At 38.2% G+C, this 288,358-nt stretch overlaps 7 protein-coding genes and 1 long non-coding RNA gene across 10 annotated transcripts; 3 read left to right on the forward strand and 5 right to left on the reverse strand.

Annotated features, from left to right (window-relative positions):
* Positions 1-8,320: 8,320 nt before the first annotated feature.
* Positions 8,321-10,656, reverse strand: LOC102808517 (uncharacterized). The gene is made up of 5 exons (XM_085491431.1): positions 10,494-10,656; positions 10,117-10,242; positions 9,873-9,989; positions 9,231-9,384; positions 8,321-9,026 (listed from the first exon to the last, which is right to left on the reverse strand). Exons 1-5 carry the CDS (start codon positions 10,566-10,568, stop codon positions 8,926-8,928), a joined length of 573 nt encoding a protein of 190 aa, XP_085347557.1. The 5' UTR covers positions 10,569-10,656; the 3' UTR covers positions 8,321-8,925.
* Positions 10,657-21,078: 10,422 nt separating this feature from the next.
* On the reverse strand, positions 21,079-23,379 carry LOC144345069 (uncharacterized). Its single transcript, XM_085491694.1, has 5 exons — positions 23,240-23,379; positions 22,873-22,998; positions 22,629-22,745; positions 21,995-22,133; positions 21,079-21,784 (listed from the first exon to the last, which is right to left on the reverse strand). The coding sequence occupies exons 1-5, from the start codon at positions 23,312-23,314 to the stop codon at positions 21,684-21,686; spliced, it is 558 nt and encodes a 185-aa protein (XP_085347820.1). The 5' UTR covers positions 23,315-23,379; the 3' UTR covers positions 21,079-21,683.
* A 13,266-nt stretch (positions 23,380-36,645) lies between these two features.
* On the forward strand, positions 36,646-39,016 carry LOC146733851 (uncharacterized). Its single transcript, XR_014926663.1, has 2 exons — positions 36,646-36,687; positions 38,901-39,016. It is a non-coding gene; the product is annotated as an uncharacterized LOC146733851 (long non-coding RNA).
* Positions 39,017-39,740: 724 nt separating this feature from the next.
* Positions 39,741-42,021, reverse strand: LOC144364073 (uncharacterized). Its single transcript, XM_085491697.1, has 5 exons — positions 41,888-42,021; positions 41,527-41,652; positions 41,283-41,399; positions 40,648-40,801; positions 39,741-40,446 (listed from the first exon to the last, which is right to left on the reverse strand). Exons 1-5 carry the CDS (start codon positions 41,960-41,962, stop codon positions 40,346-40,348), a joined length of 573 nt encoding a protein of 190 aa, XP_085347823.1. The 5' UTR covers positions 41,963-42,021; the 3' UTR covers positions 39,741-40,345.
* Positions 42,022-56,164: 14,143 nt separating this feature from the next.
* Positions 56,165-57,220, reverse strand: LOC102800496 (putative bifunctional dTTP/UTP pyrophosphatase/methyltransferase protein). The gene has a single exon (XM_006824005.1). The coding sequence runs from the start codon at positions 57,218-57,220 to the stop codon at positions 56,165-56,167; it is 1,056 nt and encodes a 351-aa protein (XP_006824068.1).
* A 16,831-nt stretch (positions 57,221-74,051) lies between these two features.
* LOC102810368 (uncharacterized) lies at positions 74,052-79,261 on the forward strand. The gene is made up of 3 exons (XM_006824004.3): positions 74,052-74,231; positions 76,575-76,688; positions 78,217-79,261. Exons 1-3 carry the CDS (start codon positions 74,119-74,121, stop codon positions 78,455-78,457), a joined length of 468 nt encoding a protein of 155 aa, XP_006824067.2. The 5' UTR covers positions 74,052-74,118; the 3' UTR covers positions 78,458-79,261.
* Positions 79,262-90,999: 11,738 nt separating this feature from the next.
* Positions 91,000-116,924, reverse strand: LOC102810257 (zinc finger HIT domain-containing protein 3-like). Of its 2 annotated transcripts, none has more exons than XM_085491698.1 (5): positions 116,803-116,924; positions 112,150-112,181; positions 101,790-101,888; positions 97,259-97,351; positions 91,000-91,324 (listed from the first exon to the last, which is right to left on the reverse strand). In XM_085491698.1, the coding sequence occupies exons 1-5, from the start codon at positions 116,904-116,906 to the stop codon at positions 91,140-91,142; spliced, it is 513 nt and encodes a 170-aa protein (XP_085347824.1). In that variant the 5' UTR covers positions 116,907-116,924; the 3' UTR covers positions 91,000-91,139. The 2 variants fall into 2 exon arrangements, with proteins under 2 accessions (XP_085347824.1, XP_085347825.1); XM_085491699.1 differs by lacking the exon at positions 91,000-91,324 and adding an exon at positions 96,340-96,821.
* A 192-nt stretch (positions 116,925-117,116) lies between these two features.
* On the forward strand, positions 117,117-214,188 carry LOC102807058 (uncharacterized). Of its 2 annotated transcripts, XM_085491432.1 has the most exons (17): positions 117,117-117,326; positions 133,569-133,830; positions 134,988-135,110; positions 145,370-145,496; positions 154,114-154,287; positions 159,113-159,196; positions 159,648-159,773; positions 162,611-162,744; positions 162,924-163,049; positions 163,611-163,714; positions 169,679-169,892; positions 175,925-176,055; positions 191,793-191,899; positions 192,343-192,445; positions 199,211-199,353; positions 205,167-205,344; positions 205,588-214,188. In XM_085491432.1, exons 1-17 carry the CDS (start codon positions 117,135-117,137, stop codon positions 205,711-205,713), a joined length of 2,454 nt encoding a protein of 817 aa, XP_085347558.1. In that variant the 5' UTR covers positions 117,117-117,134; the 3' UTR covers positions 205,714-214,188. The 2 variants fall into 2 exon arrangements, with proteins under 2 accessions (XP_085347558.1, XP_085347559.1); XM_085491433.1 differs by lacking the exons at positions 169,679-169,892; positions 175,925-176,055.
* The last annotated feature ends 74,170 nt before the right edge of the window (positions 214,189-288,358 follow it).

Below are 288,358 nucleotides of genomic sequence, written 5' to 3' on the forward strand. Positions count from 1 at the left end.
GGCACAGGTCACAAACTTTTCATTAAAAATGAGACGAATCTATACAAGGTGTGAATGCATATGCGGTGAGCGTATTGGTTCTAATTACATTTAAACAAAGTAAACATATGTTAGTCTTGCCTGTAATCAAACCAATGATAATGTATTAAGATTAACTTGTCTGTCAAGCATCGTCCGACTTTGTTGTCTTTCACAATTTGTCAAATAATTGTACCTCTTTGAGGAAGAGCTCGCTAGGGCGCCCTCTAAGGGGATAATTAGTTAAAAACGGTTCATTCCAATTCATTTGAGCGGATAGTACTCTGAGTTATCAATTAGTTATCAATTAGTCTCAATATTATCAGAATTAATGAACTCAGATGTCTTTTTTTTATTCTTGTCAAACAGGGCCGTATTCATCTTATTGAGTACATCTAAAGCATATTTGCACCAGATACTGTTCTTAGTGTTTTGGTCATATTGATCAAACATCTTACACAGTTTGATAAGGCCAAATTAGATCCTGAATACTTACCGAAATTACATATTGACAAAACACAATACTACTGAACACGCTGTTTTGTACATTTTTTTGGCAAACGAGGCCTCCATATTATAAAGGGATATATAGGAGAAATCCCCACCAGAGGTCACAAACCTTTTATTAAAATGAAACGGATCTATACAAGGTGTGAATGCATATGTGGTGAGCGCACAGACACGTTCTAATTACTTTCTTCTAACATTTAAACAAAGTTAACATTTGTTTGTCTTGCCTGTAATCAAACGAATGATAATGTATTAAGATTAACTTGTCTGTCAAGCGTCGTCCACGTTGTTGTCTTCCACAGTCGTTCACAATTTGTCAAGTAATTGTACCTCTTCGAGAAAGAACTCGCTAGGGCGCCCTCTAAGGGAATAATTAGTTAAAAACGGTTCATTCCAATTCATTCGAACGGATAGTACGCTGGGTTGAAGGTTCTGCCTCTGTTCAATCAGCTGAAAGACCGGAGAATGATGAGATACATACATCTAGCCTTTTAGAGTTGATAATTACGAAGAAATAATTAGAAGGAAATGCAAAGGTTTTCACATGTTCTAATGGAACTTAAACTAGCATATGGCCAAATCCCTATGATCCCCTATGATTATAACTTACTTGGAACTTGGAACATTGCTGTGGGGATTGAATAATTCACGCAAAATATATCCTGATTTTATTTGTGTTAAACATGTTACAATAAGATTTGGGTTAATTCGGATAATTTATGATGATTAACTTTTTAAAAAATCTTAAAACACCACATGCAGAAACGAATACATTAATTTTCTAGAATGCATATATTCTTTCCAGTGTGACGGTACCAACACGAAAAATATAATGAAGTATGTTTTACGACCCTGGTTCTGACGCATTCAGTTGGATTATCCATTTTAGTGTCATCGATCTACTCATTTGATATGTTCAATTTCAACCGGGCTATATCTTACATCGTCAATAAGTTATATGTACAATGATCTCTGCTTTACAGACTCTTTCTTTAGTTTAGAAATTGTTATCGCAGTGACATCACGTACGAACTTTTGGTCCACACGACGTTGCAGTATTATCTAGGACCAATAACGTGCATGTTTGAGGTAGACATTATAAACATATATTACAGGAAGTACATGGTTTACTCATTGTGCTCAGTAGTAAAATTTCTTTTATGTTATAACCTTTGGAACACTTACTGGTAATCAGGCGATCATGCCAAATGCTACAGCCATTACTTTGCCACGCCTTAAAGTTTGATGGGAGAGTATGTAAGATTTAGTACGAGACAGCAAAAAGTTACCTAAGCTTACAGATTGGATGACTAAAGAACTAATGTGTATTCCATGGCTTCGAACCTAGTATCTCTACAGTGCAAGTGTTATCGGCCAAGCGAGTTAAAGTCCCCTACACACTACGTTCAGTTCCATTATACCTTGGCAGAATTCCCACTATCAACATGAACTAGCTGTAAACGAAATCAAACATAGTGACGCCTGTTCTTGTGAATTTCCATTGCAAACAGAACACGAGGCCAAGTGTTGTGACGCGTTTTCATGAGAAATCGAACGATCACGTGATTATATAGAACGGCACAATCTATTGGTTAAATTTGAAATTGTTTCAGGAAAGTTGATAGATAGATTTTGCTTTTTGGTGTGCCCAATCAGATCACACAATTTAATTGCGGCCAAATACAGCTTTTCCTAACGCGATCACGCTCGGGTTCGTCCAATCTGATTAAAATCTGATGTAGTGTATGGGCTTCAATTATTTTGGCTATAAACTTATTTTAATTTTATTTTTTATTATATTTGTTATTAATGCCCTTTTATTTTATTATTTTACTTTGATTTTGATTTTGTGATTTTTTTTAATTCCGCCCTACTTACATCTGACCAGATTTCAACGAGACCCACTATTGACGATTTTAGTCAACGAATCACAGACCCTTAAGTAAGGGTCTGAGCCAGCTAGTCGTGCTTTTCACATGGTGTTCTTTGCTGTCTTCACTGCGTTCTCAACTTTACCATTGCTCTGGGGGTATCGTGGAGAAGAAGTAATATGTTCAAATCCCCAATCTTTGCTGGATTTCTTAAATGCATCTGACGCTTCCTGTGGACTGTTATCTGAGATACATGTGTCTGGTATCCCATGTCAAGCAAATTGGGCTTTGAGTTTACCTATAACTGTTTTCGCTGTTGTATCTGGTAAGTAGTCAATAGTTGGAATAGTAGTCTACAATGACTAAGTAATCTCTTCCATTCAATACGAACTGGTCGGTTCCAACTTTTGCCCACAGCCTATCTGGAACTTCATGCAGAATCAGAGTTTCTTTCTGTTGTCACGTTCCTACAGTCTGGCACACATCACATTTTGCAATGTCATCTTTGATCTCTGCACTCATGTTTGGTCAGTACAATGATTTTTTGGCTCTGCATAGACATCCCTCAATACCAATATGTGATGAATGAATACGCTTTAACATATCATCTCTTAGTGAACGTGGTACTACTGCTCGTTCACCTTTGAATATCACACCACTCTGAGAGCTTAGTTCATCACGGATATGGAAGTAAGGAGTTATTTGTGCAGGCCTTATTTTCTGGAAATCCAGTTTGTATCACTTTAGACAACACCTGAAGGCGTTCATCGCTTTCTATGTGTTGTCTGATATCCTCTATTCTCGGTTCTGCAATTGGTAGATAATCTATCATGTTCACTGTTTCAATATCTGTCTGCAAACCTTCTAGGGGTTCATCCAGCAAGTATGCACGGCTTAGTGTATCTGCTAAGTACATTTGCTTTCCCGGGTGATATACCAGGTTTACCCCATACTTTTGTAATCTTAACAGCATTCTCTGCAGTCCCTTTGGAGTACTATGAAGAGGCTTCTGCAGGATCATCTCCAACGGTTTATGATCTGACTGTACCTTTCTGCCATAGGTATACTGGTGAAATCTTTCTAACCCAAAAATAACTGATAACAATTTGAGCATATCTTGTCTCAGCATTCGTTAATGCTCTGCTTGCGAAAGCTATTGGCTGACCATTCTGGGTTAGGGCTGCACCTAAACCGGTTTGTGACGCATCTGTCTGCAAGGTTAGTTCTTTATCCATGTCATAGTATTGAAGTACTGGATAAGAAGTGACTAACCGTTTCACTTCATCTATTGTATCATCATGGACTTTCAACCAACACCACTCACTATCTTTGTGTGTTAGCTTCCTGAGCGGCTCACAAATAGCACTAAGTTTTGGTAGAAACTTACTCAGGTAGTTGACAAATCCTATGAATCTCTGAATTCCAGCCACATCTTTTGGCTTCGGCATCTCAGTCACAGCTCTCACTTTTGCTGAATCTGGCTTTAGACCTTCATCAGTTATGAATGGAAGTTGACTCAACCTCAATTTGATTTTGTCTTTGTTCAGTTTCAGATTGTGCTCTCTGCATAGATTCATCAGTGCACGCATCTTTATGTCGTGGTCTATCGTAGCTTCACTCACTGATTCTCCTTCACCAAATATCAGTGTGTCATCGACTATGGACCTCACACCTGGCAATCCTTCAATAGCTTGGTCATGTCTACGCTGGTACTCCTCGGACACTGTGGATATAACAAAGGGCATTCATATCCAACGAAACCTACCAAATAGTGTATTGAATGTAGTTAGATAAGAGCTCTCCTTATCCAACTCAATGTGCCAGAAACTATTCTTGGCATCATAACACTAAACACCTTAGCTTTGCTCAGCTCTGGTAATATGTCTTCTATAGTCTGTGAAGGGTAATGACTTCTACGTAGTGCTGTATTCAAGTTACACGGATCAATGCAAATTCTCATTTTGCCTGGCTTGATTACTGTTACTAGACTAGACACCCAGGGTGTCGGCTCTGTAATTGGTGCTATTATTTTCTCTTCTATCAGTCTATCTAGTTCATCCTTTAGCTGACCTTTGACTGCTATAGGTACTTTACTTGGAGGATGAATGACTGATTGCACATTTGGGTCTAACTCAAGGTGGTACTTTCCTGCTAATTTACCTGTACCTTCAAAGACGTCTGGAAACTCTTTGACTATTTGACTATTTGCTCTGCTGACACTGGCTTTGTATCAGTTTTCTTGTCAGTTCGGTGTACTGGTAGTCTCATCTTGGCTGTTGGTTTGTCATTAACAACCATGATTTGTTCATGTTGTACCTTAACTAGTCCCATTTGTTGAATAGCTCTACTTCCTAGTAACGGTATGCTTGTCTCATCGTCAACTACTACAAACTCTGCTCTGTATTTTTTTCAATTTTTTAGGTTGACCATTTTGACTTTGGTCTGTCCCTTGGACTTCATCGTTGCCTTGTTGTACATCACTAGTACTCTATCTGTCTTCATGAATTCGTAATCATTCACATTGCCTAGTTCCATTAATGAAATGATGCTGCATGATGCTCCCAAATCAAGCTGAAACTTGACTGGTCTCTTTAATTAATGTTCATTGTAGCATGTATCTGCTTGGGAAAACTGCTCTCAGTCACTCTATTGATATATTCGTTTTCTGGTGATAAAGTGACTAACTGTATCTCCTCAAACTCATTGTCACTGTATTCTGCTATATTATACACTGCTTTCTGTTTGCGCTTACTCTACATGCACTGTGAGGCAAAGTGATTCATCCTTTTGCAGTTATAGCATTGCTTTCTATAGACAGGACACTTGTTTTTATCCTGATCATGTTCATTGCCACAGTATTTGTAACTCTGTAGCAACACACTAGATGTCTACTTGCATGACTTCTGTGCTTTATCATGTGACTGTCTCACTGCATGGACAACTACAGGGGCTTCTCTAGTTCGGATTCTCCCTTTAGACAGTTCAGAAGCTCTGCAGATCTGGAGACACTTGTCTAAATCTAAATCCGTTTCATTCAACAGTCTTTCTCTGGGTCTGGTGTCACCAATACCACAAACTAGTCTGTCTCTGATGAGAGAGTCATGTGATGTACTGAAATTACATGAAACTTTAAATCTGTTATGTACTTGTCAAGTCCTTCATGAGGTTCTTGATTTCTAGTGAAGAATTTGTATCTCTCTACTGTTTCATTGTTCTTCGGGTTGCAGTGATCATCAAAAGCTTTAATTAAGTCTTCCAACTTGAGATCTTTCTCTTCTTTCTCAAATTTCATTGTTTCATATATCTCTTTTCCTTCTTTTCCGATGAGATATAGAAATAATTTGCATTTCTTGTTTCCCTGTGTTTCTGTTAACACTAGCTCTGTATAATGTGTCAACTCTTTTTTCCACCTCTTCCACACCAATGCTAAATTGTTGGCGTTCACATCAACTTTATCTGGTTCCTTGATGTTCTCCATGTTGTGTATCATAACAACAATGTAGTGGGAATTTGCAAAATTCGAATCTGTACTTTTTGAAACACGATCGTTTTCAAAGACGTTGCTATGCTTCAAAAGATGTACACAGTAATAAATCATCAGCGATTCATCAACACGTATTTAATTACGACTCTCGGTGCTTGTAAAAGTCAGTTTACTCACAGATTTTTTGTGAAATCTGATGCGTTTCTGTCAAACTTGACGTCGCTGAACTGCCGTCGTGCGTTCACTGTCGATCTCCGATCGCCGATAAGATCAGTCTTGCTTCTGTTTACGTGGATCAAATTTCTTTAGTTATGGCAAATAACAATCACTTCTGACACCATGTTTCATATGCTGCTTGCCTGAATTAATAACTGAAGACCTTACGTGTAACTCACTGGACGCAATGATCCCGGGACCCGCCGTAGGCGGCAGTATTTTCATGCGAGGTCAATTTTGGATCACCAGGGCATTCATAAACGCGTAATTAGGACTGAGACGAGAATCAATTTTGGGTGCCAGAAATCAACCAAAGACGCTTATTTGGGTATAATTTGCGCTGTCAATACAAAGTTCAGGTTAATAAAATAAGATTGACGACGTTTTCCCAGGAGAAAAAAGTGAATTATTTGTTGAAAATAACGGAGAAAACTTGATACGCACAAATCGTGACGTCGACTCTACGCATCTAATGCAGCGTCATGGAAATTGTTTACAGTACACGTACACGCATCTTTTGATGACATAGGTTATTTTTCTAGCCAGCCCAGGACGCCGTACAAACATTGTACTAATAGAAGGTAAGAGCTTTTGCCCTTTTCCACAAATTTTAATATATTCTTAACATTTTGCTTTACATATAAAACTCTGCACACCATGCTATGATCATTTCCGACCAGAATAAAAATTGCCGACCGGCGCTATGCTATTTGTTTGCAATACACCATGGAGCTAAAAATAGCTCCATGTTTAATGTGACTATGAAATATATGCGCATTAAGAAACTACGGTCATCACGCATGCGCATTGGGTTTGTTTAGGTGCAAAGGTCAAAATACGTATTTCACAACCGGAAATTCAACAGATGAACGTTTGACTTCACAAATTTCCCATCTTTTAAATATTAGCAACTGTAACTAGAACAAGATGTCGAGTGCATACAACAACAATTCCTAAGGACTCCTAAGAAATATTATCACAGAGAAAGTGTCGAGGCATGCTCTTCTTTCGATACTATCTTTTCTGTTGGTGTTCGCCGATGTCCGGTGGTAAAACATTTCGACAGTTTCGGGCGCCAAACCCACGCACTGACAATGGTACCATTGAATAATGCAATCGTCACAAGCAATCATTGATTAAGTCTCGTTACCATTACAAATACAAAATTCACGATATTTCATCAGTTCTTTTTCAATCAATGTTATATCTGACAATTTTCCATTAAAGTTCGCCATTTTCAATATTGTGCATGCGAGGTACGACTATCGCTTCCGAACATGCTCTGAATATTACCGAATGCTCGAGATTAGCATAACCCATTGTACGAAGGTGTTAAAAGCTAACAAGAACAATGTTTGTGAACAAACATTGACAAACGATCATGGGGTAAAGCTAAAACAATAGCGTCGTGGCTCCTTCCGTTAGTACCTTCCATGTTTAGACCTGGCCACCAAAGCAGGTTTATATGAAAAGTGAATGATTTCTACCATGTCAAGCCAGTAGTGCAGCAGTTCAAGCTGCGTGATTTCCGCTTAATAAGTTGAACGTAAAACAACGACAAACTCAGAGTTGCCCGTCAATTTACGTTGAAAATATACAACGGGCAACGTAGTATATCAGTTCTTTAAGTTCAGCGTAAAACGACAGCAAATTTGGGAATTTCCGCTGTTTACATTGGGCGTATCAAACGCGCAATTTCTAAATTTAAGTCGTTTCAGTTACGACGGTTACGCGAGGGAAATTCGAGCGTTTACGCACCCAAATATAAACAACGGATTTACTGCAAAACACGTTGCTAATCCGGCAAGCGGCTACGACGGAAATTCAAATTTTCATGCAGTGCAAATCATTTGCCCATATTAACTATAGCCTCTTTTGTAAGCCATCTAATACTTGTGGCTTGTGTTTCAATTACATAACGTTAGTCCAAAAATGTCAGCTTCTATTATTTGAACACTCAGGAAAAACAGAACCCCATTATCAAGGTCACGTTTATATTGCGCTGGTCCCGCTAACTCTGGGTTTATTCTGTATAGTAGGTAAACAAATACAGACCATGCTGCATCCATCACTGACTCAACACCGAAAACATGCGCAGTAGTCTAGCTACTTAATATTCATGAGGGCGGGTCATAGTTCAACATAACATCTTGTTACAGTCACCTCATAGGCCTGGTAATCACTATTTTTCACTCATATTTTAATGAACACACAATACAAATACGCATATTAAGTTTATTGATGAATCCGTTTACAGTAAAAAGCACAACGCTAATAAACATAAACATAATTTTGTAAAAAGCGGTCCCCAGTTTCATTTAAATTCAAATATTCAATTGACTAAATATTGTCTACGAACATGTACAAAATAAGAAGGAACGTTGATGTCACAATACCATTGCCAGATTGACTAATTTGAATTCTAACATCAATTTAGCTTTGTAAAGATTTATATTTCACAGTACGTGAATGAATGTAGCATTCTAAATTATTTAACAAAATAATTTCTGTTAACTAATAAAAGTAATAAGAATTAATTATAAACATCAAATTTCATAGAAGCATGTCGAATTTTCAAAATTATTGTATACGAATTTTGTCCGAGCCGTGCTCAGCGGCGTTCTTTGCCAGTGACTTAATCATTCTCTACAGTAAATCAACCTACCCATTGCTATGCATATACAAACTCGTACATACACGTGAATCTTCTCGACTAACATGGAAACAGCATTGAGAATACTATCAAAGCAGAAAACATTGTATATATAGATATGAATATGAGCAAGCTTCAAATTCGACAATCACGGTGAATGTCAGTAGACCAATCTAACACAACAAGATATACCAACACTCTTTCCACCACCATCCACCACCTAGGTAGGTATATTCACAATAAAGCCACCAGGAACACGAACGCTTCATAGTTTCTAATATATGGAAAGTGAAAAAACACAATCGTAAGTACATGCCTTAAAAAGACAATATATCACTTACTTGGTGTGAAATAGTAGATTCGTGCACGAAATTTTACTCACATCAAAATTGTTGTGAGTTGAACATTTTAAATATATAGTGAATTCGCGTCTCATTCTTCCTCATAATAAATACGTTATGTTATGAATGAGCCTTACCAGCGTCTCCATGTTGAATAGGCTCCATCCAATACATCTCTCTACCATCACATTCTACATTGATCGTTTCACCAAAACAAGAAGTGTCTTTTATTGGTACATTGTCTAGTAAGAGATGTTCCTCACTCTCCTGTTCCACCTGTTGATCAACTCCCTGTAACATTGCATAATTTTATAGCCAATAAGTCATCGTATGTCAAATCTATAGAGACGTGTTACTGTTAAACGAAGAACATACTCATCACAAAGCAAAGCACGTAAAAAAACATATTTCAATACCCAATGAGATCTGACATTGTTAACGTGGCAATATATTGAAAGGAATTTGCGTTGTTGGAATAAAATTAAATCTGAAAAAGCTGTCAGTCAAGAGACAACATGTTGAATTTAATTTTAAAATCAAACACGCTGTCATGAAAGCATGTGATTCTTTCATTTTTTTAAATAGTTTAGCAATGTTGGTAATAATTCTCTTCTGAATAAATTCAAGAGGATGGACTACACGAATTTATGAAACACACTCAATTAGTTTAGTGTGTGGAAATATAGAAATAAAACTAGTAGATCCAATACATACATTTATTTGTTTATTTAATTTATTTATTAAGGGATGTGTAAGAACATGTGATAAATTTCACATACCTGTTCAGTGTCATTTTCCAAATTTCTTTTTAATTTGGATGGTTCCACATTCTTACTTGCACGCAATGGTCTCACGAAACATTTTTCACCACCTTTAGGCGCGATTACCTCTAATCTCTGAAAGTAAAAAAACACGCTATTTCACAACTGTGAATTTGAAGCATATAAAATGACATTATAACAGACGAATAGGCAAAACAATACTTGTTAAAGAAATCGTCATAGTAATCAGTGATTATCTTACTCTGTTGAAATCTTTGATAATAATTGCATCATCGGAATGTGAAGTGCGGTAGATTTCGATATTTTCTTCTTCATTAACGGTGATAGTCTGCTCTTCATCTCCAAGGATCACATTGAAAATCGCTGACTGTGATAACGGAGAAACAAATTAATTACAACAATTCGTTTTTGTGTTAATTTTTAGGCTTCATGCAATAAATGTATTCAAACACCATATGATCAGCTGCATATACTAAAATTCAAACTATAAATATATATATATATATATATAGTTTGAATTTGAATGATCATGTATTATTGGGAATCAAGAATACACAATGTATCAAATATGTTTATAAATACAGTTATTGATCAACTGACTGATTTGTTCATACTTACACTACTAGTACTATCAGTAGGAGCTGCAGCCACATATGCGACAACGAAACACAACACTGCTACAATGAATTTCATCTTATGACAGGGATTGACGGTTTTCTGTTAACACTGTTGACTGCTGACAAAATGTTGAGCAATGTACCGAGATGATTGTTTCTGCTCATTTATATACACTATAACCCATAACCACGTGATGTTTGTCTCAACCTGTCAATCCCAGCCGTGTCCTGGTTGGGTGAACTTTCTCAAGTACGTTTTCTCCGAAATGGCGCGTTCGTCGTACCCATTAATCAAATTGAATAGCTATTACAGAGCTAACAAAGCAGTTAGGCCATGTTTGGGTAACCACATGAACCAGGAAGAAGGACAGGAATATACCTTTTTCGATTTTGATAATAATTAATAAACATAGAAGTATATGGTTTCTCATTGTTTTACATAAATCAAGTTAGATGAAAAATACGTTATATCGAATACATTTAATGATGTGTTGTTATATTGAATTATGATTGTTACATGTAAAATACAACATTTTTGAATTGAGTCAGGTGACGTACAACTGATTTGAAACTAAACCCTATGAATGCATGATCCATTAATAAAACGAACCCATACTGGGTTGTCAATTAGTCTCAATATTATCAGAATTAACTCAGATGTCGTTGTTTTGCATACTCCAGTGAAACAGGGCCGTATTCATCTGTTTGAGTACATCTAAATCAAATTTTGTACATTTTTTTGGCAAATGAGGCCTCCATATTATGAAGGAATAGATAGGGGAAATCCCCGCCACAGGTCTCAAACCTTTCATTAAAAATGAAACGGATCTATACAATTAGAAGGAAATGCACAGGTTGTCACATGTTCTAATGGAACTTAAACTAGCATATCGCCAAATCTCGGTGAACCCATATGATTATAACTTAAAATATTCAAGCTGCGGTATTTTTTCTTTGACTCTAAAAAGTCAGTCGTCTTGCATACGACTGCAGGTCAGTGAACGACAAACATGGTTACGTATACATTCTCTCAAGTGGGGTGGGGGTGAATTGACTTAACGACTTTGGCAGTGTTGATGATAAGTAAACTGCTACTGAGTCATTTCATAAATTGAGAACATTTTTAAATGACGTACCGAGATGATTGTTTTTGCTCATTTATATACACTATAACCCATAACCACGTGACATTTGTCTCAAACTGTCAATCCTCACAGTGTCCTGGTTAAACTTGAGTGAGATTTCCCAGGTGTACATTTTTTTGGCAAATGGCACAGGTCACAAACTTTTCATTAAAAATGAGACGAATCTATACAAGGTGTGAATGCATATGCCGTGAGCGTATTGGTTCTAATTACATTTAAACAAAGTAAACATATGTTAGTCTTGCCTGTAATCAAACCAATGATAATGTATTAAGATTAACTTGTCTGTCAAGCATCGTCCGACTTTGTTGTCTTTCACAATTTGTCAAATAATTGTACCTCTTTGAGGAAGAGCTCGCTAGGGCGCCCTCTAAGGGGATAATTAGTTAAAAACGGTTCATTCCAATTCATTTGAGCGGATAGTACTCTGAGTTATCAATTAGTTATCAATTAGTCTCAATATTATCAGAATTAATGAACTCAGATGTCTTTTTTTTATTCTTGTCAAACAGGGCCGTATTCATCTTATTGAGTACATCTAAAGCATATTTGCACCAGATACTATTCTTAGTGTTTTGGTCATATTGATCAAACATCTTACACAGTTTGATAAGGCCAAATTAGATCCTGAATACTTACCGAAATTACATATTGACAAAACACAATACTACTGAACACGCTGTTTTGTACATTTTTTTGGCAAACGAGGCCTCCATATTATAAAGGGATATATAGGGGAAATCCCCACCAGAGGTCACAAACCTTTTATTAAAATGAAACGGATCTATACAAGGTGTGAATGCATATGTGGTGAGCGCACAGACACGTTCTAATTACTATCTTCTAACATTTAAACAAAGTTAACATTTGTTTGTCTTGCCTGTAATCAAACGAATGATAATGTATTAAGATTAACTTGTCTGTCAAGCGTCGTCCGACGTTGTTGTCTTCCACAGTCGTTCACAATTTGTCAAGTAATTGTACCTCTTCGAGAAAGAACTCGCTAGGGCGCCCTCTAAGGGAATAATTAGTTAAAAACGGTTCATTCCAATTCATTCGAACGGATAGTACGCTGGGTTGAAGGTTCTGCCTCTGTTCAATCAGCTGAAAGACCGGAGAATGATGAGATACATACATCTAGCCTTTTAGAGTTGATAATTACGAAGAAATAATTAGAAGGAAATGCAAAGGTTTTCACATGTTCTAATGGAACTTAAACTAGCATATGGCCAAATCCCTATGATCCCCTATGATTATAACTTACTTGGAACTTGGAACATTGCTCTGGGGATTGAATAATTCACGCAAAATATATCCTGATTTTATTTGTGTTAAACATGTTACAATAAGATTTGGGTTAATTCGGATAATTTATGATGGTTAACTTTTTAAAAAATCTTAAAACACCACATGCAGAAACGAATACATTAATTTTCTAGAATGCATATATTCTTTCCAGTGTGACGGTACCAACACGAAAAATATAATGAAGTATGTTTTACGACCCTGGTTCTGACGCATTCAGTTGGATTATCTATTTTAGTGTCATCGATCTACTCATTTGATATGTTCAATTTCAACCGGGCTATATCTTACATCGTCAATAAGTTATATGTACAATGATCTCTGCTTTACAGACTCTTTCTTTAGTTTAGAAATTGTTATCGCAGTGACATCACGTACGAACGTTTGGTCCACACGACGTTGCAGTATTATCTAGGACCAATAACGTGCATGTTTGAGGTAGACATTATAAACATATATTACAGGAAGTACATTGTTTACTCATTGTGCTCAGTAGTAAAATTTCTTTTATGTTATAACCTTTGGAACACTTACTGGTAATCAGGCGATCATGCCAAATGCTACAGCCATTACTTTGCCACGCCTTAAAGTTTGATGGGAGAGTATGTAAGATTTAGTACGAGACAGCAAAAAGTTACCTAAGCTTACAGATTGGATGACTAAAGAACTAATGTGTATTCCATGGCTTCGAACCTAGTATCTCTACAGTGCAAGTGTTATTGGCCAAGCGAGTTAAAGTCCCCTACACACTACGTTCAGTTCCATTATACCTTGGCAGAATTCACACTATAAACATGAACTAGCTGTTAACGAAATCAAACATAGTGACGCCTGTTCTTGTGAATATCCATTGCAAACAGAACACGAGGCCAAGTGTTGTGACGCGTTTTCATGAGAAATCGAACGATCACGTGATTATATAGAACGGGACAATCTATTGGTTAAATTTGAAATTGTTACAGGAAGGTTGATAGATAGATTTTGCTTTTTGGTGTGCCCAATCAGATCACACAATTTAATTGCGGCCAAATACAGCTTTTCCTAACGCGATCACGCTCGGGTTCGTCCAATCTGATTAAAATCTGATGTAGTGTATGGGCTTCAATTATTTTGGCTATAAACTTATTTTAATTTTATTTTTTATTATATTTGTTATTAATGCCCTTTTATTTTATTATTTTACTTTGATTTTGATTTTGTGATTTTTTTTAATTCCGCCCTACCTACATCTGACCAGATTTCAACGAGACCCACTATTGACGATTTTAGTCAACGAATCACAGACCCTTAAGTAAGGGTCTGAGCCAGCTAGTCGTGCTTTTCACATGGTGTTCTTTGCTGTCTTCACTGCGTTCTCAACTTTACCATTGCTCTGGGGGTATCGTGGAGAAGAAGTAATATGTTCAAATCCCCAATCTTTGCTGGATTTCTTAAATGCATCTGACGCTTCCTGTGGACCGTTATCTGAGATACATGTGTCTGGTATCCCATGTCAAGCAAATTGGGCTTTGAGTTTACCTATAACTGTTTTCGCTGTTGTATCTGGTAAGTAGTCAATAGTTGGAATAGTAGTCTACAATGACTAAGTAATCTCTTCCATTCAATACGAACTGGTCGGTTCCAACTTTTGCCCACAGTCTATCTGGAACTTCATGCAGAATCAGAGTTTCTTTCTGTTGTCACGTTCCTACAGTCTGGCACACATCACATTTTGCAATGTCATCTTTGATCTCTGCACTCATGTTTGGTCAATACAATGATTTTTTGGCTCTGCATAGACATCCCTCAATACCAATATGTGATGAATGAATACGCTTTAACATATCATCTCTTAGTGAACGTGGTACTACTGCTCGTTCACCTTTGAATATCACACCATTCTGAGAGCTTAGTTCATCACGGATATGGAAGTAAGGAGTTATTTGTGCAGGCCTTATTTTCTGGAAATCCAGTTTGTATCACTTTAGATAACATCTGAAGGCGTTCATCGCTTTCTATGTGTTGTCTGATATCCTCTATTCTCGGTTCTGCAATTGGTAGATAATCTAACATGTTCACTGTCTCAATATCTGTCTGCAAACCTTCTAGGGGTGCATCCAGCAAGTATGCACGGCTTAGTGTATCTGCTAAGTACATTTGCTTTCCCGGGTGATATACCAGGTTTACCTCATACTTTTGTAATCTTAACAGCATTCTCTGCAGTCCCTTTGGAGTACTATGAAGACGCTTCTTCAGGATCATCTCCAACGGTTTATGATCTGACTGTACCTTTCTGCCATAGGTATACTGGTGAAATCTTTCTAACCCAAAAATAACTGATAACAATTTGAGCATATCTTGTCTCAGCATTCGTTAATGCTCTGCTTGCGAAAGCTATTGACTGACCATTCTGGGTTAGGGCTGCACCTAAACCGGTTTGTGACGCATCTGTCTGCAAGGTTAGTTCTTTATCCATGTCATAGTATTGCAGTACTGGATAAGAAGTGACTAACCGTTTCACTTCATCTATTGTATCATCATGGACTTTCAACCAACACCACTCACTATCTTTGTTTGTTAGCTTTCTGAGCTGCTTACAAATAGCACTAAGTTTTGGTAGAAACTTACTCAGGTAGTTGACAAATCCTATGAATCTCTGAATTCCAGCCACATCTTTTGGCTTCTCAGTCACAGCTCTCACTTTTGCTGAATCTGGCTTTAGACCTTCATCAGTTATGAATGGAAGTTGACTCAACCTCAATTTGATTTTGTCTTTGTTCAGTTTCAGATTGTGCTCTCTGCATAGATTCATCAGTGCACGCATCTTTATGTCGTGGTCTATCGTGGCTTCACTCACTGATTCTCCTTCACCAAATATCAGTGTGTCATCGACTATGGACCTCACACCTGGCAATCATTCAATAGCTTGGTCATGTCTACGCTGGTACTCCTCGGGCACTGTGGATATAACAAAGGGCATTCATATCCAACGAAACCTACCAAATAGTGTATTGAATGTAGTTAGATAAGAGCTCTCCTTATCCAACTCAATGTGCCAGAAACTATTCTTGGCATCATAACACTAAACACCTTAGCTTTGCTCAGCTCTGGTAATATGTCTTCTATAGTCTGTGAAGGGTAATGACTTCTACGTAGTGCTGTATTCAAGTTACACGGATCAATGCAAATTCTCATTTTGCCTGGCTTGATTACTGTTACTAGACTAGACACCCAGGGTGTCGGCTCTGTAATTGGTGCTATTAATTTCTCTTCTATCAGTCTATCTAGTTCATCCTTTAGCTGACCTTTGACTGCTATAGGTACTTTCCTTGGAGGATGAATGACTGGTTGCACATTTGGGTCTAACTCAAGGTGGTACTTTCCTGCTAATTTACCTGTACCTTCAAAGACGTCTGGAAACTCTTTGACTATTTGACTATTTGCTCTGCTGACACTGGCTTTGTATCAGTTTTCTTGTCAGTTCGGTGTACTGGTAGTCTCATCTTGGCTGTTGGTTTGTCATTAACAACCATGATTTGTTCATGTTGTACCTTAACTAGTCCCATTTGTTGAATAGCTCTACTTCCTAGTAACGGTATGCTTGTCTCATCGTCAACTACTACAAACTCTGCTCTGTATTTTTTTCCATTTTTTGGGTTGACCATTTTGACTTTGGTCTGTACCTTGGGCTTCATCATTGCCTTGTTGTACATCACTAGTACTCTATCTGTCTTCATGAATTCGTAATCATTCACATTGCCTAGTTCCATTAATGAATTGATGATGCATGATGCTCCCAAATCAAGCTGAAACTTGACTGGTCTCTTATTAATGTTCATTGTAGCATGTATCTGCTTGGGAAAACTGCTCTCAGTCACTCTATTGATATATTCGTTTTCTGGTGGTAAAGTGACTAACTGTATCTCCTCAAACTCATTGTCACTGTATTCTGCTATATTATACACTGCTTTCTGTTTGCGCTTGTCTAAATCTAAATCCGTTTCACTCAACAGTCTTTCTCTGGGTCTGGTGTCACCAATACCACAAACTAGTCTGTCTCTGATGAGAGAGTCATGTGATGTACTGAAATTACATGAACCTTTAAATCTGTTATGTACTTGTCAAGTCCTTCATGAGGTTCTTGATTTCTAGTGAAGAATTTGTATCTCTCTACTGTTTCATTGTTCTTCGGGTTGCAGTGATCATCAAAAGCTTTAATTAAGTCTTCCAACTTGAGATCTTTCTCTTCTTTCTCAAATTTCATTGTTTCATATATCTCTTTTCCTTCTTTTCCGATGAGATATAGAAATAATTTGCATTTCTTGTTTCCCTGTGTTTCTGTTAACACTAGCTCTGTATAATGTGTCAACTCTTTTTTCCACCTCTTCCACACCAATGCTAAATTGTTGGCGTTCACATCAACTTTATCTGGTTCCTTGATGTTCTCCATGTTTTGTATTATAACAACAATGTAGTGGGAATTTGCAAAATTCGAATCTGTACTTTTTGAAACACGATCGTTTTCAAAGACGTTGCTATGCTTCAAAAGATGTACACAGTAATAAATCATCAGCGATTCATCAACACGTATTTAATTACGACTCTCGGTGCTTGTAAAAGTCAGGTTACTCACAGATTTTTTGTGAAATCTGATGCGTTTCTGTCAAACTTGACGTCGCTGATTTGCCGTCGTGCGTTCACTGTCGATCTCCGATCGCCGATAAGATCAGTCTTGCTTCTGTTTACGTGGATCAAATTTCTTTAGTTATGGCAAATAACAATCACTTCTGACACCATGTTTCATATGCTGCTTGCCTGAATTAATAACTGAAGACCTTACGTGTAACTCACTGGACGCAATGATCCCGGGACCCGCCGTAGGCGGCAGTATTTTCATGCGAGGTCAATTTTGGATCACCAGGGCATTCATAAACGCGTAATTAGGACTGAGACGAGAATCAATTTTGGGTGCCAGAAATCAACCAAAGACGCTTATTTGGGTATAATTTGCGCTGTCAATACAAAGTTCAGGTTAATAAAATAAGATTGACGACGTTTTCCCAGGAGAAAAAAGTGAATTATTTGTTGAAAATAACGGAGAAAACTTGATACGCACAAATCGTGACGTCGACTCTACGCATGTAATGCAGCGTCATGGAAATTGTTTACAGTACACGTACACGCATCTTTTGATGACATAGGTTATTTTTCTAGCCAGGCCAGGACGCCGTACAAACATTGTACTAATAGAAGGTAAGAGCTTTTGCCCTTTTCCACAAATTTTAATATATTCTTAACAATTGCTTTACCTATAAAACTCTGCACACCATGCTATGATCATTCAGTGTTTTGAACTAAACTACTCATCGCTTAGCAAAACCGATTTATTGGCACATAATGTCATGAATCGGGGAATCTAATGGACAAAAATAAATCGCCAAGTATTGCATCGTACATAAATGATGACAGCGATTTACTAGGCCTATGGCCCGTGAACTCGTATGATTTGTGCAATGTGCACATGCACGGTGCGACTAGTAACAATTACCTAACCTAGAGGTCCTTCACGCCACAGTTGTCACGATGCATCTCAATAAAATAGCATCTAAAACCAAAATAAGGCCGATATGTGTAAATACTTGTACATTAGTCTGGTTATGCAGCCAGCAATAATGAAATTGCAAGAATGGCATTGGCAAAATGATGACCTCGAATGTAGCCATGTCTAGTGCATGGATAAGATTTATAGTCGTAACCCGCTAATGTAATGTTATAGTGTCTATGAAGTATGTGATCATGATTAATCATTTGTGACCACGCCATTGATTATATAGGCTACCACACACTGTATAATATTGAGCAGAAAGCCATGCAAAAAGCAGCATTTCATTCACCACATTGGCATGGCTGGCTGTACTCATTCTTACTTTTTCATGACCATTGTTACATTTTGTCACATGCAAGAAACAGCAAGAGCTGCAATCTGTACATCGAAAATGCTCTTATCATGCTTGTGATGATGCTATTGTAGATAAATGGCCACAGCAGGAATGTACATAACTGTCATTTATTAGGCAGTAACTGATAGGGGCCAATTCCTTGTGCTGATGTCTACATACACATGTACATCAGTGAAAGTTTTGCTGTCACCAGCTAGCTGCCATTCTTGAAATGGTGCCATCGATCAACAGTTCATGCCACTCATCTCAACCTTAAACAATGACATGTGTTGTCATTTGTTAATAAGGCCTAATTTTATTTTATGGAAATGAATTAACTTTTCCTAAAATGAACAAAAGTTGATATTAATATCATCATGTAAAAAAACAATTGTTTAAAGTGATTGTATTTGATGTAGACTGAACATGTTGGGGAAAAAATAAATCTACAATAATAAAATCCCTGCCTAACTACCCAATATTTTTTACCCTAATACTGGAAACACCAAATTTGTTTTTCATTGGCCTTATAATGGTTTGAGATCTTTTCAACATAGTCCACATAAATAATGAGGGATAAACTGGTATTCTGTACAAACAGGTCCATGCATTTACATTCTATGATTCTAGTTTGATGTTGACTCATTTACAGCCTTGGTAATACCAGGATTTTACTCCTTATAGCATGTGTATGGGCTGTCTTATGCAAACCAACAATGCTGTCTTTGCAGATGGTCAATTCACTTGGCACATTGCCATTGCCATGCGTTAAATTCATTACGAGTTATATCAGTCTGATGGGATTCGTAAGATCAATGATATTCCTATGAAGTACAATTACATTTGATATAGTCTCTTTGCACTTAATTTATTTTCGATTCATTCTGAATGGACAGTTGCATGAACATACTATACCCTAAAAATAAGGGGGTATATTTGTACGACACCCTGTAATTTTGCATGATATGGGTCTATAATACTGTCTTGTACAATGTTGTAAACAGTTAACTACTGGTTTTGTACAGTTTATTGTTGCTGCATATATACAGACAACAAGATATAATATTTTCGGCAATATGACTACTACCAAATTGGTTGTTGGTAGTGATACCAGATTTAATCATGACACTCTGTTGACAACACTAATTTACCTCATTATAATGTTAATGTTCATAACCTGTGTTTATTTTCAATGAGGGGATGTTTGAATGCACGGCAGTGCTTTCAGCATGCTCTCGCCAGTTATTTACAATGTGCCTCAAGATTTAATTATGGAAGTCTAATCATTTCCAAAGCATTATCTATTTCCTCTACTCAACACCTTACTCAAATCATTCATTACCTTTATATAATCTTACCACTTACTTGTTTTTTATTTCTTCCAGGCGAGATAATTCAACCAGCACATGTACCTTCTACTGGTTAAACTTTACTTTATTTTTACTCGAATGTTTTTTTAAAACTTGTTTATTGTTGGTTTAAATAAAAATACAAACTTTATTATTTCCTTGTTCATTACAGACGATTATTTTATTCACACTATTTTTACATGGTTGTCTTCCAACTAGTCATGCTAGTGATGTCTGATAGCAACTGGCCAAATTACAATCGAGTGGTGGGTGAGTCACAGTCAAGTACAAATAAGCCATTCACTGCCAAATAACAAATATAATCATTCTTTCCGATCAAGTACTTTAACCTCCCCCTCTTGATTCAAATGACATAACCAAAAGACTTAAGACATCAGCTACTTCCTATAACACACAACACCATATTCACATAATTGTTCATACATGTATACATTGTCACAGCAAAATCAATTCCATAAATTTACCAATGGCTCAAGCAAATCATTTGCCCATATTAACTATAGCCTCTTTTGTAAGCCATCTAATACTTGTGGCTTGTGTTTCAATTACATAACGTTAGTCCAAAAATGTCAGCTTCTATTATTTGAACACTCAGGAAAAACAGAATCCCATTATCAAGGTCACGTTTATATTGCGCTGGTCCCGCTAACTCTGGGTTTATAGTAGGTAAACAAATACAGACCATGCTGCATCCATTACTGACTCAACACCGAAAACATGCGCAGTAGTCTAGCTACTTAATATTCATGAGGGTGGGTCATAGTTCAACATAACATCTTGTTACAGTCACCTCATAGACCTGGTAATCACTATTTTTCACTCATATTTTAATGAACACACAATACAAATACGCATATCAAGTTTATTGATGAATCCGTTTACAGTAAAAAGCACAACGCTAATAAACATAAACACAATTTTGTAAAAAGCGGTCCCCAGTTTCATTTAAATTCAAATATTCAATTGACTAAATATTGTCTACGAACATGTACAAAATAAGAAGGAACGTTGATGTCACAATACCATTGCCAGATTGACTAATTTGAATTCTAACATCAATTTTGCTTTGTAAAGATTTATATTTCACAGTATGTGAATGAATGTAGCATTCTAAATTATTTAACAAAATAATTTCTGTTAACTAATAAAAGTAATAAGAATTAATTATAAACATCAAATTTCATAGAAGCATATCGAATTTTCAAAATTATTGTATACGAATTTTGTCCGAGCCGTGCTCAGCGGCGTTCTTTGCCAGTGACTTAATCATTCTTTACAGTAAATCAACCTACCCATTGCTATGCATATACAAACTCGTACTAACACGTGAATCTTCTCGACTAACATGGAAACAGCATTGAGAATACTATGGAAGCAGAAAACATTGTATATATAGATATGAATATGAGCAAGCTTCAAATTCGACAATCACGGTGAATGTCAGTAGACCAATCTAACACAACAAGATATACCAACACTCTTTCCACCACCATCCACCACCTAGGTAGGTATATTCACAATAAAGCCACCAGGAACACGAACGCTTCATAGTTTCTAATATATGGAAAGTGAAAAAAACACAATCGTAAGTACATGCCTTAAAAAGACAATATATCACTTACTTGGTGTGAAATAGTAGATTCGTGCACGAAATTTTACTCACATCAAAATTTTTGTGAGTGGAACATCTTAAATATATAGTGAATTCGCGCCTCATTCTTCCTCATAATAAATATGTTATGTTATGTTATGAATGAGCCTTACCAGCGTCTCCATGTTGAATAGGCTCCATCCAATACATCTCTCTACCATCACATTCTACATTGATCGTTTCACCAAAACAAGAAGTGTCTTTTATTGGTACATTATCTAGTAAGAGATGTTTCTCACTCTCCTGTTCCACCTGTTGATCAACTCCCAGTAACATTACATAATTTTACAGCCAATAAGTCATCGTATGTCAAATCTATAGAGACGTGTTACTGTTAAACGAAGAACATACTCATCACAAAGCAAAGCACGTAAAAAAACATATTTCCATACCCAATGAGATCTGACATTGTTAACGTGGCAATATATTGAAAGGAATTTGCGTTGTTGGAAGAAAATTAAATCTGAAAAAGCTGTCAGTCAAGAGACAACATGTTGAATTTATTTTTAAATCAAACACGCTGTCATGAAAGCATGTGATTCTTTCATTTTTTTAAATAGTTTAGCAATGTTGGTAATAATTCTCTTCTGAATAAATTCAAGAGGATGGACTACACGTATTTTTGAAACACACTCAATTAGTTTAGTGTGTGGAAATATAGAAATAAATCTAGTAGATCAAATACATCCATTTATTAAGGGATACACCAGTACACAAATGTAAGAATATGTGATAAATTTCACATACCTGTTCAGTGTCATTTTCCAAATTTCTTTTTAATTTGGATGGTTCCACATTCTTACTTGCACGCAATGGTCTCACGAAACATTTGTCTCCACCTTTAGGCGCGATTACCTCTAATCTCTGAAAGTAAACAAACACACTATTTCACAACTGTGAATTTGAAGCATATAAAATGACAATATAACAGACGAATAGGTAAAACAATCCTTGTTAAAGAAATCGTTATAGTAATCAGTGATTATCTTACTCTGTTGAAATCTTTGATAATAATGGCATCATCGGAATGTGAAGTGCGGTATATTTCGATATTTTCTTCTTCATTAACGGTGATAGTCTGCTCTTCATCTCCAAGGATCACATTGAAAATCGCTGGCTGTGATAACGGAGAAACAAATTAATTACAACAATTCGTTTTTGTGTTAATTTTTAGGCTTCATGCAATAAATGTATTCAAACACCATATGATCAGCTGCATATACTAAAATTATATATATATATATATTTTGAGTTTGAATCTGAATGATCATGTATTATAGGGAATCAAGAATACACAATGTATCAAATATTTTTATAAATACAGTTATTGATCAACTGACTGATTTGTTCATACTTACACTACTAGTACTATTAGTATGACCTGCAGCCACATATGCGACAACGAAACACAACACTGCTACAATAATTTTCATCTTATGACAGGGATTGACGGTTTTCTGTTAACACTGCTGACAAAATGTTGAGCAATGTACCGAGATGATTGTCTTTGCTCATTTATATACACTATAACCCATAACCATGTGATGTTTGTCTCAACCTGTCAATCCCAGCCGTGTCCTGGTTTGGTGAACTTTCTCAAGTACGTTTTAACTAGTTTTCTCCGAAATGGCGCGTTCGTCGTACCCATTGACACAAATTGAATAGCTATTACAGAGCTAACAAAGCAGTTTGGTCATGTTTGGGTAACCAAATGAACCAGGAAGAGGGACAGGAATATACCTATTTCGATTTTGATAATAATTAATAAACATAGAAGAACATGGTTTCTCATTGTTTTACATAAATCAAGTTAGATGAAAAATACGGTATATCGAATACATTTAATGATGTGTTGTTATATTGAATTATGATTGTTAAATGTAAAATACAACATTTTTGAATTGAGTCAGGTGACGTACAACTGATTTGAAACTAAACCCTATGAATGCATGATCCATTAATAAAACGAACCCATACTAGGTTATCAATTAGTCTCAATATTATCAGAATTAATGAACTCAGATGTCGTTTTTTTGCATACTCCAGTGAAACAGGGCCGTATTCATCTGTTTGAGTACATCTAAAGCAAATTTTCACCAGATACAATTCTTAGTGTTTTGGTCATATTGATCAAACATCTCACACAGTTTGACAAGGCCAAATTAGATCCTGAATACTTGCCGAAATTACATATTGAAAAAACACAATACTACTGAACGCGCCGTTTTGTACATTTTTTGGCAAATGAGGCCTCCATATTATGAAGGGATAGATCGGGGAAATCCCCGCCACAGGTCACAAACCTTTCATTAAAAATGAAACGGATCTATTCAAGGTGAGCGCACAGACACGTTCTAATTACTTTCTTCTAACATTTAAACAAAGTTAACATTTGTTAGTCTTGCCTGTAATCAAACAAATGATAATGTATTAAGATTAACTTGTCTGTCAAGCGTCGTCCGACGTTGTTGTCTTCCACCGTCGTTCACAATTTGTCAAGTAATTGTATCTATTTGAGAGAGAAATCTCTAGGGCGCCCTCTAAGGGGATAATTAGTTAAAAACGGTTCATTCCAATTCATTTGAGCGGATAGTACTCTGAGTTGAAGGTTCTGCCTCTGTTCAATCAGCTGATAGACCGGAGAATGATGAGATACATACATATAGCTTTGTATTAGAGTTGATAATTGCGAAGAAATAATTAGAAGGAAATGCACAGGTTGTCACATGTTCTAATGGAACTTAAACTAGCATATCGCCAAATCTCGGCGAACCCCTATGATTATAACTTACTTGGAACATTGTTCTGGGGATTGAATAATTCACGCCTACTTTTCTCTAGGATATCCTGATTTTAATTGTGTTAAACATGTTACAATAAAATTTGGGCTAATTCGGATAATTTATGATGATCAACTTTTTAAAAATTTCTTAAAACACCACATGCATTAATGAATACATTAATTTTCTAGAATGCATATATTCTTTCCAATGTGACTATACCAACACGAGAAATATAATATTAATAATAATTTATTTACCTAGAAAATATTTCATACAATACTCAAAATTGTACATGCAGTCTAGGTAAAATGGAATCTGAAATAGCTTAAAAGCTAGTCGAGTCAGATCCCTGACATGACTTGAATTTAATGACTTAAGTTAAGACTGACAGTAGGTTACACCTCAGTATATTTCAAATAAACAAATATGATAATATGATAATATATATATATAAACATAGAAGAACATGGTTTCTCATTGTTTTACATAAATCAAGTTAGATGAAAAATACGGTATATCGAATACATTTAATGATGTGTTGTTATATTGAATTATGATTGTTAAATGTAAAATACAACATATATATATATATTTATAATAAATATTAGTTCTATTCTAAATACTCTGACATTAAATTTTCCCGTATAGTATTTTGGAATGTAAGTTTTTGTTTAGGCCTTAAAGAAATTGATATGCTGTTCCAAAGTTTGGCTCCTAAATAAGATATTGCGAATGTCCCCGCCACTGTGTTCATTCTAGGTACAAGTAAATCATTTCGACATCTTTGTCGTGTTATATCATACATAAAACTTAAAAGTAATGACTTATGAAGTTTAAAAATATCAATAATTTGGAGAGTATTAAAAATTGGTGGAGCATGCGCAGTAAAGTCGGAAAACGTTATAATTCTGGCTATCATTTTTTGTGCAGTATGTATAACTTTAAGATTTGACTGGTATGTACTACCCCAAACTTCTAAACCATAGGTGATATGAGGCTGAATCAACGTTTTGTATAACAAAAGGAGAATATGCCGTGGGACATAATGTCTTAATTTCAAAAGAATACCCGTCTTTTTCCTAATAGTTTTATTGATCTTTGAAATGTGATTATCCCAGGTCAGATATTTATCAATTTCCACCCCTACGAAAGTTGCTGATTCAGTCTCATATACTTCGTTGTTTTTTATGGACAGGGCACCTCTTACTGTCACACACATACGCCTACCACTGATGATCATATATTTTGTTTTTGAACAATTGATTGTCAACTTATTTGCATCACACCAGTATACAACACTGTTTAAATGTTTGTTAATAATACGCAAATCAATATCTGTCCCTGGTAAAAAAGAATGAAACAAATTGGAGTCATCAGCAAAGAGTCTAAAGTTAAAAAAATGTAGAGTTTGGGAAATCATTAATGTATAAAAGAAATAAGGTAGGGCCAAGTACTGAACCTTGTGGTACACCACATGATATAGGAAGTTGCAAAGATGAAATACCATTTGAAAAAATTAATTGTGATCTATCTTCTAGATAACTTTTAAACCACTTATTTGGAAGCCCGCGTATACCATAATGACTCATTTTTTCCGGCAAAATTGTATGATTAATAGTATCAAAAGCTTTTGTAAAATAGATAAATATTCCAATAGTTGGCTTACCCTTGTCAATTTGAAGGAGTAGTGTGTTTGATTAGAGAAAGCTTAGTGCTGAATTTATTACGAAACCCGTATTGATGCTTGTAAAGAATTTTCTCTTTCTCCAAATAATGCAGTAGTTGTTTGTTAACTATTTTTTCTAGAACCTTGCTAATAAGGGGTAACACTGAGATTGGCCTATAGTTTCCGGGGATATTGTTTGGGCCTTTTTTGTAGATGGGCGTTACCTTTGCCATTTTTAATGCATTTGGAAAATGTCCATGTAAAAATGATAAATTAAAAATAAAACAAAGTGATTTACAAATGATATTAGCTCCATCTACAAGAAGTCGTGCCGGTAAACAGTCATAGCCTGACGATTTGTTCTGATCAAGATGGCTTAATGACAAAGCTACCTCCTGTTCTGTGGTTGGTGCAAGGAAGAATGAATTCACATTGGGGTAATTAAGATAGTGATCGAAATTGTTTGGGGGATTGGTAATATTTGAGGCAAGGTTGGGTCCAATATTAACAAAGTAGTTATTGAAGGCTTCTGCAATGTCAGTGGGATTGGATAGTATTTTATCGGTGTTATGAACATTAATTTTTAGTTCTTTTGGTAAAGTTTGTTTTATGTTTTCAGTGGAACCAAGTAAGTCATTGATAATTTCCCAAGTTTTACCAGAATTATTATGATACTTAGTAAATAGATCCGAATAATAATTTTTCTCTGCTTTTCTTAATACACTGGTAAGCATGTTACCATATATTTTATAGGTGGCAAATTCATGAGAGGCGTGATTACTATTTAAAACTTTGATGTACAGTTTATGTTTTTTCTTAATTGACTTTTTAATTGCTGATGTAATCCAAGATTTTTCATTCTTCAAATTGTTACACTTTACATTTTTACTCACAATGGGTGCATGTTTATTACATATCTCATTAAAACTGGTGTAGAATGTGTTGTATGCCAGGTTAACACCCTGTTGTCTGTAGACCCTGTCCCAAGATTGAATAGACAAATCGTTTTTAAAGTTGTTTGACTTATAGTTTTTAAATTATCTGTAATATTTTTTTGTACTGTGTGACTTATTAACAGAAAGTACATTTTCAAAAATAGCATAAATTGGGAAGTGGTCAGTTACATCAGTTGTAATGGTACCAACATGTGTGCAACATGTATTAATATTGGAATATATGTGGTCAATAATAGTACTGCTGGTACTAGTAACACGAGTTGGAACACTAATAAGTTGGTATAAATTAAAACTTTCGAGGGTTGCTAAGACATTATCAGAATGGATGTTATGTTTTGAGACATCAATGTTGAGATCACCTGTCAATACACAGAAATATTTATCAATTTTAATTTTACACATTACGCTAACTAAACTGTTCTCAAACTCTGTAATATCTGTACCCGGCTTTCTGTATATAACACCAACAACTATTTTCTTTTTACCAGACTTAATTTCTATCCACAAACTCTCTGCGTGGTTTACATTATAGTTTAGAAGTCGATAGTTAATAGAATTGTGTATATATGCACCCACACCCCCTTCCATTATTTCTAATGTTATTTTCAAATGTATATGATGGGATATGAAACAGTTGGGGATTATTAAACTGCCAAATTTCTGATATTCCAATTATTTTAAATTGTAGATTAAGGCAAGTTCCGTAAAGCAGTTTGAAATTGTCAATATTTTTGTTAAGTGAACGGATGTTTATGTGAGAAACACTGAACAAACTATTGGAATCTGAATTAAATTTTTCATTAAATTCAGAGGAGGAAAACGAGTCGTTTACAACATTGTGTGAGACGTGAAAATCGTCATCTAAGAATGTGTGATCCATCAATCATTTTACGTGTTTGACTATTAGATAATGCATATAAGAAATTATCGTATTTTTGAGAGGTCAGCCTCATTGATGATAATTATAGGTCTCAAACCACTGTCCTTTCTTACAAATATACTGCAGTCGTTTGTCCACAAATACTTATATTTAGCTCTCTTTCTGGCTTCATTCGCTTTCCCGAGTAGTTGCCGTGTGCTATGGTGCAGGTTTTCGTTTACGAATATTGGGTTGTTAACATCAAATCCGATATTTCTCGTGGTAATATTTTTCAGTTTACATCTTCCGTCATAGATTACATTTCTTTTCATTCTGGTGGTGAACCGTACGATGATACGTCTTGGTCGATCGTTCCGCTGTGAATCTTCACGTTTACCAGTACGATGTGTAACATCGATATCGTGCTCAGTAGTTTCGGGATCGATTTTCTTTAGAACATTGAGTACTATGTTTTCTGTGTTTTCATCGTCACGTGTCTCTGGGATGCCAGTAATCTCCAAATTAATCCTGCGATGGTACTGATTTAGTTCATTGAGGTCCTTTTCTATAGTATTAACTTGACTCCGTAGTCGGTGATTCTCTTGGTTTAGCTCACCGTTCGCCTTCTTGAGTAGCGCAATTTCTCTCGCCATTTCTTCAAATTTGTCACTCATGAAAGTTACAGATTTAACTACGCCCTCTTGTCCTGATTTTAATTCAGCAATAACCTTGCTAATACAAGACAATTCCTTCATAATTTTACCTAAGGAGGGTTGTTTGTCTCCATGAACTGTCTCCAGACTCTCCAGTCGGATACTTTCACATTTTTTACACAATGGTATATCATCATCCGTGAGTGTGACATTCTTTATTTTACCACAGTCAACACATTTAGGCATGATCCGATAATAGTTGATTACGCAATCAAGGTGTTAATCTAGTGAATTATTAATGAAGTAACCAAGCTAGCTTAGCCATGCTAAGCTGTACGGCGAGTTAGTTTTCTCCTAAAAAACAGTTAAAAAAAGGCGTATCTCTCACAGGTATAATGCAGAGACTTACTATATACCTTCACACGGTAGGAGAAGTAGGATTTCCGGCAGTACGCTGTAGAATCGAGTGGAAAATCCCATAGTACGTAGAGGTGATGCAACCTGCTATCGCCTGGCAAGATGGAGTATGTTAACGACCCTGGTTCTGACGCATTTAGTTGGATTATCCATTTAAGTGTCATCGATCTACTCATTTGATATGTTCAATTTCAACCGGGCTATATCTTATATCGTCAATAAGTTACATGTGCAATGATCTCTGCTTTACAGACTCTTTCTTTAGTTTAGAAATTTTTATCGCAGTGACATCACGTACGCCCTTTTTGGTTTGGTCCACACGACGTTGCAGTATTATCTAGGACCAATAACGTGCATGTTTGAGGTAGACATTATAAACATATATTACAGGAAGTACATTGTTTACTTATTGTGCTCAGTAGTAACATTTCTTTCATGTTATAACCTTTGGGACACTTACTGGTAATCAGGCGATCATGCCAAATGCTACAGCCATTACTTTGCCACGCCTTAAAGTTTGATGGGAGAGTATGTAAGATTTAGTACGAGACAGGACAGCAAAAATTTACCTAAGCTTACAGATTGGATGAATAAAGAACTAATGTGTATTCCATGGATTCGAACTTAGTATCTCTACAGTGCAAGTGTTATCGGCCAAGCTAAAGTTAAAGTCCCCTACACACTACGTTCAGTTCCATTATACCTTGGCAGAATTCCCACTAAAACATGAACTAGCTGTTAACGAAATCAAACATAGTGACGCCTGTTCCTGTGCATTTCCATTGCAAACAGAACACGAAGTCAAGTGTTATGACGCGTTTCCATGGGAAATCGAACGATCACGTGATTATATAGGACGGCACAATCTATTGGTTAAAATTTGAAATTCTTACAGGAAGGTTGATAGATAGATCTTGGTTTTTTGCGTGCCCAATCAGATCGCACAATTTAATTGAGGCCATATACAGCTTTTTCTAACACGATCACGCTCGGGTTCGTCGAGATGATCATGGATAGGAGGCTTCAGCAAAACCGTGCGAATTGGAGATTGACATGATTTTTCCCTATGCAACGTCTGCTTAATCTTTGGATTGGTTTATTGTTTAACTGTAATTTACAATAAGATACAATAATTCATCTCTGGTGATGCATTTACTATGACATTAGCTAGCATACGTATATTCTGCCCCTACAAAAGCCGTTACCAATACTACCATGACTGCTACGAGAGATATAATGTACTTTGCTGCTCTGGCTTCTATGACTGGAGTTTGGAGCGTGTATTTTACGATTGTAGCTTCGGAACATATGAATTTGCTTTCAGGTGAAACCATGTAATATATGGCTCTTACTGTTGGTTCCCCTGAGTTCTCGGGAGACATACATAGTCACTGTTTCATATGCTGCTTACCTTACGTGTAACTCACTGGGTTTATTCTGTATAGTAGGTAAACAAATACAGACCATGCTGCGTCCATCACTAACTCAACACCGAAAACATGTGCATGGTGGGTCATAGTTCAACACAACATCTTGTTACATCTTTTCTCCTTTAAAACAAGAATGAAATTTAAATCAACGATTCTATGGCGTGAAACATATTTCAACAGTTCTCGGTTAATGAACTATTGTTCTCTCATGAAAGCATTCTAATTGTTCACCATATAAAAGTCTATAACTAACAGATTTCTAACTAATAGTTCTAAACTAACAGTTATCTACATAGTCTGTTAAATATTGCGGCTTCCTGATTACTCTTCCTGATCTAGTCATTCTATCTGAATTTTCTACTATGTTTTGTGTACTATTGTATACTTTGTCATCTTGTTCTGCTATGGAGACATCTGGAGATATGATCTTGTGTTCCTGCTTCTTGGTTTCTGTTCTTGCTGCTAGGTTTGCAGGAGTTACGACAATATCAGCGGTTTCATTTGGAGTGTATTTCTCACAGGTTTTCCTCAGGTGTTTGCGGTTTCTACGTAGAGTTCATCCATTCTCTGTTGTAAATTCATATGACCTAATGTTCACTTGTTTGTTGACTTCAGTCTTTTCCACTCTTTGTCTGATATTTCAGTAAGCATAATTATTACTGTGTCTTCTTGCTGAAGTGTTTGTAGATCTTTGGCTCCTTTGTTATAGTAGTCTGCTTGCTTAGCTTTGTTCTTCGTTATCTGCTTTCCTACATTTCTCACTACTGACGGTTTGAGAAGTTTTGCATGTTGTAGGTAGTGTAGGCTTTTTTCTCCTATTCATGAGTCTCTGCACTGGGCTGCTGTTCATTCCTTGAGTGGGAGTGTTTCTGAAATCTAGAATAGCTAAGTAATGGTCTGAGCCAGCTAGTCATGCTTTTCATATGGTGTTATTTGCTGTCTTCACTGCGTTCTCAACTTTACCATTGCTCTGGGGGTATCGTGGAGAAGAAGTAATATGTTCAAATCCCCAATCTTTGCTGGATTTCTTAAATGCATCTGACGCTTCCTATGGACCGTTATCTGAGATACATGTGTCTGGTATCCCATGTCTAGCAAATTGGGCTTTGAGTTTACCTATAACTGTTTTCGCTGTTGTATCTGGTAAGTAGTCAATAATTAGTCTACAATGACTTAGTAATCATATTCATTCAATACGAACTGGTCGGTTCCAACTTTTGCCCACAGCCTATCTGGAACTTCATGCAGAATCAGAGTTTCTTTCTGTTGTCGCGTTACTACAGTCTGGCACACATCACATTTTGCAATGTCATCTTTGATCTCTGCACTCATGTTTGGTCAGTACAATGATTTTTTGGCTCTGCATAGACATCCCTCAATACCAATATGTGATGAATGAATACGCTTTAACATATCATCTCTTAGTGAACGTGGTACTACTGCTCGTTCACCTTTGAATATCACACCATTCTGAGAGCTTAGTTCATCACGAATATGGAAGTAAGGAGTTATTTGTGCAGGTAACTGGGCCATATTTTCTGGAAATCCAGTTTGTATCACTTTAGACAATATCTGAAGGCGTTCATCGCTTTCTGTGTGTTGTCTGATATCCTCTATTCTCGGTTCTGCAATTGGTAGATAATCTAACATGTTCACTGTCTCAATATCTGTCTGCAAACCTTCTAGGGGTTCATTCAGCAAGTATGCACGGCTTAGTGTATCTGCTAAGTACATTTGCTTTCCCGGATGATATAACTTTTGTAATCTTAACAGCATTCTCTGCAGTCTCTTTGGAGTACTATGAAGAGGCTTCTTCAGGATCATCTCCAACGGTTTATGATCTGACTGTACCTTTCTGCCATAGGTATACTGGTGAAATCTTTCTAACCCAAAAATAACTGATAACAATTTGAGCATATCTTGTCTCAGCATTCGTTAATGCTCTGCTTGCGAAAGCTATTGGCTGACCATTCTGGGTTAGGGCTGCACCTAAACCGGTTTGTGACGCATCTGTCTGCAAGGTTAGTTCTTTATCCATGTCATAGTATTGCAGTACTGGATAAGAAGTGACTAACCGTTTCACTTCATCTATTGTATCATCATGGACTTTCAACCAACACCACTCACTATCTTTGTGTGTTAGCTTTCTGAGCGGCTCACAAATAGCACTAAGTTTTGATAGAAACTTACTCAGATAGTTGACAAATCCTATGAATCTCTGAATTCCAGCCACATCTTTTGGCTTCGGCATCTCAGTCACAGCTCTCACTTTTGCTGGATCTGGCTTTAGACCTTCATCAGTTATGAATGGAAGTTGACTCAACCTCAATTTGATTTTGTCTTTGTTCAGTTTCAGATTGTGCTCTCTGCATCGATTCATCAGTGCACGCATCTTTATGTCGTGGTCTATCGTGGCTTCACTCACTGATTCTCCTTCACCAAATATCAGTGTGTAATCGACTATGGACCTCACACCTGGCAATCCTTCAATAGCTTGGTTTTGTCTATGCTGGTACTCCTCAGGCGCTGTAGATATACCAAAGGGCATTCGTAACCAACGAAGCCTACCAAATAGTGTATTGAATGTAGTTAGATAAGAGCTCTCCTTATCCAACTCAATGTGCCAGAAACCATTCTTGGCATCCATAACACTAAACACCTTAGCTTTGCTCAGCTCTGGTAATATGTCTTCTATAGTCTGTGAAGGGTAATGACTTCTACGTAGTGCTGTATTCAAGTTACAAGGATCAATGCAAATTCTCATTTTGCCTGGCTTGATTACTGTTACTAGACTAGACACCCAGGGTGTCGGCTCTGTAATTGGTGCTATTATTTTCTCTTCTATCAGTCTATCTAGTTCATCCTTTATCTGACCTTTGACTGCTATAGGTACTTTCCTTGGAGGATGAATGACTGGTTGCACATTTGGGTCTAACTCAAGGTGGTACTTTCCTGCTAATTTACCTGTACCTTCAAAGACGTCTGGAAACTCTTTGACTATTTGCTCTGCTGACACTGGCTTTGTATCAGTTTTCTTGTCAGTTCGGTGTAGTGGTAGTCTCATCTTGGCTGTTGGTTTGTCATTAACAACCATGATTTGTTCATGTTGTACCTTAACTAGTCCCATTTGTTGAATAGCTCTACTTCCTAGTAACGGTATGCTTGTCTCATCGTCAACTACTACAAACTCTGCTCTGTATTTTTTTCCATTTTTTGGGTTGACCATTTTGACTTTGGACTGTCCCTTGGGCTTCATCGTTGCCTTGTTGTACATCACTAGTACTCTTCTGTCTTCATGAATTCGTAATCATTCACATTGCCTAGTTCCTTTAATGGAATGATGCTGCATGATGCTCCCAAATAAAGCTGAAACTTGACTGGTCTCTTATTAATGTTCATTGTAGCATGTATCTGCTTGGGAAAACTGCTCTCAGTCACTCTATTGATATATCTGCTTGGGAAAACTGCTCTCAGTCACTCTATTGATATATTCGTTTTCTGGTGATAAAGTGTATCTCCTCACACTCATTGTCACTGTATTCTGCTATATTATACACTGCTTTCTGTTTGCGCTTACTCTACATGCACTGTGAGGCAAAGTGATTCATCCTTTTGCAGTCATGGCATTGCTTTCTACAGACAGGACACTTGTTTTTATCCTGATCATGTTTATTGCTACAGTATTTGCAACTCTGTAGCGACACACTAGATGTCTACTTGTATGACTTCTGTGCTTTATCATGTGACTGTCTCACTGCATGGACAACTACAGGGGCTTCTATAGTTCGCATTCCCCCTTCAGACAGTTCAGAAGCTCTGCAGATCTGGAGACACTTGGGTAAATCTAAATCCGTTTCGCTCAACAGTCTTTCTCTGAGTCTGGTGTCACCAATACCACAAACTAGTCTGTCTCTGATGAGAGAGTCATGTGATGTACTGAAATTACATGAACCTTTAAATCTTAAAATGTACTTGTCAAGTTCTTCATGAGGTTCTTGATTTCTAGTGAAGAATTTGTATCTCTCTACTGTTTCATTGTTCTTCGGGTTGCAGTGATCATCAACAGCTTTAATTAAGTCTTCCAACTTGAGATCTTTCTCTTCTTTCTCAAATTTCATTGTTTCATATATCTCTCTTCCTTCTTTTCCGATGAGATATAGAAATAATTTGCATTTCTTGTTGCCCAGTGTTTCTGTTAACACTAGTTCTGTATAAAGTGTCAACTCTTTTTTCCACCTTTTCCACACCAATGCTAAATTGTTGGCGTTCACATCAAGCTCATCTGGTTCCTTGATGTTCTCCATGTTGTGTATCATAACAACAATGTAGTGGGAATTTGCAAAATTCGAATCTGTATCTTGTTCTTTTTGGGCCATCATACTTCTATTTCGGTCGACTCAAGTTTTGCACTTCTGGGCCACCGTACTTTTTGAAACACGATCGTTTTCAAAGACGTTGCTATGCTTCAAAAGATGTACACAGTAATAAATCATCAGCGATTCATCAACACGTATTTGATTACGACTCTCGGTGCTCGTAAAAGTCAGTTTACTCACAGATTTTTTGTGAAATCTGATGCGTTTCTGTCAAACTTGATGTCGCTGAACTGCCGTCGTGCTAACTGTGGAATCATAGCCCTATGTTGCCAACCGCATTTTTTACGTGACTGACTCTGAATACTGGTTAAAATCCACATGCCAAATTTGGTCGTCGCGAAAATCACATTTTAAGACCTTCGAAAGTACTCACTATGTTTATTTACTTCCAAACAATGACCAGAACCTATTTGCGCTGTGAAATGATGACGGTGGTCATAAAAAATTGACTTTATTTACCGTACACCGAGTCGCAGAAAAATAACAAGACGAAAGACGCCATTTTGGACTACAGAGTTACGCGAGACCTATAGCAAATTACGCGAGACCTATAATTTTGTACCACGTGACCGAAATCAGTAGATAAATTGCGTTTATGCAACTAGTTTCTATTATTAAACAAAAATCATACAATTATAAATACTGTATGTGATTGCTTTGTTGGAACAATTAGAATAACGGGAAGAGTGAGTTTTATTCTTCCACCACTGTATCACATGACCGCCAAACGAGATTACATTTATTCTGCGCTAGGGAGTATGGGATGTCAATGGCTGTCGTTTTCTCGTAATTTGCTTGGTTTCTGCGGTAATTGTAAAATATCACAAATTATTGCTTATTTATAAACACAAATTGCAAACAAAAGTTTGTATGTTATTCATCCAGCTATCAATTCACAATAAAGGTATGTCACACCATCGTAATCGAAAGCAAAAGCGATTTAATTTACGTATGCCAGATTTCTGTTTTTAAACGGTGATAGATCCCGTAGCTCTATGTTCGACGTACAACAACAAAATTAAAAAAAAGACGTCCAAATGAAATTGTTAGGGCGAAATTCGATTGTAGGTCGCACCAAAGAGCTACGGAACCGCAGCTACTGTCGTGCGTTCACTGTCGATCTTCGATCGCCGACAAGATCAGTCTTGCTTCTGTTTACGTGGATCAAATTTCTTTAGTTATGGCAAATAACAATCACTTCTGACATCATGTTTCATATGCTGCTTGCATGAATTAATAACTGAAGACCTTACGTATAACTCACTGGACGCAATGATCCCGGGACCCGCCGTAGGCGGCAGTATTTTCATGCGAGGTCAATTTTGAATCACCAGGTCATTCCTAAACGCGTAATTAGGACTGAGACGAGAATCAATTTTGGGTGCCAGAAATCAACCAAAGACGCTTATTTGGGTATAATTTGCGCTGTCAATACAAAGTTCAGGTTAATAAAATAAGATTGACGACGTTTTCCCAGGAGAAAAAAGTGAATTATTTGTTGAAAATAACGGAGAAAACTTGATACGCACAAATCGTGACGTCGACTCTACGCATGTAATGCAGCGTCATGGAAATTGTCTACAGTACACGTACACGCATCTTTTGATGACATAGGCTATTTTTCTAGCCAGCCCAGGACGCCGTACAAACATTGTACTAATAGAAGGTAAGAGCTCTTGCCCTTTTCCACAAATTTTAATATATTCTTAACAATTGCTTTACCTATAAAACTCTGCACACCATGCTATGATCATTCAGTGTTTTGAACTAAACTACTCATCGCTTAGCAAAGCCGATTTTCAGGATTTATTGGCACATAATGTCATGAATCGGGGAATCTAATGGGCAAAAATAAATCGCCAAGTATTGCATCGTACATAAATGATGACAACGATTTACTCGGCCTATGGCCCGTGAACTCGTATGATTTGTGCAATGTGCACATGCACTGTGCGACTAGTAACAATTACCTAACCTAGCGGTCCTTCACGCCACAGTTGTCACGATGCATCTCAATAAAATAGCATCTAAAACCAAAATAAGGCCGATATGTGTAAATACTTGTACATTAGTCTGGTCTATGCAGCCAGCAATAATGAAATTGCAAGAATGGCATTGGCAAAATGATGACCTCGAATGTAGCCATGTCTAGTGCATGGATATGATTTATAGTCGTCACCCACTAATGTAATGTTATAGTGTCTATGAAGTATGTGATCATGATTAATCATTTGTGACCACGCCATTGATTATATAGGCTACCACACACTGTATAATATTGAGCAGAAAGCCATGCAAAAAACTGCATTTCATTAACCACATTGGCATGGCTGGCTGTACTCATTCTTACTTTTTCATGACCATTGTTTGGCCCACTACAATTTTCTTGTTATTTATGCGGATTGTTGTCACCTGCAAGAAACAGCAAGAGGTGCAATGTGTACATCAAAAATGCTCTTATCATGCTTGTGATGTTGCTATTGTAGATAAATGGCCACAGCAGGAATGTACATAACTGTCATTTATTAGGCAGTAACTGATAGGGGCCAATTCCTTGTGCTGATGTCTGCATACACATGTACATCAGTGAAAGTTTTGCTGTCACCAGCTAGCTGCCATTCTTGAAATGGTGCCATCGATCAACAGTTCATGCCATTCATCTCAACCTTAAACAATGACATGTGTTGTCATTTGTTAATAAGGCCTAATTTTATTTTTATGGAAATGAGTTAACTTTTTCTAAAATGAACAAAAGTTGATATTAATATCATCATGTAAAAAAACAATTGTTTAAAGTGATTGTATTTGATGTAGACTGAACATGTTGGGGAAAAAATAAATCTACAATAATAAAATCCCTGCCTAACTACCCAATATTTTTTACCCTAATACTGGAAACACCAAATTTAGTTTTCATTGACCTTATAATGGTTTGAGATCTTTTCAACATGGTCCACATAAATAATGAGGGATAAACTGATATTCTGTACAAACAGGTCCATGCATTTACATTCTATGTTTCTAGTTTGATGTTGACTCATTTACAGCCTTGGTAATACCAGGATTTTACTCCTTATAGCATGTGTGTGGGCTGTCTTATGCAAACCAACAATGCTGTCTTTGCAGATGGTCAATTCACTTGGCACATTGCCATTGCCATGCGTTAAATTCATTGCGAGTTCTATCAGTCTGATGGGATTCGTAAGATCAATGATATTCCTATGAAGTACAATTACATTTGATATAGTCTCTTTGCACCTACTTTATTTTCGATTCATTTTGAATAGACAGTTGCATGAACATACTATACCCTAAAAGTAAGGGGGTATATTTGTACGACACCCTGTCATTTTGCATGATATGGGTCCATAGTACTGTCTTGTACAATGTTGTAAACAGTTAACTACTGGTTTTGTACAGTTTATTGTTGCTGCATATATACAGACAACAAGATATAATATTTTCGGCAATATGACTACTACCAAATTGGTTGTTGGTGGTGATGCCTATCATTTTGGTCTTCCGTCAACACTTGTGTGCTTTTGCACCACGAGTCAGTCGTTTCATGCACATCATACCAGATTTAATCATGGCACTCTGTTGACAACACTAATTTACCTCATTATAATGTTAATGTGCATAACCTGTATTTATTTTCAATGAGGGGATGTTTGAATGCACGACAGTGCTTTCAGCATCCTCTCGCCAGTTATATACAATGTGCCTCAAGATTTAATTATGGAAGTCTAATCATTTCCAAAGCATTATATATTTCAACAATGTTCTTTCTATTGAATATTCCTCTACTCAACACCTTACTCAAATCATTCATTACCTTTATATAATCTTACCACTTATTTGTTTTTTATTTTCTTCCAGGCGAGATAATTCAACCAGCACCTGTACCTCCTACTGGTTAAACTTTACTTTATTTTTACTCGAATGTTTTTTTTAAACTTGTTTATTGTTGGTTTAAATAAAAAATACAAACTTTATTATTTCCTTGTTCATTACAGATGATTATTTTATTCACACTATTTTTACATGGTTGTCTTCCAACTAGTCATGCTAGTGATGTCTGATAGCAACTGGCCAAATTACAATCGAGTGGTGGGTGGGTCACAGTCAAGTACAAATAAACCATTCACTGCCAAAGAACAAATATAATCATTCTTTCCGATCAAGTACTTTAACCTCCCCCTCTTGATTCAAATGACATAACCAAAAGACTTAAGACATCACCTACTTCCTATAACACACAACACCATATTCACATAATTGTTCATACATGTATACATTGTCACAGCAAAATCATTTCCATAAATTTACCAATGGCTCAAGCAAATCATTTGCCCATATTAACTATAGCCTCTTTTGTAAGCCATCTAATACTTGTGGCTTGTGTTTCAATTACATAACGTTAGTCCAAAAATGTCAGCTTCTATTATTTGAACACTCAGGAAAAACAGAATCCCATTATCAAGGTCACGTTTATATTGCGCTGGTCCCGCTAACTCTGGGTTTATTCTGTATAGTAGGTAAACAAATACAGACCATGCTGCATCTATTACTGACTCAACACCGAAAACATGCGCAGTAGTCTAACTACTTAATATTCATGAGGGCGGGTCATAGTTCAACATAACATCTTGTCACAGTCACCTCATAGGCCTGGTAATCACTATTTTTCACTCATATTTAATGAACACGCAATACAAATACGCATATCAAGTTTATTGATGAATCCGTTTACAGTAAAAAGCACAACGCTAATAAACATAAACATAATTTTGTAAAAAGCGGTCCCCAGTTTCATTTAAATTCAAATATTCAATTGACTAAATATTGTCTACGAGCATGTACAAAATAAGAAGGAACGTTGATGTCACAATACCATTGCCAAATTGACTAATTTGAATTCTAACATCAATTTAGCTTTGTAAAGATTTATATTTCACTGTATGTAAATTAATGTAGCATTCTAAATTATTTAACAAAATAATTTCTGTTAAGTAATAAAAGTAATAAGAATTAATTATAAACATCAAATTTCATAGAAGCATGGCGAATTTTCAAAATTATTGTATACGAATTTTGTCCGAGCCGTGCTCAGCGGCGTTCTTTGCCAGTGACTTAATCATTCTCTACAGTAAATCAACCTACCCATTGCTATGTATATACAAACTCGTACATACACGTGAATCTTCTCGACTAACATAGAAACAGCATTGAGAATACTATGAAAGCAGAAAACATTGTATATATAGATATGAATATGAGCAAGCTTCAAATTCGACAATCACGGTGAATGTCAGTAGACCAATCTAACACAACAAGATATACCAACACTCTTTCCACCACCATCCACCACCTAGGTAGGTATATTCACAATAAAGCCACCAGGAACACGAACGCTTCATAGTTTCTAATATATGGAAAGTGAAAAAACACAATCGTAAGTACATGCCTTAAAAAGACAATATATCACTTACTTGTGAAATAGTAGATTCGTGCACGAAATTTTACTCACTTCGAAATTTTTGGGAGTGGAACATCTTAAATATATAGTGAATTCGCGCCTCATTCTTCCTCATAATAAATACGTTATGTTATGAATGAGCCTTACCAGCGTCTCCATGTTGAATAGGCTCCATCCAATACATCTCTCTACCATCACATTCTACATTGATCGTTTCACCAAAACAAGAAGTGTCTTTTATTGGTACATTGTCTAGTAAGAGATGTTCCTCACTCTCCTGTTCCACCTGTTGATCAACTCCCTGTAACATTACATATTTGTATAGCCAATAAGTCATCGTATGTCAAATCTATAGAGACGTGTTACTGTTAAACGAAGAACATACTCATCACAAAGCAAAGCACGTAAAAAACATATTTCCATACCCAATGAGATCTGACATTGTTAACGTGGCAATATATTGAAAGGAATTTGCGTTGTTGGAAGAAAATTAAATCTGAAAAAGCTGCCAGTCAAGAGACAACATGTTGAATTTAATTTTTAAATCAAACACGTTGTCATGAAAGCATGTGATTCTTTCATTTTTTTAAAATAGTTTAGCAATGTTGGTAATAATTCTCTTCTGAATAAATTCAAGAGGATGAACTACACGTATTTAGGAAACACACTCAATTAGTTTAGTGTGTGGAAATATAGAAATAAAACTAGTAGATCCAATACATACATTTATTAAGGGATACACCAGTACACAAATGTAAGAATATGTGATAAATGTCACATACCTGTTCAGTGTCATTTTCCAAATTTCTTTTTAATTTGGATGGTTCCACATTCTTACTTGCACGCAATGGTCTCACGAAACATTTGTCACCACCTTTAGGCGCGATTACCTCTAATCTCTGAAAGTAAACAAACACACTATTTCACAACTGTGAATTTGAAGCATATAAAATGACAATATAACAGACGAATATGTAAAACAATACTTGTTAAAGAAATCGTTATAGTAATCAGTGATTATCTTACTCTGTTGAAATCTTTGATAATAGTGGCATCATCGGAATGTGAAGTGCGGTAGATTTCGATATTTTCTTCTTCATTAACGGTAATAGTCTGCTCTTCATCTCCAAGGATCACATTGAAAATCGCTGGCTGTGATAACGGAGAAATAAATTAATTACAAAAATTCGTTTTTGTGTTAATTTTTAGGCTTCATGCAATAAATGTATTCAAACACCTTATGATCAGCTGCATATACTAAAATTATATATATATATAGAGTTTGAATTTGAATGATCATGTATTATAGGGAATAAAGAATACACAATGTATCAAATATGTTTATAAATACAGTTATTGATCAACTGACTGATTTGTTCATACTTACACTACTAGTACTATCAGTAGGAGCTGCAGCCACATATACGACAACGAAACACAACACTGCTACAATGATTTTCATCTTATGACAGGAATTGACAGTTTTCTGTTAACACTGTTAACTGCTGACAAAATGTTGAGCAATGTACCGAGATGATTGTCTTTGCTCATTTATATACACTATAACCCATAACCACGTGATGTTTGTCTCAACCTGTCAATCCCAGCCATGTCCTGGTTGGGTGAACGTTTTTAAGTACGTTTTAATTAGTTTTCTCCGAAATGGCGCGTTCGTCGTACCCATTGACACAAATTGAATAGCTATTACAGAGCTATCAAAGCATTTTGGTCATGTTTGTAACCACATGAACCAGGAAGAGGGACAGGAATATACCTATTTCGACTTTGATAATAATTAATAAACATAGAAGTACATGGTTACTCATTGTTTCACATAAACAAGTTAGATGAGAAATACGTTATATCGAATACATTTAATGATGTGTTGTTATATTGAATTATGATTGTTAAATGTAAAATACAACATTTTTGAATTGAGTCAGGTGACGTGCAACTGATTTGAAACTAAACCTTATGAATGCATGATCCATTAATAAAACGAACCCATACTGGGTTGTCAATTAGTCTCAATATTATCAGAATTAATGAACTCCGACGTCTTTTTTCTGCATACTCCAGTGAAACAGGGCCGTATTCATCTGTTTGAGTACATCTAAAGCAAATTTTCACCAGATACAATTCTTAGTGTTTTGGTCATATTGATCAAACATCTTACACAGTTTGACAAGGCCAAATTAGATCCTGATTACTTGCAGAAATTACATATTGACAAAACACAATACTACTGAACGCGCCGTTTTGTACATTTTTTGGCAAATGAGGTCTCCATATTATGAAGGGATAGATAGGGGAAATCCGCGCCACAGGTCACAAACCTTTCATTAAAAATAAAACGGATCTATACAAGGTGTGAATGCATAAGTGATGAACGTACAGACACGTTCTAATTACTATCCTCTAACATTTAAACAAAGTTAACAATTGTTAGTCTTGCCTGTAATCAAACCAATGATAATGTATTAAGATTAACTTGTCTGTCAAGCGTCGTGCGACGTTGTTGTCTTCCACCGTCGTTCACAATTTGTCAAGTAATTGTACCTATTTGAGAGAGAAATCTCTAGGGCGCCCTCTAAGGGGATAATTAGTTAAAAACGGTTCATTCCAATTCATTTGAGCGGATAGTACGCTGGGTTGAAGTGTCTGCCTCTGTCCAATCAGCTGAAAGTCCGGAGAATGATGAGATACATACATAGAGCTTTTTTAGAGTTGATAATTGCGAAGAAATAATTAGAAAGAAATGCAAAGGTTGTCACATGTTCTAATGGAACTTAAACTAGCATATCGCCAAATCTTGGTGAACCCCTATGATTATAACTTATAATATTCAAGCTGCAGTATTTTTTCTTTGACTCTAAAATGTCAGTCGTCTTGCACACGACTGTATGTCAGTGAACGACAAACACGGTGACGTATTTCTTCAACTGAGTCTACCACAGGAAGTAAAATGGATGTCAATTCACATAACAGTGATCAAGAAACGGAACTCTGTAACTGTAATGACAAAGAAAGTTTTGAAGTTAAGCTGATCAATAAAATTCAATCAACACCAGCAAGTCCACCATTAAGTATAACTAAAGTTTTTCAGGGTCACTACAGATCTCTGGATAAGAGACATAATCAACTAGAAGGTGAGCTAAACAATGTCAGTTTAGCAGTTGATATGACAGTATTGACAGTATAAATGATGAAAGAATCAAAGTGAATAATTCTATGACTGAAGAGAGGAAGGAGGATTTAGCTACCATTGAGGGAAAACTTAAATATGTTAATATTAGTATGAACATAGAAGAAAAAAAGTTGCAGAATTAACAAGCTCATTAAATAAACTTGCCACAAAATATGATGAAATAGAATCAAGATTGAAAGATCATGTACAGCATAGCGAACACAAGCATGTTAAAGAGATGCACAAAATAAAAGAATACATGATGGAGTACATTAAGGAAGAATGTAGTAAAAAGATGAAGAAAATGAATGGATATTGGATGGCAAACAGTGAGAAGGAACAAGCTAATGAAATTAAGGAAATGAAAGAATACATGGAATATAACGAAATTAACCATACTAAACAGTTTAAAGAAATGATAGATGCTAACTCTCTACTAATGAAGGAAAACATTGACTTGACAGCAAACAATAAAATGCTGGCTAGTCAAGTTAAGAAATTAGAAGAGAAGTATGATAACTTGGAAACAATAGTACAAGGAATGGATACTGGCTTTCAACCTGTTAAGAAGACTTCTACATCAAGTCAATGTGATCCACATAAGCCAAGTTTAAAGAATCAAGTTGGTGAAAAACACATACTACACATACTACAGAATCAGCTACCAGATATTTGGACACCAAAGGAAGAAGGAATGTTAAAAATGACAAAAAATAAAGCCAAGTAACAGTGGTAAAAAAGATGAATCTGCTAAACAGTCCAATAAAATAGTACTGATTGGCGACTCATTATTAAAACATATTAATGAAGAACAATTATCTAGAAACCGAGTAGAGAAAGTACGCTCATCAACCTTAGCTGATGCAACTAATCACGTCAATGCAATGTCATTAAAAGATGTTGATAAAATAATACTTCATGTTAGCAGCAATGACATTGCTAACAATAGAAAAAGTGAGGATGTTGCTGAAGATATTATGAACTTGGCTCAACAAGCTAAGTCTAACATGAAACCAGCCAATAGCGTCATCATATCAGGTATACTACCTAGAGGTAATACTGACATGAATAAGAAGATAAAAGTTAAGTCATATGTAGACAACCAAGATGGTATAGTATTTGTTGTCCACAAGAAACGATATGGTGCTAAGAAATAATACCATGTGAACAATGTACACCTCAATGATATTGGCACTAAAATACTTGCATCTAATATAATAAATGCTATGAGAAATAAACCAAGAGCAGGAAACAGACTCTCAAATGTTAGACAACAAAGATATAATACAAAGAGACAAATAACTCAAAACTATAGTACCGGTAGTACTAGCCACCATAACAACAACAAAAGACAAACAACCAGAAATACACGTGACAACAGCAATAAGGACAATAAAGAAATTACCAGTCATAATACAAACAGCAACATAGCTGAAAACCATGGGTACTCTCCAATGTACCACATGCTTACACCTGACTGGTATCAACATGGGATTCACTTGTCATCACAACAACCACCACTACCTATGCCTATGATACCAAAGTATTTTCCTTCTGCACCTTACTCGTATCCTCCTTGGGGATATAGTGGATAAGTAATGAACAGATTCAAGCAACAACTGAAAGTTACTTCTTGGAATGTACACGGTTTGAAATCTTGCATTAATGATAATCTTTTTATTGATTTTGTTAGAAACCATGATGTTATATGTTTATTAGAAACATGGTTAGACAGTAGTGTTAAGATTAGACAGGCAGAAAAATAAAAATGCTAGGAAATCCTCTGGAGGTTTAGTAATTCTATTTAAATCTACACTTAAGAAAGGTTTAAGTAAAATTACCAGAAAATGTAAGGAGTCCCTTTGGATTAAAATGCATAAAGAATTCTCTGGTTTAGATAAAGATTTATACTTATGTAGTGTATATATCCCACCATTGAGATCATCATATTATCTCAACAGTAATATTTCTGGTGAAGATATATTTGATATCATCACGGATGAAACTCTGCAGTTTTCAAATTATGGAAATGTGTGCATTCTGGGTGACTTGAATTCCAGCAGGACAAAAGGATGCAAGAAGAAAAAGATGCAGCTATACCATACACATATACTTTCTTATGTTACTAACAAGGACATTGACATCTCATTGTTTCCTTCCAAAAATATATCTGGGACAATTCTACAAAATCAAGCTTCATTTTGCAACTAAATTCCCAAGAAACTACTAGTAAAATTAAAAATTTTCTGGAAACTAACTTTGAACACAAAGACAGTGATAGCTTGGTATTAGAGTTCAATGACATAATTCATTCTGCTGCAGACAAATCTATGAAATTTGTCAAAATTACGAATTCTAATAAAAATAGAAAAAGAAATACTAAACATAAATGGTTTGACAGTGACTTGGAAACTATCCAAAAGAACTTGAAAAACATTTCAAAGAAAGTTGGCAAATTTCTATTTGATGTAACACTGAGAATTATAGTTATAGAAAGCAAATCAAATTCAAAACATGTAAATTCAAACAAAAACTGTTAATTTTTTTTTAATACTTAAAAGTATGGAGAAATATAATCCGGCACATTTTTGGCAAACCATTGAACAAATTAAAGAATTTAACAACTGTGATGGTAAACAAAGTTCAACTACAGTTCCTGCAGCAGAATGGATTAATCATTTCCCTGGAACTTCTGACAAAGCTACTGAGTTAGAAGTACAGACAGCACTAGAGGAGAGCATAACTAAACTAAGTGGTAACCCTGACTTTGATAAAAAGATTACCATTAAAGAAATTAATGATGCTATCACAAACTAAAAACTGTAAAATCATCTGGTCCTGATGCTATAACCAACGAGATGTTCAAATACTCCACACCATCACTTATACTTTGTATTAACAAACGTTTCAATCAAATCTTATCAAGTGGAAGATTTCCAACTGAGTGGAACACTAGTTATCTAGTACCACTGCATAAAGCTGGGGATATTACAGATGTTAACAACTATAGAGGAATTGCCTTATCAAATTCCATTTCAAAACTTTTTAATATTATTCTTAACAATAGGCTACAATTATATTTGTACAACCAAAATTATCTTCCAAATGATCAATTCAGTTTTCGAAAGAACCACCGTACAACTGATAGTATTTTCATATTAAAATCACTCATTAATAAATAAACAATAAGGGGAATAAAGCATATCTATATGCTTGTTTTGTCGACTTGCGAAAGGCTTTTGACAGTGTTTGGCGGGAAGGCATGTTGTTTAAATTACTGAAAGCAGAAACAGAATTTTTCCACTTGATAAGATCAATGTACTCTACCACAAAATATGCAATCAAAACAACACATGGTTGCACTGATAGATTTCTGTCATTAACTGGTGTAAAACAGGGGTGCAATCTAAGCCCACTCCTGTTTAACATTTTTATTAATGATCTTTCTAAAAATATTTATTTAAATCTTGTGAATCTGGAAGGTGTATCAATCAATTCATTACTCTTTGCTGATGATGTTGTGATACTCTCAGATTCAAGCACAAGAATGCAAAATAGTCTTGATAAATTTGAACAGTACTGCAAAAAGTGGAAACTTCAAGTCAATATCAATAAGACAAAAATTATTATATTTAATAGATTAGGTAGGCTAATTGAAATGGATTTCTACCTAAATTTTAACAAAATCCAAGTAGTTACATCATATAACTATCTTGTTATCATTTTTCAAAGTAATGGTAGTTTTAAACTTGCCATTGACAATCTGGTAATGAAAGCACAACGTGCATTAGGTATTCTCAGACAAACCATCACTTTACATAACCAAACTTTTTCTATTATTAATGCTTTACAGCTTTTTAAAAGTACAGTCTTACAGATCTTAATGTATGGCTCAGAAATTTGGGGGCTTTTACCTTCAAGATTTACAAATCTAAACAAGATGATCAAATTGATACAAAAAGATTTGTTAATAATCTCTTTAATGACAGATCACAATTTGAGCAACTTCACATTAAGGTCTGTAAGAGTGTATTAGAAATGCACAGGCGTTCAAGTAATAGTGCTTCTAGAGCTGAACTTGGACGCTATCCTGTCATTACTGAAATATGTGCACAATTATCTAAATACAAGAAAAGAATTGAAAACAACACCAGCAATTGCAGTCACTTAGTACATTGTGCTTATATCTCAGAAACCAAAATCAAAAGTAATACATGGGCAACATTTGTAAATAAATTACATGAGATAACTAAAACTGGTGATGCTGATGACAATACTCTGCTTAAGGTGGAGATGCAGTTTACCTGACCGGTATTTTAATTAGTTAATTAGAAAACCAAGATGACCTCCCTTGTCCACAAAATTATATATTTTTGGAAAGCTTATTGTATGAATTTTAAAATTTTGTTAGTAGAAAGTGCCGTCTTGAAAACTGTCTACCAGTTGTCAATTTTGCACGGCAGCAGCCCAAATTTCGCTACTTCAAGTTTATGCTTAAATTAACACCCAGGCTAGTTGTCTGTACGATTGTTGTAACACTGTTCAACCACAAACAATGCCCCGACGGCGTTTTGAAGATAAACACATTGTCAATCATTTGTGAAGATTTCAAAACAAAAGGTCAAAGCGTCTAGGAGCTATATTTTTTAAAGTTCTGGGATGTGCACTAAAAAGAAGCTGAGATATTTGCTAATTTGCGTAACGACTCACTCAGTAAGAAGTTTGCTAATGCTCATAATTGAAATGGCTGTAACAGTTCCAAATTTAAATGTATTATTGTTTTGTTAAAAGTTAAATATAGTGCATAATATGGAGATCCCGTCATTTCTTTTTTCACCATGTTTCTTTTTTATTATTTATGTACAGCCTTGCTAAATCTTGCTTAGCATTCAAAAGAGAGAATATTTGCACCTGTTATCTATATTTTAAAATCGTTTTTTTTCAGCATGTTCCACTATTCACAATTCTACAAAATGTTAACAGTCTATAGCCAAGACTGTTTGGATAATAAAAAACAAACAAAAAAATCACTCCCAAGTGCATCTCTACCTTGAGTCAAAATTCAAAGAAATCTATGTTGAAAAAGTTTGGCTACCAACAGTCCAAACAACCCAAAACAATAAATTACGTACATACACTCAGTTCAAACCCACAACCTCAAGTAAATAATGCACAACATAGAACCAGCTTCACCAAATTTAGGATATCTGCAACTACCCTACCAATTGAAAAACTTAGATATCAAGGGATACCTCCAGAGGAAAGAAAGTGCCAACTTTGTAACAATGGGGTTATTGGCAATGAAATCCATGCACTTTTAGACTGTAACCATACTGGAATAACAAATGCTCGTACTGAATTTCTGAATGTAGTTAGCATTTATAATGAAAGTATCCTTAAATTATCAAAACAACAAATGTTTACAGAAATTTTAAGTTCGAGAGATGGGTTCATTGGCAATAGTGCTAGCAAATTTATTGACAGCATATTATTTTACTATAAGTAATTTTACTTAGACTTTAGTTATTTATGTCTCGTGTGTGTACTTGTGTTTTATTATATTTAATGTCTTTTGACATTTAGTGTCAAATAAAATATACTATACTATACTATGGTCGGAGCAGGACGTGTTTTTGAACGCTCCTGATCTCGGCCAACTGGCTCGTCTTTTGCTGCCTTTGTGAGTACAGTGCTTGTTTTTCAACGCTTCCACGTTTCGTATATAGTATCACTGGTTATGTGTGAGTATTTCTTATTCATTTTTGTTGGTTATTTTCTCGTTTTTAGGAGACGTTTCCCTTGTTTGATTGTGGGTCGAAGTAAACAGCAACCAAGATGGCGGCCGTTCAAACAAAAGCTTCGTCCACACCTGCTGTTAATCTTAAAAGAAGACATGCAGTTCGTTGTGAAAGTGTGGATGGTATTCCAGTTCAAACGTACGTGGAAACAGCGGCCGATTTAATCGGTGGTAACAACATAATTGCTGCTTCAAGAATGAACAAATCTGTTGTGATTTTTATGTCATCAGTTTCCTGTGTTGACATGGTTTGTGCCAATGGAATGGACATTGGCGATTTGTCTATTTCGGTAGAGCCACTTGTCCGTCCATCCACCAAAGTGGTTTTATCAAATGTGCCACCTTTTCTACCAAATGAATGCATTACTCGTGCTCTAACAACATATGGACGGGTAATGAGTGGTGTTCGTATTATCTCACTTGGTAGCAAAAAACCAACGTTAAAGCATGTTCAATTTTTTCGAAGGCAGGTTTATGTGCATCTCAAAAACACAAATATTAATGGTGTTTATTGCTAATTGTGAATGACAACCAAACTTTCAATATATATGTTTCAACCGATGATTTTGCATGTTTTTTATGTCATCAAAAAGGTCACACACGTAATAACTGCCCAAACAAACACTCTATTGTTATGCAAAATAAAAACCCAGAAAACAATGGCGATGCAATTCACACTTTGACAGACGGACCAGAACAGAATTCCACAGAAAGTGCCAATAACAAAAATGACACACTGAACAATGGTAACTCTCAATTTTCTTCTATGGATGAGGGGTCGGACAGTCAACAATTGTGTCAGGGTAAAAATAATACTGAAAATTGCATTGTCTACAGGCCTTTAGCACATCTTGGACTGCTTTGTCATGCTGTGTGCTAGTTTCAGCTGCAATCAGTATGTCAACTTTAAGACTGTGTACATTATCTATTTGTCTAAAGATTCTACCAAGGTCGACTTGAAACACATCTTGTGCGGATATCAGACCGACAGGCAATCTTGTGAAACAGTATCTTCCAAAGATTGTACTAAACGTTGTTAGCAGTTGTGACTCTGTGTCAAGTGCTATATTCCAATATCCACTGCGTAGATCCAATGTTGTGTGTTCTTTTGGTCTGGCAGGATATCATCAAGTGTTTTGGCGTAATAGTGTGATCTTTTGATGAACTTATTTAGCTCACGGGGATCCAAGCAGATGCGTAGTGATCCGTTAGGCTTGGTGACCAACACAATGCTGTTCACCCAGTCAGTGGGTTCTTGCACTTATAAGGCGATCCAGTTCCTGTTTTAAGGGTATTTTCAATGCATCTGGTGTTCTTCTTGCTGGAATTATCACAGGTGTTGCATCATCAGACAGCTCAATTTTGTAGTCTGTGTTTATCTTGCCAACACCCTCAAATACATCTGGATTGTCCTTTACTAACTGCTCTTTAGTGCTGTAGGCTATAGTTTCCTCCACGTCATATTCTGTACAGCATTTGTGTCCCTCACAAGGGAATTTGACAAGTTCTAGGCATGTGCATAATCTTGAACCAAATTGTTGTTTCCATGCTCTGATATAAAACATTCTACATCTCTTTCCTGTTTGCCTTTGTGTTCAACAACAGTGCCCAGTGGTTTCGCTTTCCACATTTCTTATTTGTTTCTCCACTTTTGTCTGAAGATTGACACCTTCTTGCCCAGTGGTTTCGCTTTCCACATTTCTTATTTGTTTCTCCACTTTTGGCTGAAGATTGACACCTTCTTGCCCAGTGGTTTCGCTTTCCACATTTCTTGCATATTTGGCCAAAAGCTGGACACGTTCTTGGCTGGTGAGTTAAACCACAATTTCTGCATTCCTTGTGTGGTTTTGACTTGTCGTCATTTGACAGGTCCCAACTATTGAATTTACGCAATCTTTCTTCCCCTGTTGCCAGCAAGATATTAGCAGCCTTTTCTTCGTCTTTCACATTTTTCACGGCGAAATAAAGCTCTATACGATGTTTGAATAAACTGAATGACTCTGTTAGCTTATCAGATTCCCAGGTCATGGTAGGGAGATTATCAGCCATGTTTGTTTTGTCTGGATCAGAACTTGCAAATGTTTGTGAGTCAGAAGTCAACTTACGCCAGTTTTCAGCTACTTGGGTATCACTTTTTTCTAACTTGAACGTCTTGGGTCACCATGTTATGTTATTTATGCAGCATGAAGGTTTGAACTCATTTAATTCAAGTAAAACCACTCTGGTTTACAACGAGTGAAACTGACAGTAATGGCTGCCACCAACCTGGGTCATAGGTCATAACAGATGTAGTACTCTCTGTCAAGAGAGGGCGCACTACAGTTACTATTCATATGTGATATCATAACAGCAACCATCCCAAAATACCGTTTTATGAGAATTTATTGGCCTTTGTTTTCACCATGACGGTTGCCCGAACCAAGAATAAATGTCGCTGCGCACAGTGGAATCTGTGTTTGCTTGGATGTCCAGGCAATACAGCGACGATATCCATACATCATGTAACTCACAGATATTCAAGCTATACTTAGTGCCGAGTCTGATGTGTTCGTTTTTAGTAGCACTAGAAATAGTAAATCATTGTGTTATTATGCTTTATCGAGCGTGGTAATAGTGTTGACACCACTGTTGAGCATTATAGAAGAGTTGGTGTTATACCTCAAAGCTCATGTCACTGCAACATAAATTAGACATAAGACATCAGAAATTCAAAGCTCCAAGCGCTTTCTGACAATCATTGTAACAAAGCTTTTTATTGGTCGATAAATTCTCTATCGCGCAACCACATGACATACACGGTTATGAATAAAATTACCGCACGGTTTTGTAGAGGGGGGAATCATGTCCTAACGGAACAACACCGTACAGGCGGACGATTGTTCTATGTTACTCGGTTTTTAATCATTTTTTTTTTGTATTTACTCAAAAAAAGAAATATTTAACTACGCTAGAAATGTATATTCTATGTAACTGATTTCACCAATTTTACTTCTTTTATGTGATAAACTTAGTTAGTATGCAAAAACACCGTGTATTTATTAACTTAAGCAGTGTGAATGTATGTGCGTGTGTGAGAGCGCCCTTTATCGTTCAATAATACAATTCATGCCGGGTGTGACGTCATTGCCCGGTCGATTGGGGAAATAATATGATAGTTTATGCTAATTTAACCTAATTTACTCACAACGTCTTGCTTCAATTTTAAAATTTTAATTTATGCAAATTTATTCACGCAATCCTATTGTGACGTCATAATTATTTAAATTCCAGTTCATGGTAATTTATGTGAATTTATGCACATACCCCATTGTGATGTCATAATTTAAGCTAATTTATGCATATTATATTGTGCCGTCATGATTTATGCGTACTCTATTACGGCGTCATAATCTATGCTAATTTATGTATTTTTTGTGACACCAAATGACGTCATAATTGGTGTTAATGTATGCACGGATTCTATTGTGACGTCTTAATTATTCAAGTCTACCTATAGTGTGCCCTTAACTAAGACCTGTCATCGATGACACGTGCGGTATTAACATTTTGTCTGACCATGAAAAGCTTTGAAAACCCAGTCTTGCCGTACATTGCACCCTTTGTAATTTAGAAATTTGCTTATTTGTGATCAAATACAATAACCCAATCTAGATTCCACGCGAGTATATACAATAATCTCAGTACCTTTGATGGACAGGCATTTTTTTTAATCTAGAAACTTCCACTCTATTGATAAAATGGTGATTTGCAAATGGAACTAACATAACATGACTCGCGTCGACTTCATTACTGACAAGAATAATGGTATCATATACATCAATAAAACTAACCCTTAGCCTGTTTAGTTGAGGGTTGCGCCATTGTCACTTTGTTGTCGTACATCCAATCGTTCAATTCACGTAGTAGAATTGTATGTAATCTGAACCCGAATGAAACGAAACATATTCCAGGGTATCATTCATGTGTATATACGTAATATGATGCTTGATTGATTAGTAAGTGTTGGTAGGAGGCTGCCATCCAAACAATGTTTTAGATTTTCCTGTCGTTCACACAATAATTTTATTTTATGCTGTCGTTTACAAAATCCATATATATTGTCACCAAGTAAACAAATCTTTGTCAAAATCAAATACTATTTGAAACAAGAAATCGTGATAAATAATTATTAAGTAGTCAAATAAACACTTATTGATCATCTATAACCATCTAACTACCACTTTGCACTTGTTGTAAAACAGATTCCGTGCTACAATATATATTGTATGCGGACTGAAACATTCCCCCGTTGAATGCACCGTAATATTGTTGAAATCAGATTAAAATCAGGTTTCTCCAACAATAGCAAAACAATTGACTATTTGCACACAGTTGGGAACGCGCCATTGAACAATGATGAATTACATTTTGTGATTATAAATAATGCATGTCAACGATAATAATCAGTCACTTTGATCACACATAGTGTGTTGACATTCTGGTTGGGAAGGGGTCAAAAACACGTGATTAAATGAGTGTGGTCCCGATAAGATTAATGACACCATTATTTGGTAATAGATAAAATCAGTATGACCATTTTGTAACTGACACTGAAATTTGACATAAGATTTAGTCGCTTGGATACTTCATTCCTGAATAACCCACTTCGCTTTTATTAAGTATTTTATTTCATTTTAACTTAATACCGTCTAGTGGTGAGGAAGAACGTCAATATTGATTTTATATAATATTTATTACTAATGAACTTGGAAATTTGTAATGAACAGCAAATTAATAATAAAATAATAATAACAACAAAATTAACTGTATATGCGGCCTTTGGTGATTTGTTTATGGGTGTAGTAAAGATTGAATAGAAGAACCAATATATGTCTTGAGAAATATAATATCATAATAAATATTATACATTATGCATGACCCTTAAAGTTCAAAAACAGCTTACTATGACAGCAATTGATATGACAGTGGCGGCGGCACGGAGGGGGGGGGGCAGAGGGGCGGTCGCCCCCTCGAAAACAATGTTGCAGGGGCGTCGCCTCCTCAAATATCAAGCAGGAAACTGAATAGTGATTTCAGAGGGTCTAGATTTCAAATGTTTTAAGGGGGAATATGTCCCTTGATCCCTCTGTAAGCTCGCGATGGGTGATGAGCATATCTCGACCTTCTATGCAACGTTTCGTGCCGCCGCCTCTGTATAATGATATTGGAAATTAAACTGATGATATGGAACTACAATAACCCAAGAAAGTATCATGAACTTAAGGTGTTATGCTAGACTGTCGTCAGTCGGTCGTACCTAATATTAATCTGTTATTATTAATAAATATTGTGTATAAACGTAATAGGCGTGAATAAATTGCGAACGCCGGGACAGGAAGTATGGAGTGCCGTTAGGCACGACCGACTGTCCGGTGCTGCAATTCACTGGTAAGATTTCTTACCAGATCCGGGTACCTTCATATGCAAATGAATAGTCGCGAAGATGTCTATCGCGAACTTGTGGCCAATCGTGAAAAGTGTCAGGGGTCGCTGGCTACACTGATCACCCACGAAGTTACGCGAAGTTTGTTTTGACTGTACTATACGCGATCGCGACACTTTCTACAACAGTTGTTGAAATCACAAACAAATCTTGAAGAATGCATTACAAAAGTGCTCGAACGTTTAGACTACCATGATATGTCTTACAAAGAATACCAGCGAGACACTATCGTCTGCGTGTCGTGTTGACATTAGTCTTGTCAAACAGAAATTGTTTCGAAAGTTTCAGTTCTCATTCTCTTAGACGAAAATGCCTACGACCTTTCCAATAACTTTCGCTTAGTTTGTTGAAATTTCTTCAAGAACTCATCCATTGATCCATGTTTATATGCAGAGTTGACGCTCTCAGTCCACATTTTCGGCACGCATACGAACTGGCAAGATGTAGATCGATCGTCTCTGCCACAACAAATTTGCATTTCGTAGTTCAGTCAATCCCGTGAAACAGTCTCTTCCGGTTTTCTATATTTTCTATTTGACAGCCACAGACAATGCACAAACAATGGTTCTAGGCGATTTAATAGTTTTCTTTGCTATTTTGGTAGGAGCATGGTTAGTACCTTCCATGGTAGGAGTGACTGTATTCATCGTGTTCATAACGTGAACAACCAACGCATTCGGGGGGGGGGGTCATTTAGAATAAATTTGCATACATTATGTTAACATAATTTATTTCGTGACGTCAGCATCAACTATGAATTATTCATATCAACTAGAAACCTGCAGACGGGGAAGTCTCTGGGGACTAAAGTCCCTCGCGTGAAATGGTTCGCATTTACCATCGATCGCCTTCGGCGTTCAAATGTCTAGGGAACATTACACTAAGCCAGAGTACTGTGGACGGTCTAGTGTCATGCATAAAGAATGTTAATAATGAGTCGTCGTAGCGCATGTAAATCTACACGCGTTGTATACGTCGCTATGAGTCTCACATCAAACATGACGCGGCGCGACGATAACCGTCTTTTAACCTACTCGGAATTTTAACATACACCCAGCAAAAATAACTGTACTTGAAGAAAATCGCCCAGCGTCAAACTTAGGGAGGCAAACCCTGTTTAATTGTCACGAGTGTCTTTCCAACGAAACGAAACCTTCGAAGACGATATTAAGCTTGAAAATACTCCCATGGGCGTTCATTATGTGTTTGTGATGGGTTTAGTAGCCATAATTGCGTCGCAAAGAGATGCCGATCTCTTCAGCATGATGTTCACAAAACCATGTTTATCAAGTAGCTCGCGATATTCTTCAAACGATCGGCATTTGCTTCCAACGGATATCAGTGAAACTAAAGAGAACATCAACGAATGTATTTGTGTGGGCTTCTCATCGCCTGGAACCGGTTCCAATATCAGAACAGCGCCACCAGGTTGGAGGGCTTCAAAAATTCTATTAAGGACATTTGCAAATAAATCTCCAGGCCAAATATTTACTGTGTTGGACAGGATAAATAAATCCACTCTTGGAAGAGGGTCGCGTAGTGGATCGCCCCCTTGGAAACAGACGGACGATTTAGTCCTCATAGACCCCTGGTTACGGAACTTTTCAACGACTTCGACAACAGCTGGTAGATCATACACTACGAACTGCATGCTCGGGTAGGTATCTGCTAGTGAGTATGCTATCACCCCAGTACCCCCACCGAAATCACAAGCTAAACGATGTGAATTCAGTTCGAACAACTGTTGAGCCGGATCGCAGACGAACACTTTTCTGAATGAATGCATGGCCATTATGAAACCCTCGCATTTTTCACGGTCGATGACGAGCATTTCGGAAAGAAATACTGATTCTCCGAACGTCCGTTCAACCTGAGATTTTCCTTCGCGAATGGCGGACGTTAGGTATCGGGCTAACTGGAATATCATCTGATCTGTAAGCTCCACTACAGGGATGAGCGAATAAGGACTTGACGATGTCAGGTATTTGCAAGACAACTCACTGTTTGTGTAACCATCGTTGGGAGAAGCAGAGTCTTCTTGTACTCCTTTCTGTACATAGCCCATCAGTACAAGCATATTCAGTAGGTCCTGGGTGGCCGAGAAGTCGGTTTCCATAACTTGACTAATCTCCTCAGCTGTCTGCTTTCCGAATGCTAAAATATCGAACACTTTCATATTACAAGCTGAGATCAAAGCTCGTGTGTAAACATATCCATGTATATGCTGAAAAATACCCACTGCCTGGTGCGTCATGGTGCTCGTCGATAAGTGGCCTTACTCAACACGTTTCGTTTACTCGATGTCTTGTTCGAATGTACGTTCTTGGAGTTCGCATTCCTCCCTAAAATGCTCGTATAACTGGTTCACAGTACAAATAATACTCCCCAAGTTAGCTGTAATTTCAACGCAATCATAAATCAGACCATCACCTAGTTGGCAAAAGACTCGTATTTGCAAATCCATTTTAGTACTAAATCACCTTCTCGCCAAATAATAGTGTGGTCGCAACATGACTAATTCCCAAATTGCTGGTGAAATGATGCCTCTATTCAAAATATTATGTCGTTGTATCGAGGTTCTATCGATGAAAACGAATTAAATGACAATCAATAAGCTTGACCTGTTTGCAGTTTCTTTTAAATAAATTGTTGGTTGATCGAGTCTCATAGTGTAATTACTGTCGCTTCTACTACTCATTTGTCATTTATCATCCCGGGGATATATCCGAATAAACTATAGTTTCATTAAATTAGTTCTCGTTTCTGTCTTCTTCCTGTGAAATATATTACTAGAGTCGTGTTCTGGGTTGATCACATATTTGCGGAGGTTGGTCTCGTCATTTCAGTCATGGGTTAGGGTTAACTCCCACTGGCATTATGTATGATATGCGATATCAAAGGTACGTTTCTATGATAATAAATTTGTAACGCCATTTGTATCTTTCAATCTAAGCTCTACCCTGTTTGACAAACCCGATTTAATTCAAACTGTGTATGCAGACAGAATACACATCTCGACAACGTAATAGTTTGTGTTAGATATAACTAGCGGCAACTTCACGTTGTATTTATACTCACGAGATCCGTTATTTAGCATATCATGTACAAGTATCAACCGAGGCTCGGAAACCGTAACAATCGAATATTGTGTTAGAAAACTGGGATCGGAAAGCGCATAGGTTATTATATAGCAAACTACGTCTATATTATTATTATTATTTAATTTACCGACAAACTCCACCGATTTTGTTGTCTTTAGTAGCTCCAAGGTAATAAAATTCTATGATGTAATGCCAATTCAATGGGCACGGTGACTATGGCAACGTTAACCGTAGATATACCGGAAGCGGTGCAATCATCAAATGACCACGCCCTCCCATGATTTATAGGTACATAAAACACCTACGTTTAAATGTACATGTCTCCATTACGTGCAAAACGACACGCATTTATCTCGCATTACTTTCCTTTAAGCATATTTCCTGTTCTACCTAATGAGTTATGTCTTTTATTATTATAACATTTCACGGCAATGAAACACACTTCATAAAAACACGACTAGCCTCGTAATCAGTATCGGAATTCTGGTGGATTTTCAACAAATATGTGAGTTATTGGGTTACATGTCATACATGATCACACAATACACGAGTGCAATGTAATATGCTAAGATCCAGGTCATTCTGAGAGTTGAATCACGTGATTAATCCAACATCCCAGTTGTTATTGATTGATAGTCTGCGCGGCAGCCGGCACCCAATGCATTTTTCAATTAGTGGCTGAATATGCCATTGATAGCGTTCGTGCGGAGCGTTCAAACCGGAAATCAGCTTCCCACATATTTTTCGCCCATTTTTTTTCAAATACAGTATATTCATTTTGTTTGAGAATTTTAGTAGCACATAGACGATTTCATATATATATAGATATATATATATTATATACCTGCCTCTGGTTTCCTGATAAGTTCACATACAAGTTAGTAAGACATTCATTTTTTATTAAGTTCGTTTTTCACTGCAGTGATTACATACGTAAACAATGTCGTAGTACATAGGTATACACATATATAACAGTATAAACTCATGTAGGGGGTTCTCTCATTTAAAAGCTGGTGGCATATATTGAAAAACCAATGACGGTTGTATGTTATGAGGTTATTACGAGGATACCAGGTATTCTAGGTATCCTCGTAATAACCTTATTATTAAACAAAATTTTTTTCCAAGGATACATCATGGGAATGCCTTACGGCGTTACGATGACAGATGTATAATAATATAATATACTCAGGGATGACCAAAACATCCCTCTGTTTTCGAATGGGAAATCTCTAAGTAAGGCAAGTACATGGACGATGTACATCAGCGCTTCTAGTCAATCTTTTTCCAAATTTTTTCACTAAGAAGTCCGTGTCATGTTGATTTGATCATACAGTTCAGGTCACCTCGGGCTGTCCTTCACCTAACACATGACACGTATAACTCTGCTTACAATATGGATTTATTCCCACATTACCCATATGCACCTGCTGGAGAGTAGGTTTCACATTGTTTCAGCTCAAGTCAAAATGCATCGATTGTGAGATCGCATTACAGTAAGAGCTTTGAGAAAATTGATAAAAAATGCATATTGCGCGCTGTTTTTCACGGGCACGTAATTATGGTCCTAAAGTACTAGTACTTATATTCCTTTAATTCCCAGCAGCTGTTTCTAGATATCTGTATTCCACGGTAATTATCTCTCCAGTGAATATTAGTATAATCCCAGCAACTACGTTCTCCACCATCAATATTCCTTCACCTGTTTTCAGTTACCTATATTCCCTGGTGTCTATGTTCCCTAGTACTTATATTGGCCAACACCTGTTTCCAGTTACCTATATTCCCTGGTGTCTATATTCCCTAGTACTTATATTGGCCAACACCTGTTTCCAGTCACCTATATTCCCTGGTGTCTATGTTCCCTAGTACTTATATTGGCCAACACCTGTTTCCAGTTACCTATATTCCCTGGTGTCTATATTCCCTAGTACTTATATTGGCCAACACCTGTTTCCAGTTACCTATATTCCCTGGTGTCTATGTTCCCTAGTACTTATATTGGCCAACACCTGTTTCCAGTTAACTATATTCCCTGGTATCTATGTTCCCTAGTACTTATATTGGCCAACACCTGTTTTCAGTTACCTATATTCCCTGGTGTCTATATTCCCTAGTACTTATATTGGCCAACACCTGTTTCCAGTTACCTATATTCCCTGGTGTCTATATTCCCTAGTACTTATATTGGCCAACACCTGTTTCCAGTTACCTATATTCCCTGGTGTCTATGTTCCCTAGTACTTATATTGGCCAACACCTGTTTCCAGTTACCTATATTCCCTGGTGTCTATATTCCCTAGTACTTATATTGGCCAACACCTGTTTCCAGTTACCTATATTCCCTGGTGTCTATATTCCCTAGTACTTATATTGGCCAACACCTGTTTCCAGTTACCTATATTCCCTGGTGTCTATGTTCCCTAGTACTTATATTGGCCAACACCTGTTTTCAGTTACCTATATTCCCTGGTGTCTATATTCCCTAGTACTTATATTGGCCAACACCTGTTTCCAGTTACCTATATTCCCTGGTGTCTATGTTCCCTAGTATTTATATTGGCCAACACCTGTTTCCAGTTACCTATATTCCCTGGTGTCTATATTCCCTAGTACTTATATTGGCCAACACCTGTTTCCAGTTACCTATATTCCCTGGTGTCTATGTTCCCTAGTACTTATATTGGCCAACACCTGTTTCCAGTTACCTATATTCCCTGGTGTCTATATTCCCTAGTACTTATATTGGCCAACACCTGTTTTCAGTTACCTATATTCCATGGTGTCTATATTCCCTAGTACTTATATTGGCCAACACCTGTTTCCAGTTACCTATATTCCCTGGTGTCTATATTCCCTAGTACTTATATTGGCCAACACCTGTTTTCAGTTACCTATATTCCCTGGTGTCTATGTTCCCTAGTACTTATATTGGCCAACACCTGTTTCCAGTTACCTATATTCCCTGGTGTCTATGTTCCCTAGTACTTATATTGGCCAACACCTGTTTCCAGTTACCTATATTCCCTGGTGTCTATATTCCCTAGTACTTATATTGGCCAACACCTGTTTCCAGTTACCTATATTCCCTGGTGTCTATATTCCCTAGTACTTATATTGGCCAACACCTGTTTTCAGTTACCTATATTCCCTGGTGTCTATGTTCCCTAGTACTTATATTGGCCAACACCTGTTTCCAGTTACCTATATTCCCTGGTGTCTATATTCCCTAGTACTTATATTGGCCAACACCTGTTTCCAGTTACCTATATTCCCTGGTGTCTATGTTCCCTAGTACTTATATTGGCCAACACCTGTTTTCAGTTACCTATATTCCCTGGTGTCTATGTTCCCTAGTACTTATATTGGCCAACACCTGTTTCCAGTTACCTATATTCCCTGGTGTCTATATTCCCTAGTACTTATATTGGCCAACACCTGTTTCCAGTTACCTATATTCCCTGGTGTCTATGTTCCCTAGTACTTATATTGGCCAACACCTGTTTCCAGTTACCTATATTCCCTGGTGTCTATATTCCCTAGTACTTATATTGGCCAACACCTGTTTCCAGTCACCTATATTCCCTGGTGTCTATATACCCTAGTACTTATATTGGCCAACACCTGTTTTCAGTTACCTATATTCCCTGGTGTCTATATTCCCTAGTACTTATATTGGCCAACACCTGTTTCCAGTTACCTATATTCCCTGGTGTCTATATTCCCTAGTACTTATATTGGCCAACACCTGTTTTCAGTTACCTATATTCCCTGGTGTCTATGTTCCCTAGTACTTATATTGGCCAACACCTGTTTCCAGTTACCTATATTCCCTGGTGTCTATGTTCCCTAGTACTTATATTGGCCAACACCTGTTTCCAGTTACCTATATTCCCTGGTGTCTATATTCCCTAGTACTTATATTGGCCAACACCTGTTTCCAGTTACCTATATTCCCTGGTGTCTATGTTCCCTAGTACTTATATTGGCCAACACCTGTTTTCAGTTACCTATATTCCCTGGTGTCTATATTCCCTAGTACTTATATTGGCCAACACCTGTTTCCAGTTACCTATATTCCCTGGTGTCTATATTCCCTAGTACTTATATTGGCCAACACCTGTTTCCAGTTACCTATATTCCCTGGTGTCTATGTTCCCTAGTACTTATATTGGCCAACAGCTGTTTCCAGTTACCTATATTCCCTGGTGTCTATATTCCCTAGTACTTATATTGGCCAACACCTGTTTCCAGTCACCTATATTCCCTGGTGTCTATGTTCCCTAGTACTTATATTGGCCAACAGCTGTTTCCAGTTACCTATATTCCCTGGTGTCTATATTCCCTAGTACTTATATTGGCCAACACCTGTTTCCAGTCACCTATATTCCCTGGTGTCTATATTCCCTAGTACTTATATTGGCCAACACCTGTTTCCAGTTACCTATATTCCCTGGTGTCTATGTTCCCTAGTACTTATATTGGCCAACACCTGTTTCCAGTCGCCTATATTCCCTGGTGTCTATATACCCTAGTACTTATATTGGCCAACACCTGTTTTCAGTTACCTATATTCCCTGGTGTCTATATACCCTAGTACTTATATTGGCCAACACCTGTTTTCAGTTACCTATATTCCCTGGTGTCTATATTCCCTAGTACTTATATTGGCCAACACCTGTTTCCAGTTACCTATATTCCCTGGTGTCTATGTTCCCTAGTACTTATATTGGCCAACACCTGTTTCCAGTTACCTATATTCCCTGGTGTCTATATTCCCTAGTACTTATATTGGCCAACACCTGTTTCCAGTTACCTATATTCCCTGGTGTCTATGTTCCCTAGTACTTATATTGGCCAACACCTGTTTCCAGTCACCTATATTCCCTGGTGTCTATATACCCTAGTACTTATATTGGCCAACACCTGTTTTCAGTTACCTATATTCCCTGGTGTCTATATTCCCTAGTACTTATATTGGCCAACACCTGTTTCCAGTTACCTATATTCCCTGGTGTCTATATTCCCTAGTACTTATATTGGCCAACACCTGTTTTCAGTTACCTATATTCCCTGGTGTCTATGTTCCCTAGTACTTATATTGGCCAACACCTGTTTCCAGTTACCTATATTCCCTGGTGTCTATATACCCTAGTACTTATATTGGCCAACACCTGTTTTCAGTTACCTATATTCCCTGGTGTCTATATTCCCTAGTAATTATATTGGCCAACACCTGTTTCCAGTTACCTATATTCCCTGGTGTCTATATTCCCTAGTACTTATATTGGCCAACACCTGTTTCCAGTCACCTATATTCCCTGGTGTCTAGATACCCTAGTACTTATATTGGCCAACACCTGTTTCCAGTTACCTATATTCCCTGGTGTCTATGTTCCCTAGTACTTATATTGGCCAACACCTGTTTCCAGTTACCTATATTCCCTGGTGTCTATGTTCCCTAGTACTTATATTGGCCAACACCTGTTTCCAGTCACCTATATTCCCTGGTGTCTATGTTCCCTAGTACTTATATTGGCCAACACCTGTTTCCAGTTACCTATATTCCCTGGTATCTATGTTCCCTAGTACTTATATTGGCCAACACCTGTTTTCAGTCACCTATATTCCCTGGTGTCTATATACCCTAGTACTTATATTGGCCAACACCTGTTTCCAGTTACCTATATTCCCTGGTGTCTATGTTCCCTAGTACTTATATTGGCCAACACCTGTTTCCAGTTACCTATATTCCCTGGTGTCTATGTTCCCTAGTACTTATATTGGCCAACACCTGTTTCCAGTCACCTATATTCCCTGGTGTCTATGTTCCCTAGTACTTATATTGGCCAACACCTGTTTCCAGTTACCTATATTCCCTGGTGTCTATGTTCCCTAGTACTTATATTGGCCAACACCTGTTTCCAGTCACCTATATTCCCTGGTGTCTATATACCCTAGTACTTATATTGGACAACACCTGTTTTCAGTCACCTATATTCCCTGGTGTCTATATTCCCTAGTACTTATATTGGCCAACACCTGTTTCCAGTTACCTATATTCCCTGGTGTCTATGTTCCCTAGTACTTATATTGGCCAACACCTGTTTTCAGTTACCTATATTCCCTGGTGTCTATATTCCCTAGTACTTATATTGGCCAACACCTGTTTCCAGTTACCTATATTCCCTGGTGTCTATATTCCCTAGTACTTATATTGGCCAACACCTGTTTCCAGTCACCTATATTCCCTGGTGTCTATGTTCCCTAGTACTTATATTGGCCAACACCTGTTTCCAGTTACCTATATTCCCTGGTGTCTATATTCCCTAGTACTTATATTGGCCAACACCTGTTTCCAGTTACCTATATTCCCTGGTGTCTATGTTCCCTAGTACTTATATTGGCCAACACCTGTTTCCAGTTAACTATATTCCCTGGTATCTATGTTCCCTAGTACTTATATTGGCCAACACCTGTTTTCAGTTACCTATATTCCCTGGTGTCTATATTCCCTAGTACTTATATTGGCCAACACCTGTTTCCAGTTACCTATATTCCCTGGTGTCTATATTCCCTAGTACTTATATTGGCCAACACCTGTTTCCAGTTACCTATATTCCCTGGTGTCTATGTTCCCTAGTACTTATATTGGCCAACACCTGTTTCCAGTTACCTATATTCCCTGGTATCTATGTTCCCTAGTACTTATATTGGCCAACACCTGTTTTCAGTTCCCCATATTCCCTGGTGTCTATATTCCCTAGTACTTATATTGGCCAACACCTGTTTTCAGTTACCTATATTCCCTGGTGTCTATGTTCCCTAGTACTTATATTGGCCAACACCTGTTTCCAGTTACCTATATTCCCTGGTGTCTATATTCCCTAGTACTTATATTGGCCAACACCTGTTTCCAGTTACCTATATTCCCTGGTGTCTATGTTCCCTAGTACTTATATTGGCCAACACCTGTTTCCAGTTACCTATATTCCCTGGTGTCTATGTTCCCTAGTACTTATATTGGCCAACACCTGTTTCCAGTTACCTATATTCCCTGGTGTCTATATACCCTAGTACTTATATTGGCCAACACCTGTTTCCAGTTACCTATATTCCCTGATGTCTATGTTCCCAAGTACTTATATTGGCCAACACCTGTTTCCAGTTACCTATATTCCCTGGTGTCTATGTTCCCTAGTACTTATATTGGCCAACACCTGTTTCCAGTTACCTATATTCCCTGGTGTCTATATTCCCTAGTACTTATATTGGCCAACACCTGTTTCCAGTTACCTATATTCCCTGGTGTCTATATTCCCGAGTACTTATATTGGCCAACACCTGTTTCCAGTTACCTATATTCCCTGGTGTCTATATACCCTAGTACTTATATTGGCCAACACCTGTTTCCAGTTACCTATATTCCCTGATGTCTATGTTCCCTAGTACTTATATTGGCCAACACCTGTTTCCAGTTACCTATATTCCCTGGTGTCTATATTCCCTAGTACTTATATTGGCCAACACCTGTTTCCAGTTACCTATATTCCCTGGTGTCTATATACCCTAGTACTTATATTGCCAACACCTGTTTCCAGTTACCTATATTCCCTGGTGTCTATATTCCCTAGTACTTATATTGGCCAACACCTGTTTTCAGTTACCTATATTCCCTGGTGTCTATATTCCCTAGTACTTATATTGGCCAACAGCTGTTTCCAGTTACCTATATTCCCTGGTGTCTATATTCCCTAGTACTTATATTGGCCAACACCTGTTTCCAGTTACCTATATTCCCTGGTGTCTATATTCCCTAGTACTTATATTGGCCAACACCTGTTTCCAGTTACCTATATTCCCTGGTGTCTATATTCCCTAGTACTTATATTGGCCAACACCTGTTTCCAGTTACCTATATTCCCTGGTGTCTATGTTCCCTAGTACTTATATTGGCCAACACCTGTTTTCAGTTACCTATATTCCCTGGTGTCTATATTCCCTAGTACTTATATTGGCCAACACCTGTTTCCAGTCACCAATATTCCCTGGTGTCTATGTTCCCTAGTACTTATATTGGCCAACACCTGTTTCCAGTTACCTATATTCCCTGGTGTCTATGTTCCCTAGTACTTATATTGGCCAACACCTGTTTCCAGTCACCTATATTCCCTGGTGTCTATATACCCTAGTACTTATATTGGCCAACACCTGTTTTCAGTTACCTATATTCCCTGGTGTCTATATTCCCTAGTACTTATATTGGCCAACACCTGTTTCCAGTTACCTATATTCCCTGGTGTCTATATACCCTAGTACTTATATTGGCCAACACCTGTTTCCAGTTACCTATATTCACTGATGTCTATGTTCCCAAGTACTTATATTGGCCAACACCTGTTTCCAGTTACCTATATTCCCTGGTGTCTATGTTCCCTAGTACTTATATTGGCCAACACCTGTTTCCAGTTACCTATATTCCCTGGTGTCTATATTCCCTAGTACTTATATTGGCCAACACCTGTTTCCAGTTACCTATATTCCCTGGTGTCTATATTCCCGAGTACTTATATTGGCCAACACCTGTTTCCAGTTACCTATATTCCCTGGTGTCTATATACCCTAGTACTTATATTGGCCAACACCTGTTTCCAGTTACCTATATTCCCTGATGTCTATGTTCCCTAGTACTTATATTGGCCAACACCTGTTTCCAGTTACCTATATTCCCTGGTGTCTATATTCCCTAGTACTTATATTGGCCAACACCTGTTTCCAGTTACCTATATTCCCTGGTGTCTATATTCCCTAGTACTTATATTGCCAACACCTGTTTCCAGTTACCTATATTCCCTGGTGTCTATATTCCCTAGTACTTATATTGGCCAACACCTGTTTTCAGTTACCTATATTCCCTGGTGTCTATATTCCCTAGTACTTATATTGGCCAACAGCTGTTTCCAGTTACCTATATTCCCTGGTGTCTATATTCCCTAGTACTTATATTGGCCAACACCTGTTTCCAGTTACCTATATTCCCTGGTGTCTATATTCCCTAGTACTTATATTGGCCAACACCTGTTTCCAGTTACCTATATTCCCTGGTGTCTATATTCCCTAGTACTTATATTGGCCAACACCTGTTTCCAGTTACCTATATTCCCTGGTGTCTATGTTCCCTAGTACTTATATTGGCCAACACCTGTTTTCAGTTACCTATATTCCCTGGTGTCTATATTCCCTAGTACTTATATTGGCCAACACCTGTTTCCAGTCACCAATATTCCCTGGTGTCTATGTTCCCTAGTACTTATATTGGCCAACACCTGTTTCCAGTTACCTATATTCCCTGGTGTCTATGTTCCCTAGTACTTATATTGGCCAACACCTGTTTCCAGTCACCTATATTCCCTGGTGTCTATATACCCTAGTACTTATATTGGCCAACACCTGTTTCCAGTCACCTATATTCCCTGGTGTCTATGTTCCCTAGTACTTATATTGGCCAACACCTGTTTCCAGTTACCTATATTCCCTGGTGTCTATGTTCCCTAGTACTTATATTGGCCAACACCTGTTTCCAGTCACCTATATTCCCTGGTGTCTATGTTCCCTAGTACTTATATTGGCCAACACCTGTTTCCAGTCACCTATATTCCCTGGTGTCTATATACCCTAGTACTTATATTGGCCAACACCTGTTTCCAGTCACCTATATTCCCTGGTGTCTATGTTCCCTAGTACTTATATTGGCCAACACCTGTTTCCAGTTACCTATATTCCCTGGTGTCTATGTTCCCTAGTACTTATATTGGCCAACACCTGTTTCCAGTTACCTATATTCCCTGGTGTCTATGTTCCCTAGTACTTATATTGGCCAACACCTGTTTTCAGTTACCTATATTCCCTGGTGTCTATATTCCCTAGTACTTATATTGGCCAACACCTGTTTCCAGTTACCTATATTCCCTGGTGTCTATGTTCCCTAGTACTTATATTGGCCAACACCTGTTTTCAGTTACCTATATTCCCTGGTGTCTATATTCCCTAGTACTTATATTGGCCAACACCTGTTTCCAGTCACCTATATTCCCTGGTGTCTATGTTCCCTAGTACTTATATTGGCCAACACCTGTTTCCAGTTACCTATATTCCCTGGTGTCTATGTTCCCTAGTACTTATATTGGCCAACACCTGTTTTCAGTTACCTATATTCCCTGGTGTCTATATTCCCTAGTACTTATATTGGCCAACACCTGTTTCCAGTCACCAATATTCCCTGGTGTCTATGTTCCCTAGTACTTATATTGGCCAACACCTGTTTCCAGTTACCTATATTCCCTGGTGTCTATGTTCCCTAGTACTTATATTGGCCAACACCTGTTTCCAGTCACCTATATTCCCTGGTGTCTATATACCCTAGTACTTATATTGGCCAACACCTGTTTTCAGTTACCTATATTCCCTGGTGTCTATATTCCCTAGTACTTATATTGGCCAACACCTGTTTCCAGTTACCTATATTCCCTGGTGTCTATGTTCCCTAGTACTTATATTGGCCAACACCTGTTTTCAGTTACCTATATTCCCTGGTGTCTATATTCCCTAGTACTTATATTGGCCAACACCTGTTTCCAGTCACCTATATTCCCTGGTGTCTATGTTCCCTAGTACTTATATTGGCCAACACCTGTTTCCAGTTACCTATATTCCCTGGTGTCTATGTTCCCTAGTACTTATATTGGCCAACACCTGTTTCCAGTCACCTATATTCCCTGGTGTCTATATACCCTAGTACTTATATTGGCCAACACCTGTTTTCAGTTACCTATATTCCCTGGTGTCTATATTCCCTAGTACTTATATTGGCCAACACCTGTTTCCAGTTACCTATATTCCCTGGTGTCTATATTCCCTAGTACTTATATTGGCCAACACCTGTTTCCAGTTACCTATATTCCCTGGTGTCTATATTCCCTAGTACTTATATTGGCCAACACCTGTTTTCAGTTACCTATATTCCCTGGTGTCTATGTTCCCTAGTACTTATATTGGCCAACACCTGTTTCCAGTTACCTATATTCCCTGGTGTCTATATTCCCTAGTACTTATATTGGCCAACACCTGTTTCCAGTTACCTATATTCCCTGGTGTCTATATTCCCTAGTACTTATATTGGCCAACACCTGTTTTCAGTTACCTATATTCCCTGGTGTCTATATTCCCTAGTACTTATATTGGCCAACACCTGTTTCCAGTTACCTATATTCCCTGGTGTCTATATTCCCTAGTACTTATATTGGCCAACACCTGTTTCCAGTTACCTATATTCCCTGGTGTCTATGTTCCCTAGTACTTATTTTGGCCAACACCTGTTTCCAGTTACCTATATTCCCTGGTATCTATGTTCCCTAGTACTTATATTGGCCAACACCTGTTTTCAGTTCCCCATATTCCCTGGTGTCTATATTCCCTAGTACTTATATTGGCCAACACCTGTTTCCAGTTACCTATATTCCCTGGTGTCTATGTTCCCTAGTACTTATATTGGCCAACACCTGTTTCCAGTTACCTATATTCCCTGGTGTCTATATTCCCTAGTACTTATATTGGCCAACACCTGTTTCCAGTTACCTATATTCCCTGGTGTCTATGTTCCCTAGTACTTATATTGGCCAACACCTGTTTTCAGTTACCTATATTCCCTGGTGTCTATATTCCCTAGTACTTATATTGGCCAACACCTGTTTCCAGTTACCTATATTCCCTGGTGTCTATATTCCCTAGTACTTATATTGGCCAACACCTGTTTCCAGTTACCTATATTCCCTGGTGTCTATATTCCCTAGTACTTATATTGGCCAACACCTGTTTCCAGTTACCTATATTCCCTGGTGTCTATATTCCCTAGTACTTATATTGGCCAACACCTGTTTCCAGTCACCTATATTCCCTGGTGTCTATATTCCCTAGTACTTATATTGGCCAACACCTGTTTCCAGTCACCTATATTCCCTGGTGTCTATATACCCTAGTACTTATATTGGCCAACACCTGTTTTCAGTTACCTATATTCCCTGGTGTCTATATTCCCTAGTACTTATATTGGCCAACACCTGTTTCCAGTCACCTATATTCCCTGGTGTCTATATTCCCTAGTACTTATATTGGCCAACACCTGTTTCCAGTCACCTATATTCCCTGGTGTCTATATACCCTAGTACTTATATTGGCCAACACCTGTTTTCAGTTACCTATATTCCCTGGTGTCTATATTCCCTAGTACTTATATTGGCCAACACCTGTTTCCAATGATTCTTTATATCCCTTTAATACTTGCATCTTTCAAACTTTCATTCAACTATTGATCACAGTTTCTGATTTTATTGAATTATTTACCAGTACCAAGTAACTCCAATTGATAAATTACTTGCAAAATGTAGTCCAAATCCTTCATGAGATCAATTTAATGAAATACATTATGCAAACTATATAATTTACATAAGTAAAATAAACAGATTTTACTCAAACTGAAAAAGTTTAGTAGTGAAATTTGTATAGTTATAGTTCTAGAACATGGTCATACATTCATTTCTACTAGTTCAACACCTATAACATGCTATTGCCTGTCTCTGCTTTCTTGCTGTTAGCATTAGGTAATAGTACATTACATTATACAGCATGATTTTACACATTGCTCTTAAACACAGCTCGCAACAATTAGGTTTGACACAATGACTTTACTTTATCGTTACTTTCTCTCACTTAGTCCAAAAACAGTTTTTGCTTTTTATCACCGCACGCGCTGTTTTATTGTTGCAATTATGCATACCAACAAAGTGTGCCACATACGGTAGAAATGGTAAAATTTTTTTCTCTGTTTTTTTATTATTCAATTCAATCTTTAAGGTGATCGTTATCTTGTTGACGTCATCACAGCGCGTCGTGTAACGTGTTCAGCCTCACGGCCGTTTATGTTAGACCAACAATTTGGGTAACTGCGAAATATTAATGTAAACTATGATAACAGGAATAAGTATAGGAAACAGCACGGGACAGGGGGAGCATAGCGCGAAACAACTTTTCGATGTCACTTTGTGTTAGTTATTTAGGCTATATCTGCTTTAAGTTAACATCAGCACTGACCATACAGAAGCCAGGACCTCGCCTGCGTCACGACTTCAATGTTTCTTTTGTTTGGTTTTTTGCATTTGGTTAGAAATATATATATAGTGTTTTATTTCACAAAGTTTCGCTATTACTATTTATGCACAACCTTAGAGATCTTGCTAATCATTCCAAAGGGAGAAGCTTTGTGCCAGTTTTCTATATTTTAAAATCGCTTTTTTAGTATGTTCTCTATTCACAGAGCCCCAACTTAAATTTGAACAGTCTATAACTAAGACTGTCTGAGTAACGAAAAAAGTGCCCACGAACATATACCTTATAATAACTCCACCCTCTCAATAACAGTGAAAATTTTAGGCCAGCTGATTTAAAGTTTGCAGTGGGGAATTATGGACGGTCACACCATTTGTTTGTCACTCAATAATGCTAGAAAACTGAAACGCTGTCGACGGTTGGCCACTCTCGCTGTCAATCACGATGTATGTGAGGAAAACCTTAAAACCAGGCTAAAAAACTACTTTCTGTCGTTAAACTTCATAGTTGCTGTCGACATAGGAAGTAAAGTAAGTAAATAACACCGAATAAACGGCAAGGTAAAGACTATGTCTAATTATAGTAAATACGTACTGCGTGCGTGACTCGAACCGGCGCTCGCGTACGGCACCTAATCGCCTAGCTTCACGCCACTACACGTCTTCCCCTCGGCCACCGGGCATCCCCCAAAAAGGATGCTTAATAACCGAGCTTACGTGCAGAGAACATGAAACCCGTCCACGCGATACGCGCCACACAGCGTGGCCAGAATGCGGCAAAGGCCTTCAGATTCTGGCTGTAGTAGGATGGTGAAAGTAATGGTACAGCATTGTAACAGTGAATAAGTACTGAGAAATAATTTTAAACTCATTGTTGCTGTCGACATAGGAAGTAAAGTAAGTAAATAACACCGAATAAACGGCAAGGTAAAGACTATGTCTAATTATAGTAAATACGTACCGGCGCTCGCGTACGGCACCTAATCGCCTAGCTACACGTCTTCCCCTCGGCCACCGGGCATCCCCAAAAAAGGATGGCCGAGGGGAAGACGTGTCGTGGCGTGAAGCTAGGCGATTAGGTGCCGTACGCGAGCGCCGGTACGTATTTACTATAATTAGACATAGTCTTTACCTTGCCGCTTATTCGGTGTTATTTACTTACTTTACTTCCTATGTCGACAGCAACTATGAGTTTAAAATTATTTCTCAGTACTTATTCACTGTTACAATGCTGTACCATTACTTTCACCATCCTACTACAGCCAGATCTGAAGGCCTTTGCCGCATTCTGGCCACGCTGTGTGGCGCGTATCGCGTGGACGGGTTTCATGTTCTCTGCACGTAATAAGCTCGGTTATTAAGCATCCTTTTTTGGGGATGCCCGGTGGCCGAGGGGAAGACGTGTAGTGGCGTGAAGCTAGGCGATTAGGTGCCGTACGCGAGCGCCGGTTCGAGTCACGCACGCAGTACGTATTTACTATAATTAGACATAGTTTTTACCTTGCCGTTTATTCGGTGTTATTTACTTTCTGTCGTTACGCGTCACATTGGCGACGCGTGGGTGTTGTCTATGGCGGCACTTCCAAATTTAGCGACAGTCGCGATGTAATTCTTTTTTGCGAATTGAATGCGTAACCGACCAAGCACTGGGCGAGGCTGTTAATTTAATAATACTCGATGCGTGAAAATAGGTTAATAATAAATAACCATGGTAATAATGTTTACTAGTAAAGAATGAGCTTGTAATCGCAATAGTTGCAGATTATAGATTACTTTACTGAATGATCGGATTGTAGAAAACCAAAAGATATAATTTGACTTGAAAATTGACTTGTCTACGCGGTTTTTGCAAATGTAGTTCACAAATAACCACGGGGCGCTGTACATATTCGACATATGGACATGTCATATTGAAGGCTGTGAGTTCATTGGCCGTGTTATTTCAGAATTAAGTGGGTGGTTCGAACCTTTTGTACAGGTAGGTAAAGTGGTTTGTGTCTGCGCATGCGCTACATTCACACAACAGTTAGTTAAGGTGCGTTTTGTATTTGGAATACAATAGTGTTTGTGTTCGTGTTGCTCTGTACTGTTTAGGACGGTCTCGCCTATAACTGGAATGCGTTGACGCCTGCGTTAATATTTTACTTGCTAACTTCAGTTGATAGATAATGAGAGGATCTAGGTTGGCAATGATATAGCCTCACCCCCTCCCACCTCGTGATAAAAAAGGGGAACGTGGATGTCCTGTTTCAAATTAATAACTATGATATTTTAGACGAGAGAAAATAAAACACTAATCAGGTAAAAATAATATCGCTGGAAATTGTGTGAGTTTTGTTGAATAACACAAAAATTGCTAACCACGGGACTATTTTATGCGAATAAGGTTCGTACACAAGTCTAAGTTTTTTCGGTGTTTCGGGGTCATATGACACCATATATAACATAGTAATTTAAAGTAATTTGACATTTGTCGGACAATTTTGAAATAACATTTCGTTTTACAGTTTTCATTTACAAATTATTAAATTCAAGTTTTTAAATTAATACTAGAAAATAAAAATAATGCAACAACAGCACCGACAAATACACAGAAGATGTTTAGAAAAGTACTTTGGCATGTAAAATAACATTGTTGAAAGCAACTGTAGTAAATGTAATGACGTTGGTTTATACTGTTCTGTCGCTATAGTAGTTGTTTGTTCAAGAGAAACTTGGCTCAAAGAAGCGATTTTTGTGGTGACGACGAAGACGTAGTAACCTGGTCACAAACCACGCCTTCAAATATATTCACATGAGTAAACTGACATTACTTCAATATGGCGTCGAAGAAATCGTATATCAAGTGTGCATTGCCTCTAACAACTTTGGTGGTTTTCGTGATCTTTGCCATGCGTACAGCCATCGTTAGGATTGAAAATCACGTTCTGATCGAAGCGGATAGTCTTGAAGTATGCAAAATGTTTTCAAACCCAACGATGTTTTATCATAAAGGAGGTGGCAGGTAGGTCAATATTAGTGTAAACATGCAGACTGTGTTAATATCCAGACAACTATTATGTTTTATAAACATGATCAGAGGGATATGAATTTAAAATGGAGCTACTATTTGCTGAAATTAAATTAAAACAGTGACAGTTTTCTGTTCTTCAATGGCGAACCACCTTTCATATTTAGTTGACATGTAATGTGTTACATTCACGATCAATACAGGAAAAAATATGTTTTATCATAAAATACCAAAGAATGTATATGAACGCATGAATCAGAACAGAAAATGTATTGGAGTCAATCACTATACCCATCTAGTATCCCTATGCTTCATCGAAAAATATTTACAAATATGTGGAAACATCCCTTGTGGTGCAAGGGTGGAGACGATATTAAAGTATTGTCTCTATACAATGGAGTGTTTGTCAATGCGACAAAGAAGTCACTTTGATAAGCGTCCAAACCTGTTCCTATCTGTTGATGAGCACGGGGTTGAACTAAAGACCGTGTTTAACAATATAATTGTGCTGGAAAGTGCAGCCGCCATAGACCATAAAGTTCATTGTCGACCGTTCATGGCATATAACGCATTTATACACTCTCGATATGCAGCCGCCATGTCACTTCAAGTGATTAGACACTCTCCATATGCGGCCGTCACATCACATCAAGTGATTAGATACTCTCCGTATACGGCCGTCACATCACATCAAGTGATTGTACACTCTCCATATACTGCCGTCATATCACATCAAGTGATTAGACACTCTCCATATGCGGCCGTCACATCACATCAAGTGATTAGACACTCTCCATATACTGCCGTCACATCACATCAAGTGATTAGACACTCTCCATATACTGCCGTCATATCACATCAAGTGATTAGACACTCTCCATATGCGGCCGTCACATCACATCAAGTGATTAGACACTCTCCATATACTGCCGTCACATCACATCCAGTGATTAGACACTCTCCATATACTGCCGTCACATCACATCCAGTGATTAGACACTCTCCATATACGGCCTTCACATCACATCAAGTGATTAGACACTCTCCATATACTGCCGTCACATCACATCAAGTGATTAGACACTCTCCATATACTGCCGTCACATCACATCCAGTGATTAGACACTCTCCATATACTGCCGTCACATCACATCAAGTGATCAGACACTCTCCATATGTGGCCGTCATGTCACTTCGAGTGATTAGACACTCTCCATATACTGCCGTCATATCACATCAAGTGATTTGACACTCTCCATATATGGCCGTCATGTCACTTCAAGTGATTAGACACTCTCCATATACGGCCTTCACATCACATCAAGTGATTAGACACTCTCCATATACTGCCGTCACATCACATCAAGTGATTAGACACTCTCCATATACTGCCGTCACATCACATCAAGTGATTAGACACTCTCCATATACTGCCGTCACATCACATCAAGTGATTAGACACTCTCCATATACTGCCGTCACATCACATCAAGTGATTAGACACTCTCCATATACGGCCGTCACATCACATCATGTGATTGTACACTCTCCATATACTGCCGTCATATCACATCAAGTGATTAGACACTCTCCATATGCGGCCGTCACATCACATCAAGTGATTAGACACTCTCCATATACTGCCGTCACATCACATCAAGTGATTAGACACTCTCCATATACTGCCGTCACATCACATCAAGTGATTATACACTCTCCATATACTGCCGTCACATCACATCAAGTGATTAGACACTCTCCATATGTGGCCTTCACATCACATCAAGTGATTAGACACTCTCCATATACTGCCGTCACATCACATCAAGTGATTAGACACTCTCCATATGTGGCCTTCACATCACACCAAGTGATTATACACTCTCCATATACTGCCGTCACATCACATCAAGTGATTATACACTCTCCATATACTGCCGTCACATCACATCAAGTGATTAGACACTCTCCATATACTGCGGTCACATCACATCAAGTGATTATACACTCTCCATATACTGCCGTCACATCACATCAAGTGATTAGACACTCTCCATATACTGCCGTCACACCACATCAAGTGATTAGACACTCTCCATATACTGCCGTCACATCACATCAAGTGATTAGACACTCTCCATATACTGCCGTCACATCACATCAAGTGATTGTACAATTTCCATATGCGGTCGTTTACGGGCATGTCACAAATGTGGTTGTACACTCTTCATATGTGGTCGTTCGTATCACATAAAGTGATTAGACAATTTTTATATGCGGCCGTTCATGTCACATGTCAAGTGTTTGAAACTAACTTAATACTTTTAACTGTTTTAGGCAGTTGTTAAGTACGGAGGAAAACGATGAAGGACCCAATCGAATCTTCTTCGTGTTAACAGAACAGTACTTTGGGTTTCCAGTCAACATTGAGATGTACATTAACAAGGAAAGGTACGTAATCGTTAATGCTTATATTAATAAAACGTGAATAATTGCAAGAAAGACGAAAACAACTAAATTTGTCGAAAGTCGCGCTTTTACCAAAACTATGTTTACGTCATTAAAAGCAGTACGCTCCCAGTCAGATTTTGTCGACAATATTTTTAACGCGAACCCAGATTTGCAAGGCATAATTACCTCTAAGCACTTTCCAGATATCACAACGTGTGTTCCGCGGAGACGGCGATTCTTGATTGAAAAATCGTAACATTAACTCTCGAAGTATTGATTGCATGTGCGTCAATGCCGCGACTGCAACAACGGTTGAAAAGTAAAACAATATTATTTGATAAACGTTTCATTCGTTTTACCTTATCATACTGAATCTCTTAAACATTCCATGGATGTTGAATAATTGGAAATTGTCCAACAAATCTACCAGTCATATTTATTCGAAATTAAGTAATTCTGAGATTTGCCACTTTACATTCATAACAACATTTAACACATTAACGAGCAACACACCCCCTCTATACACTATAAAGGGACTGAGATAAAGAATGGCATTACATGTACGTGGTAGCAGTCAGAGCACACGAGTTAGCGCTACACAAAACACTCTAGATTACCATGATTGTAATGTGTTCAATGAGTGTCGTGTCTTTACCCGGTGCATTGCGGAATTCGTCAATCATTTACGCGTTTTGTGACAATTTCGACACGAAATGAAATTGTAAAATGATTAAAATTACGACGAAAAGTATATTTGTGCCTCAGACTTAAGTTGTAATTCACGTAATTTGTGAGTGCCATGCTTTCACACAATGTGTCCAGTGAGTAACGTGCCGTGGTCTACACATTACAAAAGTGGCCGGGTTATTTCGCATTCTCCCTTGATTTGAATATTCAAATTTAATACATATTTTGAGAAAGTATTAGAACAAGTAACTGGTTTGTACCCAAGACTCATTGACAATCAACATATGCAATCGAGAGACCACTCATTGTGCCGGACATTCAAACCAAACAAACGTTATAATAGTACTCCAACAAATGTTGTAGGTTTTAACATTATTCAAATCAGAAATAATTCCGAACTGAACGGTAGTTATAATTTTTTTTTATCTACAATGAAAAGCATGAAGCTAGGGATATTATAAACGTTTTATAAAAATCAATTTTCATAAATAAAAATAGAATTAAAATTTATCAACCCAGAAACTATATGACGACATCATTGCGAGTTCTAAATTAGAGGTTATAAACGACAAGCGAGGATATTTAGGAGCGTGGCAGGATATAATAACCGAGCGTATATTGTTATAAAACTGTTTATAAACTAAGGTACAGCATTCTGTCTTTCACTGTAATGACGCACGTGCGCGTGCGTGTTGTTTTGATATATTTTGCCTTGGCCCGGGCAACGCGAACTGTACTTCCTGACGACACTGAATAAGACGCTCACAGGGAATTGCCCTGTAATTTTCTGTATATAAAAATTACCCATGTTGAAGCACTTTCTTGCATCTTTTTCTTGCAGACCTCGTAGTGAGATTGGTGGAAGTATATCCATGATGGGAGGCATCGTGACTGTTCAACTCGTCTACAAAATGAAAGAGATTACGACACACGAAGGTGATGGGACGTACGTAACAGAGATTGTTAACGTGTCATGTTATCATATACTTAGCTCTTCATTTGGACCAACCATTGACAGTAGCCGAAAACATTTTCTCCAGACAATGAAATCTTACATTGAATCTGTTGTACACGCCAGGTGACGACGTTTGAAGCATTGGGTGTATTCAGATTAAACAATTAAGAGATGTCCCCATCTCCGACATGACGTGAATCAACGTACATATCATCGCGTCACGACGATTTGTCAGCCGTTTCCGTAGAGCCCGCAGTAAGAGATTCCGGTAGGAAAAGACAGTATACTCTCAAAGAGGACATTATAACCCGTGTATGCTGACTCTTCAACTCAATTAATGTGACAGTTTCTTGTTATTTATTTATTTGTACATAATTTAAACTTCTGATACTCAATGCTAACATTTTGAGAATTGGTGGATAACGAAACACGCGACAAGATCTACATCACGCATCACTGTAATTGTCAGATGTTTTTTTCTTCAAGAAAGATGATTAAGTACAAACCCTTTGACAATAAAAGTACAGTAATAAGTAACTATATTACGACACTTTGGCTGAGTGATGGAATTACTACATTTGCTGGATAAAGCCGACCGTTACGAAACAAGTAAAACACCGTTTGCTTGTTATGGGTTAAGTATCCAATTGAATACACATGAACAACCCATAAATAGTGCACACACACACACATATATATATACTAAAATATCTGTAATTATAAATATTTAGGTACGTAACGCACATTAACGAAACCCACCACAGACACATAACCAGCCTTACACCCACCGACCAACCAGGGGTGGTACAGATTTCCACTACAGTTTCTCGGTATATGAGATATTTTACTGAACTATATATTTACAAATTGAAAATTATCAAAATACGTGAAATATATATTATATTGCAATAAAATGTATGAGTGAATATAACCCGTGCTTGTGACTTATATGTACCGGAATCAATGCGAATAATCAACATATTTACACTTGAGTTTTTGGGACCCCGTTTCAGTTTCAAGATATAGATGCAGGTACGAGTAGTACGTAGTGTCCACTTTACCTCTGAGAATCTTTTTTTCGAAAAACTGTCCTCGTCCATAAAACAACAACTAGGTTTTAAAGAGAAGCGCCGATTAAACCTGGCGCAATACCAACACTTTTGACGTCGAGTAAGTGTTTCAAATGATTTGTCTTTTTTTTGCGATTCTGAGACCGTCACAAGGCGGATTCTCTGTATTCAAGTGAGAAGCTAATGAGGAGCCTCGTTTTAAAATTCACAAAAATAAAGTTGCCGTAGACTATAGACACTCTTTTAGAGGGTCGATGCGTAGACTGAGTTATGCTTAGAAACATAAAAAATTAATAATTTTGATGTACAGCAGCCATTTTACAGGGTTTACAGGTTATATTTATTTTGAGATTTAGCTAACTAGTGATCATTTCGTTGTTTATGGTATCAATAAGTATGCTAGATTCTCTGTGTGATTATAACAAGAAGGTTGACAAGAGGGAGGGGGGTCGCCTGTACAGGTTACAGAAAATAAAAAAAGGCATTTTACGCTTTTACAGGAAATAAAAATAAAAGTTCAAATTACAGTAAAAAATAGGTTTTTATACTGCAACCCTTCAACTGCTCCTGTTGAATTACTGTTGTCCACCATGATTATTCTCAGCAGACGCAATGCACATGTATTGCACCACGCATTTCAGTTTTCTTGCACACATGCATTTCAGTGCCACAGTTCTTCCGCTGCCACAAATATTATGGGTATGTGTGACGCACAGCATGTATCAAGCCAGTAATTAATGTCGCACATTAACGTGCGATATCAGTTCCCGTGTGATGTACTTCTCGGTGTTCTACCGGAAACCGTGGTTCTACTAAGAACAAAGCTTGTCGAGGACACTTGCACAATGTGTAGATATTATTGTCTATACATGTCATTGTAAAAGTCAGAATATTTGGGACTTCTCCAGTTAACTTCGAACGTAAATGGCGCATTACTTTAACAGATGTAGAATCAAGTGAATCAAGTCATTATAGTGACAAATACAAGTATGATGCCCAAAACATTGTGTTTAAAGATAAAATAACAGAAATATACTACTGTTCACTGGGTTTTGATGTTGCTTATTTCGCTGACTGGAAAATATGTAATATGTCAAATTTAGCATAGAACACATTATCTAAATGATACAAATTTGAATTTAAAACTCACTGAATATGTCTGAAATGCTAAATCAGCGAAATTAAACCCAGTGAAAATTAGTCATTCTACAGTATTCATACGAAAAAAGTATTATCATGGTTTGTTGTAAACCATTTTGATAAAATAATATTGAATGTACACACTCAGCCAAACACCATTAACGTAGCAATTGAAAATATGACGAATACAGTACGTTGTTGTATTGTTTCATTAGTAGGATTTTTTTTTACTTAAAAGTTGAAAGCGAAGAGTGATTTTTTTATGTGATGGAGTATCCAATACTTTTACAATGTCCTGGCTAATTCGTTCTAAACGTTATGCAAAAATAGAAGGTTTTTTATGCCTTTGAATTTTTCCACTTATTGTATCCATAAAATTGGCCGAATGCATCAGGAATAGGACAAGAGCGGTTTTGAAACTTTTCATGGTGACTATCAATATACCACAGGCAATCACGAACTGTAGTAACTGTCTGGTTTGCCACTTCAATGTTGTTTTTTGTCCAATCCGCTTCCATGCTTTCAAATAAATCAATGACATCAATATACAGAATATGAGGACTAAGTCATTTTTTACCATAATGAGGCGGTTCAATTTTCTTTGCCAAATGTATTCACTTGCACTGTATTTCTACTAGCTACTGGCGTTGACTCCGCGTTGACTGGGTACAAATATTATCTTCTGACATTCCAAATATACGTCCAGGGTCATCACAAACCAAAACTCTTATATCTGGTTTCACAGTAACATTGTTATGTATATTACGAATATCAGATATTGCTATTTTTTCTATGGATTCTTCATTTATTTCAGAACATCGACTGACATTTTGAATGCAAGTCAGTAAATGTCTGATCCAAATAACACAGAGATCAACGTTTTTGGCATTAAAACATTTCCACCCTTACACCATACACAGACACTCATATTGTAAGTTCTTTATTCGATGTATTAACCATCACGCAGGAATCAAAATCGATGAAGCAATGCAGATAAAAGATAGCAGTCGACGCTACTGTCACGAATAGAACAGCCGACCGATCGTATGATGCGTTTTGGGGACGCACAGACAACACTCGGCCTGAAGGTCTCATGCCACTAATTAACCAATGGCTTTCAATTTAAATGCCCAGCAAGAACCAATGAAATTTTTTAAATATTATTTTTCTCAGGTGCTCCCTGTTTGAGGGCGTAATCACCTGGGTCAGAGGTGAGACCAACATGTGGTCTTTTGTTTACTACTTAGCGGCTGTGTACCTGTGGGTTTATTCTGTGTGTTAATGGATGTTCTAATCTTGGTGTTTTTCCAGTGATTTCTCTTGGTGCAATCCAAATACAGTAGGTGTGTCTTGTTTACCTGAGATTTGCAAGAGTTTGAGCTGGCCAACATGTTAGTTTTTTTCATATGGTTGATTACTGGCATGTTGATTTCCGATTTTTGAGCCATATTTTCAACTTCCTTCGTCATTTTCATATAGCAATCTCGTCATATGTTAACATTGTCGTCTATGGAAATTCAATTAGTGGTATGAGCCCTGAAGTTTCACACTAAGCGAGAGTCTGTAACAGCGCCACCAACGGTCAAGTGATTTTTTTGCGCGCGGGTCCGATGAACAAGTATTTTTTTGGGGTCTTGCCTTATAACAATTTTTTTTTATTTGCGACTAGAATACTATTATTTTTCAAACTTTTAGCTCCGCTGTCATCGAAGGTGACACAACAACGAAGTTGATCATATTATACTGATTAACTGTCGCCGTCCTACCGTTAACAATATCATACTCATCTTCTTCTTGAAAACCAGTAGCATGAGTGTTTGATGTTTAGTATAACTAGTTTAGTTGGCGGATCTCAAATTTTGTGTCAATATTTTGGTAAAAACTGCTACTTTCGACGACGTCGACGTCTTGAAAACTACCAGCTCAATTGATTTAATAATTGGGCCAATGTTTTCATTTTGTGACGATATCAACTATTCCTTATTTTTAGAAAATATTTTAGGTAAAAAGACGTGGTCATTCATGAGGTGTTCGTTTATGTTTCCATATTTTATTCTAGTAAAGAGAATAGTTGAATAACCAAAAATGCGACACGTATTATGTACAAAATCAAGCAAACGAATGCCAATCCTTTAAAGAAAATGACACGTCTAGTGTTTGCATGTTAAACTTCCACGTCTTGTAAACACGCACAAAAACACAGGTGCTCGTGATATTGCTAGGTTGTTGAATTTTGGTAGTTTCAATATTACAAGTACACTTGGTGTCAGTATTTCGGAGAATCCTGTGAGTTCTAACATCAGACAAATTTAATAAGATAATTGTAATATGTATGAGATATACAGTGGACGAGAGTCTGTCGCCATTTGACACCCGGGAATTGTTTTAGTTTCTTATTGATTGAGCCTGTTAGTTATTTACATATACTTATATTTAATTATTTATTTTAATTATATTTACTAATAACTCGTATGTTTTAACTCATCTGCCAATAAATACACCGTGCTTGCAGCGTATGAGCTATTAGTAAAGAGTTATTAAATACATATAAATACGCTGTACTTGCAACAATGTTAGCACGTCTATGGTGCAAAGCAATGTGTACGAGATATTAATTAATAAATAAATAATACACTGTGCTTGCAACTTACAATCTATTAGTAATTTATAAATAAAATAAATAATTCAATTATAAATATATAGAACTACAAGGATTCAATCGATGATATAAAACATGTGCATGTCCGATACTTTCGTGGCCGAAACTTATTACATTTGAGATACACTCCGCCGTTGATGCATCAACATTCAATTATAGTAAGCAAATAACACCGAATAAACGGCAAGGTAAAGACTATGTCTAATTATAGTAAATACGTACTGCGTGCGTAATCGCACTACACGTCTTCCCCTCGGCCACCGGGCATCCCCAGAAAAGGATGCTTAATAACCGAGCGTGAAGCTAGGCGATTAGGTGCCGTACGCGAGCGCCGGTTCGAGTCACGCACGCAGTACGTATTTACTATAATTAGACATAGTCTTTACCTTGCCGTTTATTCGGTGTTATTTGCTTACTTTACTTCCTATGTCGACAGCAACTATGAGTTTAAAAAACATTCAATTATAGTTGAAGTTTCTATCGTTTCATGATGACATAGAAACTATGTTTTACCAACAAAAGATCTATTTTCATTGAACAGTAACACCAGTCTCAAAAGAGCAATTACAAGTTGGAAATTGCGTACGAATTACGATATTATGCTGTATACACTTACAAAAAATAAGATCTTTGTACGAATTGAGGATGAATAAAATAGCTGAATACATTTAACACCTTGCCCATGTCTACGAAATTCCGTATTTTATTTATTTAAATGACATACAAAAATGACGAAAATAAAATCAATTGATAACAGCTTACGAAAATACCCCTTGCCGACCCTCTAAAAACTACGATGTATGTGTGGGGATCGAAATCTGTACTTTTCGAAACCTGAGAGTGCCATCGTTCTGTGCCATGTTCTGCGCTCTTCATTCTGTGCCATAAAGAAAATTAATATTGCGCCCCATTCTGGGTTCAAGCTTTTTTTTTTTAAAAAAAAAATAATGTTTGTATATACGTTCCGTGACACGTGACACGCTCAAAAATAAAAACAATACTATTTCTGAAAACAACTAAATTACGCGATTATTCTTGCGCTAAGAAGCTGATTGTTCACGTTTACTATTAATATCAGTTCAGTAGTCTGTTAAACTATCACGTTGAAAGATAATATATGAATTTTGTTTGTCTGTACGCATTCCTTTTTAATGCTGTGTAAATTTGGCGTTATTCCAATTCATTATTTTTAAGTTTCAATCAATCAAAATCAGAGAAGACAGAAGACAACACAATTGGTATACAAACTGGTCATTGGGTAAATTAAAATTAAAAGAAACTAACTCATACAATTACTAGTAGGTGTGACTATTACAAGATCCTAAAAAGACCATGAACACTTTAAGAAATCATACACAAAAGGAATGAAAATGGTGGCTCATTCCAAATCCCTATTTAACCAACAAAACAGTTTCAACCGCTTAGAATATGGAGATGTACTATGGAAAAATTTCATAATGCTACCAATTAGCAGACAGACAACAAACAATTAAAAAATATACAATACCAGTTTGGTGCATTTTTTCTTCAGAGTTAACAGAAATACTTGAAATACTTGATAGATTACAGAAAATGGATGAAGTAAGGTGAACGAAAACGTCTTCAAGGAACTCAATAAAACCTACAAAAATAAAGATGACTTACCACGGAACTGGCCAAAATATACACATAAATTTCTGATAGATAATGATCTGGATCACATTCATTATACCTTACATCCACCAACTAATGTCAAATGGATAAATAGCTTCTATAAAATTAGCGAAACTTAATGAATTTAGATTTTTCAGGACATAATAGGTCCAAAGTGTGAACGGTTTATTTACCCACAACCAGTCCTGGGGCAATAGACTGCCAAGCGTTTCCAGACCGGGGATAGATGGACTGTAAAGTTTTTACCAGGATCAGATGATTTTATCCAACTTACATGGCATTTCGAATTCAGCATTTGAAAATTTATAATACACTTCATACATTAAGAAATACTTTTTTTTGGAAAACGTAATTTCAACGCAAATAACACTCTCGCCACTTTAACCGCAGTGAATATAAGTGGCCGATCAATTTGGCGACTTGAAGTCTTGGTGCGTCGCAATCTGATTAAAATCTGATGTAGTGTACGGGCTTTAATTATTTTGGCTATAAACTTATTTTAATTTTTTATTACTTTTGTTATTGATGCCTTTTTATTTTATTATATTTTACTTTGATTTCGTTTTTTTTTTAATTCCGCCCTACATACATCAAATGTACACCCACACATTTCCCAATTTGGATTTTTGTTTCGCTGAAATAGGCAGTTATTGATTTTTGGTTGAAAATGATTACTCGTGTCCGGGTAAATTTGAGATATTTCTTGTGTTGTAGCATAGACCCTCCCCTCTACTGGAGGGTCTATGGTTGTAGACACACGACTCGCGAATGTTTCCGACTCTAGCCGAAGTACGAATGGGCGACACCAAAAGACAAAGTATGAGAGAAAGCCATACACTTGCGCTGTACTTTTATACCGGTAATACATTGAAATGCGTCATTTAACGAAACTGTTAATGATATATATATATATTTCGGTCACCGCTTTTTTGAAACGGATTTTTTGGTGGGCTTAGCAATGCGTACAGTAATAGTGTGACAATTTTTGCGTTTCCAAACGATCAGTAGACACAAGCCGTAAAATCAATGAGAAAAGGTTGAGATGGGCATTCTCCTTATACCTTCATACCGCAGATTCTTACGCCGAATAGCTGGCCTTATTTATAAAAGAACAACTTGGGTTTAAAGACAAGTGCAGAAAAATTAAACCTGGCACAGTACTAACACTTTTTAAAGAACTAGATTCTGGACCAGCCCATGTTCACCGCGTCGGCTTTCTAAGAGAGAGAAACGTCGGGAATCTTTTGTTTAGCTCCATGCGTCGGGTAAGTGTTTCAAATATTTCGAGAATCTGAATAACGTTTTGTAGAGGCCATGTAGTTTATGTTATGTAAGATGTTGAAAGAACGTGGCACGAAAACCGATGCATCGGTCAAACAGAAAATTGTGCAGCACGTTCAGAGGCGGCGGCATGAAATTTTGCATGGAGGGGCTAGATCTGCTCATCAGTGTGAAATCTAGACCCTCTGAAACGCTATTTCCGGTATTTTGAGGGGCAAATTTTGCTGATACAAAAGTACGTTTCAGCTTGATTTTAGAGGGGGTGACGCCCTCTCAACCACCCTCTTCCCCCACCACTGACATTGGCAATTGTCTTTAATTAACTGTCTAAATGTTTTGTGATCGGTGTTGACTTCACACTTCTGTGAACTTATCTTGCAATTTGATTTGCGTAATAAATGGGCTGTAAATATTTTGCAACCACATTTTTCTAATATGATGTCGTAATTATAACAATCACGATAACTCAAGTCACACTCTGAATTTTTGCTGTGTTTCGCTCTCAATTATTTTATTATCCAATCAAACGCTGACGTTCACGCACTTTTCCTCGCCGTGGCCCGACGCGTTCACCCACATTTCAAGGAATGCCGGACGTTTCGGACAAGCGTTTCGACCAGGGCGGACGTTTCGGCTCCTTCTTTAAAATAAACGATCTTCAGTATTTGAAACTAGCGTTACAAGTAATGTTGCTGACACACATGTAAGTGAAGCCATACAGAAATATCTCCCAATCAGATCAAGAAAATAGTGGGGGTAACACATAAGGAAGCAACGTTTATTCACAGTTGTGGAGGGACTGTGATTTATTGTTAATATACGTAACTGGCATAAGAGAACACAATGATTTTCTTTAATTGTGAAATTTACATCTAACGTTATATGTGTTGACATCAGTTATTTCATAACAATAAGTGTTGACAGTAGAGGTTTGTGTTTTTGTATTGATAGTCGGTTAAAACCGTTTATTCAGGAGGAAAAACGGTGATTTTTTTGGCCAGTTGCCATTTTACATGGGCATTTAGATATCCAATGTTTTTGTTTAATTGTATTTATTCACTTGGTTTTAAACTTTTATTACGTCACCATTATTATCGGAAATATTTACAGAAATATTTAACACACACGTGATATCGGCATTCAGAAGATGTTGTCACCATACAGCATTAAATTCATGTGTCCGAATAATCAGATATTTATCCTGGAGAACACAGTATACAAGGACTTGCATAATTAATATCTACGGATTTTAACCCCAAACTAATCAGGTCTGTGCATTAGTCTAGACCATCTATGTACCAAGTTCAATGAAAATCCAATGAATGCTCTTTAGATATCAGTGGAACAGTCATGGAACAGCTAAAATTAGCTAATTATTATGCAAATTAGGTAACACACACACACGTCTTACCGTCGTTGTAATGACTTGCATTGGATTAACTTTTAACATAGTTGCCATATCAACTTGATTAAAACGCATTCCTATATAAGGTTGCGTTTTAATTGGAGTTTAATTAAACTCAATTTCAATACAATTCAACATAGAATTGCGTTTAATTAAATAAAAGCTGAATATCACGTGACTGAACATAGAAATGTTTGCAAAGCTTAGGTTTAGTAAAGGGGGAAGGTACAGTACAGTTCTCGCGGAAGCTTTGGCTTTTGTGGCATCATTGTCGCCTACGCATGGCTTCATTGTCGCCTCAGCATCGCATCATTGTGGCATCAGCTTCGCGTCATTGAAAATTGAAGCTGTGTTCGCCTCGCTATTTTGTGGCATCATCGTGGCCTCAGCTTCGCATTCTCATGGCATCAACATGGCATCAGCTTCAACTTATTGTGACATGAGTATGACCTCATTATTTGCACGCAGAAGGGCAGTAGACAAAAGCATGTACAGAAGTTCGATATGTAATCGATTTGAAATTCAAGGCGAATAAAATAATATGATCAAGAGTATTTATGACATTTTAAAAAGATATCTTGTTTAATTATTTTAGTGTTGCGAGTATTGGGCACCAAAAACTTTGCGAAGTACATTACAATTGGCAAGGTGACGAGTTTCATATTGACTGGAAGGAAAATCGTGATAAATTCAAATCACACGATGCAATCGTCGTTCTGATACAACACAATTTGCTGTATACGAAGTGAAACTGTTCTTGTTATAAAATTTACCTTTTTTCGCTCATTTTATTTGCTGCTAGAAGAGCAGATTCAGATTCCTCATTTCGGTGGTATTTTTCTGTGTTTCGTTTAGTTTTAGCCGAGTCCTACCCCATGCCCGGACTACTAAAACATGCAACACACACGTACGCCGCCTGGTGCGTCGGCGTCGTCGCCAGTCATCTTGATACAAAGTTCCAAAACAAGTGCGTACATTTCCAACATATGATTGGATGGTTGTGGTGGCGTCAGTCTGGTAAAATTTGACAACCAATTCTCAAAATTGAGTCACGATCAGTGATCTGAGCTCGATCTATACGTACTTTAAAAGTATTCTCACAAACATATTTTCGAATGAAAACGAGCCACATGCCCTGTAAAAAATCGAATAGCACTTGACATGCAGAAATAATTTATTGGGCTTCAGAAAAAAAAAACGTGTCCATTTTGTGTGGCGTAAATATTTGGTCACCAGCCGATGAACAATTTGAAAATCATGATTCACACGGAAGTCCTTCGATACTGAAAATCATCGACCCCAGTCTGGTTTACCTTACTTCCCAGCTTGCAAAACTCATTTGTATCTCAGCCCTGTTTTTTTTTCTTTATCTTTTTTTTTGAACTGAGGTAAAATCCCATCCATTTGTCAAAATATACCGATGTTTTCCAGTGAATAATTGCGAAGCCTGTCACAGCACAAAAAAAAAAACTTTGTGAATCGACGATGGAGATTGGATGGTACGACGACCCTTCAATTTGCGTTAAATATGTTTTGTTACAACATCATTGATTGGCTGAGAGTCACCTGATCGGAGCACGACCTGGGTCACAGAACCATATTAGTCCGTATTATCAACAGGACTTTGCGAGAAAACCACACCCACATTTTCAACCATTTTAGCGCGGAAGTTGCCAACAAATGTCGAAAACTCGTGAATTTTATAAATTCGAATAAAATAAAGCTAGCGATTCGTAAGACTGGTTAATAATATATCCCCCGATGCTCTTCGATTTTTTTATTTCAAGGTGAGAAATGGATACTAGTAGTTGAAGTTCCATCGATTTCAAGGTGACTATTTAACTGCGACAACTCTACGCTCTGTTGTAGTTTCGCGAGGTAAAACAAAAATACAATAAATAGTACTTGTTTAATTATTTGGTTTTACAGCCCGCAAATTACGGGACATGATCCCCATGAATTGCGATAAATAAATGCTGATTGTGTTGAATGACGGACGTCGGGACCGTTTGGAGAAACAAATTACGGTCGGTAGACATTTCAAACAAATGAAATTATTAACGAAAGACGAGATTTTTCTAGGTATTTACGATCATACGGTCATACCAAATATATACAAAATTGACAAATACACAAAGAGGTGTAATAGTAGGTCATTTTTATTTTAGCCTTAGAAATATTTTCTTTCACTCAGTCCACGTCCATGCGTGGGAATTCTATTTAGCTTCATGGTCCTTCGGCTTGTCTTCTGCTTGGGGGGGAAACAACAATAATTATACAATTCGTAAACTCAACACAATCAGGAAAAGAAACCCAGACAACCATGTTGTACTTCTGTTGAATACATTTTGTAGCAGTGCGTCACGTCGGAATATTGTCTAAAATAAAATATTCAATCCCAGCCAAATCTAGGTCAAAGGGTCAGATTGCGTGCATATAATTATAGATAGTTAAAACAAAAAGTATTTGAACTTTTGACGGTTGTTCAACATCTATGCACGGTTACTAAACTAGTAACCGTGATCTATGAAAACCAGAAAATTTTTAGTAGTCCGAATTGTTGCACGGTCGAAAATAAAACGGAAATTGACCGGTCAAAAGCGGAAGCGGTCAAGAGGTTTGGGGGAAATGAGTAGAGTACTTCTTTGTTTGGTGAAGCGATGCTGATGCCACATTGTCGCCATAATGAGGCCACAATGAAGCGAAGCGATAACCGCCTAACTTTTTAATGTCGCGACATTGAAGCGATGCTGAAGCCATAATGATGCGATGCTGAAGCGAAGGTGAAGCTGAAGTGAAGCCAAAGCTTCCGCGAGAACTGTACTGTATGGTACAATTATATTAATATAAATTGAACTATACCTCCCCCTTTACTAAACCAAAGCTTCACAAATTTGACTAAATTCGATTGAATAATGATATAAATTATGAATATAGTGACGGTCGTCACAATGTAGGTCCTGTCGTCACAAGTCGGTGTAAAGTTAAATTGAAGTCTTCACAACGTTGTTACCACACACGCCACTGGCTATACAAGCTAATTGCAAAGATACCCATTTTGCACAAGAGAGTGACAAATTGTAAATGTAAACAAGCAGTCTGTAAACTGATATAGCTCTACTGTTTTAGATAAGAAAGATAAATATCAAATAAATCAGTCCAGCAATTTTAAAGATTTTTTTAAGTATAAATTTATTTTTTCCAGAAAAAACAAAAACATAAGATAATCATAATAATTTTACTTAGCAACACTAAATAAATTGATCTGATAGCAGAAGGAATTAAATCCATCTAAGGTACCTACATATAAAATATCAAAATAATTGGGCTGGTGGTTTTCAAAAAGACACCAGAAATATTTTTTCCCAAAAAATGAAAGAAGAATATTCACTAATCTTAGAGAACTAAAATTATCGTTAGAAAATCTACCAAAGAAAATTATACATAAAATATTGAGGCAATTAGAGGTAAAAAAAATGGCAGGAATATTAACTAAATTTATTGTCACAAAATGAACAAATCCTATTTACACAACACCTGTCTACTTTTAATGTAATTGATACAAATTTTCAAGTATGCTAAACCTCATGAAAACAATATATCAATGCAGTGTGATTGTGTTTTTTTCTTCCACAACTTTGAGACATTCATTAGCAAATTCAAGGAATAAAGGCTCTTGCATAGCTTTCCCCATCACTAACTCTTTGTTGTCTGCTCCATCAATATGATTGATAAGATTACGGAGATGATGGTTTCCTAGTAACATCTTCAGTTCCTGTGATTCACCTACAGTGGAGAAGTGAAGGTTTCAGTGTACAAAAGAAACCCAGGGAAGGCGAACAAGAAATAGAACCACTGCCACTATACCCACAAGTTCAACATGAAGGAGTGCAACTATTATAACCTTGTTCATAGTGTAAGTAGGGTGTATAATTAGCATAGGCTCTAAAAACAAAAAAATACATATTTAATACATAATATCATGCAGGAACCATTTAAATGCTGATCACCTTCTTTTCATATAATAGAACAAATTTACACTGTTTTCCATATGTATTTATTTATATCTATAGCTAAGGCTTTCATGATGATAGAGTGATACAAGCGACCGTTGAAAGAGCTCAGCTGTCTTTGTTTTCAAAACAAAGTTGACAAGCCATGCATGGCACAATACTCGTTAGTTATCAAATTTAAGATATATAGTTTCGTTTATAGTAGTATAGTTGGAACATAAACATGTCAGAAGTATGGATCCAGAAGATGATGCTTGATTCTGATTATTTTTTAACATTAAAATGATTGATATCTTGTATCTGATCGTCAAATGAGTACTTGTTCATATTGAGAAATATTGCTCTGGAACAGCATTAATTAAAACAAAATGCCCACCAGTTTTGCATGATGCAAAATGAATATATAAAATTTGAAAATATCAGAGATATGGCTCTAGAAGCGCATTCATTTAAAAAAAATGACTGCCAGTCAGCCATTTTCAATCCAATTTGAAAAATAAAATGATGTGCATCAAGGTCCCATAATGTCCAACGTAGGTACCAAGTTTAAAAAAATTCATCCATAAACGGCAAGATCCAGTTCTGGAATGCCAGAAATGCTTGATTTTTGAAGATTTTTTAGTGCTAAAATGGCTGCCATTTGGCCATTTTGAATCAGATAGTCAAACCAATATATCTATGTCATGATGTATAATGAATATATAAAATTTGAACATAATCAGTCAAAGCATGGCAGAGATATGGTGCTAGAACTGCATTCATTAAAACAAATTGGCCGCCAGTCAGCCATTTAAAATTGGATCTGAAAAATAAAATGATGTGCATCAAAGACCAATATTGTCCAACGTACATGTATGTACCAAGTTTAAACAAAATCCATCCATAAATGCTTGATTTTGATGATTTTTTAGCAAAATAATGGCAGCCATTCGACCATCTTGAAACATATGACCATCTTGTTCATATGTATAATATCATGTATGATGTATGTTAGAAGTTTGATTGTGAATGTTCCAGGCATGTCTAAGATACAGGTCCGGACGCATGCACGGATGCACAAAGGTCAAAACATGAGTCCCCGTTTTCGGACTGTGTCCGACCGAAGACTATCGGTAATGATGATTTGTGCAATAAGACATTAACTATTTGCCATGGTTATTAGTGTTTCCACAAGTTTATTTGGTTGTAACTATCAGAAACTAGCTACCGGCCGTCTAATTAACCAATCAGGGGTCGTTAATTTTGACCAATCATCAGTGTTACTAATGGACCAATTACAATAAAGACTTACCAAAGGTCATTTTAACCAATATAATCTGTGTAATACCTTATGTTTACTAAAAGTTTTGTTGTCTCTAACGTAATAACTGTTGTTGCTATTTCCTGTTGCATTGATTGTGTCTGTTTAGTAATTGTCTCAAGATACTTACATACAAAGTATCAAAGCAATTGAGCTGATAGTTTTCAAGAAGACACAAATTTATTTACGAAATGAACAAATCTGACAAAGTTCCACCCAAGGTACATTTACCGACACACCAAGTATCAAAAAAATTGTTCTGCTAGTATTAAAGAAGAAGTCAAACATACAATTTTTGACAGGCGATGACTTGACAATTATTTATTTGAACAGCTCCGCTCTGTCATCAAAGATAGGAAAGCTAAACATAGTTGAACTCTGGTGACCCTTTTTTATAAAATATTATTTCCTACATTATAGTTTGTTTCAATGTGAATATGCATTGTCATAATTCATTTTGAAAACAAGCACGTTTTGGGTTTGAAACAGTTGGAAACAGTTTACTAAATTTCCTTGATAGATGTAAATATATTACAAAACATTGGCCCTAATTTGTTCAATTATTTTAAAGAACATAATTTCCAGCTTTATTCAAAGTAATTCATATATTTTAGTATAAAATCAAATGCCTCATCTCAGAAAAAAAGTGTTGCATTTAGACGTTTTGCACATGGGAGTCAAAAATTGAGCAAAAGCGGGGGGTGGGCGCTTACGCGGTCGAGTACGGTATTATTATAAAAGCTCTATCATTCTGTTCTAATAGCTGAAACAAATTCCTGTGCATTTTCATTTGTCAAATGAACCGTTTGTCAAATACAGAATACCTATTTTTGAGTACAATTTTCTTTTCAAAATGTGGATGCAACATCTTGCTTTTTATATATTTTTTTATGTATTATTTTTGATTTGTTAACTTTGGACTAAACAGATTTTCTAATAGCTTTCAGATCAGTTTAGCATCCAATTCATAGGAGTGCTTATATTGATTTTCTGACATCTTGTTTTTCTATAAAGATTTTATTGTAGGTTTGGTAGGTTTGCAAATGTGTATCAGACTGTGAAAAAACGCTCTCCATGAGTTGGTTTTGAAACCCAGTCTAATATTCCCATGGGATTTGGGAGATACATTACCAACGATATTATTACAAGATAAATGATTTGCTTCATTGAATACAGACAACAATGCATATTTCCACTGAGACCAGTGACCTTTGAATGTGTAGAAACAGTCAAAATATTTTATCAGATTTTCTCAATTGTTGCATGATATTTTCATACAGGACATCTGCTGTTCATACTCAGGGAAGATTTTATACTGATGAATAAGTTGACCAAGTTTGATAAAGTTTGGAATAGAATTAGTAAACTTATTGTGCACACAATAACAATTATTAACGACGACAGCAACGACAACAACAATGCCTGACAGAAATTATTCCCTTAATAAACCTTTCCCTTCCATCTTTGACGTTACGGGCAAGGTAAAAAGGAAAAGTTTCTAGTAGTCAATACACACATCAATACATGCACACATGTTTTTCCATGGACCCTATGATTTTTCATTGATCGAAAGTTGGAGTCAAAGTATATATACCAAACAGAAAAAAACCTATCAGCAAACAAGCTGTTCTGTGTTATGTGTCAGGGTTGGGTACCCAGTCAGGAATAATCAAAATATATATACCCAGTCAGGAATAATGAAAGTAGCTTTGAATTGAATACAAAAAGGTTGTTTTTCAACAGTACAATTTATTGGTGGGAAAGAAAAAGAAATAGAGTGAACTAATATTAATCTTACTTTTTGTTTTAGGGAATTATTCTATTTTATACATTCACATTTTATCTACTGATCTCCACAGATAGGTACGTGTTAAGGGCAGGGAACTTGGAGAAAATACTGTGATTTGTATTATGAAAATTTGGTCAAAATCAACAAATAAAAGAAAGCTTAGAAAGAACCCTCATTTGCTGAAGGTGGCATGAAGTAGAAATAGGGAATACTTTATTATTATATTTATTACTATATTAGAAGAACATCTTCATTATACATAAAGCGTGTTTATTGCATGCAAAATAAATGAAATATGTCTTATTTTTACCATTGACTTGTCTGAGCAAATGGTTAGGGTGGTTTCAAGTAGCTATTTTAATAATGACCATATATGATGACTTGCTATTTTGGTCATATATCTTGTCAGACAACAAAATTATAGCACTGGCTACATGTCCCTACATGTATCTGCAAAAGTGCTTAGTACATTACAGATATGCATATTAAGAAACACACATGAAACTAATAACAGGTAATTAATATGCATGAAGTTCAACCCTGAAGTAATCAGTATATAACAGCACCTATGTACATAGTTTTATTAAAATTTGATCAGTGGTACTCAAAATGTCTGTGGAGCACCTATAAATTAGTTAATTTATGCAAATTAGGTAATTAGTAAGCACAAAATTTAACCCTAAACTGAACTTGTATATGGCTTATCCCTAAGCATCTACATGTGTATGTACCAAATTTCATCGAATCTAATGAGTGGTTGAGATATTTGTGAAAATGGTAAATATTGGCCAATTAATATGCACAGATTTCAACCAAAAACTAATCTGGTTTGAGAATTATTATCCAAGAGCATATATGTATCATGTTTCATTAAAATCTGTTGAATGGTACTTGTGAAACAAGTGAAAATGCTTGAAATTGGCTATTTATTATGCAAACTATGTCATTAATATGCACAGGATTTCAACCAAAACTAATGACTACTGTGTATTATCCCAGAACATCTCTGTACCAAGTTCCATTGATATCTGTTTAATAGTATACGAAATTTCTTAAAATATGCAAATTAGCTAATTATGCATGGATTTCAGCCTAAAACTAATCAGGTCTGCACATTATCCCAGAGCACTTATGTACCAAGATTAACAGAAATCTGATTAATTGCACATGATACAAGTGAAAATGCTTAAAGTTGGTTAATTATATATACAAATTAGGTAATTAATTTGCATGGATTTCAACTGAACAATAACCAGGTCTGAGCATTATCCTAGAGCATCTATGTACCAAGTTTCATTAAAATCTGACAATTGGTTCTTTAAATATCAGTGGAACAGACACATACACATACACATGCAGAAACACTAACTGCAAAGACTCCCATTCACACGCAGGAGTCAAATATCACATGTCTATTTCAAGTTAATATTTAAAAAAAAAATATTTTTGTGACATTTACGAACACAGCGGTCACTGCTGTTTCTCCTGACATTTTATGTTGTACAAAAATGTAGGTGCTAATTGCAAGTGCTTGAGTGAAAACCAGACTTCCACACCTCCCATGTATTTGGAAGGCATGGCAGACAGACTGTACTCAGATATACATGTATATATACTGCTAAATGAACCTTCCTGTTGCACAAGTAAACATGCTAATCACTATACCATTGGCAATGCCATGAACTAGGTAACACCTGTGTTCACTTTAAAAAACAGCTGGAAATTGGCAAGTTTAATGAGTTCCAATACTGTACAAAAAACATTTGCATGTCTACATCAACCTTGGTTCACATATCAAATACTCCCTTAACACACACTTTGTAGTCTCAGTTATGTGCTCATGGCCACTCCATGAAACAATTTATCAGGTGCAAAATAATGGCACATTAAAATAGTATCAACTCAATAACAATTTAAGAGCATCAAATGTTTTCATCAAAAATAATCTTTCGATGTAATCAGTTTTGAATCAGGCGTGATTAACAAGTTGCATAAAATTTGTCCAAATTTGCTTTTTGATCTCCTAGACAATTGAATGGAATAGTTTATCAATTTGTACCGTGCATGATATATTTGGATACACGTGGATGTATATATGTGAGACATGTCAGAGATGTGGTTCTGGTCTGATACAAAATGGTCACCAAATGCAAAGATTGTACTGTATTGACCCCTTATGATCTGAAATATAAAATCAACATTAGCATATCAATGACATGTAATTCTATATATGGAGATGCTCATTGTAATAAATTGTGGCTGACTGGTGTATGTTTACTATATGCTAGTATGTCCAAGGCATGTCCAAGAAAGAAGTGAGTATGCACACAGAGGTCAATCCATTGCATCTAAATATAATTCTTCAAAAATGCATAAAACTTTATACAGTTGTGCATGATCATTGATGCTCTTTCAAGGATTTAATTACTATATACATTAACAAAGACACAGTACCATATTTGCTCTATAAGTGCATACAAATGTACATGACAGAGGTACGTCTAGAGACAAAATATGTCATATTTTAATGATCTGAAATAATGCAATTTTTGGTGTGTTCCGATTACTGATGTGATTCTAATAAAAATAAATACAGTATTTCTCATTCCAACACTGACCTAATAATTCAAGTTTGTCAAAAGCAACTCCATCATCATCTTCTCCGTACTTCTTAGCTACATCACTATCATCACTCCATACCTCACCCTCTTCTACAAAAATCATAAAGCAGTGAGAATTAGGCAGAGGGTTTTCAACCTGCATATTCACATAGTTCATATCCACAGTAGACTCCGGTCAGTCAAAATTTTGAACTATAGGCATTAATCTGCAATTCAGCCAATGACGGAGAGAGAAATCTAGGTCAGGGGAAGCCCCATGACCGCATAGATTTTCTTCCACGCCATGTGACATGTGACTGAGGCAAAGAGGCCAGCGCCATCTTACCCCATCTTCACTGTTTTCTCTGTATACAAGGACATAAGCCAATCTCTAAGGAAAGTGGGGTGGTCGGGAAGGACCCGAAGTCTATGATGCGTATGAACTATGTGAATAAGCAGGTTGAAAACTCACTGCCTAAATTCACCACGTTCAATTCCCCACCATAGACTACGGACAGTCAAAATGACTATTTTGAAATGTAGGTAGAGTCACACGCCGAGAGGTGACAGGTTTCCGAGCGAAAGAGTACTTGAAAAATAAAATTACTTATGACTACAACCTAGCTATGACCAGTGATACACAATGTCTTACTTTACCAGTGTAGTCCCATAGTAAAAGCATACTGCTGAAAGGGTGACAAGGTCGGCAAAGACGCTAGACTCAAACCCAATTCATGAGGTAACTAGAATTCCAAAAAGAGGCCAAAACAGTTCTGCATGAGGGCATATGCCAAAAGCGAGATCTGGGATGTCCAGGGAGAGCTGACTGATAACACTTTTGCGTTTTCCAGAAGCCTGCTTTAAATAACTTTTGCGGGGGTCACCTGACACAAGAGCTAATGAGTTGGCGATTGCATGAACCTCATGCGCTGGTACTTGGTTTCTCTGTAGACCCTGTGCTGAGGACGCCAATCGGTCATAAACCTCAAACACTGTTCAAGTGATCCACCTAGAAATGGAAGTCGAGGAGGCTGATCCCTCCTGCATACATGAACATGTGCTTGTCACCCTGCCCCGACTCCCTAGTACTTTTCTCATAGCAACTCAAAACTCGAACTGGGCATAGAAGCAACTCCTCCTGATCCTCCTGGCCGACAATATTGGCCAGACGGGGGATGACGATCAGCTGTGGATCATGCCCTGGGATTTGTTTCTTTGCTAGAAACTCGATTTGTGTCTTTAGTACAGCTTGATTGTCCATAAAGGCAACACAACCATTTGAGAAGGACAAGGCCCCTAACTCACCTAATAGAGGCGAGAGCTAGTAGGAAGACTGTTTTCCGCATCAAATATTCCAGTGGTTCAAAGGGTGGTCTGCTCAGAGCTGAACACACAACCGACAAGTCCCAATTGGGAGGTTCCCTAGATTGAGCTTTAGGCCTTTGATTATGAAAAGCAGAGAACAGTCTCCTAGCAATAGGACAATCGGCTAGTCTTGTCCCCAAAGTTTTCTAAATGGCGGATGACAAACCTAACTTGTCGAAAAAATCGAACGAAAAAAAAAATCAGCTACATGTACCTGGCCACCAGTGGGGTGGCATGGATCAACCTCCCTTCCACTCCACTAATTAACATATGCCCGCCACTTGGAGTCATAAGCTGCGTTGGTGGAACCTCTATTCGCCCCAGCCAGGACGTTGGCAGCCTGCTCAGATAAACCTTCTGTCTGTGCGAGTCTACTGAGGGCCCCCATGTGTCTAAGTCGTACACCGCTGGGCTCATTGGTAGTGTGCCGACTGGTTGGGACATTTCGAACAGTAGTGTAAACCAGGCCTTGGTTGGCCAGTTGGGAGGCACGAGCGTCAAGATGCAGGTGTGCTCCTGCCAAAGTTTTTTTCAGTACCCGGTGAATCAACGGGAAGAAAGGAAAGGCATACGCGTCCATGTGGCTCCACAGGATCGATAATGTGTTCATGGCAAGAGTGTCATGTATGTCGGGAGCTTGGCATTCCAGGGTGTGGCGAGCAGGTTCATCTTGGGACCGCCCACAGCCGTGGGGTACTTGCCACTCTGTGTTCTGAAAACAGAGTCACTGTGAAAGAGTGTCCGCTTGACTTTTCTGCACCCCTGGAAGGTGATATGCAGTTAGCTCCACATTACATTCCTGGCACCAATGGCAAATTTGCTCTGCCAGAGCTGACAGCGATGTAGATCTGGTCCCACCTTTGTATAGGAGACCACCACTGTGTTGTCCGCATCAGTGCTAAACGTACTGCTTTCAGTTCGAGCCAATTGATACGGCGACCCTGAATCTAATGCAGTGACCATATTCCTTGGACATGTTTGTCCATTAGGTGCACTCCCCAACTTGTGAGGGAGGCATTCGTTATCGCTGTGGCGAGTGGGTCCTCTGCCTGAGGTTGGCAATTGCCATCCACCAGGGCAAGGCATCCCTCGCTTGGTCCTAGAGAGTAACTTGCCTCTCCAGTTCCCGTAGATGAGACTGGTGTTGCAGACGGCTGAGCAGTGCAGCTTGGGAAACTACCCTATGAACTGATGTCAACCCAATGATGTGCGTCAGTTATCGAAGAGACACAGAGGGAACGCTAACTCGCTACTCGTTCAGGTAGACTGCTTATTGCGATGGATGCACAAAGCCTACCTCTGTGTCAACTCCATGCCCAGAAACTGACATGTCAGGTATGAATGGGACTTTCTTTAGATTTACTAAAAAGTCTAATTGGTGTGGTAAATCCTGTGTTAGCCTTTAATACTTGTTTAGCCTACAACTCTTTGTCTTGGTTGTGTAGCAACCATTCACCTAGGTACGGGTTAATGTGTACCGACGACTGATGCAACAGCAGCACCACCTGTTTCAACACTCTGGTGAACACTTATGGAGCCGTGCATAACCTGAAGGGGAGCACCCCGAATTTGAATACTTGGCCCAAATGGGCGAATTCAAGAAGTCAATGACTCGCTGGGTGTATCAGTATGTACTGATGACTTCCTGCATCCCCCCTACAATGCAGTTAAAGGAGTCATTCCGGAGAGCCTGAGGGGTCGCCCGAGCCCGTAGGCTCAGACATTGTCACCCCCCTTCACTTTAAGGAAGTGAGCGAGGAAGTGTCTGATCAAACACCTGGTAACTGGGTTGGTCCCCTCCAGGAATGCCTGCTGGTTATCAGGGTGGTGGGGGATGGTGGCGGTGACCCGTAGTGGAGACAGTGCTCAGGGAAAATTCACGGTACTGGCTCCAACCGATGATCCCTAGCTGGCAGGATGTGGGGGAGAGATGAAATCAACATCCTGCCCTGCTTGGTCCCCCTCCATATTGTCTGACTGCCGCTCACTTGTGGCAAAAACCCCTCGAACATATTCTAAACAATGGTGACATTTGCTATGTGGCAAATCCCACAAGACCCAGTTGATTTTTGGGCGACGACCCAGGAGGTGAGAAGCTCTTCTTGGAGTGCATCCCTTTCTTCTAGTCCATTTTAACTACACTGAGAAATGAACAAGGGACTCATGAGTGGTACGCAGTTACAGTTGAACCTGACACAATGACGCCCTACAAATGTGGTCAATGGCATCATTCAAGTTTTTTTTTGCGACCGGTAGAAAAGGACACAGGACCCCTAATAAGAAAAATTTAAAGCGTGATGGTCGTCGCGCAGTGCATGTTTGAATTTCATGTAAATAAACAAAGTATTTTACACGCGTTGTATACGTCACTATGAGTCCCATGTCGAAGAGGACGCGACACGACGACTGCTGCCCTTTAACCTACCAGACACCACCACGTCTTACTGTTACCACAGTCACAGAAGGAGTACCTCAGAAAATTCAGTCGAAAAGCTGTTGACTGACCAAATTGTTTTGCTACAATGCACAGTCGGTGCAGAGAAAACAGGAAGTAAGTTGGAGCAAGATGGCACTGGCCTCTTTGCCTCAGTCACATGTTACATTATTCGGAAGAAAATCTATGAGGTCGTGGGGCTTATACCCTCACCTAAATTTCTCTCTCTGTCATTGGCAGAATCGCAGAATAATGCCTACAGTTCAAAATAGTCATTTTGACTGACTGGAGTCTATGGTAGGTAATTGAATGTAGTGAATTGCATTACAAAGATGCAGGAGTCCTTGCAGAAAGACCTCACAATTGATGTAACAGCTAGAACTGGCCTTGAACTACCAAGAAAACAAATTGGTAGCCAATGTTAAAGGTCTATATCTGCCAGATTCAATATAATATAATCCTGAATTAAACTTTCCTGGCTTTGGCAACACAAACGCGACATACATAACCACAGGAATCTGACGAGATACAATTGTAAGCCTCCGTTCTGTTTTTATAGAACACTCTACACCTAATTTGACTACGAACAATAGAAACAACTGCATGGCAATTAACGCTGAATATGCCCTGGCATGTCACCCACTTGTTAACGCAAAGCTAACATCACGTTGGCTTGCGTTCATGCCAGGCTAACATTTTGGTAAGCAAGTTTTGAGCTGTACTGTAAATAAAACTAAAGCAGACATTAACCTCTATTTTCCTGCAGCATTTCTCTAGCACGTTTCTGAGTGACTTCTAAACTTTCATTTTTCGTTTTCTTCTGTTCTTGTAGAGAGATGCAGATTGTGTCTATGAGGGAAACACACACACTACATTATGATGATTTAACAAATCGATAACAACTCTGACTCGAGGAAAACAGTCGTACACATTTTTGACTGCTGAATTCTATTGTTTTGCTGAAAGACGTATTTAATAATATTGTTACCTTGCCTTATCATCATTAGATAAAGGAAAAAGTATACAAGAGAAAACTGCTGTCCTCCTCGTCATCGTTGTGGAAGTTTTTGTTCTCAAGAGTAAACATTTTCTCTTTAGTTACATAAACTTGGATATTTTATTAACTAGTTTGGTCACTTTACCAAGTTTAATTTTGGCATGTCTTGTCTGTTTATTTTTCAAGATATTGTTGAGGTTTCACTTAAAAATTGTTCTTTGTGGTTACAATAGTAGAGTTCACGCTACACAAAGCAAGGGCTAAGATTTAAGCTAATCTTGTATGTTTGTATATCAGATTGATCAAAATGGGTTCATGCAACAGAGGAAGCAGTGGTTACCACAGGCTAAGGAACGCCAAAACTTGTTAAGAATATGCAAAAATCTTCAGTCATTTTAACTAGGATTACTCAGTACAGTATGTTAGTAGACTGTCGACAGTCCTTGGGCCTAATGTAATTGTGTATCCTAGATATTCAAATGCTGAAGGCATTTCATGTGAGGGACTTTAGTCCCAAGATTGTCCCCGTACTAGGTTTCTAGTTAAAATAACAAAGAAAACAATTAAATAACCAAAGAAACAGAGGAGGAGACTGTTTCGCAGGATCAACAGAACTATGACATGCGAGGAAATCAAATTTTTTATAACAGAGATGATCGATCCACATCTTGCCAGTTCATACGCATGCAGAAAATGTGGACTGAGAACGTCGACTCTGCATAAAAACATGGATGAGTTCAGGAAAACATTTTAACAAACTGAGCGAGATTAATTCTCAGGCATTTTTTTCTAAAAGAATGGCAACTGAAAGTGGGGTTTCGAACCAAGTCCTTTTTGACAAGACGAATGTCAACACGGCACGCTAATGAACACATCTCTCCCCTCTGTGTAGTTTGCGATATTGTCTCGCTGGTATTCTTTGCAAGAAATATCATGGTAGTCTAAACATTCCAGCACTTTTATAATGCATTCATCAAGATTTGTTTGTGTCATGATATCATAAACTGCTGTGGAATGTGTCACGATCACGTATAGTACAGTACAGTCAAAACAAACTTTGTGTAAGTCGCGGGCGATCCGTATAGCCAGCGACCCCTGACCCTTTCATGATTGGCCACGATAAAATGATAGACATCTCCGCGACTATTTCATTTGCATATGAAAGTACCCGGATCTGGTAAGAAATCTAACCAGTCAATTGCAGCCCCGGACAGTCAGTCATGCCTAACGACACTCTATACTTCGTTTCCCAGCAATTTATTCATGCATGTTACGTTTATACACAATATTTATTAATAACAACAGATCACTATTAGGTACGACCGACTGTCGACAGTCACAGCAAATTCATAAAGTGCAGAATGAAGAATAACGGGAAGTGGTACAGTCTCATAGTTACTTTATATTTTCTTAAGAACAATGTCCGTAGATGTACTCACATTGATTGTCTTGTCGGAAATGACATGCCGAAATGAATAATTATGAATATAATAGTAAATTGTTCAAATGAATGTTGAATAGAATGGCGTTTTGGGCGCTTAGCTTGTGCCCATGCGAAAGAACTGGACTGGATCTTAAAAATGAGCCAGCTTTAATCAATACTTGGCATTTCTCAGCATGTGCAAAGCATTCACACACGTTTTTTTCGCACAGGCTAAGGTATTTGACCTCTTAGCCCATGCTAAGGAGCTTTGCTTGAAATCCACTAATATAATAACTGTAACAACAAATTTTATCAATAATCATAAACACATTATTACTATTACAATCTTGAACCTAGATTAAACAACAAATGGATGGATGGATGAATAACAAAACTAATGATGCAATTTCTATTTTTTTGCAATAGCAAGATTGAATATAAAAATTCTGAAATATTGCAATAATATATTATATATAAGCATTTTGCAAATAACAGGATAAAAAAATCATCATACTACCTTATACTAAAATATGTTTGGATATTTAGAGTACTAAGAAATTCACATTTCTGGTCTGGTATACACCACAAATATTCACTTTTGAGGTATAATTTTTGGTATGTGTTGGTTCTCTGATATTTCATCTTCGTCGTCCTATACTTAGTTTAGTAATTCGAACTTCTCAGTTTGAGTAAAAAGGGAGAGTTTCACGGTTTCGACATCCAAAATGCCTTAGCTTCATTATTTGCCAAGGGACGGTCGCTTAAATATGTGCTTGGTAACTTGCAGCACAAGAACATAAAAACGTTAGGTAATCAAACAAAAACGACATTGTACTAAAGTCCAGAAAGTACGTTCAATCAAGGCCCTCATTTTTTCATAGCATAAAAACGATTTGCTCCCTCGCTTATTGTGACACCCTCAAATCAACTGATTTATATTCCCCTCAAGAGTCAAAATGCTATATACCTCCATATTACGCCACGACTTGAAAAAAGTCTTTTTTGCTCGACGTGTTTATTTGCCTTCAATTATGTTTCAGTGGCTTTCACTGTTGCATTCTGAGTCTTGCCGATAACATTTTGGTCCAAATTCAGGTGGCTATCGCCGGGAAAATTCAAGAAATCTTTCGTTTCTTTGTCAACTAACATGCTGGAAATCAAATTAGCATAACAATGCATTTGAAGGTTGTCGCCATTTTATTCAATAGCTTTCCATACCAGTGCCACACCACAGACAACTAAAACATTTAAACGGCAAGGTAAAGACTATGTCTAATTATAGTAAACACGTACTGCGTGCGTGACTCGAACCGGCACTCGCGTACGGCACCTAATCGCCTAGCTTCACGCCACTACACGTTTCCCACTCGGCCACCGGGCATCCCCAAAAAAGGATGCTTAATAACCGAGCTTATTACGTGCAGAGAACATGAAACCCGTCCACGCGATCCGCGCCACACAGCATGGCCAGAATGCGGCAAAGGCCTTCAGATCAGGCTGTAGTAGGATGGTGAAAGTAATGGGACAGCATTGTAACAGTGAATAAGTACTGAGAAATAATTCTAAACTCATAGTTGCTGTCGACATAGGAAGTAAAGTAAGCAAATAACACCGAATAAACGGCAAGGTAAAGACTATGTCTAATTATAGTAAACACGTACTGCATGCGTGACTCGAACCAGCGCTCGCGTACGGCACCTAACGCTGTGTGGCGCAGATCGCGTGGACGGGTGCTGAGTGGTGCTGATCAGAGAGGCTCAAAGGGCGGTCTGGTTAGAGCGGACAACACACCCAACAAGTCCCAGTTGGGCGGTTCCCTTGTATGGGGTCTCAGCTTCTGGAAAGCAGTAAATAGTCTCCTAATAATAGGACAATCGGCTAGTCTTGTTCCCGTACGTTCTCAATGGTGGGGGACAAGGCCGACCTGTAGCCAACAATAGCTGCGTAGGACAAACCCACTTCGTCAAACAGGTTGACGAAGGAGCCTGTTACCTGGCCAATAGAGGGATGGTATGGATCAATCTCCCTTCCACTACACCAATCAGTGTATGCTCGCAGCCTACAAACCGGTTTAACATTGGACTGTCCCACAGCCGAAACAGCCTGGAGACTTGTATCAGCAACCCCGTGTTCTGGAGACAGAGCCGCCCTGAATGGGCATCTGCCAGACTGTTCCTCACCCCTGGAAGGTGGTGTGTGGTTAGCTCCACATTGTATTCCAGGCACCAAAGGAGGATTTGCTCCGCTAGGACTGACAACAATGAGGAACGCGTCCCCTCTTCCTTCTTGAAGGAGACCACCGCTGCATTGCCTGTGCGGAGCAGGACCCTGTGGTCTCGAACTACGGGTAGAAAGCATGGTAGTGCTAAGTATACTGCTTTCAGTTCAAGCCGATTGATATGATTGTCCCGAAACTAATGCAGGGCCATATATTTGGACTTGTTCGCCCAATAGATGCGCTCCCCAACCATGGGAGAAGGCATCAGTTACCAGAGTCATACCTGTGGCAAGCAGATCCAAGGGGGCCCCCTGTCTGAGGTTGGCCAATGACGGCCACCAATGCAGGGCTTCCTTCACTTGGTCCCAGATCAAAATCTATCTATCTAGTTCCCATATGGCGCCTTTTCAGCGGTATCATGTAACAGGATGTCACCACCTGGAACGGTCCAGGGATCGGTCACCCGCTGTCTCCAAACCGGATCACACCTGTGCAATCTGTGTACGAAAGGGATATGTGGCCATGGGTTTGGCAGTTGCGAAGGAGGTGTGTGTGTGTGTGTGTGTGTGTGTGTGTGCTCTCTTCTCTCCTGAGGTGAGTTCTCCATGGCCTGAAGTAGTCACTAAGTTGTGACCTGCCCAATCGCCGAACACATGCCTGAACACCCCCCCACCCCCGGTTGCAGAGGTGAACGGCAAACACGCTTCCCCCGCTGCCAGGGTAGGCATCCGCCACGGGAGGGTGAAGAACCACCACCTGGCTCTTTCCTCCCTGGAGGCACGCCACTACTCTTCCCTCCCATGGAAGGGTATGAGCGCTTGCCTCCTGGCTGACTCTGGCTAGCGGACGACGCCCTAGGGAGTTGTGTTTTCTGTGATTGGGATGCCCTCCACTTGCAGGGCCAACTGGCTAGCGGATTCGATCTGAACCCTCTGGTTCATTGCACTCCGAAGCTCCGAGACTGTACCCACCATTCCCTGAACAAAGAGGGTGGAAGATGTCCAGTCTGTGTCACTGAGATGGGGACGTACCTCCTGACTCAGCTTGTCGACGAAAACACATGCATCTAAGGCCGCGTCTCGTAGCCCAGTAGTGGCCCCGGCCAAGAGAGCCAGGTGACACTAGGGGATGTCGCACATAGATGTGCAGTGGCCCACCAATAAATGTGTCGCCTGGTTTAGGAGGCTGGTGCGTTCTGCCTCTGTGGTCTCCAGAGTCCTGGGCGCGCACAATAATGCGCTCAAGCAACTCTGCCCTCAGGGCTGGATGGGTCGTCTCCGATTGAGCTGGCGAGAACGCCCATGGAACGGGGCTGTCCCCCTTTGCCCGGTTTGCCAAGCGGAAATTCGTGTTGCCTAAGGTTTTCCCCACCCGGGGGCCTTAAGCGTTACGTCCTCTGTGGCTGACCAACGTCAGCCCATCAACACTGTTTGCGTGCCCTGCTGTATCCGACGTGAGCAACTGTGTCTCCTTTCACTTTAAATATGTGAGAGGGAGCATGTTCGACTGTGCGTCTCATGACAGGGTCGGTTCCCTCTGGGGACACCCGTGGGTCGGTAAGAAGGGAGTCAAAACCCACAGCGGAGACCGGACACAAGGATAAAATCGTTACCGTTGTACCGTTACCGCGCAATGAACCCTGGCTGGCTGAAAGTAAGGAGGGGGTCAACGTGTGCCCTGCCCTGAAAGCCCTGCCCTGAGATCGGAGGCTTGGCTGCCAGCAGCCCGTTGGCATTGGGCCATTCCAGTTTATATCTGCACCCACCCTGTTGATGTGGTCAGATTTCCAGCACTGTATGATGGGGAAAATACCCCGGAATTCCAACTGTATATGGAGAAACAGAATCTGAAAATCCAGACGAGGATGGAAAAAAAATTCGTGGAAATCCAGGCAGTTATGGCTACTAAATAAAATATGGCTTAGTTTATCTCGCCACATACCGGTTGATGAGGTTGGATTTCCAACAGTATGACTAAAAAAAACTTGGAATTCTGACTGTATATGGTACCAAAATTGGGCCAGTATGAAATAGTTATTACTGAAATTAGATAAGGATGGTGGCACGAATGAGCTTATCAACACCGTGAATCAGGACTAGTTTGGATTTCCATTATCAAATATAAAATTTTGAACTTGGTAAATCAGCATATGATGAGAGTTATATTTGGAAATCCTACTCTGTATGGTGGCACAATGGAACTCTTCAACACCATAAGTAGGAACTATAGTTTTGGATTTCCTTTTCTGTATGGTGAATGGTGATTTGGAAATAAAACTTTGTATGACTTATACACCCATGGAAATTATACCCTGTATGAAGTAAACACACAAGCTCATCAACAGGGGGGTGCAGATATAAACTGGAATGGCCCATTCAGTGCCCGAGGCTCCAGAGGAGGCCTGGTGCAATTAACCTGAGCCTCCGCCTCACCCAAATTAGTGGGAGAGCCACGGCTGGGAACGGGGGTTCCCCAGAAGAGACGTGTTTGAAAGCAAACATGCTTTCGTGTTTTTTCCTGCTTGCCCACCGAGGGGGCACAGTGGAGACAGCTCGCTCCGACTGCGTCTGATCTACCTGGCCTGCCAGGGAGGCAATTGCCCCGACAGTCCTTCGTCAAAGCCTTCAACACGGAGGCAAACCCGGCGCCGTGCGGGGAAGGGTCCACAAAAGGACCCGCAACGGACCCCATAGGAGGAAAGCCTCCAGGGGCACAGCCTCGCTGCAGCCGGTAAAATCGAGTAAATCACCGCCTGAAAAAAATAACAGATGGTGAGGATGCCCTCTGATCAGCGAGGAGAGACCAAGAAAAAATATCAGTACCTCCACCATCGGGCCTGCTACTCGACGTCCCGGTACACGAAGCACTGGTAGCCGAGCGTGAGGACTTTTCACTCATGCTAAACACGCTACTCACTTTAACCGATTTGTTTGCTGGACACGCGACCTTGCTGTGAAGAAACGAGTGACGCGGTCAGTCTCAGCAATTTTGATAGTTCTGAAAGAAAATTCTCAGGCCTCAGAATTCCCGTGAAAAACACACGCCTTCACGGCAAAAACCTCGAACCCCACACGCAGCTACGACAAAAGTATTTCGGATGCGGGTTTTATGCTGGTAAATTCTGAATATAAACCACTGCACAGCCGACTTGAAACACGAGGAGACCAAAAAAAAAACGGCAGTGAGCCCTGGTGCTGTCATTACATCTATTCATTTCTAAATACATAGATCGATCATAAAATGAAGACGACATGCATGAGGGAAGCGAATAACAGTAGGAAAAGGAGACGTAATGAAACCAAGTGATTAAGCTACGTCGCCCAGGTTTTATTTCTTTGTTGTGAAAAATACTACACACAAAGGAGAAAACGACACAAGGGTAAAAATGACAAGGAAAACTTATCCTACCAGCTACAATGCCGGATGCCATGCAGCGGCAACAACCCAAGCTAAAAACCCAGACAGGAAAAAAGCAAGCGATCCAGGCAGAGCCACTGAAGACTTCATCCCCATCGATGCGGAGATAAAGGAAGAGTGGATATCCAGCCCTGATGGTGCCGCCATATGAGCTCGGTCACGTGGTTCGTTACGTAAGGGAAAGAGAATCTTGGGGTCATGGGGCTTCCTCTGACCTAGATTCTATCTCTCCGTCACCGGCAGAATCGCTGATTAATGCCTACAGTTCAAAATAGTCATTTTGACTGACCTGAGTCTATGGTGGGTAATTGAACGTAGTGAATTATCACTGCCCACTCGCTCGCTCGCATTTAAACTGTTTAAAATTCAGACTAACAGAAACATTTTCCAGGTTCACATTATGTTGAACAGCCGACAAAAGTTCAAATATTTTTTGTTTTAACTATCTATAATTATATGCACGCAATCTGACCCTTTGACCTCGATTTGGCTTGGACTGAATATTTTATTTTAAACAATATTTTGACGTGAAATACAAAATGTATTTCAACACAAGTACGACATGCTTGTCTGGGGTTTCTTTTCTGATTGACAGTTATTTTCCCTTCATATACCTTGCCTATAATCTATGTCACAATTAAGGTACATTTTGTAATACAATGTCTAGTACATGTATGAGACTGTCATTAATAAGTATGAGTTATAATTTGTTTAAAATACTTGTTAGACATAGAAATAACAGCACATATGTTATATTCTTTATCATAACCAGATATTAGTACCGTAATATATTATGCAAGATCTGTTATTAATTCGTGCAATAATCCAATATGTTATTTTCATTATGTAGTTTCAATAATATTTCTCCCCGAAACTTGGCTAGGATATTTCTCTCATCTCTAGTTTTGTTGGCATGTCAATGGGAGAGATGATTTCAAGATGAGTTGGCAGTGATTTTCCCAAACTGAATTCATTGCAATTATGTAAACTGTATTTAGATCATGATTAAATATATTTAGTGCTTTAGACTTTGATGATTTTTTGTGTGTAGAAATTTCAGTTAGAACTCAGAATATGTATTCATTACAAACCGCCTTCTGACTTTAGGCTTTGAAATAAATTTACAACATTGTTACACAATGGTTTTAATGGTAATTATGATTTTTTATATATATAATAAATATGTAAATATGTATATATATATATATATATATATATGCGGTAATAGAGGAATTAATACACAACTACATGAATATTGAAACTCGACAGCGCTGTTTCGTAAAGTACAAGTACCTCACTCATCAGGAGCTTTATGTTTAATTCACTGCACCAACAAGCATACATATACTTCGCAAATTAACATATTAATTAAAAATAAAAAAACATACAGGTTTAAGTGTTACATAATAAGGCTTTTGATCTGTGTCGGCATGATGATACAAGTTCATTTCTTTTGTTTAGTGTGGAGTGGTGAGGTCTAAAAATTATTATAAAGTTTTCCTTCAAACATAGAATGCATCGTTTGCTGCAGCTACTGTACGGGCTACCACGAGCAAGAATTTTCCATGTTATTCTGTGCTCAATATTTTTTTCTTTGAGTGACCAAACATGTTTACTTAGTTCTGTCGCATTTCTAGAGGTCTGATTACGAAATGAGGCAGTGTGGTTTCTGTACCTTGTTTTGAATTCATTTCCAGTGAGACCGACGTACGTTTCGCTAGTTTGTTTGTCTAAGCGCGTAACTTCCGCTTGGTATATCACACCGGACTGCAAACACTTCCCGTCCAGTGGACATGCCGTTTTTTTCTGACAATTGCATAGTTTGTTGACTTTCGTTTTATCAGTTGTGGTGCTCTTATCAGTCGCGAGTTGCCGTTTGTTTTTACTGTTTATGGTATCTTTTATATTGTTCATACAGCTATAGCTGACTTTGATGGTATTTCGGTTGAATATTTTCCTGAGATTATTGCCAGTCGGGAAACACTTATCAATTAATTCCAAGAATCGCTTGCCGATACTGTTACGGACGTTGCAGCTATATGGTGGGTTGTACCAAACGACATTACTGCGTGGCCGTTTTTTTTTTTACCCTTCTCCGTGGGGGACTCAAACTTTAATTGGTGGTTGTAGCCGCTTTCACGTAGAGCTCTTTGGCAGGGTGGCGCCGTGGTGTCAAAAATCTTTTTATCTGACGATATAGATGATAATCGCTTGTTAATCCCGGCCGGGATATTCTTTGTGATGGCGGGTGGGTGGTTACTTTCCTTGTGCACGTATACCAAGTTGTAAAAGTTGTAAAAGGGCTGTATGAACCCTCAACGAGGTTTAGCGTGACATCAAGGAAGTTGACTATTTTCTTATTCGCTTTGATCGCGATCTTCAGACCGTGGTTTTTGAATACGCGACAGATATCTTTTTTGATCTGTTCAGTCTCTTTGGGTGTGGCGTCTAAAGCGACTAAACCGTCATCTCTGTAGAGACCGATCCGGATGTTCTTCCCTAACCGTGCTCTAAGTTGTGATAGTAGGAAGCAGCCCTAAAGTTCACAGGTCTCTGCGCCGTCAAAACTTCCCATCGTGACATCAAACGTGTTGGAGCCCTTCTTTTGCCACGGCGATTGATTGTGGATCAACAATGTTTGTTTGGCGTGAGAGATGATGTTTATTTTTTCATCCGGGATGTTATCATAAGCTGAGGCGAAACGCAACGCTTTGCTCAGTAGATCTTCGCTTATGGATGGGTAGAATTCCACGATTTCGATGGATTAATTAGTCTGCACGATTGGTTATTCGCAAAGTTTGATTTGTGGTCTTTTAAAGTTATATAAGCATCCTAGAGAAGAACGTGACGAAATCATACAAAATATCTACCGACGCTACCGCTGCTAAAATCACGCAAATTGATAAGAAAATCGCCCAGTTATTGTAAATTGACGACCGAATAGACGTCAGTGCGAAGAAGGATGCTTATATAACTTTAAAAGACCACAAACCAAACTTCGCGAATAACCCATCGTGTTGTTCATTATGTTGAAAACAAAAAAAATAATTCATACCTTTATGCTCCTTAAAACAACCCAAAGAACAACTGAAAATTAACAGAATGCTAAATTAATGCCAAACCAATGCAAAAACACAGAGTTAGGGGAAGATTTCATCATGTATGTAGCAAATCAAAGGTAGTCTATAAGCCAGTAGGGTTGGTTGGTACGTATCGGTAAAAAGTTGACATGAACACCGACGGACAATCACTCATATGATAAGCTCTGTTTGATTAAGTCGACAGCGGAGCTAAAAAAGCAAGCAACATTGCCACAAGAGCAGAAGTTATTCCATTATGACTGAAATTTGTACACATATCAGCCCTCCAAGTTTAATTTTTTTCCTAGTGGCCATTGGCCACCAAGTTCAAATTTTTGGTGGCCAGCTGGAAAATTTAGTAGCCAAGTACAAAATTGTAGGTCGCCAGAATTTATTATGTTTTACAGACAACACAGAAACAACAATTATGTTTAAATTTAAGTATTTATTCAAGCATATGATACTAAATCATATAGTATCACAGAGAAACTGGATGATGTCAACGTGTTCAAATTACCATAGCTGATTTAAATATGTTAAATGTTATTGAACGTAACATGGAAAAGACTTGCTGATGTTGTAGTCCAATCTTTTGGCTTGGATTTTGATGGGAAAACGGCATATTTTTTTTTTTAAATCAAAAAATTAGTTGTTTTCAAAAAATAAACTTAGCATTTGAAGAATAATTTAACATTGATTACAGTGATAACTGCTCATTGTCGAAACAAAGCTTATCCATTCTGGTATTCACGCTAGTCTAGTAGACACAATAAACATCATACTCTTGAATAGGTGTCAATAACTACGGTAAAACTTACTCAATTTTAGGCGTAAGGAATGAAATGTCTGAAAAATGATGCGAAAATGCACCTTGAAAGTCACATTTTATTTTTTTAAATCTCATTTTATTTTTTCTAATCCAAACTTCCGTTTAACGGCCCAGGGCGAATTTATGGCAAAATCCCGTCCCTCAAATAAGGACATGTGAGCTTTGATTATAACTGGATATATTGCACTGGGTCAGGGAGATACAAACTGTCCCAGTTGCTAAACTTCCATGTATCTTTTGTACCTGTACTTCAAACATTCGCAAGTTTTCCTAGGTGGTGCGAGACAGCTTTGTTCGTAACTGGACGAACTCAGTTTAATTCAATGAAGCAAACAACTGTTAAAATTAATTGAAAACAAGCAAATAATTTCCATGAAAAATCACAGAGAGAGGTAACTTGATACCTTAACAACTCTTTTGACCTATTAGTTTTGTGCTGACCTCTTCTCCACGTCTTGATGTTTTGTTTTCCTTATCATACTGATTGATGACTTTGTTTTGATTTTGAGTTGTTTAGCCTACAACTCGGCCATGACCTTTGCTTTTACCGTGAAACAAGGGGAAGTTTACGTTAATTTGACGGACATTCCATTTTTTAAAAACTAACGAAGCACACTCATATGATAAGCTCTGTTTGATTAAGTCGACAGCGGAGCTAAAAAAGCAAGCAACATTGCCACAAGAGCAGAAGTTATTCCATTATGACTGAAATTTGTACACATATCAGCCCTCCAAGTTTAATTTTTTTCCTAGTGGCCATTGGCCACCAAGTTCAAATTTTTGGTGGCCAGCTGGAAAATTTAGTAGCCAAGTACAAAATTGTAGGTCGCCAGAATTTATTATGTTTTACAGACAACACAGAAACAACAATTATGTTTAAATTTAAGTATTTATTCAAGCATATGATACTAAATCATATAGTATCACAGAGAAACTGGATGATGTCAACGTGTTCAAATTACCATAGCTGATTTAAATATGTTAAATGTTATTGAACGTAACATGGAAAAGACTTGCTGATGTTGTAGTCCAATCTTTTGGCTTGGATTTTGATGGGAAAACGGCATATTTTTTTTTTTAAATCAAAAAATTAGTTGTTTTCAAAAAATAAACTTAGCATTTGAAGAATAATTTAACATTGATTACAGTGATAACTGCTCATTGTCGAAACAAAGCTTATCCATTCTGGTATTCACGCTAGTCTAGTAGACACAATAAACATCATACTCTTGAATAGGTGTCAATAACTACGGTAAAACTTACTCAATTTTAGGCGTAAGGAATGAAATGTCTGAAAAATGATGCGAAAATGCACCTTGAAAGTCACATTTTATTTTTTTAAATCTCATTTTATTTTTTCTAATCCAAACTTCCGTTTAACGGCCCAGGGCGAATTTATGGCAAAATCCCGTCCCTCAAATAAGGACATGTGAGCTTTGATTATAACTGGATATATTGCACTGGGTCAGGGAGATACAAACTGTCCCAGTTGCTAAACTTCCATGTATCTTTTGTACCTGTACTTCAAACATTCGCAAGTTTTCCTAGGTGGTGCGAGACAGCTTTGTTCGTAACTGGACGAACTCAGTTTAATTCAATGAAGCAAACAACTGTTAAAATTAATTGAAAACAAGCAAATAATTTCCATGAAAAATCACAGAGAGAGGTAACTTGATACCTTAACAACTCTTTTGACCTATTAGTTTTGTGCTGACCTCTTCTCCACGTCTTGATGTTTTGTTTTCCTTATCATACTGATTGATGACTTTGTTTTGATTTTGAGTTGTTTAGCCTACAACTCGGCCATGACCTTTGCTTTTACCGTGAAACAAGGGGAAGTTTACGTTAATTTGACGGACATTCCATTTTTTAAAAACTAACGAAGCACACTGTCTATTATCCCCATTTTTTGATTTGCTGATTTCTATTCTGAAAAATTTGACCGTTCAAAAATGCACCTTAATTTTGTACTTTAAAAACATGTAAGATTTTCAAAACGAATTATTTAAAACCGATTGATATTTTAGTTTTTTCAGAGTTTCAACACTATCGTCCGACACTGATTCACTATGTGGTACATGGCTCGGACTTGCAAAATACGCTGCCATCATACGTTGTTTCATGACTACCGACTAGTTTCGTTCATAACAAATATGCCGGATAAAGTAATACGCATGTGCGGTGTTGAATTGTGGGAAAAACTGCACCACCAAGAGCTGACAAGCTGTACAGTCTGTTTTATATTACGGAAAGTTTAGTCGCTGGCCAGATTATTCTTAGTTCGCCAATTGGCGACCTACATAATTTTTGTAATCGCCATTCATTTAATTTAATCGCCATGGTGACCAAAATGGACGAAATTTGGAGGGCTGCATATCCTAAAATATAAAATCAGAATAATCAAATTATAGAGACTGAAGTCACTTAGTACATTGTGCTTTTATCACAGAAAGTAAACTCTCAACGATTAACAGATTATCTCCAATGCGTTTACATGGTCAGAGGCCAAATGAGAGCCAAGATCTGCAAGAGTTCAATACAGTTCGATCAGGGCTGAACGTATGAAATTAACATGACTAAAATGATTTTGATGTCATGCTTGTGTTATGGCTTCTATACATGGCACGATGCTGTTGAGCTGGGAGATAAAGAAACAGTCTGTTTCTCGTTGAGTTGAAAATCTATCGCCATATTTCTTTACTCTGCCAAATAGATATTAGGGCTCAAGTCGAACGCGTATGCACAGCCACTTTTGCTGGCTCGAGCCGTAGGGCTCTGATAAAATGCTGTTGTGTAAACGTAAGCAAATATATGGTTACAGTCTATTCAGAAAACTGAAAATAAAAAACCTTGCACATACAACATATGAATTCAAACCATATTTAGAACAAGCAAACAATGTCAATCACATAATAAGCATCACAAAGCTTAGGATAATCAAGGAAATATGCGCTGTTACGGCACGCCTGGCTGAAAATGAGTATGCGCACTTGATTTACCCAGAACTCTGTGCGAATCCCCCTTGATTCTGGCTGCTGGCCATTTTCGTTCATGAAATCGTCGGATATCATCAGAAAATGCAGGATTTGTGCAGTTTTGAATAAAACCAAGTTAGCGAATATGAACAATGGTTATTAACGTAACACCTGATCCCCTCTAAAATTTTTGTTTCGCATTTTAAGGTAAGAAATCGAAATTTGAAACCGACAGGGTGTCGATTTACTAGGTGCCATGTTTCACAACTTGTTTATTTATATACATATAGTGGATAATATTTTTTTTAAAAATTAGTATTTATTGATTTTCAGCCCCCAAGTGACTGTGTGCTGGTCGCCTGTGTACCGTACATTATTTTATTTTTTTACCAAGATATGACTGAAATCAACAACACTCGCAGACCATTAACACCAACATAAACCGGCCAACACCCATGAGATTGTACCGGTTAGCTGCAGTTCTGCAGCTCACGATTCCCGGTAACTTCCCCAATGACCCAAAGACCGGGAATCGTGAGCTAATTACACTGCAGCTCGGTACCGGAAAGGCATTTATCTGATCTTCGCACATGAACTAAATGCAGTGTCGATGATGTACGTCATATCACTAATAAGCCTTAATATAAGCATTTACAGTATCCATAATTTAGATCGCTGTATATTGAATTTGGGGAAAGAGTTGGTCATCAGCATCAGCCTACAACAATAACAACAACAGGCTGCGACATCGTTACGTGTAGAATTAGGATTAATACAAATGAAACAGTGCGATGGGGACTTAGAAGACCCCTGGCGTTACTTACTAACGTATATTACACTTTGGACATCTATATTTGGGCGGTTCTCCTTTACAAATCTCACAAATCTTCATCGTGAAAACTAATTTTGTACTGCAAGTGTATAACATGTGGGTGAAGCGGAAGTGGACTGATTAATTTGTGTAAAGGTAAATCCGCTCCGGTAAATTTAAAATCTAATCATATGATAATTAAAAATATAATAAATCAGTGTAAATAAATATTTTATTGTTAGATGAATTTAATGAATTTAAAATTGATAACAACAGAAAGGAGAACGGAGATTAATACTAAACCCCGTGGACTGAATGGACTCGTCCACGCCGTCCACAGGCAAGATGTCGGCTCACAGTGAGTCGTTCTCAGATGAAACGAGAACGACAACAAATGTTGTTGTTTTCATTTTCAGGGAAAACGACCGAAAGTGTTTGCTACTGAAGAACGATGGAGGTAAAGGTTGGTGGCTGCCGTTTGTTGTAGTCGACGGGGGAGAAGCGCATTTCACCGAAGCTGCCCTGGCGGCAGTCAGTGTAAGTTCAATCCTGCATTAGTCATGTCACAGTCCCGGTTATGTTATTACTAACTTTATTACACAACTGCACCATCGGTGGGTGTTGTATGGTAATGATACAGATCAGAAAAAACAAAAACAAATAAACAAAAACAACAAAAGTTTCAAAAATTACAAACAATTCAAAGGGTGTATATAAAATACGCAGTACTACTATTTATGATGCAAGTGAATATTATATTTCGGTTAGTTGTACTACACATTTCTAATTTACAGTCTTCTATTAAGAGGGTATTTCTTTCTTGAGTGAAAAAGCAACAGTCAAGGATGAAATGTTTTTCATCTTCTACAGTACCTTTGTTGTAAACCGTTTATTTTCATCGTTAGAAATTATTGTGATTTCAAGATTCAAGACAGAATTTCGCGAAAGTAATTGATACCTCATGTCACAGGATCGCAGGGCAAATTTCATTGACTAGCAAAATTCACACACAAAAAAATGATTTCCTGTGATCTTTGGCAAGAGGCGAGGTGACCACATTTAATTAATGTCACTAGAATTAAACAGCCAAATTAATAAAAATAACACCCTATCAGTTAACCCAATAGTTTTTCTGAATTCTAGCTATGCAAGTATATTTGCTGCAATCTCAACTAACCTAACTATTAGTTAAATAATAATTTTAACACTTACACATTCCCCGATGGGATTGGCCATGGTTACAAATGTTTAAGAAAGAATAAAAGCTTAAAAGATAAAAAAAACTGAGCTAATACATTACAGAAAAAAATAAATAAAATGAAATGCAAAACTTAACTGTGAAAAAAAATTGTCACTGGTGTTGCTGTCTTATTTCAAAACACTTATTTAGGTACCTTGCTACAGGGAGTGTTACATGTAGACCACTATTGTTTGGCAAGGCTATGAATTGTGTCTTTGGTGACAGATTTTAAAGTTTTGGATTTCAAATAAAACATTTCTTTCAGGGGTATAACTTTTGCATGACATCATTAGGTGATACTAAAACAGCAACATTGCCAGCTAAGTTGCTGACTGGTTTGCTATGCGCATCTGGAGATTGTTACGAGATTAGAACAAGTTGACCACCAACCTCAAACTAATAGTGGGGGACTCTGACACTTTAAATATAAATGGAAAATCACGAAGCGACGGCCTTTCAATTAATTTTATACAAAATGTGTACTGACACAGTATGAAATGTCAGGACACAGTTTATGATGTGTCTGGTGCGTGAAATAACGCTCGTAAATGTGCGCATTTAGCCTAATTGTGCACCCTCATAATATTTAGTAGTAGTTTGAACTAACCAGTTCCAAATATGTAACCATCTTAAGTCGCACAATCGATCAGTGGACTTACGGGCAAGGTGATACACTGTATGTTCATGGATATGTAACAGATGCACAAATTTATTGATAAAACACTGACACAGAAAGGTATAAAGCGGGGCTCTGCAATCACAGAAATTGCACCAGTGTGTCATGGGAAATGTAATTTGCATGGTCTGCCTAGTTGTTTACTTGGTTCACAGCTGTTATCATTTCAAAGGAAGGCGTTAATTCTGTAAGCTAACATCATGCATTATGCTATTCTCTTAAAGAGAACTTTTGTATGTAAATTTCTTGCACCATGGAGCTTATTATTTAGTTCCATCACAGTCCCTCTATTCCTGGTCTGGAAACTGCTATTGTCTATGGTGTGAATTACCTGCTGTGCTCGATGTGTGCTGGGTATGGCTTTCCACAAAGCATAGTCACTTCATAGCAGAGCATTCTATTTAAACGATCGATTCATTGTTCCCTTCATATTTTAGTTTTTACAACAGAAAATAAAAATATCCTGATTGATACGTTATATAAATTTAGAAGCTCAACACAATTCTTTAGCCGACAAGTCTTTCAATAGTTGCATATTGACATAATTTTTAGCTCTGCTGTCGGCGAAGTCGAGCGGAGCTTATAGTATTACTGATTGTCCGTCGGCAGTCGTCGTCGCTGTCGTCAACTTTACATTTTCGACTTCTTCTTAAAAACCACAAACTGTATAGCTGTGAAACTTTCTGGTTCTCTCTCAGATTTGTTCATTTCGTGTGGATATGTTCAATTGTCTTAATTATAGCGAATACTTTTGTCATTTTTGGTCAAAAATGCTATTTTCTACTTCATCTTGAAAACCGCTAGCCCAAATGGTTTGATATATGGTATGTAGGTACCTTGGGTGGACCTCTCTCAGATTTGTTGATTTTGTGACTACATCTTCAATTCTCTAATTTTGATGAATATTTTTGTCATTTTTGGTAAAAAATGTTATTTTCAACTTCTCCTTGAAAACTGCTTGTCCAATTGCTTTGATATTGTATATGTATGTGTATCAGGTGGACCTCTGTCAGATTTGTTGATTTTGTGACAATTCTTTAATTTTGATGAATATTTTTGTAATTTTTGGTCAAAAACGTTATCTTCTTGAAAACTGCTAATTTGATTGCTTTGTAACTTTATTTGTAGGTACATGTACCTTGGGTGGATCTCAGTCAGATTTGTTCATTTCGTAATCATATCTCGAATTCTCTATTTTCAGCGAATAGGTTTGTCATTTTTGGCTCAAAAATGATATTTTTGACTTCTTCAAAATTGTTAACCCTGAATGCCATGATTCTTGATGTATATGTAGCCTGGGTGGACCAATATCAGATTTGTTCAATTTCTGTCAACATCTTCAATTCTCTATTTTTAGCAAATATTTTCGTCATTTTTCATCAAAAAACATATTGACTTGTCCTTCAAAACCAGTACACATGCAGCTTGGGTGGACCTCTATTAGATTTTTCGTAAAGATATCTTCAATTCTCTACGTTTAGTGAAATATTCTCTGCAACAAAATCAAGAAAGTTGGTGTCTTGCGATATTAAAGCAGCTAGCATTAAGTTTAAATTGCTTCTTAGTCATTGCTTTCAGAGCATGCATCACAAACAGCGGAGCTAGTTCGTGAATATCGCACTTAAATTTAAGGTTCTCTGTTAAGAATTGCAACTTGAAACACTTCTAACAAACTTGACCGGTTGGCCCCTTCTATTCATAATGTGTTTTAGAAAGATCAATATTTATTCATTTATTGGATAGATTAAACCTAGTTGTGGTTCATTGTGCTTGTTTTATTATATTATATACAGTATACGTATCATATTTAGGCATCACTTTTTTCGTTCAAAATAAGATGGCCTCTTGCTGATTCATTTCCATTCGAATTTTCATGTCATAATTTTTATTTTTGTTATTTTGTTGCCCTGTTATGTGTTAAGGCCAGGGTAAACTGGACAGACCAGTCTCCCCGACTTAAATGGCCAGGTGCATCACTGTGACCAGGCTTGAGGTTTTAACCAATAGGCTTCCTCGACACAGGGTTTACAGAGACACCAAGTATGGGCATGAGGTCCGTGCGATTCTGGAGAATGCAAACGTCTTTACCAATTCTACCTATGAGATGCCCATTCTATTGAGGAGGGTCTCTTTTAGGGAGGGTCCTGTCGTAAGCTGGTCAGTCTATGGTTACTGACCCAGCAGATTTGTGCGGAGAAGTTTCTCCCGCAAGTGCTCTTTGGAACCTTTCAGGTCTCGCTTTTGAACCTATGCCCTCATGCAGAACTGTTTCGGTCTCTTCTTTTGAAAGCTTCTTACCCAGAGTTTGGGTTGAGCGGCTTCAGGCATACCCAACCCCATCAGCACTTGGCTTTGTTACGGGGACGGCACTGGCAAGGTAGAACACGGTTTCTTCACTGGTCTCAATTAGGTGGTCATAGGTAAAAACAAAATGTAGAGGGTATTATCCTGGTCTGGGACACCCTTTTTATTGTTTTCGGTTTGCTCGGAAACCCGCCACCTATCGGAGTCTGACTCTGCCTATAGTTCAAAATAGTCATTTTGACTGACCGGAGTCTATGGTGGGTAATTGATCATAGTGAATATAGACAGAGGGTTCTCCGAACCCGCCTATTCACATAGTTCATACCCACCATAGACTCCGCGTCCGCCTCGACCACCCCACTTTTTCCAGAGCATTGGCTTAGTCCTTGATGCGGAGAAAAAGAATCTGACTGACTTGGAAGTTAATATGGCGCCGCCTCATTACCTCGGTCACGTGGTTCGTGACGTAGGGGGGAAATCTTGAGTTCATGGGGCTTCCCCTGACCTAGATTTCTCTCTCAGTCATTGGCTGAATCATAGATTAATGCCTACAGATCAAAATAGTCATTTTCACAGACTATGTGAATAGGCGGGTTCTAAGAACCCTCTGCCTAATTCTAAAGTAAACGAATCGGTAAAATATCAGAGTTGGATCTGTGTTTCATTATCAATATTGACTTAAAAGTACATACATGTACTAGCAAGGGGACTTATGTTTTGACCTCCGTGTGTCCGTGCGTGCGTACGTCTGTGCGTGCGTCCGGACCTGTATCTTAGAAATGCCTGGACCAATCACAATCAAACTTCACACATACATCATACATGATATTATACATATGCACGTCAATTTGTTTCACGATCTGATTCTGATCTGGTCAAATGGCGGCCATTTTTGTGCTAAAAATCAAGCATTTCTCTGCAGTTTACAGATGGATTTTGTTCAAACTTGGTATATACATTAGACATTATAGGACCTTGATGCACATCATTTTATTTTTCAGATAAGATTATAAATGGCCGACTTGCAGCCATTTTGTATTAATGAATGTGGTTCTCATGCCATATCTCTGACTTGCTTTCACTGATTATGTTCGAATTTTAAATATTTATTATACATCATGTCATAGATAGACAGATGTATTGGTTTGATGATCCTATTCAAAATGGCCAAATGGTGGCCTTTTTTGTGCTAAACAATCATCAAATATCAAGCATTTCTGGCATTTATGGATGGATTTCGTTCAAACTTGGTACATACACTGTATATTAGAAATTACAGGTTCCTGATGCACATCATTTATTTTTCAGATCGGATTTAAAATGGCTGTCTGGTGGTCATTTTGTTTTAATGAATGGGCTTCTAGACCCATAGCTCCGACTTGTTTTGACTGATAATATTTTCAAATTTTGAATGTTCATTATACATCATGTCATAGATAAACAGATATATTGGTTCGACTATCCTATTCAAAATAGCCAAATGGTGGTCATTTTTGTGCTAAAAAATCACCAAATATCAAGCATTTATGGGTGGATTTTGTTCAAACTTGGTACATACATAAGACATTACGGGTTCCTGATGCTCATCATTTTGTTTTTGACTCCCATGTGCGAAGCACAAAATGGGAGTCTTTGCAGTTAGTGTGTCTGTATGTGTGTGTGTATGTGTGTATGTGTGTATGTGTGTATGTGTGTGTGTGTGTATGTGTGTCCGACTGTTTCACTGCTATCTCAAGAACCAAACATCGGTTTTTGATGAAACTTGGTGCATAGATGCTCTGGGCCAATGCGCAGATTTGATTAGGTTTTGGTAAAAATCCATGCTCGTTAATTACCTAATTTGCATGATAATTAGCTAATTTTTAGCTGTTCTATGACTGTTCCACTGATATCTAAAGAACCACTCATTGGATTTTGATGAAACTTGGTACATAGATGCTCTGAACATATGCGCAGATTTGATTAATTTTTGGTAAAAATCCGTGCATATTAATTACCTAATTTGCATGATAATTAGCTATTTTTTAGTGGTTCCATGACTGTTCCACTGATATCTAAACAACCACTCATTGGATTTTGATGAAACTTGGTACATAGATGCTCTGAACTAATGCTAGGTTTTGATTAGTTTTTGGTAATAATCCGTGGATACTAATTACCTAATTTGCATAATGATTAGTCAATTTTCGGTTTTTCCACTGATATCTCAAGTACTAATCATCGCATTTCAATGAAACTTGGTACATAGATCCTTTAGGACTATGCAGAGACCTGATTAGTTTTAGGGTAAATAATTGTGCATATTAATTACCTAATTTGCATAATTAATTTTCAGCTTTTCTACTGATATCTAAAGTACTAATCATCACATTTCAATGAATCTAGAATTATGCAGACCCAATTAGTTTCCGGTAAATATTTGTGCATATTAATCACCTAATTTGCATAATTAACCAACTTTCACACTGATATCTCAGGTACTATACATCACATATCAATGAATGTACATGGATGCTGTAGGACAAGAGACAGACCTGAATAATTGTGGGTTAAAATCTGTACATATTAATTACCTAATTTGCACAATTAGCTAATAAGCTTTCACACTGATATCTAAAGTACCGTAAAAACTCCAAAATTTCGACCGGTTTTAAATAATTGATGTTAGATATGTGACGTGTTTTTAGAGTCAAAATTATGGTGCATTTTCAGACGGTCGAATTTTTCAGAATAGAAATCAGCAAATGAAAAAATGGGGATGATAGACAGTGTGCTTCATTAGTTTTTAAAAAATGCAATGTCCGTCAATTGACGTAAACTTCCTCATGTTTCACGGTAAAAGCAAAGATCGTGGCCGAGTTGTAACTCAAAATCTAAACAAAGTCATCAATCAGTGAGTATTATGACAAGCAAAACAAAACATCAAGACGCGGAGAAGAGGTCAGCACAAAACTAATAGGTCAAAAGACAAAGCTGTCTCGCACTACCTAGAAAAACTTGCGAATGTTCGAAGTACAGGTACCCATTGGACAAAAGATGCATGGAAGTTTAGCAAACTATCTCCCCGACCCAGTGCAATGTATCCGGTTAGAATCAAAGCTCACGTGTTCCTTATTTGAGGGACCAAATTCTGCCGTAAATTCGCCCTTGGATTAAAAAATAAAATGGGATTTAAGAAAATAAAATGGGACTTTTAAGGTGTATTTTGGCGTCATTTTTCGGACATTTCAATTAATCCTGCCGGCTAAAATAGAGTAAGTTTTACCGTAGTCATTGACGTAAAACAACTAATTTTTTTATTTAAAAAAAATCATGCCGTTTTCGCATCAAAATCTAAGCCAAAATATCGTGCTACAACATCAATCTCTTCCGCATTGCGTTCAATAACATTAACATATTTAAATAAGCTATGGTAATTTGAACACGTTGGCATCATCCAGCTTTTTGATTGGTTAATTAGCGATTTGACCTATTTGACCTAAGAGAACATGGCAGATATCCTACAGCATCAAACGTTTATACGAGACCGGAATCATTCGCTTACGATGAAACTAAGTTGACTTTTATTTGTATTTCATAACCATTCAACAAATTTATTTTGTGTACATTATTATAATCACTACTGAGTACAGTAATAATCAACAATTCAGAAACGCAGCATGCCGAGATTTTTGTGTTCGTTTTTATTTGAAACTTCATTTATTTAGAATATATTTTCGTTACCAATAAAATAAAAATCTCTCAGTCAATCAGAAACCCGGATTCATGCCTTCGAGGAAGGTCCCGTTTGAACGCTCACACTGTTTTTTTTTTCGTTTTGGGGAAAACTAAAACTGGTCGAAATTTTCGAATAAGAATGAGTCGGCAATTTTTAGTGGAGTCGAAAATTTGGAGGTAAATAGAACACCGAAACCCGGCAAATAAATAGGCGGGCGAATTTTTAGAGGGGTCGAAATTTTGGAGTTTTCACGGTACTAATTATTCCATTTCAATGAAACTTAGTACAAAGATGCTCTAGGACAATGTACAAACCTAATTAGTTTGGGGTAAAAATCTGTTCATATTAATTCCCTAATAAGCATAATAATTCATAATTTTTTGGTTCTAATCACATTTCAATTAAACTTGGAGACATAGATTTTCTGTTACATTGCGCAGACCTCATTAGTTTTACACTCAAATCTGGTCATATTAATTTTCTGATTTGCATAATTAGTTTTCAGCTAAGTAATTTCGAATTATATTTAATGTGTCTCCAATACTCTCAGCACATGGGAGTTCTTTCTAAGCTTTCTTTGATTCAGATTGGATTCAAAATGGCTGACTGGCGGCCATTTTATTTTAATGATTGGGCTTCTAGAGCCATCAGAATCCCTTGGACCGATTCCGTTCATTCTTTGCATGTGCCTAGTACCTTATGTGGGACATATGCACATGCAGTGGTTTAGCGATTCGATTCAAAATGGCCGACTGGCAGCCATCTTGTTTTGTTTTTTATGCGGTATCTTGGACGTGCTCTGTCAGTTTTCATTCAAATTTGGCACATACATGTACTTTATACATGTTAGGATGCATGTCCATGACAATTTGTTTTAAAATCTGGTCAAGGATAGCCATCTGACTTTTTGGCCTTACCACTATATTTCCACAATCTATGTACTAGTACCATTTTCATTCGTATTTGGCACATACATCATACATATCAGTGTGTTTCATAATCAGATCAAAGATGGCCGAATAACGGCTGTTTTTATTTTTGGCCATATTACTACTACATGGAACACGTGTTTTGATGTAAATAAACAATCTGTTGTATACGCCACTTGGAACTCAAGTTTCAAGGACACGCTCGTGACAACCCTTCCGCTTTATTAATATGACGAGCACAAAGAGAACTTTCAAAAATTTTACGGGGACTGTGTCATTTTCAATGACTTGTTATATTTAAATTTTATATATTTGTTATACATTATGTTATATATATATATATATACATGTACTTGTATTCAAAATTGCTGATTTTGAATGCTGTTCCAGAGCAATATCTCTCAATATGGACAAGTACTTGTTTGACGATCAGATACAAATGTCAATCATTTTAATGTTAAAAAATCATATTTCTGACATGGTCATATTCCAGCTATATTACTATAAACAAAACTATATATCTTAAATTTGATAACTAACGGGGACTGTGCCATGCATGACTTGTTTTTTTAGCCTTTGGCATGAGGGATCGAGTTATCAAATGATTCACTGTGCATTACACCAATTTTTTGAAGACGAACACTTAATGTTTACTAAATCATGGAGATCAGTATACGTTAAAATCCATTAAGTGTTCAAACACGCAATTTTATATAATAAGTTTTCTGAAGTCAGTTCTATGCTCATTGTAAGTATTGTCAGGCCTAGCAGAGAGCCTTCTGTCTACTGGCTTGTGATTTTTTTTTGCCCAGACCATCGTTGTTTAAACTTGATAGGGTTGTCGTACCTTCACTCTAGTTAAATAGAAAATTTTTTCAAACATATCCTATCCTACCATAATTGTCATGGCAATGACAAAAAAATTGTTTGTGTTCCCAAGCTCTTTGCCAATTAGCCTACTGTTGTAGAATATTTAGGAGTGGGTACATAGAAGATATCTAGGAGTGGGTACATAGAAGACATCTAGGAGTCAGTGTGTACATAGACGATATCTAGAAGTGGGTACATAGACGATATCTAGGAGTGGGTACATAGAAGATATCTAGGAGTCAGTGTGTACATAGACGATATCTAGAAGTGGGTACATAGACGATATCTAGAAGTGGGTACATAGAAGATATCTAGAAGTTAGTACATAGAAGATATCTAGGAGTTAGTACATAGAAGATATCTAGGAGTCAGTACATAGAAGATATCTAGGAGTGGGTACATAGAAGATATCTAGGAGTCAGTGTGTACATAGACGATATCTAGAAGTGGGTACATAGACGATATCTAGAAGTGGGTACATAGAAGATATCTAGAAGTTAGTACATAGACGATATCTAGAAGTTAGTACATAGAAGATATCTAGGAGTTAGTACATAGAAGATATCTAGGAGTGGGTACATAGACGATATCTAGGAGTGGGTACATAGAAGATATCTAGGAGTCAGTGTGTACATAGACGATATCTAGAAGTGGGTACATAGACGATATCTAGAAGTGGGTACATAGAAGATATCTAGAAGTTAGTACATAGACGATATCTAGAAGTTAGTACATAGAAGATATCTAGGAGTGTGTACATAGAAGATATCTAGGAGTGGGTACATAGAAGATATCTAGGAGTCAGTGTGTACATAGAAGATATCTAGGAGTGGGTACATAGAAGATATCTAGGAGTTGGTACATAGACGATATCTAGAAGTGGGTACATAGAAGATATCTAGAAGTTAGTACATAGAAGATATCTAGGAGTCAGTACATAGAAGATATCTAGGAGTGTGTACATAGAAGATATCTAGGAGTGGGTACATAGAAGATATCTAGGAGTCAGTGTGTACATAGAAGATATCTAGGAGTGGGTACATAGAAGATATCTAGGAGTTGGTACATAGACGATATTTAGGAGTGGGTACATAGAAGATATCTAGGAGTGGGTACATAGAATATATCTAGGAGTCAGTGTGTACATTGAAGATATCTAGGAGTCAGTGTGTACATAGAAGATATCTAGGAATGGGTACATAGAAGATATCTAGGAGTCAGTGTGTACATAGAAGATATCTAGGAGTGGGTACATAGAAGATATCTAGGAGTTGGTACATAGATGATATCTAGAAGTGGGTACATAGAAGATATCTAGAAGTTAGTACATAGAAGATATCTAGGAGTCAGTACATAGAAGATATCTAGGAGTGTGTACATAGAAGATATCTAGGAGTGGGTACATAGAAGATATCCAGGAGTGGGTACATAGAAGATATCTATGAGTGGGTACATAGAAAATATCTAGGAGTGGGTACATAGAAGATATCTAGAAGTCAGTGGGTACATAGAGGATATCTAGAAGTTAGTACATAGAAGATATCTAGGGGTGGGTACATAGAGGATATCTAGGAGTTGGTACATAGAAGATATCTAGAAGTGGGTACATATAAGATATCTAGGAGTGGGTACATAGAAGATATCTAGGAGTGGGTACATAGAAGATATCTAGGAGTGGGTACATAGAAGATATCTAGAAGCGGGTACATAGACGATATCTAGAAGTGGTTACATAAAGGATATCTAGGAGTGGATACATAGAAGATATCTAGGAGTTGGTACATACAGGATATCTAGGAGTTGGTACATAGAAGATATCTAGGAGTGGGTACATAGAAGATATCTAGGAGTGGGTACATAGAAGATATCTAGGAGTCAGTGGGTAAATACTAGTAGAAGATATCTAGGAGTCAGTGGGTATATACTAGTAGAAGATATCTACATGTAGGAGTGGGTACATAGAAGATATCTAGGAGTGGGTACATAGAAGATATCTACGAGTGTGTACATAGAAGATATCTGGGAGTGTACACATAGAAGATATCTAGGAGTCAGTGGGTAAATACTAGTAGAAGATATCTACATGTAGGAGTGGATACATAGAAGATATCTAGAAGTGGGTACATAGAGGATATCTAGGAGTTGGTACATAGAGGATATCTAGGAGTTGATACATAGAAGATATCTAGAAGTCAGTGGGTACATAGAGGATATCTAGGAGTTGGTACATAGAGGATATCTAGGAGTTGGTACATAGAAGATATCTAGGAGTCAGTGGGTAAATACTAGTAGAAGATATCTACATGTAGGAGTGGATACATAGAAGATATCTAGAAGTGGGTACATAGAGGATATCTAGGAGTTGGACATAGAGGATATCTAGGAGTTGGTACATAGAAGATATCTAGGAGTGGTACATAGAAGATATCTAGGAGTGGGTACATAGAAGATATCTAGGAGTGGGTACATAGAAGATATCTAGGAGTGGGTACATAGAAGATATCTAGAAGTTGGTACATAGAAGATATCTAGAAGTTGGTACATAGAAGATATCTAGGAGTGGGTACATAGAAGATATCTAGGAGTTGGTACATAGAAGATATCTACGAGTGTGTACATAGAAGATATCTAGGAGTGTGTACATAGAAGATATCTGGGAGTGTATACATAGAAGATATCTAGGAGTCAGTGGGTAAATACTAGTAGAAGATATCTACATGTAGGAGTGGATACATAGAAGATATCTAGAAGTGGGTACATAGAGGATATCTAGGAGTTGGTACATAGAGGATATCTAGGAGTTGATACATAGAAGATATCTAGAAGTCAGTGGGTACATAGAGGATATCTAGGAGTTGGTACATAGAGGATATCTAGGAGTTGGTACATAGAAGATATCTAGGAGTCAGTGGGTAAATACTAGTAGAAGATATCTACATGTAGGAGTGGATACATAGAAGATATCTAGAAGTGGGTACATAGAGGATATCTAGGAGTTGGTACATAGAGGATATCTAGGAGTTGGTACATAGAGGATATCTAGGAGTTGGTACATAGAAGATATCTAGGAGTCGTGGGTAAATACTAGTAGAAGATATCTACATGTAGGAGTGGATACATAGAAGATATCTAGAAGTGGGTACATAGAGGATATCTAGGAGTTGGTACATAGAGGATATCTAGGAGTTGATACATAGAAGATATCTAGAAGTCAGTGGGTACATAGAGGATATCTAGAAGTTAGTACATAAAAGATATCTAGGAGTTGGTACATAGAAGATATCTAGGAGTGGGTACATAGAAGATATCTAGGAGTTGGTACATAGAAGATATCTAGGAGTGGTACATAGAAGATATCTAGGAGTGGGTACATAGAAGATATCTAGGAGTTGGTACATAGAAGATATCTAGGAGTTGGTACATAGAAGATATCTTGGAGTTGGTACATAGAAGATATCTAGGAGTGTGTACATAGAAGATATCTAGGAGTGTGTACATAGAAGATATCTAGGAGTGTGTACATAGAAGATATCTAGGAGTGTGTACATAGAAGATATCTAGGAGTTGGTACATAGAAGATATCTAGGAGTTGGTACATAAAAGATATCTAGAAGTTGGTACATAGAAGATATCTAGGAGTGGGTACATAGAAGATATCTAGAAGTTGGTACATAGAAGATATCTAGGAGTTGGTACATAGAAGATATCTAGGAGTTGGTACATAGAAGATATCTAGGAGTCAGTGTGTACATAGACGATATCTAGAAGTGGGTACATAGACGATATCTAGGAGTGGGTACATAGAAGATTTCTAGGAGTCAGTGTGTACATAGACGATATCTAGAAGTGGGTACATAGACGATATCTAGAAGTGGGTACATAGAAAATATCTAGAAGTTAGTACATAGAAGATATCTAGGAGTTAGTACATAGAAGATATCTAGGAGTCAGTACATAGAAGATATCTAGGGGTGGGTACATAGAAGATATCTAGGAGTGGGTACATAGAAAATATCTAGGAGTGGGTACATAGAAGATATCTAGAAGTCAGTGGGTACATAGAGGATATCTAGAAGTTAGTACATAGAAGATATCTAGGAGTGGGTACATAGAAGATATCTAGGAGTGGGTACATAGAAGATATCTAGAAGCGGGTACATAGACGATATCTAGAAGTGGTTACATAGAGGATATCTAGGAGTGGATACATAGAAGATATCTAGGAGTTGGTACATACAGGATATCTAGGAGTTGGTACATAGAAGATATCTAGGAGTGGGTACATAGAAGGTATCTAGGAGTGTGTACATAGAAGATATCTAGGAGTGGGTACATAGAAGATATCTAGGAGTCAGTGGGTAAATACTAGTAGAAGATATCTAGGAGTCAGTGGGTAAATACTAGTATAAGATATCTACATGTAGGAGTGGGTACATAGAAGATATCTAGGAGTGGGTACATAGAAGATATCTAGGAGTGTGTACATAGAAGATATCTGGGAGTGTATACATAGAAGATATCTAGGAGTCAGTGCGTAAATACTAGTAGAAGATATCTAGGAGTCAGTGGGTAAATACTAGTAGAAGATATCTACATGTAGGAGTGGATACATAGAAGATATCTAGAAGTGGGTACATAGAGGATATCTAGGAGTTGGTACATAGAGGATATCTAGGAGTTGGTACATAGAAGATATCTAGGAGTCGTGGGTAAATACTAGTAGAAGATATCTACATGTAGGAGTGGATACATAGAAGATATCTAGAAGTGGGTACATAGAGGATATCTAGGAGTTGGTACATAGAGGATATCTAGGAGTTGATACATAGAAGATATCTAGAAGTCAGTGGGTACATAGAGGATATCTAGAAGTTAGTACATAAAAGATATCTAGGAGTTGGTACATAGAAGATATCTAGGAGTGGGTACATAGAAGATATCTAGGAGTTGGTACATAGAAGATATCTAGGAGTGGGTACATAGAAGATATCTAGGGGTGGGTACATAGAAGATATCTAGAAGTTGGTACATAGAAGATATCTAGAAGTTGGTACATAGAAGATATCTAGGAGTGGGTACATAGAAGATATCTAGGAGTTGCTACATAGAAGATATCTAGGGGTGGGTACATAGAAGATATCTAGGAGTTGGTACATAGAAGATATCTAGGAGTGGGTACATAGAAGATATCTAAGAGTTGGTACATAGAAGATATCTAGGAGTGGGTACATAGAAGATATCTAGGAGTTGGTACATAGAAGATATCTAGGAGTGGGTACATAGAAGATATCTAGGAGTGGTACATAGAAGATATCTAGGAGTTGGTACATAGAAGATATCTAGGAGTGGGTACAAAGAGGATATCTAGAAGTTGGTACATAGAAGATATCTAGGAGTTGGTACATAGAAGATATCTAGGAGTTGGTACATAGAAGATATCTAGAAGTTGGTACATAGAAGATATCTAGGAGTGGGTACATAGACGATATCTAGGAGTTGGTACATAGAAGATATCTAGGGGTGGGTACATAGAAGATATCTAGGGGTGGGTACATAGAAGATATCTAGGAGTTGGTACATAGAAGATATCTAGGAGTGGGTACATAGAAGATATCTAGGAGTTGGTACATAGAAGATATCTAGGAGTTGGTACATAGAAGATATCTAGGAGTTGGTACATAGAAGATATCTAGGAGTGGGTACAAAGAGGATATCTAGAAGTTGGTACATAGAAGATATCTAGGAGTTGGTACATAGAAGATATCTAGGAGTTGGTACATAGAAGATATCTAGGAGTGGGTACATAGAAGATATCTAGGAGTGTGTACATAGAAGATATCTAGGAGTTGGTACATAGAAGATATCTAGGAGTTGGTACATGGAAGATATCTAGGAGTTGGTACATAGAAGATATCTAGGAGTTGGTACATAGAAGATATCTAGGAGTTGGTACATAGAAGATATCTAGGAGTTGGTACATAGAAGATATCTAGGAGTGTGTACATAGAAGATATCTAGGAGTGTGTACATAGAAGATATCTAGGAGTTGGTACATAGAAGATATCTAGGAGTTGGTACATAGAAGATATCTAGGAGTTGGTACATAGAAGGTATCTAGGAGTTGGTACATAAAAGATATCTAGAAGTTGGTACATAGAAGATATCTAGGAGTGGGTACATAGAAGATATCTAGAAGTTGGTACATAGAAGATATCTAGGAGTTGGTACATATAAGATATCTAGGAGTTGGTACATAGAAGATATCTAGAAGTGGGTACATAGAAGATATCTGGGAGTTGGTACACAGAAGATATCTGGGAGTTGGTACACAGAAGATATCTAGGAGTGGGTACAAAGAGGATATGTATACATTTCATAGCTTCTAATAGCTAAAAACTAAGGAAGTGATTGTAATTTGTGAGTGCGTATTCAAGCCATTATAGAACATTCTGGCACATTTGCATAATAAGATCACATGAACAGCAATTACCACAAGTTATTTTGAACCATCACTATTTATGGTTACAGGGATGCATTGGTATCATAAATACTAATTTTAGAGCTGATTCAAACTGCTGCTATTAACTCAGGTGAAACACATTTCTATGCATAAATTAGTTAGAATTTGAAATGACATTGCAAATGTTTGCAACTTCATATCACGTACACGGTTTTGCTGAGATCTGTCTGGCTATGTTTTGTGGACGGATTTCACACTCTCTGCACATAATAAGCTTGGTTAATAAGCATACTTTTTTAGCTCTGTTGTCATCATAGATGACCGAGTGAGCTCATAGGTTGCCGACACCTGTTATCGTCCACCTGTCGTATGTCGCCCATCAACTTTCTTTAGTCAAAAGACTTCTTCTCCAAAATCATATGCAGGATTGCCTTACTATTCATACCACACACCTACCTGGGATGGTTCTCTTGTCACTTGTGAACCTCTATTTTTTGGGGAACATTTTTGTCATTTATGGTTAAAATCTTGTCAGATTGCTTGGAAAGTAAGAGAGTAAGAAATGAATGTTTTTGCTCACAGCAAACTGGAGTTAATGCTGAACTGACTGGTATTCTTCGAATTCATCAAACTTCACTGCCAGACCTCCACCAGGCATCACTTCAAATTACTTTCTATGCCCAGCCTGCAATGAACAAGAAACATGGTGCTAGTAAGTCAGCAGGATTGGAGTTGGAAGACTCAGTTCGTTGGTTTTCATTGGATCAAATACACGAGTTGATAGAGATGGAACCAGGTCTTCTAGGAAATGAACCTATTGAATTGGTGAAATATATAAGGGAAGGTGAGAATTTAGTCAAGATGATAATGTACACAGTTTTGTTGTATACTGTAAAATGACTAATTTTCACTGGGTTTAAATTTCACTGATTTAACGTTTCAGGCATATTTAGTGGGTTTAAAATTCACGGTTTTATCATTTGTATAATGTGTTCCATGCTCAATTTTACATATTCACTGGGTTTTAATTTAGCGCATTTTCCAGTCAGCGAAAAAAGCCAAATTAAAACCCAGTGAATAATTAACCCCTTTACAGTATTAAGTTCCTAATAATTGACACTCTGTTTCTGATTGGATAACTTATTTGTATTACATGTATGTACTATAATTCACCCTGAAAGATAGTTTGGATTAATTGGATAAGCAGTTTTCACCTGCACACATGGCACTCTGAATTGATGGTTTCTGATAAGATAACAAGTTTACACCTGCTCATGGTGCGCTCTGAAATTTTTACACTATATAGGCTGTGTATTTCATTTTTAGTCCCCATTCGAACAACGTTCGAAATAGGAACTTGTAATTCCATCTCTATCTGTCCTTCTGTCTGTCTATCCGTCCAGAGTCATATTTCAGAACCCTGTGGACCAAATCTGTTCTTTGCATGTGCCTAGTACTTTATCTGATACATATGCACATGCAGTGGTTTACTGATTCAATCCAAGATGGCTGACTGGCAGCCATTTTTTGTTGTTGAAAATGTGGTATCTTATGCATGCTTTGTCAGTTTTTGTTCAAATTTGGTATATACATTATACATTTCAGACTACATGCCCCTGACAATTTGTTTTACAATCAAATCAATGATGGCTGACTGGCGGCCATCTTGCTTTTTGGCCATACTACTATAATATCTTCAAGGCTTGGGAACCATTTTCAATCATATTTGCAAAAACATAATACATATTGGAATACAATATGTCATGTCAGTTTGGTTCATATACCTAAAGTTTAAATTTTGATTGTGTCTGACTGAGCCAAATTAATGATCTTATACTTCATCTAATTTCAAAAATACCGTTTAAAAGAACCGTGACTCATTGTCCAAAACTACAAAGTACATGTACATGGAATAGAGTTTCTTCGACTACTATTCTGTGTCAGGAGAGACAGCAGTATTACTATTTTTGAATGTATAATTTTTGTGATTTTGAATTTCAGGTGGAAAAATTCATCCGTTATCCATTCTGAAGGAGACATCACTTCATGTTCTGAAGACAGTTGAACAGCCTTCTTCGTCCTACCATCTACAGCTTTTGCAGTCTGCTAAATTTTCACAAACAAGTGAGTAATGAGCCCTTTCGCACATGTTGTATCATATCTTAATGATTAATAGATTTGATTCAACCTTGGAATATAGACTACAAGGTTCTGCCCAGCCTGATCTGAGTGTCGCTAATTAATATTCATTAGCTCATTAATGCACATGAGCTAATTAATATTCATTTTGCCATCCTACTAGCTACAATTTAACTACTTTTAATTAATTAATTTAACTTTTTTTTTAAATATTTTAAGGTAAAATTAATCTGCTTTGATTAAAGTGAAAAAATATATACACTTTGCAATCACATCTAAAATAAGCATTTTGAGACATTGACCTCTGACCTGGCAGCCATTTTTTTTTCAAAGCATGTCGTCTGTTTGTTACGACCAAAGTGGAAACAAGAATTTAGTCTGTTTCCTTTTATGCTGGTAAATACGTTAATGGTGAGAAATAAGCATTTCTTGTATCGCTGACTAAATATAGCTTATGAATTTAATTTTATGAATGATTCATAAGGCCAAAAACATCAATGATGGTTACTACGCTCGAGGGCAAGTGCAGATTAAACAAACCACAGCTTGATGCATCCCTTCACAGAAATAAATTCTGCAATAGTGAACCTTCCTTCTGTTTATCGTAGTTGTCCGGGTAAGCGCACATGCCCGGGCAAACGCCCACCCCAATTTTAGATACAATAAAGAAATTGAGGTCATGTCCGGGCATATGCCCAGTCTTTTTCTAAAATCTATTTTTTGTTTATTGTATTAACAGTTGACTTCCTTGCAGTCTGTTGTGATTCTGATTAAGTCTTTGTTTGTTTTTTCTTAGAAACAATACAAGCAAATCTTACAGCATCAAGTGTCGCACTTGTTCGACTTTAGCGTCATCGACAATGAAACCAATGTTTCAATATTGTATCAACCCGGAGAGTGGTTAAAATCATGTTATTTCGGCTTTATAAAATATTTGGTAGCAGCTTGTGAATCAATAACTGGAGCCAGCAATTTTGCAATGTCACGCCGATGTCTTGACCTCTATGATGAAACTCTAGTAGTGATGTCATTCGTAGCTAATCAGTAAAGCAGATGCACAAAGGTCAAAGATGATAGAACAGAGTAATTTTTCTTGTCTCTTAATTGTGATTAGATATGACAGACAACGAAATCCATTGATTAAAATCCAAATTGTGTGTGACGACATCAATGAACTTCAGGAAAAAGCTGGATTTTGTTGGACGGCAACAGTGACGCTGACTTTGCCTTTGAGGGTTTTGAGGAAGATCGCAATGTCCTGGTCGGAAATTCTGAGTGCTAGTCGCTAGCGACTGGTGCCGACCAGCATGGGCAGATCCCTGAGATTTGATTAACATTGATTTGAGACATTGATTTGATTCAACCTTATAGAACATAGACTAGACATTGATTTGATTCAGTTTTGGAACATAAACTAGACGTTGATTTGATTAACCTTTGAAACATTAGATGAGACATTGATTTGATTCAGTTTTGGAACATAGACTAGACGTTGATTTGATTCAACCTTGGAACATAGACTAGACATTGATTTGATCCAGTTTTGGAACATAGACTAGACGTTGATTTGATTCAACTTTGGAACGTAGATTAGATATTGATTTGATTCACTTTGGAAAAAAAAATGACACTGATTTGATTCACCTTTAGGACAAAGACTAGACATTGATTTGGTTAAACCACGGAACATAGACTAGACATTGATTTTATTCAATTTTGGAACATAGACTAGACATTGATTTTATTCAATTTTGGAACATAGACTAGATGTTGATTTGATTCAACCTTGGAACATAGACTAAACATTGATTTTATTCATTTTTGGAACATAGACTAGACGTTGATTTGGTTCAACCTTGGAACATAGACTAGACATTGATTTGATTCAACCTTGCAACATTAGAGGAGATATTGATTTGATTCATTCTTGAAACATAGACTACACGTTGATTTGATTCAACTTTGGAACGTAGATTAGATATTGATTTGATTCACTTTGGAAAAAAAAATGACACTGATTTGATTCACCTTTAGGACAAAGACTAGACATTGATTTGGTTAAACCACGGAACATAGACTAGACATTGATTTTATTCAATTTTGGAACATAGACTAGACATTGATTTTATTCAATTTTGGAACATAGACTAGATGTTGATTTGATTCAACCTTGGAACATAGACTAAACATTGATTTGATTCAACCTTGCAACATTAGATGAGATATTGATTTGATTCGTCTTTGAAACATAGACTATACGTTGATTTGATTCAACCTTGGAACGTAGATTAGATATTGATTTGATTCACCTTTGGGACAAAGACTAGACATTGATTTGATTTAATGATGGAACATGGACTAGTTGGTTTACTACATCACCTACCAGAAAATCCGTGGAAATAATACATTTTATCTATTACTCACTAGGGATGGTGGTAAGACTCCGGGTCCCCCCCCAAAAGTCCTCGGGCTCAGTCTCCTGTCTTTGTCCTCCTGCGCTGGAGGCTGGAGTTCGGAGAGCTCTAGCTCTGAACCCACGTCTGCACCTCAAGCAGCACACACCAGCTTGTCTTCTACTGAGGGACAAGGTCAAGGCGGAACCAACCCGGCAGGAAGTAGCCAGCCTTCTGAAGACGGTACGCCATTTAAATCTATGGTTCTATTCCCACATCTTCCTCGTTACCAAGAGTTCGAGGGGGGTTGGTCGGTGTCCTGTCCTATCCCTCAAGTGGCTGAACGGGTTTGTGGAACTCAATCGATTCCAGATGGAAACACCAACTTCGGTGCTTCTGTCAGTGCACTAGGGCGATTGGCTGGCATCACTGGAGTTGAGCGATGCATATTTCCTCATCCCCATCCCGTTCACCACTCTTGCAGCCGGTATCTCAGATTCCCCTTAGGGGGCAAGTTACGAGTTTACTGCCCTACCTTTCGTTTTGTGCACGGCGCCAATGGTTGTCAGTTTATCTGGACCCATACCTTGACAACTGGTTATGCCACAACTGAGACAGGGAGGTGTTAGCGCAATCTGATTAAAATCCGATGTAGTTATTGATTTTTTTTTTTATTATTATTTTTTTTTTTTTATAACCCTTTATATTATATTTATTTGTATTTTAGTTTGAATATGTCAATTTTTTTGGTTTTTCTTGCCGCAAATCAGTTCTTAGAAAATCGTGTCCCAGTCGCCTCTAACTACATCTGACTCAATGCCTATACAAATCTCATACAAATCTCGCCCAGGAACCAGCCAGTCAGATCACGGGTTACAAACGCATCTGAGCATGACTCAAAACATGGCGGCATACGGCAGGTACTTTTGCGTAAGCTGGACCTCATACAACTTATTAACAACGCAGTTTTTTCGATGATGGATCATTGTCTAAAATAACAAGTAAGTAGCATTCATTAACCAGTTTGGCCTTGATTGTATTTCATTTCTGTTTGGTGGCAGATGAATTACATGTGCCAGTAATGTTGTTTTTTGCCTCTGGATCGGCGTCTGTGATCCGGTATCAACTTCAAGTCGTTTTATCCCAATCCTGATCATTACTTGAAATTCCTTTTAGTCGATCGTTTGTAAACTAAGAATTTATGAAGTATGGATGCTTTTTCTACTGCTCCCGGTTGACAGATTGGTCACTGTCAACACGCATGTTTATGATCGGGCCAACAACACTATCAATTCACAGTGTTCCATGTTTTTTTTTTTCAGGAAGAACGTGACACCCCAGAAACAATTATCCTCCAGGGCAGATGATGTGTTGTTTGTGGATTCAGTTTTAGAAACCAACTACTAGTATTCGCGTGTCGATAGTATACATTTATATAATTTACATAATATTTATGTTAATCACTTATATTATATTTATTGATGTGCATTACTAACAGCACAGCTATCTCAGCTGAGAGGCTGCAAGCACAGTGTACTTTTGCCAACTCTTGTAATGCAAATTTCATACAATTTACGTTTAATTTAGATTAATGCAGCAGCACATGTTAATTAGTATTTTCTTGGACATGATGCTGTACTATAATTATTTTTCATACCAGTTCTGTTTTTTTTTATAATTATTGATGACTTCATTGTTCTTCTCTATGTCCATCTATTTTTTAGTCAATGTTTTTGATGCAAAATGTCTTATAGTTTATATCTTTGGTAACACAAAGAAAAGATCCACCAGGTATCTTTAGTATCCATCAATTTGTTATTTAACTAAAATTCTCAACAGGCATTTTGGAATAGTTGTATATTTTGGTAAACAGTACCATCACAATTAACTAATAGTAGGTAGCCACATATCCCTGTTGAATTCTAAAACTGTGATGAATAACTGCCAAATACTTTTGTTATTTTTATAAGAGTATTTTCAGTAAATTAGTGATTGACAAACATAAATATTTATTGATACTTAAATAAACCTTGTTCTGTCAATTGTTTTCTTTAAGTAGATGAGCATGTTATGCTTATGAAAACAGCTGGAAAATAATTTAATGGCTTAATATACCAAGATGTCAGTTATTTAGGTGATGTGGTTTATTGCTCTTCATGTCACTGATGTCTTCATTTGATGCAAAATCTTCAAATAAATTAACCCTCCTACATACTGTTACATTTATTATATAATTTTTTAATTTACATGATAAAACAAGACTGCTGAGATGGTTCATCATCTCTACCAACTCAACTTTCAATATTGAAAAAAAGGGGGATCTAAATTGAGTACATGAGTTGTTTTGATAAAAATGCCCATACCAAAGGCTGTGTGGCAAAATATTAATCTCAAACTTCAGTTGGACACTTTAGCTATTTCTTTTGGATACGATTCTTGTACAATACTGCCAGTTTCCCTATAGTACATTCGCATATAAAGAACTGACTGGGAATACTAGAAATAATGATAAAGAGCTAATGAACAATAAATAATTGTCTGTGGGAAAGTATCTTTCTCTTCTCTTAGCTTGTCAACCATGCACTGTCCCTAGGAGTCTTTATGACTGACAATCCAATGTTCCCTATTTGGGCAAATGTTTATTGTCTTGCAATCTGGAATAATGAAATGAGGCTGTCTTTCAACTTGGACTGTAGAGACTTTGAGGCAGTTGTGGTCAGTGCAAGGACTGTAACATTAGGTAAAACAGTGTAGTTTTCCAACATGCTAGAAAAATTCCTTGAATGCACTTTGTTGTGTCTTGCGCCTGCTTTTTTGGCTGTCATCTAGTTTTTCACCTCTACAAAAAAGATCACAGAAATTATTATTTGAAGGTAAACGTGTACAAATCTAATCATTTCCTGATTTTGAAAAAAATTCTCTAATAAAACATGTACACTGAAATGAGCACTTTTATAATGAATTGCCCAAATAACTAAATGAACCAACACAGCTCTGTACACATGCAGTAGTGGGGGAATATGTTCACATATATCCTACATTAAAAATTATTCGCATTTTATCAGAAAATATGAAACCGCATTCAATCGAACATTCAACATGAACTTCTATAATTTATAACACATAGAATGCAAACTATGATTTTAATGTTGAGTGGAAATCTTACCTGAACTTTCATTAATGACACCACAGGTGAAACTATGATAACAGAACCAGGTTCCTGAATTATACACGGGTAGACTAGTGATTTAACCAAATTCAGTTGGCAGGATGGCTTGGACATTGTTTTTTGATAACAGATGTGTTAATGCCTCCATCTTGCACACCTTAAAGAAATGGGAAATGTGCACATTTAATATATCGCAATAACAAAAATTGACTCAGCAAATAAATGATTTGTGTTACTTGTTTATTCATATAGGTCACAGTCACGACATGAAGACAAAACTGTTACTGTTACTCACAGGCGCTTGGATAGTTTAACGATTAAGATGGGAGTAGAGAATGTCGTCGAAAGGCTAAATATAAATACAGTCGAAACAACATGCACGCATGACTTATATTGCGTCGAATGCGACTCGTTAACATGATCGAGTAACGTCACCTTACCTGTGGTAATACAAGGTTATCAAATGAATTACATACATCAATCGTGATTGCTCATAAAAGATAATTAAGTTTTTGTAAAAGTGACTAAAACTCACCTCAAATTCGGAATCCTGATTAACGGCAAGAAAAAACAAAAAAATCAACATATTCAAACGAAAATACAAATAAATATAATATAAAGGGTTATTAAAAAATAATAATAAAAAAAAAATTAGTCTCATACCTACATCAGATTTTAATCAGATTGGTGTTAGCGGAGCATGTACGATCGATTAACGCAAATGCTCCTCCATGAGTTGGGCTTTTTAATAAATATTCTCAAGTCCAACCCCATACCATCCAGCAATCTAGTTTTTTCTGGGTTCGACACAAAGCAAGGCTTGTCCGCCCCTCTCAGGCGTGGTGCGACCGACTCCCTTGTGAAGCTCGCCAGCCAACTCCGCTCTATCGATCTCTTGGAGTCCCATGGATGCTTACGCCTTTCCACCCGTCCAACTAGTGCACCAAGTGTTGGAGAAACTATGACTCGAGCCTACCTGCCTTCTGACACTGGTGGCCCCAATTGCCCAGTGAAGGTCTGGTCCTAATGTTGCTGGACCTTCTAGTTGAGTTCCCAGGGGAATTGCCGGATCTTCTGGACCTGTTGTCCCAGCCGGACAGCACTCTCTCGATGAGCCCCACGGTATTCTGAGAGTGGAAGCCCAATAGCGTTAAAGTACCATACTTCCCCGATCGTAAGCCCCTCCCGAGTATGAAGCCCATCCCTCTATTTTTACTAGGTATTTATCGAATTGAGGGCATTCACAATTTTAAGCCCAGAGTGTTTTTACTGGGCGTCAACGATATTCTTTAAGATATGCGTGTAAAAAGTGTGTTTCATTTCATAACAGTCATAATAAAAACTCGCATTAATTTCAAAGTGCATGGCGAAAGTACACAACGTGGTTCGTATCCTTTCTATTCTGTCATTTACTTAGGATGAACCCCGATCTCGCAATACTGGAGTAATCCATATTTCTTTGAGTAGTAGCTTTCGAAAAGCCAAAAATGTGATCGTTAAGTAGTTTACCTGGTATTGGGCACTGCTTACTTTGAGACTATCATGAAAGGCCTAGGGTTTGAATGATGTGACATTTTGGCGACCGTGAAAGGTGTTTAAATTCTTCCTCCACACTCAGTTTACCTATGGTTACTATTAACCGTTGTTTTCAAACAATTTTCGAAAATTGTGAATCGCATCTTAACATTGCTGTAATTCACTTCCGCATTGCGTTAAAAAATCATCGTCAATAATCGGAAAATTTCATCATTACGACACATCATTTTGATTGATTAATGAAAGACATGACCTGTAAGTCAAAGGAAGTTGTTTCAGGTCAAATCGTGCTGAAAAACCTTATGGTGAAAAATTGCTTTGCGCCGAGAGTTTGCGTACGATCGAAAACGTACCAAAACAAAGATAATGATAAATGCCTTTGACTGTTTCCTCACAGACCCTACCCATTATTTCACCATAAATTCAGATGGTATGTAAATCGTATTGTAATAAAATGTGTGTGTTTTTTATGAACATGTTTGTTTCTTCATTGTAAGTTTTTTCAGAAAGAAGTATTTTTTTTTTTTCGATGTTGGCAAGATGGTTACAGTGTTTAACCCCAAAACAAAATCATCTTTTCTGAGGTGGTCCTTGGGTATAAGCCCATCCCTTACTTTTCCCTTACATCCCTTTTTCCTCCGGGCTTATGATCAGGGAAGTACAGTATACTGTGAAGATTCAGATCAGTCCAGTGTGAGTGATGAGAGTATATCTTCGACGATGCCCCTTGTTCGGATGATAGTTTTCTTTCAAATTACACGGAAGTCTGTGAACAATCTGCTTGGTGTTCTTGTGACATTTGTCCTATGATTTTCCAGTGCAGGCCCGTGAATGCATGGGCGAAAATGTTTCCACCACCACCCTACGAACCCAAGATTGCATGCTTCAGCATCCAGACTTTGAAATAATTTGCACGCACAGTGCAGTACTGGAAACATCATTTATTAGACAAAAAAAATGCCTGTCTCGATCAATCGCACATCCGTAAAGTTTGCATGTTGATATGCTTGTAAATAACATTAACGTAAAAGTTGAAACAACCTAGACTAGAAGTCAATTCACTAGTCCAGCCAATTATGGCTCCCTAAGTATTTAATCAGATACTATTTTGTCATCATGCTTTGTTACCTTTCCTGTTTATACCTCATGAGGGCGTTTTTTATGGCAAAATGGCGCAAACGGAAGTCCTTCACAGGTTTATGGTTTCTCAGATTTAAATCGTCATAACTCTGAAGATAATCATTTTTTTTAATTTTTTTTCAAATTTATAATCAATATACATAACTTGATAAATACAAACACCAAATTAGGCTCTATTTAGTTTCTCTTTAAGTAGTAACCAAATGTTGGTATTATCACATGATATTTAAAATTACTCAGATTCTAATGTATTAAGCATTTGTTTTAATTTTGTTGATAATGAAAAGTATACGTGCATATGTAGTCTAAAAGAAGTTCAAATAAAGAAAACATGAATGCATTGTTTAGATCCCGGTAGCACAATTGTGCTGTATTTCACAAGTTGTTGATTATATTAACCAGTCATGATTATAATAACGTACAAAAAATCATTTTGTTAGATTGTCATGAAATGCAAGTATAATTTAGCTTAGTTTATTCATAAGCAATGTTTTTGGTCGAATGCAAAACGCTTGATGCAATACAATATCCACCATGTTTTTTTCATACACAAGTTGACCTAAAACTGTGCTCTTTGACCTTGGTCAAGATAATTATCAAGCAATCAGAACGCTGGATTGTGCAATTGTGTACAAATTACTATAGCTTTAAATATCTTAATGTGGTCCAGTGACCTCACTGAATGATGAATGCAACATGGAATGGATTTTGGTGGGAACATTATGATATTTTTTCAATAAAATATTAGTTGACAGATTTGTCATCTGTGAATCGAAATTGACCATTTTGTACCCAAAAAAGCCCGTCTGGGAATGTTCTAAAATATCAGTATTTGTTACTACATGTATGCTTGTTTTTTGTTGAGGTTAGTGACATCAGCCATTTTGGCTGCCTTTGTCGTAACAGTTCAGAAAAATTGCTGAAAAATCAAATTAAATTATATTTTAGTACAACGCATTGTTAAATTAATATTTATAGTTTACATTGTTATCATTTCTGTGGGTTAAATACTAGGTTGATGTATAAAATTGTCATCGTTTCAGTAGGGCGATCATAAGTCTGTGTCTGCTGATATCCAACATTGGGGCGACGATTTGTGCCCCAAAATTGCATCTCTGAACGTTTCATAAGTTTATTTTGTACATTGATTTATAATATGTAAGTGTATTTATCAAAGTTTGCAGACATTTTAATTTCAGATAGCAATGTCTGCAGTGTAAGCAACACAGGAAGCTGTATGGTTTCATAGTGCAGTTTTAATCTGAATATATATTTTTTTCATTTCAGTGTTCATATTCCTACTAAATCCTGACAATGATCTGTAAATCGGGAAAATTTGTTATGAAAAAATACACTACAAAAAACCCCAATCGATGGAATCGTCTTCGAACTAATATGTAATTTTATGCTAATTACAATCACCACAACGTCATCAGTATGCTAATTCCTTTTGTTTGAAATGTTTACTGAGACATGCATCCTTACAAAAGAAGTTTCCTAACCATTCTTTTACCATAGTGTAAATGACTACAAAAAACAAATTATACTTGAATTAAGTCACCAGGAAAGATTGAAATGTTTGAAAACTGTATTTACAATAAATAACATAACAGGCTTTGCCCTGATGTTTAAATGGGAAAAATTATTTCAAAACTAATATATATCACATTGCTCCTGATAACATCTTCCATATTCCTCAACATTGGAACGAGGCCATGCTTAGAAGAACAATGTTATATTATAGAAATATTGACCTGGCCCAATGTCGATATATATAAAGATTTGTATTGACCAAGGCTGGGGTCAATATTTAGATTATTATACCAAATAAAACAAACATTTTGTAAAAGGCTGTATTAAATATTCTTTCCTGCCCAAGTTTTCAATGACAACATCCAGAATGTTTTCCATTCACAAATTTTGGAAATGTATCTCTAGTTCCTACAGTGGGGTAATTACTCTAAATATCATTGTACAGTGAATAAGGAACTATGTTTTTTCTGCAGAACAAGAAGTACTACTAGAAGAGTTTCTTGATTTATGTTATCCCTGTCAGACTATGAATAAATATATATTTACAAAGTACATGTTAAGTAAGGAAATGAAACCTGAAAAATGTCCTCATCTTTTCAGGTAGGTAAGCCCATAAATATGTCATGTAAATCATTTCTTTTTCCTGGTAAACTGAGAAATGTTTTAACATGTATAAATGTGGCTCAATAAAGTGGGTAATGTCCTCATCTGGTTTTATGTAGACTGAGATGTTTTCTTTTCTTCAGGTTGAGTGAATAATATCCTCATCTGTTTAGGTGAACTGAGAAATGTTTTCTTTTGTTCAGCTTGAGTAGTAATATCCTCAGTTCATCTGTTCAGGTGAGCTGAGAAATGTTTTCTTTTGTTCAGGTTGAGTAAGTAATATCCTCATCTGTTTAGGCAAACTGTGAACTGTTTTCTTTCGCTCAGGTTGAGTGAGTAATATTTTCATCTGTTCAGGTGAACTGAGAAATGTTTTCTTTTGTTCAGCTTGAGTGAGTAGTATCCTCATCTGTTCAGGTGAACTGAGAAATGTTTTCTTTTGTTCAGGTTGAGTGAGTAATATCCTCGTCTGTTTCAGTGAATTGAGAAATGTCTGTACATGTATAAATGTTGTGAAGTGAGAAATATTCTACTCTGTCGAATCAATTCACTACGTTCAATTACCCACCATAGACTCCGGTCAGTCAAAATGACTATTTTGAACTGTAGGCATTAATCAGCGATTCTGCCGGTGACGGAGAGATATAATCCAGGTCAGGGGAAGCCCCATGACCTCAAGATTTTTTTACCCCTTACGTCACGAACCCACGTGACCGAGGCCACCTGGCAGCGCCACAGGTAGCCGTCCTTCACTCTTAATTTCTCTCCGCCTCGAGTGGAGATGAAATCTAGCGAGCTCTGCTGGATCGCCTGCTTTTTTTCCTGTCCGGATTTATAGCTTGGGTTGTTGCCGCTGCTCGGCATCCGACATGGTAGCTGGTAGGATAAGTTTTCCTTGTCTTTTTTTACCCTTGTGTCATTTTCCCCTTTGTGTGTAGTATTTTTCACAGCCAAGAAATCAAAATCCGGCGCCCCTACGTAGTCACATGTTGATTTCATGGCGGCACCTTTTACAACTGTAATTTGTCTCCCTCTTGCATGTCGTCTTTTATTTTTAATGTATTTAGCAATATATCGATGTAATGTCAGCTCCAAGGCTCGCTGCCTTTTTCTTCCGGTCTCCTCGTCTTCCAAGCCGACCGTACAGTGGTTTATTCAGAATCTACCAGCATAGAACCCGCATCCGAGATGCTTTGTCGTGGCTACGTGTGGGTTTCGGGGTTTTTTGCGTGAAAGCGTGTTTTTTTCACTGGAGTTCTGAGGCCTGAGATTTTCTTTCAGAGCCATCAAAATCGCTGACACTGACCGCGTCACAGCAAGGTCGCGCGTCCAGTAAACAAATCGGTTAAAGTGAGTTGCGTGTTTTGCATGAGTGGAAAGTCCTCACGCTCGGCTACCGGTACTTCATGTACCGGGACGTCGAGTAAGAGGCCCGACGGCGGAGGTACCGATATTTTCTCGGTCTCCCCCGCTGATCGGAGGGCATCCTCACAGTCTGTTTTTTCAGGCGGTGTTTTTTACCCGATTTTACCGGCTGCAGCAAGGCTGTGCCCCTGGAGGCTTTCCTCCTATAAGGCCCGTTGCGGGTCTCTTCGTGGACCCTTCCTCGCACGGCGCCGAGTTTGCCTCCGAGTTGAGGGCTTTGGTCGAAGGACTGTCGGGGCAATTGCGTCCCTGGCAGGCCGGGTAGATCAGACGCAGTCGGAGCGAGCTGTCTCCACTGTGTCCCCTCGGTGGGCAAGCAGGAAGAGACACGAAAGCATGTTTGCATTCAAACACGTCTCTTCCGGGGAACCCCCGTTCCCAGTCACGGCTCTCCCACTATTTTGGGGGGTGGCCGGAGCTCAGGCTAATTGCACCGGTCCTTCTCTGGATCCGCGGGCACTGAATGCCAACGGGGTGCTGGCAGCCAAGTCTCCGATCTTGGGGCAGGGCTTTCAGGGCAGGGCAGGGCACGCGTTGACCCCCCCCACTTTCAGCCAGCTAGGGTTCGTCACGCGGTAACGGTACAGCGGTAACGAATTTATCCTTGTGTCCGGTCCCCGCTGTGGGTTTTGACTCCTTTCTTACCGACCCACGGGCGTCCCCAGAGGGAACCGACCCTGTCATGAGACGCACAGTCGAACACGCTCCCTCTCATATATTTTAAGTTAAAGGAGACGCGTTCGCTCGCGTTGGATACAGCTGGTACTCCGGGCGGTCCCTCAGAGTCTTCCATCTGTATGACTCGGTGAGCCACGCTTTTGGGGTGAGGCGGAGTATCATCGATCCCAGTGATACGATGTATATACCCCCACCCTTGATCCTAAAGCGACCACCTATGGTTGCATCAACGCTTATAGGATCACGGGCGTCGGGATCCAAAGCAACCCCGTCGGCACATTTCTCCCCTGTCCGTCTGAGTGCGGAGTGGGGCACAGAGCACGCAAACGGTGTTGATGGGCGGCGTTGGTCAGCCGCGGAGGATGTAATGCTTAAGGCCCCCGGGTGGGGATAACGTTAGGCAACACTTCCCACTGGACCAAACGCTACCCAGTCGGTGTGTTTCTGGATCAGACCCCATAGCGTGGGATGAGACCAAAACGCCCCCAACCGGATTCCAAGGCTCCTTCCCCAGACCCCGGTACCACGAATTTGGCAAACCGGGCAAAGGGGGATACCCGCGTTCCATGGGTGTCTTTGCCAATTGAGGACGACCCATCTAGCCCTGAGGGCAGAGTTGCTTGAGCGTATTATTATGCGTGCCCAGCACTCTGGTGACCTTGGAGGCAAAACGCACCAGCCTCCTAGACTAGGCGACATTTTATTGGTGGGCCACCGCACATCTACATGCGACACCCCCTAGTGTTGCCTGGCTCGCTTGGCCAGGGCCACTACTGTGCTACAAGACGCGGCCTTAGACGCACGTGTTTTCGCCGACAAGCTGAGCTGGGGTACGTCCCCCACCTCAGTGACGCAGACTGGACACCCTCCACCCTCTTTGTTCAGGGAATGGTGGGTACAGTCTCGGAGCTTCGGAGTGCAATGAATCAGAGGGTTCAGATTAAATCCGCTAGCCAGTTGGTCCTGCCATGGGCAAGCGGAGGGCACCCCAAGCACAGAAAACACAACGCCCTAGGGCGTTGCCCGCTAGCCAGAGTCAGCCAGGAGGCAAGCGCTTATACCCTTCCATGGGAGGGAAGGGTAGTGGCATGCCCCCAGGGAGGTAAGAGCCAGGTGGTGGCTCCTCACCCTCTCTGGGCGGACGTCTACCCGGCAGCAGGGGAAGCATGTTTGACGCTCACCTCTGCAACCGGGGGAGACAGGCACGTGTTCGGTGAGTGGAGTGTTCTCCCCAGAAAAATGTATCAGAGTGGCGGCTAATTTGCATATAATTTACATATCATTAGCATTTGTCTGAAGATAAAGAAAACAATAATGACAGGCTTGCATGGATGAAAATGTGTCTTTATTTTTTAACAAATTTATGTAGAAGATTAAATGAATCTGCTGCTGTGTGATTTCTATGTAATGTTGATTCTTCGGACTTTCATGGAAGCCCAGTGATCTGCAGCTTTTGAGAACGCCGTGATTTTCTTTGCTTCCCACTTCTATTAAATGACATGGCCTTCTTGTGCATCTCCGAGTGTGCAGGTTTATCGATAGCATATTTCGTAATATTTATACATGGCATAGAATTCCATACCAAAGAACTATTTCTGGATGTTTTTAAGTTGAATTTTCCACATATGTGACACAGCATTCCTAAAAGATAAGAAATAGGAGCGAATCAATACTTGTATTTAAAAAATATCGTCACGATCAACACGAAAATAAACAAATTGCCGCCATTTTGAAAAGTCGCTAAACATAAAAATTGCCACGATAAACTTTACCCAACTATTTCAAAACACGATACTAGTATTAGTTACTTTGATAAATCGTAGCCAACAATTTTTGAACTTCCAGAAAGAAGGTCGTTTCCAAAAAAATGTTTTGACGATCGGCAAAAAATGAAGCCATACAAAAATTTACTAAACTAGGTCAAAACTCGCTTCCAAGTAAAACGCTACAAATAAATACTTTTTTTACCTTTGCCATCGAATGTTTCTCTCAGCCACGTATATTTTGTTGTCCAATGTGCATCAAATCTAGAGTTTATTTTTTTGCACTTTTCGTTGTAACATCATCTTGGACACGTTTAGTACCACTGCCGACAGGGGTACCGGTGACCGCGTTGCTGGTGGGTTTATCGCTCGCAACCAGGGGCCCAGCAGGGCGTTCTACGCGGAACCACAATGTAATATTTCTGCTGTTTGACATCGTTGCTTCTTCCAGCCAAATATGCTACTGAGAAAATACTCGCTATTACTCCAATTAAATAGGGCGAAAGTGTTTATTGTCGAAGTACGAAGCTGTATTAGTCCATTGTCTTTGCGTAATTACTGACATGTTTCCATTCACACCTGATTGGGCTCACAGTACCGGACGCTGATGACGTTGACTAACAGATTCGCACGTGTATTAACAAGCTAAAACAAAGAGTAACAGGAAATGCCACAGAGTAGCGGGCAATCTCTCAGAGTAGCGGCATAAATAATGGAGTAGCGGCCCCGCTACGCTAAAACGCTTTGGGGAGAACACTGGAGTGGCCAGGTCACAACTTAGTGACTACTTCAGGCCTTGGGGAACTCGCCTCATGGGGGAAGGGAGCACCCTCCCCCCTTGCAACTGCCGAACACATGGCCACACATCCCTGTCGTACACAGATTGCGCCGGTGTAGTCCGGTTTGGAGACGGCGGGTGACCGATACCTGGACCTTTCCAAGTGGTGACATCCGTTTACGGCATACCGCTGAAATCTCCACTTCCCCCCGTCAGTGTCTCCCCTGTTGGGCACTGCCAGGGGACTCCCGCAAGGCGGAAGCAATCAGACAGGAAGTAGCAGTTTGCTGGGGAAGACGGCAAACACAGGGTACATCAGCCGGAACTAAGTCCAGGCTTCTACCCAAATGTGTTCGTAGTACCAAATCTACAAGTGGCAGGCGTCCAGTTTTGGACCTAGACAGACTGAATCAGTACGTGCCCCTCGATCGGTTCCACATGGAGACACCATTCAGGGTTCTTCTCTCCATCCACCGTTTTGACTGGCTAGCCCCGCTAGATTTAAGCGGGGCCTACCTGCACGTACCGATGCACCTAGCGAGTTGCCATCTCCTTCGAATCGCCCAGCTGGGCCAAGTATTCGACCTTCGGTGCCCCCCCCGTTCGGGTTAGGCACAGCGCCCTACGTGTTCACCAGAGGGATGAAACAGGTAGCGCTGCTGCTTCACCAGATGTCTGTACACCTCAATCCGTACCCAGACTACTGGTTACCAACAACCCGGGCAAGGGGTAATAGCCAAACGCATCAGGCTAACACAGGATTTACTTCACCAGTTGGGCTCGTTAGTAAATCGACAAGTCCCACCTCGAGCCAACGCGCAGTTGGTGTCCCTGGGCATGGAGTTTTGACACAGAGGTAAGCTTGGCTTAGCTATTTCAAGCATATTGCTTAGCGCTAAGCAGCCTAGCCGAATGCCTAGTCAGCGTTCCCTCGGTGTCCCTCCGTGAACTAATGCGGATCATCGAAATGATGACCTCGGTTCGAAGGGTCGTTCCCCAGGCCGCACTACACAGCCGCCCGGTATAACGCTTGTTATAACGCCGAGCTCTCCTATGGGAACTAGATAGGCGGGTTTCGATCTCGGACCAAGTGAAGGAAGCCCTGCCCTAGTGGTCGTCACTGACCAACCTCGGGCAGAGGGGCCCCCTTGGACCCGCTCGCCGCAGGTATGACTCTGGTAACGAATGCCTCCCCCCAGGGTTGGGGAGCGCATCTATTGGACGAATAAGCCCAAGGATATGGATTTGGGACCACCATATCAACCGGCTCGAACTGTGAGCAGTGTACCTAGCACTACCACGTAGTTCGAGACCACAGAGTCCTGCTCCGCACAGAAAACGCAGCGGTGGTCTCCTTCAAGAAGGAGGGGGGGACGCATTCCCCATCGTTGTTAGTACTAGCAGAGCAAAATCCTCCTTTGGTGCCTGGAATACAATGTGGAGCTAACCGCACACCACGTTCCAGGGGTGAGGAACAGTCTGGCGACGCCCTTTCAGGGTGACTCCGTCTCCAGAACACAGAGTGGCTGATACCCCAGTGGGTAGCCTCCAGGCTGTTTCGGCTGTGGACGGTCCAAGGTTAGACCGTTTGCCGCACCCCGGAACACCAAGCTCCCGACGTACGTAACACTCCTGCTGACTCCAGGAGCCTGGGCCAGGGTCGCTTTGCTACCCTGCGGATCCACTTAGTTGTGTACGCTTTTCCTCCCTTCCCGCTAGTCCACCGCGCACCGGAGAAGACTTCGACAGGTGCACACCTACATATTATCATTGGTCGCACCCAATTGGCCAAACAGGGCCTAGTTTCCACTTCTGTCGGAAACGATAGTCGAAACACCTGCAGTGCTTCCGGACTTACCGGACATGCCGTCCCAACCAGACGGCGCACTACCACGAGCCCAGCGGGTATCACTTACCCGCATAGAGGCTCTCATTAGACCCGCACATACGAAAGCTTTATCTGAGCGGGCTGCCAACGTCCTGGCCAGGGCGAACTGGCATTCCACCAATGCAGCCTACACTTCTAGGCTGCGAGCATACACTGGTTAGTGTAGCGGAAGGGAGATTGATCGATACCATTCCTCTATTGGCCAGGTAGCAGGCTCCTTCGTCCACCTGTTTGACGAAGTGGGTTTGTCCTACGCAGCGATCGTTGGCTACAGGTCGGCCTTGTGCCCCACCATTCAAACGTACGAGAACAAGACTAACCAATTGTCCTACTATTAGGAGACTATTTACTGCTTTCCAGACGCTGAGACCCCATGCAAGGGAACTGCCCAACTGGGACTTGTCGGCTGTGTTGTCTGCTCTAAGCAGACCGCCTTTTGAGCCTCTCCAATCAGCACCACTCAATTTTTTTTTTTGATGTGGAAAATAGTCTTCCTACTGGCCCTCGCCTCAGGTAGGCGCCGGTCAAAGCTAGGCGCGCACTATCCTTTGCGGACGGTTGTGCCGCTTTTATGGGCGATCAAGTTGTACTAAGACACGAATCGGGTTCTCGCCAAGAACCAAATCCCAGAACACGATCCTCAACCGATCGTCATCCCCCGGCTGGCAAATATTGTCAGTCCGGAAGATCAGGAGGAATTGCTTCTCTGCCCGGTCCGAGCGCTGAGTTGCTACGAGAACCATACCAGGTTTTCTAGACGGGGAACCAAACACATGTTTTTGTGTTACGGCCCTGACAAGCAGGATAAGCCGGTTTCCCCGACTTCCATCCCCAGGTGGATTACTGCGACTGTACTGGAGGTCTATAATACACTATCCTCCTCAACACAGACCTTGCAGAGACACCAAGTACAAGAACATGAGGTCCGTGCGATTGCTAACTCACTAGCGCTAGCGTCAGGTGCCCCCCTCAAACACATTCTGAGGGCAGACTTCTGGAGAACGCAGAACGTCTTCATCAACTACTACCTAGGAGACACCCAATCTATTGAGCAGGGTCTCTTCAGGTTAGGCCCCGTCGTAGCGGGTCAGGCCTTGTTTGCTGACCCAGCCCGAACGACTACAGGGGCCTCTGCGCATAGGCGATAAGTCAGTCTCTGCATTTTTGCGGGCAGATTGTCTGTTCCACTAGCACTTCCTGGAAGCTCCCAGGTTTCGCTTCTACGACCTACGCCCTCATGCGAACTGTTTCGGTCCTACTTCAAGCTTATCACCCCCGAGTTCGACGTGGGTCTAGCTTTCTCGGGCACACCGAACCCTGTCACCACAGCAGCATTGGCTTCTTGCTTCTGGGACAGCACAGGCAAGGTAAGACACCACCCTTCTTGGGTCTTAACTTAGGTTTTTGAGTTTGTTTTTCATCCCGGACTGGGGGAAAGTCTTTCATCATTCTCCTTTTTTTTCTGTTTGCTCGGAAAAACCTGCCACCTATCAGTGTCTGACTCTGCCTACAGTTCAAAATAGTCATTTTGACTGACCGGAGTCTATGGTGGGTAATTGAACGTAGTGAATTTAGGCGAGTGTTCTCCGAACCCGCCTATTCACATAGTTCATACCCACCATAGACTCCGGGTCCCCCCCAACCTCCCCACTCTTTCCGTCGCGTTGATCTAAGTCCTCGAGGCGGAGAGAAAGGAACCAGAGTGAAGGACGGCTACCTGTGGCGCTGCCAGGTGGCCTTGGTCACGTGGGTTCGTGACGTAAGGGGTAAAAGAATCTTGAGGTCATGGGGCTTCCCCTGACCTGGATTCTATCTCTCCGTCACCGGCAGAATCGCTGATTAATGCCTACAGTTCAAAATAGTCATTTTGACTGACCGGAGTCTATGGTGGGTATGAACTATGTGAATAGGCGGGTTCGGAGAACCCTCGCCTAAATTTGGAACTTCTAATCATGATGACCTGTTGATCAGACGTTGGTATAAAAAAGATCATTTAAGTTCCATAAGACAATAATCATTGTTATTTTATAGTCATCCTATATACTATTTAATATATACTATAATATTGCTTAAAACATGCAGGGCCTTTGATGTGCATAACCGACATTACCTTACTTACCGGGATGTTTTACTCGGTATTGCTGCAATGCTACCACAGACACCACATGGTGGTCCTCCTGCTGAGCAGCGATGTAAATACATATTTCGCTACTACGATGTCAACAATGATGGTCTTTTAGAATTTGAAGAATTTAAGTAAGTTTGCTTTTTCCATAAATATTGTATTTTTAGCTCTAGAAGGGCATGTATGTAAATGTTATTTTGTTGCTCAATTTGATTCAAAACATCACCCATGTTGGGTTACTATATTAATGTACATTTATTTAAGGGCTACAAGAAGTGTATTGTGCAGTACAAAGTATGAGAAAACTGCCATCTTGGACATGAAAACTGTGCACTGTGAACCTGAAAATCGTGCACTTTGGACGTGAAAACTGTGCGGTGTGGACATAAAAACTGTGCAGTGTGAATGTGAAAACTGTGGATGTGAAAACTGTGCTCTGTGGACGTGAATACCATGCACTGTGAATGTGAATGCTGTGCACTGTGGACGTGAATACCGTGGACGTGAATACCGTGCACTGTGAATGTGAATACTGTGCACTGTGGACGTGAAATCTGTGCACTGTGGACATGAATACCTTGCACTGTGGAAGTGAAAACTGTGCACTGTGGACGTGAATACCATGCACTGTGGACGTGAAATCTGTGCAGTGTGGATGTAAAAATTTAACTGCGTAGACAAGTGTGTCTTACAGATATGGAAATAGAGCCTTAACTGAGTGAAATATGAATGTCATAGACTCAAATATGGTCAAACTGAGCCATGCATCATAACCTGCATTTGAACTATGTATTTTTTTTAGCTCTGCTGTCATCTTAGATGACAGAGCAGAGCTGTTCATATAGGATATCTATCAGATTTGTTCATTTCGTGCTGATATCTTTAATTCTCTGTTTTTGGTGAATACTTTGTAATTTTTGGTAAGAAATGCTATTTTTGACGTCTTCTTAAAAGGTATCAGACAAAATGCAAAGACAATGCCAACCTAATGCAAAGACAATGCCAACCTAATGCAAAGACAATATAAATATGTCAAGACAATGTCAACCTAATGCAAAGACAATGTCAACCTAATGCAAAGACAATGTCAACCTAATGCAAAGACAATATAAATATGTCAAGACAATGTCAACCTAATGCAAAGACAATGTCAACCTAATGCAAAGACAATGCCAACCTAATGCAAAGACAATGCCAACCTAATGCAAAGACAATGCCAACCTAATGCAAAGACAATGTCAACCTAATGCAAAGACAATGCCAACCTAATGCAAAGACAATGCCAACCTAATGCAAAGACAATGTCAACCTAATGCAAAGACAATGTCAACCTAATGCAAAGACAATGCCAACCTAATGCAAAGACAATGTCAACCTAATGCAAAGACAATGTCAACCTAATGCAAAGACAATGCCAACCTAATGCAAAGACAATGCCAACCTAATGCAAAGACAATGCCAACCTAATACAAAGACAATGCCAACCTAATGCAAAGACAAAGCCAACCTAATGCAAAGACAATGCCAACCTAATGCAAAGACAATGCCAACCTAATGCAAAGACAATGCCAACCTAATGCAAAGACAATGCCAACCTAATGCAAAGACAATGCCAACCTAATGCAAAGACAATGCCAACCTAATGCAAAGACAATGCCAACCTAATGCAAAGACAATGCCAACCTAATGCAAAGACAATGCCAACCTAATGCAAAGACAATGCCAACCTAATGCAATGACAATGCCAACCTAATGCAAAGACAATGTCAACCTAATGCAAAGACAATGCCAACCTAATGCAAAGACAATGCCAACCTAATGCAAAGACAATGCCAACCTAATGCAAAGACAATGCCAACCTAATGCAAAGACAATGCCAACCTAATGCAAAGACAATGCCAACCTAATGCAAAGACAATGCCAACCTAATGCAAAGACAATGCCAACCTAATGCAAAGACAATGCCAACCTAATGCAAAGACAATTTAAAAAATGTAAAGACAATGCCAACCTAATGCAAAGACAATGCCAACCTAATGCAAAGACAATTTAAAAAATGTAAAGACAATGCCAACCTAATGCAAAGACAATGTCAACCTAATGCAAAGACAATGCCAACCTAATGCAAAGACAATATAAAAAATGTCAAGACAATGTCAACCTAATGCAAAGACAATGCCAACCTAATGCAAAGACAATATAAAAAATGTCAACCTAATGCAAAGACAATGCCAACCTAATGCAAAGACAATGCCAACCTAATGCAAAGACAATTTAAAAAATGTCAAGACAATGTCAACCTAATGCAAAGACAATGCCAACCTAATGCAAAGACAATGCCAACCTAATGCAAAGACAAATTAAAAAATGTCGAGACAATGTCAACCTAATGCAAAGACAATGTCAACCTAATGCAAAGACAATGCCAACCTAATGCAAAGACAATATAAAAAATGTCAAGACAATGTCAACCTAATGCAAAGACAATGCCAACCTAATGCAAAGACAATGCCAACCTAATGCAAAGACAATGCCAACCTAATGCAGACAATGCCAACCTAATGCAAAGACAATATAAATATGTCAAGACAATGCCAACCTAATGCAAAGACAATGCCAACCTAATGCAAAGACAATGCCAACCTAATGCAAAGACAATGCCAACCTAATGCAAAGACAATATAAAATTGTCAAGACAATGTCAACCTAATGCAAAGACAATGTCAACCTAATGCAAAGACAATGCCAACCTAATGCAAAGACAATGCCAACCTAATGCAAAGACAATATAAATATGTCAAGACAATGTCAACCTAATGCAAAGACAATGCCAACCTAATGCAAAGACAATTTAAAAAATGTAAAGACAATGTCAACCTAATGCAAAGACAATGCCAACCTAATGCAAAGACAATGCCAACCTAATGCAAAGACAATATAAATATGTCAAGACAATGTCAACCTAATGCAAAGACAATGCCAACCTAATGCAAAGACAATGCCAACCTAATGCAAAGACAATATAAAATTGTCAAGACAATGTCAACCTAATGCAAAGACAATGTCAACCTAATGCAAAGACAATGCCAACCTAATGCAAAGACAATGCCAACCTAATGCAAAGACAATGCCAACCTAATGCAAAGACAATGCCAACCTAATGCAAAGACAATATAAAAAATGTCACGACAATGCCAACCTAATGCAAAGACAATTTAAATAATGTCAACTAAATGATAATTCACAGAAGACAACCCTTGAATAAACAAATAAAAATAATTTTGGCACTGATCTCACCTCATACATTACTACCGTAATGTTAAAGGGGCACCTTCCAGTGAAGCTTAATTTCACAACAAATTTACTTTCTGGATTAAAATAACAATGGATAACAAAAGATAGATTAACATTGTAAACAACATAAACAATAGTGTCCCATGATTCTTTGGTGCAATCCAAGGGATTGAGCGGTTCCCCTTTAAGAAATTGTTTTGTAGTTAGAAGCTATGTATTTACAAATCATTTTAGTGTGGCAATTGTTCAGATAGTAAATTTGATCATTAAATGGTAGTTCAGGTCCTGTAAATATAGATTACGTTTTAAACTTATCTGGGAGAGCAGAGATATTTCCCTGCCAAAAAAAAGTAGGTGATTTAATGTAAAACTAAGCAGATAAAAATCATCCTAGGTTTCAAACTTACCATTACTTTTAAACAGGTGTGATACATAAAGAATTCCCTCATTGATAAAATCCAAGTAACACACTGATCTCCCATTAATACATATAGTTTTGTTGTTCCAGATAACAAAGCATGCTACGATGGATGGCAATGGAAAAATTAATTTGCATCCAAAAGGTTTTAAATAGCAGTCAAGAATATGTTACATGGAAGATACACAAGATACATTGCAATATCTTTGAATTGTTTTAACCTTGAGCGAGTCACTGAGTGGTATAATGCAAAAAATCGATCATATTTATTATACCCACAACTTTACTATCACCAATGCTTGCCTGAGTTCAGACAGTCGGTGATTTGATAGACCAACACTCACACAAACATCGTGACCAGAAATGTAAACATCAATGACCTCTTGCTGGTATTCTCAAAGTGGTGTATAACCTAGTATCTTCAGTGTTCCTTCAATGCTGTCTGTGCAAAATTTCAGTTTCGGTATGTTCTCTATCTAATCAAATTTAATTTGACAAGTTAATGCTGATTGGTGGAATATTAATGAGCCTGTTGATCATTGCTTCACGCACTGAGCCCAGACCGGTGACATTCATCACCAATGTCGCAAGGATCTACAAGGGTCATAAGTCCCTTGTTTATTTTGTTGTACAAATGTAACCTGGCTTGTGCCATTTCCACACTCCCATGAGATCAGCTCCACCTGTATGGCAGGTGAAGTGAAAAGTAATTGGGAATCTTTTTTACTTTCATTTTACAACTTTTCCGGCTTTATATTTAACTATTTAGACACATTATGGCAGACATGCTTAAAAATTTGTAGTGCACTCATTACTAAATTACCCTATTGAAAGTTTAATGAAGTTAAATTCCCAAATATTTAAATCCCTCAAAATTGTGTAGTTGTATTACTTGGCCAATATTCTGACAGTATGCAACACTCTTGTCAGTGACAAGATATACTGGTACAACTCTTACAATTACACTATTATTGAATTTTTCTCTGTCTTTTTGTGATAATTTTGCTAATTAGGCATATCTTATATTTATTATTGAACAGTGGTTCCACCCCCTTCCCCTCCCCCATTAATCAGAAATGCTGTTGATTTGATATTGATCTGATCAGATCAGGGATGTGTAATAGGGTTATTTTATTTCTAGACCATTTTCTGGTTGGTATATTGGTGGACCTCTTCCAGATTTGTTCATTTTGTGATGATATCTAACAGTGGAGCTATGTCATTATTTGTATTATTGTTTTCAGAGAAATGGTTGCTGATATAAGAAGAATTAAAAACTTAACTGTAACAGATGAGATAGTTGAAAATGATGCCATTGCCAGTGCAAAGTAAGTTATTGTTTTAGTATATGTGAAAATAATGCCATCATGATTTCAAAGTATGTTACATTTTTATATAATATATATATATATATAATTGCTTTCTTTGAAGTCACTACTGCAAACAAATTGTTATTCTTTTAGAACTGTTTACAATATTTGCTAAATACTATTGTATCTTCAATAGAAGTGCTGAAAAATTGTGTTTAATGTTTAGCAAAACATTAAATGAGAACTTAATTTGTCCATAGACACACCTCTGTCATTTACATCCTAATATCTAGGAAATAGAATTTGCATGATAAATTCTGTACTTAAATACATTGTACATTGTACATTCATTTCCTATGATGGAACTATATATATATTTATAATTACTAACAACCACATAGAACAAGACAAGTATTAAACCACCATTGATGCTAACTGTCATTTATTTTCACCAATTGTTCTTGTCCAGAGTGTTTGGAACAGAACCTAAGGCTAGCCTCTCTCTCAGTGAATTTTTAAATGCTGTTGGTCAGTTAAAATTTAGAGGAACATCATTGTTATTCCGGCTACCTAGAGTGATGTCACAGACAACAGAGTAAGTATCTTTGTTATTCCGGCTACCTAGAGTGATGTTAAAGCCAACAGAGTAAGTATCTTTGTTATTCCAGCTACCTAGAGTGATGTTGAGTCAACAAAGTGAGTACTGTAGAATACTTTATTTTCGCTTGGAATTTATTTTCGCTATTTTCCTGAAAGGATGATTCCGTGAAAATAAAATCCAGCGAATATACATGTACTTTTTTCCCTATATTTCACATTCAACTCGTCAAAAATCAGTGAAAATAAATTCATACAAAACACCCAAAATGCCTTTTCAGCGAAAATTAATTCCAGCTAAAATAAAGTATTTCACAGTATCTTTTATTCTGGCTACCTTGAGTGATGTTAAAGCCAACAGAGTAAGTATTATTGTTACTCAAGCTATCTACTAGTAGAGTGATGTTAAAGCCAACAAAGTGAGTATCTTTGTTATTCCGGCTACCTAGAGTGATGTTAAAGCCAACAGAGTAAGTATCTTTGTTATTCCGGCTACCTAGAGTGATGTTAACCCTTTGCACACCATAGATACTTTGTTGCAACAATGTTGCAGGGCCCATTACTAATTTGCATATTTGTACTCCCATTACCCAAAACTTTTTACCAATTCAGTGTGAGCCAGGTAGGTTGACATGTACACAGGGAAAAGAAGACTAGGACACTGTAGTTTCATTTCATTTAAAAAAAAAACACACATTTTATTTACAATTCACTTGGTTTCTAATTTATGATAACACCGAAATAGGCACTCATTTCATCTCTGTCCATTTCATACCAATGCCGGTCTACGCGCCCGGTAACTTCCTGTCTATGTCTAGCCATGGAACTATAAACCATGGTCTAGCGTATTTATTTGTTTCCCCGACCAACAAATCCAAAAAAATCGTCCGTAAAATATAATTTAAAAAAATCCAGTGGTTCCCCGTCGAAACCAACACCATGTCTTGGTCCTGAAAACTGGTCGTAATGTGCTGGAATGTTCACGTCGGTCCTTTCATTTGACCAGATGTTTGGTGTATTGGCGATGTCATCGGCATCAGAGTCCGAGTCACTGTCGGCATCGGCATTCAACAAGTCTAACAGTTCATTAGTACCGATGTCACTGCCACTGCCACAGTTGGTATTTTGGCATAGCAATTCACATCTCAATCTCCCTTCGTCTATTTCTTCCACTGTAAAGCCTTCAAACTCAGTGTCTGAATCAGACTCATCGAAAAATCTCAGAATTGCGTCACGATCAGTTTGCGATGACAGCTCCGAGTCGGCCGGTTGTTGTTGCATCCCGGTACTAGGGCCCGTAGTCTGCTGTTCGCTCACAGTTTGGAAATTCATCACTGAGTTAAAACTTTAAACGTATCACACAAATAGTTGTGAATAATTGCATAAAAAATCCAAAAATACTCGACAGGAATTTAATTCGTTCGATTACAAGTCAGCTGTGTTTACAAACAAATGCAAATACGCAGTGGAGGTCAACTGAATGATCGTGTCTGTCAACCACTGAAAAACCTTGCATATTCCCGCCACAGTCAAATTAGTGTGTAATTTATTCATATCTTCGGAAGAAGTATTCCTTATTTGGCAGGATTCTTTATTAGGAATATACATATGGAACAGTAGGGCGGGAATTACCGGGGCAACGACACAGTGATTGTGTTTAAATATTCAAACCAACGGTAATTGATGACAGTGTCGTTTGGCCTACAGAGGTCATTGGATATTCCCGTTTAAAACCCCCATTTTAAAGCGATATTTGAACACTGTGAATGAAAAAAATACACGGATATCCAGTGGAAATACAACAGAGGCGAAATAAGGACTTGCAGTGAAAAATAGCAACGAAACTGGGATGCCTTTTTTACGGAACCAGCGACTACGGCAATTTTCACGTGTTGACCTCTGCTGGCACGCAAGACTGATTGCGATGACAGTCTGATTTTTCGACATTAAAAACTCGCCAACAAGGAAAAACAACATTTTATATAGGTAATTTATTTAAATAATGTTTCCAGTTCAGATGAATATAAATTTTATATGTATTATGCGTTTATTTTGGATAAAAACTGCGGTAGAATAAATGAACTTTCACCAAACATGCCGCTGTGTTTGTTTATTTATGCAAATTGTCACAGCTCTTCACAAACACCGTCCGAAAAACCCGTTGTACAAGAAAAGTACGAGGACAATTCGTATATAATTTTCAGTCTGAACGTACCTGTATTTCTAATTATTTTCATCAACAATTTATTTTTTCATGCAAAGATCATGGGAGATCAGAATCAACTTCTGTTTCAATCTATGAAATACCGGCCGTTTACGGCCGCATTGGGATTTTGACAGCGCATTAACGGGTGGCCTTTTACGGCCGGATTGGGTTATCTTTGGTCAGAAATAAGCGGCCGTCTATGGCCGCATTGGGGCGCAAAGGGTTAAAGCCAACAGAGTAAGTATCTTTGTTATTCCAGCTACCTAGAGTGATGTTAAAGCCAACAGAGTGAGTATCTTTGTTATTCCAGCTACCTAGAGTGATGTTAAAGCCAACAGAGTAAGTATCTTTGTTATTCCAGCTACCTAGAGTGATGTTAAAGCCAACAGAGTAAGTATCTTTGTTATTCCAGCTACCTAGAGTGATGTTAAAGCCAACAGAGTAAGTATCTTTGTTATTCCAGCTACCTAGAGTGATGTTAAAGCCAACAAAGTGAGTATCTTTGTTATTTCAGCTACCTAGAGTGGCACCAAAGCCAAAAGAGTAAGTATCTTTGTTATTCCGGCTGCCGAGAGCTCAATGAAATTTTACCATAATGTTGCTTGTTATTTAGCTAGATATTTTTTTAGTTCTGCTGCAGACTCTGTAGACACAGAAGAAGAAGGAACAGTAGTTAAAAGACACAAGAGTAAAAAAATAAAGTGTGCAGCTCTCAATAAAAGTGGAAAGTTCAGAATACCTTCAAGTGATATGAGTACTGATGGTAAGACTGGATTTTGTTATTTACAATTACTCTGATTTTATTACATTACACCATACTTACCTTATATCAATCAATATATAGTATAAATTGCATTCTTGGGCATGGTTTATCTTTGAGCCCAATTTGTGATATATTTTGTAGATAAGGTTTCAGCTAATTTACTATGTTTTACTGTTTAGGTGAATCTGATAACGGTATTGTAATGAAGCCTGTTAAAGCAAAGTATGAGTTAGCAATGCATTCTGTGAAAGTCCGTCGAAGTGGAACTCTTTCTGATGTCAGTGCTCTTTGGGATCTTCAGCAAGGTATTTATGTATGCTTTACTCATTTTATTCTTTATAAGGGATAGCTACAAACAATTATCAAAACAATTGAGCAGATTTTGTCAGAAATTAAACAAATCACATAGAGAACCACCTATACCATAGAGATACACGACAGTGTTTCATTTGAATTTCCTGTTTTCAAGTTTAAAAAGGTAAAGTTTTTGCATGTTTGACATATTTAAGACTTTTCCATTTTTAAAACTCTACTTCCTAGCATCTTAAAATAAAATAAGATGTATTTCATAGATTTTGCGTGCAATAAATGCAGTTTTACTTTTATTGGAGATGTGCTTCTAATATAATAGTAAACTGTATTCATTATTTGTACTTTGTGTCTCCTTTTTCTTTCTTTAATCTCAATTTAATTCAAATTAATCCGTAGAGGCTTTCAGTAGGCTGTGTGTGTTAAATGAGTTTTCAAATTGTACTGAAAAGCAGCAGTCACATTGCTTAATTTCTAGAGGAAGTTTATGACATGACAATTCATTTCGCATCAGAGCCATGTATGTATTTAATAATGAATTTGTTGGCTATTTGCAGGTACTGCAGTGATGTCAGCATCAAGTATGTCATGCCATTATAAACAAATGGAAGGCGACAAAAATCGATTTCAGAGAACTACATCTGTAGACTCATTCAATTTGGTGAGTGTAAACATTCTTGATTTAACCATTAATCTTTTTTTAGCTCAGCAGTCCAAAGGACCACTGAGCTATACATGTAGGGGTCCATGGACGAATTCTTCTCTAAAACCACTGAAACTTTAGTTTTGATTTTTGGTATGAAGATTCCTTATTGGTTGAAGATGGTAATTTGTTCAAGAGAAGTGGATCCATCAACAAATCTGGAAATCGGGTCAAATATGCTAAAAATTTATATTTTCATCAATTTCTCAAAAAAATTCAGTTTGATTGACTTGCTATTTAGCATGTAGGTGTGTGGCCTGTTGATGTGGTAGCATTATCTTCAAATTTGTATTTTAAGTGAATTTTTTCATTATTATTTTTTTAATATTTTTAGTGAAAAGTGTTATTTTCAACTTCTTTTCCAAAACTGCCAAAGAAATTGCTTTCCTATTTAGTATTAGGGATCTGGGGTGGACATCTCTTAAGGATGTTCATTTCGTAATGATATCTTCTATTTTGTGCAATTAATGATTTTTTTTTATTCTTCATACAATACAGGTAATACTGAATTCTGCCGAAAATTCGCCCATCTCAGCAATATCACGGCTGGTGGGTGCTTATTTGGGGTTCACAATTTCAAAAAAAATCATCAAATATTTTTTGGGGACTTCTATTTTCATTGAAAAATCCGCCGACTTTTAACGCCGGCAGTTGTTCAACCCAAGACGAAAGAAACTATTGCGGAAGCTAATCTAAAATTTTGATACATTTTTTTCTTGCTGACCGCCTAAAATTTTGTTGCAATGTCACCAGTGTCATTTTTTTCCAAAAAAATCACATTAACGAACCTGGTACGTCAAATACAATGTTTTTTATTTTATTGGTAACGAAAGTATATTCTAAATGAAGTTTCAAATAAAAATGAACACAACTGAATTGCGTAGCAGCAAATAAATGATCATGGTTGCGCAATCCGGTCATGCTGCATTTTTCTCAAATTCAACTTTCAGTTTCATCGTAAGCAAATGATTTGTCATTTTATTGGTTGACTGGTGGCCATTTTGTTTAAATAAATGTACTTCTAGAGCCTCATGGCATATCTCTGATATGCTTTGACTGATTATGTTCAAATTTTATATATTCATTATACATCATGTTATAGATATATAGATGTATTCAAAATGGCTGACTGGTGGCCATTTTGTTTTAATTAATGCTGTTCCAAAGCAATATTTCTCAATATGGACAAGTACTCGTTTGACAATCAGATACAAGATGTCAATCATTTTACTGTTAAAAATCATCATAATCAAGCATCATCTTCTGGATCCTTACTTCTGACATGTTTATGTTCCAACTATATCACTACATGTACATAACTAACAGGGACTGTGGCATGCTATTTGTTTTTATTTTGTTGAATTTTTGGCAGAAATGCTATTTTCAAGAATTGTTTTCAAACTGCTAGATTGTTAGTTTTTATTTCAAGTGTGAAGATTCCTTATTTGTTGAAGATGGTAATTTGTTCAAGAGGTGTAGATTGACTATTAAATCTTCAAATTTGGTCAGAAATGCCAAAACATAAACATTTTTGGAATTTCATGTCAGATTGACTTTATATTTAGCATGCAGGTACATGGACTAATACTGTGTTTTTGGTGATTTATTTTTTAAACTTTATGTATAGCATGTCGGTATCTCGAATGGTTCTCTGTGTGACAGAAACACAAAACGAATGTACATGAACAAGGAGTAGACAATTCATACAGTGGTCACTCACATATGACATTGCTTATGTGTATATTGCATGCTTAAAGCAATACCAGCTACAAAATTTAACACATACAGATTCATCTTCGTCTTGACACACTTGAGCACTTTCTGAAATATGGCAAGTCAAAAATAAAGATATGTCCAATCTATATAATTACTCTTTAGAAACAAAAGGCAGAACAAATCATAGGGGTGGTGGAGTAGGGGCCTATATCCACACCTCTTTAAATTATATTTTGATTGATGTCGAGGTATAACACGCTGAAACATTATGGATAAATGTTAATGTTGGTTGGAATAAGTCGCTGGTAATTGTCATAATCTACAGAAAACCAAACACAAATGTTGTTGAGTTTTTAGACAGTTTAGCGCATTCAGTGTTGCATAATTTACCAATTAATTCCAAATGTGTCTTAGTTGGTGACTTGAATATTAATTTAAACAATTTAGACCCTAGTCTTGTTAGAAATCTTTGCCACACATTGTCATGCTACAACTTTAAACAAATTCTTAATGTACCCACACACACTAACTAGCTCTCTTAGTGTAATTGACCATTTATTCACAAATATTCATTCAATTTTGTCAGTACCGGGACAATAGAGGTTGAAATACTTTTAGTATCTGATCACCTACCAATCTCTGGAATTTTCCAAGACTTAGAAACGTATTTTCCGGAAACTGGTAAAATGTCATTTCGTGACTACTCCAAGCTTGATATAATCAAATTTAAAAATGAACTTGAAAGTCAGAACTGGTCCGATGTATAGTAGTAACGATGTTGATAATGTACATGACGCATTCTCTGGCACTTTTTTGAATATTTGTAACAAACATGCCCCTCTTATTACCAAACAAATTGGTTCCCAAAATTCCTGGTTAACTATAGAGTTAAAAAGAGCAATAACAAAAAAACGTAAATTGTTTTAAAAAATGGTTAGATGTAATTATAATGCGGACAGTGTGGCTAAATATAAATGCTATAGAAATTATGTGACAAATGTTCTAAGAGATGCAAAGCGTAATTTCTATTCAGAACAGTTTGTTGAATATAATGGAAAAAACGGATAAAACTTGGAAAATAATAAATGAAATATTAGGAAAAGGAAACACCAGGGTTGGGGTGAACCCTGCAAACAAAATTTCACCACTTACATTCAACACTTACAATACACATGTGACAAATTCACTTTTCTTGCGTGGTACCACTGCTCATTAAATATCAGATATATTGAGAGGGTTAGATAAAAAGAAGGCAGTTGGTTATGACCAAATAAGTGCTAAGCTACTCATACATGCAGCGGAGTATATTTCTAAGCCCTTCTCTCACATTAGAAATCTTTCATTCTCTTCAGGTTCATTTTGAAATACTCTTAAAATAGCAAAGGTTACCCCACAGTCCTTCTATCCTGAGGGACTGTGGTTAACCCTATCTTCAAAAAGGGAACTTCTTTTGACCCTGCTAATTATAGACCTGTCTCAGTACTGCCTCAATTAAGTAAATTATTCGAGAAAATAATCAACAAACAATTAACTGTTTATTTATAAATAAACAATAATTTATTTCAAGCAGTACGGCTTTAGAGAAACATTTAGTACAAAACTCTCTGTTATAGACCTAGCACAAAAGGTATTTGATGAAATTTATGAAGGGAATGGGCCATTCCAGTTTATATCTGCACCCCCCCCCCCTGTTGATGTGGTCGGATTTCCAGCACTGTATGATGGGGAAAATACCCCGGAATTCCAACTGTATATGGAGAAACAGAATCTGAAAATCTAGACGAGGATGGAAAAAAAATTCCTGGAAATCCAGGCAGTTATGGCTACTAAATAAAATATGGCTTAGTTTATCTCGCCACATACCGGTTGATGAGGTTGGATTTCCAACAGTATGACTAAAAAAAACTTGGAATTCTGACTGTATATGGTACCAAAATTGGGCCAGTATGAAATAGTTATTACTGAAATTAGATAAGGATGGTGGCACGAATGAGCTTATCAACACCGTGAATCAGGACTAGTTTGGATTTCCATTATCAAATATAAAATTTTGAACTTGGTAAATCAGCATATGATGAGAGTTATATTTGGAAATCCTACTCTGTATGGTGGCACAATGGAACTCTTCAACACCATAAGTAGGAACTATAGTTTTGGATTTCCTTTTCTGTATGGTGAATTGTGATTTGGAAATAAAACTTTGTATGACTTATACACCCATGGAAATTATACCCTGTATGAAGTAAACACACAAGCTCATCAACAGGGGGGTGCAGATATAAACTGGAATGGCCCAATGTAGTTCTTGGAATTTTGTTTAGATCTTAGAAAGGTGTTCAACACTGTTAATCACTCAATTTTACTTAGAAAATTACATGTATCTGGATACAGGATTCGAGGCCTACCTTTGTACTTGATAGAGAGCTGTTTACAAAATAGGGGACAACATGTACATTGTAAGTGTGAATGGTGTAACATCAGACTCGCTTCCAATAATATGCGGTGTTTAGCAAGGGTCTATACTTGGTCCTACTTTATTTCTTCTTTGTGTTAATGATATAGAATTAGCATATACATACTTTGATGTCTGTCTGTTTGTAGACGACACCAGTTTATTTCATACATTTCAATCTGGGAACAGTATCAACCTACACTATGTTAATGAAAAGGTAAATCAAATAGTTGACTGGTGTGACTGTAATAAACTGACAATAAATACTAACAAAACTGAATATATACTATTCAGAGGTAAAAATACAAAAGTAGCGACTTTTGGGAGTTTGACAATTGGAAACCAAAGCATTAGTGCGGTAGAGTGTACTAAATATGTTGGTGTGCTGCTGGACCACAATTTAAATTGGAAAAACATTATTGATTATGTGATGAGCAAAACAAGTGTCAAAGCAGGTATCATATATACATTGTAAATTAAGAAAAACTGTTCCAAGGTCAACAGGTATTTTGCCGCATATTTCATATATGTTGGAAACCTGGGGAAAATACCTATAAAACTCATTTACATCCAATACTTATTATTCAAAAACAAATTGTACGTTCTATTTCAAGCAACGCCAGTTCCAATTAGCTCTTTTAGTTTCTGATAGTATTCATGGACATTTTCCTAATTCTATATCCCAACTCTTTCAGCATGTACCCAAAACTTATCATACTAGGTTTCAAACCAAAGGAAATTTAATAATAATTCCTAAGTACCGTATTAATGTAGGTCAACGTTCTATTAAAAATACTGGCCCCAAGCTATGGAACTAGCTACCACAGAATATAAAAGACATTACCACAAGGAAATTATTTAAGTTAAAAATGAAAGAAAAAATAATTGAATAATCATTATTTATTATCATTATTTATTATATTATTATTATTTGCTTCATTTATATATACAGTTTCAGGTTATTATAAATCACCCTCCAAGACAGTATAATTCATTTGTTTCTGAGGAATCAGACTAGATTAGCCAACGGCTATTTCTGGTTCTTATTTTACCTATTTGTATTTGATTCTTATAATTTGTTTTGTAAATTACAAGGGTATATTATTAGGTAAAATAAATCAATATTTGATTGATTGATTGACAAAGCAGCTGAGTGAAAAGGGCTGACTGGTTTGTGTTGTGATCAAAAGTTGAAAGCAAATAAATATAAGAACACACTAGAAGAGGATTATTCAACAATACACTAAAGTCAAGATCAGCCAATTGAGACTACTTGAAGATAATTATGAAATTGAGAAGTAATTGATCATCAATGAGTCTATCATCACTTCTAAATTTCGGTGTAATCTTTTTTACCAAAACTATCATTATAAATTATTAATAATAATATATTTTTGGTAATATATCCCATTTTTATTAACTAATTGGTGTGACTATACAGCAATTCAAAATAGTTAGAATGCATTGTAATATGCAAATTAATAAAAGGCCTGTGAACATTTTCTGGGAGCTAGAACATTGATTACCAGGAATGAACCGTATATTCCCTCTTTCCTCATAATTTTTTTTTTTTTAAATTGGATTCATACATTTAACCACCCACCCACCCACCCACCCACCCACCACCACCACTAATTTACAGGTGGCATGGTGTTGATATACAATTTTCAATAAACTCATGCTATTACACATATTGTATATTATGTATTAGTACAACCTAAGAAATTGACCAGACTATATTTTTTGCTATTCAGCGGTCACATCCAAATGAAATGCTAACTGGTCTTAGGTATTTTGAAAGAGCAATCAAAGGAGAAAACAATGAACATGCCAAAACTGCATTCAGCTGGGGAGCTGTCGAGAAAGGAGCCTTAGCTAGATGTCTATTAGCAATATGTCGTGAGGCCAAGGATGTGCTGGCATCTGAATCGAGGCTTCTTAGGCTGAGTGCTCCTACATACATACTTGGTGAGTTTCACAATACCAGTCTAATAGTCATTTTTATTTCTATCCTCCTGTTGGTGGTAGATTTGTCAAGCAATTGTTTCATTGATTGATTTTTTTTCGATTTTCCAATTTACTGGTATTCATAATTTTGTTAATAAGATATGTAAATGCAATATGATGTAGTTGATATGTAAATGTGATATGATGTAGTTGATATGTAAATGTGATATGATGTAGTTGATATGTAAATGTGATATGATGTAGTTGATATGTAAATGTGATATGATATAGTTGATATGTAAATGTGATATGTAGTTGATATGTAAATGCAATATGATGTAGTTGATATGTAAATGTGATATGATGTAGTTGATATGTGAATGCAATATGATGTAGTTGATATGTAAATGCCATATGATGTATTTGATATGTAAATGCCATATGATGTTGTTGATATGTAAATGCCATATGATGTAGTTGATATGTAAATGTGATATGATGTAGTTGATATGTAAATGCAATATGATGTAGTTGATATATAAATGCAATATGATGTATTTGAAATGTAAATGTGGTATGATGTAGTTGATATGTAAATGCCATATGATGTAGTTGATATGTAAATGTGATATGATGTAGTTGATATGTAAATGCAATATGATGTAGTTGATATATAAATGCGATATGATGTATTTGAAATGTAAATGCGGTATGATGTAGTTGATATGTAAATGCCATATGATGTAGTTGATATATAAATGCGATATGATGTGTTTGAAATGTGAATGCAATATGATGTAGTTGATATGTAAATGCCATATGATGTATTTGATATGTAAATGTGATATGATGTAGTTGATATGTAAATGCAATATGATGTAGTTGATATATACATGTAAATGCGATATGATGTATTTGAAATGTAAATGTGATATGATGCATTTGATATGTAAATGCGATATGATGTAGTTGATATGTGAATGCCATATGATGTAGTTGATATGTAAATGTGATATGATGTAGTTGATATGTAAATGCAATATGATGTAGTTGATATATAAATGCGATATGATGTATTTGAAATGTAAATGTGATATGATGTAGTTGATATGTAAATGCAATATGATGTAGTTGATATGTGAATGCAATATGATGTAGTTGATATGTAAATGTGATATGATGTAGTTGATATGTAAATGCAATATGATGTAGTTGATATATAAATGCGATATGATGTATTTGAAATGTAAATGCGGTATGATGTAGTTGATATGTAAATGCCATATGATGTAGTTGATATGTAAATGTGATATGATGTAGTTGATATGTAAATGTGATATGATGTAGTTGATATATAAATGCGATATGATGTATTTGAAATGTAAATGCGGTATGATGTAGTTGATATGTAAATGCCATATGATGTAGTTGATATTTGTATTTGTATTTATTTATTTACACCAGAAAAAGAAAATATACATAACACAATTAATTTTTTCTTTTTACCACTGCAAAGGATGCTGGTGTGGGTCATGGAAATAGCTCATTTGAGCTAGTCGAGTTCTAGACCCGGAATAAGAAATAATACTGTACTGACGTGCGGATTATCATAAATTTATCATATACATATATTTTTATCGTGAAGTGGCGCAACATTATAGTTCAATTACTAAATATCAAAATAAAATAAATAAGTCATTGAAATTGCTGAGTGAATATAAACATTATTTTGTCGCACAATAAACAAATCACTAAATTTAATAAATCATTTTCTACAAAATAAACTAATCACTAAACTGCAAAATCAAGCAAACAATCAGTCTGTCAATGAAACAAATATCAAAAGGTAATCATATATATGTATATGTGATTTTTATGCTCTATCCTGATATGGTGAATAATCATAATTCAATTGAATAAATAAGTCACTTAATTGCAAAATAAATAAATTAATATTTTTCTAATCGCAAAACAATCAATCACATTGTACAAACTACCAGTCAATTAGTCGGCTTGTCAATCAGTTAATCAGTCAGTCTGTAGTGAGTTGTCAACCAATAGTCGTATAATTAATCTGAATATTCAGATATAAGTTCAGCTTTCAGACAATTTTTAAAAAAATATCTACTAATATTGGCATTTTGTAGTTCTGGTCTTAGTGAATTCCAATGCTTAATTGATGCAAACTTTATGTTATGCTGGGTTATAGAAAGTTTTGTTTTTGGTATAGAGAGGCTGCCACTTCTATTTATTTTAGTGGGATAATTATGAGAAGGAGTGTTGATGTAGGTATCAGGACAGCGTGCAAAACGATTTTTATTTAAATCGAAAATATATAGACAAGAGTGGAATTTACATAGTTTGTGAATGTCCAGAATTTCAAGAGAACGGAACAGTGTTGCAGAATGCGAGTTCCATTTTGAAAAAGTGATAAGCCGCACAAGTCTTTTCTGGAGTCGTAGAATCGGTTCAAGAAGGGTAGGATAAGCGTTTCCCCATATTTCAACACAGTACGTTAAATGTGGAAGAATCAGGGTATTATATAATAGAATAAGAATATACTTTGGGACATAATGTCGAATTTGTGAGATTATACCAATTTTAGAGCTAAGTATGTTAGTGACTTTGTTAATATGAGATTTCCAGTTCAAAGACGAATTTATATTGACACCCAAGTAAGATACTGATGTTACGCCCTCTAACGGTACATTATCAATTTCTAGGGATCCATTAATATGAACTTGTTTTTGTGGAGTTTTAATTACCATATAATTTGTTTTGTTGGCATTAATTGTTAGTTTGTTAGCTTTACACCAGTCAACGACTTTTTTAAATTCTGTATTAATAGTATTAAGATTAATTTGGTTAGATTTATGTGAGTTGAATAGGTTAGTGTCATCTGCAAATAAACGAAAATCAAAGGCATTGGTACTGGAGTTAATATCATTAATATAGAGAAGAAATAATAGAGGGCCGAGTATTGAACCCTGGGGAATTCCACATTTAACTTGGTTTGGGGGTGATACGGTACCATTGACATCCACTGTCTGGAGACGATTTTCTAGATAACTGTGAAACCATTTAAGTGGCAGGCCCCGAATCCCATAATGCTCTAATTTTTGTAATAAACTGTGGTGGTCAATTGTATCGAATGCTTTCTTGAAATCTATAAATATACCAAATGTGATGTAACCTGCGTCCATTTTGTCTGTGATGTCAGTAATTAGATCTACAAGTGCAAGTTTGGTATTGTAAATGTAAATGTGATATGATGTAGTTGATATGTAAATGTGATATGATGTAGTTGATATGTAAATGCGATATGATGTAGTTGATATGTAAATGCAATATCATGTAGTTGATATGTAAATGCCATATGATGTAGTTGATATGTAAATGCCATATGATGTATTTGATATGTAAATGTGATATAATGTAGTTGATATGTAAATGTGGTATGATGTAGTTGATATGTAAATGCGATATAATGTAGTTGATATGTAAATGCGATATAATGTAGTTGATATGTAATGTGATATCATGTAGTTTATATGTGAATGCAATATCATGTAGTTGATATGTAAATGTGATATAATGTAGTTGATATGTAAATGCGATATTATGTAGTTGATATGTAAATATGATATCATGTAGTTTATATGTGAATGCAATATGATGTAGTTGATATGTAAATGCGATATGATGTAGTTGATATGTAAATGTGATATCATGTAGTTGATATATAAATGCGATATGATGTATTTGAAATGTAAATGTGGTATGATGTAGTTGATATGTAAATGCCATATGATGTAGTTGATATGTAAATGTGATATGATGTAGTTGATATGTAAATGTGATATGATGTAGTTGATATGTAAATGCGATATCATGTAGTTGATATGTAAATGCCATATGATGTAGTTGATATGTAAATGTGATATCATGTAGTTTATATGTGAATGCAATATGATGTAGTTGATATGTAAATGCGATATGATGTAGTTGATATGTAAATGTGATATCATGTAGTTGATATATAAATGCGATATGATGTATTTGAAATGTAAATGTGGTATGATGTAGTTGATATGTAAATGCCATATGATGTAGTTGATATGTAAATGTGATATGATGTAGTTGATATGTAAATGTGATATGATGTAGTTGATATGTAAATGCGATATCATGTAGTTGATATGTAAATGCCATATGATGTAGTTGATATGTAAATGCGATATGATGTAGTTGATATGTAAATGTGATATAATGTAGTTGATATGTAAATGTGGTATGATGTAGTTGATATGTAAATGCGATATAATGTAGTTGATATGTAAATGCGATATAATGTAGTTGATATGTAAATGCGATATCATGTAGTTGATATGTAAATGTGATATTATGTAGTTGATATGTAAATGTGATATTATGTAGTTGATATGTAAATGCAATATGATGTAGTTGATATGTAAATGCGATATGATGTAGTTGATATGTAAATGCGATATGATGTAGTTGATATGTAAATGCAATATGATGTAGTTGATATGTAAATGTGATATAATGTAGTTGATATGTAAATGCGATATAATGTAGTTGATATGTAAATGCGATATGTTGTTGATATGTAAATTCGATATCATGTAGTTGATATGTAAATGCCATATCATGTAGTTGATATGTAAATGTGATATGATGTAGTTGATATGTAAATGTGATATGATGTAGTTGATATGTAAATGTGATATGATGTAGTTAATATGTAAATGCAATATGATGTAGTTGATATATAAATGTGATATGATGTAATTGAAATGTGATATGATGTAGTTGATATGTAAATGCAATATGATGTAGTTGATATATAAATGCCATATGATGTAGTTGATATGTAAATGCGATATCATGTAGTTGATATGTAAATGCGATATCATGTAGTTGATATGTAAATGCGATATCATGTAGTTGATATGTAAATGTGGTATTATGTAGTTGATATGTAAATGTGATATTATGTAGTTGATATGTGAATGCAATATGATGTAGTTGATATGTAAATGCGATATGATGTAGTTGATATGTAAATGCGATATGATGTAGTTGATATGTAAATGTGATATAATGTAGTTGATATGTAAATGCGATATAATGTAGTTGATATGTAAATGCGATATCATGTAGTTGATATGTAAATGCGATATCATGTAGTTGATATGTAAATGTGATATCATGTAGTTGATATGTGAATGCAATATGATGTAGTTGATATGTAAATGCAATATGATGTAGTTGATATGTAAATGTGATATAATGTAGTTGATATGTAAATGCGATATAATGTAGTTGATATGTAAATGCGATATGTTGTTGATATGTAAATTCGATATCATGTAGTTGATATGTAAATGTGATATGATGTAGTTGATATGTAAATGTGATATGATGTAGTTGATATGTAAATGCAATATGATGTAGTTGATATATACATGTGATATGATGTAATTGAAATGTAAATGTGATATGATGTAGTTGATATGTAAATGCAATATGATATAGTTGATATATAAATGCCATATGATGTAGTTGATATGTAAATGTGATATAATGTAGTTGATATGTAAATGCGATATCATGTAGTTGATATGTAAATGCGATATCATGTAGTTGATATGTAAATGCGATATCATGTAGTTGATATGTAAATGCGATATCATGTAGTTGATATGTAAATGCGATATCATGTAGTTGATATGTAAATGCGATATGATGTAGTTGATATGTAAATGCGATATCATGTAGTTGATATGTAAATGCGATATAATGTAGTTGATATGTAAATGCGATATGATGTAGTTGATATGTAAATGCGATATGATGTAGTTGATATGTAAATGTGATTTGACGTACTTTATATATAAATGCAATATATGTACTTGCTATATGATGTATTTCATAATGTAATATGATGTAGTTGATATGTAAATGCGATATGATATACTTGATATGTAAATGCAATATGTCATACTGTGATGAATTATGTGTCATTATAGGGGATATTCATGGCAACTTTCATGACTTGGTATGTTTTGAAAAAGTTTTATGGAGGATGAGCCCACTATTAACTCCAGCAAATTTTTTGTTTCTTGGTGACTATGTAGACAGAGGAGAGCATGGAATTGAGGTAATTTGAACAACTGTACCACTTTGTTTCTATGGTTTATAAATACCGTATTTATTTGAAAGATCACCCTCAACAATGGTTTATAAGTACCGTATTTATTTGAAAGATCACCCTCAACAATGGTTTATAAGTACCGTATTTATTTGAAAGATCACCCTCAACAATGGTTTATAAGTACCGTATTTATTTGAAAGATCACCCTCAACAATGGTTTATAAGTACCGTATTTATTTGAAAGATCACCCTCAACAATGGTTTATAAGTACCGTATTTATTTGAAAGATCACCCTCAACAATGGTTTATAAGTACCGTATTTATTTGAAAGATCACCCTCAACAATGTTTTATAAGTACCATATTTATTTGAAAGATCACCCTCAACAATGGTTTATAAATACCGTATTTATTTGAAAGATCACCCTCAACAATGGTTTATAAGTACCGTATTTATTTGAAAGATCACCCTCAACAATGGTTTATAAGTACCGTATTTATTTGAAAGATCACCCTCAACAATGGTTTATAAGTACCGTATTTATTTGAAAGATCACCCTCAACAATGGTTTATAAGTACCGTATTTATTTGAAAGATCACCCTCAACAATGGTTTATAAGTACCGTATTTATTTGAAAGATCACCCTCAACAATGTTTTATAAGTACCGTATTTATTTGAAAGATCACCCTCAACAATGGTTTATAAGTATCGTATTTATTTGAAAGATCACCCTCAACAATGTTTTATAAGTACCGTATTTATTTGAAAGATCACCCTCAACAATGTTTTATAAGTACCGTATTTATTTGAAAGATCACCCTCAACAATGTTTTATAAGTACCGTATTTATTTGAAAGATCACCCTCAACAATGGTTTATAAGTACCGTATTTATTTGAAAGATCACCCTCAACAATGGTTTATAAGTACCTTATTTATTTGAAAGATCACCCTCAACAATGGTTTATAAGTACCGTATTTATTTGAAAGATCACCCTCAACAATGGTTTATAAGTACCGTATTTATTTGAAAGATCACCCTCAACAATGGTTTATAAGTACCGTATTTATTTGAAAGATCACCCTCAACAATGTTTTATAAGTACCGTATTTATTTGAAAGATCACCCTCAACAATGGTTTATAAATACCGTATTTATTTGAAAGATCACCCTCAACAATGGTTTATAAGTACCGTATTTATTTGAAAGATCACCCTCAACAATGGTTTATAAGTACCGTATTTATTTGAAAGATCACCCTCAACAATGGTTTATAAGTACCGTATTTATTTGAAAGATCACCCTCAACAATGGTTTATAAGTACCGTATTTATTTGAAAGATCACCCTCAACAATGTTTTATAAGTACCGTATTTATTTGAAAGATCACCCTCAACAATGGTTTATAAATACCGTATTTATTTGAAAGATCACCCTCAACAATGGTTTATAAGTACCGTATTTATTTGAAAGATCACCCTCAACAATGTTTTATAAGTACCGTATTTATTTGAAAGATCACCCTCAACAATGTTTTATAAGTACCGTATTTATTTGAAAGATCACCCTCAACAATGTTTTATAAGTACCGTATTTATTTGAAAGATCACCCTCAACAATGGTTTATAAGTATCGTATTTATTTGAAAGATCACCCTCAACAATGGTTTATAAGTACCGTATTTATTTGAAAGATCACCCTCAACAATGGTTTATAAGTACCGTATTTATTTGAAAGATCACCCTCAACAATGGTTTATAAGTACCGTATTTATTTGAAAGATCACCCTCAACAATGTTTTATAAGTACCGTATTTATTTGAAAGATCACCCTCAACAATGGTTTATAAGTACCGTATTTATTTGAAAGATCACCCTCAACAATGGTTTATAAGTACCGTATTTATTTGAAAGATCACCCTCAACAATGTTTTATAAGTACCGTATTTATTTGAAAGATCACCCTCAACAATGGTTTATAAGTACCGTATTTATTTGAAAGATCACCCTCAACAATGGTTTATAAGTACCGTATTTATTTGAAAGATCACCCTCAACAATGTTTTATAAGTACCGTATTTATTTGAAAGATCACCCTCAACAATGGTTTATAAGTACCGTATTTATTTGAAAGATCACCCTCAACAATGGTTTATAAGTACCGTATTTATTTGAAAGATCACCCTCAACAATGGTTTATAAGTACCGTATTTATTTGAAAGATCACCCTCAACAATGTTTTATAAGTACCGTATTTATTTGAAAGATCACCCTCAACAATGGTTTATAAGTACCGTATTTATTTGAAAGATCACCCTCAACAATGGTTTATAAGTACCGTATTTATTTGAAAGATCACCCTCAACAATGTTTTATAAGTACCGTATTTATTTGAAAGATCACCCTCAACAATGGTTTATAAGTACCGTATTTATTTGAAAGATCACCCTCAACAATGGTTTATAAGTATCGTATTTATTTGAAAGATCACCCTCAACAATGTTTTATAAGTACCGTATTTATTTGAAAGATCACCCTCAACAATGGTTTATAAGTACCGTATTTATTTGAAAGATCACCCTCAACAATTTTTATAAGTACCGTATTTATTTGAAAGATCACCCTCAACAATGGTTTATAAGTACCGTATTTATTTGAAAGATCACCCTCAACAATGGTTTATAAGTACCGTATTTATTTGAAAGATCACCCTCAACAATGGTTTATAAGTACCGTATTTATTTGAAAGATCACCCTCAACAATGGTTTATAAGTATCGTATTTATTTGAAAGATCACCCTCAACAATGTTTTATAAGTACCGTATTTATTTGAAAGATCACCCTCAACAATGTTTTATAAGTATCGTATTTATTTGAAAGATCACCCTCAACAATGTTTTATAAGTACCGTATTTATTTGAAAGATCACCCTCAACAATGGTTTATAAGTACCGTATTTATTTGAAAGATCACCCTCAACAATGTTTTATAAGTACTGTATTTATTTGAAAGATCACCCTCAACAATGTTTTATAAGTACCGTATTTATTTGAAAGATCACCCTCAACAATGGTTTATAAGTATCGTATTTATTTGAAAGATCACCCTCAACAATGGTTTATAAGTATCGTATTTATTTGAAAGATCACCCTCAACAATGTTTTATAAGTACCGTATTTATTTGAAAGATCACCCTCAACAATGTTTTATAAGTACCGTATTTATTTGAAAGATCACCCTCAACAATGGTTTATAAGTACCGTATTTATTTGAAAGATCACCCTCAACAATGGTTTATAAGTACCGTATTTATTTGAAAGATCACCCTCAACAATGGTTTATAAGTACCGTATTTATTTGAAAGATCACCCTCAACAATGTTTTATAAGTACCGTATTTATTTGAAAGATCACCCTCAACAATGGTTTATAAGTACCGTATTTATTTGAAAGATCACCCTCAACAATGTTTTATAAGTACCGTATTTATTTGAAAGATCACCCTCAACAATGTTTTATAAGTACCGTATTTATTTGAAAGATCACCCTCAACAATGTTTTATAAGTACCGTATTTATTTGAAAGATCACCCTCAACAATGGTTTATAAGTACCGTATTTATTTGAAAGATCACCCTCAACAATGGTTTATAAGTACCGTATTTATTTGAAAGATCACCCTCAACAATGGTTTATAAGTACCGTATTTATTTGAAAGATCACCCTCAACAATGGTTTATAAGTACCGTATTTATTTGAAAGATCACCCTCAACAATGTTTTATAAGTACCGTATTTATTTGAAAGATCACCCTCAACAATGGTTTATAAGTACCGTATTTATTTGAAAGATCACCCTCAACAATGGTTTATAAGTATCGTATTTATTTGAAAGATCACCCTCAACAATGTTTTATAAGTACCGTATTTATTTGAAAGATCACCCTCAACAATGTTTTATAAGTACCGTATTTATTTGAAAGATCACCCTCAACAATGGTTTATAAGTACCGTATTTATTTGAAAGATCACCCTCAACAATGGTTTATAAGTACCGTATTTATTTGAAAGATCACCCTCAACAATGGTTTATAAGTACCGTATTTATTTGAAAGATCACCCTCAACAATGGTTTATAAGTACCGTATTTATTTGAAAGATCACCCTCAACAATGTTTTATAAGTACCGTATTTATTTGAAAGATCACCCTCAACAATGGTTTATAAGTACCGTATTTATTTGAAAGATCACCCTCAACAATGTTTTATAAGTACCGTATTTATTTGAAAGATCACCCTCAACAATGGTTTATAAGTACCGTATTTATTTGAAAGATCACCCTCAACAATGGTTTATAAGTACCGTATTTATTTGAAAGATCACCCTCAACAATGTTTTATAAGTACCGTATTTATTTGAAAGATCACCCTCAACAATGGTTTATAAGTACCGTATTTATTTGAAAGATCACCCTCAACAATGTTTTATAAGTACCGTATTTATTTGAAAGATCACCCTCAACAATGTTTTATAAGTACCGTATTTATTTGAAAGATCACCCTCAACAATGTTTTATAAGTACCGTATTTATTTGAAAGATCACCCTCAACAATGGTTTATAAGTACCGTATTTATTTGAAAGATCACCCTCAACAATGGTTTATAAGTACCGTATTTATTTGAAAGATCACCCTCAACAATGGTTTATAAGTACCGTATTTATTTGAAAGATCACCCTCAACAATGGTTTATAAGTACCGTATTTATTTGAAAGATCACCCTCAACAATGGTTTATAAGTACCGTATTTATTTGAAAGATCACCCTCAACAATGGTTTATAAGTACCGTATTTATTTGAAAGATCACCCTCAACAATGTTTTATAAGTACCATATTTATTTGAAAGATCACCCTCAACAATGGTTTATAAGTACCGTATTTATTTGAAAGATCACCCTCAACAATGGTTTATAAGTACCGTATTTATTTGAAAGATCACCCTCAACAATGTTTTATAAGTACCGTATTTATTTGAAAGATCACCCTCAACAATGGTTTATAAGTACCGTATTTATTTGAAAGATCACCCTCAACAATGTTTTATAAGTACCGTATTTATTTGAAAGATCACCCTCAACAATGTTTTATAAGTACCGTATTTATTTGAAAGATCACCCTCAACAATGTTTTATAAGTACCGTATTTATTTGAAAGATCACCCTCAACAATGTTTTATAAGTACCGTATTTATTTGAAAGATCACCCTCAACAATGTTTTATAAGTACCATATTTATTTGAAAGATCACCCTCAACATTGTTTTATAAGTACCGTATTTATTTGAAAGATCACCCTCAACAATGGTTTATAAGTACCGTATTTATTTGAAAGATCACCCTCAACAATGTTTTATAAGTACCGTATTTATTTGAAAGATCACCCTCAACAATGTTTTATAAGTACCGTATTTATTTGAAAGATCACCCTCAACAATGGTTTATAAGTACCGTATTTATTTGAAAGATCACCCTCAACAATGGTTTATAAGTACCGTATTTATTTGAAAGATCACCCTCAACAATGTTTTATAAGTACCGTATTTATTTGAAAGATCACCCTCAACAATGGTTTATAAGTACCGTATTTATTTGAAAGATCACCCTCAACAATGGTTTATAAGTACCGTATTTATTTGAAAGATCACCCTCAACAATGTTTTATAAGTACTGTATTTATTTGAAAGATCACCCTCAACAATGGTTTATAAGTACCGTATTTATTTGAAAGATCACCCTCAACAATGTTTTATAAGTACCGTATTTATTTGAAAGATCACCCTCAACAATGGTTTATAAGTACCGTATTTATTTGAAAGATCACCCTCAACAATGTTTTATAAGTACCGTATTTATTTGAAAGATCACCCTCAACAATGTTTTATAAGTACCGTATTTATTTGAAAGATCACCCTCAACAATGTTTTATAAGTACCGTATTTATTTGAAAGATCACCCTCAACAATGGTTTATAAGTACCGTATTTATTTGAAAGATCACCCTCAACAATGGTTTATAAGTACCGGGGTACCGTATTTATTTGAAAGATCACCCTCAACAATGGTTTATAAGTACCGTATTTATTTGAAAGATCACCCTCAACAATGGTTTATAAGTACCGTATTTATTTGAAAGATCACCCTCAACAATGTTTTATAAGTACCGTATTTATTTGAAAGATCACCCTCAACAATGGTTTATAAGTACCGTATTTATTTGAAAGATCACCCTCAACAATGGTTTATAAGTATCGTATTTATTTGAAAGATCACCCTCAACAATGGTTTATAAGTATCGTATTTATTTGAAAGATCACCCTCAACAATGTTTTATAAGTACCGTATTTATTTGAAAGATCACCCTCAACAATGTTTTATAAGTACCGTATTTATTTGAAAGATCACCCTCAACAATGGTTTATAAGTACCGTATTTATTTGAAAGATCACCCTCAACAATGGTTTATAAGTACCGTATTTATTTGAAAGATCACCCTCAACAATGGTTTATAAGTATCGTATTTATTTGAAAGATCACCCTCAACAATGTTTTATAAGTACCGTATTTATTTGAAAGATCACCCTCAACAATGTTTTATAAGTACCGTATTTATTTGAAAGATCACCCTCAACAATGGTTTATAAGTACCGTATTTATTTGAAAGATCACCCTCAACAATGTTTTATAAGTACCGTATTTATTTGAAAGATCACCCTCAACAATGGTTTATAAGTACCGTATTTATTTGAAAGATCACCCTCAACAATGTTTTGGATATTGGGTCATATTTAGGAGATCACCAGAAAGAAAACATTACCATCTCCGATGTTCTGGCACTTTTTTTTCGCAATATTGTTTTGTACAATTGAAAGAAAGCAAAGATCTGGCTTTTGTTACTCTATACATGAAATTTGAGATTTATGAATGAATCCTGACAATAAAAACAACTTGTATGTGCTTCAAAATGCCCTAAATAGATGACAAATGTCCCCTTTGCATGGCATCATTTTGCCTCTAAATAAAAGAATGTTAATTGTATGATGGCATCGTCTTTTACCTTGTACTTGGGCCGTCATCTGTTTCTGTGTCTGTCGTTTGTGAAGAAATATGTTGCAATGGTGCAATACGGCATGTTTATGGGTAAATCAGAGCACCCCCATGTACGCCATATTGATGTCTGAATTGATTGACCTCTACCTGCTACACGATTTGGTTTATGAAAGTCTGAAGATTTGAACGATTTTCAGTTTAATAGTAGATTAACTATTTTTTGCTAAATGTTTGTAAAGTTTTGTGATCAATGCAAATGTTGGTTTTGTATTTGAATAGCTCAATTCTTTATCAAATCGGCTATTCAGAGCTAGCACACACATAGTAATACGTTATTCCTGGATTTTTCATAATTTCGCACCTAGACTTGCAATTTATGAAATAATAATTTTTCGACACATGATTGTAGTCGTAATGTTTTTTAGCTTCGCTGTCGACTTTGTCGAGCAGAGCTTATCATATGAGTGATTGCCCGTCGGCGTCCGGCGTTCGTGTCAATGTTTTACTTTTTCGACTTCTTCTTGAAAACTACAAGCCTGAATGCTTTGATACTTGGTGTATATGTACCTTAGGTAGACCTCTCTCAGATTTGTTCATTTCATGATCATATCTTCAATTCTCTAATTTTGGTGAATATTTTTGTCATTTTTGTTAAAAGTGATATTTTCGACTTCTTGTTAAAAACCGCAAGTCTGATTGCTTTTATATTACATATATAGGTATTACATGTGGACCTCTCTCAGATTTGTTCATTTTATGATATCTTTAATTCTCTAATTTCGGTGAATATTTTTGTAATTTTTGATAAAGAGTGATATTTTCGACTTCTTGTTAAAAACCGCAAGTCCAATTGCTTTGATATTACATATATAAGTACTACATGTGGACCTCTCTCAGATTTTTAGGGGCCCAAGCCCAAAGGGCGAGGCCCCTATTCTTATTGTTCGGTTTTTTCTTCTTCTTTCTTCCGTAACTTTTTTCGTCAAGCCGTTTGAGAAAACCACTGAACCAAATAGTCTGAAATTGCTCTATACTGATAGTCTCTAATATGAACTGGTGCAACATGCTTTCAGAATTTTGATTGGCCAATTAGTTTGGCAGCCATATTGGATTGAAATAAAACCAGAAGTGGCTTTCTGAGGGTCTAGGCGTCTAGATTTTTTTATGGTATATAGTACTACTCATGTGTAATAAATATCAGCAATAAAAACTTTAGCGTTCACGTGACTTTTCCCGCCATTTTGTTTTCCTAAAAAACGGCAAAAAAACACTTAAAAATCTTCTTCTTCAGAACCACAAAGCAGAATGCTCTCATATATAGTATTTGGCTTCTATATATGAAGCCCATTTATGTTTCAAAAAATTATTACGATTGGTTACATGGTTTGGCCACCATTTTGGATTTCTTCTAAACAGGAAGTAGTTTTTTTACTCATGCCACACTTGAGGGATTATTTTCAATATTGCTGCATGGCATCTCTATATCAATCTCTTTCAGAAACCTAAAAAAGATTTCAGATCAGTCACATGGTTTGGCCGCCGTCTTGGATTTTAAGCAAAATTGACCAAAAGTTTGGGCATTTGTTTCTCAGAGGCGATTCAACCAATCTACTAGATGTTTTTTATATTTACCATGCCTAGCCTTAGCTCCATATGAGAAAAATAATATTATTTTGATCAGTCACATGGTTTGGCCGCCATCTTGGATTTTATGAAAACAAATCTTGTGCATTTACATGTGTTGTATTGGTTCGATTTGGCTAAAATTGTATATGTGCATTCTACTCTTGAGATGCATTCTTTCAACCAAATGGCACGTGGCTGGGTTTTGTCGCTAGGCGCCTAAGGGGTGGGGGCTTCTAACCTAATTAATATGCATAACTGATATATCTCAAGCACTGTTGGAGTTAGGAAGATGAAACCTGTGTTATTATGACAACATTTAAGGTAGCGAGACTATTATTTGTGTTGAAAATTACGATTTTCACATTTATTTATTAATTGATGAGATGCACTATAAACTTTCATATGATAAAGTCAACATAACATAGAATGTCATGTAAGTTGGTTAAAATGTACATTTTCTGAAGGGAAGCAAGGCAGCCTCAGTAGTGTTTTCTAAAATCAAAAACACAGGTTTAATCTGTGTGCCTATAAGTTTCAAAGATAAACTCAAGACAAAGCAATGTTTAGTTGTGTTATCAGTAGCTATCTGACACACAATGAGTGTTTCCAAACATTCGAGTGGTTTGTCTCCGCCCCTGTTTGTTTCACAGATTAGTCATTTGCATATGAATGTGTCAGACACAAGGTCACACAGCCACTGAAAAAAATCATTGATTTTGGTGTTTTCATATGCCGAATTTATCCAATTATAGCTATCCCATTCCTTTATTTTTTTGGTTTATAATAGCCTTACACATTTGAATACCCCTACACATGGTAAAACAGACCTTGATGGGAAAACAAATTGATTGTGCAGATAAACAAGCTTGAAAATCTTTGCTGTTACTTCATGGACGTTTTCTAAGAGTTTATGTTTTTCAAAATACAAGGTCTTTAACAAAAAATAACGTATACTTATTGTCGTCGGATTAACACCAAATTTTCACAGCTTTAAGGTGACAACGAGAGGAACTTGAATGTGTCCAGACAAACTATTTCATCGATTATTTACCAACGAGTTGTGGTTTGAGTTGGGGGCAATGTGACTAAAACAGTAATTGAAATTCAGCACACTATTTATTAAAACGCGTTGCTTGAATAAAACTGACCAGACACATTCAATTTACCAGACTATTGAACAACTAGGAAAAGTGAAAAAAATACTTCTTATCGCCAGCATAAATGCGTAATTATTATTTTTACAGAAAAAGTAATGTTTCACCTTTGATTGAGTAACGCGTCATAGAATGCAGATACGGGCATGCAAAATACACTTGTGAAAAGCTTGAAGTCTGGCGATTCTAAAAATATATACTTTCCCGGGTCTATTTGTAGTCATTTAGTCACAATTAGAAGATGAAAACAAGTATGCAAATAATAGTCCTGCTACCTTAACAATTGATTTCATTAAAATAACAGATTACCATATATGATCATGTGAACTCATTAATATGCATAACCATTATATCTCAAACACTGTTGTAGTTAGGAAGATGATTCCTGTGTTATCATGACAACAGTGAACCTGAGATTTGATTAAAATAACAGATGACCATATATGGTCATGTGAATTCATTAATATGCATAACTATTATATCTTAAACACTGTTGCAGTTACGAAGATGAATCCTGTGTTATTATGACAACAGTGAACAAGAGATTTGATTAAAATAACAGATGACCATATATGGTCATGTGAATTCATTAATATGCATAACTATTATATCTTAAACTCTGTTGCAGTTAGGAAGATGAATCCTGTGTTATTATGACAACAATGAACAAGAGATTTGATTAAAATAACAGATGACCATATATGGTCATGTGAACTCATTAATATGCATAACCATTATATCTTAAACACTGTTGCAGTTAGGAAGATGAATCCTGTGTTATTATGACAACAGTGAACAAGAGATTTGATTAAAATAACAGATGACCATATATGGTCATGTGAACTCATTAATATGCAAAGCAGTCATATCTAAAAACACTGTCGCAGAGCAGGACATGTAACTAGTATCATTATGAAGACATTGAATGAAAGATGTAACTGACATTAGAAATGGCTATATATGATTATGTAATCTCATTATTGTGCATAAGAACATGGCTCATTATATATCCTGAAAACCATATTTCGATAACCAAACCAGGTAAATACATGGTACCAACTTCATTTTGACCTCATGTTACTGATAATTCAAGCTACCTGATTTTCTAACATGTGACCACATTAATTATGAAACAGAATCTTGTCAGCTTGGGCCCCGGTGACGCCGCTTGCGGCTTTAATTCATTTTGTAATGATATGTTCAATTCTCTAATTTGGGTGAATATTTTTATTTTAATTTTTTTTCTTTATTTTTTTTTTAAAATGTTTTTGTGCCAGGCGACAGTTCCGGACATTGAATGTCACTGTTGTCTCTCCTGACTTTTTTAGCTTCGCTGTCGACTTTGTCGAGCGGAGCTTATCATGTGAGTGATTGTCCGTCGTCGTCTGTGTCAATGTTTTACTTTTTTGACTTCTTCTTGAAAACCACAAGCCTGAATGCTTTGATACTTGGTGTATATGTACCTTTGGTAGACCTCTCTTAGGTTTGTTCGTTTAATGTTGATATCTTCAATTCTCTAATTTTGGTGAATATTTTTGTCATTTTTAGTAAAAAGTGATATTTTCGACTTCTTGTTAAAAACCGCAAGTCCAATTGCTTTGATATTACATATATAGGTACTACATGTGGACCTCTCTCAAATTTGTTCATTTTGTAATGATATCTTCAATTCTCTAATTTGGGTGAATATTTTTGTTATTTTTGATAAAAACTGATATTTTCAACTTCTTGTTAAAAACCGCAAGTCCAATTGCTTTGATATTACATATATAGGTACTACATGTGGACCTCTCTCAGATTTGTTCATTTTGTAATGATATCTTTAATTCTCTAATTTTGGTGAATATTTTTGTAATTTTTGATAAAAACTGATATTTTCAACTTCTTGTTAAAAACCGCAAGTCCAATTGCTTTGATATTACATATATAGGTACTACATGTGGACCTCTCTCAGATTTGTTCATTTTGTAATGATATCTTCAATTCTCTAATTTGGGTGAATATTTTTGTTATTTTAATTTTTAGCTCCGCTGTCGACTTTGTCGAGTGGAGCTTATCATATGAGTGATTGTCCGTCGTCGTCGTCCGTGTCAATGTTTTACTTTTTTGACTTCTTCTTGACAACTACAAGCCTGAATGCTTTGATACTTGGTGTATATGTACCTTGGGTAGACCTCTCTTAGGTTTGTTCATTTCATGTTGATATCTTCAATTCTCTAATTTTGTTGAATATTTTTGTCATTTTTGGTAAAAAGTGATATTTTCGACTTCTTGTTAAAAGCAACATGTTCAATTGCTTTGATATTACATATATAGGTACTACATGTGGATCTCTCTCAGATTTGTTCATTTTGTAATGATATCTTTAATTCTCTAATTTTGATGAATATTTTTGTCATTTTTGTTAAAAAGTGATATTTTCTTCTTGTTGAAAAGCACAATCATTTATGGTGAAAAATGATATTTTTGAATTCTTGTTGAAAAAAGCAAGTCCCATTGCAGTGATACTATGCATATTGTTCATTTTCTAATGATATCTTCTGTTCTTTAATTGAAATGTGCATTGCTAACAGCGGAGCTATCTCAGCCGACTGGCTGCTTGTATAAATTTGCTTCCATTTACATGTTTGTGAATATTAGTAAATGGGTTTGTGTTTGGCCTTATGAAAGTACCTCGTTCATAAATAACAGTGACGACCGAGTATGCCTTTAGCTGGTGTAACCGATGTTTGAAGTTTTAGTCCGTGAATAATTACATGTACAATACAGCTAGAATAAGGCATTTAGTATAGTTCTGTGTAGTATTTTGTTTGGATTCTGTGATGTGTTCCTTTTTGTTAAAAAATAAATGTAATTAAATAGCAATCTGTGTGGTCTTATTTTGATCACGGTACTCAGAATCACAGGCACTTAAATCAATGAATTTGATTGTGAATGTTAAGTATATATGAAAATTATATACTCTTCTGCTTAAAGTCGAATTCATCGATTGAAATGCCTGTGCTCGGTATCCAAATCCTTCCTCTTTGTAAAGATATATCAATGTTTCTCGAGTAAATAATTATGAAGCCTGTCACAGCACAGAAAAAATCTATGAGAATTAACACTGGTGATTGGATGTGGCAACAATCTTTAAAATTTGCGTCAAATGCGCTTTGTTACAACACCATTGATTGGATGAAAGTCAATCTGATTAATTATTTTTGCTATAAACTTACTTTAATTTTATTTTTTATTATATTTGTTATTAATGCCCTTTTATTTTATTATTTTACTTTGATTTTGAGATGTTTTCTTTTAATTCCGCCCTACCTACATCTGATCCGACGCCTATGTAAGTCCCGTTCAAATCTCGCGTAAGTAACGGCCAATCACAGCCCCCCCTTTTATACAGGCTGTCGGTTGCTTACTTTTCAGTGTATACAGGCAATCTTTCTGTACATTATATTTTGCCCACTTGAATAAACCATTAATAGAAAATTGCCAGTATATTTTTATTTGCAAAAGAAATTCCACAGCATTTTACAATTTTTGTCATTACATTGAATATTTTTTTCACTTCCAACAAATGTGTACACTTCCAGAAACATCTTCGCCAGCCAAGGTTCGTTCATTTAGTCATCGCTTCAATTTTACATCACTGAGCATAATTATCTAGAATGGAAGCAAAAAAATAAGTAAATCGTAATGATTAGAACACTGTAAACAGCTATAGTAAACAATGCAAACTGATTTTAAATTGTATAACGGTCACCGGCCCACGGCATCGACGCAGAAAATTGGAGCAAACAAATATTTCCTGATCAATTGCGATGTGTTCCAAATAAAAAATATTTTATTCCAGTCCAAATCAGCTCAATTACTTTAATAAAGAGTTATTGTATAATGTACAAAATGTTGATACAATTTGATGAATATTTACAGCTTCAATACCGTAGACGATTTTGGCCCGATCGTCAACAAAACATCACCCGTCTCCAGGGCAGGCGACTGGAAAAAGACACTGGTGTTCGGTCGAACCGGTGGAAACAAAATCAACACTCCCAGAATAACTATGCGGAATAACGATCTAAAGTCGAAACATTCGAGTCACAATATTAACATAAAAATGACTTTCATTGCATTTGACAATGATAAACTTACCGAAAAGCCGTGTTATTCACGGTCGCTAACGTTGGTACAATCCGCCATTTTATTTGAGTGTGTTTGCCACCCGGTGACGTCATCATGTGCGCTATAGAAGGAGGTATGTGATTCGTTGACTAAAATCGTCGATAGTGGGTCTCGTTGAAATCTCGTTACATAGGCGTCGGATCAGATGTAGGTAGGGCGGAATTAAAAAAAATCACAAAATCAAAATCAAAGTAAAATAATGAGATAAATTAATAACAAAATTAATAAAAAATAAAATTAAAATAAGTTTATAGCCAAAATAATTAAAGCCCGTACACTACATCAGATTTTAATCAGATTGGATGAAAGTCACCTGATCGAAACATGACCTGGTTCACAGAACCATATTTGCTTGTATCATCTACAGGATTTTACGAGCGAACCACACTGACATTTTCAACCATTTTTAGCTCTGAAGCTGCCAACAAAACAGGTTTGAATAAAGTAAAGCGATTGATAAAATTGGCTATTAATATATTTCTTGATGATCATTTAATTTTTTTATTTTTTTTCATTTAAAGGTAAGAAATGGATAGTTGAAATTGACTGTTTCACCAAGACAACTGTAGTTCTTTTTTAGTTTTGCCGATAAAAATATATATTTTAATATTTGTTTAATTATTTGGGTTTTCAGTCCTCAATTACTGAACATGATCCCCATGAGTTACGGTCAATGTTTGTCCTATCTCGGCTGATTGTGTTGAATAAAAGACATCTGCACTGACGTCATCTTAAACTCAGCAAGGAGAAACCAACGACGACCCACATTCCAAACAAATTATTACCGAGACACTGTCGATAGGCATTTAAAACTATCAAAATTATTATCAAATGACTAGATATTTACAAACATACTGTAATATCAGACATACGCAAAATCAACAAATACACGTTTTATGTTGGGGTTAGAAATATTTTCTTTTACTCAGTCCATGCATGGAGCTTGTGATAACTCTGTATCTATATTTAGTACGCTAGATGTTCTTTTGTTAGTGGTCACATGACCATTTTTGAGTTTGTAATGGCGGCAAAGCTTGCTAAGTTGTAGTTTGCAGTTCCACAGAATAAACCTGAGTTTAACATGTTAATTGCCGTTTTCCTGTGTGGATCATTACGGTAGTGGTTAGGTGAATACTCGGTTACCACAGAGCTCTTTAATTCCATGACTTTCAATGTTTTCTTCTTGCGGAAAACTACAATAATTATACAAATCATGAACACATCGCAAAGTCAACAATCAAAACTTAGAAATTACACCGATGTACTTTACAAATAAAACAATCATACCTAAAGACGAAATGGCAGCCATGAAAAGAGAACGTTTGTCGTCCACAACATGTTTCACATCCTATATTCAGTTCTTTCACCAGCACATACAAGTTGTTATTATAGCCAGAATTCAATCATAGACCTCAATTTTCATGTACGGAGTAACAAAAGCCAGACCTCTGCTTCCTTTTAACTACTTTTGCATCCTCATTTTGTGTTGACACAGATTGGCTTTCTCATGTACTTAGAGTTTTAAAAACAATTAAGTAGCAAATTCTAGTAATTTGGACACCTGATTTAATTTAAATAAAAAAATATGTATTCGATTCAATGTACTCAAACAAATTTTAAATTTGTATTCTTTTAAATTGCACATACACAAGTAAGGTCCTGTCAAATTTGTTTTTGTTTCTTAGGTTGTCTCATACCTTCTTGCTCAGAAGCTCCTTGCACCTTTGAAGTTCTTTCTCATACGTGGCAACCATGAAGTGAGATCTGTGCAAAGGATGTTCAACTTTCAGAGGTGAGTCAATATTTTCTCATGTTGTCCTCTGAATGGATTTTCCAAGCATGTATTTATGTGTTATTGATATATAAAGCGTCTGTCTGTTCCAGCTTCTGTACAGGAGAACAGGTGTTCAACACAAACACTCATATGGGTGATAGAATTTATATATTGATTAATATTTATTATCTTGAAGAATCTTGTGTGTGAATCTTAATCAAAACTATGTAATAAATGCTTGGTAATGTTTAGCTATTTGCAAAATAATTCTGACCTGGATATTTTCCATGTACTGTGTTTATTGCATTCGGTGACACGTACTATTTATTTCATACATCTAAAGTTACAAACATGAAAACATTATACATCTTTATAGCAGCATTGTGTACACAAATTGTACAGTCCTTTATTTAGTGCATCCAAAACAAATGCGAATAATGTTTGTATTATAATTTTTTCAGGGAATGTGAAGATAAATTTGGAACAACTCTTGGTAGTCAAGTGTGGGAAACTGTGAATGATTGCTTTGATGCAATGCCTTTGGCAGCTATTGTAGATGATAAGGTATGAAACAAGCCAAGATTGGATTGCTTGGCATATGCAAGCTACCTATATATTTTCTTGAAACTAGTTCATCTATGTCATGAAATTTAATGTTTGGTATCCATATCAATTATTTGATTGATTGTATAAACTTGGACGTAGTTCTAAAATGGGGCTATCATAAGTATAAATAATTATAAATGTATAAATCAATTAAATCAACCATGTTGATCAGTACTGTCAATGAGCCAACCATGTTGATCAGTACTGTCAATGAGCCAACCACGTTGATCAGTACTGTCAATGAGACAACCATGTTGATCGGCACTGTTTATAAGCCAACCATGTTGATCAGTACTGCCAGTAAGCCAACCATGTTGATAAGTGCTGTCAATGAACCACCCATGTTGATCAGTATTGTCAAAGAGCCAACCATGTTGATCAGTACTGTCAGTAAGCCAACTATGTTGATCAGTACTGTCAAAGAGCCAACCATGTTGATCAGTATTGTCAAAGAGCCAACCATGTTGATCAGTACTGTATATAAGCCAACCATGTTGATCAGTACTGTCAATTAGCCAACCATATTGATCAGTACTGTCAATGAGCCAACCATGTTGATCAGTATTGTCAAAGAGCCAACCATGTTGATCAGTACTGTCAATTAGCCAACCATGTTGATCAGTATTGTCAAAGAGCCAACCATGTTGATCAGTATTGTCAAAGAGCCAACCATGTTGATCAGTACTGTATATAAGCCAACCATGTTGATCAGTACTGTCAATTAGCCAACCATGTTGATCAGTACTGTCAATTAGCCAACCATATTGATCAGTACTGTCAATGAGCCAACCATGTTGATCAGTATTGTCAAAGAGCCAACCATGTTGATCAGTACTGTCTATTAGCCAACCATGTTGATCAGTACTGTCAATGAGCCAACCATGTTGATCAGTAGTCAATGAGCCAACCATGTTGATCTGTACTGTCAGTAAGCCAAAGATGTTGAGCAGTACTGTCTATAAGCCAACCATGTTGATCAGTACTGTCAATGAGCCAACCATGTTGATCAGTACTGTCAATGAGCCAACCATGTTGATCTGTACTGTCAGTAAGCCAACTATATTGAGCAGTACTGTCAATGAGCCAACCATGTTAAATAGTACTGTCAGTAAGCCAACCATGTTGATAAGTGCTTTCAATGAGCCAACCATGTTGATCAGTACTGTCAATGAGCCAACCATGTTGATCAGTACTGTCAATGAGCCAACCATGTTGATCAGTATTGTCAATGACCCAACCATGTTGATCAGTACTGTCTATAAGCCAACCATGTTGATCAGTTCTGTCATTAAGCCAACCATGTTGATAAGTGCTGTCAATGAGCCACCCATGTTGATCAGTACTGTCAATGAGCCAACTATGTTGATCAGTACTGGCAATGAGCCAACTATGTTGATCAGTACTGGCAATGAGCCAACCATGTTGATCAGTACTGTCAGTAAGCCAACCATGTTGATCAGTTCTGTCATTAAGCCAACCATGTTGATAAGTGCTGTCAATGAGCCACCCATGTTGATCAGTACAGTCAATTAGCCAGCCTTGTTGATCAGTACTGTCAATGAGCCAACTATGTTGATCAGTGCTGTCAATTAGCCAACCATGTTGATCAGTACTGTCAATGAGCTAACCATGTTCATCAGTACTGTCAATTAGCCAACCATGTTGATCAGTACTGTCAATGTGCCAACCATGTTGATCAGTACTGTCAATGTGCCAACCATGTTCATCAGTACTGTCAATTAGCCAGCCTTGTTGATCAGTACTGTCAATGAGCCAACGATGTTGATCAGTGCTGTCAATTAGCCAACCATGTTGATCAGTACTGTCAATGAGCTAACCATGTTCATCAGTACTGTCAATTAGCCAACCATGTTGATCAGTGCTGTCAATTAGCCAACCATGTTGATCAGTACTGTCAATGAGCTAACCATGTTCATCAGTACTGTCAATGAGCCAACCACGTTGATCAGTACTGCCAATGAGCCAATCATGTTGATCAGTACTGTCAATGAGCCAACCATGTTGATCAGTAGTGTCAATGAGCCAACCATGTTGATCAGTACTGTCAATGTGCCAACCATGTTGATCAGTACTGTCAATGAGCTAACCATGTTCATCAGTACTGTCAATTAGCCAACCATGTTGATCAGTACTGTCAATGTGCCAACCATGTTGATCAGTACTGTCAATGAGCCAACCATGTTGATCAGTACTGTCAATGAGCTAACCATGTTCATCAGTACTGTCAATTAGCCAACCATGTTGATCAGTACTGTCAATTAGCCAACCATGTTGATCAGTACTGTCAATGTGCCAACCATGTTGATCAGTACTGTCAATGAGCTAACCATGTTCATCAGTACTGTCAATGAGCCAATCATGTTGATCAGTACTGTCAATGAGCCAACCATGTTGATCAGTAGTGTCAATGAGCCAACCATGTTGATCAGTACTGTCAATAAGCCAATCATGTTGATCAGTAGTGTCAATGAGCCAACCATGTTGATCAGTACTGTCAATGAGCCAACCATGTTGATCAGTACTGTCAATGAGCCTACCATGTTGATCAGTACTGTCAATGTGCCAACCATGTTGATCAGTACTGTCAATGAGCTAACCATGTTCATCAGTACTGTCAATGAGCCTACCATGTTGATCAGTACTGTCAATGAGCCAATCATGTTGATCAGTAGTGTCAATGAGCCAACCATGTTGATCAGTACTGTCAATGAGCCAACCATGTTGATCAGTACTGTCAATGAGCCAACCATGTTGATCAGTACTGTCAATGAGCCAACCATGTTGATCAGTACTGTCAATGAGCCTACCATGTTGATCAGTACTGTCAATGAGCCAACCATGTTGATCAGTACTGTCAATGTGCCAACCATGTTGATCAGTACTGTCAATGAGCTAACCATGTTCATCAGTACTGTCAATTAGCCAACCATGTTGATCAGTACTGTCAATGAGCCAACCATGTTGATCAGGACTGTCATTAAGCCAACCATGTTGATCAGTACTGTCAGTAAGCCAACCATGTTGATCAGTACAGTCAATTAGCCAACCATGTTGATCAGTACTGTCAATTAGCCAACTATGTTGATCAGTACTGTCAATGAGCCAACCATGTTGATAAGTACTGTCAATGAGCCAACCATGTTGATCAGTACTGTCAATGAGCCTACCATGTTGATCAGTACTGTCAGTAAGCCAACCATGTTGATCAGTATTGTCAATGAGCCAACCATGTTGATCAGTGCTGTCAATTAGCCAACCATGTTGATCAGTACTTTCAATGAGCCAACCATGTTGATCAGTACTGTCAGTAAGCCAACCATGTTGATAAGTGCTTTCCATGAGCCAACCATGTTGATCAGTACTGTCAATGAGCCAACTATGTTGATCAGTACTGGCAATGAGCCAACCATGTTGATCAGTACTGTCAGTAAGCCAACCATGTTGATCAGTTCTGTCATTAAGCCAACCATGTTGATAAGTGCTGTCAATGAGCCACCCATGTTGATCAGTACAGTCAATTAGCCAGCCTTGTTGATCAGTACTGTCAATGAGCCAACTATGTTGATCAGTGCTGTCAATTAGCCAACCATGTTGATCAGTACTGTCAATGAGCTAACCATGTTCATCAGTACTGTCAATTAGCCAACCATGTTGATCAGTACTGTCAATGTGCCAACCATGTTGATCAGTACTGTCAATGTGCCAACCATGTTCATCAGTACTGTCAATTAGCCAGCCTTGTTGATCAGTACTGTCAATGAGCCAACGATGTTGATCAGTGCTGTCAATTAGCCAACCATGTTGATCAGTACTGTCAATGAGCTAACCATGTTCATCAGTACTGTCAATTAGCCAACCATGTTGATCAGTGCTGTCAATTAGCCAACCATGTTGATCAGTACTGTCAATGAGCTAACCATGTTCATCAGTACTGTCAATGAGCCAACCACGTTGATCAGTACTGCCAATGAGCCAATCATGTTGATCAGTACTGTCAATGAGCCAACCATGTTGATCAGTAATGTCAATGAGCCAACCATGTTGATCAGTACTGTCAATGTGCCAACCATGTTGATCAGTACTGTCAATGAGCTAACCATGTTCATCAGTACTGTCAATTAGCCAACCATGTTGATCAGTACTGTCAATGTGCCAACCATGTTGATCAGTACTGTCAATGAGCCAACCATGTTGATCAGTACTGTCAATGAGCTAACCATGTTCATCAGTACTGTCAATTAGCCAACCATGTTGATCAGTACTGTCAATTAGCCAACCATGTTGATCAGTACTGTCAATGTGCCAACCATGTTGATCAGTACTGTCAATGAGCTAACCATGTTCATCAGTACTGTCAATGTGCCAACCATGTTGATCAGTACTGTCAATGAGCCAACCATGTTGATCAGTACTGTCAATGAGCCTACCATGTTGATCAGTACTGTCAGTAAGCCAACCATGTTGATCAGTACTGTCAATGAGCTAACCATGTTCATCAGTACTGTCAATTAGCCAACCATGTTGATCAGTACTGTCAATGAGCCAACCATGTTGATCAGTACTGTCAATGAGCCAACCATGTTGATCAGTACTGTCAATGAGCCAACCATGTTGATCAGGACTGTCATTAAGCCAACCGTGTTGATCAGTACTGTCAGTAAGCCAACCATGTTGATCAGTACAGTCAATTAGCCAACCATGTTGATCAGTACTGTCAATTAGCCAACTATGTTGATCAGTACTGTCAATGAGCCAACCATGTTGATCAGTACTGTCAATGAGCCTACCATGTTGATCAGTACTGTCAGTAAGCCAACCATGTTGATCAGTATTGTCAATGAGCCAACCATGTTGATCAGTGCTGTCAATTAGCCAACCATGTTGATCAGTACTTTCAATGAGCCAACCATGTTGATCAGTACTGTCAGTAAGCCAACCATGTTGATCAGTACTGTCTATAAGCCAACCATGTTGATCAGTACTGTCAATGAGCCAACCATGTTGATCAGTACTGTCAATGAGCCAACCATGTTGGTCAGTACTGTCAGTAAGCCAACCATGTTGATCAGTACTGTCAATGAGCCAACCATGTTGATCAGTACTGTCAATTAGCCAACCATGTTGATCAGTACTGTCAATGAGCCAACCATGTTGATCAGTACTGTCAATGAGCCAACCATGTTGATCAGTACTGTCAATGATCCAACCATGTTGATCAGTACTTTCTATGAGCCAACCATGTTGATAAGTACTTTCAATGAACCAACCATGTTGATCAGTACTGACAGTAAGCCAACCATGTTGATCAGTACTGTCAATGAGCAAACCATGTTGATAAGTACTTTCAATGAACCAACCATGTTGATCAGTACTGTCAGTAAGCCAACCATGTTGATCAGTACTGCCAATGAGCCAATCATGTTGATCAGTACTGTCAATGAGCCAACCATGTTGATCAGTAGTGTCAATGAGCCTACCATGTTGATAAGTACTGTCAATGTGCCAACCATGTTGATCAGTACTGTCAGTAAGCCAACCATGTTGATCAGTACTGTCAATGAGCCAACCATGTTGATCAGTACTGTCAATGAGCCTACCATGTTGATAAGTACTGTCAATGTGCCAACCATGTTGATCAGTACTGTCAATGTGCCAACCATGTTGATCAGTACTGTCAATGAGACAACCATGTTGTTCACTGTCAGTTATGTGCATTTCGGTGCTGTCGTCATTGAGTCGAATTGTGTACAGCACGTTGTGTATGCTTAATGCAAGGACAGTTTACTCTTACTTTCAAGCATTCTCATTTGTTTTTGTTAACTTCTTGCTTGTTAGTCCATGTTCGGACGTTATCCAAAAACGCAGACTTATGTTTTGATCTTTGTGCATCTGTGCGTTTGTGTGTGCGTCCGGACTTGTATCTTAGACATGCCTGGACCAATCACAATCAAACTTCACACATACGTTATACATGATATTATACATATGCACATCAATTTGTTTCCATATTTGATTCAAGATGATTGAATTGGGGCCATTTTTGTATTAAAAAATCCTGAAAATCAAGCATTCATGGATGGATTTTGTTTAAACTTGGTACATATGTTGAACATTATGGGACCTTGATGCACATCATTTTATTTGTAGATCAGATTTAAAATGGCCGACAGACGGCCATTTTGTTTTAATGAATGCAGCTCTAGTGCCATACCTCTGCCATGCTTTGACTGATTATCTTCAAATTTTATATATTCATTATACATTATGACATAGATATATTGGTTTGACTATCTGATTCAAAATGGCCAAATGACAGCTGTTTTGGGGCTAACAAATCATCACAAAGCAAGCATTTCTGTCATTCATTGTGGTATTCAAAATGGCTGACTAGTGGCCATTTTGTTATAATTAATGCTGTTCCAGAGCAATATTTCTCAATATGAACAAGTTTGACGATCAGATACAAGATGTCAATCATTCTAATGTTAAAAAAATCATCATAATCAAGCATCATCTTCTTTATCTATACTTCTGACATGTATATGCTCGAACTATATTACTATAAAGAAAACTATATATTTTAAATTTGATAACAAATGGGAACTGTGCCATGCATGGCTTGTTTCTGTTCATTTTTTTTTACTAGGCCCCTAAATTTGTTATCTTAATTGCATTTAAAGTGTTCTGTTTTGATTTTACTAGATATTCTGTGTTCATGGTGGCATCCCTGACCCAAAGTTAGATTCTGGATTATTATCAACCATAGAAAAGATACCAGTACCTCTGACAGATCCTGAAACACAGAGTGCATTGTCATGGGAACTTATGTGGAATGACCCTATAAAGTAAGCAATCATACATGTTATGAAGAGTGGACAACAAATTCATAAGACTGATAGAACTTATTCCAATCATATGTCTATACATTTTTCAGATTCCTGGTAATGTTGATTGGTTGAGATGTCTATGATGTAATAAGTTGACTAATCACATATCTTGTCGCATCTATATTGTCATGCATCAGACACATCAGACACATGAAACAAAAAAATGAAATTAAAGAATCCAATGTGTGAGAACACCCTGTATGGATGATTTTCTTTTTTAAATTCTACACTGAGTGGAAAGAAAATACATCATTACTTGTAATAATCTGAGGTGTCTGACAATGTATTAGTTGAATCCAAAATAAATATACAACAAATATCAATTCAGGGTATTAAATACAAAAGAGAATGCTACTTTTGAAACATTTATTTGAAATATATCTACAATCAAATACGATTATAAAAAGCTTTCCTGTGTAAATTGTATTCTACTGCCTGGAATGTCTTGTACTACATCTTCGAATTAAAAATAATGTTGAAATTACCATTTACAGGCTAAAAAAATAATAATAAACCCAAACAAGTGCTTCAATCCAAAAGTACATAGATATTGTATTGTATATAATGCTCTCTGTAGCTTTCAACACAACACAGATATCTGACATTAAATTCAAGTAGTGAAATGTATTCTTATAGCTGTATACAAACACTAAATCTTCCATATTAGGGAACATACCAGTAAATGCTAACACACCAGTAAATGCTAACACACCATTAAATGCTAACACACCATTAAATGCTAACACACCAGTAAATGCTAACACACCATTAAGTGCTAACACACCAGTAAATGCTAACACACCATTAAATGCTAACACACCAGTAAATGCTAACACACCAGTAAATGCTAACACACCAGTAAATGCTAACACACCAGTAAATGCTAACACACCAGTAAATGCTAACACACCAGTAAATGCTAACACACCAGTAAATGCTAACACACCATTAAATGCTAACACACCATTAAGTGCTAACACACCATTAAGTGCTAACACACCAGTAAATGCTAACACACCATTAAATGCTAACACACCAGTAAATGCTAACACACCACACCAGTAAATGCTAACACACCAGTAAATGCTAACACACCATTAAATGCTAACACACCAGTAAATGCTAACACACCATTAAATGCCAACACACCAGTAAATGCTAACACACCAGTAAATGCTAACACACCACACCAGTAAATGCTAACACACCACACCAGTAAATGCTAACACACCATTAAATGCTAACACACCAGTAAATGCTAACACATCATTAAATGCTAACACATCAGTAAATGCTAACACACCATTAAATGCTAACACACCAGTAAATGCTAGCACACCAGTAAATGCTAACACACCACACCACACCACACCAGTAAATGCTAACACACCAGTAAATGCTAACACACCAGTAAATGCTAACACACCAGTAAATGCTAACACACCAGTAAATGCTAACACACCAGTAAATGCTAACACACCAGTAAATGCTAACACACCAGTAAATGCTAACACACCACACCAGTAAATGCTAACACACCAGTAAATGCTAACACACCAGTAAATGCTAACACACCAGTAAATGCTAACACACCAGTAAATGCTAACACACCACACCAGTAAATGCTAACACACCATTAAATGCTAACACACCAGTAAATGCTAACACACCATTAAATGCTAACACACCAGTAAATGCTAACACACCACACCAGTAAATGCTAACACACCAGTAAATGCTAACACACCACACCAGTAAATGCTAACACACCACACCAGTAATTGCTAACACACCAGTAAATGCTAACACACCAGTAAATGCTAACACACCAGTAAATGCTAACACACCAGTAAATGCTAACACACCAGTAAATGCTAACACACCACACCAGTAAATGCTAACACACCACACCAGTAAATGCTAACACACCACACCAGTAAATGCTAACACACCAGTAAATGCTAACACACCACACCAGTAAATGCTAACACACCAGTAAATGCTAACACACCACACCAGTAAATGCTAACACACCAGTAAATGCTAACACACCAGTAAATGCTAACACACCACACCAGTAAATGCTAACACACCAGTAAATGCTAACACACCACACCAGTAAATGCTAACACACCAGTAAATGCTAACACACCACACCAGTAAATGCTAACACACCAGTAAATGCTAACACACCACACCAGTAAATGCTAACACACCAGTAAATGCTAACACACCACACCAGTAAATGCTAACACACCAGTAAATGCTAACACACCACACCAGTAAATGCTAACACACCAGTAAATGCCAACACACCAGTAAATGCTAACACAACACACCAGTAAATGCTAACACACCAGTAAATGCCAACACACCAGTAAATGCCAACACACCAGTAAATGCCAACACACCAGTAAATGCCAACACACCAGTAAATGCCAACACACCAGTAAATGCCAACACACCAGTAAATGCCAACACACCAGTAAATGCCAACACACCAGTAAATGCCACCACACCAGTAAATGCTAACACACCACACCAGTAAATGCTAACACACCACACCAGTAAATGCTAACACACCAGTAAATGCCAACACACCAGTAAATGCCAACACACCAGTAAATGCCAACACACCAGTAAATGCCAACACACCAGTAAATGCCAACACACCAGTAAATGCCAACACACCAGTAAATGCCAACACACCAGTAAATGCCAACACACCAGTAAATGCCAACACACCAGTAAATGCCAACACACCAGTAAATGCCAACACACCAGTAAATGCCAACACACCAGTAAATGCCAACACACCAGTAAATGCCAACACACCAGTAAATGCCAACACACCAGTAAATGCTAACACACCACACCAGTAAATGCTAACACACCAGTAAATGCTAACACACCAGTAAATGCTAACACACCAGTAAATGCTAACACACCAGTAAATGCTAACACACCACACCAGTAAATGCTAACACACCAGTAAATGCTAACACACCAGTAAATGCTAACACACCAGTAAATGCTAACACACCAGTAAATGCTAACACACCACACCAGTAAATGCTAACACACCACACCAGTAAATGCTAACACATCAGTAAATGTTAACACACCAGTAAATGCTAACACACCAGTAAATGCTAACACACCAATGGTGCTATATAAATGATCTCTGATTGTAATTTTAACAATGCTGTTCTGTGAACATTTGTAGAATTACAGAATATAGGAAAAATTGTGTTTTGCAGATAAGCATAAAATTGCTATCTGTTTTTTATGTATGTGAATTCACAAGTGATGATTACACACAGGTCATAAGTCAATTGTGGCATTCACCAGGTGGTCTTGTGTATATAAGTCATAGTATCTTCATTCTTGATTGTATCATCTACAATGTGTACACCAGCAAATAATAAATTTCATTTATTACTCGTAGGCTTAACTACAGATTACAGCCCCAATTGGAAACTATTAGGGAATATACCCTGTTCACAAAGAACACTTTAGGGTAGTATTCCCTATAGAAAAAAATCCTCTCCTAAGGGGTCACTCTCAGGGTGCTCACGCTTGCGAGGCCCAATCCGATTAATCTCACAAACGTTTCCGCTGCACCAACGGGCCGCTGATAGCATGTGGGGACGTGGGCGGGTTCCACAGACTTTCTGGTAGGTATGATTAGGTAAACAAACGAGTTTGTACAACCCTAATAGTTTACTACATCACCTACCAGAAAGTCTGTGGAAATAATAAATTTCATTTATTACTCGTAGGCAGAGTAGCACGCTCACCGGAGGTGGGGAAGCTCCGACGGCTGAAATGTATATTTTTCGACACAAGAAAGAAAGATCAAAAAACTGAGAGAAATCTAAAACTACTCACTAACGAGAAGTCTTGGCCCAGAATAAAACCACTTAGGCGACTCTTCAGGGACCGGGTGCCTCGCAAGTAGAACCCCCCAATATGCAGTGCTTGGAGGTCTCTCAGTAAATAGTTATGAAGACATTCTGAGATCTCCAGAAACCTGCTCAAAGCACCTGCTCGAGTGAGGCCCCAGACATCAAAGCCAATGAGTTAGCTACCCCGCGTACCTGGTGGCGTTCCAAGCGAATCAATGAAGAAGCAGTTAAATATACGCTTCCATGACCGTATACCACCAATCCACCGCGAAATGGTGATATTCGAAGCAGGGTGGCTCTGAAGCTCGGACTGGGCATAGAATCCGTCCCAGATGGTCCTCCTTGCCCACTATGTAAGTGAGGCGTGGGATGACAGTCGGCTCAGGGTCAAGCCTTGGATTTCCTGGCAAGAAAGCCCAGCAGAGTCTTCAAAATAACCAGTGAGTTCATAAAAGAGGCACATCCGCCATTAAAGGACAGTGCCCCATAGCTCTGAGCATCGCCTACCTGACGCTAGAGTCAAAAGAAAAACTGTTTACAAAGTGACATACTTAGCATCTGCCTTATCCATAGACTTGAAGGGGGATGCCGTAACGTTGTTAGACCAACGACAAGTTCCAGTCAGGAGGATTAGCTAGCCCCTTGGCGCGTGGTCCCTTCGAGTGGAAAGACTAAACAGTTGTAACATAATAGAACTCGAAACCAGTTTCAGTCCAGCAGATTCTGATAAAACTGGGAATAAAACTGACCAGTATCCAAGAATTGTCGATGTAGATTTTCCTTGATCAAAAGATATAGGAAACAATCAGCTACCTCGCTAATAGAGGGACTGAGATGATCAATCTTCCTTCTGTTGCACCAATCAATGTACGGTCTCCATATGGATTCGTACAAACGTCTGGTGCCGTCTGACTGTGCCAAAACGAGTAACTTGTACAACCCTGCAGAAAAGCTTAGTGCTTGCATGACAGGTGGGCTTGAGTCACAAATTTTCCAACACTTGGTGCCCAGTTGGAAGGAGAAAGGCGTAAGAGTCCCTGCGATTCCAAGAGATCTACTGAGCGTAGGTGGCGGGAGACACACAGGTCATAAGTCACTTATGGCATCCACCAGGTGGTCTTGTGTATATATATGCCTGAAGTCATAGTATCTTCATTCTTGGTTCTATCACCTACAATGTCTACACCATCAAATTTTATTTATATATAAAGTTTGTATTTTTATAATAATATTTTGTGACTTTTTTTTTACTGACAATGGCTCTTGTAACAGGAATTATGTATTAAACATGGTATTAAACATTTGTTTACTGAATGCACATTGGGTACTTCAACCACATTGTGGGAGAGTAGTTTGTGGATGTGCTACTGCTCACGCTAAAGGCAATTATACATGACAGAGAGACACACGAGCGTAGTTTACGTTAGCAAAAACACAGTATTGGTTTATTGCAATACGAAGTAAACTGACATAGAGTACTGAGGTAATTGGTAAAAACATAACAGAAATCATGGGTAATTTACCCTCTATGCGAACGTGAAAGGAAACACATTTCGGCGTAAACTATGTAACTAAGTTTCAAATATAAGCGGCAAACAAGACCGAACTGTGATTGATCAAAGTTAAACACTTGTGATAGGTTGTTCACTTCACCACCAGAATCCGTAGTTGGATATAAAGGGAGGATGAATCGAGATAATTTATCATGGATTGACTTCGCTAAACAAATCATATGACATTTTATGTGACTGTATGTATAATTCATTATGAATATTCAAAAATGACAGATAGCAGACTGTTGGTTATATTTAATACTACCACCTAACTCAGTTACTAAATGTAGTTTTGTTTTATAACACAAAGAAAAGAAGAACTAGATGAAGAAGGTTTGAAAGAAATTGAAGAGAATGGAGGGTTTGCTTTTAATAGGAAAAGAGCCACAGCACATGTATTTAGTTGCGATGCTTTAGAAGAATTCTTAGACAGGAACCACTTGAGTCATGTGATTAGGGCACATGAAGTACAACAAGCTGGGTTTCAGGTAGAGTGTTATAGTTCTTATATAGTATAAATTCTTTCTAAGTTAATTTATAAAACATTATGTGTAATTCCCCTATTGTGTTGATTGTTAAAAGACCTACTGCATTTTAATTGTTTGATCATTAATTGAAGATGTCAATGAATAAATTAATTTTAATTTTGAAAATAAAACTGCAATTACTGTTTTCCCTGGCATTTGAATATTATATTGGCTGTTCTTTATTTATCTTTTCTATTATTTTAGGTGCTTCAACGTGGCAAGCTGCTGACTGTGTTTTCATCCTCGCATTACTGTGGAGGTGTCAATGAAGCTGCTTGTATATTAGCAGATAGGAGTAAACTCAGAACCATACGACTGGATACAACTTGACAAAATCAAGCTTCACTTTAGGCAATACAGTTTATATTGCTAATGAGTAAATACTATTAAGTCCTGTCAGATACAAGCTATGTTTTACACCCTGCTTAGGATGGATGTGTTGCTAAGCAAAATAGCTATATGTATGATGACTTGGTTACTAGTAGCTTGAACTTGTTTGAAGTGCAGACATCCTCAGGGGGCTTAAATAATTTTTCAGAGGAGATAGTTGATTATGTGAACAAAAATGGTGAATATCAATACTTATTGTGTTATTGATGATACCATACATACTTTAAAGTTACAAATAATTGAGTGATTATTCAATTTTCCACACTTTATTTGATGCTCTTTTCCGCAATCATAAATCATCCACTTTGCAATGAAATGCTACTTTGATGTATATGTTGCTGACTGTCAATAACAACAATAATGTTCTTGAGGGATTTGCCTCTTAATTACAGTGACCCTTTGCTAAGTCACAGTTGTCAGGATCCAAGCCAAACCTGTGACTTAATAGGGGTCATGACATACCGAGGGGCCTTGTGAAAGGAGCATTGAAAATGAATAAAAAGCAGAACATGGGTTTATTTACCCCTATAGTATGCTTGCATTATTGAAAAACAGCGTCACATCTATATCAATGTTTTCATAGTCAGATAATAGCGCACAGTATCTGTTCAGTTTGCCCATTTGTTATTTTTCATTCTTTACCACCCAGGAATAGTGGACTCGCTGATTGCTAGATAAAGTCCAACCTTTGACTTGGTTTTACCTATCTTGACACGTCGATCGCTGCGAGTTCTTTTATGTACATACAGACATGCTGCTCAGTTGAGAACTAGAAATCAGAGTGATGGATTCAACTCATTGAGTTTTATAGAGCTTATATCTAAGGGGGACTGCCCAAGAAGTATGTAAAGTCACAACTTGACACCCCAGTTGTATCCTTTGTATCTCAGTAATTGACGCACAGTAGATGTTAAGTTGTCTCCTTGAGCCCTTTAAAGGCCAATTAAATACATGATGTGACAAAACATTTAGTTCTATTACTTCAAAACTGATGGCAAAACACAATAGAATTTTGGGAGCCATCCAACTATCCTATTCCTCAGCTGAAATCATGACTTACTGAGGCATGACTTAGCGAGGGGGTCACTGTAATATATATTATACATGATGCGCAACTAAAACAAAGTTGAAAGATGTATTCTTATCCATCTACATCTTTTGTACATTTTGAAAGCATTTTGTTACTGTGTGTGATTTATGTTGCATTGAGAATGAACATTTTCATATTTTATGCTTAATACTGAATGTTGACCAGCATGTTGAATTGTTGTATATTTTAAATTTAAAATGTTTTGCATCATGCAACTAAAGTATTTGTTACATACTCTTATGCACTGTTTTCTTTTGTATTTACTTACATGTACAATAATGATCAGCACTTGTATATCATTGTTTTTAATTTCGAGACTATTTTCTACATGTATGCTGCAAAAAAACAACAAGTTTTCATTTTACAATAAATCATAACCCAGTGTGTTCATATACAATGGGCCATTCCAGTTTATATCTGCACACCCTGTTGATAAGCTTGTGTGTTTACTTCATACAGGGTATAATTTCCATGGGTGTATAAGTCATACAAAGTTTTATTTCCAAATCACAATTCACCATACAGTAATGGAAATCCAAAACTATAGTTCCTACTTATGGTGTTGAAGAGTTCCATTGTGCCCACCATACAGAGTAGGATTTCCAAATATAACTCTCATCATATGCTGATTTACCAAGTTAAAAATTTTATATTTGATAATGGAAATCAAAACTAGTCCTGATTCACGGTGTTGATAACCTCATTCGTGCCACCATCCTTATCTAATTTCAGTAATAACTATTTCATACTGGCCCAATTTTGGTACCATATACAGTCAGAATTCCAAGTTTTTTTTAGTCATACTGTTGGAAATCCAACCTCATCAACCGGTATGTGGCGAGATAAACTAGGCCATATTTTATTTAGTAGTCATAACTGCCTGGATTGCCAGGAATTTTTTTCCATACTCGTCTGGATTTTCAGATTCTGTTTCCTCATATACAGTTGGAATTCCGGGGTATTTTCCCCATCATACAGTGCTGGAAATCCGACCACATCAACAGACGGGGGGGTGTGGGGGGGGTGGTGGTGAGATATAAAACTGGAATGGCCCAATGTTAGAAAGGTATCATGTAAATCACACTCATATTAGGATTACGGCATATAAACCACTCTTGCTTGTAGCGACCATGATTTGAACCACAGGTGTCTAAGATTTCATCCAATAAAATTGTTGTTGTAATTACATGTAGTGTAATTATTAGCCTGTTATGACTAATATGCATTACAATTCAAATAATGCAAATTTGTGGCTAGTAACCATACAAGTTATAAAACTGATTTACATTTTCTCAGTTTAGTGTTTATTCACATAGAAATTAGTTTTATACAAATGTGTTGTACTTTGATCTTGTATGTTCTGCCTTAACCAGGTTACGGCACATAGCCACATAAATTATATAATGCCCATTGGTTAGCTATGGTACAAACTATAGTAAATTAGTGACCATCCCTTCAATTGACTTATTGGACTGTTCTGTCATTAAAAAAATTGTATTGAGTGTTGAAGCTAAAACACATTTATGACATTATTGATCAAGTGATTATGAATTATAATATTGTACACTTTGACAGTTATGTGACAATAAACTTTATTGAAAAGTTAATAGTATCTAAAATTGCTATTGTGAACAAGGAGCTATTGCTATAAGTACCGTACTATAATTTGTATTTTTTGAGATATTTCATATGTATACATTGTAATATGAAATGACGAAATGAACTTTGATACACCAATGTGAGTAAATAGGCTAATTTGTTATCACTTGTTCCAAGAGTTATTTGATCTGCGCGACATGGGACACGCACTGGTACTGGTTTTCATTGATCAGACATGAAATATTTGTATTCACTCAGTTATATTTCAGCATTTATCTGAACTACTTATGTGATCATACATTTTAAAGTCAACCACAATGTGTTTAAATGTTGTTTAGAACTCCTGATTAACTATGGTAATTTATTTTTTACCTGGCTTTTCATCTTGACTTAGAACGCTAACCTTTGTTGTTCCGTCTTCGCACGGCGCCGGGCACTGAATGCCAAAGGGGATGCTGGCAGCCAAGCCTCAATTTCGGTGCAGGGCTTTTTGGTCAGGGCATACGTTTCGCCTCCCCCTAATTTCAGCCAGCCAGGGTTTGTTGCGCGGTGCCAGCCTCAGGAATTTACCCTTGAGTCCGGGCTCCTCTGTGGGGTTTGACTCCCTTCTTACCGACCCACGGACGTCCTCAGAAGGAACCAACCGTGTCATGAGACACAAAGTCTAACACGCTCTCGCTCACATATTTAAGTTGAAAGTAGACAGTTCGCTCGCGTCGGATACAGCCGGTACTTCGGGCAGTCCTTCCATCTGTAATGACTTGGTGAGTCACGCTGTTGGGGTGATGCGGAGTATCATCGTTCCTAGTGATACGATGTATATACCCCCACCCTTGATCCAAAGGCAACCACTTACTGTTGTTTCAACGCTTATGGGATCAAAGGCTTCGAGATCCAAAGCAACCCCGTTGACACGTCTCCCCCTGTCCGGCCGAGTGCTCAGTGGGGCGCACGGGGCACAAACGGTGTTGATTACCGGACACTGGTCAGCAGCAGGGGAGGTAATGCTTAAGACCCCTGGGTGGGGTAAATCTTATGCAACACTTTCCATTGGACCAAACTCTACCCGGTTGGTGTGGTTTCGGGATCAGACGCCAAAGTGTGGAATGAGACCAAAACACCCCCAACTGGATCCCAAGGCTCTTTCCCCCAAACCCAGTACCTCGAATTTCCGTTTGGCAAACCGGGTAAAGGGGAACAGACGTGTTTCAGGGGCGTTCTCGCCAGCTCAGTCTGAAACAATCCATCACGCTCTGAGGGCAGAGCTGCTTGAGCACATTAATGTGCACACCCTCTGAGACCTCGGAGGCAGAACACACCAGCCTCCTAGACCAGGCGACACATTCATTCCCCAGTGTCACTTGGCTCTCCTGGCCAGGGCTACTACTGTACAATGAGACGCGGTCTTAGAGGCACGTGTTTTCGCCGTCAAACTGAGTGAAAGGGTGCGACCCCACCTCAGTGATGCAGACTGGGCATCTTCCACCCTCTTCGATGGGTGAGATGGCGGGTGCAGTCTCGAAGCTTCGGAGTGCAACAAACCTGATGGTTCTGATCGAATCCACTAGCCAGTTTGCCACTGCCAAGGGTAAACAGAGGTGCCCCAAGCACAGAAAACACAACGACGTCCACTAGCCAGAGTCAGCCAGGAGGCAAGCGCACATACTCCTTCATGGTAGGGAAGAGTAGCGGCACGCCCCCCAGGGAGGAAGGGACCAGATGGTGGCTTCTCATCCTTGGGCGGTCGTCCACCCCAGCAGCGGGGGAAGCATGTTTGACGCTTACCTCTGCAACCAGGGGGACAGGCATGTGTTTGGCGAGTGGCCAGGTCACAACTTAGTGACTACCACAGGCATTGGGGAAACTCATCTCATGGGAGAAGAGAGCACCCACACCTCGCAACTGCCAAACCCATGGCCACATATCCCTGTCACACACGGGTTGCGCCTGTGTAGTCCGGTTTGGAGGCAGCGGGTGACCAATCCCTGGACTTTCCAGTTGGTTACATACGGTTAAAGGATACCGCTCAAAATCTCCCCTGTCAGTTTCTCCCCGTTAGGGGCACTGCCAGGGGACTCCCACAAGGTGGAAGCAATCAGACAGGAAGTAGACAGTTTGCTGGAAAAGGGCCCCATACACAAGGTAGATAAGCCAGCATTAAGTCCAGGCTTCTACTCAAATGTGTTGGTAGTACCAAATCTACAGGTGGCGGGCATCCAGTTCTGGACCTAGGCAGACTGAATCAGTACGTGCTCCTCGATCGGTTCCGCATGGAGACGCCATTCAGCGTTCTTCTCTCCATCCACTGTTTCGACTGGCGAGCCCCACTTAAGCAGGGCCTACCTTCATTTTACCAATGCACCCAGCGAGTTGCCATTTCCTTTGAGTTGCCCAGCTGGGCCAAGTATTCAAATCTTGGGTGCCTCTCCTTCAGTTTATGCACAGCTCCCTATGTTCCACCAAAATGGATGGAACAAGTGGCACTGCTGCTTCACTAAACGTCGGTACACATCAATCCGTATCTAGATGACTGGTTATTACATAACTCTAACAAGGGGTTATTAGCCGAGCAAGTAAGGCTAACACAGAATTTACTTCACCAGTTGGGCTTTTTAGTAAATCTGACAAGTTCCATCTCTACCCATCGCATCAGTTGGTGTCCCTGGGCATGAAGTTTGACACAGAGGTAGGCTTGGTATAGCTATTTCAAGCCTGTTGCTTGGCGCTAATCAGCCTAGTAGAACGCCTAGTCAGCGTTCCCTCAATGTCTCTCCAAGAACTAATGCGGATCATCGGAATGTTGACCTTGGTTTGAAGGGTAGTTCCCCCAGGTCGCATTATGCAGCCGCCCGGTACAATGCTTGTTCCTACATCACCTAGCTCTCTTACAGGAACTAGATAGGCCCTGGTGATCGTCACTAGGCAACCTCGCAGATTTTCCTATCATTAGAAGACTATTTACTGCTTTCCATATCAGAGGCCGAGACCTCGTACAAGGGAACCACCCAACTGGGATTTTCTTGGTTTTGTTGTCCGCTGGAAGCAGGCCGCCCTTTGAGCCTCTCCGATCAGCACCAATCAAAATGTTGACGTCTTCCTACTGGCCCTCGCCTAGGTAGGCGTCTGTCAGAGCTGGGGGCATTGTCCTTCTCGGACAATGTACTGCCTATGGACAATCAAGTTGTGGTACGAATCGAAGACATGAATCAGGTTTCTCGCCGAGAACCAAATCCAGAACACAAACATCACCTGATCGTCAAATTTTGTCAGCCCGGAGGGTTAGGAGGAATTGTGTCTCTGCCCAGTTTGAGCACGGAGTTGCTACCAAAACCATACTAGGGATTCAAAACAGGGTGCCAAGCACATGTCTTTGTGTTACGGCCCAGGCAGGATAGGCCAGCCTCCCCGACTCCCATCACCAGGTGGATCACTGCGACTGTATTAGAGGTCTATAATACATTAACTTCCTTGACACAGAGCTTGCAGAGGTTCGTACGATTGCTAACTCACTAGTGCTAGCGTCAGCGCCCCCTCGAACATTTTCTGAGGGCAGGGTTCTGGAGAACGCAAACGTCTTTATCAACTCCTACCTAAGAGACACCCAATCCATTGTGGAGGGCCTCTTTTATGCTGGGTCCCGTCGTAGAGGGTCAGACTCTGGTTGCTGACCCAGCCCGAACGACTACAAGGGTCCCTGCACATAGGCGATAAGTCAGTCTCAGCATTTTTGCGGACAGATTTCTCTACCATCAGCACTCCTTGGAAGTTTCCAGGTCTCGCTTTTCGGCTTATGTTCTCATGCAACTGTTTCGGCCTTTACTTCGAAAGCCTACTACCCCCTAATTTGGGTTTTGGCTCTAGCTTTCTCGGGCACACCAAACCCTGTCAATCTAGCAGCATTTTTGGCTTCTTGCTCCGGGGACAGCACAGGCGAAGACACCACCCACTTTTGGTGGTGATGATCGGTGTAGAGTGTATCATCCCGGACTCTGTTTGCTCGGAAAACCCACCACATATCGGCGTCTGACTCTGCATACAGTTCAAAATAGTCATTTTGACTGACTGGAGTTTATGGTGGGTTATTGAATGTAGTGAATTTAGGCAGAGGGTTCTTCAAACCCGCCTATTCACATAGTTCATACCCACCATAGCATAGGTCTAAGTCCTCGATGTGAAGTGAAAGGAACCAGAGTGAATAGCCAGCCGTAATGGCACCGCCATATGGCCTCGGTCACGTGGTTCGTGACGTAAGGGAAAAGAATATTGGGGTCAAGGGGCTTCCCCTTACCTAGATTCTATCTCTCAGTCATTGGCAGAATCGCTGATTAATGCCTACAATTCAAAATAGTCATTTTGACTGACCGGAGTCTATGGTGGGTATGAACTATGTGAATAGGCAGGTTCGGAGAACCCTCTGCCTAAATTGATTGAACAGGTGCATTACAAAATGTCACAATTAACTAATAGTATTATTTTTATAGGTGTACAGTGTCACTGTTCTTTATAACAAAGGCACATGTATTTACAATATGCCATGTCTATAGCCAGTACCACTTTAGTCATTACAAGTTTGAAACCTATATAGGACAACAAATTTGGCCCAAATTCAGCTCGTTTCTTTTAAGCTAGAACACTAATAGTACGCTATATACACTGCCATGCGTGTCTAGATTTTATATGTGATTTTAGAATGTTGATTGGAGCATATGAATGTCTTCTTTAATATTGAAGATTTCCTGCAACAGATGTTTTAAACAGTAAATCATTTCAGTGAAGTTTCTGGTTATGTTTTTCATCAACATTTTCTTTGAATGACAATAGTAATACTGTGCTTTTGCCACAAATTATTGAAACACTGTGTTGAACCAAATGAGAACCAGCCTTGACGTCGATGCATGAACATGTATAGATGAATACAATTCAATAATTATACAATGTTTTCAACATTTTGGACAGATTATCATTTCTGTCGAGTGTTAATTGCTTGTGTATATTAAGAAATACCCGAGATTATTTTAAGATACCTAAGATTACATTACTGAGATTTCTGTGTTTGATTTTTACTTGCATGTATACAATTTAAACATCCTGGTATAATTTTTATAAACAACTCTGTACTGTCATTATTTGCTAAATGCAACATGCATTTTACTTTTGGCCAATGAAATGTTGTCCTGAATATTAATAAATAACGAAATATATTGAATTGAAAAAAATATCCTTCCCTTCTTCTTTTGGGGCATTTTTTCACTTTTCACTCGATTTGCCTCAACCTCTGCCATATTTTGATGTTACAGTGGCGATCTTTTCGTCCCATGGATTGTAAAAGGCATAATATTTCCTAAAAAAAACTTGACCTCAAAATGTGCTCTCTAATAATGTCATGGACTACATTTATCAGTTAGGTATTATAGGTGTCGTATTTCATTGTTTGTGTTGCATTTAATATCTTTGAATGTCGACATGAGACAGTTTAAACCAATTAAATAATTTTTCACACGCCATTGTGATTTGTGTGATGCATAGATATTCATGTGAATGTTGAATAATTTACACTTCGGTGAATGTACATGTCTTTACAACACCAACAGCAGTGTACACTTGGATTTGACTGAAACAGATGTGTTGTAAGTCACCTGGTTCACATGTACTGTCATTTTATAGCAGACTTTCATATTTTTATCTAAGTAACTGAATGAATTAATAAAATGACTTTTCTGAGTCAAGATTTCTTGAAAGTAGTCCATCATGATGCCTGCCAATTTGCTTCATATTGCTTTTCATTGCATTCCCAAGGAGCAGGATAACCAAAGATTTTGAAGCAGCTATGGGTTGAAACATGATCGCTTTCTTAGCCCAGATTTATAAAATTAGTTGATTTGTGTGGCAGTCAAAGTGCGCCCTCGTTTCTGATGTATTCATAGCAGTTATTTTTAAAGCGTGGCAGTCGTCACGTTGCGCGACATTTGTGTTGATAAACATTGATTTTCCCATAATCCAATGCGCTCTTACAATAGAAAATCAGAGTATGAGGTTTTACCTGATTAAAGCTTTGTAACGTCCCATTTTGTACTCGTTGATCTGTGCAACAGTAAAAATCACCATCTTTGTTTATACGAGACCCATATATCTTGTGCATGCGTGGCGAGACAACTACCGCCCTTTAACATTTGGGCATTGTACCTGTGTATAAATGTTGAAATCGACAACATAACTTTTAACGAGTCAATATGGCCCCATAAATATCAGGTATATGTTATTTATTTCTAGCAATTTACATGCATTCAAATGGGGGAGCTTCAATTCATGTGTGATACCAAGAACAGGTTCAGGCCTGTTGTCATTAAAGTGCCTGTGCCCACCCACACATTTCTCATTTTGGATTTGTGTTCCACTGAAATAGACAGTTATTGATTTTTTTGGGTTAAAATTATTACTCGTGAGTAAATTTATATTTCTCGTTTTGCAGCCACAGTTGACTGTTTCCTGCTTTCTGACTCTAGTCGAAATAAAAGGGCGCCACAAAATGCAAAAATATGAGAGGAAGCCCTGCTCTTGCACTATACTTTCATCGGCCAGTTTAGTCCACGAGTACCTCAATATTGTCCGTTTGATTCATTTAGAGTGCAATCTCCTGAACCACCTTCATTGTAATTGCTTGCTTTCCTCTTCCCTAGCAAGAGTCAAGGGCACGCCGTGCGTAGGAAGATCCCAATCACCCCAGGCCTCTTGCTGGGTATCCAATGGTGACCCCTGGATAATCCGCATCTGCTTACAATTTATCATAAACTCATAGTTGCTGTCGACATAGGAAGTAAAGTAAGCAAATAACACCGCGTATCGCGTGGACGGGTTTCACGTTCTCTGCACGTAATAAGCTCGGTTATTAAGCATCCTTTTTTGGGGATGCCCGGTGGCCGAGGGGAAGACGTGTAGTGGCGTGAAGCTAGGCGATTAGGTGCCGTACGCGAGCGCCGGTTCGAGTCACGCACGCAGTACGTATTTACTATAATTAGACATAGTCTTTACCTTGCCGTTTATTCGGTGTTATTTGCTTACAATTTATCATGGTAGCGTTCATGGAATGTTATTGAGATTTACTGTCGAATGCGGAATGTTAAGTTGGGATAACAAGACGCCGATAAATATGATAGTTTTGTCCTGGCATTGGGGGTAATTAATCAGACATTAAGGCGTGTTAAATACTTTGTGTGATTGGCTATATGCGAATTGGATGTGTGGAGGCCACGCCTCTAGCTCTTAAACTACGCTGTAATTGGTTAACAGTTGGAAAAAGTGAATAAAGTGGTCACTGCACAAGAGAGTCAGTCTGGGCACGGACGAGAAGCAACACGGCTGAGACCAAATGTAACACAATTCGATCCTCTGTGTGTCTTTGTTCGATTGAATGGGTGGCTAATTCCCCGATCACCGGCTACCTGACTTAAAGGTTTAATAACTCTATAATTAAACCATCATACTTGTTGGAGAACCAGGGCAGGTGTTTAACACACGTTGATATCCTGTGCAGAACTATATGCTGACAAGAAGACGAACGCAAATAATGGAAGGGATATGCGAAGTTTTGACCGAGCACCTTGGCCAGATAACACAAGCCATTGCAGGGGACCAGAGAGCAACACAACAGGCTGTACAAGAAATTCGGGGGGTAGTAGAAGAGTTACAAAATCGTCCAGCACCCATCAACATGGGAAAAGCTCCGATCCCATTCATGGGGAACACAGTCGGAAAATGCAGTAAGTTGGCTGCAGAAATTCAACGCATATGCAGACTTTAATCAATTTCTTGGGGATAGGAGAATTGCGGGGTTCAGAATGTTGATTTCTGGACCAGCAGAAATTTGGATAAACGAATTGACACCAGAAGTAAGAGACGATTATGAAGCCTTAACGGCAGCTTTTGTTGCACATTTCGAAAACGCCGACTTCGATTGCATTGCTAGAACAAGAACTGTCCAAGCGAAAACAAGGAAACGACGAATCCGTGGAAGACTACGCAGCGAACATCAAAACATGGTATGCCCGACTTCATTAAATGCCTGACGAACAATTGCGATACTTCCGTGCCGGACTACGAAATTACATTAAAGGCCAAGTAATAGCACACCAGCCGCAAACCATCGAAGAAGCCTGACGAAGAGCTAGACTGAGCGAAATAGTGTTCGACATGCTAAAACAAGACACAGAAGACAAGAGCCGAATTATCAGCGATCAAACTTGGCGTAAAAAGACTGACACAGAAGACCGAACAGATATTGCAACAGAGTAATCAGCCTCAATATGTATACAATCCGTCAAGTTTCGAGGAACAGAGGATGGACAAAAACCAAATTTAATTCAAACCGAATTTGTAAAATCTGTAATAAAGAAGGTCATACTGCCACAGGATGTTACCGCCGTAAAGATTTTGATGATATTACTTGTTATAATTGTCAGAAAAAGGGCCTTATTGCCAGAAATTGCAGAGACAGTGCACGGAGAGGGTCTATTATTTGTTATAGTTGCGGGAATAGGGGTCATATTGCTAGGAATTGTAAAGCTAACATGCAGGGAGAGAATTTAAACCAGAGAGGTCTATTTTAGTTGAGATGGAAAATAGACCTGACCATCGAAAATAAATAAAAGAAAGTCCTCTTTTGTGTTCTATCTAAGTACGGGTTATTGACCGCCAAGGGGATTTTCCAAATACAGAAAAATAAAGTACCAATTAGAATAATGAATCCATTGGACACGGAAATTCAAATTCCCAAGGCGTTAGAGTCGGAATGATACAATGTTTAACCCCGGATACTGGCATAGTTGACGTTGGCTTAGAAAGTAACCCTTGAATTTAAATGAAATTGGACACGATAATTACTCTAGAGAAAACATAGACCATTTTAATGTGGACATGACCGGAGCCGATTTAGACCCTGAACGAAAACATTAAACAAATTCTTAAATGCGAATGAAGATGTATTTGCAGAAATTGCCGGCCATATGGGTCACACGAAAATTAGACTAATTGGTGGGAACCCTGACCCCATTAGTTGCAGACCATACAGGGTCACTCCTGAAAAATGGGCCGAAATAGAGAGGCAAATTGATGACATGCTAAACGAAAATATAATTTCCCCTTCAGTGTCAGAATGGTGTTTTCTGGTTGTCTTGGTCACGAAACCTGCGGGCGCTTACAGATTTTGCATAGACTATAGAAAGTTGAATGCAATATCGAAGTTAGATCTTTACCAGCTGCCACTAATCGTAGATCGTTTTGATTCATTGGGAATAGCCAAACCAAATTATTTCTCGACCCTTGATTTAAAAAGCGGATATTTCCAATTAGACTTACACCCAGACAGTCGTGAACTTACTATGTTTACCACTCACACTGGAAACTACCAATTTAACCGATGTCCCATGGGAGTCGCTGGAAGCGGACACTCCTTCCAACGACTTATGAATATTGTGCTTAGCGGGTTAAATTGGAAAAGCTGCTTAGTTTATTTAGATGACACATTTGTATTTTCGAATACTTTTGAGAAACATTTGGGAGATTGAGGTCAAAAAGGCTGAGAGAAGCAAATTTAAAATTAAATTATAAGGGTTATCAGAATAGGGGTCAACATTTCCTGTCTGAAGTAATTAAGGGAACCTGTCGAATATTTAGAATCAGGAAAGCAAATACCGATACTATAAATAAGGGTCAAGATGACCACCGTATTAGTATGCTAATCCGAATCAAGCCGCTCACATCGTGGTGGGAGGTCCATGAAATGTGCCATTTACGATGTTTGGGGATCAAGCTGCAATTCACATCTACAGGGGCATGAATATGTACGCTAACGATTAAACTCATCTCTTTGGGCTTTTGATGTATAAATGTTGTTGTTTTCGGTCGAAATCTGCCGCGACAAGGAAAAGTCACGAGTTTAAAATGGTGGCTAATGTATGCAAAATGCCTGTCAATCACAGTTTGAGTAAACGAAAATGTAAATCCCCTAGATGTTTATTCAATCTACAAAGCTTGTTGGTTTACAAACAGCATTATCGTTACATAGTTTACCTATGGTCTAACCAAAGACTATTCTCTAGTGTCTTTGGTCTAACCATAGAGCTAAAAAATGTGTTTAGCCCCATGGTCTAACACTAGGACATAACGAAGTAAGACAGTAAACAATGGCAATAACATTAGGTTACAGGCTCTCGGATATCCATTGCAATAACTGTAGAAGTAGAAATTATTCGCGTGGTTTGAATTTCGCGAAGGAGTGACCCTGTATGGTCTGCAACTAATGGGGTCAGGGTTCCCAATTAGTCTAATTTTCGTGTGACCCATATGGCCGGCAATTTCTGCAAATACATCTCCTTTCGCATTTAAAAATTTGTTTAATGATTTTGTTCGGGGTCTAAATCAGCTCCAGTCATGTCCAAATTAAAATGGTCTGTGATTTCTCTAGAGTAATTATCGTGTCCAATTTTGATTTAAATTCAAGGGTTACTTTTCTAAGCCAACATCAAATATGTCAGTATCCGGGGTTAAACATTGTATCATTACGACTCTAACGCCTCGGGTTAAGGGTTAAGGGTCAGGGGCAGGGTCAGGTATTTGTTTAAATATGAGGGAAATCCCAAACTTGAGGTGGATCTTCATTTTTTCTGGCCATGACGTATATATTGTACATGTTAAGATGATGGTGTGGGCGGAGATGTGGCAGTTATGTGAAGTGTTAGGAGGGGTTAGGGTTAGGGTTTTATTTAAAAGATGAGAGATCATAAATTTGAGGTGGATCTCTTTTCTCGGGTAGTGACGTATAAATTGTATACTTTGTGATAGTGGCGTGAGGGGGGATGTGGTGGTAACGTGATGTGTGGAGAGGGGAGGATATATTGTACATGTTAAGATGATGGTGTGGGGCGGGGATGTGGCAGTTATGTGAAGTGTAAGGAGGGGTTAGGGTTTTATTTAAAAGATGAGAGAATGTTAACGAGGTCTAGGATTGGTAGATTTATGAGGAAGGTGAACAGACATAAGCGGTAAGGGGGAGGTTGAGGTGGTTTCATTTGGAAGTACTTTTTAGTGAGAGGTTGAAGGGGCATTTGGGGGGGCTGAGACTTTGTACAGGTGGGAGGGTGGTGGTATTGTTGGGTGGGTGTATTTTTAGAAGTAGTGGGTAGAGGAGAAGGATGACCGGTGGTTTTCTGGATATTTTTCGTGGGAGGATGAGGTTGTTTTCCATGGTTAGGAGTAGGACTGTGGGTTGGAGGGGCCTTTTTTGTCGGAGAGGGAACAATGGGTATGGGTGAGAGTGCTGTTTCGGGTAAAATTGGTGAGTTGAGGTTGGATGTCTGGGATTCGGGAGGTAAGTTGTGTAGAAAGTGAGTAGGGTGGGTAGTGGAATTAGGTTGACAGGTAGGAGGACGATATATATTGGGGTGTGTGATAGGGAGATGGATAGCATGTGCTACGTGGGGGGGGGGGTGTGAAGTGGGGATTGAGAGGGCTGGATTTGTAAATATTGAGGGCTGTGGAGAGGGCACTGGCTCTAATGAAGAGGGTAAAGGAGTCAGAGGGGAGGGAAGGGAATTCTTTTACTAGGCGTGTAATGTTAGTAAAGGTTAGGTGGGTGTAAAGGGTGAGTGCACTCCTCAGATATTTTAGAGTACGGGTGCGAATTGAATCAGCTAAATGGAATGTAGGGTCAATAGCTTGGAGTGGAAGGATTGAGGTGAGGGGGAGAAGGAAATGTGGAAGAAAAGGAGCGGGGTTGGTATCGGTATCGGTTTCAATATCAGTTGCTAGGTTGATGGTTCGGAGGAAAGCAAGAAAGACAGGGACTAAATGGCATTGGCAGCATTGAAGGGTGGGATTGGCGAGGGGAGGAATGTAGAGGTCGTTTGGGGTGGAGAAGGAGGGTGTAGGACCTTAAGAATGAGATCAAGGAAGTGTTTACCAGCAGGGTCATCAAAAATGTTTTCATGGAAGAGCGTGTGCGAGTTATTAAGCAGATTGTGATGGGGTAAGTGAGAAGGGTTTGGGGAATGTTGTGGGCTTAGGCGACGTTGGTGGGGTGTGATAGGAGGGGAGAAGGTAGATGAATGAAGGGGTGGACTGTTTAGGGTTAGTGTTAGGTATTTATTTAAAAGATGAGGGAAATCCCAAACTTGAGGTGAATCTTCTTTTTTTCAGGCTGTGACGTATATATTGTACATGTTAAGATGATGGTGTGGGCGGGGATGTGGCAGTTATGTGAAGTGTGAGGAGGGGTTAGGGTTAGGGTTTTATTTAAAAGATGAGAGATCATAAATTTAAGGTGGATCTCTTTTCTCGGGTAGTGACGTATAAATTGTATACTTTGTGATAGTGGCGTGAGGGGGGATGTGGTGGTAACGTGATGTGTGGAGAGGGGAGGATATATTGTACATGTTAAGATGATGGTGTGGGGCGGGGATGTGGCAGTTATGTGAAGTGTGAGGAGGGGTTAGGGTTTTATTTAAAAGATGAGAGAACGTTAACAAGGTCTAGGATTGGTAGATTTATGAGGAAGGTGAACAGACATAAGCGGTAAGGGGGAGGTTGAGGTGGTTTCATTTGGAAGTACTTTTTAGTGAGAGGTTGAAGGGGCATTTGGGGGGGGGCTGAGACTTTGTACAGGTGGGAGGGTGGTTGTATTGTTGGGTGGGTGTATTTTTAGAAGTAGTGGGTAGAGGAGAAGGATGACCGGTGGTTTTCTGGATACTGTGGAATACTTTATTTTCGCTGGAATTAATTTTCGCTGAAAAGGCTTTTTTGGGCATTTTGTGTGGAATTTATTTTCACTGATTTTTAATGAGTTTAATGTGGAATATAGGAAAAAAAGTATATTCGCTGGATTTTATTTTCATGGAAACATTCCTTCAGCGAAAATAGCGAAAATAAATTCCAAGCGAAAATAAAGTATTCTACAGTATTTTTCGTGGGAGGAGGAGGTTGTTTTCCATGGTTAGGAGTAGGACTGTGGGCTGGAGGGGCCTTTTTTGTCGAAGAGGGAACAATGGGTATGGGTGAGAGTGCTGTTTCGGGTAAAATTGGTGAGTTGAGGTTGGATGTCTGGGATTCGGGAGGTAAGTTGTGTAGAAAGTGAGTAGGGTGGGTAGTGGAATTAGGTTGATAGGTAGGAGGACGATATATATTGGGGTGTGTGGTAGGGAGAGGGATAGCATGTGCTAAGTGGGGGGTGAAGTGGGGATTGAGAGGGCTGTATTTGTAAATATTGAGGGCTGTGGAGAGGGCACTGGCTCTAATGAAGAGGGTAAAGGAGTCAGAGGGGAGGGAAGGGAATTCTTTTACTAGGCGTGTAATGTTAGTAAAGGTTAGGTGGGTGTAAAGGGTGAGTGCACTCCTCAGATATTTTAGAGTACGGGTGCGAATTGAATCAGCTAAATGGAATGTAGGGTCAATAGCTTGTAGTGGAAGGATTGAGGTGAGGGGGAGAAGGAAATGTGGAAGAAAGGGAGCGGGGTTGGTATCGGTATCGGTTTCAATATCAGTTGCTAGGTTGATGGTTTGGAGGTTAGCATGAAAGACAGGGACTAAATGGCATTGGCAGCATTGAAGGATGGGATTGGCGGGGGGAGGAATGTAGAGGTCGTTTGGGGTGGAGAAGGAGGGGTGTAGGACCTTAAGAATGAGATCAAGGAAGTGTTTACCAGCAGGGTCATCAAAAATGTTTTCATGGAAGAGCGTGTGCGAGTTATTAAGCAGATTGTGATGGGGTAAGTGTGAAGGATTTGTGGAATGTTGTGGGCTTAGGCGACGTTGGTGGGGTGTGATAGGAGGGGAGAAGGTAGATGAATGAAGGGGTGGACTGTTTAGGGTTAGGGTTAGTGTTAGGTATTTATTTAAAAGATGAAGGAAATCCCAAACTTGAGGTGAATCTTCTTTTTTTTCGGGCTGTGACGTATATATTGTACATGTTAAGATGATGGTGTGGGGGCGGGGATGTGGCAGTTATGTGAAGTGTGGGGAGGGGTTAGGGTTAGGTTAGTTTCAGGGTTAGGGTTAGGATTTTTTTAATTTAAAATAAGAGAACTCGCCTATACACGCAAATTTTTATAAGGCTATTAAAGCTATCTATAAAAACACTAAATATAGCATTAAATTGAGTGCAGGGATTACTCCATATTTCAATTCATGCAGAGGGGTAAAACCAGGGTGTAACCTTAGTCCTCAACTATTTAATATTTTTGTTAATGGAATCTGTGATGATGTTAAAAATTTTGACCCTGTTGATTTAAATGGCTTGAAGCTCAATTGTTTGTTATATGCTGATGACTTGCTATTGTTTTCTACAACCCCAGAGGGGTTACAAAAGTGCATTGATGCAGTCCAAAATTACTGTGACAATTGGCATTTAAAAGTAAATATTAACAGAAGCAAAATCATTATTTTTAACAGACCAGGTAAAAACTTAGAAAACAAATTCAGTTTTATTTGGACGCCACTAAATTACAGTGTGTTAATTATTATAATTACCTTGGCATTGTTTTTCAAACAAATGGTAAGTTTCATAATGCTATGTCTAGGCTACAAGACAAAGCACAGAAAGCACTGTTCAAGATGTACAAAATGCTTTGGATCAGTGAGGAATGTTATTCTGTTATTTTGGCTAAAAAACTATTTAACTCTATTATCAAACCCACAGCTTTATATGGGGCTGATGTGTGGGGAGGGGTTATGCTGAACATCTACAAGGGGTCTGGTAAAAATAAATGTACAGTTGACAATTGCAATTTTGAAACAAAACTTTTCTCAGATAAATTAATTCCAGAAAAACTTCATATTAAATTCTGTAAAAGAGTTCTGGGTGTGCACAGGAAGGCATCTAATGACCCATGTAGAGGTGAATTAGGTCAATATCCACTTATATTGGATATCTGTGTTTCAGTTATGAAATATTATCAAAGACTAGTATGTAAAAAAACAAACAATTCTATCATTGATGCAGCCTATGAAGAATCCAAAACTCTTGTGCATGACCCATGGCTTAACGTTATACAAAAATTACTAGTCATGACAGATCTAACTAATTCAGACCCACATCAGAACAATTTTTGTGATATTTTTAAAGAGAAGCTCAAATGTTTGTACCGTATGAAGTGGAAAAACAATTTGTTGAACAATTGTAAGCTTGACTTTTACAGGTGTGCTAAAGAAAATTTTGAATTTGAACATTATTTGGAAAAAAATAAAAATAAAAATCATAGAATAGCTTATACTAAATTTAGAACTTCTGCACATTTTCTTCCCATTGAATCCGGTAGACATAAAGGCATTTTATAGGAAAACAGGCTATGTAATCTCCATGAATGCAATGAAGTAGGGGATGAGAAACATTACATTTTATATTGTAATAATTGTAAAATCAAACAAAGATCTAGATTCCTTGCAGCTTTATACATCTATGCCCCAAAGCTGGAAGATTTTAGCATGGATGAATTATTTCCTATTATTGTTTCAAGTAATGATTTTTTCATTCTTAGCATTTTTGCAAAATTTATTTTCTATATTCTTGATATGTTTTAATACTGTAAGTTTTTGTTGTTCTGAATGTTTTGTTTTGTTATTGTTATTTTTGGACTTTACTCAAGATTTCATTGGTACGTTCCAAATAAAAAATTCTATCTACACGCAGCGTAGGGGGAGGGCCAGGGAGAAGTGGCTCGCGATTTATCGGGCTGGAATAAATGCGAGTGGTCACTTAATCGAACCAATGGAACGTTAGATATTAGGGGGCGACGCGTTGACTATAACGGGAGTTCTCCTGGAAAAGTCTGTTGAGAGTTTTCGTAAACGGAAAGTGTGATATAGATCAACGGAAATAACAGGGACTGGCTACGAGGTGCGAGACGACGATCCAGTGTGTTAAAATTTGGTAGTACGCTTATCATTCACCGTAGCGTAGAGGGCGTCAGAGAGCGGTCGAAGGTGCTACCGGGAAGTAGACACCGTGGCGTTAACTATTTGTACAGTCTGATTGGTAGCGGTCGTTCAAAAGGGTGGTGAGGATGGGAAGTGTAAATACCCGGCGAGGTGTCAACTGTAAGGGGAGATAGAACAAAAACTAAACTAAACGACAAACAGGGGATCGGTTTTACGGGACAGCGGGCGGGACAGCTGTTGAGCAGCGGTATTTTTGAACGCGAGTCTAGTAATTGGCGGGAGTAACTAAACTGAGAAAACCGCGAGGATGTTGTTAAACGGACGTTGTATAATCCATGGATGTACTAACATCCATGTATAATCGAAAGGGGGTTGGCTGAAACTTGGTTCAAGGGGAAAACGGTCGAAAATGCGGTAAATTTGGAGATCGAAAGTGTGGGAGAAACGAAAAAAACGAAAGACTGGTTCGGGAGCGGGCGCGAACCGTCCAAAAAAGAATGATAAAGTGGCGTAGGACGATCGGGGCGAGCCACTTTGGGGGGCTATAAGTGATAGGAGTCGAAAAGTATAAGTATCGGGATTGGTAGAAGGACGAGAGAAAATTTGGCGGGAGTTTTATCAGCGCGGGGAGTGCTAGTTTTGGTTGTAGTGTAAGTTTGAAATTGAGAAAGATTGGACCTAAATAGGGGGACAATTTACGTGAGTCGAATGGTTTAACTACGAGAATTTAGCGAGGGGGCGGGAGGTGATTTAGTGGGAGTTTATAAGCGCGGGGAGCGCTGATTTTGGTTGTAGTTAGGGTTCGAAATTAAAAAAAGTTTGAGTTAAAAGCGGGGACAATTTACGTGTGTCGAATGGTGTAACTACGAGACTTTAGCGAGGGGGCGGGAGGTGATTTAGTGGGAGTTTATAAGCGCGGGGAGCGCTGATTTTGGTTGTAGTTAGGGTTCGAAATTAAAAAAAGTTTGAGTTGAAAGCGGGGACAATTTACGTGTGTCGAATGGTGTAACTACGAGAATTTAGCGAGGGGGCGGGAGGTGATTTAGTGGGAGTTTATTAGCGCGGGGAGCGCTGATTTAGGTAGTAGTTCGAAATAAAAAAAAGTATGGAAAAATAGAGGGGATAATTTATTATTAGCGAACGTCGGAGGGTATAACAACGGTAATTTAGCGGGAGTTTGTAAGCGCGGGAGCGCTGATTTTGGTTGCGGTGTGGGTTCAAAAATTGGAGACGGTTGGAAATAAAAGTGGGGACGATTTATTTGCGTGAGTCGAAAAGTACGGGGGTAATTTTAGAGGGCGGAAGGTAATTTTGGCGGGAGTTTTGTAGCGCGGGGAGCGCTAGTTTTGGTTGTAGTTGTGAGTTCGAAATTAAAAAAGGTTGAGACTAAAATAGGGGGACAATTTATTTGTGTGGGTCGAAAAAGTCCGGGAATTTTGTGGGGGGACAATTTATATGTTTGATTATTTATACGGCAAAAATGACTAACCACAGGTTAGGAAAAAGCACCGTAATGAGTTTTCAATTGTGTGTGCGATGTCGGTTTTTAGGGCGGCACTGGCACGATTTGAGTTAAAACCTAGAAAAATACTCAAAAAGTGTGGGGTTTCAATCAAACGACCGGGGGCTTTTTTAGGTCAGTTTGAATGGTGAGGCCGACCGGTTTCGTTTCCGCAACTCATCAGGACCTCGGGGGAAAAAGAGTCGAGACTGAAAGTTTCCTTTTTCCTCTCTTCTCTATATTAGGGGGGGGGGTTGTATATTGTGTGTTGGGTGAATGCGTTGTGCGTGTTGCTTGGTGTTTTGGTTTGTCTTAAAAAAACAACATTTTGACTAGGTGCCTCCGGAGAGGCGGTTTTTTGTTGTCTTAAAAAAGACAGTTTTTATCCTATCTCCTATACGGGTGGTGACGGTGGGACAATTTGAATCGGCACGCTTTAAACTTAGAAGGGGTCGAAATTTGTAGCGACAGGAGTGGTTTTGGTTTAGAGGTAGGTATGGACATCAACGGGGCTGGTTGTTTCCTTGGTGGAATTATAGGTTTGGGCGGTTTTGTGTCGATGTCCAAGATCGAAGGTGGTGCCTTAGTGGGGACGGTCAGTAAATTTGAAAGTGGGGGTATAGTTTTATCGGTAGCCAAACTGGGAGCGTAAGAAACTTTTACCGGGGAGGGCGCAAAGATCGAAAATAGGGGAACGGAGGTAGGGGAGTCGCAAGGGGGGGGGGGGTAACGATAATCGAGGATACGATGAGGAAGCGTCGAGTAACGGTAGCCATAATGTCGAGCGAGTTATCGAAATATGAGTCGGAATAAGGTGAGCGAAATGTAGCTTCGGAGCTAGAAGGTGGAGCAGTGAGTTCAGTGGGGACCGGAGAACGCAGTGAAAAATTAGGAGTTAGAGAGATCATAAATTTGGGGTGGATCTCTTTTCTCGGGTAGTGACGTATAAATTGTATACTTTGTACTAGTGGCGTGAGAGGGGATGTGGTGGTAACGTGATATGTGGAGAGGGTAGGATAGGTTAGGGTTTGGGTTGTGGATTAGTGTTAGGTATTAATTTAAAAGGTGAGAGAAATACCAAGCTTGAGGTGGATCTTCATTTTTACTGGCCGTGACGTATATATTGTACATGTTAGAATGATGGTGTGGGGGCGGGGATGTGGCAGTTATGTGAAGTGTGGGAGGGGTAGGGTTAGGGTTTTATTTAAAAGAAGAGAGAGATCCTAAATTCGAGGTGATGTATAAATTGTATACTTTGTAATAGTGGCGTGAGGGGGGATGTGGCGGTGACGTGAAATGTGGAGAGGGGAGGATAGGTTAAGGTTGAGGTGAGGGTAAGGGGTAGGGTAGGAAATAATGGTAGAAGGGTGTGAGAAGAGGTAGGGTGGATATGATATGAGGGGTGGATTAAATAAGGGTAAATAGGGATGGGGAATATGAATAAGGGGAAAAAGGCTGAGATTTATGTATTATTGGAAAAGAAACACAAGGTTTGGATGAAAGCTTAACATTTATTACAATTTTTTAGAAAATGTGGATGGAACGATTAAAGACAGAATAGTTAAAACTTCTTTTGTGGTGTTTTGTCATAATTGATAAAAATATAAATAACGTTTTTGATAGTAACAGTAAAAGTACAATACAGTTTTAACATGTACTGAATACAACCATACAAATTACAAGCTAAAGCTTAGGAGCTGTTAAAAAGTGTATTGTGAGTATTTTCACAATAAATAAAAGGCATACACGGCATGAAATCGCGTGTTTCCGGTACGGTTACACAACGGTTACATGGCGGTTATGCAGTAAATCCGCCGCGTAACCGTCGCGTAACCGTCGGACTATGGGGGTGGCATATCCGTCGCGTAACCGTCAGCCGGAAATGCTACGTTTGTCGTCCATTCAGTCCAACGTAAATCAACGGTAATTTCTGAAAAACCGCAGATTTCCGTTCAACGTTTATAACGTATACTTTTAAATAACCGCTGATTAAGTTGGACGGAAGAAACGTAAATGCAAAAATATACGCCAATTTACGTTGAAACTGAAACAACATATACAGCTGGGTAACCGATCATTACGTGAACGGTTTCCGGCGTATTCTTGTGTTTTTCCACGTCATGTACGCAGAGTACGCCCGATGTAAATTACATTTATTTTGACGTTTTCCGGGAACTGCCTTATAATATTTATCCTTACATGGTGTGTATAACCGTTTACAATTTAAATGAGCTTTAGCAAATATAATAAAATTATTCCATATTCGTATATATCGCCCTCGTACGGCTTGTTTTTAAATTGCTTGTTAAATACCATTATTCACTGGCAAAGAACGAACCCGACTCAAGCGAATTGGCGGCAAAAGAAAATAAAAAGTTAGTTTAATTCTGTTGAATCTAAAATTACATTTCTGGCATACAGTGAAATACAGCATTAAAAGGCAAAAACAGAACTGTGACAAAACGATAAAAAGCACTCAAAAACAAGAACGAAACAAAACAAAGCGTGATACTAATACAAAATGATAGAAAAAAAAATGGGTGGGTGGGTGGGTGAAAATAACCCGAACAGAAATGACTGGGCACGAACAGCGTGCGATGTAAACAGTGCATGTAAACAGAACGAAGCGAATTGGCTACAAGAAACATGCGCAGTGGAGAAATTAAACAAACAAACAGAGTTATGCAAATGAAAGTATGCAAATGAATAATTAACAATTTTGAACTGCGTACAAAATACAACAATTATTCACTGGCAAAGAACGAACCCGACTCAAGCGAATTGGCGGCAAAAGAAAATAAAAAGTTAGTTTAATTCTGTTGAATCTAAAATTACATTTCTGGCATACAGTGAAATACAGCATTAAAAGGCCAAAAAAGAAAGCCGCCAAAAGCAAATGTTCAAAGTGTCAGATCGACTTGGCCAGACTTGATAGCAGCGCGAATGCATGATGCCGTCCTGAGGCGACGACCGAATGAAGATTCCATGTAGAGCAGGTAAGCTTGTGAGCGCCAGTCGCCTTGCGCTTTAATTGCTTCAGGGTCGGCACCCGGTTGAAATGCGAAGGAGGCACCGCCGCGACGAAAGCTGTGACCGGAGTAGCTGTTTGGGTCCAGCCCTGTGGAGCTGAGCAATGATCGCAGATGTCGAACAAGAGACTGGTAGGTCAAAGGATGCAGTCTGCTGGTAGATGACGGCGCGAGGAACAGGGGAGCTTCTGAAGGTGCTGGCAACACGTAATATTTTACGTTTTGGAAAAAAAAAACGTGTAAGGGGCTGCACTTGAACTCAGCCAAGACAGCTCAGACTTGTTTGTTAATACAATGTACATTGTTTATAATCACGTGTGTTACTTCTACAACAAAAGAGGTGTTACCACTGTGGCATCAAGTGATATTTGTTTTGTCTGATGTGACTGAACCACGGTTACTAAAACCGTGACTGAACTTATAAACATACTGTTGATTAACCTATGATTAAAACACCCAATGAATGTTTCTTAAAACCATTATTTTCGAAAGTTAGAAAAAGAGTGTCAGTGTTAGTATATTGTAGTACGTAATCATTTCTCAGCCAAGTCACTTTCGAGTACACATTAGTGGCGTTCACGTTAGAGATCTACTTGAACGCTCGGCACGAACCGAAATCAGTGGTGAATTTTCAGAGAACACATAACTGTATATATGATCGGATACAGTAGTAATGAATGAAATGAATGCAAACTGTCGTTGGCGCCGAATATTCATGTGCTGCAACCGGTATTTTCTTGCAATGCTACATTGACGTAAACAAAAAAATCGAATCTTCTAAGCCGTTCATTGCATGATGACTCGTAATAAATACTATAATAACAAAAGGAATTAATTTCAATGTCAATTATTGTTTTCATCATATGTGTATCGCTTTCCATGTTTGGGTCAACTAACAGATCGACGAATGATAGCGTGATTTCTGCACGAGCCGAGTGCACGTGGGTCCCGATGTGGGTCCGGACAAACGTAAACCCAGTGCTGTAATTCTCTCCAAACATGAAGGCTTAAAATATAGGCACGTGCCGAGATCCCAACATGTGCACGTAACGGATGCTGATGTTGAAAAGGCTGTAGACTGGTACCTGTACAATTCGTAAATAAAATACGTTGGTCGTTACGTCCCTGGAATAAATTATATTCGAAGTTCATATCTAGTGCACTACTCTAGTGAAGAGGGACTTTGATTAAATGCACAATGAATGTGTAGCGGCACTGGTTTGTATACTTGCCTTGGCACAGCTATGTCCGTGTGAGAGACATTATGGAACTGTTAATAATATAATATAATAAAATATTTAAATTTAAAATGTGTATTTGTTGTAATGTCAATGTAATGTGCCTGCTCAAAATCATCCGATACCTTGATAAAAAATATAATGGTCCATTAGAGGATGTGGATCTACATGCAAGTGTCAACTACGTTTGTTGCTATGAAACATGTGTTGTCTAACCAAGATCTGATTGGCCTAGAACAGTATACTATACCAAATTATAACCGAAAGAGAGAGACTATTCCACTTCCGTCTGAGGATAAAAACGAATAGAATAATTGTAATTAAAATGTTCGTTGGTATAAACTACATACAGAATGCTTTATCCCGATGCATATTTCGTCGAGAGACCATTTCGTCAAAAGTATGATGTGAATTGGCAGTGCTGAGCACCCTCCCCATAATAATATCATGTTTTGCTCCGCATTTATTGTAATATTACAAATTAAGAAATCCGCTGCAATTAATAGTTGGTGGTTTGTTGATGTTAAATGGATAAGACTCAATTCACACACCAAGAGGTGTCATTCTTCAGTTAAGCAATACAATGTGACAGACTTCAGTCGAATACAGGTGGAAGTTTTGACTTGCTCTTACAACACGTCTTTTATTCCAAATAAGCGATGCGAAGACAGAATTGGTTCGGTGACAGTCGGTAATGAGCTGATAATAGTTAGTATTGTGAACACGTCGACGCGTTTTATACATCGCACGTTTAACCATGGAGCTCCATGGTTTAACATACAGCCTTACAGGCCTGCTTGAGCCAAATAGTGGAGTATTACTGAATCCAAGTCGCCACATCATCGTACGCCATGGCCCGGCCTCTTTTACGCCAAGCCTACATAGATTTATTCCGTCGAGTATCGAAGCGGAAATAAACTCTGGCGGCGAGAACGAGTCTCGGACAATAGTGTACAGTAGCTAGCGTTAAGTTTACCGCATTCCGTAGTTGGACAACCAGAATGCATTGTTCCATACAGTTACAACATAGCAACCGGTTTGACATCGAGAAAAAAATCGTTTTTTTTTTCAACTTTATATGCAGTCTGCTATTCTTTTTTTGTAAATTCTTAACCCTGTTAAACGATTAGACGGGCATAACTTAGGCATATGCCAAGAAACGGACCCAAACGGTTTGAAGGTTCTCAAACTCATTTCGACGAAGCAACTCTGACATTGCTTCCAGTGTCTCTTTCGTTACACTATTCAATCAGGAGAATGTAAAGTTTCACCTCGTCCAAAAATGTCTACGCACAATATATATATAATTTTATATATTTATTTATTTATTAACACACAACATCCCCCGGAGGGGATGAAAAGGGTTACAAATCAGATATTAGTAAAAGAAAAATAACCACATAAAAAGTAAGGGAACAAAAAGATATAAAAAAAAAAGATAAAAATTTGAATACAAGGAATGTGTTACTGGCTTAGTTTATGTAGGTGCTGCTGTCTTGTATTAAAACAGTTTTTTAAATATTGCGCTAAAGGAATAGACATTTTCTCGTCACTTAGTAATGATATGAATTTATTTTCATTACTAAATTTGTCAAAATTTGGTATACGTTTATTAGCTACAATGTAAAGTTTTAATCTTATTTCATTGTAATGAGGACAATTTGTGACAAAATGTTGTTCATCTTCAACATGGTCATTGTCGCACATATTGCAGACTCTGTCTTTAAAATCCAATCCTGTATGCCGGCCTGTTTCAATTTTCAGACAGTGGTTGCCAAGTCTAAATTTTGTTAAGGATTTGCGAAGTTCACTGTTTTTCATAATTGTTAAGTAGTTTTCTTGTTCTATTTTGGTTTTAAAAAGTTTGTAGGTTCTTAGTTTATTTTTAGAATTTGATTTTTTCCTATTGTCATTATTTATTTCATTTTTCCACTCAGTTGTAAACTCTTCTTTTAATTTCTCATCAATTGTTTTCATCAATAAATTGTTGTTATTTTGATAATGAGATAATATTTGTTTCATTTAAAAGATAAGAATGGTTAATATTTTTTAATATCAGATCAAGTTTTTTAAACCATTTACTTTTAATAATTTTATTGACATAGTATGCTTCTTGAAGTAGAGTATTTGTGGAATTTGCAATACGATTTGCATATTTTATCATTTGTTTCTTAATAAAAGAGTCAAGAGGTAATTTTCCCAATTCACTATATATTGCCATGATTGGTGTATTTTTTGAGATACCAAGAATGTACCGATAGTATGTAAGCTGAACATCTTCTACAATTGATTTTGTAGAGCTTTCTTCTCCCCAAATGTCACTCCCATACACAATAACTGGTCTGATAAGTTTATCAAATAGTGACAGTAGTATGGACATGTCCAGATTACCAGATCCAATTTTGGTCTTTAATGAGAATAAGGCTTTTATTCCTTTTCTTTTTAGGTTTTTCATTGCATCTTTAAATATATGTATATCAAGTATAAATGGGAAAGGATGTTTTGTCTTAACGTATATATTGAATAATTACGACACCACGATTATCTGGACTACTACATTTATTTTTTATATCGGTCTTAGCAAAGAACCACAAAATGCCAGTACCGAGGATTGATTCCGATATTCTGATTAGTCCACCGTCCACCACTGTTCTATCTCCCTTTGTTCTATGTCAAAAATTAACCCTGTTTCGTTTGTCATTACTTTACGCAAAATAACGACAAATGTGCAACCATATCAAGTACGAAGTCTAGGCAGGTAGTGTGAATAGATCTGGTGTCGTGGCCTGGGGTGCGAAAACGAAAGGGGCTTCCCCAAGGAAGTAGTTTACACGAACCAGCTCCCTGCACGAACCTAATTCGGGAAAGTAGTGTCACGTGAGTGTATTGGTCTACTGAAAACTCATCTAGTTGCGTTTTATGTTTGAGAATATTACTCAAACACCTTTTTACCTATCGATTTCTTCGTTCGTTATTTTTTCAAAAATCTGCCCACGATCGCTGCTAGAAACCGCCATTCAGAATTTCCGACCAGAATAACAAATTGCCGACCGGCGCTATGCTATTTGTTTGCAATACACACAGGATGTCGGCCACTGGACCGTTATGCATCAGACTCGTAATACTGTAAAATGACTAATTTTCACTGGGTTTAAATTTCACTGATTTACCATTTCAGGCATATTCAGTGGGTTTTAAATTCACAGTTTTATCATTTAGATAATGTGTTCTATGATAAATTTTACATATTCACTGGGTTTTAATTTAGCGCATTTTTCCAGTCAGCGAAATAAGCTAAATTAAAACCCAGTGAATAATTACCCCCTTTACAGTATTACTAGTCTGGGGTTATGCTATTGTTACGACATGGAAGGACTACCTTCCATGGTCACGCTAAGGTAGTGAGAAGGGTTTGACGACGTTTTTGAATAAAGTGTTCTCTGCCTGTTGTTTCATTCAGAACCATACTTTAGAATTTATGATTCATAAGCCTAAATATAGAGGGACAAGTTCGCACTAACCGGACAGTCATTGTTACCACGTGACAAAAAATGGCGAACCTTGTAAAAATGACGCGATTGCGAGAGCTCACAGCGGAATTTCCGCTTGAAATTTGCGCCATGCATTTCCCGTGATCAAGTTCATTGAAATGTGTCCCCGGTAATGAAAAGACCCATTTTTTCGATTTTAAAGCAGGTTTGTTGTTTTAGTCCCATAACTATTTCATACTATTCCACAGACTATTATTTTGTGACAAAGCATTTTCTAAAAAAAACAGACATATTTCACACCGTTATTATCTTGTGAATGTGTGAGTTTAAACGTCCGAACGCACCTAATTTTACAGCGGTGCCAATGAGTTCATTAATACATGGGGTTACTCAACACTAGGGAGTTGAATTGTAAATTGTGTTATATCAAGTGCACTCATATAGTTATAAAAATTTAAAATTAAAATATAACACTTGAACGCATATGCAACATATAACCTGTTATTTTATTGTAACCAGGCGTGACGTTTTGAAAACAACGTTTTACCCGCATCTAGCAAGATTATGAAATGGTCCCACTTGTGAGCGTGCCAACACAACGGCGCCATCAAGACTAGATTGGAAAAGACTCAAGTGTTTTGCAAAGTTCCAAGATATATTGTTAAATGACTGTCCGAATAATTCTCAGAACAGCTGCGATTGCTTCATGAATATTTATAAACAGATCGGAACTCTAAAACAACCCCTGGCACTGCGACGATGACCGATAAAAACTGAAAAAAGTTGTGACGTCGCTCGAGTGAAATTATTAAAAAAATGCACTCCTTTTTCTCTCTACATAGTCCCACTCCAAAGAGACTGTACTTATTTCTACCACAGTCCCTCAACACCCGGTTGGGAAACGCCTTTGTTCTAAGATGTTAACCCCCCCATCGCTGGTAACAGTGTGCGTTATGCTTGTGGAGTGAAACCGGTGACTAAATTTACACTGTCTTCCGCTCTGCGCCTGTGAATCTTTGTCATTTTATACAGCTTATTTCGAAATTATTCCGAGTTGCGTGTGTAATTTGTGCCGTAAAAGCTTCCTGATAAGGCACGTGTAATTTAAAAGATATGTTCATTTAATTGACATAACAAAAATCCAGAATTTCAGACCATCACAGCCAGCACTGTTCATTGCAGGGTGCCTTGTTACGGTGACGCTGTACAAAAAGTTTTCACCCTATGAAAATGCGTCCCTTTATCTAAAACGATCACAGTCGTCATATTTTTGTTTAATATTTTAATTATTCCCCAACCTAGATTATTTTGTGTAGAAGCAGTATTAAATGTTTCATTTCAGTCGATCATTATACCGTTAGTTTTGCCCCCGTAGATACTTGTATCCGCCCACGAACCAAGATGGTCGTCGAGTATCGTTCAAAGAAAACGACTGTTCGAAGTGTTTTTTTTATATTGATGCCTAAAATTTTGAAGAACCGTTGATTTATATCTTAGAAATATCCGAATCATGTTGGTGTAGTCAGATTCCGATATTCTTCTCAGAAAATCACTGAATTAAACAGTTCCCTGATTTAGAGTGTACACAATTTTTTCATGTTATATCATTTATCTCCATGGTTATATCATGGAGCTATGGTTATACCAGCTCCCTGGTTATATCAAGATGGCGATTCGAATGACCAAATTCGATGTTATAGTGACAGTATCTGATTTTAACAAAACACACTTTTCCGACTTGAGCTATTATTTTATTAATATTGAGGTGGAAGTTAAAAAAAAGTGCCCAATGCTAGCGCTGTTTTAATGGTTGTTCTGTTTGTTTCGATCAAACTTAGATCGTGTTTTAACACATAAACTACGTTCGATACGTTTTTTGCGGCACTGACAGAATGGATGGCTGCGTCGATGTCTCTGTTTCCGTAGCCATTCTTTCGTGCATTCAGCAGCAACATTTTCTGGGCCCTCTTGCAATATATCATTCCAATCGATATCGAAATCGACAAAATCCTCGTAGTTTTCCTACATTTCGGTAAATAATAATAATAATAACTTTATTACACTACTATGCCATCAGAGGGCGCAGTATGGTAAATAAAATACAAATCATAAGAAAAACTACAGTAGCTAGACTATAAGATAAAATTAAAAATAAAAGATGTTAAAAGCTTAATAGGAAAAAAAAATAAGGATAGTTACAGGATTCTCCCAATGTAGAGGTGATAGCTATCATATACCTGATTTCTGTTTTGCCTTATTTAGAAACTTTGCCAGGGGTATGAAGCACGTCATTATTTTAATGAAATTATCTGTTAAAATAATGACGTGCTTCATACCGTACATAATGTACCGTCTCTCGCGTTGTGCCAAAAATCGAAACGAAGTGTATATGCATGCGTAGATGTGATTCAAGAAGGCTTCTGTTGTCATATGTCATACCATATAATAATTTTATGGTAATAGAAAAGTAGGCTTGCGTTCACTTGGGTTAACCATGGAGGTAAAAAGAGACCTCCATGGGTTAACGAATAAACAATTTGACGAACGTGTAACACGCATTGAGACAAAAGAAGTATTATCGTTTCCCAACCGGGGGTTGAGAGACTGCGTTTCTATCCACCCCTTATCACGGAGATCTTACCATGGATCTTTCATAACCAGAGCTCTTTATTAACAGTTTATTTGTTCACAACTCCCGACTTTTGGCAAATTTATATTCTTGATTATCACAATAAAAATAACATTCCAAAGATTTGCTAAATTAAGAGTTGTGGTCCTATTAGATTAAATACCACATCACAGTTGAGAGAATAAGACAAAACTATATACAGTATACAATGTATTTCAGCAAAAACAGTTAGACGAAACTCTGTAACTTTGCAAACGAAACCCAAAAATGTTTAGCTAACGACTACCAAACACGCATATGAAAATTTCAGCTTACAACTGAATTCGTGCCGAAAACATGCACAGCACGTTGTGGACACTGATTATCGGTCACCCCAAGTGCCAAATCAGGATAAACAGCCATTGTCAATAGAGTAGCCAAGGTGTTAAAAATGGATTATGTACTGGCAAACCAAATTCTGCATAGGCATATGTCTCCAACGCGTTCTTTTTGGATCATTTAGTCTTTTTTTTGACTCAGCAGCTCTCAAAACCTAATATTAAATATAAGAACGAAACAAGTCTGTCGCGATTTCACGCTTTCACGGTAAAGGGGTGGTGGCTGCTCCCCCGCTGTAAACCCCTGCGTTTACTTTCAACTCTTTCTACAGTGTCTTTACTTGGTGACGTTTCTCAATTTATAAACTTGCCACGCTACTAATTTCGCCCAATCACCCGCTTTTATCGGTTTTAAGCAACCAATTATCACATAATATCCGACCACGAGATCTTTTCCGACCGAAAAAACTACCACATTTATATCACTTTCTTTTCTCGCTCGCTTATTTAAAACACCAATCGCTGGCTCAAACACTGATCACTGGTACACGAGCGGTTGAATTTGTTGTTTCAATGGTAAAGTTTACGGATACAACGAGTAATAGAGTATTAATTACTATTAAAATCCGAACGACACGATACGGACGAACGACAATCTATGATACTGTAAAGGGGGTAATTATTCACTGGGTTTTAATTTAGCTTATTTCGCTGACTGGAAAAATGCGCTAAATTAAAACCCAGTGAATATGTTAAATTTAGCATAGGACACATTATCTAAATGATGAAACCGTGAATTTAAAACCTACTGAATATGCCTGAAATGGTAAATCAGTGAAATTTAAACCCAGTGAAAATTAGTCATTTTACAGTACTTTGTATCACAGTCCCTCTATCCCCGGTCTGGAAAGTAACGGTCATTGTATTAGGTGCGAATTGGCCTCCTTCCCTGGCAAAGACGCATTGCGGGGTTGGGCAAAGCATTGTCACGTGATCAGTACGCAGCCGACCACTACTTTTACATCGTCAGTGTTGTATTTTTTTTACAACTTAGTTGTTTATTCCAGAATTCGTGCTTTTTTACATAATTTTATAATCAGGATAACTGTATAAGGTCATATTTTAGCCGGCGAGTAGTTCTCCAATTCATCTATTTTACCAGCAGCGACACAATTTCGCAACAAATTTTCATACTTTTACCCAGATTTTTGTCGTTTTTGATTTTGGGGTGATTGAAATGAACTCTATTTTATTTACCATACTTCTCGGCGCGAAACCAATATTTGTCTTCGATTTTGACATTTTATGATCGAAACATATCATTAAAAATTGGTGGGCTGGTTTGTTATTTGTCACACCGCATTTTATTAATGTTAAATTGAGCGACTTTTATGGATACTTTTTAGATCGTAAATGCAAATTGCGACGTTTTGAAATGACAATGTACTCAATTCTGTGCTAAAAAATCATTTATATACAAGCATTGAAGCATTGTTATATACTTTTGCATAGAATAAAGTCATTAGTTGTTGTATAGTTGACTTGAACTGTTATGAACCCCCAAGAATCAGAAATATCACAGGTTTTTCGATCGATCACGTTAACATGAACGACGCCATTTTGACAAGATTTGTTTAGCGATGTCAGCATGTTGGCACGCAAGTTTTTTCGTTATTAAAACTAGAAGATGAAAATAATTCCCGATACTAATCTTTACATTGTATGTAGGGTCTGGATGTTTATGAGCTGGTAGGCTGGTTTTGATGCGCATCACCGTTAAAAAAACTCAAATTTCATAGTGTTAATTTTGTTTACATGTTTGTTTACGTTGTGGTTGCCCGATTTTGAAGTCAAAGTGAAGTCATACAATGAGGTATCGCTTTGCATGACGGTAAATTTTCCGGTTTTAATGAATATTTTGACGGTAATGTAATCTGTCTGACCATGGATGACTTCCTGACTCCCTCGGAAAAAAAGACGTGTTTACAATTTACAGTGATAATTGAATTTTCAATGAATTGTGTCAGCTAGTCATTTCACAGTTTCGAAAATGTAATTTCGCTGGATTATTCTTTACGACTTTTTTAATTTGGATGTAAATTCTTGTACGTACCGAGAAAAATGACACATTTTTACAGTGTACGATTAAAATATTTGATTGATTACGTTGTACGTCTAGCCTGTGATTACACAATTACGGAATTTATTTTTCCAATTTCCGTTGTACGAACAAAAAAATATTGCAATTACGTTGAACGAAAATAACCCTCCTTGCCCTCTTGTATCATTCGCGCACGCACAGTCCATCTATCGAGGGACTGTGGCGCACGCAACTTGAACTACGACCTTTTGTTTAACATGCTGAAGGAGCCGAACTGTGTTCCGTTTGAATCCAGGACTGCTCTCTCCTTTCATCAATGATTATCGAGACAGTTACTTGATAAAGACAACGCTAACTCCCTAGGGCAAAAAAACGAAGAAAATATTGATGTGTTTTCCCAAAAAATAACGATGCCAAAACCACGAATTAAAATGCGTGCAGCGGGCGATATTTTCAAAATAAAGCGGAATTTAGACAGGTTGGGTGAAATTAATACTGTGCACTCGGTTGGTATAAACATATCCTTAAATACGTAAAAATACGACCGGACAATATCTATCATTCTGAAATATGCCCAAAGACAGAAACAAATGCAGCACATTTTTTTATGAGCCAAAATAAACAAAACAAAAATTCTACGAACGAAACAGACCCTGTTTGCAATGTTTATTTACACCGCGGCATCTCTTAAACACATTCTCAAAATTAGCGATGTTAATTTTACAAACGTTTAAAACATTGTTATTCTGATATTTGTGGTCAGCATAAACAATATTTTGTTCAAAGGGCGGTGGTCATCGCGTCCTGTTGGATAGGGGACTCATAGCGACGTATACAACACGTGTAAACATTGCTTCATTACACAAAGTACGAAAACGCGCTGCGCAACGACCAGCGCCCTTCAAATTTGTACCTGTATCATACTATTTTAAAGGACGTTGGCGTTTTTTAGTTTGGAAAATAACTTTTCAAAAAAGTGGTTATACACTAAATATTTATGTAAACAACTAAACATGTACGCCGAAATAACGGAATAGACTACTAGTATGTTTTAATATTTTTGTAAACTGAATGACGACATCATTTCTGTGAACAACTGATCACCGATATCACGTAATTGACTGTATTAAATATTTCTGTGAACAACTGATCACTTATATCGTGTAATAGACAGCAACTGTAACAACCAGTCTTCTCGGTCATTATTATGTTCAGAATTATGTAAATTAGATAATGAAAAGTTCTTATTTGTATTGTTGTTTTATTTGCGAAGAATAATTAGAATGTACTGTATACACGTAATTTCTATTGCATGTTCAAGGGTACCGAATATCCCGCCGTTTAGCGCCCCATCCACAGCTTTACCCTAATGTGATATCATGGAGGTAAAAGTCTTTTTTACCTCCATGGTGTTCCAAGTGAAACGTATATTTTTACTATCGCATTTTACAAAAGTCGAAACTGGGTGCATCATGGTACAACACACGCTGCGACAACTGAGTGATCTATCAGGGGTAAAATCTTTTCCTCGGGGGTTCTCCACACTTGCCAGGGAGGAAACTCGTCTCGTCTCTCTATCTCGTCCCCTTGAGGTACGGGATCGGGAATGTCACTTATACTTTACAGTCAAATAAGGCACACACAACGAAATACGTTTCAGCTCTCGTCTTAGTCGATCTTTTGGAGCACTCTATAAGACACAGCGCCCTGGGGAAAAGTGTCCCCAAGACTCTCACAAGGCTGAACCAAGACTCGCCCAAGACTGGACTGCCTCAAGGCTCGCTCCTGGACTGCACTCTCTCTTCCCTGCGTCTATCGTGCTGTGCTCCCCAAGACCAACTCAAACTCTCTTTATTCATTTTCACAACTCTAACCAATTACAAAACAGTAAAAAGACTCTAGGGCGTAACCTTCAATCATAAAGCCAATCACACTAAGTACTGAATACGTCATATCTTTTGATTAATCGTTCACTACATTAATAACTATGGATATAAACTGTCAAAATGGCGACGATTATCTGGTAATTAGTTCCAAATCACTGAGCCAAGTTCCGTCCAAAACTTCAAATAGACCTAAACGATGACAGACATAACACAGCAATTCGCTAATAATCAGCTAATTAAGTCGGTTAACAGATACGCAAAAACAAATTCATGACAGATCAGCGACATCTTTGTTGAGCGATGTTTCAATGGTGAATTAGTTTATTTGAAATGGAGTGACTATGAATATGAACTCTATTACAACGTGTTTGAATTATGTGCAGCAATGGGCAATGACCTCCAGAGTTCACGCATTAATATCTAATTAAATTCGCTTAACTCTGTTTTTTTAATAAACATGTCGCACGTGAAAAGCAGGAGATATTTTAGATTAGTTTTATGTTTACCGATCTTCAACTTTTTAGAATAAATGATAGCTACCGTTGTCGAATCAATCAAGAGGCTCGAATCCGGAAGGCTTGGCTATTTTAAACTTCGTAAATAGCATTCTTTTCAAGCGACGACTTCATTCAAGTGTAATGAACGTAAAAGAAATGTATGGAAGAGTCACGATACTTGTACCTACGAAAGTTACGACTCTTATTCTTGAAATTGGTCATAAATACATGCACAAAATACAAGCATATACCATTTTTTCAATGGCACAAAATCATACTTATTGTTTGAAATACTAGTAACTGATACCTACACATATAACGATAGGTGCAAATTTCAAATATTGAAACCCTTGACCGAAACGTCCGTCCACCGGAACGCCCAAACCCAATTTTCTGTCATTTTAAATATAATTACTCAGTAAAGTAACAAGGAAGGTATACATGTTCGATTTATAGTTATGCATCGATGTCAAAGCAAATTCAGAAAATGCAGATAACAGTATAACAGGAAGTGGACACGGTGTCTCGACGTCAGTTATTTTTTTTTTCGCTTTCACACATTATTATTTAGGCCGCAGTTTGGTTACGTCAGAAGTGTCCAATACGCCGGACCTCAGCGTGTTGTTTCTCGGTGTTTTCCTTTATGTACGTTAAATAAAAGGGGTTAAGTAAAAGTGGTCGATAACACTTAATGTTATATATACACTGGAAATATATAATAAATATATATATTTATATAAAAGTTGAAACTTTTTATTAAAACTTCCTGGGTTTTGAAATTTTTATATCCATCAGGGAGGGAATTCCACTTGGTTTACTGCTCATTTTTAGTGCTGTTACCTTCTTCGGTGCTTTCTTGCGATGCTCTTTTGTTGCAGATCTTCTATTGGAAGGTGGTGGGGGTGGGGAAGAGTTTGTGACGGGGTAATGAATTAATTAGACTGGGCGGAGGACTGGTAAAAATCGATCTTAAGTCGGGGATTGGAGGAGCTGGGATAGTACTATTGTGTTCTGACGATGGTGGTGGAAAGAATGAGGGGTGAGGGGAAATGTTTTTTGTTAGTTTTTTGTTGGGTGATTTGCATATATTTGAGGGAGTGGAGGGTGGAGGGGATGCAGGGGTCTGGGGGGAAGGTTGCGAGGGAGAGTTAATCCATGGGGGAGTCATCCAAAAAATCTTCTAAAAATTCTTCCAAATCTAGGGAGGATGGGGCGAAAGAGGTTGTTCAAAGTATTTTTCCATATTTATATCATCCATCTTGGTGGAGCTGGTGGTATAAACGGAAAAGTGTTTTAGTTGTTGGGTGTAATGATAGGGTGGGACAGAGGTTGTGGGGTAAGTGTGAATGGAGTAATAGATAAAGGGTGTGGGAGGTGTGGTATCGAGTTTTTGTTGTTGCTTATATTACTTGGGGGAGAGTTGAGGGGGGTGGGGTTATGATTGTGTAATGGGTGGTAATTAATGCCTGATGGGTAGGTTGTGTTGAGTTTAAGGATAAGGGAGCGTTCAAGGGCTTTGCGTTTAGTAGTGTCCGAAATCATAATAATGGGTGAGATAGTGAAGGAGGGAGTGGTGGGGTGGTTTGGCGAGTCAAAGTGGCAGCTGAGGGTGGATGGTATATAATGTGTGTAGTTGTATCTATGTTGTTGGAGGGTGGATGATATATGATGTGTGTAGTTGTATCTATGTTGGGGATTTGATGTTTCACCAATATATTGTTTGTGACAGGGAAGGCAGGTGATAATGTAGATGACATTTTGTGATTTGCAAGCGAGGTATTGGTCAGCTGGAAGTGTTGTATTGTTAGCTTGAGAACGAATGGATTGGAGGTTACGGAAATGGGGGCAACATTTGCAGGTGGAACTAGAATGGAGAGTTGTTTTAGTGGTTGATGATCGAAAGGCGGAACGGATAAGAATGTCTTTTAGATTGGCGGGGCGTCGAAAGGAGGTTAGAGGTGGTGTTGGGAAATTGGTTTCTCTTGCTGGGTCATTTGTAATGATGGGAAAATATTGATGGAGAATGTTGGCCAGGTTAGGAAGAGATGGGGCAAAGGTGGTAATCAATGGTGGGCGGGAGAGAGTTAGTGAGTTGGGGTTGGTGTTAGGTGTTTTATTTTTTGTGAGGCCTATATTGATTTGTTTGGAGATGGTATTTTTATCATGGCCTTGGAGGGAGAAGAAATGGACTAGGTTTCTGAGGAGGTGGTGGTGGCGGAAGGGTGTGTGGGATACGATACGTTTAATTCTGATAGCTTGACTAAGAGGGATGGAACAAATACAGTGGGTTTGGTGGGCAGAAGAGTTGTGGAGGAACTGATGTGTATCAGTGGGTTTGACATGAAGGTTGAAGGACAGTTTCCCAGTGCTGGGGAAGGAATGGCCAAGGTAGACAATGGTACCAAGGAAAATAATGGATTTGCGGGATGTACAGTTGGTAAATTTAATGGTAGGGTGGAAGGAATTGAGAGAATGAAAGAAGGGGAATAGACTGGAGTGTTAGGGTTAGGGATAGGGGTTAGGGTTAGGGTTAGGGGTTAGGGTTAGGGTTAGGGTTAGGGTTTAGGGTTAGGGTTAGGGTTAGGGTTAGGGTTAGGGTTAGGGTTAGGGTTAGGGTTTAGGGTTAGGGTTAGGGTTAGGGTCAGGGTTAGGGTTAGGGTCAGGGTCAGGGTCAGGGTCAGGGTTAGGGTTAGGGTTAGGACATTTTTTAATTTAAAGTAGAGAACTCGCCTATACACGCAGCGTAGGGGGAGGGCCTAGGAAAAGTGGCTCGCGATTTATCGGGCTGGAATAAATGCGAGTGGTCACTTGATCGAACTAATGGAACTATTAGGTTTTAGGGGGAGGGCGCGTTGACTATAACGGGAGTTCTCCTGGAAAAGTCTGTTAAGAGTTTTCGTAAGCGGAAATTGTGATGTAGATCAACGTGAATAACAGGGACTGGCTATAGCGAGGTGCGAGACGGTTAGTCAGTCCCTGTTACAATTTGGGACGCTTATCATGTACCGCGGCGTAGAGGGCGTCGGTGGTGTTACTGGGGAGTAGACACCTAGGCGATAACTATTTGTACAGTGTGATTGGTAGCGGATGTTCAAAGGGGCGGCGAGGATGGGAAGTGTAAATACCCAGCGAGGCGTCAACCGTAAGGGGAGATAGAACAAAAACTAAACTGAACGGCAAATAGAGGATCGTTTTTATGAGGGCGGGACAGCTGTTGAGCGGCGGTGTTTTTGAACGCAGGTCTAGAAATTTGGCGAGAGTAAATAAACTGAGAAAACCGCGAGGATGTTGTTGAACGGACGTTGCGTGATCGAAAGGGGGTTGGCAAAAATGGAAGTCAGAGGAAAAAACGGTCGAAAAAGCGGTAAATTTAGAGATCGAAAGTGTGGGGTAAACGAGAGACAGGTTCGAGAGCGGGCGCGAACCGTCCAAAAAAGAAATGATAAAGTGGCGTAGGACGAACGGAGCGAGCCACTTTGGGGGACAATAATTGATTGGAGTCGAAAGGTATAAGTACCGGGATTGATAGGGGGACTGGAGAGAGAAAAGTTAGGCGGGAGTTTTGTTAGCGCGGGAAGCGCTAGTTTTGGTTGTAGTTGGAGTTCGAAAATAAAAAAGGTAGGATCTAAAATAGAGGGACAATTTGCGTGAGTCGAATGGTGTAACTACGTGAATTTAGTGAGGGCGGGATGTAATATAAACGGGAGTTTATTAGCGCGGGGAGCGCTGATTAAGGTTATAAGATCGAAATTAAAAAAATGTTTGGACAAAAAAAATAGAGGGGGTAATTACTGAGCGAACGTCGGAGTTTATAGCAACGGTAATTTAGCGGGAGTTAATTAGCGCGGGGAGCGCTGGTTTTGGTTGCGGTGTAGGTTCGAAAATTAGAGACGGTTCGAAATAAGAGGGGGACAATTTATTTAGCGTGAGTCGAAAAGGTGAGGGGTAAGTTAGAGGGTGGGAGGTGATTTTAGCGGGAGTTTTTTAGCGCGGGGAGCGCTGGTTTTGGTTGTAATTTAGAGTTCGAAATTCAAAAAGGTAGCGCTAAACGAGGGGACAATTTGATTGTGTGAGTCGAAAAAGTCCGAGAATATATGTGGTTGGGGACAATTTATTTGTTTGATTATTTATACGGCAAAAATTACTAACCACAGGTTAGGAGAAAACATCGTATTAAGTTTTCAATTGTGTGTGCGATGTCGGTTTTTAGGGCGGCACGATTTGAGTTAAAACCTAGAAAAATACTCAAAAAGTGTGGGGTTACAATCAAACGACCGGGGGCTTTTTAGGTCAGTATGAAAGGTGAGGCCGACCGGTTTCGTTTCCGCAACTCATCAGGACCTCGGGGAAAAAAAGGAGTCGAGATTTCTCTCTTCTCTTTTTAGTAGGGGGGAGGGTTGTATATGGTGTATCGGGTGAATGCGTTGTGCGTGTTGCTTGGTGTTGTCTTAGTTTGTCTTGAAAAAGACAGTTTGACAAGGTGCCTCCGGAGAGGCGGTTTTTTGGTGTCTAAAAAAGACAGTTTATCTCCTATCTCCTATACGGTTGGTGGCGATGGGATAATTTAGAGTGGCACTGTTTAAACTTTGTGGGGTCGGAATTTTGAGCGACAGGGGAGATTTTTAGGTTGGGAGGTAGGTATGGACATCAATGGGGTCGGTTGTTTCCTTGGTGGAAGTAAAGGTTTGGCGGTTTTGTGTTGATGTCCAAGATCGAAAGTGGTGCCTAAGTGGGGACGGTCATAATATTAGGAAGTGGGGGTAGTGTTTTAGTGGTTGCCAAACGGGGCGTGTACAAACCTATCGCCGGGGAGGGCGTAACAATCGAAAATAAGGGGACCGAGGTAGGGGAGTCGCAAGGTGGAGTCACGAAAATAGAGGGGGCGATGAGGGAATGGAAGTCATGATGTCGAGCCAGGTAAAAAAAATGGTGGTCGAAATACGGTTGCGGTATTGTGCCCTCTAGCGGTGAGATATTGCGCTAAGTATCTCAGGAGGTGGTGGCGGTAGGGTGTTACGGACACAATACGTTTTAATTCTAAGTGTTTGTCGTTTTGGTTAGGGCGGATCGAATGGTTGGGCTGGGTGGGTGAGCCCCGTCGATTATTGACTGTCGTTTGTGTGTGTGAGTCGAGTTTGTGTAACTCTGCCTTGGTTCAGTGGTTGGATACCAATCGGACGGGCAGAGGGGGTTTGTCGGGTCGAGTATACCGTCGGAGTCGAGCTTAGAGACGTGGGAGTAAGCCTCATGGGCGATTTTGATGCTGACGCCGAAATGTGTGAGGTCGTGGTGGATATTGAAAAAATGCCTAAAACTAAGCATGGCGTCGGAGAAACGTTGTTTTTCTATTTTTTGGCAAAGGCGAATGAGATCTCTAAGTTCTAGGGCGAAAGACAGGGAGTGGTTTTGCCATTCCTGTATAAAGGCGGGCTCATGGTCGTGAAAATAGAGCGGGGGTAGTAGGGTAAAAAATTGTGGGGAGTCCTCCATTTGAATCGCGGATTTGAGGGAGTCCGATTGAATGTAGGCTATGCAAAAACGTTGGAGGTGGTTTTGAAGTAAGGTCGCGTCGAGTTTGGCTTTAGGGTCGGAAATTAGGGTTTTTAGGCGGGGAGAAATTGGATTGGGAAACAAAGTGAAAAAAGTGGAGGGGGTCTACGTTATTCGGATCGAAACAAGGGGCAGAGGTAGGCGGTTTGGGCGAAGGGGTCGTTATGTTTTGGGTAGCCAAGGTCCAGAATAGGGGAGAGAGGTTGTGCGACCGGTGTTGGAGGAGCGGTAGTTTTAGGATCGGGACGGGGGAATAATTTGGATGGTGGGCAAGAGGGGACGGGCGTTATGGTTGGGCTGGGTAGGTGAGCCCCGTCGTTTTATGACAGTCGTTTGTGTGTGCGAGTCGAGTTTGTGTAACTCTGCCTTGGTTCGGTGGTGGGATACCAATCGGACGGGCAGAGGGGGTTTGTCGGGTCGCGTATACCGTCGGAATAGAGCTTAGAGACGTGGAAGTATGCCTCATGGGCGATTTTGATGATTACGTCGAAATGTATGAGGTCGGGGTGGATATCGAAAAATTGCCTAAAGCTAAGAATTGCGTCGGAAAGGCGGGTTTTTTCTATTATTTTGGCGAAGGCGAATGAGATCTCTCTAAACTCTAAGGCGAAAGACATGAAATGGTTTTGCCATTCCTGTATAAAGTCGGGCTCATGGTCGTGAAAATAGAGCGGGGTAGTAGGGTAAAAATTTGTGGGGAAGTCCTCCATTTGAATCGCGGATTCGAGGCGGTCTGATTGAATTCTAGCTATGCAAAAACGTTGGAGGTAGGTTCGAAGTGGAGTCGCATCGAATTTGGCTTGGGGGTCGGAAATTATGTACTTAGGCGGGGAGAAATAGGATAGGGAAACTAAATAAAAAATATATGGAGGAGGTCTACGTTGCTAGGATCGAAACGGGGGCCGAGGTAGACAGTTTGGGCGAGGGAGTTTTGGTAGCGCGGGAAGCGCTGTTAGGATCGAAACGGGGGTCGAGGTAGATGGTTTGGGCGAGGGAGTATTATGTTTTTTGGTAGCCATGGTCGAAAGTAGGGGAGAAATGTGGTGCGACCAGAGTTGGAGGAGCGGTAATTTTAGGTTCAGGAAGGGTAAATAATTTGGATGGTGGGCAAGAACGGCCAGGCGAGGCAAGGGGGCTATTAGGTGGGGAAATCGACGAGTTCGAGGCGTTAGAACTCGAAGGGGACGTCGGTACGTGTGGAGTCATGGTGTGTGGTTGGCGTCGGGTGTAGCGGCGGAGCATGATAAAGCGTAAGCGATTGAAATATGGGGACAAAATTTGGGTAGAAATTGGTGGATAAAAATTAAAGGTTCTTACGTAAAATGGTCAGAGTCCAAACGAGGTGTTAGACGGAAGACGTCAGAGTCCAGAATGAAATGATAATGGGACAGTGTTCCAAAAGTAAGGGGCGGGCGACGTGATTGGTTGACAAGTCCGGCTTTGTTAAGAGCACAAATGTCAACCAACCCGTTGGGGGAGGGGTTAACTACACTGCGGATTCAAATACACATCCAAAAGAGAATGTTACTGAATGCCAGGCGGGAGTACTCAGAGGAGGACGGTTAGGACATTTTTTAATTTAAAGTAGAGAACTCGCCTATACACGCAGCGTAGGGGGAGGGCCTAGGAAAAGTGGCTCGCGATTTATCGGGCTGGAATAAATGCGAGTGGTCACTTGATCGAACTAATGGAACTATTAGGTTTTAGGGGGAGGGCGCGTTGACTATAACGGGAGTTCTCCTGGAAAAGTCTGTTAAGAGTTTTCGTAAGCGGAAATTGTGATGTAGATCAACGTGAATAACAGGGACTGGCTATAGCGAGGTGCGAGACGGTTAGTCAGTCCCTGTTACAATTTGGGACGCTTATCATGTACCGCGGCGTAGAGGGCGTCGGTGGTGTTACTGGGGAGTAGACACCTAGGCGATAACTATTTGTACAGTGTGATTGGTAGCGGATGTTCAAAGGGGCGGCGAGGATGGGAAGTGTAAATACCCAGCGAGGCGTCAACCGTAAGGGGAGATAGAACAAAAACTAAACTGAACGGCAAATAGAGGATCGTTTTTATGAGGGCGGGACAGCTGTTGAGCGGCGGTGTTTTTGAACGCAGGTCTAGAAATTTGGCGGGAGTAAATAAACTGAGAAAACCGCGAGGATGTTGTTGAACGGACGTTGCGTGATCGAAAGGGGGTTGGCAAAATGGAAGTCAGAGGAAAAAACGGTCGAAAAAGCGGTAAATTTAGAGATCGAAAGTGTGGGGTAAACGAGAGACAGGTTCGAGAGCGGGCGCGAACCGTCCAAAAAAGAAATGATAAAGTGGCGTAGGACGAACGGAGCGAGCCACTTTGGGGGACAATAATTGATTGGAGTCGAAAGGTATAAGTACCGGGATTGATAGGGGGACTGGAGAGAGAAAAGTTAGGCGGGAGTTTTGTTAGCGCGGGAAGCGCTAGTTTTGGTTGTAGTTGGAGTTCGAAAATAAAAAAGGTAGGATCTAAAATAGAGGGACAATTTGCGTGAGTCGAATGGTGTAACTACGTGAATTTAGTGAGGGCGGGATGTAATATAAACGGGAGTTTATTAGCGCGGGGAGCGCTGATTAAGGTTATAAGATCGAAATTAAAAAAATGTTTGGACAAAAAAAATAGAGGGGGTAATTACTGAGCGAACGTCGGAGTTTATAGCAACGGTAATTTAGCGGGAGTTAATTAGCGCGGGGAGCGCTGGTTTTGGTTGCGGTGTAGGTTCGAAAATTAGAGACGGTTCGAAATAAGAGGGGGACAATTTATTTAGCGTGAGTCGAAAAGGTGAGGGGTAAGTTAGAGGGTGGGAGGTGATTTTAGCGGGAGTTTTTTAGCGCGGGGAGCGCTGGTTTTGGTTGTAATTTAGAGTTCGAAATTCAAAAAGGTAGCGCTAAACGAGGGGACAATTTGATTGTGTGAGTCGAAAAAGTCCGAGAATATATGTGGTTGGGGACAATTTATTTGTTTGATTATTTATACGGCAAAAATTACTAACCACAGGTTAGGAGAAAACATCGTATTAAGTTTTCAATTGTGTGTGCGATGTCGGTTTTTAGGGCGGCACGATTTGAGTTAAAACCTAGAAAAATACTCAAAAAGTGTGGGGTTACAATCAAACGACCGGGGGCTTTTTAGGTCAGTATGAAAGGTGAGGCCGACCGGTTTCGTTTCCGCAACTCATCAGGACCTCGGGGAAAAAAAGGAGTCGAGATTTCTCTCTTCTCTTTTTAGTAGGGGGGAGGGTTGTATATGGTGTATCGGGTGAATGCGTTGTGCGTGTTGCTTGGTGTTGTCTTAGTTTGTCTTGAAAAAGACAGTTTGACAAGGTGCCTCCGGAGAGGCGGTTTTTTGGTGTCTAAAAAAGACAGTTTATCTCCTATCTCCTATACGGTTGGTGGCGATGGGATAATTTAGAGTGGCACTGTTTAAACTTTGTGGGGTCGGAATTTTGAGCGACAGGGGAGCTAAAGCTTAGGAGCTGTTAACAAGTGTATTGTGAGTATTTTCACAATAAATAAAAGGCATACACGGCATGAAATCGCGTGTTTCCGGTACGGTTACACAACGGTTACATGGCGGTTATGCAGTAAATCCGCCGCGTAACCGTCGCGTAACCGTCGGACTATGGGGGTGGCATATCCGTCGCGTAACCGTCAGCCGGAAATGCTACGTTTGTCGTCTATTCAGTCCAACGTAAATCAACGGTAATTTCTGAAAAACCGCAGATTTCCGTTCAACGTTTATAACGTATACTTTTAAATAACCGCTGATTAAGTTGGACGGAAGAAACGTAAATGCAAAAATATACGCCAATTTACGTTGAAACTGAAACAACATATACAGCTGGGTAACCGATCATTACGTGAACGGTTTCCGGCGTATTCTTGTGTTTTTCCACGTCATGTACGCAGAGTACGCCCGATGTAAATTACATTTATTTTGACGTTTTCCGGGAACTGCCTTATAATATTTATCCTTACATGGTGTGTATAACCGTTTACAATTTAAATGAGCTTTAGCAAATATAATAAAATTATTCTATATTCGTATATATCGCCCTCGTACGGCTTGTTTTTAAATTGCTTGTTAAATACAATTATTCACTGGCAAAGAACGAACCCGACTCAAGCGAATTGGCGGCAAAAGAAAATAAAAAGTTAGTTTAATTCTGTTGAATCTAAAATTACATTTCTGGCATACAGTGAAATACAGCATTAAAAGGCAAAAACAGAACTGTGACAAAACGATAAAAAGCACTCAAAAACAAGAACGAAACAAAACAAAGCGTGATACTAATACAAAATGATAGAAAAAAAAATGGGTGGGTGGGTGGGTGAAAATAACCCGAACAGAAATGACTGGGCACGAACAGCGTGCGATGTAAACAGTGCATGTAAACAGAACGAAGCGAATTGGCTACAAGAAACATGCGCAGTGGAGAAATTAAACAAACAAACAGAGTTATGCAAATGAAAGTATGCAAATGAATAATTAACAATTTTGAACTGCGTACAAAATACAACAATTATTCACTGGCAAAGAACGAACCCGACTCAAGCGAATTGGCGGCAAAAGAAAATAAAAAGTTAGTTTAATTCTGTTGAATCTAAAATTACATTTCTGGCATACAGTGAAATACAGCATTAAAAGGCCAAAAAAGAAAGCCGCCAAAAGCAAATGTTCAAAGTGTCAGATCGACTTGGCCAGACTTGATAGCAGCGCGAATGCATGATGCCGTCCTGAGGCGACGACCGAATGAAGATTCCATGTAGAGCAGGTAAGCTTGTGAGCGCCAGTCGCCTTGCGCTTTAATTGCTTCAGGGTCGGCACCCGGTTGAAATGCGAAGGAGGCACCGCCGCGACGAAAGCTGTGACCGGAGTAGCTGTTTGGGTCCAGCCCTGTGGAGCTGAGCAATGATCGCAGATGTCGAACAAGAGACTGGTAGGTCAAAGGATGCAGTCTGCTGGTAGATGACGGCGCGAGGAACAGGGGAGCTTCTGAAGGTGCTGGCAACACGTAATATTTTACGTTTTGGAAAAAAAAACGTGTAAGGGGCTGCACTTGAACTCAGCCAAGACAGCTCAGACTTGTTTGTTAATACATTGTTTATAATCACGTGTGTTACTTCTACAACAAAAGAGGTGTTACCACTGTGGCATCAAGTGATATTTGTTTTGTCTGATGTGACTGAACCACGGTTACTAAAACCGTGACTGAACTTATAAACATACTGTTGATTAACCTATGATTAAAACACCCAATGAATGTTTCTTAAAACCATTATTTTCGAAAGTTAGAAAAAGAGTGTCAGTGTTAGTATATTGTAGTACGTAATCATTTCTCAGCCAAGTCACTTTCGAGTACACATTAGTGGCGTTCACGTTAGAGATCTACTTGAACGCTCGGCACGAACCGAAATCAGTGGTGAATTTTCAGAGAACACATAACTATATATATGATCGGATACAGTAGTAATGAATGAAATGAATGCAAACTGTCGTTGGCGCCGAATATTCATGTGCTGCAACCGGTATTTTCTTGCAATGCTACATTGACGTAAACAAAAAAATCGAATCTTCTAAGCCGTTCATTGCATGATGACTCGTAATAAATACTATAATAACAAAAGGAATTAATTTCAATGTCAATTATTGTTTTCATCATATGTGTATCGCTTTCCATGTTTGGGTCAACTAACAGATCGACGAATGATAGCGTGATTTCTGCACGAGCCGAGTGCACGTGGGTCCCGATGTGGGTCCGGACAAACGTAAACCCAGTGCTGTAATTCTCTCCAAACATGAAGGCTTAAAATATAGGCACGTGCCGAGATCCCAACATGTGCACGTAACGGATGCTGATGTTGAAAAGGCTGTAGACTGGTACCTGTACAATTCGTAAATAAAATACGTTGGTCGTTACGTCCCTGGAATAAATTATATTCGAAGTTCATATCTAGTGCACTACTCTAGTGAAGAGGGACTTTGATTAAATGCACAATGAATGTGTAGCGGCACTGGTTTGTATACTTGCCTTGGCACAGCTATGTCCGTGTGAGAGACATTATGGAACTGTTAATAATATAATATAATAAAATATTTAAATTTAAAATGTGTATTTGTTGTAATGTCAATGTAATGTGCCTGCTCAAAATCATCCGATACCTTGATAAAAAATATAATGGTCCATTAGAGGATGTGGATCTACATGCAAGTGTCAACTACGTTTGTTGCTATGAAACATGTGTTGTCTAACCAAGATCTGATTGGCCTAGAACAGTATACTATACCAAATTATAACCGAAAGAGAGAGACTATTCCACTTCCGTCTGAGGATAAAAACGAATAGAATAATTGTAATTAAAATGTTCGTTGGTAGAAACTACATACAGAATGCTTTATCCCGATGCATATTTCGTCGAGAGACCATTTCGTCAAAAGTATGATGTGAATTGGCAGTGCTGAGCACCCTCCCCATAATAATATCATGTTTTGCTCCGCATTTATTGTAATATTACAAATTAAGAAATCCGCTGCAATTAATAGTTGGTGGTTTGTTGATGTTAAATGGATAAGACTCAATTCACACACCAAGAGGTGTCATTCTTCAGTTAAGCAATACAATGTGACAGACTTCAGTCGAATACAGGTGGAAGTTTTGACCTGCTCTTAAAACACGTCTTTTATTCCAAATAAGCGATGCGAAGACAGAATTGGTTCGGTGACAGTCGGTAATGAGCTGATAATAGTTAGTATTGTGAACACGTCGACGCGTTTTATACATCGTACGTTTAACCATGGAGCTCCATGGTTTAACATACAGCCTTACAGGCCTGCTTGAGCCAAATAGTAGAGTATTACTGAATCCAAGTCGCCACATCATCGTACGCCATGGCCCGGCCTCTTTTACGCCAAGCCTACATAGATTTATTCCGTCGAGTATCGAAGCGGAAATAAACTCTGGCGGCGAGAACGAGTCTCGGACAATAGTGTACAGTAGCTAGCGTTAAGTTTACCGCATTCCGTAGTTGGACAACCAGAATGCATTGTTCCATACAGTTACAACATAGCAACCGGTTTGACATCGAGAAAAAAATCGTTTTTTTTTTCAACTTTATATGCAGTCTGCTATTCTTTTTTTCGTAAATTCTTAACCCTGTTAAACGATTAGACGCGCATAACTTAGGCATATGCCAAGAAACGGACCCAAACGGTTTGAAGGTTCTCAAACTCATTTCGACGAAGCAACTCTGACATTGCTTCCAGTGTCTCTTTCGTTACACTATTCAATCAGGAGAATGTAAAGTTTCACCTCGTCCAAAAATGTCTACGCACAATATATATATAATTTTATATATTTATTTATTTATTAACACACAACATCCCCCGGAGGGGATGAAAAGGGTTACAAATCAGATATTAGTAAAAGAAAAATAACCACATAAAAAGTAAGGGAACAAAAAGGCATAAAAAAAAAGATAAAAATTTGAATACAAGGAATGTATTACTGGGTTAGTTTATGTAGGTGCTGCTGTCTTGTATTAAAACAGTTTTTTAAATATTGCGCTAAAGGAATAGACATTTTCTCGTCACTTAGTAATGATATGAATTTATTTTCATTACTAAATTTGTCAAAATTTGGTATACGTTTATTAGCTACAATGTAAAGTTTTAATCTTATTTCATTGTAATGAGGACAATTTGTGACAAAATGTTGTTCATCTTCAACATGGTCATTGTCGCACATATTGCAGACTCTGTCTTTAAAATCCAATCCTGTATGCCGGCCTGTTTCAATTTTCAGACAGTGGTTGCCAAGTCTAAATTTTGTTAAGGATTTGCGAAGTTCACTGTTTTTCATAATTGTTAAGTAGTTTTCTTGTTCTATTTTGGTTTTAAAAAGTTTGTAGGTTCTTAGTTTATTTTTAGAATTTGATTTTTTCCTATTGTCATTATTTATTTCATTTTTCCACTCAGTTGTAAACTCTTCTTTTAATTTCTCATCAATTGTTTTCATCAATCAATTGTTGTTATTTTGATAATGAGATAATATTTGTTTCATTTAAAAGATAAGAATGGTTAATATTTTTTAATATCAGATCAAGTTTTTTAAACCATTTACTTTTAATAATTTTATTGACATAGTATGCTTCTTGAAGTAGAGTATTTGTGGAATTTGCAATACGATTGGCATATTTTATCATTTGTTTCTTAATAAAAGAGTCAAGAGGTAATTTTCCCAATTCACTATATATTGCCATGATTGGTGTATTTTTTGAGATACCAAGAATGTACCGATAGTATGTAAGCTGAACATCCTCTACAATTGATTTTGTAGAGCTTTCTTCTCCCCAAATGTCACTCCCATACACAATAACTGGTCTGATAAGTTTATCAAATAGTGACAGTAGTATGGACATGTCCAGATTACCAGATCCAATTTTGGTCTTTAATGAGAATAAGGCTTTTATTCCTTTTCTTTTTAGGTTTTTCATTGCATCTTTAAATATATGTATATCAAGTATAAATGGGAAAGGATGTTTTGTCTTAACGTATATATTGAATAATTACGACACCACGATTATCTGGACTACTACATTTATTTTTTATATCGGTCTTAGCAAAGAACCACAAAATGCCAGTACCGAGGATTGATTCCGATATTCTGATTAGTCCACCGTCCACCACTGTTCTATCTCCCTTTGTTCTATGTCAAAAATTAACGCTGTTTCGTTTGTCATTACTTTGCGCAAAATAACGACAAATGTGCAACCATATCAAGTACGAAGTCTAGGCAGGTAGTGTGAATAGATCTGGTGTCGTGGCCTGGGGTGCGAAAACGAAAGGGGCTTCCCCAAGGAAGTAGTTTACACGAACCAGCTCCCTGCACGAACCTAATTCGGGAAAGTAGTGTCACGTGAGTGTATTGGTCTACTGAAAACTCATCTAGTTGCGTTTTATGTTTGAGAATATTACTCAAACACCTTTTTACCTATCGATTTCTTCGTTCGTTATTTTTTCAAAAATCTGCCCACGCTCGCTGCTAGAATCCGCCATTCAGAATTTCCGACCAGAATAACAAATTGCCGACCGGCGCTATGCTATTTGTTTGCAATACACACAGGATGTCGGCCACTGGACCGTTATGCATCAGACTCGTAATATTACTAGTCTGGGGTTATGCTATTGTTACGACATGGAAGGACTACCTTCCATGGTCACGCTAAGGTAGTGAGAAGGGTTTGACGACGTTTTTGAATAAAGTGTTCTCTGCCTGTTGTTTCATTCAGAACCATACTTTAGAATTTATGATTCATAAGCCTAAATATAGAGGGACAAGTTCGCACTAACCGGACAGTCATTGTTACCACGTGACAAAAAATGGCGAACCTTGTAAAAATGACGCGATTGCGAGAGCTCACAGCGGAATTTCCGCTTGAAATTTGCGCCATGCATTTCCCGTGATCAAGTTCATTGAAATGTGTCCCCGGTAATGAAAAGACCCATTTTTTCGATTTTAAAGCAGGTTTGTTGTTTTTGTCCCATAACTATTTCATACTATTCCACAGACTATTATTTTGTGACAAAGCATTTTCTAAAAAAAACAGACATATTTCACACCGTTATTATCTTGTGAATGTGTGAGTTTAAACGTCCGAACGCACCTAATTTTACAGCGGTGCCAATGAGTTCATTAATACATGGGGTTACTCAACACTAGGGAGTTGAATTGTAAATTGTGTTATATCAAGTGCACTCATATAGTTATAAAAATTTAAAATTAAAATATAACACTTGAACGCATATGCAACATATAACCTGTTATTTTATTGTAACCAGGCGTGACGTTTTGAAAACAACGTTTTACCCGCATCTAGCAAGATTATGAAATGGTCCCACTTGTGAGCGTGCCAACACAACGGCGCCATCAAGACTAGATTGGAAAAGACTCAAGTGTTTTGCAAAGTTCCAAGATATATTGTTAAATGACTGTCCGAATAATTCTCAGAACAGCTGCGATTGCTTCATGAATATTTATAAACAGATCGGAACTCTAAAACAACCCCTGGCACTGCGACGATGACCGATAAAAACTGAAAAAAGTTGTGACGTCGCTCGAGTGAAATTATTAAAAAAATGCACTCCTTTTTCTCTCTACATAGTCCCACTCCAAAGAGACTGTACTTATTTCTACCACAGTCCCTCAACACCCGGTTGGGAAACGCCTTTGTTCTAAGATGTTAATCCCCCCATCGCTGGTAACAGTGTGCGTTATGCTTGTGGAGTGAAACCGGTGACTAAATTTACACTGTCTTCCGCTCTGCGCCTGTGAATCTTTGTCATTTTATACAGCTTATTTCGAAATTATTCCGAGTTGCGTGTGTAATTTGTGCCGTAAAAGCTTCCTGATAAGGCACGTGTAATTTAAAAGATATGTTCATTTAATTGACATAACAAAAATCCAGAATTTCAGACCATCACAGCCAGCACTGTTCATTGCAGGGTGCCTTGTTACGGTGACGCTGTACAAAAAGTTTTCACCCTATGAAAATGCGTCCCTTTATCTAAAACGATCACAGTCGTCATATTTTTGTTTAATATTTTAATTATTCCCCAACCTAGATTATTTTGTGTAGAAGCAGTATTAAATGTTTCATTTCAGTCGATCATTATACCGTTAGTTTTGCCCCCGTAGATACTTGTATCCGCCCACGAACCAAGATGGTCGTCGAGTATCGTTCAAAGAAAACGACTGTTCGAAGTGTTTTTTTTTATATTGATGCCTAAAATTTTGAAAAACCGTTGATTTATATCTTAGAAATATCCGAATCATGTTGGTGTAGTCAGATTCCGATATTCTTCTCAGAAAATCACTGAATTAAACAGTTCCCTGATTTAGAGTGTACACAATTTTTTCATGTTATATCATTTATCTCCATGGTTATATCATGGAGCTATGGTTATACCAGCTCCCTGGTTATATCAAGATGGCGATTCGAATGACCAAATTCGATGTTATAGTGACAGTATCTGATTTTAACAAAACACACTTTTCCGACTTGAGCTATTATTTTATTAATATTGAGGTGGAAGTTAAAAAAAGTGCCCAATGCTAGCGCTGTTTTAATGGTTGTTCTGTTTGTTTCGATCAAACTTAGATCGTGTTTTAACACATAAACTACGTTCGATACGTTTTTTGCGGCACTGACAGAATGGATGGCTGCGTCGATGTCTCTGTTTCCGTAGCCATTCTTTCGTGCATTCAGCAGCAACATTTTCTGGGCCCTCTTGCAATATATCATTCCAATCGATATCGAAATCGACAAAATCCTCGTAGTTTTCCTACATTTCGGTAAATAATAATAATAATAACTTTATTACACTACTATGCCATCAGAGGGCGCAGTATGGTAAATAAAATACAAATCATAAGAAAAAATACAGTAGCTAGACTATAAGATAAAATTAAAAATAAAAGATGTTAAAAGCTTAATAGGAAAAAAAAAATAAGGATAGTTACAGGATTCTCCCAATGTAGAGGTGATAGCTATCATATACCTGATTTCTGTTTTGCCTTATTTAGAAACTTTGCCAGGGGTATGAAGCACGTCATTATTTTAATGAAATTATCTGTTAAAATAATGACGTGCTTCATACCGTACATAATGTACCGTCTCTCGCGTTGTGCCAAAAATCGAAACGAAGTGTATATGCATGCGTAGATGTGATTCAAGAAGGCTTCTGTTGTCATATGTCATACCATATAATAATTTTATGGTAATAGAAAAGTAGGCTTGCGTTCACTTGGGTTAACCATGGAGGTAAAAAGAGACCTCCATGGGTTAACGAATAAACAATTTGACGAACGTGTAACACGCATTGAGACAAAAGAAGTATTATCGTTTCCCAACCGGGGATTGAGAGACTGCGTTTCTATCCACCCCTTATCACGGAGATCTTACCATGGATCTTTCATAACCAGAGCTCTTTATTAACAGTTTATTTGTTCACAACTCCCGACTTTTGGCAAATTTATATTCTTGATTATCACAATAAAAATAACATTCCAAAGATTTGCTAAATTAAGAGTTGTGGTCCTATTAGATTAAATACCACATCACAGTTGAGAGAATAAGACAAAACTATATACAGTATACAATGTATTTCAGCAAAAACAGTTAGACGAAACTCTGTAACTTTGCAAACGAAACCCAAAAATGTTTAGCTAACGACTACCAAACACGCATATGAAAATTTCAGCTTACAACTGAATTCGTGCCGAAAACATGCACAGCACGTTGTGGACACTGATTATCGGTCACCCCAAGTGCCAAATCAGGATAAACAGCCATTGTCAATAGAGTAGCCAAGGTGTTAAAAATGGATTATGTACTGGCAAACCAAATTCTGCATAGGCATATGTCTCCAACGCGTTCTTTTTGGATCATTTAGTCTTTTTTTTGACTCAGCAGCTCTCAAAACCTAATATTAAATATAAGAACGAAACAAGTCTGTCGCGATTTCACGCTTTCACGGTAAAGGGGTGGTGGCTGCTCCCCCGCTGTAAACCCCTGCGTTTACTTTCAACTCTTTCTACAGTGTCTTTACTTGGTGACGTTTCTCAATTCATAAACTTGCCACGCTACTAATTTCGCCCAATCACCCGCTTTTATCGGTTTTAAGCAACCAATTATCACATAATATCCGACCACGAGATCTTTTCCGACCGAAAAAACTACCACATTTATATCACTTTCTTTTCTCGCTCGCTTATTTAAAACACCAATCGCTGGCTCAAACACTGATCACTGGTACACGAGCGGTTGAATTTGTTGTTTCAATGGTAAAGTTTACGGATACAACGAGTAATAGAGTATTAATTACTATTAAAATCCGAACGACACGATACGGACGAACGACAATCTATGATACTTTGTATCACAGTCCCTCTATCCCCGGTCTGGAAAGTAACGGTCATTGTATTAGGTGCGAATTGGCCTCCTTCCCTGGCAAAGACGCATTGCGGGGTTGGGCAAAGCATTGTCACGTGATCAGTACGCAGCCGACCACTACTTTTACATCGTCAGTGTTGTATTTTTTTACAACTTAGTTGTTTATTCCAGAATTCGTGCTTTTTTACATAATTTTATAATCAGGATAACTGTATAAGGTCATATTTTAGCCGGCGAGTAGTTCTCCAATTCATCTATTTTACCAGCAGCGACACAATTTCGCAACAAATTTTCATACTTTTACCCAGATTTTTGTCGTTTTTGATTTTGGGGTGATTGAAATGAACTCTATTTTATTTACCATACTTCTCGGCGCGAAACCAATATTTGTCTTCGATTTTGACATTTTATGATCGAAACATATCATTAAAAATTGGTGGGCTGGTTTGTTATTTGTCACACCGCATTTTATTAATGTTAAATTGAGCGACTTTTATGGATACTTTTTAGATCGTAAATGCAAATTGCGACGTTTTGAAATGACAATGTACTCAATTCTGTGCTAAAAAATCATTTATATACAAGCATTGAAGCATTGTTATATACTTTTGCATAGAATAAAGTCATTAGTTGTTGTATAGTTGACTTGAACTGTTATGAACCCCCAAGAATCAGAAATATCACAGGTTTTTCGATCGATCACGTTAACATGAACGACGCCATTTTGACAAGATTTGTTTAGCGATGTCAGCATGTTGGCACGCAAGTTTTTTCGTTATTAAAACTAGAAGATGAAAATAATTCCCGATACTAATCTTTACATTGTATGTAGGGTCTGGATGTTTATGAGCTGGTAGGCTGGTTTTGATGCGCATCACCGTTAAAAAAACTCAAATTTCATAGTGTTAATTTTGTTTACATGTTTGTTTACGTTGTGGTTGCCCGATTTTGAAGTCAAAGTGAAGTCATACAATGAGGTATCGCTTTGCATGACGGTAAATTTTCCGGTTTTAATGAATATTTTGACGGTAATGTAAAATGTCTGACCATGGATGACTTCCTGACTCCCTCGGAAAAAAAGACGTGTTTACAATTTACAGTGATAATTGAATTTTCAATGAATTGTGTCAGCTAGTCATTTCACAGTTTCGAAAATGTAATTTCGCTGGATTATTCTTTACGACTTTTTTAATTTGGATGTAAATTCTTGTACGTACCGAGAAAAATGACACATTTTTACAGTGTACGATTAAAATATTTGATTGATTACGTTGTACGTCTAGCCTGTGATTACACAATTACGGAATTTATTTTTCCAATTTCCGTTGTACGAACAAAAAAATATTGCAATTACGTTGAACGAAAATAACCCTCCTTGCCCTCTTGTATCATTCGCGCACGCACAGTCCATCTATCGAGGGACTGTGGCGCACGCAACTTGAACTACGACCTTTTGTTTAACATGCTGAAGGAGCCGAACTGTGTTCCGTTTGAATCCAGGACTGCTCTCTCCTTTCATCAATGATTATCGAGACAGTTACTTGATAAAGACAACGCTAACTCCCTAGGGCAAAAAAACGAAGAAAATATTGATGTGTTTTCCCAAAAATAACGATGCCAAAACCACGAATTAAAATGCGTGCAGCGGGCGATATTTTCAAAATAAAGCGGAAATTAGACAGGTTGGGTGAAATTAATACTGTGCACTCGGTTGGTATAAACATATCCTTAAATACGTAAAAATACGACCGGACAATATCTATCATTCTGAAATATGCCCAAAGACAGAAACAAATGCAGCACATTTTTTTATGAGCCAAAATAAACAAAACAAAAATTCTACGAACGAAACAGACCCTGTTTGCAATGTTTATTTACACCGCGGCATCTCTTAAACACATTCTCAAAATTAGCGATGTTAATTTTACAAACGTTTAAAACATTGTTATTCTGATATTTGTGGTCAGCATAAACAATATTTTGTTCAAAGGGCGGTGGTCATCGCGTCCTGTTGGATAGGGGACTCATAGCGACGTATACAACACGTGTAAACATTGCTTCATTACACAAAGTACGAAAACGCGCTGCGCAACGACCAGCGCCCTTCAAATTTGTACCTGTATCATACTATTTTAAAGGACGTTGGCGTTTTTTAGTTTGGAAAATAACTTTTCAAAAAAGTGGTTATACACTAAATATTTATGTAAACAACTAAACATGTACGCCGAAATAACGGAATAGACTACTAGTATGTTTTAATATTTTTGTAAACTGAATGACGACATCATTTCTGTGAACAACTGATCACCGATATCACGTAATTGACTGTATTAAATATTTCTGTGAACAACTGATCACTTATATCGTGTAATAGACAACAACTGTAACAACCAGTCTTCTCGGTCATTATTATGTTCAGAATTATGTAAATTAGATAATGAAAAGTTCTTATTTGTATTGTTGTTTTATTTGCGAAGAATAATTAGAATGTACTGTATACACGTAATTTCTATTGCATGTTCAAGGGTACCGAATATCCCGCCGTTTAGCGCCCCATCCACAGCTTTACCCTAATGTGATATCATGGAGGTAAAAGTCTTTTTTACCTCCATGGTGTTCCAAGTGAAACGTATATTTTTACTATCGCATTTTACAAAAGTCGAAACTGGGTGCATCATGGTACAACACACGCTGCGACAACTGAGTGATCTATCAGGGGTAAAATCTTTTCCTCGGGGGTTCTCCACACTTGCCAGGGAGGAAACTCGTCTCGTCTCTCTATCTCGTCCCCTTGAGGTACGGGATCGGGAATGTCACTTATACTTTACAGTCAAATAAGGCACACACAACGAAATACGTTTCAGCTCTCGTCTTAGTCGATCTTTTGGAGCACTCTATAAGACACAGCGCCCTGGGGAAAAGTGTCCCCAAGACTCTCACAAGGCTGAACCAAGACTCGCCCAAGACTGGACTGCCTCAAGGCTCGCCCCTGGACTGCACTCTCTCTTCCCTGCGTCTATCGTGCTGTGCTCCCCAAGACCAACTCAAACTCTCTTTATTCATTTTCACAACTCTAACCAATTACAAAACAGTAAAAAGACTCTAGGGCGTAACCTTCAATCATAAAGCCAATCACACTAAGTACTGAATACGTCATATCTTTTGATTAATCGTTCACTACATTAATAACTATGGATATAAACTGTCAAAATGGCGACGATTATCTGGTAATTAGTTCCAAATCACTGAGCCAAGTTCCGTCCAAAACTTCAAATAGACCTAAACGATGACAGACATAACACAGCAATTCGCTAATAATCAGCTAATTAAGTCGGTTAACAGATACGCAAAAACAAATTCATGACAGATCAGCGACATCTTTGTTGAGCGATGTTTCAATGGTGAATTAGTTTATTTGAAATGGAGTGACTATGAATATGAACTCTATTACAACGTGTTTGAATTATGTGCAGCAATGGGCAATGACCTCCAGAGTTCACGCATTAATATCTAATTAAATTCGCTTAACTCTGTTTTTTTAATAAACATGTCGCACGTGAAAAGCAGGAGATATTTTAGATTAGTTTTATGTTTACCGATCTTCAACTTTTTAGAATAAATGATAGCTACCGTTGTCGAATCAATCAAGAGGCTCGAATCCGGAAGGCTTGGCTATTTTAAACTTCGTAAATAGCATTCTTTTCAAGCGACGACTTCATTCAAGTGTAATGAACGTAAAAGAAATGTATGGAAGAGTCACGATACTTGTACCTACGAAAGTTACGACTCTTATTCTTGAAATTGGTCATAAATACATGCACAAAATACAAGCATATACCATTTTTTCAATGGCACAAAATCATACTTATTGTTTGAAATACTAGTAACTGATACCTACACATATAACGATAGGTGCAAATTTCAAATATTGAAACCCTTGACCGAAACGTCCGTCCACCGGAACGCCCAAACCCAATTTTCTGTCATTTTAAATATAATTACTCAGTAAAGTAACAAGGAAGGTATACATGTTCGATTTATAGTTATGCATCGATGTCAAAGCAAATTCAGAAAATGCAGATAACAGTATAACAGGAAGTGGACACGGTGTCTCGACGTCAGTTATTTTTTTTTTCGCTTTCACACATTATTATTTAGGCCGCAGTTTGGTTACGTCAGAAGTGTCCAATACGCCGGACCTCAGCGTGTTGTTTCTCGGTGTTTTCCTTTATGTACGTTAAATAAAAGGGGTTAAGTAAAAGTGGTCGATAACACTTAATGTTATATATACACTGGAAATATATAATAAATATATATATTTATATAAAAGTTGAAACTTTTTATTAAAACTTCCTGGGTTTTGAAATTTTTATATCCATCAGGGAGGGAATTCCACTTGGTTTACTGCTCATTTTTAGTGCTGTTACCTTCTTCGGTGCTTTCTTGCGATGCTCTTTTGTTGCAGATCTTCTATTGGAAGGTGGTGGGGGTGGGGAAGAGTTTGTGACGGGGTAATGAATTAATTAGACTGGGCGGAGGACTGGTAAAAATCGATCTTAAGTCGGGGATTGGAGGAGCTGGGATAGTACTATTGTGTTCTGACGATGGTGGTGGAAAGAATGAGGGGTGAGGGGAAATGTTTTTTGTTAGTTTTTTGTTGGGTGATTTGCATATATTTGAGGGAGTGGAGGGTGGAGGGGATGCAGGGGTCTGGGGGGAAGGTTGCGAGGGAGAGTTAATCCATGGGGGAGTCATCCAAAAAATCTTCTAAAAATTCTTCCAAATCTAGGGAGGATGGGGCGAAAGAGGTTGTTCAAAGTATTTTTCCATATTTATATCATCCATCTTGGTGGAGCTGGTGGTATAAACGGAAAAGTGTTTTAGTTGTTGGGTGTAATGATAGGGTGGGACAGAGGTTGTGGGGTAAGTGTGAATGGAGTAATAGATAAAGGGTGTGGGAGGTGTGGTATCGAGTTTTTGTTGTTGCTTATATTACTTGGGGGAGAGTTGAGGGGGGTGGGGTTATGATTGTGTAATGGGTGGTAATTAATGCCTGATGGGTAGGTTGTGTTGAGTTTAAGGATAAGGGAGCGTTCAAGGGCTTTGCGTTTAGTAGTGTCCGAAATCATAATAATGGGTGAGATAGTGAAGGAGGGAGTGGTGGGGTGGTTTGGCGAGTCAAAGTGGCAGCTGAGGGTGGATGGTATATAATGTGTGTAGTTGTATCTATGTTGTTGGAGGGTGGATGATATATGATGTGTGTAGTTGTATCTATGTTGGGGATTTGATGTTTCACCAATATATTGTTTGTGACAGGGAAGGCAGGTGATAATGTAGATGACATTTTGTGATTTGCAAGCGAGGTATTGGTCAGCTGGAAGTGTTGTATTGTTAGCTTGAGAACGAATGGATTGGAGGTTACGGAAATGGGGGCAACATTTGCAGGTGGAACTAGAATGGAGAGTTGTTTTAGTGGTTGATGATCGAAAGGCGGAACGGATAAGAATGTCTTTTAGATTGGCGGGGCGTCGAAAGGAGGTTAGAGGTGGTGTTGGGAAATTGGTTTCTCTTGCTGGGTCATTTGTAATGATGGGAAAATATTGATGGAGAATGTTGGCCAGGTTAGGAAGAGATGGGGCAAAGGTGGTAATCAATGGTGGGCGGGAGAGAGTTAGTGAGTTGGGGTTGGTGTTAGGTGTTTTATTTTTTGTGAGGCCTATATTGATTTGTTTGGAGATGGTATTTTTATCATGGCCTTGGAGGGAGAAGAAATGGACTAGGTTTCTGAGGAGGTGGTGGTGGCGGAAGGGTGTGTGGGATACGATACGTTTAATTCTGATAGCTTGACTAAGAGGGATGGAACAAATACAGTGGGTTTGGTGGGCAGAAGAGTTGTGGAGGAACTGATGTGTATCAGTGGGTTTGACATGAAGGTTGAAGGACAGTTTCCCAGTGCTGGGGAAGGAATGGCCAAGGTAGACAATGGTACCAAGGAAAATAATGGATTTGCGGGATGTACAGTTGGTAAATTTAATGGTAGGGTGGAAGGAATTGAGAGAATGAAAGAAGGGGAATAGACTGGAGTGTTAGGGTTAGGGATAGGGGTTAGGGTTAGGGTTAGGGGTTAGGGGTTAGGGTTAGGGTTAGGGTTCGGGTTTAGGGTTAGGGTTAGGGTTAGGGTTAGGGTTAGGGTTAGGGTTAGGGTTTAGGGTTAGGGTTAGGGTTAGGGTCAGGGTTAGGGTTAGGGTCAGGGTCAGGGTTAGGGTTAGGGTTAGGGTTAGGGTTAGGACATTTTTTAATTTAAAGTAGAGAACTCGCCTATACACGCAGCGTAGGGGGAGGGCCTAGGAAAAGTGGCTCGCGATTTATCGGGCTGGAATAAATGCGAGTGGTCACTTGATCGAACTAATGGAACTATTAGGTTTTAGGGGGAGGGCGCGTTGACTATAACGGGAGTTCTCCTGGAAAAGTCTGTTAAGAGTTTTCGTAAGCGGAAATTGTGATGTAGATCAACGTGAATAACAGGGACTGGCTATAGCGAGGTGCGAGACGGTTAGTCAGTCCCTGTTACAATTTGGGACGCTTATCATGTACCGCGGCGTAGAGGGCGTCGGTGGTGTTACTGGGGAGTAGACACCTAGGCGATAACTATTTGTACAGTGTGATTGGTAGCGGATGTTCAAAGGGGCGGCGAGGATGGGAAGTGTAAATACCCAGCGAGGCGTCAACCGTAAGGGGAGATAGAACAAAAACTAAACTGAACGGCAAATAGAGGATCGTTTTTATGAGGGCGGGACAGCTGTTGAGCGGCGGTGTTTTTGAACGCAGGTCTAGAAATTTGGCGAGAGTAAATAAACTGAGAAAACCGCGAGGATGTTGTTGAACGGACGTTGCGTGATCGAAAGGGGGTTGGCAAAATGGAAGTCAGAGGAAAAAACGGTCGAAAAAGCGGTAAATTTAGAGATCGAAAGTGTGGGGTAAACGAGAGACAGGTTCGAGAGCGGGCGCGAACCGTCCAAAAAAGAAATGATAAATTGGCGTAGGACGAACGGAGCGAGCCACTTTGGGGGACAATAATTGATTGGAGTCGAAAGGTATAAGTACCGGGATTGATAGGGGGACTGGAGAGAGAAAAGTTAGGCGGGAGTTTTGTTAGCGCGGGAAGCGCTAGTTTTGGTTGTAGTTGGAGTTCGAAAATAAAAAAGGTAGGATCTAAAATAGAGGGACAATTTGCGTGAGTCGAATGGTGTAACTACGTGAATTTAGTGAGGGCGGGATGTAATATAAACGGGAGTTTATTAGCGCGGGGAGCGCTGATTAAGGTTATAAGATCGAAATTAAAAAAATGTTTGGACAAAAAAAATAGAGGGGGTAATTACTGAGCGAACGTCGGAGTTTATAGCAACGGTAATTTAGCGGGAGTTAATTAGCGCGGGGAGCGCTGGTTTTGGTTGCGGTGTAGGTTCGAAAATTAGAGACGGTTCGAAATAAGAGGGGGACAATTTATTTAGCGTGAGTCGAAAAGGTGAGGGGTAAGTTAGAGGGTGGGAGGTGATTTTAGCGGGAGTTTTTTAGCGCGGGGAGCGCTGGTTTTGGTTGTAATTTAGAGTTCGAAATTCAAAAAGGTAGCGCTAAACGAGGGGACAATTTGATTGTGTGAGTCGAAAAAGTCCGAGAATATATGTGGTTGGGGACAATTTATTTGTTTGATTATTTATACGGCAAAAATTACTAACCACAGGTTAGGAGAAAACATCGTATTAAGTTTTCAATTGTGTGTGCGATGTCGGTTTTTAGGGCGGCACGATTTGAGTTAAAACCTAGAAAAATACTCAAAAAGTGTGGGGTTACAATCAAACGACCGGGGGCTTTTTAGGTCAGTATGAAAGGTGAGGCCGACCGGTTTCGTTTCCGCAACTCATCAGGACCTCGGGGAAAAAAAGGAGTCGAGATTTCTCTCTTCTCTTTTTAGTAGGGGGGAGGGTTGTATATGGTGTATCGGGTGAATGCGTTGTGCGTGTTGCTTGGTGTTGTCTTAGTTTGTCTTGAAAAAGACAGTTTGACAAGGTGCCTCCGGAGAGGCGGTTTTTTGGTGTCTAAAAAAGACAGTTTATCTCCTATCTCCTATACGGTTGGTGGCGATGGGATAATTTAGAGTGGCACTGTTTAAACTTTGTGGGGTCGGAATTTTGAGCGACAGGGGAGATTTTTAGGTTGGGAGGTAGGTATGGACATCAATGGGGTCGGTTGTTTCCTTGGTGGAAGTAAAGGTTTGGCGGTTTTGTGTTGATGTCCAAGATCGAAAGTGGTGCCTAAGTGGGGACGGTCATAATATTAGGAAGTGGGGGTAGTGTTTTAGTGGTTGCCAAACGGGGCGTGTACAAACCTATCGCCGGGGAGGGCGTAACAATCGAAAATAAGGGGACCGAGGTAGGGGAGTCGCAAGGTGGAGTCACGAAAATAGAGGGGGCGATGAGGGAATGGAAGTCATGATGTCGAGCCAGGTAAAAAAAATGGTGGTCGAAATACGGTTGCGGTATTGTGCCCTCTAGCGGTGAGATATTGCGCTAAGTATCTCAGGAGGTGGTGGCGGTAGGGTGTTACGGACACAATACGTTTTAATTCTAAGTGTTTGTCGTTTTGGTTAGGGCGGATCGAATGGTTGGGCTGGGTGGGTGAGCCCCGTCGATTATTGACTGTCGTTTGTGTGTGTGAGTCGAGTTTGTGTAACTCTGCCTTGGTTCAGTGGTTGGATACCAATCGGACGGGCAGAGGGGGTTTGTCGGGTCGAGTATACCGTCGGAGTCGAGCTTAGAGACGTGGGAGTAAGCCTCATGGGCGATTTTGATGCTGACGCCGAAATGTGTGAGGTCGTGGTGGATATTGAAAAAATGCCTAAAACTAAGCATGGCGTCGGAGAAACGTTGTTTTTCTATTTTTTGGCAAAGGCGAATGAGATCTCTAAGTTCTAGGGCGAAAGACAGGGAGTGGTTTTGCCATTCCTGTATAAAGGCGGGCTCATGGTCGTGAAAATAGAGCGGGGGTAGTAGGGTAAAAAATTGTGGGGAGTCCTCCATTTGAATCGCGGATTTGAGGGAGTCCGATTGAATGTAGGCTATGCAAAAACGTTGGAGGTGGTTTTGAAGTAAGGTCGCGTCGAGTTTGGCTTTAGGGTCGGAAATTAGGGTTTTTAGGCGGGGAGAAATTGGATTGGGAAACAAAGTGAAAAAAGTGGAGGGGGTCTACGTTATTTGGATCGAAACAAGGGGCAGAGGTAGGCGGTTTGGGCGAAGGGGTCGTTATGTTTTGGGTAGCCAAGGTCCAGAATAGGGGAGAGAGGTTGTGCGACCGGTGTTGGAGGAGCGGTAGTTTTAGGATCGGGACGGGGGAATAATTTGGATGGTGGGCAAGAGGGGACGGGCGTTATGGTTGGGCTGGGTAGGTGAGCCCCGTCGTTTTATGACAGTCGTTTGTGTGTGCGAGTCGAGTTTGTGTAACTCTGCCTTGGTTCGGTGGTGGGATACCAATCGGACGGGCAGAGGGGGTTTGTCGGGTCGCGTATACCGTCGGAATAGAGCTTAGAGACGTGGAAGTATGCCTCATGGGCGATTTTGATGATTACGTCGAAATGTATGAGGTCGGGGTGGATATCGAAAAATTGCCTAAAGCTAAGAATTGCGTCGGAAAGGCGGGTTTTTTCTATTATTTTGGCGAAGGCGAATGAGATCTCTCTAAACTCTAAGGCGAAAGACATGAAATGGTTTTGCCATTCCTGTATAAAGTCGGGCTCATGGTCGTGAAAATAGAGCGGGGTAGTAGGGTAAAAATTTGTGGGGAAGTCCTCCATTTGAATCGCGGATTCGAGGCGGTCTGATTGAATTCTAGCTATGCAAAAACGTTGGAGGTAGGTTCGAAGTGGAGTCGCATCGAATTTGGCTTGGGGGTCGGAAATTATGTACTTAGGCGGGGAGAAATAGGATAGGGAAACTAAATAAAAAATATATGGAGGAGGTCTACGTTGCTAGGATCGAAACGGGGGCCGAGGTAGACAGTTTGGGCGAGGGAGTTTTGGTAGCGCGGGAAGCGCTGTTAGGATCGAAACGGGGGTCGAGGTAGATGGTTTGGGCGAGGGAGTATTATGTTTTTTGGTAGCCATGGTCGAAAGTAGGGGAGAAATGTGGTGCGACCAGAGTTGGAGGAGCGGTAATTTTAGGTTCAGGAAGGGTAAATAATTTGGATGGTGGGCAAGAACGGCCAGGCGAGGCAAGGGGGCTATTAGGTGGGGAAATCGACGAGTTCGAGGCGTTAGAACTCGAAGGGGACGTCGGTACGTGTGGAGTCATGGTGTGTGGTTGGCGTCGGGTGTAGCGGCGGAGCATGATAAAGCGTAAGCGATTGAAATATGGGGACAAAATTTGGGTAGAAATTGGTGGATAAAAATTAAAGGTTCTTACGTAAAATGGTCAGAGTCCAAACGAGGTGTTAGACGGAAGACGTCAGAGTCCAGAATGAAATGATAATGGGACAGTGTTCCAAAAGTAAGGGGCGGGCGACGTGATTGGTTGACAAGTCCGGCTTTGTTAAGAGCACAAATGTCAACCAACCCGTTGGGGGAGGGGTTAACTACACTGCGGATTCAAATACACATCCAAAAGAGAATGTTACTGAATGCCAGGCGGGAGTACTCAGAGGAGGACGGTTAGGACATTTTTTAATTTAAAGTAGAGAACTCGCCTATACACGCAGCGTAGGGGGAGGGCCTAGGAAAAGTGGCTCGCGATTTATCGGGCTGGAATAAATGCGAGTGGTCACTTGATCGAACTAATGGAACTATTAGGTTTTAGGGGGAGGGCGCGTTGACTATAACGGGAGTTCTCCTGGAAAAGTCTGTTAAGAGTTTTCGTAAGCGGAAATTGTGATGTAGATCAACGTGAATAACAGGGACTGGCTATAGCGAGGTGCGAGACGGTTAGTCAGTCCCTGTTACAATTTGGGACGCTTATCATGTACCGCGGCGTAGAGGGCGTCGGTGGTGTTACTGGGGAGTAGACACCTAGGCGATAACTATTTGTACAGTGTGATTGGTAGCGGATGTTCAAAGGGGCGGCGAGGATGGGAAGTGTAAATACCCAGCGAGGCGTCAACCGTAAGGGGAGATAGAACAAAAACTAAACTGAACGGCAAATAGAGGATCGTTTTTATGAGGGCGGGACAGCTGTTGAGCGGCGGTGTTTTTGAACGCAGGTCTAGAAATTTGGCGGGAGTAAATAAACTGAGAAAACCGCGAGGATGTTGTTGAACGGACGTTGCGTGATCGAAAGGGGGTTGGCAAAATGGAAGTCAGAGGAAAAAACGGTCGAAAAAGCGGTAAATTTAGAGATCGAAAGTGTGGGGTAAACGAGAGACAGGTTCGAGAGCGGGCGCGAACCGTCCAAAAAAGAAATGATAAAGTGGCGTAGGACGAACGGAGCGAGCCACTTTGGGGGACAATAATTGATTGGAGTCGAAAGGTATAAGTACCGGGATTGATAGGGGGACTGGAGAGAGAAAAGTTAGGCGGGAGTTTTGTTAGCGCGGGAAGCGCTAGTTTTGGTTGTAGTTGGAGTTCGAAAATAAAAAAGGTAGGATCTAAAATAGAGGGACAATTTGCGTGAGTCGAATGGTGTAACTACGTGAATTTAGTGAGGGCGGGATGTAATATAAACGGGAGTTTATTAGCGCGGGGAGCGCTGATTAAGGTTATAAGATCGAAATTAAAAAAATGTTTGGACAAAAAAAATAGAGGGGGTAATTACTGAGCGAACGTCGGAGTTTATAGCAACGGTAATTTAGCGGGAGTTAATTAGCGCGGGGAGCGCTGGTTTTGGTTGCGGTGTAGGTTCGAAAATTAGAGACGGTTCGAAATAAGAGGGGGACAATTTATTTAGCGTGAGTCGAAAAGGTGAGGGGTAAGTTAGAGGGTGGGAGGTGATTTTAGCGGGAGTTTTTTAGCGCGGGGAGCGCTGGTTTTGGTTGTAATTTAGAGTTCGAAATTCAAAAAGGTAGCGCTAAACGAGGGGACAATTTGATTGTGTGAGTCGAAAAAGTCCGAGAATATATGTGGTTGGGGACAATTTATTTGTTTGATTATTTATACGGCAAAAATTACTAACCACAGGTTAGGAGAAAACATCGTATTAAGTTTTCAATTGTGTGTGCGATGTCGGTTTTTAGGGCGGCACGATTTGAGTTAAAACCTAGAAAAATACTCAAAAAGTGTGGGGTTACAATCAAACGACCGGGGGCTTTTTAGGTCAGTATGAAAGGTGAGGCCGACCGGTTTCGTTTCCGCAACTCATCAGGACCTCGGGGAAAAAAAGGAGTCGAGATTTCTCTCTTCTCTTTTTAGTAGGGGGGAGGGTTGTATATGGTGTATCGGGTGAATGCGTTGTGCGTGTTGCTTGGTGTTGTCTTAGTTTGTCTTGAAAAAGACAGTTTGACAAGGTGCCTCCGGAGAGGCGGTTTTTTGGTGTCTAAAAAAGACAGTTTATCTCCTATCTCCTATACGGTTGGTGGCGATGGGATAATTTAGAGTGGCACTGTTTAAACTTTGTGGGGTCGGAATTTTGAGCGACAGGGGAGATTTTTAGGTTGGGAGGTAGGTATGGACATCAATGGGGTCGGTTGTTTCCTTGGTGGAAGTAAAGGTTTGGCGGTTTTGTGTTGATGTCCAAGATCGAAAGTGGTGCCTAAGTGGGGACGGTCATAATATTAGGAAGTGGGGGTAGTGTTTTAGTGGTTGCCAAACGGGGCGTGTACAAACCTATCGCCGGGGAGGGCGTAACAATCGAAAATAAGGGGACCGAGGTAGGGGAGTCGCAAGGTGGAGTCACGAAAATAGAGGGGGCGATGAGGGAATGGAAGTCATGATGTCGAGCCAGGTAAAAAAAATGGTGGTCGAAATACGGTTGCGGTATTGTGCCCTCTAGCGGTGAGATATTGCGCTAAGTATCTCAGGAGGTGGTGGCGGTAGGGTGTTACGGACACAATACGTTTTAATTCTAAGTGTTTGTCGTTTTGGTTAGGGCGGATCGAATGGTTGGGCTGGGTGGGTGAGCCCCGTCGATTATTGACTGTCGTTTGTGTGTGTGAGTCGAGTTTGTGTAACTCTGCCTTGGTTCAGTGGTTGGATACCAATCGGACGGGCAGAGGGGGTTTGTCGGGTCGAGTATACCGTCGGAGTCGAGCTTAGAGACGTGGGAGTAAGCCTCATGGGCGATTTTGATGCTGACGCCGAAATGTGTGAGGTCGTGGTGGATATTGAAAAAATGCCTAAAACTAAGCATGGCGTCGGAGAAACGTTGTTTTTCTATTTTTTGGCAAAGGCGAATGAGATCTCTAAGTTCTAGGGCGAAAGACAGGGAGTGGTTTTGCCATTCCTGTATAAAGGCGGGCTCATGGTCGTGAAAATAGAGCGGGGGTAGTAGGGTAAAAAATTGTGGGGAGTCCTCCATTTGAATCGCGGATTTGAGGGAGTCCGATTGAATGTAGGCTATGCAAAAACGTTGGAGGTGGTTTTGAAGTAAGGTCGCGTCGAGTTTGGCTTTAGGGTCGGAAATTAGGGTTTTTAGGCGGGGAGAAATTGGATTGGGAAACAAAGTGAAAAAAGTGGAGGGGGTCTACGTTATTCGGATCGAAACAAGGGGCAGAGGTAGGCGGTTTGGGCGAAGGGGTCGTTATGTTTTGGGTAGCCAAGGTCCAGAATAGGGGAGAGAGGTTGTGCGACCGGTGTTGGAGGAGCGGTAGTTTTAGGATCGGGACGGGGGAATAATTTGGATGGTGGGCAAGAGGGGACGGGCGTTATGGTTGGGCTGGGTAGGTGAGCCCCGTCGTTTTATGACAGTCGTTTGTGTGTGCGAGTCGAGTTTGTGTAACTCTGCCTTGGTTCGGTGGTGGGATACCAATCGGACGGGCAGAGGGGGTTTGTCGGGTCGCGTATACCGTCGGAATAGAGCTTAGAGACGTGGAAGTATGCCTCATGGGCGATTTTGATGATTACGTCGAAATGTATGAGGTCGGGGTGGATATCGAAAAATTGCCTAAAGCTAAGAATTGCGTCGGAAAGGCGGGTTTTTTCTATTATTTTGGCGAAGGCGAATGAGATCTCTCTAAACTCTAAGGCGAAAGACATGAAATGGTTTTGCCATTCCTGTATAAAGTCGGGCTCATGGTCGTGAAAATAGAGCGGGGTAGTAGGGTAAAAATTTGTGGGGAAGTCCTCCATTTGAATCGCGGATTCGAGGCGGTCTGATTGAATTCTAGCTATGCAAAAACGTTGGAGGTAGGTTCGAAGTGGAGTCGCATCGAATTTGGCTTGGGGGTCGGAAATTATGTACTTAGGCGGGGAGAAATAGGATAGGGAAACTAAATAAAAAATATATGGAGGAGGTCTACGTTGCTAGGATCGAAACGGGGGCCGAGGTAGACAGTTTGGGCGAGGGAGTTTTGGTAGCGCGGGAAGCGCTGTTAGGATCGAAACGGGGGTCGAGGTAGATGGTTTGGGCGAGGGAGTATTATGTTTTTTGGTAGCCATGGTCGAAAGTAGGGGAGAAATGTGGTGCGACCAGAGTTGGAGGAGCGGTAATTTTAGGTTCAGGAAGGGTAAATAATTTGGATGGTGGGCAAGAACGGCCAGGCGAGGCAAGGGGGCTATTAGGTGGGGAAATCGACGAGTTCGAGGCGTTAGAACTCGAAGGGGACGTCGGTACGTGTGGAGTCATGGTGTGTGGTTGGCGTCGGGTGTAGCGGCGGAGCATGATAAAGCGTAAGCGATTGAAATATGGGGACAAAATTTGGGTAGAAATTGGTGGATAAAAATTAAAGGTTCTTACGTAAAATGGTCAGAGTCCAAACGAGGTGTTAGACGGAAGACGTCAGAGTCCAGAATGAAATGATAATGGGACAGTGTTCCAAAAGTAAGGGGCGGGCGACGTGATTGGTTGACAAGTCCGGCTTTGTTAAGAGCACAAATGTCAACCAACCCGTTGGGGGAGGGGTTAACTACACTGCGGATTCAAATACACATCCAAAAGAGAATGTTACTGAATGCCAGGCGGGAGTACTCAGAGGAGGACGGTTAGGACATTTTTTAATTTAAAGTAGAGAACTCGCCTATACACGCAGCGTAGGGGGAGGGCCTAGGAAAAGTGGCTCGCGATTTATCGGGCTGGAATAAATGCGAGTGGTCACTTGATCGAACTAATGGAACTATTAGGTTTTAGGGGGAGGGCGCGTTGACTATAACGGGAGTTCTCCTGGAAAAGTCTGTTAAGAGTTTTCGTAAGCGGAAATTGTGATGTAGATCAACGTGAATAACAGGGACTGGCTATAGCGAGGTGCGAGACGGTTAGTCAGTCCCTGTTACAATTTGGGACGCTTATCATGTACCGCGGCGTAGAGGGCGTCGGTGGTGTTACTGGGGAGTAGACACCTAGGCGATAACTATTTGTACAGTGTGATTGGTAGCGGATGTTCAAAGGGGCGGCGAGGATGGGAAGTGTAAATACCCAGCGAGGCGTCAACCGTAAGGGGAGATAGAACAAAAACTAAACTGAACGGCAAATAGAGGATCGTTTTTATGAGGGCGGGACAGCTGTTGAGCGGCGGTGTTTTTGAACGCAGGTCTAGAAATTTGGCGGGAGTAAATAAACTGAGAAAACCGCGAGGATGTTGTTGAACGGACGTTGCGTGATCGAAAGGGGGTTGGCAAAATGGAAGTCAGAGGAAAAAACGGTCGAAAAAGCGGTAAATTTAGAGATCGAAAGTGTGGGGTAAACGAGAGACAGGTTCGAGAGCGGGCGCGAACCGTCCAAAAAAGAAATGATAAAGGGGCGTAGGACGAACGGAGCGAGCCACTTTGGGGGACAATAATTGATTGGAGTCGAAAGGTATAAGTACCGGGATTGATAGGGGGACTGGAGAGAGAAAAGTTAGGCGGGAGTTTTGTTAGCGCGGGAAGCGCTAGTTTTGGTTGTAGTTGGAGTTCGAAAATAAAAAAGGTAGGATCTAAAATAGAGGGACAATTTGCGTGAGTCGAATGGTGTAACTACGTGAATTTAGTGAGGGCGGGATGTAATATAAACGGGAGTTTATTAGCGCGGGGAGCGCTGATTAAGGTTATAAGATCGAAATTAAAAAAATGTTTGGACAAAAAAAATAGAGGGGGTAATTACTGAGCGAACGTCGGAGTTTATAGCAACGGTAATTTAGCGGGAGTTAATTAGCGCGGGGAGCGCTGGTTTTGGTTGCGGTGTAGGTTCGAAAATTAGAGACGGTTCGAAATAAGAGGGGGACAATTTATTTAGCGTGAGTCGAAAAGGTGAGGGGTAAGTTAGAGGGTGGGAGGTGATTTTAGCGGGAGTTTTTTAGCGCGGGGAGCGCTGGTTTTGGTTGTAATTTAGAGTTCGAAATTCAAAAAGGTAGCGCTAAACGAGGGGACAATTTGATTGTGTGAGTCGAAAAAGTCCGAGAATATATGTGGTTGGGGACAATTTATTTGTTTGATTATTTATACGGCAAAAATTACTAACCACAGGTTAGGAGAAAACATCGTATTAAGTTTTCAATTGTGTGTGCGATGTCGGTTTTTAGGGCGGCACGATTTGAGTTAAAACCTAGAAAAATACTCAAAAAGTGTGGGGTTACAATCAAACGACCGGGGGCTTTTTAGGTCAGTATGAAAGGTGAGGCCGACCGGTTTCGTTTCCGCAACTCATCAGGACCTCGGGGAAAAAAAGGAGTCGAGATTTCTCTCTTCTCTTTTTAGTAGGGGGGAGGGTTGTATATGGTGTATCGGGTGAATGCGTTGTGCGTGTTGCTTGGTGTTGTCTTAGTTTGTCTTGAAAAAGACAGTTTGACAAGGTGCCTCCGGAGAGGCGGTTTTTTGGTGTCTAAAAAAGACAGTTTATCTCCTATCTCCTATACGGTTGGTGGCGATGGGATAATTTAGAGTGGCACTGTTTAAACTTTGTGGGGTCGGAATTTTGAGCGACAGGGGAGCTAAAGCTTAGGAGCTGTTAACAAGTGTATTGTGAGTATTTTCACAATAAATAAAAGGCATACACGGCATGAAATCGCGTGTTTCCGGTACGGTTACACAACGGTTACATGGCGGTTATGCAGTAAATCCGCCGCGTAACCGTCGCGTAACCGTCGGACTATGGGGGTGGCATATCCGTCGCGTAACCGTCAGCCGGAAATGCTACGTTTGTCGTCTATTCAGTCCAACGTAAATCAACGGTAATTTCTGAAAAACCGCAGATTTCCGTTCAACGTTTATAACGTATACTTTTAAATAACCGCTGATTAAGTTGGACGGAAGAAACGTAAATGCAAAAATATACGCCAATTTACGTTGAAACTGAAACAACATATACAGCTGGGTAACCGATCATTACGTGAACGGTTTCCGGCGTATTCTTGTGTTTTTCCACGTCATGTACGCAGAGTACGCCCGATGTAAATTACATTTATTTTGACGTTTTCCGGGAACTGCCTTATAATATTTATCCTTACATGGTGTGTATAACCGTTTACAATTTAAATGAGCTTTAGCAAATATAATAAAATTATTCTATATTCGTATATATCGCCCTCGTACGGCTTGTTTTTAAATTGCTTGTTAAATACAATTATTCACTGGCAAAGAACGAACCCGACTCAAGCGAATTGGCGGCAAAAGAAAATAAAAAGTTAGTTTAATTCTGTTGAATCTAAAATTACATTTCTGGCATACAGTGAAATACAGCATTAAAAGGCAAAAACAGAACTGTGACAAAACGATAAAAAGCACTCAAAAACAAGAACGAAACAAAACAAAGCGTGATACTAATACAAAATGATAGAAAAAAAAATGGGTGGGTGGGTGGGTGAAAATAACCCGAACAGAAATGACTGGGCACGAACAGCGTGCGATGTAAACAGTGCATGTAAACAGAACGAAGCGAATTGGCTACAAGAAACATGCGCAGTGGAGAAATTAAACAAACAAACAGAGTTATGCAAATGAAAGTATGCAAATGAATAATTAACAATTTTGAACTGCGTACAAAATACAACAATTATTCACTGGCAAAGAACGAACCCGACTCAAGCGAATTGGCGGCAAAAGAAAATAAAAAGTTAGTTTAATTCTGTTGAATCTAAAATTACATTTCTGGCATACAGTGAAATACAGCATTAAAAGGCCAAAAAAGAAAGCCGCCAAAAGCAAATGTTCAAAGTGTCAGATCGACTTGGCCAGACTTGATAGCAGCGCGAATGCATGATGCCGTCCTGAGGCGACGACCGAATGAAGATTCCATGTAGAGCAGGTAAGCTTGTGAGCGCCAGTCGCCTTGCGCTTTAATTGCTTCAGGGTCGGCACCCGGTTGAAATGCGAAGGAGGCACCGCCGCGACGAAAGCTGTGACCGGAGTAGCTGTTTGGGTCCAGCCCTGTGGAGCTGAGCAATGATCGCAGATGTCGAACAAGAGACTGGTAGGTCAAAGGATGCAGTCTGCTGGTAGATGACGGCGCGAGGAACAGGGGAGCTTCTGAAGGTGCTGGCAACACGTAATATTTTACGTTTTGGAAAAAAAAACGTGTAAGGGGCTGCACTTGAACTCAGCCAAGACAGCTCAGACTTGTTTGTTAATACATTGTTTATAATCACGTGTGTTACTTCTACAACAAAAGAGGTGTTACCACTGTGGCATCAAGTGATATTTGTTTTGTCTGATGTGACTGAACCACGGTTACTAAAACCGTGACTGAACTTATAAACATACTGTTGATTAACCTATGATTAAAACACCCAATGAATGTTTCTTAAAACCATTATTTTCGAAAGTTAGAAAAAGAGTGTCAGTGTTAGTATATTGTAGTACGTAATCATTTCTCAGCCAAGTCACTTTCGAGTACACATTAGTGGCGTTCACGTTAGAGATCTACTTGAACGCTCGGCACGAACCGAAATCAGTGGTGAATTTTCAGAGAACACATAACTATATATATGATCGGATACAGTAGTAATGAATGAAATGAATGCAAACTGTCGTTGGCGCCGAATATTCATGTGCTGCAACCGGTATTTTCTTGCAATGCTACATTGACGTAAACAAAAAAATCGAATCTTCTAAGCCGTTCATTGCATGATGACTCGTAATAAATACTATAATAACAAAAGGAATTAATTTCAATGTCAATTATTGTTTTCATCATATGTGTATCGCTTTCCATGTTTGGGTCAACTAACAGATCGACGAATGATAGCGTGATTTCTGCACGAGCCGAGTGCACGTGGGTCCCGATGTGGGTCCGGACAAACGTAAACCCAGTGCTGTAATTCTCTCCAAACATGAAGGCTTAAAATATAGGCACGTGCCGAGATCCCAACATGTGCACGTAACGGATGCTGATGTTGAAAAGGCTGTAGACTGGTACCTGTACAATTCGTAAATAAAATACGTTGGTCGTTACGTCCCTGGAATAAATTATATTCGAAGTTCATATCTAGTGCACTACTCTAGTGAAGAGGGACTTTGATTAAATGCACAATGAATGTGTAGCGGCACTGGTTTGTATACTTGCCTTGGCACAGCTATGTCCGTGTGAGAGACATTATGGAACTGTTAATAATATAATATAATAAAATATTTAAATTTAAAATGTGTATTTGTTGTAATGTCAATGTAATGTGCCTGCTCAAAATCATCCGATACCTTGATAAAAAATATAATGGTCCATTAGAGGATGTGGATCTACATGCAAGTGTCAACTACGTTTGTTGCTATGAAACATGTGTTGTCTAACCAAGATCTGATTGGCCTAGAACAGTATACTATACCAAATTATAACCGAAAGAGAGAGACTATTCCACTTCCGTCTGAGGATAAAAACGAATAGAATAATTGTAATTAAAATGTTCGTTGGTAGAAACTACATACAGAATGCTTTATCCCGATGCATATTTCGTCGAGAGACCATTTCGTCAAAAGTATGATGTGAATTGGCAGTGCTGAGCACCCTCCCCATAATAATATCATGTTTTGCTCCGCATTTATTGTAATATTACAAATTAAGAAATCCGCTGCAATTAATAGTTGGTGGTTTGTTGATGTTAAATGGATAAGACTCAATTCACACACCAAGAGGTGTCATTCTTCAGTTAAGCAATACAATGTGACAGACTTCAGTCGAATACAGGTGGAAGTTTTGACCTGCTCTTAAAACACGTCTTTTATTCCAAATAAGCGATGCGAAGACAGAATTGGTTCGGTGACAGTCGGTAATGAGCTGATAATAGTTAGTATTGTGAACACGTCGACGCGTTTTATACATCGTACGTTTAACCATGGAGCTCCATGGTTTAACATACAGCCTTACAGGCCTGCTTGAGCCAAATAGTGGAGTATTACTGAATCCAAGTCGCCACATCATCGTACGCCATGGCCCGGCCTCTTTTACGCCAAGCCTACATAGATTTATTCCGTCGAGTATCGAAGCGGAAATAAACTCTGGCGGCGAGAACGAGTCTCGGACAATAGTGTACAGTAGCTAGCGTTAAGTTTACCGCATTCCGTAGTTGGACAACCAGAATGCATTGTTCCATACAGTTACAACATAGCAACCGGTTTGACATCGAGAAAAAAATCGTTTTTTTTTTCAACTTTATATGCAGTCTGCTATTCTTTTTTTCGTAAATTCTTAACCCTGTTAAACGATTAGACGCGCATAACTTAGGCATATGCCAAGAAACGGACCCAAACGGTTTGAAGGTTCTCAAACTCATTTCGACGAAGCAACTCTGACATTGCTTCCAGTGTCTCTTTCGTTACACTATTCAATCAGGAGAATGTAAAGTTTCACCTCGTCCAAAAATGTCTACGCACAATATATATATAATTTTATATATTTATTTATTTATTAACACACAACATCCCCCGGAGGGGATGAAAAGGGTTACAAATCAGATATTAGTAAAAGAAAAATAACCACATAAAAAGTAAGGGAACAAAAAGGCATAAAAAAAAGATAAAAATTTGAATACAAGGAATGTATTACTGGCTTAGTTTATGTAGGTGCTGCTGTCTTGTATTAAAACAGTTTTTTAAATATTGCGCTAAAGGAATAGACATTTTCTCGTCACTTAGTAATGATATGAATTTATTTTCATTACTAAATTTGTCAAAATTTGGTATACGTTTATTAGCTACAATGTAAAGTTTTAATCTTATTTCATTGTAATGAGGACAATTTGTGACAAAATGTTGTTCATCTTCAACATGGTCATTGTCGCACATATTGCAGACTCTGTCTTTAAAATCCAATCCTGTATGCCGGCCTGTTTCAATTTTCAGACAGTGGTTGCCAAGTCTAAATTTTGTTAAGGATTTGCGAAGTTCACTGTTTTTCATAATTGTTAAGTAGTTTTCTTGTTCTATTTTGGTTTTAAAAAGTTTGTAGGTTCTTAGTTTATTTTTAGAATTTGATTTTTTCCTATTGTCATTATTTATTTCATTTTTCCACTCAGTTGTAAACTCTTCTTTTAATTTCTCATCAATTGTTTTCATCAATCAATTGTTGTTATTTTGATAATGAGATAATATTTGTTTCATTTAAAAGATAAGAATGGTTAATATTTTTTAATATCAGATCAAGTTTTTTAAACCATTTACTTTTAATAATTTTATTGACATAGTATGCTTCTTGAAGTAGAGTATTTGTGGAATTTGCAATACGATTGGCATATTTTATCATTTGTTTCTTAATAAAAGAGTCAAGAGGTAATTTTCCCAATTCACTATATATTGCCATGATTGGTGTATTTTTTGAGATACCAAGAATGTACCGATAGTATGTAAGCTGAACATCCTCTACAATTGATTTTGTAGAGCTTTCTTCTCCCCAAATGTCACTCCCATACACAATAACTGGTCTGATAAGTTTATCAAATAGTGACAGTAGTATGGACATGTCCAGATTACCAGATCCAATTTTGGTCTTTAATGAGAATAAGGCTTTTATTCCTTTTCTTTTTAGGTTTTTCATTGCATCTTTAAATATATGTATATCAAGTATAAATGGGAAAGGATGTTTTGTCTTAACGTATATATTGAATAATTACGACACCACGATTATCTGGACTACTACATTTATTTTTTATATCGGTCTTAGCAAAGAACCACAAAATGCCAGTACCGAGGATTGATTCCGATATTCTGATTAGTCCACCGTCCACCACTGTTCTATCTCCCTTTGTTCTATGTCAAAAATTAACGCTGTTTCGTTTGTCATTACTTTGCGCAAAATAACGACAAATGTGCAACCATATCAAGTACGAAGTCTAGGCAGGTAGTGTGAATAGATCTGGTGTCGTGGCCTGGGGTGCGAAAACGAAAGGGGCTTCCCCAAGGAAGTAGTTTACACGAACCAGCTCCCTGCACGAACCTAATTCGGGAAAGTAGTGTCACGTGAGTGTATTGGTCTACTGAAAACTCATCTAGTTGCGTTTTATGTTTGAGAATATTACTCAAACACCTTTTTACCTATCGATTTCTTCGTTCGTTATTTTTTCAAAAATCTGCCCACGCTCGCTGCTAGAATCCGCCATTCAGAATTTCCGACCAGAATAACAAATTGCCGACCGGCGCTATGCTATTTGTTTGCAATACACACAGGATGTCGGCCACTGGACCGTTATGCATCAGACTCGTAATATTACTAGTCTGGGGTTATGCTATTGTTACGACATGGAAGGACTACCTTCCATGGTCACGCTAAGGTAGTGAGAAGGGTTTGACGACGTTTTTGAATAAAGTGTTCTCTGCCTGTTGTTTCATTCAGAACCATACTTTAGAATTTATGATTCATAAGCCTAAATATAGAGGGACAAGTTCGCACTAACCGGACAGTCATTGTTACCACGTGACAAAAAATGGCGAACCTTGTAAAAATGACGCGATTGCGAGAGCTCACAGCGGAATTTCCGCTTGAAATTTGCGCCATGCATTTCCCGTGATCAAGTTCATTGAAATGTGTCCCCGGTAATGAAAAGACCCATTTTTTCGATTTTAAAGCAGGTTTGTTGTTTTTGTCCCATAACTATTTCATACTATTCCACAGACTATTATTTTGTGACAAAGCATTTTCTAAAAAAAACAGACATATTTCACACCGTTATTATCTTGTGAATGTGTGAGTTTAAACGTCCGAACGCACCTAATTTTACAGCGGTGCCAATGAGTTCATTAATACATGGGGTTACTCAACACTAGGGAGTTGAATTGTAAATTGTGTTATATCAAGTGCACTCATATAGTTATAAAAATTTAAAATTAAAATATAACACTTGAACGCATATGCAACATATAACCTGTTATTTTATTGTAACCAGGCGTGACGTTTTGAAAACAACGTTTTACCCGCATCTAGCAAGATTATGAAATGGTCCCACTTGTGAGCGTGCCAACACAACGGCGCCATCAAGACTAGATTGGAAAAGACTCAAGTGTTTTGCAAAGTTCCAAGATATATTGTTAAATGACTGTCCGAATAATTCTCAGAACAGCTGCGATTGCTTCATGAATATTTATAAACAGATCGGAACTCTAAAACAACCCCTGGCACTGCGACGATGACCGATAAAAACTGAAAAAAGTTGTGACGTCGCTCGAGTGAAATTATTAAAAAAATGCACTCCTTTTTCTCTCTACATAGTCCCACTCCAAAGAGACTGTACTTATTTCTACCACAGTCCCTCAACACCCGGTTGGGAAACGCCTTTGTTCTAAGATGTTAATCCCCCCATCGCTGGTAACAGTGTGCGTTATGCTTGTGGAGTGAAACCGGTGACTAAATTTACACTGTCTTCCGCTCTGCGCCTGTGAATCTTTGTCATTTTATACAGCTTATTTCGAAATTATTCCGAGTTGCGTGTGTAATTTGTGCCGTAAAAGCTTCCTGATAAGGCACGTGTAATTTAAAAGATATGTTCATTTAATTGACATAACAAAAATCCAGAATTTCAGACCATCACAGCCAGCACTGTTCATTGCAGGGTGCCTTGTTACGGTGACGCTGTACAAAAAGTTTTCACCCTATGAAAATGCGTCCCTTTATCTAAAACGATCACAGTCGTCATATTTTTGTTTAATATTTTAATTATTCCCCAACCTAGATTATTTTGTGTAGAAGCAGTATTAAATGTTTCATTTCAGTCGATCATTATACCGTTAGTTTTGCCCCCGTAGATACTTGTATCCGCCCACGAACCAAGATGGTCGTCGAGTATCGTTCAAAGAAAACGACTGTTCGAAGTGTTTTTTTTTATATTGATGCCTAAAATTTTGAAAAACCGTTGATTTATATCTTAGAAATATCCGAATCATGTTGGTGTAGTCAGATTCCGATATTCTTCTCAGAAAATCACTGAATTAAACAGTTCCCTGATTTAGAGTGTACACAATTTTTTCATGTTATATCATTTATCTCCATGGTTATATCATGGAGCTATGGTTATACCAGCTCCCTGGTTATATCAAGATGGCGATTCGAATGACCAAATTCGATGTTATAGTGACAGTATCTGATTTTAACAAAACACACTTTTCCGACTTGAGCTATTATTTTATTAATATTGAGGTGGAAGTTAAAAAAAGTGCCCAATGCTAGCGCTGTTTTAATGGTTGTTCTGTTTGTTTCGATCAAACTTAGATCGTGTTTTAACACATAAACTACGTTCGATACGTTTTTTGCGGCACTGACAGAATGGATGGCTGCGTCGATGTCTCTGTTTCCGTAGCCATTCTTTCGTGCATTCAGCAGCAACATTTTCTGGGCCCTCTTGCAATATATCATTCCAATCGATATCGAAATCGACAAAATCCTCGTAGTTTTCCTACATTTCGGTAAATAATAATAATAATAACTTTATTACACTACTATGCCATCAGAGGGCGCAGTATGGTAAATAAAATACAAATCATAAGAAAAAATACAGTAGCTAGACTATAAGATAAAATTAAAAATAAAAGATGTTAAAAGCTTAATAGGAAAAAAAAAATAAGGATAGTTACAGGATTCTCCCAATGTAGAGGTGATAGCTATCATATACCTGATTTCTGTTTTGCCTTATTTAGAAACTTTGCCAGGGGTATGAAGCACGTCATTATTTTAATGAAATTATCTGTTAAAATAATGACGTGCTTCATACCGTACATAATGTACCGTCTCTCGCGTTGTGCCAAAAATCGAAACGAAGTGTATATGCATGCGTAGATGTGATTCAAGAAGGCTTCTGTTGTCATATGTCATACCATATAATAATTTTATGGTAATAGAAAAGTAGGCTTGCGTTCACTTGGGTTAACCATGGAGGTAAAAAGAGACCTCCATGGGTTAACGAATAAACAATTTGACGAACGTGTAACACGCATTGAGACAAAAGAAGTATTATCGTTTCCCAACCGGGGATTGAGAGACTGCGTTTCTATCCACCCCTTATCACGGAGATCTTACCATGGATCTTTCATAACCAGAGCTCTTTATTAACAGTTTATTTGTTCACAACTCCCGACTTTTGGCAAATTTATATTCTTGATTATCACAATAAAAATAACATTCCAAAGATTTGCTAAATTAAGAGTTGTGGTCCTATTAGATTAAATACCACATCACAGTTGAGAGAATAAGACAAAACTATATACAGTATACAATGTATTTCAGCAAAAACAGTTAGACGAAACTCTGTAACTTTGCAAACGAAACCCAAAAATGTTTAGCTAACGACTACCAAACACGCATATGAAAATTTCAGCTTACAACTGAATTCGTGCCGAAAACATGCACAGCACGTTGTGGACACTGATTATCGGTCACCCCAAGTGCCAAATCAGGATAAACAGCCATTGTCAATAGAGTAGCCAAGGTGTTAAAAATGGATTATGTACTGGCAAACCAAATTCTGCATAGGCATATGTCTCCAACGCGTTCTTTTTGGATCATTTAGTCTTTTTTTTGACTCAGCAGCTCTCAAAACCTAATATTAAATATAAGAACGAAACAAGTCTGTCGCGATTTCACGCTTTCACGGTAAAGGGGTGGTGGCTGCTCCCCCGCTGTAAACCCCTGCGTTTACTTTCAACTCTTTCTACAGTGTCTTTACTTGGTGACGTTTCTCAATTCATAAACTTGCCACGCTACTAATTTCGCCCAATCACCCGCTTTTATCGGTTTTAAGCAACCAATTATCACATAATATCCGACCACGAGATCTTTTCCGACCGAAAAAACTACCACATTTATATCACTTTCTTTTCTCGCTCGCTTATTTAAAACACCAATCGCTGGCTCAAACACTGATCACTGGTACACGAGCGGTTGAATTTGTTGTTTCAATGGTAAAGTTTACGGATACAACGAGTAATAGAGTATTAATTACTATTAAAATCCGAACGACACGATACGGACGAACGACAATCTATGATACTTTGTATCACAGTCCCTCTATCCCCGGTCTGGAAAGTAACGGTCATTGTATTAGGTGCGAATTGGCCTCCTTCCCTGGCAAAGACGCATTGCGGGGTTGGGCAAAGCATTGTCACGTGATCAGTACGCAGCCGACCACTACTTTTACATCGTCAGTGTTGTATTTTTTTACAACTTAGTTGTTTATTCCAGAATTCGTGCTTTTTTACATAATTTTATAATCAGGATAACTGTATAAGGTCATATTTTAGCCGGCGAGTAGTTCTCCAATTCATCTATTTTACCAGCAGCGACACAATTTCGCAACAAATTTTCATACTTTTACCCAGATTTTTGTCGTTTTTGATTTTGGGGTGATTGAAATGAACTCTATTTTATTTACCATACTTCTCGGCGCGAAACCAATATTTGTCTTCGATTTTGACATTTTATGATCGAAACATATCATTAAAAATTGGTGGGCTGGTTTGTTATTTGTCACACCGCATTTTATTAATGTTAAATTGAGCGACTTTTATGGATACTTTTTAGATCGTAAATGCAAATTGCGACGTTTTGAAATGACAATGTACTCAATTCTGTGCTAAAAAATCATTTATATACAAGCATTGAAGCATTGTTATATACTTTTGCATAGAATAAAGTCATTAGTTGTTGTATAGTTGACTTGAACTGTTATGAACCCCCAAGAATCAGAAATATCACAGGTTTTTCGATCGATCACGTTAACATGAACGACGCCATTTTGACAAGATTTGTTTAGCGATGTCAGCATGTTGGCACGCAAGTTTTTTCGTTATTAAAACTAGAAGATGAAAATAATTCCCGATACTAATCTTTACATTGTATGTAGGGTCTGGATGTTTATGAGCTGGTAGGCTGGTTTTGATGCGCATCACCGTTAAAAAAACTCAAATTTCATAGTGTTAATTTTGTTTACATGTTTGTTTACGTTGTGGTTGCCCGATTTTGAAGTCAAAGTGAAGTCATACAATGAGGTATCGCTTTGCATGACGGTAAATTTTCCGGTTTTAATGAATATTTTGACGGTAATGTAAAATGTCTGACCATGGATGACTTCCTGACTCCCTCGGAAAAAAAGACGTGTTTACAATTTACAGTGATAATTGAATTTTCAATGAATTGTGTCAGCTAGTCATTTCACAGTTTCGAAAATGTAATTTCGCTGGATTATTCTTTACGACTTTTTTAATTTGGATGTAAATTCTTGTACGTACCGAGAAAAATGACACATTTTTACAGTGTACGATTAAAATATTTGATTGATTACGTTGTACGTCTAGCCTGTGATTACACAATTACGGAATTTATTTTTCCAATTTCCGTTGTACGAACAAAAAAATATTGCAATTACGTTGAACGAAAATAACCCTCCTTGCCCTCTTGTATCATTCGCGCACGCACAGTCCATCTATCGAGGGACTGTGGCGCACGCAACTTGAACTACGACCTTTTGTTTAACATGCTGAAGGAGCCGAACTGTGTTCCGTTTGAATCCAGGACTGCTCTCTCCTTTCATCAATGATTATCGAGACAGTTACTTGATAAAGACAACGCTAACTCCCTAGGGCAAAAAAACGAAGAAAATATTGATGTGTTTTCCCAAAAATAACGATGCCAAAACCACGAATTAAAATGCGTGCAGCGGGCGATATTTTCAAAATAAAGCGGAAATTAGACAGGTTGGGTGAAATTAATACTGTGCACTCGGTTGGTATAAACATATCCTTAAATACGTAAAAATACGACCGGACAATATCTATCATTCTGAAATATGCCCAAAGACAGAAACAAATGCAGCACATTTTTTTATGAGCCAAAATAAACAAAACAAAAATTCTACGAACGAAACAGACCCTGTTTGCAATGTTTATTTACACCGCGGCATCTCTTAAACACATTCTCAAAATTAGCGATGTTAATTTTACAAACGTTTAAAACATTGTTATTCTGATATTTGTGGTCAGCATAAACAATATTTTGTTCAAAGGGCGGTGGTCATCGCGTCCTGTTGGATAGGGGACTCATAGCGACGTATACAACACGTGTAAACATTGCTTCATTACACAAAGTACGAAAACGCGCTGCGCAACGACCAGCGCCCTTCAAATTTGTACCTGTATCATACTATTTTAAAGGACGTTGGCGTTTTTTAGTTTGGAAAATAACTTTTCAAAAAAGTGGTTATACACTAAATATTTATGTAAACAACTAAACATGTACGCCGAAATAACGGAA

This window comes from Saccoglossus kowalevskii, chromosome 16 (genome assembly GCF_978046115.1).
Source record: "Saccoglossus kowalevskii chromosome 16, keSacKowa6.1, whole genome shotgun sequence".
NCBI lineage: Eukaryota > Metazoa > Hemichordata > Enteropneusta > Harrimaniidae > Saccoglossus > Saccoglossus kowalevskii.

What these genes read in the sequence shown, in the direction of transcription:
- LOC144364073 (XM_085491697.1), bottom strand. Translation starts at nt 41,962, where the DNA reads ATGAAAATCATTGTAGCAGTGTTGTGTTTCGTTGTCGTATATGTGGCT. An exon ending in CTACTGATAGTACTAGTAGT is followed by an intron (nt 41,653 to 41,887) that starts GTAAGTATGAAC and finishes CCGTTATCACAG; the next exon opens with CCAGCGATTTTCAATGTGAT. An exon ending in TATTCAACATGGAGACGCTG is followed by an intron (nt 40,447 to 40,647) that starts GTAAGGCTCATT and finishes TCCATATATTAG; the next exon opens with AAACTATGAAGCGTTCGTGT.
- LOC144345069 (XM_085491694.1), bottom strand. Translation starts at nt 23,314, where the DNA reads ATGAAAATTATTGTAGCAGTGTTGTGTTTCGTTGTCGCATATGTGGCT. An exon ending in TTATCAAAGATTTCAACAGA is followed by an intron (nt 22,746 to 22,872) that starts GTAAGATAATCA and finishes GTTTACTTTCAG; the next exon opens with AGATTAGAGGTAATCGCGCC. An exon ending in TATTCAACATGGAGACGCTG is followed by an intron (nt 21,785 to 21,994) that starts GTAAGGCTCATT and finishes TCCATATATTAG; the next exon opens with AAACTATGAAGCGTTCGTGT.
- LOC102807058 (XM_085491432.1), top strand. Translation starts at nt 117,135, where the DNA reads ATGTCGGCTCACAGTGAGTCGTTCTCAGATGAAACGAGAACGACAACA. An exon ending in TCTTTGGGATCTTCAGCAAG is followed by an intron (nt 163,050 to 163,610) that starts GTATTTATGTAT and finishes GGCTATTTGCAG; the next exon opens with GTACTGCAGTGATGTCAGCA. An exon ending in GAGGAGAGCATGGAATTGAG is followed by an intron (nt 176,056 to 191,792) that starts GTAATTTGAACA and finishes TTTGTTTCTTAG; the next exon opens with GTTGTCTCATACCTTCTTGC.
- LOC102800496 (XM_006824005.1), bottom strand. Translation starts at nt 57,220, where the DNA reads ATGACGCACCAGGCAGTGGGTATTTTTCAGCATATACATGGATATGTT.
- LOC102810368 (XM_006824004.3), top strand. Translation starts at nt 74,119, where the DNA reads ATGCGTACAGCCATCGTTAGGATTGAAAATCACGTTCTGATCGAAGCG. An exon ending in TATCATAAAGGAGGTGGCAG is followed by an intron (nt 74,232 to 76,574) that starts GTAGGTCAATAT and finishes TAACTGTTTTAG; the next exon opens with GCAGTTGTTAAGTACGGAGG. An exon ending in ATGTACATTAACAAGGAAAG is followed by an intron (nt 76,689 to 78,216) that starts GTACGTAATCGT and finishes TTTTTCTTGCAG; the next exon opens with ACCTCGTAGTGAGATTGGTG.
- LOC102808517 (XM_085491431.1), bottom strand. Translation starts at nt 10,568, where the DNA reads ATGAAATTCATTGTAGCAGTGTTGTGTTTCGTTGTCGCATATGTGGCT. An exon ending in CTACTGATAGTACTAGTAGT is followed by an intron (nt 10,243 to 10,493) that starts GTAAGTATGAAC and finishes CCGTTATCACAG; the next exon opens with TCAGCGATTTTCAATGTGAT. An exon ending in TATTCAACATGGAGACGCTG is followed by an intron (nt 9,027 to 9,230) that starts GTAAGGCTCATT and finishes TCCATATATTAG; the next exon opens with AAACTATGAAGCGTTCGTGT.
- LOC102810257 (XM_085491698.1), bottom strand. Translation starts at nt 116,906, where the DNA reads ATGTTATACACTTGCAGTACAAAATTAGTTTTCACGATGAAGATTTGT. An exon ending in CCAAAGTGTAATATACGTTA is followed by an intron (nt 112,182 to 116,802) that starts GTAAGTAACGCC and finishes GTTAATTTTCAG; the next exon opens with TTGTTCTTTGGGTTGTTTTA. An exon ending in AATGCTGCAGGAAAATAGAG is followed by an intron (nt 97,352 to 101,789) that starts GTTAATGTCTGC and finishes TGATTTTTGTAG; the next exon opens with AAGAGGGTGAGGTATGGAGT.